This window comes from Eleutherodactylus coqui, chromosome 11 (genome assembly GCF_035609145.1).
Source record: "Eleutherodactylus coqui strain aEleCoq1 chromosome 11, aEleCoq1.hap1, whole genome shotgun sequence".
NCBI lineage: Eukaryota > Metazoa > Chordata > Amphibia > Anura > Eleutherodactylidae > Eleutherodactylus > Eleutherodactylus coqui.
In genome coordinates, this window is record NC_089847.1 from 117,348,356 (window position 1) to 117,602,086 (window position 253,731).

Here is a 253,731-nt window from a genome sequence, read left to right on the forward strand (position 1 = left end):
CAGCCTCTAGCAATGTCTCCCAGCGCGGCGTTCAGCTGTTGCATTCACAAGCTTTAAACGTGCACATTGCCAAATTAATCAGCCTGAAGATGCTGACGTACAGGCTTGTGGAAGCGGAGGCTTTCAAAAACATGATGGCGGTGGCATTCTCGCGCTACTCGGTCCCCAGTCGCCACTATTTTTTCCGGTGTGCCGTCCCCGCCCTACACCAGCATGTCTCCCGTAACATTACCCGTGCCCTCATCAACGCAGTTACTGGGAATGTCCACTTTATGACGGACACGTGGACAAGTACTGGCGGGTAGGGACACTATATCTCCCTGACGGCACATTAGGTGAACTTGGTGGAGGCTGGGACTGAGTCAGAGCCTGGGACCACTCACGTGCTACCCACACAAAGAATAGCAGGTCCTACCTCGGTTCTGGTATCTGCGGTGTATTATACCACCTCCTCCAATCTCACCCCCCTCCTCCTTCTCTGCCACCTCCACCTCTCAATTACGAAGTGTCAGCATGTCCCCAGCAGTCGGTAGCGCGTGGCAGCACAGCGGTGGGCAAGCGTCAGCAAGGCGTGCTGAAACTAATCAGCTTAGGTGACAAGAGGCACACGGCCCCCAAGCTGTTTCAGGGTCTGACAGAGCAGACCGAACTCTGGCTTTCGCCGCTGAGCCTCCAACCAGGCATGGTCTTGTGTGACAACGGCCGTAACCTGGTGGCGGCTCTGCAGCTTGGCAGCCTTACACACATGCCATGCCTGACCCACGTCTTCAATCTGGTGGTTCAGTGTTTCTGAAAAACTACCCCCACTTGTCTGACCTGCTCGGCAAGGTGCGCCGCGTGTGCGCACATTTCCGCAAGTCCACCACGAATGCTACCACCCTCAGGACACTGCAACGTCAGTTTCAGCTGCCAGAGCACCGACTGCTGTGCGACGTGCCTACGGGCTTGAATTTTACGCTGCACATGTTGGCCAGGCTGTATGAGCAGCGTAGAGCAATTGTGGAATACCAGCTGCAACATGGGCCGCGGAGTGGTAGTCAGCCTCCGCAGTTCTTTACAGAGGAGTGGGCATGGATGGCAGACATCTGCCAGGTCCTCGGAAATTTTGAAGAGTCTACCCAAATAGTAAGCGGTGATGCGGCCATCATTAGCGTTACCATCCCGCTGCTTTGCCTGCTGAGAACTTCGCTACTAAGCATAGAGGCCGATGCTTTGCAGTTAGAAGAGGAGAAGGGGGATGACAGTATGTCGCTTGATAGCCAGACCACCCTCATGTCTGTATCTCAGCGCGTTTTGCAGGAGGTGGGGGAGGGCAAGGAGGAGGAGGAGTAGGGGGAAGAGACTTCTGGCCACACTGAAGAGGGTACCCATGCTACTTGCCCCTCATCTGTTCAGCATGTATGGGCTGAAGAGGAGGACGAGCATCCTCCTAATTAGGACAGCGATGTGTTGCGTACTGGGACTCTGGCATACATGGCTAACTTCATGTTAGGCTGCCTTTTCCGTGACCCGTGCGTTAGAACCATTCAGGCCAACAGGGATTACTCAACCCATGGTATAAGGAGAACCTTTCCACTCTCATTTCCGAAGAGGAAAGGGGTACGAGAGTGATGAAATACCACAGGGCCTTGGTGGAAAAAGTGATGCTAAAGTTCCCATCTGACAGTGCTAGCGGTAGAAGACACAGTTCAGAGGGCCAAGTAGCAGGGGAGGCGCGGGGATCAGGCAGCATGTCCAGCGCAGGCAGGGGAACACTCTCCAAGGCCTTTGCCAGTTTTATGGCTCTCCAGCAAGACTGTGTCACCACTCCCCAGTCAAGACTGAGTCGGAGGGAGCACTGTAAAAAGATGGTGAGGGAGTACATAGCCGACCGTACCACCGTCCTCTGTGATGCCTCTGCTCCATACAACTATTGGATGTCAAAGCTGGACACGTGGCACGAACTTGCGCTGTACGCCCTGGAGGTGCTAGCCTGCCCTGCCGCTAGCGTGTTGTCAGAGAGGGTGTTTGGTCCAGATGGGGAAATCATCACGGATAAGCATACCCGCCTGTCAACTGACAGCGCCGACATGCTTACCCTCATAAAGATGAACAAAGCCTGGATTTCCCCAGACTTCTCTTTTCCACCGGTGGAAAGCAGAAAAATGCATCTTCTATCACCCCAAAAAAGGGGAGAATTAGCTTCGTCTATCCCTCTCAGATATTACTCCTTCTTTTCCTAAAACAGCATGTCATCACGCTGAACTGCCAATTTTTCTGCGGCCCAAAAGGCTCTGTTTAAAAGTTTTTCAAGTTTTAAAAGTTTAACTTAGACCAATTTTTTCGGAGGGCTGCCTCCAGGCTCTATTACAAATTAAGCAACAATGAGCTGTATCTTTAAAAAATGTTTATTGGTTTCACCTACCCTCGGGGTTAAGCAATTTTTTACAGGTACACTTGTACTTTTGGTACACCAATTTTTCAGGCCCTTGCCTATACTGTTCGCAAACTAATTTTTCCGGGCTTCACCTATACTCTTGGTAAACAAATTTTTTCAGGTGTTCACCTATACTCTTGGTACACCAATGTTTCAGGGGTTCGCCTATACACTTGCTACAGAAATGTTACTGGGGTCCGCCTATACACTTGCTACTGAAAGATTTGAGGGGTTCGCCTATACACTTGCTACAGAAATGTTACTGGGGTCCACCTATACACTTGCTACTGAAAGGTTTGACAGGCTCGCCTATACTCTTTCTACAGAAATGTTACAGGGGTCTGTCTATACACTTGCTACTGAAAGGTTTGAGGGGTTCGCCTATACACTTGCTACAGAAATGTTACAGGGATCCGCCTATACTGTTGCTACAGAAATGGTACAGGGGTCCGCCTATACACTTGCTACTGAACGGTTTGAGGGGTTCGCCTATACTCTTGCTACAGAAATGTTACAGGGATATGCCTATACACTTGCTACAAAAATGTTACAGGGATCCGCCTATACACTTGCTACTGAAAAGTTTGAGAGGTTCGCCTATACTCTTGCTCCAGAAATAATACAGGGGTCTGCCTATTCACTTGCTACTGAAATGTTTGAGGAGTTCGCCTATACTCTTGCTACAGAAATGTTACAAGGGTCTGCCTATACACTTGCTACTAAAAAGGTTTGAGGGGTTCGCTTATATTCTTGCTACAGAAATGTTACAGGTATCCGCCTATACACTTGCTACTGAAAGGTTTGAGGGGTTCGCCTATACTCTTCCTACAGAAATGTTTCAGGGGTCCGCTTATACACTTGCTACAGAAAGGTTTCAGGGGTCTGCCTATATACTTGCTACAGAAATGTTACAGGGCTCTGCCTATACACTTACTACTGAAAGGTTTGAGGGGTTCGCCTATACTCTTGCTACAGAAATGTTACAGGGGTCTGCCTATACACTTGCTACTGAAAGGTTTGAGGGGTTCGCCTATACTCTTGCTATAGAAATATTACAGGGGTCCGCCTATACACTTGGTATTGAAAGGTTTGAGGGGTTCACCAATACTCTTGCTACAGAAATGTTACTGGGGTACGCCTATACACTTGCTACTGAAAGGTTTGAGGGGTTTGCCTATGCTATTGCTACAGAAATGTTACAGGGGTCCGCCTATACTCTTGCTACTGAATGGTTTGAGGGGTTCGCCTATACACTTGCTACAGAAATGTTACTGGGGTACGCCTATACACTTGCTACAGAAATGTTACTGGGGTACGCCTATACACTTGCTATTGAAAGGTTTGAGGCTTCGCCTATACTCTTGCTACAGAAATATTACTGGTGTCCGCCTATACACTTGCTACTGAAAGGTTTGAGGGTTCTGCCTATACACTTGCTACTGAAAGGTTTAAGGGGTCCACCTATACTCTTGCTATAGAAATGTTACAGGGGTCCGCCTATACACTTCCTACTGAAAGGTTTGAGAGGTCTGCCTATACCAGTGATGGGCAACCTTTTTGGCTTGGTGTGTCAAAATTCACCGAAAAACCGAGCATAACTCGGGTGGTGTGTCACTTTGAGAAAAAAAAAACAAATTTGTGATATTTATAGTTTAAATAACAAAAATGTATACTTTAACATATAACTGTATTGAATAAACCAAAAACTAATTATGTTAACTTACCTGCTGAGTGACTTCTTTGTTCATCCGTCAGTCGGGTTCTTTTGTTGGTCTTGATAGTATTTAACAGTCCAATATTAAACTTTAACTTGTGTGGGATGAACTGAGATAAGTGAGGGGAGGGGGAATTCTTTACCCAACCTGCCTATTAGGGACTTTTTTTGTTGTTGAATTTCATTGGCTAAATCTTCAATTGAAGATATCCTCTTAATAATTGCATCTTTATTCTGCATATCATGACACAGAGCTGGTGCACATCGTAGGAGAGTGTCTTTAATAAATTCTCCCTCGCTGAGGGCTTTTCCATGCTGAGCTATGGAGTGAGCGATGGTCAGACTTGCAGACGTTACATTTGTAGAGCCTTTTACAAATGTAAGGATGGAATTAGACTGGCCCTTATAAAGGTGTAGCCGCCTGGAATGGATTCCTTCCTTTCATCCTCACTTTTTTCAAGAGCTGGGAATGATTAGTTTCACAATGTCTCTTTATATTCCATGTTCTGCTTACTACTGTTTCAGTACATAGAAAGCAAAATGATCCGCCATTTTTTCCTATAATGCCATACATCTCGGTCCACGTCTCCTGAAAAGGTCGGCTACTGCTACTACTACCACTCCCTTTACTTAACCTTGGTTTTTTATTTTTTGGGTTCTCCATCAGGGCCGCAATGACAGAAGATAGATAGAATTATACTGCTGGTAATGGCGCTGGTAATGGTGCTGGTGCTTGCCGTTATTCAAAATGGCTGCCGCACAGGCCCCCCACTCAGTTCTCTCAGTAACGGTGTGCTGGGTGGTTGCTGGTGCATGCTGGTAATGGTGCTGGTGCTTGCTGCTATTTAAAATGGCTGCCGCACAGGCCCCCCCCACTCACTTATCTGGCAGGGTGATGCTGGTGGTTGCTGGTGCTTGCCGCTATTTAAACTGGCTGCTGCACAGGCCCTCCCCTTACTTATATGGCAGGGTGAAGCTGGTCACGGTGGATGCTGCTGGTTGCTGGTGCCTGCTGGTAAGATGGCCACCAGAGATGCCTTCCCCTGCGCACTCTTCTCCTAGAAGGTCCGCCGGCCGGAAGTGAGGTCAGCGGCCTAACCGGAAGTCCCCGCATTACTAGACGCTCTGTGGTTTGGGCTTACAGACCTCCGGGCGCAAAGTGTCTACCCACCGCAATGTTTTATCCTCGGCTACTGCACCTGGCCATGCAGGAGCCGAGGATGAAACATCCCGGTTCTCTGCATGCGGCTGCGTGTCAGCGAACATGGCCACACGTGTTAGCACTGACACACATGTCATAGGTTCGCCATCACGGGCCTATACTCTTGCTACAGAAATGTTACAGGGGTCCGCCTATACACTTGCTACTGAAAGGTTTGAGGGGTCCGCCTATACACTTGCTACTGAAAGATTTGAGGGGTTCACCCATACTCTTGCTACAGAAATGTTACAGGAGTCTGCCTGTACACTTGCTATCGACATGAGGGTGGTGTGGCTATCAAGCGAGCGTGTGGCATGAGGGCAGCTGAATGCTTCGCAGGGAAACATTTGAGTACGCTGTGGACACTGGCTCATGTGGATGATTGGACAGCAATGCCAGCATGTAACTCAGGAGAAGAGGCAGCGGTGTCACCCGCAGGCAGTGATTGTCCTTGGTGGCAGGTAGTGTGGTGCTTAGCTAAGATGTGCCAGCGCGTGTGCCTTGCTAATGATGGTCTGTCCCACGTAAATTGTTAGGGCGATGACCGCCAGGCTCTTGCCCCCAATTTGGCATAATAGTGCGACCTGGGATTCTTAGATGCAGCCATGCTGCCCCTGCCGTTCCCTATCTGTTTCTGTGGTGTTTCCATGACTTTCTGATGTTTTCAGGTGTTTCACACAATCTCCCCCATGCGAAGCATCGGTCAGCTTGAAAAATGCTCGAGTCCCCCATTGACTTCAATGGGGTTCGTTACTCGAAACGAGCTCTCGAGCATTACGAAAAGTTTGACTCGCTTAACGAGCACCCGAGCATTTTGGTGCTCTGTCATCTCTATTTATATTCCATGACATTTCCCCCTTTTGTTTCTTATCTTGTCCCAGAACAACAGTAAATATTTGAAGTACTTCGGTCCATCCTAACGATGTCTGCCAGGCTTTTAATTACATTTCACAATTGTTCTGACCAATACAAGAATGATCAAAGTCGAGTGAACATAAGAGCCGGGCATAGATACCTTTCTGTGCTATCATAGTGGGTATCACCTTTTTATGTAGTGTAGACACAGTACTACACAACAACCTACTACTACAAAAGTAATTACTATAATAGTCAAAGTGGTAAGAAGAGACGTGATCCAAGCACTCCATTGTCCAAAAATGTCCTCCAACCATGATGTAAATGGATCATAAACACCAAAACCTTTTGCAAGTTTAATAGACTTAGTAATCCATGCAAAGCTTTAGTCACTGATCTGTCTGGAGCCGTGTTGTTGGGGATGTGGGTGCAGCATGAATCTCCGATTATCTTGCAGACTCCTCCTTTCTCTGCTAGGAGCATGTCCAGAGCAAGATGGTTCTGAAAGACCATAGTGGATGTTGGTCCTAGTTGTTCCACTAATCCTTGTATGTCGTCTCTGGTGTAGTTTACAAATCTCTGTTGATTATAATATATATAATTAATCCAATCCAAGGACAAAAGAATAATTTGATTCCACCTGTAATCTGGTTCTGGCTTTAAACTGATTTTGCGCTCCCCTGGGTACCACTATTTCATCAATATAAATACATGCATCAAAAGATCCCCCTGGTAGACTACATCGCAGTCCACGCAGAGATTATTTATGTCCTGGTGGAGGTGTGATTGTGTGTCCTGTCCATCCAGCTGGGAACAGCTGAAAGGTGAGGAGTACTTTTGTAGGTGTGTACTTGCCTTTCCAAAATTTGGGCATGGTTGCATGCATCCTACCATCACCACATATCCACCAGACATTCTGAGGAAAGTATAGGCCTAGACGAGGTGCTGAACTAAACAGAATCTCATAAGGACTGAGACCTGTTTGTTTGGTGGGCATGTGTCTTATTGGCAAGAGAGCCAAGGAAAGGCACTCAGGCCAAGGTTTGTTTAATTCAGTCATTGCTTTCCAAAAACTTTTTTATGGTCCTATTCAGCCTCTCTACTCTCCTACTTCTTTGAGGATGGTAGGGTGTGTGGAATGTCTGTTCTATGCTGAACATCCCTGCCATCTCAGTCATGACTGCTGTCGTAGAGTGAGTACCACGTCACTCGCAATGGTTTCTGGGACACCAAACCTACAGACTACTTCAGAAAGAAGCTTTTTGGCTGTATTTTTGGCATTAGCCACAGAAACGGGGTAAGTCTCCAGCCAGAGAAGAGAGTAATACATACAAGGACGTATTAAAAAACAGTCCATATTTGAGAAAGTTGTATGTAGTCATTCTGCAAGCTCTGAAAGGGGGTTGTCGGGGGTCCTTCCAAGGGGGACCAGATGCTAATGTTGCCTAGGTCCAAATTGGTATAAGCAATCAACGAGCGCTCGGAGAAGACATGCTGACCAGACAGTGTGATCAAAATGGCTTCTAGTTTATTGAAAGAAATACATTGGATTATAAAGACCATAGACCACTGCCCAGACAGGAGGGGCTTTATTTTGTGGTCAGCAAATAGTTGCAAGGATATATTCCTTCTTAATGAGCTATTGTGAAGAGAAAAAGAAAACTCAGAGAAGGTACATCTTGTTACTCTACCACAAATGTCCTTGGTACACTAAGTCCGGGGAGAGAAGGATAGATAAGCGAACCTTGGATGTCTGAGACAAACTATTTCCTGACCACCTGGTTCCCGCTTTCACTATCTAAGGCATACATTTATTTTTCTTACTATTTTGGTAGCTTAGAAACAAGATTAACCCCTTACAGGGGTACAAGGGCCTAAGAGTGTGTTAAGAAGGGGTTCTGACAGTCCTACCTGTGTTGGACAGTGTACAAGTCCTACATCCCTGAGTATAGGAGGCAGCAACTACCAAAAAAACGGGCACATACCAATACCTGGAAACAAGATCACACATTGCAGTTTTAGATGCATGCGTGAGGCCATGTGTTATGGAGGCTAGCACCGGAAACAAGGCTCTTGGAGGACAAGTGTCCATATGCCAGTGGAATCTGAAGTGGCTCCTTTTGCTTGCCAACCTGACACTTCATGGGAAGATACTTGTTTCTGAAAAGACAGAAGAAGATGTTATGAGACATTTATGTTACCATTAGACCAGTCAGGGACCCTGGGTGGCAGTGGCGCGGTTCGCCAGGGTGTTCTGGGATGGTGTTGCGCCCACATTCAGGCCGGCGAGCGGCGCCATGCTCCTGTGAGAATCTCAGTGAATTCTACTTTATTATCAACATTGCCAACTCTTATACAGAAAGAAGAGGGTGTATACAAAAGTTACTTGGTACAAAGATTAGTGTTACATTTGTTTACTGTTACAAAGGTGACAAAGCTTATTGATCATAAGGCTTATTGACATCTACCAAATAGTCTCAAATCTCTTAAGGCTCATCTTAGACATGGAAATCACTGCAGTCAGGGTATTGTTTTCGCATTATACACTATTTCTGCTATAGCTGTGGGTCTTCTATGTTAACACAGCTTAGCCTTATTTAACTTTTCTGTTGACCAACTATCTTAAATTCCTAGTTACCAGCATTACAAAGCATAGATTTTAGTTTTCTATTGAAGGGTCAATAGTCCAATACAAGATAAGAAACATACACTTATTGCATTCTGAAACTTAACAGTTTATATTCCATGACAGTGTCAAATACTGAATGTAACATCACCAATCACAAAAGACATAAAGAAATTCATTACCTGCTATTGTCAGCATGCTATTATCCTGTCCCCAAGTGTCAATGCATAACGCATCCCATTATGCCACCCCCCAAGTGTTTGCGTGCTACTATCGCACTCCCAAGTGTGGGCGTGCCATTATCCCATCCCCCAAGTGTCGGCGTGCCATTATCCCGTCCCCCAGGTGTCGGCAGTGGTGTTTTGAATGATGAAACTGGACGCTATTGAGGGGAACCGGGTTGTCTTTAGCGACAAATTCAGGTTTAGTTTGGTCACTGGTGATGGCTGTGTTCCTGTCTGAGGACCTCAGGGGAGCGCACCTCAATCCTGCCTTTGCTGTGGAGCGGCACACTGCCCCCTGCTGGTGCGATGGTCTGGGGGGCCATCGCATACGACAGTCGGTTTCCTCTAGTAGTGGTACGAGGGACAATGACCTCTCAGCGATATGTTTAGGACATCCTGCAGCCACATGTGTTCCTCTCATGGTGGCTTTCAAGAGGCAGCAGGGGTCACAGGAAGCCCCCACAACATTGTCACACTTCCACGGCTGCCCGGTCACCAGATTTATCACCAATAGAACATGTATGAGACCATCTAGGACGCCAGCTTCCACAGCATACGAGTTTCCACGATCTAAAGGCTCAGATACAGCACAACAGATCTATACATAAATAAATATATAGAATAAGACCAGCTTTACACAGATGTAAGCACACTTGTGCACCTTTTTGACTCTCTGAGGGCAGCCGCACATGGATGTAGGTGTGTGATAGACATGATGATTGGTTGGTGTAAAATGTCTATCGATTTGCACTAGACGTATTATGTGTGTTTTGTGACTTCAGCCTAATGTGGAACTCTGCTGCATAAGGAAAGAGTTAAATCACAGTGTTATGTTACTGCTTATGTGTTCATCTTGAGTGTTTTCCCAGTCCTCCCCATCCCCCACACAGGATCTTCTTCAACAAAGAGATATCTACTTTCACTTTCAGTTTTAAGCACATGTTTGTAAGACAAAGACTTGCTTATACATTGGACTTGAGAGAAGGTGGGCAGGAAGGAGGGGGGATTCTATATGATCCGACAAATGAGAATCATATATGTTACTGATGTAACCTGTTAAACGCCCATAAAGGGCAGGTGTTATCCTTCTCAATAAAAGGCCCTGTCTGGCTGTTTCTGGGCAGAGAGCCATTTTGGATATGAGGCTGATAGCTTGTGTCTAATTTGCTCCACGATGTGTGCACACGATACAATTCGGAAGCGACAAAATACCCCGAAGCCTGCTGGAGAAAACCGTAATCCAGATCAGTGTCGTCCTTGGGTGGGCGAGTGGATCTTTGAGGTCACAGCCTGGAACGTACAGAGATCGGCAGATGGCACGCAGAACTCAGGGGCCCGAAAATCTACAGAACACGGTAAGATTGCTTTATGTAAATCTACCGATGTGATCTGGGTTCTGACTGCTAAATCTGCCTGTATCTGATCCAGACTGGACCTTCACTGAAAGACAGGTCTGTCCACTCGAAAAATCACCATGTTACCTGTCTAGGGGTATTTTGTATGCTGTTGTGTCTGAGACGGTTAAACACTGTGTATACAAGACCAAGAGATAAATTCTGTGAGGGTTAATGTGTCAGGAGGGCGGACTCGGCTGTTTAAGTCTGAGGGAACACGCCAGACACTTACTCCTAGGTAAACTAGTGTGAGGTTAGGAAGATTTATGATACGTATATTTACCTTTATGATTGAGCGTGTTATGTTCTCATATGTGGAAAGGTATATACGCGGGAATATGGCCGTGGTGTGACGGCTGACTCCAGAAACTCTTGGTCATTGAAAATAATCGTCAGTCTCTGTGTATAGCTAAAATGTCCTGTCTAGGACGTGTACAGGAAGTGCTCTTCGGGATTGCTAGTAGACCTTAGGTTGATATAAAGGTGGATGAGATATATATATACCCTGAGCCGTTGTGGGTATTCTCCAGTAATCCCGTCTGTTTGGTATTATAGAAAGAATGTGCAGTGTTTATTATTGGGGGGAGGGCTGCTGATAAGAGTGAACTGAAAGCTTTTTCCAATTAACCCTTCCGTTCCTTTTGTCTTGTAGAATTAATGTGCATTGTAATCTGAGTGGGAAAGAGAGGTTATATTGGAAGGATTTGAAGAAAGCAGATTTTACAAGAGAAACACTACTGTGTCCAGAAACTTCGAATAGAATAGAATAAGCAGGTAGAATAGAATGAGGGATCAGTGCAGGATGTTTTGGAATATGCAAAACATGTAGAAATGTTATACAAAGAGAAGGATCAGGAAAAGTTGCAGAAAGAAATGTTAGGTCATGGACAGATAAGCAGAAATGAGTATGGTAAGATAGATTGTAGAAAGTTTTCAGAAGATGAGTAGGAAGCCCAGCAGAAAGAAAGGTGTTTTTAGATTGCTAGGAGGAGGTATAACGTAGTTAAGAGATTGAAGAGGGGAAAGCATATAGGGGGGTATGTGTATTGCTTATGAACAATGTAATGCCTTTGTGTTGACTACAGCCCCTCCCTGTAATGGCGGCCGTGCTTGCAATGTTTACAATCCAACATAGTGTGACTCTGCAGTAAATGTAGTGAGGCCTGCCCCCACCCTGAAGTTACTTCCCCCCATGTGCTCACTTTCAGGGTGTGTGATGTTACTTCCGGTCCCTCCCCATCCGGGACAGGGCCTGGCCCTGCCCCTTCCTCCTCCAGCGGCCATCTTGCCTCACCTGGAAGTGCTGCTACTCCTGGGCCCGCCCATTCCTCCAGCGGCCATTTTGCCTCACCTGGGAGATCTGTAGCCCCGCCCCTTTCTGCCTCTGGCGGCCATTTTGCTGCACTTGGGAGGCCTATATTCCCCAATGCCACTGTATCCAGTGCTAACATCATGATTGTCTGAAGTAAGGTTTTGTTTGACCAGACTTTGTTACGCTCCAAGATGTGGCCACTTTGGATGTGTGATAAGTTCAGGGAAACAAACCTTTGTGAAGATGCAGCTTGGGACATAGTAGATGACTAAGCTGGTTTATAGTGCATGGAAGATTGGAGTTGATGCATGGGGGACAGAGGCCAGGAATCCGTGACAGGGGACGCTCTCTCATGGTGTGTTCCCAGGGGCTCTGTTTTCCACTGCCCGCTTCTCCAATGGATGCTCAGACAGATGATGTTATGGAAGGTTCCTACAGATGGAATAATTTCCCTATAGTCACCCAGCAAACTTTTTCACGCAATTTGATGAAGTAATTTAACTTTTTATGTGAAGAAAGAGGGACTGAATTGCCCAGAGTAGGATGTTAATTCATCCGTATTCTTTAGTTTTTCTTTAAGTCTTTTGTATATTCTAGTGTCAGTTTACACTGAAGCTATAATTATATTCCGACAGGAGAGTAAAAGCTAAACGCTGGCCATACCCTGAAATACTATTACACTGGGTGATGTAAAATTTTACTTGTGTTGCGCCCCCTTGTGTTAAAAAATGCTAACTGCGACCTGAAAGGAAAAAAAATTTTTTGTAAGGAGATTTTCGCTCAGACTTCGCTGCATACAATGTCACCTTGACCTACAAAGTGTTTGTTTTTGTGCCTCTTGGTTTACTAGTTTGAACGCAATTACTCTTTTTTTCCATTGAGTATTCCGGTTCAAAAGGGGGGAGGCATAGGTGATCTGGGTCATAGATGATCTAGGTGTTGTAGATCAGCTATTGGGTTTGGAAAAAAATAAATAAATGGAATAGGATAACAAGATTCTGAGCCATGTGAAATAGAACATCAACACGATTATTTAGTACTAATTCGGTAAGAAACTGCAGGTATGCAAACAGTTATCAGAACCTCTGTTGATAATGCATATGTTGAGCTTTTTGCAGATGGTACCAGGGTGAGGATTGATGACTCCACATCGGATATGCAGTGGTCACACAACAAGATGTCCTAGAAGCAGAAGCTCTGCCTCCGCATGTCACAGTACAAGAAGCGGAATTGAAGGCCCTCACTGAGGCGTGTAGAGTGGCGAGAGGTAAGACGGCAATCCTTTACACTGACTCCTGGTATGCATTTGGCATAGCTCATGATTACGGCCCAATATGGAAGGCCAGACAGTTTTTACCTTAGCAGGACAACCAATTGAGAATGGTGCAGCGGTACAGAGTCGCATGGAGGCCCTACTTCTACCTGACAAAGTTGAGAGTTCGCACCGATTCCTACACTGGAGAGGCGAGAGACGACACCCTCGCTGACAGCATAGCAAAGGCAGCGGCCCTCAAGCCGTGGAAGAAAGAAGAAAAGATACTGACGGCATGAGTCAGTGGTAAAAACTTTGGACATTGACAAAAATTTGGACTTTGATATGCTAAAGACTTTTACAGTTACAAGCCAGCAAGGAAGGAAAGAATAAATGGACTAATATGGGAGCAGCAGAAACAGGACAGCGTGTGGTGAACAGTCAACAGCACTTGCCCACCACAGTTCCTGTATCCCATGATGGCCCAGCTGATGGACGGAAAGACCCACCTAGTAAAGCAGTAATGACGACGACGCTTGAAAGAGGATGGGCGACTTCTAGGTTCTCTGTAGCTGCTACATCATTTGTCCGGTTTAGCATGATCTATGCCATGGGTGAGACAGGGCAGAAGTAAATTTGCCACATCACACTTGCCTAGACCACTCTACCCATTTCAGGGATTGCAAATTGACTACGTTCAGTTCCCACTTGTTGGGAAGTATGAATACGTGCTTGTTGTTGTTGATGTCTTTGCAGGTTGGAGGCTGACCCTGTTACCAAGGCAAACAAGTAGGTAACCGCAAAGAAGCTCATGAACAAGGTAAACTGTGAATATGGGGTACCAGAAGTGATTCAGAGTCAGACAGAGGTATAAACTTCGCAGGTGAATGTAACATGTCATGTCTGCTCTGGGTGTATCCCAGGCCTTTTACATACTCTACCATCTTTAGAGTAATGGAAAGGTGGAGAGACTTAGTGGCACGCTAAAAAGTAAGATACTTAAAAATGACGCCACTTTGGAAAGACTGTCATCCAATAGCCTTATACACTGTTAGATATGAACCCAGGGGGGATTATACATTATCTCCCTATGAGATTGTTTGGGCTAGCCCCAAGGCTAGGTCGTTACTATCCTCAGTGGTTACAATTACAATCTGATGTGTTGACTGAGTATGTGATTTCCGTTGTTAAAGAACTAACCAAAGCCTATGCACAGGTGTTCTCTTCCAGACTCAGAGGCAGACACTGGGACACATATCTTGCAGCCTGGGGATTGGGTGTGCGTCAAGAAGTTCCCCAGGAAGCACCCTCTTGAGCCCCGATTTGATGGCCCCTACCAGGTGCTTCTGACTACTGCCACAGCTGTGAAACTAGCCGAAAGACTTACATGGATCCATGCTTCATACTGTAAGAAAGCTTCAGATCCGGGAGACCAGTCTTAGTTGTGCTGAGGACATTACTCTGGTTAGGGCTAGTGAGAGAGGAGGGTGGCAACTGGAGTCCTTAGTCGGAAGAATATGAGGGTATGGTTACCTTCTAGTATAACTCGTTCAATGCTCAAGTAGCCGCATATTCCTTCGACTATTGTACTGTGGTCCCGTGTCTAGGCGCAAGATCCCACCGCAGGCCAGATTTAGCTCAGTCCAGCTGGTTATATGACTGAGATACCCGGGGAATACAATATGTTTGCGCCACTGATAACGTCTGGGGAGAAGACTGCCGTTATCGGGGATTAGTGGGATGTAACACAGGAATAGACTGGTCCTATAAACCGCGAAGTGCCTTAAATAAGAAAGATAGGAGCGGGAAATCCCTAATTAGTCGTATAACCCTCCTTGAGAATAATAAGGACAGCAGGTATTGGAAGGCTGAACTTAGTATGTTGCTTGGTTTTAATGCGGTTTTTACATTAACCATAGGAGATCCAAGCCCGGGGGACGGAGGGACTTATAGTCTGGGGACATACCGGTACGGGAGGACAGATCCCTTAGGGAAGTTTAAAATAAGGGATATGGTAGATGCACCCGAATGGAAGCCTTCACTTAGTCCCGTGCCCATAATTAACCCCCTCCGCCGTAAGATAAAGACCTTGACGAACATGATGATCATAGCCGACCCTACCTTTTGAGGACACCTTGACAGTAGCGACTGGCTACTCTGATCAGAATCTCTGGTTGGAGTTAATGAGGTACAATGCTAACAGGAGCAACAAGTCTAACTGTTGCATGTGCGGTAGTGCCCGACCACACTCGGGGATGGTCCCCCTAAATCTCCCTGTAGATGCTGAAGAGTGGTTTATTAGTCTCTTCACGAACATTTCCGTTAATTACACTGCTTGTGAGAAGTGGAAGAAGGAATACTCTATAACTACTTAAGTGTTTTGCACCGGAGAGAGTATTACTGACTACCCTGGAAACTACACCTGCCAGGCAAATAGGCAGGGTGGAGGGAGATTTTTGGGGAACTCACCAACGGGTATTGCTCCTCCTACGGTACGATAGGAGGGGAATGGATCCAGAATCAGGTCCAGTCCTTAGGAGACGTTTACTGGCTTTTTGGAGACATGAGGTAGAGGACCCGCCTGGAGGGTAATTGGACAGGGGAGTGTGCCTTAGTAAAGCCCTTATGCTCCTCCACATCCTGTCAGACAGCATTGAGGATAATGAGGTTATCCCCGATAGTTAATTTATCTCGATCCAACTCAGTCTGTGTTTTGTGGTTATCCTGTCATGTTGGTCTATCCTTGTTTTCCGCATAGGTACGGTGGTTCCTTCCAGTCTTGTCACTAGGTAGTGTAGGGTCAGGGTGAGGCGACCTGGACGTGTTCACCATTAGGACTATCTCCAGGAGGGACATTGGTGTGGGTAAAGATTAGGGAGTCCCACACCGTGCGTACCTGTGCACACTACTAGTATTGTAACATTATACTAGAGCGAGAAGAGAGACTCCTGGTGGTAGTTTTGATCTACACATGTACATTGACGTCATAGGATAGCCAAGGGGGGGGTACCTGACGAGTTTTAAAAAAATAGAGACCAAGTTAAAACTAGATTCGAGTCCATTTTCCTGATCATTATGGTAAATAAACGTTGATTAGATTAATTATGTTTATTATAATTAGCAGCGGTTTATAAATTATACTAGAGACGCCTTATAGGGACTAGTCGACCAATAGGACCTACCTCGACTATGACTTTTAAAATAGAATGACCTTAGATATGACTTTAGCTAAAAAGGGGAGTGTCTGTAAGATGATAGGGAAGACTTGTTGTACCTACATCCCAGACGACACGTGACCCGCGGGTAAAGACGCAGTTGCCATTAAGAGGCTGACCGCACTAACTAAAAAGAGCTAACTTTTGGGACCAGCACTCGCCATAGATGAGCGGGTGGTAAAGGATCCTGGCACAGATGGGCGTCGCTGTTGTATGTGAACTGATGGTTATCTTTTCTGTTCTAGTCTGCTGTGTTATCCCCTGTGTCAGAGAGACCTGTGAAACTGATGCTGGAAAAGCCGTTCCCACCATGAGTTTGCTGGATGCATCCCCAGAAAGAGTGGACAAGTCCTACACCCCCTTGAAGACTCTAAAACGAACCTTCAACGCGCTCCAGTTATAGGCTCACGCGCAGAGAACTGTGAAAATTAGATAGAGAGTTAGAGGATAGACATTTTAAGGGGGGATTGTGATAGACATGATGATTGGTTGGTGTAAAATGTCTATCGATTTGCACTAGACGTATTATGTGTGTTTTGTGACTTCAGCCTAATGTGGAACTCTGCTGCATAAGGAAAGAGTTAAATCACAGAGTTATGTTACTGCTTATGTGTTCATCTTGAGTGTTTTCCCAGTCCTCCCCATCCCCCACACAGGATCTTCTTCAACAAAGAGATATCTACTTTCACTTTCAGTTTTAAGCACATGTTTGTAAGACAAAGACTTGCTTATACATTGGACTTGAGAGAAGGTGGGCAGGAAGGAGGGGGGATTCTATATGATCCGACAAATGAGAATCATATATGTTACTGATGTAACCTGTTAAACGCCCATAAAGGGCAGGTGTTATCCTTCTCAATAAAAGGCCCTGTCTGGCTGTTTCTGGGCAGAGAGCCATTTTGGATATGAGGCTGATAGCTTGTGTCTAATTTGCTCCACGATGTGTGCACACGATACAATTCGGAAGCGACAAAATACCCCGAAGCCTGCTGGAGAAAACCGTAATCCAGATCAGGTGCATGTATGCGCACTAACGTGGAAAGTATATGTGCAATGCAGTATGTATATATATGTACTATGCATATTATATGAGTATATATATATATATATATATATATATATATATATATATATATATACGCATAGATAAATGTATGTATACATACACTCATACAATACAGACATGTATTTCCTGCTTTTACCATGTAGAGTGACTACTGTGAGATTGCAAGGAAGATCTGGAAGCCCTTGGGAAATGTTGGGTGTTCACGGAGAGAGCCAGGATAAAACACTAGCACATTTCGGTGGACTGCAGGCAGAACTACTCCGCTCTATTCACTGCATTGAAGTGGCAAGTACTGTACTACGTTTTGTATGTGTTGTTTACAAAAGCCTGTGATGGGAAGGGCAGATTTAGGCAGCCTGTCCATGGGCATTGTGAAATCCCGCGGCGGACCTCCGCCGAGGGAGCCGCCGCCTAGGACCAGGAGTCGGCAGACGAATCTCCGCGGTGAGCCTATCTGACAGATAAGCTCACCGCAGAGAATCGCGGCAATACGCAGCATGCTGCGATTTGCCGTCCGCTAGTGGAGCATTGCTGTGATTCTCCGCTTGTGGACAGGGGGGCTGCGCTCTCCATAGCTACATTATGGAGAGCGTTCACTGTGTTCCCCGCGTCCGGATTATCACTGCGGGGAATGCAATGTAAATTTGCCTCTGGACAGGAGCCCTTATTGGAAAAAAAGATACAGATTGCATTGAGAAAACCCCTTTAAGTCTTGTCACACACCATCTGGATCGTGGCAAAGCTGGCAGAATCCGGCACTGTGGATTCGCCGGCTGCAGTATGTCCATTTTTTTTATTCCACTACGGCGGCGCTCTGCTCTATGGGAGCGCCAGCCGCAGTGGAAAATCGAGCGGCCAGGCCGCTTCAAAGCCCGCGGCTAAATCTCGTAGTTTTTCTCTGCGGCCAAACCGCAGGATTTCTGCCAGCGTGTGAGAACCCAGGCTTAGGGGGCCGTAACTCAGCACCTGTTTGTTCTACGAGCATCATCCTATAGACTGGGAAGAGTTGAGAAGGTTGGTTATAATCTCCCAAAAACGATGTAATTTGTATTTCATTTTATATCCTTGCTAGTTCTAGGCTTAGGCCTCTAGAGGGCAGTCTCACTTATCAACAGCATTTACCGGGCTTCTAGGTTATATACTTCATGCGCAATACACACGGAAATTCCATGTCAAATACAGTGGCCAAAAGAAAAAGATAAAAAATAGTGCCCACGCTCTTAAACATGCCAAAGGAATGTGACTTCGTGATCTAGTGGAGACCTTCAGTCCAAATAAAAGTGTTTATCAGCTACGCGTTTCGGCATAAAAAACATGGCTTTCTGAAGCTTCAAATACATGTAAGACATATACGTACATCAAACTCTGCTGCATTTGGTGCGGATTTCAATTAGAACCTGCAGATTTCACCCTTTTTAAAAAGGGTTGTCCAGTTGTAAACTACTTCTGGCCTTTCAGCAGGATAGACCATCAATAATGCAGCTAATTTCTGGAGGAGTAGGCAGTTCCGTTCCCATCGCATTGGTCAGGCTTGGTATTGCAGGCCAAGTTCCTATTTACTTCAACGTGAGGTGGGTTCGCAATACCAATCCTGGCCACTGCAGTGAGAATGGAGCTGTCAGCTGCAAAAATCACGAAGACACATACCCAGCAAATGGCTGATTGGTGGGGGTCCCTGGCAATGGACCCCCATTGATCTGCTACTGATGAGTAATTCTGAGGATAGGCCATCAGTAGTTTGAAACTTGACCACCCCTTTAATTGAAAGGATGAAATCTTACACATCTGCATTAAAATCCACACCAAATAGTGTGGATTTTTCTATTCTGGAAAGTCTGCAGCAAATATGCCGCATGTGAACATACCCTAAAGGGCTTCTGTCTGCCTTTTTGCCCATGCAGAACAGCTGCAAGATCTTTGTAGAGGCCAGGAAATGAAGATATTCATCTCTTAGGCCGAATTCACACAGCACTTTGTTTGCGCAATTGCAGTAACCGAGCACAGTCCCTTTGTGTGAAGACAGCAGAGAACAAATCGGTTGCCATACGTTGGCTCTGCTCTCCTTACCCAACACAGCCTGGCTTGGTTACACGCAGTGGTATAAGTTCTAACAGCAACTAGTACTGCTAATGCGGTAATTTAAATGTTCATGTGACGCCAGTACCTTTTTAGTGAAATGTTCTGGTGACAGCAAAATAAAAGAGTCCAGACCAGAACGAATAAAGTAAACTGAAGTTACACAGTTTACTCGATTCTCGCAACCAACTTTCATTAACAGTTCATACTTTGCAAATCTTGAGACACATGTACCTTAACAGTTCTCTTAACCAATTCAGAATCCCTTCTACTTGTTTCTCTTTACTATGCTGCCTCTCGCTCTCCTTCTTTCTCTGCGTTCCCCAAAGGAGTCGCCTCCCATGATCAAGTGGGGGAGGAATTGAGCTTACCCTGGACGGCCTTGTTGGAGCCTTAGCCCATTCCACATGTCTTTCTCTGCTGACTACACCTCTCTCTAACAACTCACTCCACCCTCCTTGTGCCGCGCCCACCTTAAACACATATAAACATGTAACACTGAGTAAGTTAGGGTGACAAAGGCATGGACACACCTAAGCTTAGTAAAACAAACACCAGAACTACACACATAAACACATATAAGCAGTTAGCCTGGGGAAGACAAACAAGCAACGTGAAAGCCCTATTCCCAGCTTACTACACAATATGCAGTGACTAAAACCCATCGATGTTAATGGATTTGTTCACATAAGCGTATTCTGCACACAGATTTCGTTTGCAAAAAAATATGGAGCATGATGTATTTTCCTGTACATACGTGCATGGTAAGAGCACATATTGAATTAATTACACTAATTGCCCATTTCAATGAATGGGAGCAAGGTGGAATATCTTTTTGTGCATCTGAAAAAGTACAGTAGAACACGGCGTAAATGCACTTACACCCATATGACACCGGTCTGAAGCACAAGTGCCCACTGTCTAATCAGAAGAGTGTTACTATATAAATAGTAAAAAGATTAATACTGGCCCTTTAATAAATAATGTAGGGGAAATTATAGAGGGTGATGAGGAGAAAGCAAATCCATTAAATAGGTTTTTCTCCAGTGTATTCACAGTCAAAAATGAAATATCAGATGAGATGCAGAGTAATAAAGTAAACTCACCAATAAATGTCACCTGATTTACACGGGATGATTATCGCTCTGATCGTTCAAAACCCTGCGCTCCTGCGGGGTTTTGAACGATGATTGTCCCATGTAAAAGCATGCAGAAACTGAATGCTTGGACGAATATCGTACAGTCGTTCAGTTTAAGGGTGACTACCCACTACAGTTTTTTTTCACTTTGAAATTCGCAGCCTTTTTTTTTCTAAGGGGTCTATGGGACTTGTAATGCTAAAATCGCGATTGCGCAAAATTGCGATTTCGTGGTAAATTGCGATTTTGCATGATCGCGATTTTAACATTACAAGTCCCATAGACCCCTGCAGAAAAAAAAACGCTGCAAATTTCGCAGTGAAAAAAAATTGTAGTGGGTAGTCACCCTTAAGCTGCCTAAAATCCTAAACGATGATCGTTCAGTGAAAACAGCAGCTGTTCAGTAATGAATAGTCGCTGCCTACAGTGAAAGGAGAGGGGCGGGGGAGAGCGAGGAGAGAAAGCTCCTCCAGCCCTCCCCCCCCCCCCGCCTCCCTGCTAGCCACGCTGTGAGCGATCAAACGATACTCGCTCATGGGCAGGAGCACAGGACTGAGTATACATAGAGAAAAGTGTCGGGCATCGTTTGCCCGACACTCGTCCAGTGTAAATGAGCCTTAACCCAGGAAGAAGTGCAGAGGCGCCTTAAAAAGATTTTTAAAAAGCAAATCACCAGGTCCCAATGGCATACACCCCTGGGTTCTAATGGAATTAAGTAACGTGATACACAGCCCCTTTTTAATATTTAGGTACTCTATAGTGACAGGGTCTGTTCCTTTGGATTGGCACATAGTCAATATGCTGCTGATATTCAAAAAGGGGTCAAAAAAGAACCTGGAAACTACAGGCCGGTAAGTCTTACTTCTATTGTGGGTAAAATATTTGAAGGGTTTTTAAGAGATGCTATCCTGGAGGACCTCAAGGAAAATAGCTGTATGACTTCATATCAGCATGGGTTTATAAGAGATCACTCCTATCAAACCAACCTGATCAGCTTCTATAATTAGGTAGGTTCTAGACTGGAGCAGAGAGAATCACTGGATCTTGTGTTGCAGCGTCTGAGGAGCAGGCCCACAGCCTAGGAGACAGCGGGGTAGAGTTGGGTTTTGTCACGGGGCTTTACCATCTCCCACCCTGAGGGTAGCACGGGACCCGTCCCAGGTGCCGCTGGGGGAACTTGCACAGGTGGTTTAGCTTTAACAGTCCTTTGTCACAGGTGATGCCACCATTCCTTCCTCTGCGGTGAATGCAGATGATGAAATAAATGGTCCACACACTCAGGGAACTTTTAACAGAGTAACATAGTATGTTAGGCTGAATGAAGGAAATGTTCATCTAGTTCAGCCTGTTTCAACCCTTAGTTGATCCAGAGGAAGGCAAAAACCCCAAGACGCAAAAGCCAAGTAGCCCATTTGGGGGGAAATTCCTTCCCAACTTCGTAATGGCAATCAGAATAATCCCTGGATCAACCTTTGATAGTTCCTAGCTAAATATAAGACCCGGAACTACAAACCCTCTGGTCAACTAATGCCTATATCCTGTAATATCCTTCCGCTCGAGAAAGACGTCTAGTCCCCTCAACTCCTCAATGGATTGTGCCATCACCACATCTTAAGGTAGAGAGTTTCACAGTCTAACTGCTCCTACAGTAAAGAACCCCCTTCTGTGTTGATGATGAAACCTGCTTTCTTCTAGATGTAGGAGATGCCCTCTTGTTACTGACGCAGTCCTGGGTATAAACAGATCATGGGAGAGATCCTTGTATTGTCCCCTAATACATTTATACATAGTTATTTGATCGCCCCTTAGCCTTTTTTTTCCAGACGTCTTTTTAAAGAGCAAAGCCGGGAATGGTCAGCAGAGCTCGTTTACTTGGAAAACTATTTACAGTCCAACCAAAGGCATCAATTCACGCCAGCAGGAAAATGGTGCAAAATCATAAAGTGGTGCAACAGAAAGGAAATCACAGGATAGCAGAAGAAGCTACAGTCCTAGTTATCCGTAGGGTTCTGTTCCCGGTACAAACTCCTTTACATTCGCCAGCTCTCTACCGGTTGGCACTCCACGCTGCATGGCGGTCCCACTCTTTCTCTCCCCTCCTCAGTGGTTCAGGGTACCACTGGCATCTCCTGGGTAAAGCAGGCCCAGGGAAAGCTGGGCATACCTTCCAGCCTCTTCCATTCCGGCCCACACAGAACTGTTGGTGTTACTTGAAGCTCCACACATGCTCCTTACTCTTGCAAGTCAAGACCAGAACAGAACTCTTGCAATACACCTTGCATACACATATATACAAAGCATGATCATGTGACACACAACAAGATACATTTTCCAGACAAGGACTTCAGGATTGTAGCCCACTGTAAGTTTACCTGGAGCAACCAGTGTCAGGCAGCTGCTGCCACTTCAGGCAGCCGCTGCCAAAGCAAATAGGACCATGGGGTGCATCAAAAGAGGTCTAGGAGCACATGCTGAGAACACTGTTTTTCCTATTTACAAGTCATTAGTCAGACCACACATGGAATATTGTGGACAGTTTTGGCACCGGTACTCAAGAAGGACATAGCAGACCTTGAGCGGGTACAAAGGCGGGCAACTAAAGTAATAAACGGAATGGGCGGAGTACAATAATCCATTAAAATTAGGATTATTTAGTTTAGAAAAAAGATGTCTGAGGGGCGACCTAATAGCTATGTATAATATATCAGGGGACAACACAGAGATCTCTCCCATCATTTACTTATACCCAGGACAGTAACAAGGGGGCGCTCTAATAACTATGTATAAATATATCAGGGGACAGTACAGAGATCTCCCCCATCATCTATTTATACTCAGGACTGTGACAAGGAGGCGCCCTCTATGTCTAGAGGAAAGGAGGTTTCTACACTGACATAGAAGGCGGTACATTACTGTAAAAGCGATGAGTCTATGGAACTCTCTGCCTAAGGAAGCGGTGATGGCAAATTCGATAAATGAGTTCAAGAGGGGCCTGAAGTTATAATCTTTATTAAAGGGGTTGTCCCGCGCCGAAACAGGTTTTTTTTTTTTTTCAATAGCCCCCCCGTTCGGCGCGAGACAAACCCGATGCAGGGGTTTAAAAAAAAAACCGGATAGTACTTACCCGAATCCCCGCGCTCTGGTGACTTCTTACTTACCTTGCGAAGATGGACGCCGGGATCTTCACCCACGGTGGACCGCAGGTCTTCTCCCATGGTGCACCGTGGGCTCTGTGCGTTCCATTGCCGATTCCAGCCTCCTGATTGGCTGGAATCGGTACACGTGACGGGACGGAGCTACGAGGAGCAGCTCTCCGGCACGAGCGGCCCCATTCAGAAGGGAGAAGACCGGACTGCGCAAGCGCGTCTAATCGGGAGATTAGACGCTGAAATTAGACGGAGCCATGGAGACGAGGACGCTAGCAATGGAGCAGGTAAGTGAATAACTTCTGTATGGCTCATAATTAATGCACAATGTACATTACAAAGTACATTAATATGGCCATACAGAAGTGTATACCCCCACTTGCTTTCGCGGGACAACCCCTTTAACTTTAAAAAGAGTAGTTGATCTGGGGATTATTTTGATTGGAGTCAGAAAGGAATGTGTTCCCCAAATTGGGTTTTGTTTTTGTTTTTTTTTGCCTTCCTCTGGATCAACATTGAGGGGTAATAGGCTGAACTGGATGGACCTGTGTCTTTTTTTGGCCTTACATACTATGTTACAGCTGCCAGTCATTGCTGCAGCACATCTGACTGGACGGGGCGCACTGGAAGAAGTTGTTCCACTCGCAGAGGTGTGGTGGACGTGCGCTGGTGTCTAAAGGTTTTTTGCTCTAATCCAGCTGCTGCCAGCTTTGGCAAATGTCTGTCCACTCCCAGCCGCTCCCTACCGCTGGGAATAACTTTGCATGGGCAAAACTGCCACCAGAATCCCTTTTAGCGTATGGCCACACAGCAAACTTCACACCATTTGGTGCAGAATTCACCCCTCACTTGAAGGCCGGTCTCACACGACCGGTTTGAATTGCGGATTCTGCAATCATTCGATCCACGGTAATACGCTGTTCAATCAAATGCGTTGGATTACAATGCTGCATGTTCTATTATAACACAGATATCTGTGACATAGAGCCCATTGTGCTCTGAGCTGCTGATACCCGCGTCATCACTAAGTGACAGAGCGGAAAATATAAACAATTTTTTTTTTTTAAAGGCACTGCGCATGACCGCCTGTGTGAGTACACGCAATACAAAACACAGGGTCCTAGCCAGGCTCACAGCTGGAATCAGCTACAGGAGGCCCATAACAGATTCCGCATATGGCCATGTGAGCCCGGCCAAAGAGGTGGATTCCACACTGAAGATCTGGTGCTATATTTTCCTTGCTGTGGATTTAGATATTTGTTTCCACAACCATTTTGTTTCTCATAGCTTGTGGGTGAAACATTTTATAATCTAATCCCCTTAATTGCTACTGTAAATGCCATGGATTTTCTATGGGGTGTATGCATGCAAAATCTGCTGTAAATATGCCCCGTGTGGATATACCCTTGAAGGACGGAGAGGCTCGGTTGAAAAAAAAATATATATATTTCATTATGCAGTCCATATAATGAAAGGTATCAAGGATATAGGATTAATGCTCTAGCCTAAAACTAGCTCAACCTGCCCATTCACTTGAATGGGCTGAGCTGCAGTGACAAGGCCACTGTCCTTCAGTATGTACTGCTGTCTATTTGTTCTACTGATCTCCGGAGGTAGGATCCTCCATGATGAAAGATTGATGGTTTATCCTAAAGCCAGATCCTCTGTTATAGCCTGGCCAACATCGTTAACATACAGGAACCTGCAGCTAAAAGTCTTGGCATGATGGGTGGGGAAAGGCACAATGGAGCCTGAAGGCTCAACCTGCACAAAGTCGGTTAAAAAAACGTGTCAATATTACTTCCAGCAACCGGACCACATCTTCAGACCTGCTTGGATTAGTTACTATGTAGAAAATCTAACACCTACGCTACAGCAACTGCAATTCTGCATGAGGACATTTTGGGTAGAAAGGCCCCTCCGAATGCCATTACCAAGCTGGGTCTCAAATGTCAAAATTGTCTGACAAGAAGTGGTGTTGTTTGCAGTAGTGATCATCTGATCAAAGTGATACTCAAGACATTTGGTACGTGTAGCCTAATGTATGTTGTGAGCAAGTGTGATTGTGCAACAGTCAAAATCATCGAGGGAAACCAGTAAGAACAAGAGGTCCATCGTAAAGTTTTATTTTTACATTTGTTTCGGTTTAATACAATATTTAAGCCGTCTCTGATTAGTTGAAAGGAGAGGGAAAAGGGGTGACTTCCTGCACTATTTTTTGGAAAATTACATGGAAGTGAAGACCCTTCGCCATTCAGCTGATCCAGGCATATTGGAACATGTCGTTGTTCTCCCACAGCGCACACTGAGTGGAGCGATAGTTCTTCTCTACTCGTAGTGTCGTAGATAGAAGTGCAGTCCTGTTAGGATATTCGGGCCACTCGGGTGGCATGGTCCCTGTGCATAAGAAAGAGGCTTAAGATACGGTGGAGACATCAGGTCAATGTTGTGGTACTTGATATCCATTTCTTACCTTCTTTGGCAAAGTGTAATAAATATTTCCTCATCAGTCTCTGGAAGGTGCGGTCATCTTCTGATGTTTCCCCTAAAGCGAAGTCCAGTGTTCCAAAAAATGCCACTGCATCCAGTGTGTGGAAGGCGAACCAGCTGTTGTAGGGGAAGAGGTAGCTGATTTCAGTTGGACGGGAAGGAGTGTAGGTGACCTGGTAGCGGTAGACTGGGCTGGTCAGGGTCTCTGAAGTGAAGCGCAAATTAACACATGGATGATTTTTGTTATTTTCAATATTGAAAGTGGTTTATTACTAGGCAATGCCATTACACTGATCAGTAGGGGTCTGACCTCTTGTACATGTGCCAAAACGTGTTTTTCCTTCCTGTCCACAGCACAGCAGATAAACTAACAGTATAACCTTTATTCTAAGAATCTGTGGGGGCCCTGCAGTCATAATAAAATGCAATGCAAGGATTTTCCTGGACTTTCTTCACCCCTTCCTCGGATTTAAAGGGTCTTCCGGGCAAAAGCTATTGACTTATCCTCAGGATAGGTCATCAATAATGATTATTCAATGGGGACTTGCCGCTTGAGATCCCTGATGATCAGCTGATTACCCAGCCCACTGTCAGTGCAGCAGAGCCATACATTGGGGACAGGAGGGGAAGTGGCTTAATGGGCTTCACTCCCATTGAAATCGGTGGAAGCTGAAACTGGCTATTACAGTTCTGGCACTTCTGTCTCCGACATTACGGTCGGACGCGGAAGTGTAATGGCAACTTAGGCTCCCATTGATTCCAATGAGAGTGAAGCTTGCTATGACACTTCTGCTCCTGTATCTGATGACTACGTCCAGCCTTCCTCTACTGAATGTAGGCCAAATGATCAGGGATTCCCGAGTGGGTCATTGGTGGGCAAGTCAACAATAGTTATTGCCTGAAAATCCCTTTAATACAAGCTATAGATTATTATAAAACAGAAAAAAAGCATAATTTATCTGACCTGTTTCAGGTTCAGCAAACAGTAAAGTTACAGGCTTCCCCTATGACCGCGGAGGAGAGTGTTTGGCTGCATCGGTTACGTAGGTTGTCTGTGACGGCAACATTGCTCAGACTGGAGATCCAACAATGATGTGCAGTGGTCTCATCGGTAGTTGGTGCTATCACTGCTGCTACTTTGTGTGTGGGATTTCGGCAAACTCTGTACCTGTTTTTTTCCTGTTGTCCTTTTTCGGGGGGTCGGGCTTTATGTTAATTATTACAAGATAAACAAATGTGTTCATGGTAAATTGGTAACTCCATGATGTGTTTGCAGTGGGGAAACTTATGTGGCACATTTGTTTTCTGAGCTGTGCTTACAAGGCCTAATCCCTAAGGTTATGTCGTCAATATACCTGCCGCTAGTCGGGCCACAACATTGTTAGGACATGAAGCCCTGAGGTCTGACACCATAGTCATGTAAGCCTTCTCCACACATCGTTCAGGCTGAGAGCAGAACTCAGAGGTGGGATACAGAGCCAGGGCTTGGGCTGAAAGATTTCCTCCAAATGTGTTCAGAAGCGCTAGAAAAGAGGAAACAGAGGACTATAAGAAGCTTTTACCACATACTGTAAGATCCATGTGACTTTATACTGTAAATGTCACTTACAATTCACAAACCAATGGTAATCTTCGGCCGACCACTTAGAGATATTGGCGTAACGTGGGCTGCAAAGACAAAACAAGACTAGTATAAAGAGTTTGGTAAGTCCACGGGTGAACCTAGCCTCTCTGATGCCTAAGGCAAATTATAGGATCCTTCCATCCAGGTGCGCATCTGCCTTGTGGCAAGTTGGACCATTCACCTGAGGCAGTGCCCCCTTGCCTTGTTTGGTTTGATGGCCAGAGTGTCAGTGTGAACTGTTTGTAAGCAACCAGCCAGGCTGAGCTGCATCAACAGAGCACTAAGCATATCATGTGGTTTGCAATGGCAGCCTGGGACATTTGAAGGCTTCCAGGCTTGCCATGTATTCCTGCCTAATGGGCTTCTGGTAAAAGTACAATACAATACAGTACAGAAATATTGAAGTATATCATACATGAGGACTTAATTTTTTTTAAATTAAACACAGTTTTTATAAGTGTTAGGTTGTGCTCTTGGAACCTATAGTTCTATGAATTTTCAAGAGCACACCTTCACAGGTGAGGGATAATTGATCTGGCTGGGTGTGGAGTTTTTCCAGCCAGCCAATCCCCTCTGGTCTGCTGCACATAAATACCAGCTGCTCTGATTAGAGGATGCTGCTCATTTTACTCTGTTTGTTCTGTTCCCACTCGGAGCTCGGTGTTATGCATGTTAGTCTGATATGTTTCTCTCACCTTCCCTGAGGACAGTTTGGACACCCGATGTCCCTGCCTGCATCCCGTGTCTCCTCTCCCCTTCCCTTTTGACAGGTGCGGCCTCCAGACGTCTGATGTCACATATGATCAGATGGGTGATTGCTGACACTGCTCACTTTATTTCAGCACGGTAGCTGACTTTCTTTCCCCTTGATGTAAGAATACTTGGACTAGCTATAGTTTGCTATCGGTATGCATGTGAGTTCTGTGTGGGGTTCCTGTTCTGTGTGGTATGCATTACCTTGTGCGTAGGTGTGAACAGCGATGTGTTATGTACGTCTGTGCAGGTGGCCAGAGATGTGCTGCATGCACAGTCCTGTGACCTGGCAATCAGGGATTGCCAGGTCACAGATGAAAACAGTGGGGCTGTCCCTATCAGGATGATCACTCTGCTGTTAGGCAGGGGTGCCCCACTTTCCCTGATTAGTAAGGGACAGATGTCCTTCCATCCTTTGCCTGGAGTGGTGCAATTGGTCCTTGCAACAACTAAGAGTGAGATTGCGGTTTTACTAGGACACTGTTACAGCACTCTGACCCCCGAGCGCCAGGTGGGGTGCCCTGAACTTACCACACCCCACTGTCCCTGCCTACTTGCCTCGACCTGGCTAACCCCAGGCGGACAACTGGACGGCGGTCCCTACCCTGGCTAGGGACCTGGCGACTGCACTAGACGTACCTAACTAACGGGGGACAGAGTACCGACAAGAAAAGGCAGATGGAGTGACCAAACAGAAAATACTGAGCACAAGGCAAAGCTGGAAAAGGAATCTGACGAGCAAACTAGGGAACTGACTGAGACGAACTGCAGACAGGACTGACTAGGAGCTGACAGAACCAATAACTGGCAGTGAGCTCAGGTCACTGCCAGCCTTATGACTACAAGACTCCTCCCAGGGGCGGAGAGTGGGAGGAGCCAACTCCCCACTACTGCACAAGAGAGGTGGAGGAGTGCAGCCGGCACCCTACGGGCGGACACGCCCACGTCGCCGCACACCGGCCGCCCCACGTCGCCGGGGGAGCCCTGATGTCAGAGCTCCAGAACGCCGGAGCCGAAGCCGGAGCTGCGCGCGCTAACCGCGGGGCCCCACGCCGCCCTGCACGGTAACAGGCGCTTTCCCTTGCATCCGTGTGGGTGTGGTGCTTTGTGCGCTCAGCGAATGTAACAATAAGCATTAAAAATATAAAAAACCTTTTGAAGTATAAGCATTACCAAAAAAAAATCAAGGTAACCCCTAAAAACAACAAAACAAGGGGGTGTTGTACTATCTGTACTGCACAGTAAATGTCATACAAAATGCACAAATCCAGAATAGCATTTTTGAGCACCCCTTTACCCACAAAAAGGAGCAGAAATAAAAAGTGATCAGAAAGTATTATGTACCCAAAAATGGTACCGATATAAAACTACAGCTCGCTCTGTAAAAAAACCAGCCATCACACAGCCCCATCCTTGGAAAAGTGAAAGTTATAGGTCAAAGAATATGGTAACAAAAAGCATTTTTTTTTAATTAAAGTTTTTTCTTTACATTTTTAGAAGTAGTAAAACTATATAAAATTGTTGTCACTGTAACTGTACTGACCAGAGGCGTAACTTGAAGCTTCCGGGCCCCAATGCAGAAACTGTATCAGGGAGCCCAACTGTAATGCTTTATTCATACTACTAGGCTTACTATATGGAGAAGAGACACCTTATGGGGCCCCCTAAGGCTCCTGGGCTTGGGTGCAACTGCATCCCCTATAGTTACGCTCCTGGTACTGACCCACAGACTAGAGTGAACATGTGCATTTTAGTCCACAGATTTTTGTGTTTCGTTTTTACGGCGTGCACAATTGCATTTTTTTCTATTTCAGTGCGCTTAATCATTTTTAAAAGTCATACAATATATTCTATAGTACCACTGAAAAATACAAGTTGTCCTGCAAACAAACAAGCCCTCATAGCCCTAGATTGCTGAAAAATAAAGAAGCTATGGTTTTTGAAAGGCAGGATTGAAAAAAATGAAAAAGAAAAACTAAGAAATTTCAGGTGGCAGGGCGTAACTATAGAAGATGCAGGGGATGCGGTTGCACCCGGGCCCAGGAGCCTTAGGGGGCCCATAAGGCCTCTCTTCTCCATATAGGAAGCCCAGTACTATGAGTAAAGCATTATAGTTGGGGGGGCCTGTTACGGGTTTTGCATTGGGGCCCAGGAGCTTCAAGTTACGCCTTTGTCGGGTGGTGATGGGGTGAAGGAAGCACATGCTTGATTTTGTTTTTTCACAGGTAGCAGTAGAGTAGCTGCTGATAAGGTTTTTCCGCCGGTAACTCTTAGCTGTAATGGGCTCTTTATATGGGACGCCTATTGCTCAAAATTCATTTTGGTGTAAATGCAAAAAAAGTCATTTGCTATTCATTCACTTGTAGATCTTGCTGACTATCAGGCAGCATAATAATCATTGCTTCATCGTGAGCTTCTCCTTCAATGTAAACTCATCCCACTCAGCACTTCACGTAGAAGGTGAAGCGCTGAGCAAGAAACCAGTGAAGTCTGTCAGCATAAACGCTCTCCATGAGCGCCAACGGCCTTAGCTGTGACATCAGCGCTAATGCATGCGTTTAGACCACGGGTCCCCAACTCCAGTCCTCAGGGACCACCAACAGGTCATGTTTTCAGGATATCCTATAGTAAGATCACCTGTGGCGATATCTGAGGCACCGACAATAATTACATCACCTGTGTAATACTGAGGAAATCCTGAAAACATGACCTGTTGGCGGTCCCTGAGGACTGGAGTTGGGGACCCCTGGTTTAGACAACTGTCATCCTGTGTAAAAAGAGCATTACGCCGCCTCCTCCATGAAGCTGCAAGGCGCCGCCTGAGGCCAGAGGCTTACATTGCCTTATAATAGAAACGTTCCTTTGTAGGTCTAAACGATGTAAGATCTTAAAAGGGCTTTTGCTGTCGCATTACCACGGATACTTTATCTTTTAGATGTTTGCCATTCCTATGCCTACTTTCCATGATTTCCGTTATATTTAAATTTGTATGGGCGAACAAAGGCTCTAGAATTAAGCACACCGTAATGCACTATCACCGACGACTGGGAGGTCTTTCGTGCCCAATCTAATTAAATACTACAAACCAGCATGAATAGCCCAATGGGCAATCTGCCTGGGGGACGCAAACTGTCCACTTTGGGTGGACATGGGGAAAAAGACATATAAATCCACACTCTATTCTATTCTTAACCTGGTCCACGGAACCCCTTCCCCCAGGACTGCTACAGATGAGCCCCCTTCATATTATTCTTTACTATACAGCAATTTATAGCCACCTTCAAGCCACCTACATGGGAATATCTTCGGATCAACCACGTATTCCACTTTGCCCGTTCCTTATCTGTGCCCCTCATACCTCCCCTGCCCACCCTATTCGAGAAGCTTTGTTCCAACTAATAAAATCTGTTGAACCTAAAAGGGCTTTTGCTCCATATTTAAATCATAGCCTTACTGTAATTCAGAGCTACATTCCCAGTTGCTCTTTTACATGAAAACTGTCAAGAAGTTTGACAACAGCCAGATCCTCAACAACTTAGTTGACCTTCTATAATGCTGAAGGGCTGTTAATTCTTCCTATATCAGATGACACTTCTCAGTATGCAGATCAATACAAGAAGCTCAGCACTTAAAGAGACAGCAGGGAACGCTGGCAGACATCAGAGCCAAAGCGTGCAGAATTGTGAATACAGCTCCGAAGCAACATATAGTATAAGTTGTAGGGAAAATATAAGAGCTTTCGCTATAAGACCTGTGTATGATTTTGTTTTTAATGTTGGCCAACTTTCATCCGGAATGTCAGAGCTTTATTATACGACCGGTATTAGTAATTATATAATAGCTTTCTTACGCAAAATCTGCTTCTTGAAGGGTGGTACCAATCACATACGGCACATCGCTGTAACCCGGTATTTTCTGTTTCCATACATCCAGTGGAGGAGCAGGCACCACGTATCCATCCACCACAGTCATTGGACCGTCAAATTTTCCTTTTAGCGGTAGATCAAATGAGTCGTCTGAAGCCCAGCTTGGGTATTCAATCCACGGGATAGACTAAGAATGAAAGGGACCAATGATCCAAAGTGTGAGGTTAATGAAGAATGCTAATGAGCCCTGTGTGGGATGTACTTACTACAAGACATATACAAACAGGGGACATTGGGGCCGAGTATCTGTTCCACTTGGGCCAGCTTCAGATGACCGTATGCAATTTGCCCTTGAACAACTCAGGTGTAACTTTCAGCGGACAGCATGCTGACACCTGTCCATATGCTGTCCGATTTGCACAGACCCTACACATTGCATGTCCTATTCTTGTCCATAAAAATGGAATATAATAGGGCAAGCAATGGTTTGTTTTTCTTCTTTACATGGACCATCAGGGAAGGGAGTGAAGGGAATTTAAATAACCTCAAAGGCTATTTTGTGCTGCCCATTAAATGCACAGTTCACTGCCCCAATAAACGCTTGTATGAATGGGCCCTAAGAGTTTACTCACAAAGCAATGGCCATGTGGTATCCGAGAAATCGTACACAAAAAATATCAGCATAGGGACACAGTCCTTGAGCTGCCCGATGGGCCACAACCTCACACATTGCATGGCCTACTCTTGTCCTTGAAGATGGATGATGATAGGGGACACAGGTATATTTTTGGTCCATGCATTAATAGCCTCATTAGCTATTATGGGTCCATGTGTCCACCATGGAATATGTGTACAGCACATGGACATTATTTATGGCCACATGAATAAGCCTTAAAGGGGTTGTCTCATGAAATCAAGTGGGGTTATACACTTCTGTATGGCCATATTAATGCACTTTGTAATGTACATCGTGCATTAATTATGAGCCATACAGAAGTTATTCACTTACCTGTTCCGTTGCTAGCGTCCCCGTCGCCATGGATCCGTCTAAAATCGCCGTCTTCTGGCGATTTTAGACGCACTTGCGCTGTGCGGTCTTATGTGCGGTGAATGGGGCCGCTCGTGCCGGAGAGCTGGTCCTCGTAGCTCCGCCCCGTCACGTGTGCCGATTCCAGCCAATCAGGAGGCTGGAATCGGCAATGGACCGCACAGAGCCCACGGTGCACCATGGGAGAAGACCCGCGGTGCATCGTGGGTGAAGATCCCGGTGGCCATCTTAGTAAGGTAAGGAAGAAGTCGCCGCAGCGCGGGGATTCGGGTAAGTACTAAACGTTTTTTTTTTTTAACACATGCATTGGGTTTGTCTCGTGCCGAACGGGGGGCCTATTGAAAAAAAAAAAACTCGTTTCGGCGTAAGACAACCCCTTTAAGCTGCTTGATACAACGGAAGCCTAAATATACCACTTTGGCACTTCTAATAAGCTGCACCTAACCGGGGGCGGCACAAACGTCCCTGATACCACAATGATGGTACAATGGTTCTGATATCACTTTGGACATAAATACCTCTCATGAAGCATTATAGAGTTGCACTGTTATTATTGTGTAGAACTCTTTCCTATATTGATATCAGCTATTATGAAAATGTATTCAAAAATATATTGCGGTAATGCGGTATGTACGCTCCAGGTCAACAGGAAGAAGTACGTCTCCTAGGAACATAGTCTTACCTGGAGGATTTGGCTTATATTGAGATTCCACAAGCACTGAGCATCCCGGCAGCCCGTGTGGTTCAGGAATACGAGGTTGATCTGTTCTGCCTCCTTCATAGTGGCTTTACATACAGATGATCCACTCATGTCTATGGCACGGTGAAAAAGACCTTTGGCCAAAGGTGACACCATCAATGTCCACACTGAGGTGCCTCCTGCAAAAACAAAAATCAAGTGTGAACATAGTAACATAGTATGTTAGGCTAAATGAAGACAATGTCCATCTAGTTCAGCCTCTTCTCCTGTCATCTAGAATAGAAGAGGATTGGAAATATAATAAGCAGAAAACAATAAAAATTGAATGTGAGAACACCGGCTAGTCAACTGGCTGGGGTTCAGAAAGTCAGCATGTAGTGGCCCGGAGGGTCCTACAGGATAGTCACACAAGCATAAGTTCTGAACTAACTGGCTATGTGCTACATAGAAGGTATATGGCGGAGAGACCCTGTCTTCCCCCCTTCTTCTCAGGCTTAAACTAGAAAATCCCTGATTGGTAGAGGGAGGAGGGGAAGATACAGGTGCGGGAAAATGAGCAGGGATGTGAGGTGTGGTTAGCTAGAAAGAGTGCGAGAAGCAGGCGGTAGTGAAGGAGGAGTTGAGAGAGAGGTTGGAGGTTGTCGTTGGGAGGTGGATGAGAGAGGAGGTGTGCAGCCGTGGTGCTATAGTCAAAGGTGCTGGAGTGGAGAGTATGAGCACCAAAAGCTACAGAACCACGTGCAGTGTGGAAGAAAACAGAACTGGGACCAATCTACACAACAGTGAGTTGTATGAGTCACTGTAAATGCAAAACCAGGGAAAGTGCAAGCGGTCCTATCTTAGTTACTCCATCTTCTGCTAGGCTAAACCTTTGGAAACAAACCCTCAGATAACTAAGACTGGTATTTTTCGTTGAGTAACCTTAGAACAGAGAGAGAGCATTGAAGTAGAACTGCATGTGTTATTCAAGTGTTCGGAGCAACGATTACTTAAATGCAAGATAAGACTGCACCACTGTTAATTGTAACTGTTAATATGTGTCTTTAGAAAAAGCTGGTAAACTGTGTACCTTCGGTTTGCAACAAAGCTACGTGGACTCGTTTCAATTATTTCAAAGCCATCCGCTGGAGTTTTACCCCCCCAAAGGTGCTGACGTCACGTGACATAACCGTTAAAACAAACTGTTATTGCTATTGCACCTGTTCCGCTGCGCTTAACCGAGCTAGGCCCCTTTGCACACCATTGTCGGGAGAGATCAAAGAGCCACCCGTGACATCCATCGTGTTTCACAATGGTCTCCCCCGCAATGGCTAGCCTCCAGATCAGACGCCGCAAGCGGAGCAGAAGATAATATGCTCCACTGACATCCTGAGATAAAGGAATATCATAGGCCTGCATGCGCCCACTCATCTGAACCTTGTGTCTAAATGCTCCAAATATTGGAGACTATGATGTTTAGCATGGCCTCAGATCTCCAGGGCTGGATGAGGTCTTTTGGAAGAACTACTCTGAGCACCTGAGCATGGCAGATGGATACCCAGACGGGACTTTGTGGTGAAGTGTGGATTTAGTACTTGGGTGGCTTTGCTGAAGATTAGAAGGATGCAGTAACCACTATAGGCTGATGATATTGCATCCTAGGAGAGGTAGATTAGTGATTGGTCTCACCTGCGCTCTGCCCATAGATGGTCACTTTGTTTGGATTTCCACCAAAAGACTTGATGTTCTTCTGTACCCATTTTAGGGCAGCAATCTGATCCATGAATCCATAATTACCTGGAGGGCAGTAATAGGTGTAGAAAGGTCATCACAGAGCAAAGAAATAAAAGTAATTCCACCTAATATCGAACAAATGCTTCGAGCACGGGCATTAGTGGTGGTCGGGTTTAGAAAACTATATTTTAGAATATCTTATTAGGTAATTCTCAGTTAGACGGGGGCTCAAGGGGGCTCTCATTGTTATGGCATTCTTGCAAGAAACTGGCTGACTAGCTCATTTCAGTAACTAACCCTTCGCTTAAAGTCCTTTTAGACGAGTTGATTATCGTTTGAACGAGCAAGTGACGTCCCTGCTAGCTTGTTCGCACGGGCACTCTGTTTATAGATATATCATTGGCTCAATGAAAGAAGAAATTGTTTAGTTCAGGGGTGTCAAACTCATTTTCATCGAGGGCCGCATCAGGCTTAGGGCTCCCACCCACTAGCGTTTTTTTCTCCACTGCGCTGCGAGAGTAAGTGAAAACTCTCGCAGAGCAGTGCGAGAAAATTGCTGCGATATCGCTGCGACAGTCTTTTCAATGGGGCCAGCGGCAGCAGCGCTAGCCCCATTGAAAAGATATGGAGAATGCCGCGGACTTCTGCCACAGCTGTGACAGCTGTCACAGCTGTGGCAGGAGCTTCCTTCATCCCCACGGGGATGAAGGAACCCTCTGTCACAGCTGTCACAGCTGTGACAGCTGTCACAGCTGTGGCAGAAGTCAGCGACATGCTATCCCATTGCTTTCAATGGGATCGGCACTCCTGCCGATCCCATTGAAAGCAGTGGTTTCTGACAAGCCCTGCAGAATGATTATTGGAGAAGGGCTTGAAATATAAGCCCTTCCCCGATAATCATAAAAAAGTGGTTAAAAAAATAATAAAAAAGTTACTCTCCTGCTGTCAGCCGCGTCCTCCGGCTGGCTCCCCGGCACTGCTACTGAGCTCTTTCAGCAGACGGGGATTTAAAAATCCCTGTATCCTGAAAGGGCTGTGCGGATTGGCTGAGGGCTCAGCCAATAGCAGCTAGTGCTTAGCTTTTGGCTGAGCGCTCAGCCAATGGCAGATAGCTCTTAGCTATTCATTCATGAATAGCAATATCTTAGCTATTCATGAATGAATCGCATCGCAGTGGAGAAAAAAACGCTAGTGGGTGGGCCCCCCACCAGTAATAAGCCCCCCAGTAATAAGCCCCCTCAGTAACAATAATAAGCCCCCCCAGTAATGACCCCCCCCAGTAATAAGCCCTTTCAGTAACAATAATAACCCCGCCCCCCCAACCCATATACTTACCTCCTCCATGCTGTCAGCGCCGCTCCTCCTCTTCTTGCACTGGTTCCCAGATGCACACTGACATCAGTGTGTGTGCTCGGAACGCTTCCTCCCCGAGTCCTCTCCTGCGGAACTGAAGAGCAGGGGACTCAGGGGAGGAGGATCCTGGCTGCACACTGACGTCAGAGTGTGCGCCGGAATCAGCGCTGCCGGTGTGACTACCAGTGGGAAGCTGCGGCACCCCAGCCGGTAATTGCTGCAGTGGTGAGTGGCGTCGGCACCCCGCGGGCCGCATAACATGAGGCAGCGGGCCGGATTCGGCCCGCGGGCCTTGTGTTTGACACATGTGGTTTAGTTGTTCACATTCTCTGTATAAGCGAATGAGAGGGACTGAATGAATGATATTTAAACCGTACAATAAGTGAACGAGCCAACGTTGAATTTTATGCCTGCAGAAAATGAACAACTAATGAAAAGTGAATGATTCTCATTTAGCCGTTGGCTCGCGTTTAGACCGAACAATTATCAATCACTTTCGTTCCTTTCAACGATAATCGTTCTGTCTAAAACGCACCTTCAGTCATTGAGATCAGCCAGACCCAGAGTGATGACCTGATGTTGGAACCAGGCCGGAAGTAGAGGCGCCACCAGAGCTGGACACAAACTGGAACGGGTACGTTTTTCCTTTCCTGGATAACTCCTATAAAGTCTTCTGACCAGGGTGGTTTGAGGGAAAAAGTTGCTTGGAGCAAATAAATCTGAAGCAAGTACCTTCACCAAAATCGGTTTGTTTTCACACAAACTGGGAAGTAATGCTAGAAAGTGTATTATACATTTAGAAATGTGCTGAGTCACTATTAGCAATGACAGGACCAGCCGGGTACGCTGACGCTCCTGCAGCTGATTATATTAATTACATGTCTGTATGCTTGTTGTTCATTTACTAAGACTGTCCGCACCTAGGGGTGTAACGATATTGGGAATGCAACTTCCATGTTCTGCTAAACCTTATGCATCTTGAATTTCACCCAGTGATCCATTATTTAATGGAGCCAACTATAGTCGGTTACCTGGAAACATGCTTTTACATAGTAAAATTGACATTCTGAAAATGGACTATTCTCATAGAGGTTAGGTGGGTATTGTACTTACCGGATGTCTTGGTGGGGGATCCTTTTCTCAGCATCTGCAAAGCCATGAATCCGAATGCGTTTAGACGGTAGTTGAAGCTAACGTGGACCATCTGACTGTACCTTGTTAGTTCCTCTGTAGGACAATACCCAGGCACTGATCCACTACCGACGAGAAGATATCCACCATGAATCCAGACCATAACAGGTAAGTCTGCGTTGTGATTCAGTGAGGGTGTCCATACATTGATATAGAGGCAATCTTCTGATCCTATCACTTCCCCTGTTGCACCCGGAGGGATCACTTGGGCACACATGGATTTGCACTTGGTAGCGTCCAGTGTGTCACTCCAGCAGGTAGGTTCCTGTGGGGGTCTCCACCGTAATGATCCATTAGGGGGACGTGCATATGGAATCCCTTTAAAGGTGTAAGTCTTATCACAGTGCTGGCCACGTACTTTGCCACATGATGTAGTCACATCTACCGAGGTGCATGGGGAACTCCCAGATTGATACACCAAACTGGCTGCCACCAAGCACAGTATCACAATACCCCCGAACATTGCTGCCATAGTCTTGTGAGCTGGAGAGTTGCAAGAAGGGTCTGGTCTGGTATATCAAGGTCCTTGTCTAGAGATGTGTCCTCGTCCTCTTCATCATCAGAGTGGACCAAACGTTTATATTCACATTGGGATCCCACCTCTCCTTGCGTGTTCACACGTCTGCCAATCATGGAGACACAGGTTAAACAAAGAAGATAGAGACATCCAGTCTTGCCTTCAGGCTCAAAGGAACTTGCTAAGCAAGAACGATGGTAGCACCTTCTTTATCATCTGGTTATTAGCATTACATGGCATCCTTTAAGGAGCTTTGATAATGAATGTGATTAGAAATAATGACAGTCATCTTGTGGTATCACAAAAAAAAAAAAAATTGATAGACAGATTTGGAAATCTGTGTATAGAAGCAATCACTCAATGATCAGACAATTAAACACCCTTTCTAGCTGCCTTCCCTGTAGCACGTCAATACAATTACACTGCAATGTCAAGTAATCGCCACGTGTAATTAGTGCCTATTTTGTACCCAAGCGCAGTAGTGAATAATTGCGTGAACAATAAATTGCCAAATCATATATCATGGGGCAGGTTTACTATTGATTGGGACTTGAACCTGTGATCTTATGATCACTCATATAATACGCTGCAGTACTTCTGTACTGTAGTGTAATATTGCTATCTTTTTTGCATTAGAAACCTTGGCAGACGTAGAGGCCACAGTTAAGCCTCTGGTAGTAATGGCAGCCTAGCTGAACTCTGCGATAGATGGCTGATGATCTAACAGACTCATGTGAAGATGGCCTTGGGGACCATTCACATGGGATGTAATAGGCCGCACCAAAATCAACAGATTTAACTGCAGATTGCGATGCAGAATTGAAAATGACTTAAAGTCTGCTGTCATTTCTGCATCAAAATCCGCAGTTAGACCTGTGGATTTGGGTGTGGAATTCCACTGATGTGTATTTGGCTGTGTACTGCGGCGTAATTCTGTCCCATGTGAAAGGTCCCTTCTAAAATTTTAGGCCAGTTTCCCATGAGTATAAGTGAATCCACAATATGGACCACTGTCCTGGCCTGACTTTAGGTCAACTGACCCAAAATCCACAGAGTTTGCCACCACTTGCAGTCCCTGTTGCTATTAGGGCACACTATCAAAATGCTGCTAAACACGTCTAGGTTGGGAGGGTCTTTGGAGACTTGACTTTTTTCCATCCATCCACTTGTGTGCACCAGTCTCTGTTGTTGTAATGCCGTGGTTGTGACTCAGAGTGAACGGGTCTAAGCCTGATTGCAAGGGAGTTGGGTTGCGGCGGTCAATGTCTGGTTCTGTGCCAGGTTTTGGTTCAGTTTCAGCATCTGTGTTGTGCTCTGCTTGTGGTTACCACATATTATTCACGGCAGGTACAAGGAACTCTTTAGCTCACAGAGCATTGTCTAGACAGGATTAAATTTTAACCATTTCTCAGATGAGAGCAAGGCCTAGCCATATACTTGTTCCAATTCACTGACAGCAAACATATTTTGAATCCATATGTCTGTATACCGAGGTCAGACTCACTCGATTGGCTAGTGAGTTCCAAACCAACAGCAGGAGCAGGTTCTGTTTCTAGATCCTTGAGTCGGTTACTGGCAACGGCCTAAATAAAATAAATAAATCCTGTTATTTGTATAGCGCCAACTTATTCTGCAGCACTTTCAGGTAATTTATTTATTACCCCCCACCAAGCTGGGTACTCATTTTACCGACCTCGGAAGGATGGAAGGCTGAGTCAACCTTGAGCCGGCTACCTGAACCATGCGGGCAATGAACTCGTAACCTATTGTAGTAATACTGGTCTGACTGCTGATTACGGCAGGAGGGAAAGTAAAAACAACATTAAATAACTGAAAACAAGTACAAAATAAATGGAGCAATATATTTCCAAACTTACACAACCATCTACACAGATGTATCCAGTGAGGTGTGGTTGAAAGTTGAATTTACCCTCCAGCATCATCCTACCTTCCTTATTGTCCACAGATGCCAGAGAAGGTACATGAGACCTTTCACACGGGATGGAATTAGTCTGCGTGGACATTTTTGAGTCACAATCCCTACGGGCTTGAATTCCGCACCTGTTACAATCCAGGCATCTCTGCATGACAACCGCAAGGTTAAATTCCGCAGCGGAAAAGCTTCCTGCTGCTGAATTAAGGACACCTTGCAGAATTGTTGTTGCAGATTTCTAACATACAGAAGATGTAATTCCACAATTAATGTTTGTATTAAAAAAACGCTAGAAATTACACGAGACGTTCTGCAAAAAAATCCACACGAATTGACAAAATCCGCATCTGTGCTGCATCCTGCTGACAATCCTGTCCCGTGTCAAAGGGTCCCTAAGAATTCTCTTGTTTCCAGTTGGGACAGAACGACAACTAGAGATTCAGTTTCTTAATTGAACAATTAGTCAGTTAGCTCAAACCAGACTATAAGCACCCTGTGAAGCAAAAACCAGCAGGGCAGTGTGTGGTTTTTCGCTCTAGGCTTTTCTATTGTATGCATGACCATAGTGGACTGTGGAAACACAGGAGGATTCCCGGCGCGCCCACAAGGTGCCCCCCTTTTTTCCCCAATCTGCTTATGTATTCTGTTGACATCCCAAAGTTCTTCCCTGACGCAGCAATGGGAAGGGGCAGGGGATCTGTCAGAATATATTACAGTCTAGTACTCCTAGGAACACACTGTGGTCTACAAAGCTGGGCTATCCTTGTTTCTCCAGGACTAGAGCATCACTTCCAGCATAGAGCATCAGGTTTTGCCTTCCAGTTCTGCCATTGCAGAAGCTTCTCCATTCCCTGTTTTCTCAGAAGGAGTTGCCCGAAGATCTGAGATTCTGATTGTTCTGATGCAGTTGCCTCTGAAGATTTTTCCTTGTTTGAAAAATCTCAAGTCAGTTTCTTGCTGAAAGTAGTTAAATATTAGTAGTTGAATATTTAACTCAGCTAAGGCACCCTTCATATGGAGTTGTCTGTAGGATTTAGCCCTGATTTTCTCAGTGTGGATTTTGTTGCGTTTTCAATTGCGGAATGTGTTCTGCAGAACGTCTTGCGTTTTATTCCACATACTTTAATTGCAGAATTACATCTCCCGTATATTAGAAATCCACAACAACAATTTCACAAGGCATTCTTAATTCTGCAGCAGAAAGCTGTGGAATTTAATCTCTTGAAGTAAGGACATGCAGATTTTAACCGGTGCGGAATTTAAGCCCCATAGGGATAGCATTGCGGCGCGGAAATGTCCGCACAGACTAATTCTGTCCAGTGTGAAAGGTCCCAAAGAAATCTTGGCTTATAGGAGCTTAGTGCTAACGATGACAACAAATTCTCAAGATTTCACGCTACATTGGGCATCTTGGATACTGCTCCGCTCATCTTCCCACCTGAATACTTGGCTACTTACTGGTGTTGTAACTTAAAGGGGTTCTGACATCAAAAAAAAAAAATTGTACTCACCTTGCCTGGCCTGGCCCGATCGCCAGGCATGTCCCCTCCAGCCGGCATCTTCTTCTGTGCCTTTAAAGCAGAGCAGGAGCGGTCAAAAAGACCGCTTCCTGCTCTGGTCCGTCCGTCAGGCACTTCCGAGGTCAATGGACGGACCGCCACAGCAAGCACGTCACAAGCAGTGCTTGCTGTGGGCGGCCCGTCCGTCCGGCTGAACTCCGGAGTGCTGCGCATGCGCAGTGGAGACGCAGCCCGTCCTGACTCCTGTCAGAGGGCACCTCTCCACTGCGCATGCGCGCGATCCCGGAGCGGCGCGGCTGCTGGAGGAAGAAGACTGCCTGCCGGGAGATGACCCCCCGATGTCAACAACAACAGAAGACAAGGTAAGTGTTATCTTTTTATGCTTTAGCAGCCATTAACCCATGGGTTCCCTGGGTCCATTAGGCACACCAGGGAACAATGGCTGCTAAAGCATAAAAATATTATTCATGTCAGAACCCCTTTAAATTTATCACTTCTTATAAAAAATATTCTCATTCAAAACATAATCACTAGAGATGAGCGAGTATACTCGGTAAGGGCAATTTCTCGAGCGAGCATTGTCCTTAGCGAGTATCTGTGCGCTCGGAAGAAAAGATTCGGGGGCCGGCGCGGGTGAGCGTTGACTTGCGGGAGTGAGCAGGGGGGAGCGGGAGGGAGAGAGAGATCTCCCCTCCGTTCCCCTCCGCTCCCCCCTGCCGCTCCCCGCCCCCCGCTGGCACCCGAACCTTTTCTTCTGAGCAGGCAGGTACTCGCTAAGGACAATGCTCGCTCGAGTAATTGCCCTTAGCAAGTATGCTAGCTCATCTCTAATAATCACGCTAAAGCTGGACTTCTCTCTCTGCCAGATAAGATGTCCTTACCTTATCTTTCCTTCCCTTTCCCCATTATTCCGGCTATAATTTTATTACTATAGAGCTATGGTCGAGAACTTTACAAATAGACAAACCATTAAAAGATGGCGGCTACACCCAATGAGCCAATCAGAGGAATGCATGTTTATGTCAACTTTATATGCTCTCTTAAGTCATGTTGAGTCTCTTAAGTAGCTCTTATAGTGTTAAACTTTAGCGAATGTGGCTATGTAATAAAATATTTTTTGAACCATAAAAGGCAGTATCTCTTCTCAAAAAACAGGACAGATGTTCGCAGACCGCTCTCTGTTAGGGCTTATTCACACGAGCGATATTTTCGCACGAGTTTTGTGGAATGCGATGCACATTCGTTTTTAATGGGACCGTAAAAGACCTTGCACGGCCTGCAACTGTGATGCAATGTTTCCATTTAAGGCCTAATATGGGAATTGGATCAGGATAGTGCATGCGGCGACGTTTTTTTCACGCAGCCTGTGTATGTATGTATTGCCATGTAGAATAATATGGGTCTGTGTTTAGTCCATTTTTTTAAATGTACTACACACAAACAAAAAAAAATACGCTAGTGTGCTCAGGGTCTTAGATGTTTGGTTTATTTTGCTTGGATCTGACTAAATCAGAAAATAAGCCAGACCTAGGAGAGAGATTTAGGTTAATCTACAAAGTAGATCCTGGAGTGCTGTCTCCATGGGAAGAATCCCCTCTAAAGTCAATTAAGCAGCAGTTAAATTTTTTTTTAAAAATCATCCTTCCTTAAAGGACCCCATGGACAGAAGGGTGGCATGCCTATTAAAAAGAAGTTATATGGCTTCCTCTGCAGCCTGTTGTGCTGCCTCTGCATTCTTTCCTGTGCTAAGAACCCTACGGATCTAGCTGAGTGAAGTGTCAGACTTGCAGGATGAAGTTTCAAGGGAGGAAATATTGGAAATCCTCGAAAATATCAAACTGACCTCAGAATTTCTAATAGTTTTGAGTTTGTATATACAGTACTTAGGCTAAGTGCAAAGTCTAGGCTCTCCACCTCAACAAGAAGAGCTGTCTAGCTGAAAAAGTGAGCAGGAGACATTTCCTCTAAAAATCAATATTGCACATTTCCATTTCACCCTAGTATTCTGTTTGGCCCTCGGTTACAGTTAATTCTCAAGATGATTCAGCGTCTTCTTTGCCTCAGCCTTGCAGAAAAGGCTTAGACCTTTTTGTTTCCAAAGAAGTTCTCCAAGGGGTAGAAGAACCTATAGGTTTTCAGAGAACCAGAGAATGTTCTATCTGATGAGGAACCAGTACTCCGTTGCTTCATCCTTTAAGAATCAGCAGGCTGCCCCAACTCCAAGCAGGACTATATTGCCTGGACTACCTACCAGTACCAGCTTGCCTCTCCATCACTGGCGTAACTATAGGGGATGCAGAGGATGCACCCGAGCCCAGGAGCCATAAGGCCTCTGTTCTCCATATAGGGAGCCCAGTACTATGACTAAAGCTTTATAGTTAGGGTATTATAATTGGGGGCCTAGGAGCTTCAAGTTAGGCCTCTGCGTTAAGGGATTAAGAGAAGTTGGGGGCCCCAAGATAAACATTTGCACCCCGGGTCCATGAGCCTTTAGCTACGCCTCTGCATCTCCATTAATCGCTTTTTCGGGTGCAGCATTATTGCAGACTTATGAGTACTGTCCATTATCAAAAAGGGGCACTGCATAGAATTTACTACCTTTCCCTCCAGACTCCTTTCTCCGGAACACCCTTCAATGATTGCTAGAAGAATTTCTGTAAAAAGGTGGTCCTGTTCCACCAGAGAGGACTACCTGTGTAGTTAAGGGTTTTTGCCATACCCAAGCATGACAGAGGGTAGAAATTGGTGGTAGATCTGTTGCCATTGAACGAGATTATAAGGAAGACTAAGTTCAAAATGGAATAAAGTTTGTTGTCTCCATTCTCTGTTCCAACAATTGGATGGAAATTATAGACCTAAAGGACTCTCATTGACATATTCTGGTCCTTAGGGTGGCAATTCTCTGGAACAATGTAATCAGACTCTGGTTCATCTGCCTCCTATTTGGGATGTCCAGATCCCCAAGAATATTTACAGAAGTGGTGGTAAACCTGGCTGCAGCTCTCTGGCTATAGGAGGTGTACCGTATTCCCTATCTGGATGATGGGCTTCTGAGGGCTCCTTTGCAAACTGTTCTTGTTCCACATGTAGACCTTACTCTTCAAACTCTGGCCAGTCACAGTTTTATCATCAATCATGGAAAGTCCTGCCTGTTCCCATCTAGAAGATGCTGTTGTCTGGGGTTCATCATAGACTTAGCCAGTATGACACCATTGGTGTTTTCAAGAAAATTTGCACTTTGAAATCAGCTCATTGATTATGAGTCCCAGGATTCGAATCAGGTCAGCGATGGTGGTGTTGGGTCTACTAACTTACATTGTGAAGGCACCACTGTCGGCGAAAGCATATTAATGGACCGAAATATGCATATGCCTGTGTGAATGCCCCCTTACACTGTATAGTAATATTGACCCCCATAGTGACCCCCACAGTAGCCCCCGTAGTAATAGTGCTCCCATAATGGCCCCAGTAGGAAGAGTGCTCCCATAGTAGCCCCAGTAGTAATAGTGGCCCCCATAGTGGCCCTAGTAGTAATAGTGGTCACAGTAGTAAGTGTCCCTTACATTGGTGGCACAATAGTGGCTGTGTCCCCCCATAGTGGCTCCAGTAATTATAGTGTCCCCAGTAGTAATAAGTATTATTGGCCACTGGCAGAGCAGCATTCCTGCAGTCATTTTACTCACCCAGCCTGCAGCTCTGGTTCGGCAGCAGTGCAGAGTCTGTGACCACTGACCTCTTCCCTCGACATCTACGCTGTGTACAGGACAGCACACACAGATGCCGGGGGTGGTCAGATTGCATTGCGGCTGGACTGGATCTGCAGGCTGGGTGAATGTAATGCCTTTAGGGATGCAGCCCAGGTGGCGGGTCACATAACATGAGATAGCTGGATTCGGCCAGTAGGCCTTGTGTTTGAAATGTGTGATCTAGGCCAAGCAGAAGTTCCAATGGTTCTTCAGTTTTTACAGAATGCTTTCATGTAAGGGTTAGAATGCCATAGACTTAAGATACATTTTCGTCAATAGATGCTTTGTTGAAAGGGCTATATTCTACAACCATTCTTTCATCAATAGATTCTTCAGAACCATCAGAAATGTGAGACCTCTGTTTAAATCGCCTATTGTCTCTTGGTACCTTTCTGTGGTACTGAATCAGCTATGTGTTTCACCTTTCGAATCTTTGCAGGAAGCCTCCTTGAGACATCTGTCTTGGTTGACCATCTTACTAGTAGCAATTACCAGCTTAAAGTGTTAAGTGAGCTCCAAGCTTTATCTTCCAAAGAACCATTTCTCAAGGTCCAGCTGAACTGTCGTATTTTGAGAGTGGTCTCAAATTTCCTCCCAAAGATAGCATTAGATAGGAATATTAACCATATATATATATATATATATATATATATATATATATATATATATATATATATATATATAATTGACCATCACTACTATTGTAGTTTCTATTCTTATCATTACTGTTTTCTATCAAACCTATGTCCTCTCTCCTTTCTTCACCCATGTACAGTTCGCATGCACTCTACACTTACATCTCAATTCCCCTGAAGCCATAGTGAAACATAACTATCGCTGTCAAAAATCCCTTAATCACCTGCTCAACCTCGCTATACTGCTATTAGCAGCAGTGGACATTTTTCCCAATCCTGGCCCACCCTCTAGTGCCCTAAACTATTACCCCCCACCTGCTCCACTGAGTCACCATTTAGGCCAACCACTAGTCCGTGCATACCCTCCCCGGTTTCCCTTTAATGTGCGCTTTGGAATTGCCAGTCAGCATGCAACAAACTCCACACCATCTATGACTTTTTCACTGCTAAATCCCTAAACCTGCTAGCTCTAACAGAAACGTGGTAACAGCAGTCTGACACGGCCTCACCGGCTGCATTGTCTAACGGTTTCCATCCTCTACTAACTGACCTCATCCTGACATCTAAGCGCTGCGGAATATGTTGGCGCTATACAAATAAAGTTTTTTATTATTATTATTATTATTATTATCTCCATCTCAGTGTGTGGCGCCACCTTAACTCCCAGACAGCACGCCCACTGCCTTGGGGTCATATTCGACTTCGATCTCTCCTTCACTCCCTACATCCAATCTCTTGCCCGAACATGTCAGCTGCACCTCAAGAACATCGCAAGAATCCACTCTTTTCTCATCATGGACACTCTAAAATCGCTCACTGCTGCCCTCATCCACTCTTGGCTCGGTTATTACAACTCGCTGTTGATCGGCCTCCCCTGCTCCAGACTCTACCCCCTCCAATCCATCCTGAATGCGGCAGCCAGGCTCATCTTCCTGTCCAACCGCTACTCGGACGCCTCTGCCCTGTGCTGGTCACTGCGCTGGCTGTCTGTTTAATACAGAATACAATTTAAACTCACTACCCTCATCCATAAAGCCCTCCACAGCACCGCGCCGCCCTACATTGCTTCCCTCATCTCAATCCACCACCCAGCCCGCGCCCTCTTCTCTGCTAACGAAATTAGACTAAGTGCCATCTAATACAAACCCTTTCATTCCTGCTTCCAAGACTTCTCCAGAGCAGCACCTATCCTCTGGAACGTGCTACCAAAAAACTATTCTGGCAATCATTGACACACTAAAGTTCAGGCGTGCTCTAAAAACACACCTCTTCAGGAAGGCATACCATATCCCCTAAATCAAACCCCTCTGTACTCCGCCTGATAACATGCTCCCTGCAGTTCCTGCTAGCTGTAATCAACCGGCATCTGCAGTCATACCGATTCCGCCACTATACGGCCTGACCATTGTCTGTGTGTGTATAGCATCCCTCACTCTCCACCTCGCCATACCGTGCACATCTCCAGCCCCTTTACCTTCTGTATCACCCCACTATCTGTAGTATCTAAGCTCATTGGAGCAGGACCCTCACCCCTACTGTTTCCATTAATTGATTACTTCATGTAACCGTGGTCTTGTTTTATTTCCCCTGTATTGTAAGCGCTGCGGAATATGTTGGCGCTATATAAATAAAGATGATTATTATTGACCAGGAAATTTTTTCCCCCTGTTTTTTGTCAGCATCATCCTCAAAACTGTGCATGCAAGACATTAAAGAGATCAGTACAAGTATATTTACAAAGGTCTCAACCTTTCAGGGAGTCGGAGTCTTTATTCCTTCAGTTGCAGGGTTCCCTCAAAGGGGAGAAAGCTTCAAAAGACTTCTCTTAACCATTGGATCAGAGATAACTTATCGATGTGTTATGACCTATGAAACCTTCCAGTTTCAGGGAATCTATGAGCCCAATCCACTGGAGCTTCAGCAATCTTATGGGTGGAGAAGAATTATGTGTATCTCGATGAGATCTGTCGGGCACTCACGTGTTCCTCGTCTTGGCACTATAGGTTGGCTTCTCAGGTTGGCAGAAAAGAAAGAGAAGTACCTCTGTAGTTTGAAGGGGTATTCTGGAGACCTCATACTCGGAATTCAAAAAAGCTTTGTTTAAGGTGCAAAAAAGTTGTGCTAAGTGTGCGCGATTGCGCTTATGCTTGTGTGAAGTTGGCCTCCTCCACTGCTGAACAACTTGCAACTGTTTTTAGTAAATACTTTTTCCTCTTCTGCCCAGTCTCCCAGACATTCCCAGAGAGTTGGCAAGCACGGCCATAATACAGCCATGTGCATGAGCCCATAGAGCAAACGTGAAGAAAGTGTCCTGTGTACGCAAAAAACACAGGGTCAAATATATTACTGCATCTACAGATGCAGCAAACATTAACTTGACATTCAACATATAACTTATTTACAATGTATTACAATCGAGTTATCACGATGTACGAGTCATGTTAACGATTGCTTCATCTGTACATACACCAACTGGGGGATACTCAGCCTCTATAGATTACTGATTGGAAAGAATACTTGTCGCAATCTGCTGCACATTTTCACTCCACGAGTATTGGGTTTAGTCTTGTGTTATGTTGCCTGAGCTCAATGTCCGCCACCCTCCATAATACACTATTGTACGGGATTTCTAAACTACCCTCAGTAGTGCGCCATTACCATTTAACCAGCCAAGGATATTAAATCAAAAGCAAAGAAGGGTGGAAATGATATTATGAAAACACCAGAAAGTATTCATTCAAGGTGGTAATAGATGACCATTATTATTAAAGGGAACATGTTAAATCCCCATAGCTCTATAAACTAAGTTATAGTGCTGTGAGGGGTCACATGAAGCGGGTGATGTATTTTTTTTTTTACTGCCCTGCTCCTGCAGTATCCCTGCAGCGCCCCCACAGGAGAAATGAAGCATCACACAGCGACTATTAAAATCAAGAGGATTGCTGTGTAATGTATAGACATGCTGGGTCCTCCAAACCAGAAGGCATTCTTTTTAGCTCCTCATGAGTCTGGCTAGGTAAGATCCCTGAGCAGGGGACCCCATCACGTAACTCAGAGTTCCCTATTGGGGTATTTTTAAAAAGGGGAAGAGAGCAGTCCACCAGCTTAATGTGGTGATTCAGGTGAAAAGTTGTTCATATCATGAAACATATAAGTTTTTAATTTTAAAAAAGTAATGTTAGAAATTTAAAGCAATGCACTGCAAATCCTTGGCAATTCCATCATGTCTAGACCTGACCTAATAATATAATGCATTTCCATTAAATGGAGTCAACTAGGGATAATAGAAGGACTTCACTATGCAGTTCTCAATACTAAGCAGCAGCTGCAAAGCAAGCAAACTGTCACAGTGCTACCATTGTGGCTCACTTGTTACTGGAGCCACGGGCAGTCGCCACCATTCTCTCCAGCCTGTTCCACTCTATGCCACTATGCCTTCTTTCTACATGCCACTCATAGGACACACACATGCTCCCATCCCTTTTTCAAAGTCTTTTCTTAGCCATTGGAACATAGGTATCTTGTCAATGTGTTATGACATGCTTGGGCTCCCATCATGTCCACCACCAATCCCCAGCCACTTCTTCCTATATTACATATCGTCTTCCCATAGAAGATGCCTAAGCAATTAGGCCCCCTGTAGCCTTTTGTGTCAAAGCCCCTGTTCGTTTGCATTCTGGTTTTGACTACTGCCTCGACTACTCTGACTTCTGCGTTCCCTGACCTCAGCTTTTATGAGACTTCGCTATTGCCCACTGCCTGCCCCAACCTTCTGCCTGGACTTCTTTACCCAACCTCTGCCATGACCATTGCCAGATTGACCTCTACACTACAGTTCACACTATCAGCTACTGTACCTCAGAACTGTGCAGCATCAGCAGCCACTCTACCGGGACTACTTGGACAAGTAACAGTTTGGGAACCCTGCAGCAAAGACCATATCCCGCTTGGAAGAGTCAATGGTGAAAGCCCAGATAGTCCCAAGTCAAACCGGTGTGTGTAAAGGCAGATACACATTCGCCTGCCTGACATAGACATTTAGGATGGGGCAAAAAAGTTATAACGCACCTCTATAATTTCTTTGTAAGGCCTCATCTTGAGTATGGGGGTGCAATTTTAAGTTTCATACTATGTAAGAATAATATGGCAACTAAATAACTACCGTATGTGGGATGTAAAATTTCCCTTAAGGTCACCATACACATTAGGTAGAAGTAGGTTGAGCGATAGTTTCGCATTTACAACCATACACATTTTAGTCCATACTGACAATTAGTTATTCAGGCTGGCCGTACATCTTCAGTGATACCAGGGGAAGGATGAACAATCCTTCCAGGGACCTTCTTTCAAGGAAAGAACACAAGAATGAAAAATGTTCCATCTGACTATTGGCCAAAAATGTCAAATGTTAACATCTTCTCTCCGGACGGTCATCAGTTGGCTAAAACAATTGTTCACTGCTAATTCACACCCAATATATGATTGTTTTGGTTGGGATCCTCCAGTTCCATTATTTTAGTCTAAGGTGCATGCAATGGTGGATTATAATAGGGACTGCTATTACCCCTATTGATAATCCACCGGTCGGGGAGGATAATGTTTGCGAAATGCAAGGGGAAAAAAAAGTTATACTTGCCTGCTGTGCCACTTTTTTCACTCCCAGCTTCTGCACAAAGGGCACTGCTTTTGAGGGGGGGGGGGGGGGTAGGTGTGAAATGCTATGAGGGGCATTGCTACTGAGTTGGGGACTGTGGCCTATGAGAAGCATTATGCCTAAGTGGTGACCTGTGTGGGGCATTATTGAGCGGTGGCCTATATGGAGCATTATTACTGAGTGTGGGCCTATATAGGGTGTTATTAATGAGTAAGGGGCTATATGGGCCATTATTACTAAGTGTGGGCCTATATGGAGTGTTATTACTAAGTGAGAGGCTATATGGGGCATTATTACTAAGTGTGGGCCTATATGCGGTGTTATTACTGAGTGAGAGGCTATATGGGGCATTATTAATGATTGTGGGCCTATATGGGGTGTAATTACTAAGTGAGGGGGTATATGGGGCATTATTACTGAGTGGGAGCCTATGTGGAGCATTATTTCTGAGTAGGAGCCTATATGAAGTATTATTACTGAAAGGAGCCTCTGAGGGGGATAATTACTGAGTGAGGCATTATTACTGAATGGGAGCCTATATGGCGTTTTATTACTGAGTGAGGGGCTATATGGGGCATTATTACTGAGTAGGGGCCTATATGAAGTATTATTACTGAGTGGAGCCTCTGAGGGGGATAATTACTGAGTGGGGACCTATTTTGGGGCATTATTACTAAATGAGGGCATAAGGGGAGCATTATTATTGAATGTGCACATTTTTACTGAGTGTGGGACATAAAAATTGGCACTTACTATGTAGGGCCTACAAAAAGGGGGATATTATTACTGTGTAGGTCACCTCAGGTGGCATTACTACTATCTGAAGCACAATGGATGGAGAGAATATGTGTAAGCTTGTTAAACAAAGCTAAGTCGCTTGAAAATTGAAAAATTAAAGTTAAAGACTTTGTTTCAAATTCTGCAGAGCCAAATTGTGACGGGGAGAAGTCACCATGACGGTCTGCACCAGATGAAGAAAAGGGGAAAGTGAACAAGTCCAGTCAAAGGAGATGTCACCTGTGATCACTAGATACAATGGTACGGTAATCATCTATACGGTCTGTAAAGTGCCTGTGTAGAGCTAGTATATACAGCTCTATGTCCATTGTATTTGAGGTGGAGGGGGTTAGGAATGTGGTCTTTGTGCAGCATATTTTTTCAGTAATACTGTGGTGTATGGTGGCATTATGGGGTCACAGTCTGGGAGTATTATTTGGTCCTGATGTAATGACTTTATTGGTAATACTGATCCTTTATCCAGTGATAGTATGTTGGTATTAATCACTGTAATGGCAGTGATGACTGTTTGTGTGTTCTATCTTCAGTCCATTTACAGGGTTAAACCCGCGTACGTATTCCTGGCACAGAAGCCACGGATTTCTGTTGCGTTTCTCCAGGCAGATTCAGCACAGAAAATCCCGCAGCAGAATCTACCATGTGAACGTACCCTTAGGGCACATTCACACATGCAGATTTTAATGCGGATCCGCAACAGATTTTACTCTTTGAATTGAAGGGATGAATCCTGCTGCTGATCAACAGCAAAATCAGCACCAAATCTATTACACATGAACATGTGTTTAGGGGCCATTATACTGGGACTATTTTCACAGACACAGCGGGTTTGCTGCGGCCATGGGGGCCCAAGTTGTGTGAAGAGCCCCACGCCTTTGGTCCCTTTAATTCACCATTGGGTGTATGGGCAATTTTATTATAATAATAGACTTGAGGAACGGCTTGTTTACCTTGGAAAGCGAGACGCCTTAGAGCTGATCTTATTAGCGAGTCTTGGTAAATATATACCAAGTCAATAGAAAGAATTGGATGAATTATCCAAACAATACCTGTACAATGGATTAGAACACCTCATTCATGAGTCTGAGGAAAGACAGCTCCATTACAGGTGTAGGAAAGGATGTTTTTACAGTAAGACTGGATGTGAACTTTAGACAGCTATTGGCAAAACACTTGTTTGGCAGACAGCTATTCCTTCTGCCCTCCCCCTGCCCCCACCCCCATCATACACTCTTTTGTTCCCCTGTTCAAATTCGACATGCCTGACTCTTCCTTCTTCAGACTTTTGCCACCTGGGAAAGTTTGGATGCCCCTATACACATGAGACGGTCATCATGTTATCTTATATGCATGGAGCACTCAACCACGAAGTGTAGAAATGGCCAAAACAACAACGGGACTTAAAGGGGAAATCTTTTTTGGAAAAAAATCCATTTCAAAAGTGTTAAACATATTAATGAGAGAATTGTGCCCCCACACACACACACACACACACACACACACACACAGGACATATCCTCAATAGAGACTAATAGCCTATTTGTGAATCAACCCATAAGAAATAGATGCTAGTGTTAATTGATTGGCACTAAAGTCACCTCCAAATGGGGTTGTCTTCTGCTGGACCTTTGAGCCAAGTATTATGTCTGACTCTGAGCCCAGCCATGATCAATCACCTGGTATAGAAAAAAAAAAGTACCATACTTCTATATGTAGTGCTCAGAGGAAGGATTCTTGAACCCAAATGTACCTCAATACAAAAACCACAATACATTTCCAACTCTTCTTGCAAATATGTAATACTAGTAATTATTAGGAAATTATAGTACCAGTGTTTCTGGTGGCGCGATGCACCACACAGCTGTGCTACATGGTACATCCATTATGATCCCCACACATCACACACATACAGCTCTACTACATGCATCCTGATTCACACACTCACAGCTGTGGTACATCCATGCTGATTTCCAGACATCACAAGCTCAGCAGACTCCTGGATACAGTGATCAGCCCCTTGTCATGTGATCCCTGACTCCAACCAAACAGGTGATCACATGACGGTGAGGTCATCACAGGCCTTGATGGCTGCTGTCAGCTTATCCAGTATATAGCATTTTTTCTACAAAACTGCAGAATGGCTTCTCCTACAGCAGTGATATTACCGCAGGTCCTTCAGCCCAGCGGATCTCTGTGGTGGCGGGAGGTCAGTGTCTTCTGTCAGGACCGCTAAGTTTTGTCTGAGATAAGAACGGCTCCGTTTTATTCTCATTTTGTTATTTTTGTCCTCCCCTTCCAAGAGCCCTAACTTTGTTGTTCTTCTGTCAGTCGGGCTCTGTGCTTTATATATGTTGTAGGACCTGCAATGACATCACCAGAGGCAGAACGATGACACCACCAGGGGCGGAGCATGAGAAGCACCCACACACAAACATACATACTCACGGTCTAGTGGTCATTAGTAGTTTGATCTTTTATAGAAGAATTATTAAATTTACCATCACATGCAGTCCACCCATATAGATGGCCCAATTAAATTCATTATATATATACAAATACAATGCTTCAGTCAATCTTAGACCTTTTTTTTTAAAATAATTTTATTTTTATTGAAGAGAGATTTCTATTTTCCAAACAGAAAAAATCAAACATAACATAGCACATTCTCAAGCTGGTTATACATTTCAAATTACAAACGTATTGCATTACAAGTGTATAGACCCATGCAGCCTGGAAAACGAAAGACCTAGCATGCATTTCCACATGTTCTGATTGGTGCTCGGATGCTCTTCTATACTTGTGCCTAGCAGACCCAGTGTCATGCCACCTCCACCGCAAATATGGCTACCAGACCCGTGCCCCTTCACTGTTAGGGGCTCGATGAGATGTAGTCTAACCATGTTGCCCAAGAGGCAGACCAAGTGGCATATCGATGGGCGTAAATTTCTTCCAAGTGGAATGTTTGAGTAATCAAGTTAATGACCTCTAAGATTGAGGAGGCTCCTACTGATTTCCAATGTCTGGCAATCACCAGCCTTGCTGTTAGAAGGATGTGGGAAATGAGAACTGAGTGAAACAGGGAAAGCTTGCCCATATTTAGAAAGCAAAGGATCAGCACTGGGTCTGGGGGCGCAAATTGTCGAGTTACAGTAAAGATAAAATGAAAAACTAGTTTCCAGAAGGCACGCACGACCGGGCATGCCTATCACATATGAAGATATGTGACATTCAGTCCACATCCTCTCCAGCTCATCTCTGGGATCTCTCTATTCATTCTGGCCAATGTGGTCGGCATCAGGTACCAGCACAGAAAGAGCTTCTGTAAGGATTTCCAGTGTGCTCTACCGTGGGAAATTTTCTTAGTCCAGGAGAGAGCACGAGTGCACTCCTCCAAACTGAATTGATGCTTCAAGTCCATTTTCCCCATTGTCATATGTGGAGACTTTATTTTTTTAAATCTATGGAAAAAGAGTCCTCATAGAATATGGATATGAAGCGCCTGAGCGAGACACGCCAAAGTGGGGGAGACCACGGGGATTGAAAAATGGATGTCACGGGTGGCTCTTCAATCTCTCCCAACGATGGAGGCAAAAGTGTGCTACTCAGTCACAGCACAGTGGCACAAATAATAGATGTTTTTCTTATAGTGAATGGTGGCTTGTCACGTGACACCAGCACTTTATCTGGGACTGTAAGGGTCAATGATGGAAATAATTTGACACAAGTCCTGGTAGATTTTGAATAGTAAACTAGAAGTGCACAGTTTTACTAATGCTTGAACAAAGTATAACAATGTCAGTCTTGCAGAATTTTAACAGGGCAAACATGCAGCAAAAACAACATGTTGCAATACAGTTGAATCTGAATGAACACGGTTTTCTTTTCTTCTATACATCTAGAGGTGACATAGTAGAAGTTCCTATAGGCCTATTTATCTGTTGGGCTTACTGGAAGTTGGTAAAGCAGTTATTTGATTAGAGATTCAGATGGACCTCTTGACTATCCCTGGCTTTGACTTCACCGGGTGTTGTGTAACGCACTGTTTTTAGTGGAATAGGTCCCAGTTTCTCTCCTCCTCACTGCTGGCAGGCTAGGGAGCTGATGAATCCTAGTTTCCCTGCTGCAGATCATGTTTTGTAGCTGCTCGATCTGCTGACCTCCTCCTACATGTCCTCCTCCAATGACACTCTAAGCAGACTCTCTTCTAACTCCTCCTTCACTTCCTGTCTTCTTCCCACACTTTCTCTCTTCTCTTCCCCCTCGACATACTAGCTCACTATACAGTTTCCTGCAATGAGCTCTAACCACACCACTTGACCAATCCGTGAGGGCATGATCTACTGCCAATAAGAAGCCAGCTGTTGCCATGCTCTACGCTTAGGAAGAAGGGGAAAACAAGGTTTCTCAGATGTACGGAACTTTCTATGTCTCCCGGAAACACATAACAAAGTGTGACAGGACCATGGATGTGTGGCTATTCTGGAGGACCCTCTGGGCCACTACAGATGTACCTTTGGAGGAGCTAGTAGAGAGAGAGTAGAAGGTGAAAGCCAACTTAGGGAATCCTAGCCTTCTGTACATCTAGAGACTGTAGGGCATATCTTAAGTTCAAGTGGGCAAACCCCAATTTACTGGGTAGTTGGAGTTTTGGCTAAATGTGTGGAAGTCCATCACCAAATTATCTTTATAAAGATCTCCAATTCTCTTAATGTCTAGAGATTCCTATACCCCAAAATCGAAGTCCGCAAGAATGGAGGAGAAGAATCACAGGGGAAGGGCTGAGACCTGGAACCAGCACGAGCGTTGTTGAAACTAATTGCTTTCAAGTAGATACCTAAACACGTATGCTTGGAAGGGAATGTGGCGGCAGGGATAGGGGCCTATTTCTGGAGAGGGAGATCAGAGGGATACCTAGTGACGCAGCTTCTATGGAAACCCATTTTTTGTGCAATGTCGCAGCCCACCACTGCTTAATTTGATCTAGTATCGCAGCAGCAAAATATCGTTAGAGTCTGGAGCCCGATGCCCCCTAACTCGTATGGTTTAGCCAGGGTGGAGAATTTGATTCTGGCATGTCCCTCTTCCCAAATTAATTTACTAATTATTGCTTGGAGTTTGGTTAGTAGTAAGGATGAGCGAGTATACTCGCTAAGGCACTACTCGTTCGAGTAATGTGCCTTGGACGAGTATCTCCCTGCTCATCCATAAAGATTCAGGGACCGCCGCGGCTGACAGGTGTGACGCGGCGGGGAGCAGGGGAGAGCGGGCGGGAGAGAGAGATCTCGCCTCCGTTCCTCCCCGCTCTCCCCCGCAGCTCCCCGCCCCGCTGCGGCCCCCGAATCTTTAAGGACGAGCAGGGAGATACTCACTAAGGCACATTAATCGAACGAGTAGTGCCTTAGCGAGTATACTCGCTCATCCTTAGTTAGTAAGCATGATGGGACAGGGATCACTACTGTTCTAAAGCTATAGAGGATTCACAGCAGGATCATCATCTTAGCTGCTGCAACTCTGCCGTCCCACGATATGAAGGGTTTGCGGAGGTTATTTAGTATTTGCACGATATAGTTAAGTAATGGTAGGTAGTTTTTTGCGAAGTTATGTGAGCTAGAGCATGTTATGGTAATGCCTAAATAGAAGATGGAGTGATCGTTCCATGTGTATGGGAATGAGTCTAATATATGTTGCTTAGTCGCTGAATCTATTCCAATGCTTAGCAGCTTAGATTTTGTGTTCACTTTATAATATGAAACCTTTCCAAATTAGGCTAGTGTAGATTTGGCCTGGGCGAAGGAAGTTATGGCATTTGTGATTGCCAGAGTAACATCATCCGCATGGAGACCTATCTTGTATTCTTGGGAGGCTATTTTTAATCTCTTGAATGTTCCTATTCCCTCTGCCAAAGGTTCCATGAGGAGTGCGAATATAAGAGGCGAGAGGGGACAGCCCTGCCTAGTGCCATTGGAGATGTTGAATGGGCGGGATATGCATCCTGAGGAGAAGACTCTTGTGGATGGTGAAGAATATAGAGAGAGAATAGCTGATTTGATAGGCCCTGAGAAGCCAAATCTCTACAGGGTGGTCTCACGGATAGCTCCAATGTATCCGATCAAAAGCTTTCTCTGCGTCCAGGGCCGGGAGGAGAGCAGGTTCCTGCCTTGTCCAGCCAGCTTAACTAAGTCTAGAAATCTCTTGAGTTCCATCAGGAGCCGGCCTTAGTGATCTTAGACCTTTTTTAATGTTACATCTGAAATCGTATCAAAATTACAAATATTATAGTGTAATCTATATGATAAAACAACAGCACATATAGAATAAAAGAAGGAAAGGAATAAAGAGGAAAATAGAAAACAAGAATCCAATATAAAAGGCAAAAAATAAAATATGAAAAAGAACTAATGGAAAAAAAAAATAGTAACAGGGTAAATTCAGGATTTTTAAAGGGGTGTTCCAAAGAGGGGTAACATATATGCTTAGCGTGCCGCAGAATTTTAACATTAAAGGGGTTTTCTAGGGAGAATAGTTGATCGATCGGGGGCACCATTGATGGGGCTGATTGTGCACCCACTGCCAGTGCTACAAATCCACGGGGGTCGGAGCGGAAGACACTGCTCCAACCCATGTAATGGTCGGCACTTGCAATTGCAAGCACAGCTCTCATTGACATCAATGAAGCCATACTTGCAGTTACAAGTGCTGACCACTAAACAAGTTTCAGAGCAGTGGCTTGCATTCCAAACCCTGTGCATTTGTGGCAGTGTCAGAGGGCACACAATCAGCTAATTGGTTGGGGTCCTGAGTCCTGGCCGATTAACTATTGATGACCTATCCTGAGGATAGGTCATCAATAGTATTTTTCCTGAAAAAACCCTTTAAAGGGGTTGTCTCGCGGCGAAAGCGAAAAAAAAAATTTTTCACTTACCCCCGCATTCTGCCCTGTTCAAAAACAAAGCATAGGTTAGTTTTTAAAAAGCACATTCACTTACCTGCATCAGCGTTCTGCAGCTTCTTCTATAGATCTTCTTTTAAAGATGGCGCCGCTGGTCTTCTCCCACGGTGGACCGCGGGTCTTCTCCCATGGTGCACCGTGGATTTTCTTCTCCTTCCTTGCATTCCATTGCCGATTCCAGCCTCCTGATTGGCTGGAATCGGCACACGTGACGGGGCGGAGCTACGATGACGACGCGGTGAGTAGCTCTCCGGCACGAGCGGCCCCATTCACCAGGCAGAAGACCGCACAGCGCAAGCGCGTCTAAAAAAGCCATAAGCCAGCGAAATTAGAAGGAGCCATGGAGACGTGGACGCCAGCAACGGAGCAGGTAAGTGGAATAACTTCTGTATGGCTCATATTTAATGCACGATGTACGGTATATTACAAAGTGCATTAATATGGCCATACGGAAGTGTATAACCCCACTTGCTTTCGCGAGACAACCCCTTTAAGGCCGCTCTCACACACAGCATCGGTAAAACCCATTTCTCAAATGCAACGTTTTACTGCGATTCTAAACGCATGCTACATCATTTTTTAATGCACTCCATCATTGTGATGGGTGATGAGGTGCGTTAAAAAGGGTTTAGAATGCACAAAAATAAAGCAGATAATACTCGAAAATCATGGCGTTAGAATCACAGTGTTTAATCGCTACTCTGCGAGGCCACATTAAAATCCATGGGAGTGTTGTACTACGATTGGAGTGGCGGTCAAAATGCTGTGCAAATCGTGGTACAAAGTGGGCTGTGTGAAAACAGCCTAAGTCATGCCTCTAACTCTGTCCAATCCAAAAGTGCCCCTTTACGGCACCTCTACCTGCTGTAACACAAATACAGCGCCAGGACTAAGCTCATAACACCTGGTTTTGTAAGACATTTAGATATAATGGCACAGCCCTAGCATGCCTCTAAATAATGCAGTCACTACAAAATCGTCAGATATTAACTATGCACAGTTGTAGTCATTACAGTGCAGTTACCTCCAATGATCACAGGTGATGTCTCATCTGATACCAGTTGTCTATTTTTCCTTTTCTTCTCTCCCTGGGTCCAGACCACTATGAAGACTTCTTCCAGACATGACTCGACTCTCCACTCTGTCTCTATCCTGACACTACTCCCTCTTTTCAGTGCCCTCCCATAGTATTGCTGCCCCTTCCATTGCCCCACAGTAATAATGTGCCTCCTCTGTGGCCCCACTTACTACTAGTGCTCCTGGCCACCCGTCACACACTGCTCCTGGCCACCCGTCACACACTGCTCCTGGCCACCCGTGAGCTCTGTGTGGAGCATAGACTGACTGCTCCCCTATCCTGCTTTCTCTGTAAAGTACAGTGTGAGCAGAGGGGAGAAGTCATATTATGCTGTGTACAGAGTGCCCGGCATCCAGCAGCTGTGTGTGACCAAAGAAGATTGGATTGCTGCTGCCAGCTGGAACCTCACCACCTTAAGGTGACCAATCTGGCAATCGGAATAATCCCCGGATCCCCGACCCTTCTGTGGTAATCAGTCATATAACATATAATATTATAACGCTCAAGAGGGGCATCCAGGCCCCTCTTGTACTATTATAAAATTTGCCATCACCACGTCCTCAGGCAGAGGATTCCATAGTCTCACTGCTCTTACAGTAAAGAACCCCCTTCTATGTTGGTGTAGAAACCCTCTTTCCTCTAAACGTAGAGGGCGCCCCCTTGTTACAGTCCTGGGTATAAATAGATGATCGGAGAGATCTCGGCATTGTCCCCTGATAACTTAGTTATAAAGGTCGCCCCCCAGCTATCCTTTTTTTTAAACTTAACCCCAACTTTGATAACCTCTCTGGGTATTGTAGTCCACCCATTCCGTTTATTACTTTAGTTGCCCGTCTTGTACCCGCTCAAGCTCTGATATGTCCTTCATGAGTACCGGTGCCCAAAAACTGTCCACAATATCCCATGTGTGGTCTGACCAGTGACTTGTGAAGAGGAAGAACAATTTTCTCGTCATGTACCTCTAGACCTCTTTTGACTCCTGACGCAGTTGTACTTGGAGTGGCAGTTTTTATGGGAATGAATCCATATTGCAATCGTCTTTTACATCAGACATAAGGCTTTATTTCTTTTTTTGTAATATTACAACCCTTTAAAAGTATGAAGAGTCTCTGTGTAAACATTCCTATCCTTATTACACACTGTATGTCATCAAAGTTATACACTTAGTACTCTTCTAGGCAGAGGCGTAATGTGAAGCTCCTGGGCCCCAATGCAAAACCTGTAACAGGGCCCCTAACTATAATGCTTTATTCATAGTACTGGGCTCCCTATATGGAGAAGAGAGGCCTTATGGGCCCCCTAAGGCTCCTGGGCTCGGGTGCAACCGCATCCCCTGCACCCCCTATAGTTACGCCAGTGCTTCTAGGATACAACATTGATGCCCTAGCACAATACTACATCTCAGCCCATTGAAGTGAATGCGCCTGGCTGAGCTATAGTATTAACTATATTTGTATGGGCATTGTTTTTGCCATCTCCGGCAAGCACAACTGATCCACAGGGATGGGAAACTTCATAATCCAACATTGATGGCTAAAACCTGGCCATCAGTTATATCCTTAAATAACTCCTTTAAAGGGTTGCTGCACTTGTGTTGAGACAACTTATGTTAATATGATAGCCAATTTGACGACTAGTAAAAGTGTAAATAATTTAATTTACCTAAAAAATGTTTGTGCAAAAAATCCCTCTAAGGTACTGACCACTAGGGGGCGCACGTGAGTTAAGTCTGTCTCTAGTAACGGCGATAAGACTGATAACAGGAAGTGGAGGAAGATGATGAATCCTGCTGCCCATAGAGGTCTATGGGGAAGGGGAAGAAGAAAGACTCACACAGATGCAGCAGTAGCTGAGAATTAGATATAAAGGGCAAGAAGAGGAGAAAACTAGCAAAAAAAATGCATGATATAAGTCATATAATGCAAAAAATAGTATTATAGCAGCTTATTATGAAAAATCATCAGAAAGTATGGCTACTAAGGGCCTCACTTCATCCTAATTTGCTGTACACCGTTATCAAGTGAAGTCTGTGTCTAGTAGAGATAACAAGATGTATAACAGGATGTGGAGGAAGGTGATGACTCTTGCTGCCCATAGAGGTCTATGCAGAAGGATAGGGGGAAGAGAGACCCACACAGATGCTGCAGCAGCTAAGAATTAGATATAGAGTCCAGCAGAGGGGAAAACTAGTAAAAAATGCAGAATATAAGTCATAAATGGCCATAAATAGTGTAATTTCTCATGTATACACACAGCAGCTTATTCTAAAAATGTTATCTGACAATGTAAGTACTATTTAATGTAAAGGAACCTGAAGCAAAAGTCCTTGTCATGGCAGGCTGTGGAAAGGCACAATGGAGTCTGGAGACTGTAAACTTGGGCAAAGTTGGTATAAAACTGTTCTAACAAAAAGTTGAAATATTGCCCACCGCAATCACATCCCAACTTCATCTTTAAGCCTGCTGTGATTGGTTACTATGGATAAAGCATGCTTTGTTCAATTTGTGTGTACAGTATGGAGTGAATGGTCATAAAAATGCAATTATCTTCATGAAACAAAATCTCAAAAAAGTGGCCTTCTTCCCCATAATAATTAGTATTCATTCCCTAAACGGCACAGGAAAAATAAAGTGTTCACTCTGGTTCTTATGGTTGACAAATAAAGCCATTGGGTTTTCCCCAATGAGATAGCGAATCCAAGATATAAACTAAATAATTGCATATAAAACAATAGACCTCATCAAAGAAGTCTCATTCTATAATTTGTCCCTGTTGCCCATGGCCAAAGGAACACGGCTTACAAGGGGCAACAAAGATACTTTCCCTGAAAACTTTTCCTAGACTGGCAGATCTCTGAATGATCCGACCTTAGATAATTTGCGTTATATCAACTGCAATTCTGTATGAATATGCTGTATTTGGGTGGAAAGGACCTCCTGATGTCATAATAACTAAACTGGGCCTCATCTATTAAAACACTCTGACCATGAATAGATGATTGAATATGCCAATAGCAACCATTACGTCAAAGGTTGGATTCTGGTGGTTACTCTGGGCATCACGGCCTCTTCTTCTCTTAGACATTTCTGATACATGCGGTCTAATGTATCTTGTGAGCAAATATTTCCGTACAGGAGTTTAAATCTCCAATGGAAACTTTGGTGATTATTACATGTGGTCTTCTATAAAGTTTTAATTTTGATGTTTGTTTCTGTGTCATATATTATTCAAGTTGTCCCTGGTTAGTTGAGGGGGAAATAGTTCTTTAAGGTTCTCCACCTAGTATTTTTGGAACCTTAGCCGTTCAGTTGATCCAGGCATATTGGAACATGTCGTTGTTCTCCCACAGCGCACACTGAGCGGAGCGATAGTTCTTCTCTACTCGCAGTGTCGTAGATAGAAGTGCAGTCCCGTCAGGATATTCGGGCCACTCGGGTGGCATGGTCCCTGTGCATAGGAAAAAGAGACTCAAGATATGGTAGAGACTTCAGGTCAACGTCATGGTCTTTGAGCTCCATCTCTTACCTTCTTTGGTGAAGTGTATGAAGTATTTCCTTATCAGTCTCTGGAAGGTGCGGTCATCTTCTGATGTCTCCCCTAAGGCTTGTTCCAGAGTCCTAAAAAATCCCAGTGTATCCAGTGTGTGGAAGGCGAACCAGCTATTGTAGGGTAAGAGGTTGTTGGTTTTAGCTGGACGAGAGGGAGTGTAGATGACCTGGTAGCGGTAGACTGGGCTGGTCAGGGTCTCTGGAATTGCAATGCACATCAATAACATGTGGATAATTTATCATTATTGCTATCAACATGAAAGAGGTATATTACTAGGATGCTCCATATCACGATGATCAGTGGAGGTCTGACCTCTGGCATCTCATTCAACCTCAAACACTTTTACATATCATGCTTCAAGTCAAAAGGGCTGTGTTAAGGCCCATTTACACGCAAAGATAATCGTTCAAAAGATAGGTTTAGAGTTATTGCTTTGCATAAACTGCTAATAGATGCTAATGTCCTTTAGCAGCTTATCACCTTCATTTGCATGTAGATGAGCCTCTAGAATCTGTATGCAGAGAGCAGCAGGTGGCTTGTTCTTTGCATTCAGCTCCTTTGTTCTGACACAGGCTGCTGCGGGCTTTTTCCTGAATACAATGTAATCAGTGTTCCCGTGGAGTATACAGCACCATGGACAGCAAACACAGCACGCGATCTGTGTTATCTTTTCTCCGGCTGAACGATGGATTTTATGCTCACCTAAAAATCATCATTTAGCCGAAGACTGAAAGATGGCAGCATTTACACAAAACGATTATCGCTCAAAGGATGGCTTTTGAGCGAATTTTGAGTGATAATCATTGTATGTAAATTGGCCTTTAGCGTTCCCTGGACTGGAGATAAACCAGCACCCTGTCCTCTATTCTAAGTGGGAGAACTTGCAGTTATAGTGATATGCATTAACTTACTATGCAGGGGTAACCCTTTAACCTATTCATGTCCATGTTAATAGGATAAATTAGTTAAAGGGGTTTTCCAATGACTTAAAATTGCTTCACAGCCACTCTGTCCTTCCTGGTTGACTGCTGCAGCCAATCATTGGCTATAGAAGGTCACTGCTTTATAAAGTGATTGGCTGCAGCAGTCACATGCTCTTCTCAGCAGCAACGGGAAAGGACAGAGTGCTTGTGGAGCAGGTTTAAGTGGTGGGAAAACTCCTTTGATTAGTAGTTCATTTATAAATAAAGATCAGGAACAATCTATTCATGGTGAATTGGTAATTCCATGATGTGTTTGCAGTGGAGAAAAGTATGCAACACATTCTTATTCAAAGCTGGCTTTACAAGGCCAAATCAAAAAGGTTATATCGTCAATATACCTGCCGCTAGTTGGGCCCGGATATTACTGGGACATGAAGCCCTGAGGTCTGACACCATAGTCATGTAAGCCTTCTCCACACATCGTTCAGGCTGGGAGCAGAACTCAGAGGTGGGATACAGAGACAGGGCTTGGGCTGAAAGATTGCCTCCAAATGTCTTCAGAAGTGCTAGAAAAGAGGATGGACAGAGGAAATTAAAATACCTTTACCGGCATACTGGAAGAAGTATGATACCATATCACACATGCTCAATGTCGCTTACAATTCACGACCCACTGGTAATCTTCCTCAGACCATTGTGAGATATTAGCAGAAGACGGGCTGTAAAATAAAACACAACTGTAATATAAGTGGTTGAGTAGATGATTCTAAAGGGTGAAATATGTTAAAGGGGTATTCGCATCCTTTCATGGCATATCCTGTGGATATGCCATGAAAGTCTGATATGGGAATACCTCTCCAGCCAGTTAGCCCAAGTCCATTTTGAAGTTACAGCCTGTATTGTAGTCTAGAGCTGAATTCACGATTCTGCTGGTTGTATATAGAAAGAGTCACCAAGTTTGTCAACCGTCAGATTCCTAACAGCTTAGCTGAGCTTTAATAATGCAGGGAGAAGTTACTTCTTCTTTCATCAGATAAAACTTTACAAAATAAAAGAACAACACATCTTGAGACTGCAAATAATGCTGGGAAACATCAGCTCCGAAGCCGGCAGAATGGTGAAATGATGAAATTCTGTGTGCAGCATATAGTATGGGTTGTGGAGGAAATGTGAGAGATTTCGCTATAAGACCTGTGTATGGTTTTATTTTTTTTAATGGTACCCAACTTTCATCTGGAGTGTCAGAGCTTTATTATACAAGTATTATGTATTAGAGATTATATAATAGGTTGCTTACGCAAATTCTGTTTCTTGAAGGGTGGTACCAATCACATACGGCACATCGCTGTACCCCGGTATTTTCTGTTTCCATACATCCAGTGGAGTAGCAGGCACCACGTATCCATCCACCACAGCCAATGGGCCGACAAATTTTCCTTTTTGCGGTAGGTCACATAAGTCGTCTGCAGCCCAGTTTGGGTATTCAATCCACGGGGCAGACTAAGAACGAAAGGGACAAATGATCCACAGTATGAGGTTACAGTAATGAGTCTTGTGTGGATTGGATGTATATGCTACAATAAATATATAAAAGGGGACTATTTCATCAGTGGCACTTTCTGGTGCTGAGTAGAAGTTCTGCTTTACATGATGAATTCTTTGTTTCATGGACTCAATAAAGGGTCATCGGTCCATAAAACTTACCCTGACTCAAACAAACTGGGTTGATTCAAAAGAAGGCAAAATATGCATCCATGGCAATTACTGGCAATATCACCTGGGCTATAAAACACCAAAATCATTACCGACCCCACAATATTGGTATGATAAGTGCCCTGGATCTAATTTACAATGCTGATTATTAATTACGACTCTCAGTATCCACAGTCACAAGGAAAATGTTCAATCCTGCTTCAGTTCTGATATTGCTTTTGACATAACTACATCTTATGGAGCATTCCAGAGTTTGACTGCTATTACGATAAAGAACCCTTTCTTATATGGATGATGAAAACCCCATATGGATGGCTTCTACAAGTTCAATGTGGTATATATTGTACACTCCAGGCCAACCGGAAGAGATACGTCTCCCAGAAACATAGTCTTACCTGGAGGATTTGACTTGTATTGAGATTCCACAAGCACTGAGCATCCCGGCAGCCCGTGTAGTTCAGGAATACGAGGTTGTCCTTCTCTGCTTGCTCCATAGTGGCTTTATAAACAGATGATCCACTTATGTCTATGGCACGGTGAAAAAGATCTTTGGCCAAAGGTGACACCATCAATGTCCACACTGAGGTGCCTCCTGCAAAAACAAAGATCACGTGAGGGGAAACCCTCTCCTCCTGTCATCTAGAATAGAAGAGGACTGGAAATATAATAATGTAGGCAAAAAACAATAACATTTGAATGTGAGAACATCGGCTAATCAACTGGTTGAGGCTCTGAAAGTCAGGGGAGCAAAAGATAATGTGCTTCCACTGCATTTGCCATTTATCCGAACCTTGCCTCTAAATGCTCCAAGTATTGGAGACCATGATGTTCGGCATGGAGGTGATGCACTTAGATCTCCCGAGCTGGGTGGGATCTTTTGGAAGAACTACTCTGAGCACCTGAGCATGGCAGATGGATATCCAGACGGGACTTTGTGGTGAAGTGGGTTTAGTACTTGGGTAGCATTGCTGCTGATTGGAAGGATGCAGTAACCACTATAAGCTGATGATATTGCATCCTAGGAGAGGTAGATTAGCTATTGGTCTCACCTGAGCTCTGCCCATAGATGGTCACTTTGTTCGGATTTCCACCAAAAGACTTGATGTTCTTCTGTACCCATTTTAGTGCAGCAATCTGATCCATGAATCCATAATTACCTGGAGGGCAGTAATAGGTGCAGAAAGGTCATCATGGAGCAAAGAAATAAAAATATATCCACCTAATATCGAACAAATGCCTCGAGCATGGACATTAGTGGTGGTCTGGTTTAGAAAAACTATTTTCAAATACCCAATTTGATCATTCTGAGTTAATAGATGTGGAACCTGTTCAGGATCCTTGTCTCTTAGATCAAGTAGAAAGAAACTATGGAGAGTTTTTATTGTCCTGGAGGACTCAGCACATCCATACATCATACAGACAGCCCATCGATTTCAATGTAAATAGTGCAATGTTTTCTTTTCACTGCGGAGGCGCTGCAGGGGAGTAAAACATTTTGTGCCAGATTCCCTCACAAATTACATCTAATTGTTGGGGGTTCCAACAACTGGACACCTTGTGAGCACCTTACTGTCAGACAACCCTTCTAATACAAACCGATTGTCCAAAGTAGAAAACTACTTGAAAGTAGAGCTCATAGTTTTCAAACATTGGCTGTATATTAACGAATTTAAAATACAGTGATACCTTGGGTTAAGAGTGCCTCAACTTACAAGCTTTTTGACTTGAGAGCAGGTTCTCTCCCAAATTTTTGCTTTGACTTAAGAGCAAAAACTTGGGTTAAGAGCCTTGCCCTCAATGGGGCCGCCGCTGCTGTCGGTGGCCCCATTGAAAGCAATGGCCTGCTGACAACCCCTTCAGTGATTTTCGTGTAGCTTTTAATTTAAGCCCTTTCCTGAAAATCTTCCCTAATTGTAGTAAAAAAAATATATTCACCTGTCCGCTGCTGCCGGGCTCAGGCGTGTCTAGCCGCCACTTGTTCTCCATGCATTTTTAATCCCCGCCTGCTGAAAAGTTTCAGAGCAGTGCTGGGAGAACAAAAGAGTAATCTACCTCTTAACTAATGATGACAATAATGACAATAGTTTATCGTCAGGCATCCACCACTTGGAACCCTGCCAGTCAGCTTTTATCCGGATGTCTGTCAGTGGAAGAAGCCAACAGCTAGTAATGCAGGCGCAGCTCCCATTAAATTCGATGTGTCTGCTTCCTGCTCCGCACACACTGACTCTTGCCTGGAGCACAGCTGATTGGCAGGGATGCCAAGTTTTGTGACGCCCATCAATCAACTACTGATGACCTATCCCAAGGGTAGGTCAGCAATAGCCAAGAGGTGGACAACCCCTTTAAGGTCTACTAGGCGGGTTTAAGAAAAAAACGGAAGTGAATACTCCTGCCAATTGCTTGTTTTCACACAAGTAATGCTGGAAAGTATATTCTATATTTACAAATGTACACCTTGACCAATGACAGAACAGGAAAAACCCCGCCTCTGCCAGTCTTTACCAAGTTCATGTGCCATAAATGGGTTTCGGTATGCATCAGAAAAGTCTGATTCAAGGGTCTCACTGCAGCCTATAGGAAATACAGAGCCAGCCAGGTATGCCAAGTGCTCATTGTAACCGATAATGACAATTACACATTTGTTAGTTTTTAGTTTAATAAGACCTAGGGTCTAAATATATTGGGGGTCAGACTACCGTGTTTGATTAAATATTATGCATCTACCACCTTGAATTTTGCAGTATTATAGAGAAGAACACATTTCTTAAAGGGCTTCTACCAGAATTAGTTTTTATGACCTATCTGTAGGATAGGTCATAAAAGTGTGATCAGTGGGGGTCTCACTGCTTAGAACCCTGCCAATCCCAAGAACGAAGTCCTGTTTCGCCCTCCTCCTTGCTGCAGGCTCACTGCCCCCCCCCCCCCACAGTGAGGGGGATATTGAATGGAGTGATGGCTGCCTATGTGTGATGCTGCTCCATTCATTTTCAGTGGGACTGCCAGAGACAGCACTCAGCTATTTCCATCAGCCCAATTGAAATGAATAGAGTGATGGCCGTGCATGCATGGCCATTGCTTCACTCAATAGGACGTCACTACAGGTGGGCGACACTACAGTAATGGGAAGGCATGGACACAGGCTTCCCCATTTTCAGGATCGGTGGTGGTTTCAGTGGTTACCCCACACCCCCTCCCCAGTCAGATGTTAAAGGGGTTGAGCCAAAATAGAAAGTTAACCCTTTCCAATCCACTGTCTGACCTCTGAAGACATCATGATTTAAGGCTTCACAGCTCCAATGTTGGAAGACATCCATCAGGGTTCTCTTACTGTATATTGCCAGCCTCTCTGCTGTCGGAGCCTATCCAACGTGTCACCTCATGCAGTACTGGCTTTAGCCAGCAGATAGGACCGTTGTATAACGGCAGAAAAAGAGTAAGCCCCCTAGGAAAACCGGGATACAAATTGGATTGGAAAGGGTTAACTTTCTGATTAGTGAAAGCCCAACTGCTGGGCCCTGAGAGTGAAGCTTGTGAATCCCAAGAGTGAAGCTTGCGAAAGTCCCTGCATGATTGGAGTGGCTGTCATGCTTGCAAGCTATTGCTCCATTCATTTCAATGGAAGTGCCGAAAATAGCTGAGTTCAAGCACTTGGCAATCTCCGGAGCTAATACTGAAATGAATGGAGTGTCTGAGTGTATTTGGAGACCTTTGGGGCCGCTGTTCTTTAGATGGGTGGGCATCTCAGCAGTCAGACTCCCACTGATCAGAAAGTTATCCTCTATCCTGTGGAGAGGGGATCACTTCCTATCTTGGCACAACCCTTTGAGGAATATTCTGGACAAAACATATGCATTGTGTTATGTCTAATGCAGGGCTTGAGTGGGTGAAGCCTGACATAGGGATGCAAAGAAGATTAAAGACCACCCAGCACCATGCTCCGACTCCTCCAGATCCTTTACCAGGCATAACACAGTATCAGTTTCATCAAAAGCGGAAAGTGACAGCGAAAACAGATTGTCAGACAGGTGTGCCTTAGTTACCGGAAGTATTGGTGGGGGATCCTTCTCTCAATTGCGGCAAAGCCATGAATCCGAATGCGTTTAGACGGTAGTTGAAGCTAACATGGACCATCTGACTGTAGCCAGCCAGTTCCTCAGTAGGACAATATCCAGTTTCAGCTCCACTGAAGATGAGAAGATATCCGCCATGAATCCAGACCATAACAGGTAAGTCGGCGTTGTGATCCAGTGAGGGTGTCCATACATTGACATAGAGGCAATCTTCTGATCCCATCACTTGACCTGTTGCACTCAGAGGCCTCACTTGGGCACACATGGATTTGAACTTGGTAGCATCCAGTGTTTCCTTCCAGCAGGTAGGTTCCTGTGGGGGTCTCCACCGTAATGATCCAATGGGAGGACTTGCATATGGAATCCCTTTAAACGTGTAAATCTTGTCACAGTGCTGGCCGCGTACTTTGCCACATGATGTAGTCACATCTACCGAGGTGCATGGTGAATATCCAGATAGATACGCTAAACTGGCTGCCACCAAGCACAGTATCACAATACCCCCAAACATGGCTGCTATAGTCTTGTGAGCTGGAGTGTTGCAAGAAGGCTCTGGTATATCAAGGTCCTTGTCCAGATATGTGTCCTCCTCTTCCTCTTCTTCATCCGAGTTGACCAGATGTTTATATTCAGATTGGGATCCTGCCTCCCCTTGCGTGTTCACATGTCTGCCAATAAAAGAGAGACAGGTTAACAGAAGAGATAAAATGTACTCATTACTACTTATTTCAATGCTTAGCATATGCTAAGAGAAGTTCTAGCACTAATTTGGAGTACCAAGTGGTGTACCAGTCATTTCAATGGAACGGAGCTGTAATACAGATGCAAAACATGGACAGGTGCGGTGCGGTTTCTGGGAGAAAGCGGCCATGTTTTTTAAATCCTGGACAACCCCCTTAATTCTTAACCTTTTCTCAACCTCAGATTCAAGGTTATGTGCAAAAAATGAAATACAAGGGACAGCCTGTTGCGGAAATAGTCTTCTTTGCGAACAATCTCAATTCCCTCAGGAATTTAATAGGACATGGCTTGATTATTTGTAGCTTCGGAGCTCTGATCAGTACGAGAGCAGAATTTATAATACCGGTACACTCCTAAACCATTCATAAATGGGTACATATGGGACATAAGGGGTGGTGCACAGCACCGGACCAATCATCCGTGGTGAACCATCCTTCATGGTCACCATCTTTATTTTATTTATCATTGCCTTAAATGACTGTACATAGAAAACATTATAGTAAATCAGCAATTTGTTAGGACCAGGAGACCAAGGCGTCGTCCGGTCTCCTGATCCTGTTTCTTACAGCAGTCACAGGGTTACTGTGTCCAGCTCCTCCACCCAGCTGGTAACTATTTGTAATCAAGCTCCTATGTAAACCCTGCAGTCTGCATCCACCATGCCTGCTGTTGATGTCACTTCCTGTGGTTGCTTGATAGCTCCTGTCTCAGTCTGTGTCTGAATGCAGTTTGTGGTACACCTAACCAGTGTACTGTCTCTTAGTGCTTTCCCAGATTCCTGTGTGCCTACTTTTGGGTTCTGTCTGTCTCTACTTTATATATGTTATCACTGCTCAGGTCTGCTTCCGGTTCCACTTTCTGTTTACTCCTGCCTATCCACGTGCTCGATGCAGTGACCATGGATCCCCTCACCACCAGGTAAGGAGGGATCTCTAGAAGCCAGGGTCAGGAAAGGCGGCCTGGACCTCTCTACCATCTGAAGTACCTCCAGGACAGGGACACCTCATCAGTCTAGATCAGGGTAAGACCCATTTCTATACCTGCGCCGAGTTCTTGCTCTTGTCCTGTCATCACCTAGGTGTCAGCTGCCTCCCTTACCGGGTGGTTGTTTCATTTGGCAGGGAGACACAGTGGATCCACTAAATCCATAACACATTGACTCAACATATTTGTACTTGGGTTAATTTATAATACTGTAGTAATGTAATAGCTACAGTTGCATTGAAAGAGCAAAACACCTACTATAAGGTAGTGGTTCACATTCGCAATTTTTGGTCATAAAGGGTTGTCCACAACTTTGGTCATTTTTTGTATTGATGACTTGTTCTCAAGATAGGTCATTAATTGATAATCAGTGGCGGTCTGCCACTTAGGAACCCTGACAATCAGCTAATTTCCTGGCACCAATGTCCATGAACAATGCATAATGCAGGAAGCAAATCGTGCTGTCCGTAGTGTGGTGACCCAGGTTGGTATTACAGAGACATTGAATTCAATGGAAAGCAAACTGGGTCACTGCAATGCTGATAGCACTTCTACTTCCAATGCTCATCACACTGATAGTGATGCCAGAGATCAGATGATTGGCTTGGAACCCAAGTGGCAGACTCCCACTATTTTGGTTGAAGCATAATGGAGGGTACTATTACTGTAGGTCACAAAGAAGGCATTCTTTCATGTGGTGGGCACTATGGAAAATTATTACTGTGTAGGGGAATTAGTACTTCGTTGGCATTGGGGGATAACGGCAGGATGGGAGAAATGAACAGAGACAAATCATGGCTGAAGGAAGTCTTGATGGTGATCTGGCCCCAGATAGAGAAGAAAAGGAAAATTGGGTGAATACAGTCAGAAACCATGTCACCAATTAAATACAATATCACCTAAGTCAATGGGGGTAACTGCACTATAATTGATATCACTATGTAGAACTGGTATCTATTATTTGGTGGCTGCATGTTTAAGGGCCGTACTATTTTACAGAGAGCCAATGTACTCTATAACCAACAGTCTTAGATACTAAGCTTGTCTTCTACAATTGACCACAAAAATCTTGCACCGGATCAACTGTAATCAATCGCCAGTCATGCAGCTGCTGCAGAAAGTGGCGGAAACAAAGAACACTGACCGGAAGAAAGGAAGTGGACGTCCCAAGAAGTCCTCAGCATCACGAGATTGGTATCTGGCGTGTTTGGCCCTAAAAAACAAAAGATCTTCAACTTCCAAACTAAGAACAATGTGGGATCAGATGGCTGAAGTTAACGAGAATACCGGTGTTCCGTATTTTCGTTAGGAGCTTGGTTCCTGCGCCAAATTTGGTTCTCGTGATGTATTTAGTGCAAGTTATGAGGTTGGTTTTGGTTCGTAGACATCAGAACTTCAGTGGTCTGGTTGGACGTCATCCAAGAAAGAAACCTCTCATTACAGAAAATTAAAGCTACCGACCTCAAATGGGCAAAGACCATGCCACTTGGACTGAAGGACAGTGGAAACAGATAACATTCGCGGACAAGAGTAAGTTTAGCTTGCAAGGATCAAATGGCAATTGAACTCTTTGGCAGAGAAGAAGTTCATCCAGATTGTATCCTCTCTTCTGCTAAGTATCCAGTATCTCAGGTACTATAGAGGTCCATATCCTATTAAGGAGCTGGACATCTGGACTTGGTGAAAGGTTCCGTAAAAACTGAGGCATTTAAACAATTCTGGAGAGGATGTTACTTCCCACCATTAGGGACCACTTTGGGGATACCAGAAACTGCATTTTGCGCCGTGTGATAGAACCAAATTGGCTAAGGGAAAACCAGATCCCAACCCTATAGAAGATTATTGAAATAAGTAGGGCACCAAAGTGATGCAGAAGAAACCATCAACATTAATGGAACTTTAGGTGGCATTAATCCGTGTGCGTCCTCAGAGAGTAGATCCAAAACCTAGTTCTCTCAATGACTAGTCATGCAATGCTGTTATAAAGGCTAGAAGAGGGCCTGCTAAATACTAGGAACCAGCTACTGTATCACTGTTAACCCTTTACATAACTTGTAACAAAAACTGTTGCAAAATGACTTTCATGTAAAAATTATTGCAGAATATGCAACTTTGTAAGCATTTTGCCGAAGGCTGAGAGCGTCTGGATACAGAGCCAGTTGTACATCCGTTGTACATTGTTAGCAGGATGTTAAAAACCTAATGAACATTGATTTGTGTGCATATTTATTATGTCGCTCTCATATCCCTTCGGCTTCATTAATTTTCAACTTATATATGAAAAAGTACCAAAACATGTGGTGATACAATTTTTTCTATGGTGCATTGTAGACTTGCCGTCTCCAATGTATATTATATCATTTTTGTTAGGTGGGGGGGTGTAGGAGGGGGCAATATATATGCCTTTGGATTTGTGTCCTTGATCTTTTAATCCCTTTTGAGTAAATGCACAGGACCATTGGTGGGTTAGCATTCCTTACTGGGGGAGAGGGTTGGATGTATTTAAGGACACACTATGGGACACTTTTGAGTCAGGGGGCACATTGCTGGGCATCAGGTGATCAATGAGGAGCAAGATTTCTTATTCCAAAGGCACAGCATGGGGGATATTTTATTTAGGAGCATCTTTTTATTAGGGCCATAGTGTGAGGCATAATTTTATCTAAGGACAAAGTTTGGGGACACTTACTATTCAGGGGCACTGCATAGGGCATACTTCTATTTAGGGTGCACTATATATGACACTGCTATTTTCATGGGCATAGAAAAGTGAGGAACATCAGACATCCGAGTGCCAAGCTCTGCGGTGATTGAGTTGTGACTGGGAGAAGTCATCATAAGGATCTGGAATGGATGGAGAAGAAAAGCGAAGGATTCCAATTAGAGAAGTTGTGACTTTTGAGTCACTGAATGTAAATGTTTATTATCCCTATGTGTGCATCTGATCAGTATTCTAGTCACCTGTATGGCCAGAGTGATGATGTGTTGTATCATCTCTCAGCATACCTTTGCCATTGTTAACATTTAACTGGGAGTTGTACAAATTTATATGCCTGTGGATTACCTGACTTTGAATTGATCTATGCACAGAGCTTGGTTAAAGTATTGTATTTATGGGCGGTGTTCTGTATTTGTATTATGAGCTTGGTTTCTGCAATAAACTTGGTTCCCAGCCGTATTTACTGTAAACTATGAGATTGTATCTGGTGCTGTTTTTATGTTATGGCAGGCAGCAGTAAACATGTTAAGGATGGGCCACCAGTCATGAGCCCAGGGGCATAGCAAAAAGGCTTGCAGTTGTACCAGGGTCCATAAGCTTTGGGGGCCCAAGGGCCCCCCTGACCATTAACATTGTTATGGCAGGTTTTTGTTCCTCTTTTACAACTTATGACTTGAAGTGAATGTAATAATGCTTTCTTCCTGTTACTGCAGAAGATCCCTGAGCTGCAATCTTTTGGAAATCCCTCAGTGTGTAAGGCCCCCTCCCACCACTCTGGGTCCTGCTGTATGTGCTATACCTGCTACAGGGCTCAGTGGAATGTTTACATTGAAAAACCCCTAATGGGAACCTGTTATGTGCCCACAGCACCAAAAACTAAGTTATGGTATTGCTAGGGACCATGACAGGGAGCCGGATGATGTATTTTCTATACTCACCAGCTCCTTTGATGTAGCGGTCTTCTCCTCTGAATTTGACGTACTGCACGAAGATCTATTCTCCTATACAAGTCTATGGAAGAGCATGGGCACAGAACTTGAATGGGGATACCGCTGGATCGTGCATCCCCCTGCTCAGTGCAGGATCACTAAATCATCCCAGACAGATGTCTGTCCAGCCTCTGTTTGAACACTTCCATTGATCGGTCATGGAGAATAGATCTATCATAATCATGGAACAACTTTCATCTGACTATTAGTCAAAAATGATAAATGTGACCGACTTCTTTCCAGAAGATGACGTATCATCATTAGCTAAAACAATCTATCGTTGATGGATTCCAACTGACAAACAATCAATTTAGTTGAAATCTGACAGTTTTATCATTTTAGTCTAAGGCATAATAATACTGTAATAGACTTGAAGAATAGCTTGTTTACCTTGGAAAGCGTGACGCCTTAGAGCCGATCTTATTAGTATGTGCAAATATATACCAAGTCAATACAAAGAACTGGGTGAATTATCCCAACAACACCTGTACACGGGATTAGAACACCTCATTCATGAGTCTGAGGAAAGGCAGCTCCATTACAGGTATAGGAGAGGCTTTTTTACAGTCTGTCCTTTTGACTTCTATGGGACCTTAAAGGGATTCTGTCATTCGAAAACAAAAATTCTATACTCACCTATTCCTTCCCCGTCAGTCTTCTTACCGCATCTTCTCCTGTCTCCTGCTGTCCCCCGGGTAACTTCACTTCCAGCCAGACAATTCTTCGTCTTTCATGGTGAAGCATTGGTTCTCTTCAGGCTCCTTCCTGCAGGGCAATGTACCCAGTCACTAGTGATGTAGCGTTCATAGCCTAGCAGGGAGTGCCGAGCTATTGCAGAGACTGCTCATGCACACTGTCTCTGTGCTATAGTATATGAAATCTTGCAGCGAGACAGTGCACATGGACAGTCTCAGCAATAGATCTGCATTCCTTCCTAGGCAGTGGACGTTACGTCGTTAGTGACCGAGTACACTGGCCTGCTGGAAGGAGAGTGCAGAGAATGGACGCATCCTAACAAGAAGAGGAGGATCCGGCCGGCTGGAGATGAGGTGACCCAGGAGCCAAGAGAAGATCAGCAAGGAGAAGATGTGGTAAGAGGTCTGCCTGCGGAGGAAAAAAAAGCAAAAAAACAAAGAGGCAGAAGCCAATTTACCCCTTTTTGGGGGGAAGAATTCCTTCCCGACTCCATAACGGCAGTCAGAGTAAACCTTAAATAGCTGTCGGTTGAAAACTCGTTTGGCTGACAGCTACTCCCCTCCATCCCCCAAACACTTTGTTAGTGACTTAGCTCTCTTTACAACAAAATGATTGTGCATATTGACATCCAACATGCCCAACCCTTCTATCTGCTGACATCTGTCATTGGGGGAGAGTTGGGACAACCACACACTCATTAGACAGTTGTCAGGGTTTTGCTAACAGTCAACTAATGTGTTTGGTTTAAGGTGTGATTTCCAGGATCAACTTTTTAGGGAGATTAAAAAATACCAGCAATTCTGTGCTTGGTTTTTTTGTTTTTTTTTATGGCTGCCATGCTAGAAATATGCAGCCAAAACAAATGTTGTTACCTATTTTCTTTGGCAGGAAGGGGTAGAGTGGGGTAGCAGAATTCTACATTTTGCTAAGGGGCCCCATAAGTTCTATGCACGCCCCTAACATATATTATTTCAGCATTTGGTGCATTTTTGGACTTAAAGGGCTATTCCCATCTTGGCTTTTCATAGCAGAGATAGGAAAATACTGCTATAGTTACCGACCACCCAACCGGACCCTACGGAAAAAATTAAGCACTTCAGTCCGGCGCGGTTTTTGTAGCTTTCATTGAATTGAATGGGACTACAGAAACATTGTAGCACAGCGCAATTTTCTGTTTCCGTATCCCCTCATTCAATGAGAGCTACTGAAACAGCGCTGGGCTGCTTCCGTAGTTAAAACATAGATAAAAAGCCATTCTGAAAATACCCCTTTAAGCAATTCTATATTCAGATGATTTTCTTGTGTTAATAATTTGCTAAAAACTACTGAAAGGTATAGACATGAATTAAAAAAAGGCATTTTTACATCATAAACCTTAAATCCACCTCTCTGGCCGTCCAGGTATGAAACACACGTGACCAGATGAACTTCAATCCCGGATAAAGAGTATGTATTCTCTATGAATCTGGTAATAGACTATTCCGCCTCACGCTGGAGATCTGGCTGTAGATTCATTAGTATAGGTGTCAGTGGAGTATAGGGAATCCATAAAGCTGCATACGGATATTGAAGTTGATCCACAGAGAAGGTGCAGGCAGATCACGTACGTGCAGTGAAGTAGGTGCAGGAGTAGATCACAGCGTACACAAGCTGCTGCCCTTTCACTACACTGGCTGTGAACAGGTTAATTCCAGCAAACTGACTTGTTGACTGCTGATCCTGCTCCTTCATGGCCTCCCCTCTTATCCCACAGCCGCCCCTTTCAGGATAGACTACTTACTTGTTCCCCGCCATGATGTGCACTATGAATGCACAGTTTAGTTTTGCTCCTCCCTTTATATTACTCTTGGCGTTGGGGCGAGACCCAACCTTTGTTCTCTACTTACTTGGTCTTGTATTTCCTTACATAATCTGACCAGCTAAAACAATACAAGCTGTTCCGACCCGTAACAGCTACTTGCTGTAAAAAAAAATAAAAGCTGCCATCCCAAAAGGTTGCTGGGTAATCTACATGTTGCATGTCACTAATATTCCCATTTGTGGTTATATGACTTTATGATGCACCTGCAGGAGTACAACTGGGCAGGTGTGACAGGTGAAGGGGAATCTCCTGGCCAAACGGGATTCGTCTTATGAGGGACCCGAACAGCGCAGAACGGACCACACTGACTATAATGGGGTCCGTTCGGTTTCCGCTCAGCAGCCCTGCTTTTACAGGAAGAAGAAGCATGCATCATTATTTCTTCTGGTATTTTGTGCCAAATCGGCGATGCAACGGAGATGTGAAAGCGGCCTTACAGACTATTCTTTCACCTTGACCCAAAGCGGATTATCAGCCTGCAACACCCCAGAGGTGCAGAGCTGGGAGGGATAAGTGTTGGCTTGTCACGGTGGCACTTACCAGGCTCTGGGATGACACGCAGCCAAGGCCAGAGCAGGGATTGCAGGCCACCTTCGACAGTCCTAGGATAGGAAGTGCTAATAAACGAATTGATGGGGATAGTACTTATCACTCGTGACGCCACCATTCCCCCACACTGGTATGCTACGCGGCAGAGAAAAGAACACAGAGACTTATGTATAGTACCTCAGGACCCCAGGATCGATTGAGGCAGGTACAATTCACTTTCAATGCCAGCAGGCTAGAGCTCAGAGGTCAGGGAGGATACACAGGATGAATACGGTCCTACAGTCCATGTTATCTGTACGGCACCGCTCCTGGACTGGGAGCACTCCAGAGGAGGAAGGGGGGTAGGGGTCACTGCGCAGACTCTCTGGCAGACAATTATTGACAGTAAGGCCTCATGTCCACTTGCAAATTGTAATTTAAAATCCGCAGCGTTTTTTCCGCACGCGGATCAGCGCCCCATAGGGATGCATTAGACACCCACAGGTAGTTAAATACCTGCGGATGTCATTTTTCCCTGCAGACGCGGATCCGCGTGCAGGAAAAAATCCGGACCATGCTCCATTTAGGTGCAGGTCTCCCGCGCGGACGGCTCCTGCAGGCTTCTATTGAAGCCTATGGAAGCCGTCCGGATCCGCGGGAGACCTAAAATCAGAATATACTCACCTGCTGCGAGCCGTGCGTGTCTTCCCTTCTTTCTGGCCGGATCTTCTTGCTTCGGCCCGGCGAATGTGCCCGGCGCATGCGCGCGGCACGCAGCCAGCGTGCCGCGCACATCCACTGGCCCGAAGAAAGAAGATCCGGCCGCGAGGAAGAGAAGACCTGCACGGACCGCTGCGGGTAAGTTTATTCTGATTTAATGCCTCATGTCCGCGGGGCAGGAGGGACCCGCTACGGATTCTCCCTGGAGAATCCGTAGCGGGCCTGATTTTCCCCGTGGACATGAGGCCTTAGACTTAAACAAATATCACCCCGCACGGCAGGTGCGTGGGTGTGTCAGTAGTGTACCTCTGTTCGGTGATCTGGACTTTGGATGGCCGCACAGGAAAAGCCTGTAGTATGAACTGGTACGCATACCTGTATGTTGGGTTCCTCTATACAGAACTAGTTTGGATTGCTCTCTCTCTCTCTGATAGTGGGACTCACTCCATTTACATCCACACTTCACTCGCTACGGGATGTTGCTCCTCTTCCTCCATCTTCACCTACATGGAAGATGAAGGTACTTCTATGCGGCTCTGTGTTAGCACTCTCGGCTCCTGAAGATGGACTCCTTTCCCACTCTCAAACACTCCTATTTATACCTTCACTCACACCCCATGACATGACAGACTGATACATACACATGCAGGCAATGATTTTATTACTGTTAACCTCTCAAGCGCCGCAGCTGTGCAACACACACACTGGATATGACAGGACAAGCTTTGCACAGTGCATCTACATAGGACAAACATGTATGACATTTATGGAGGGGACCAGGATGGTGTTTAGGCCCACTACAAATCACTCAGTGGGCGCTAAGATATATGCAAACACTAAATATTTAATTTTAAATTGCATCACTGCTATATTGTTGGCTTCAAATATCAGGCGCATGTTTTGATCAATTTGCACCGGAGTAGATTTTGTAGAGACGGTAAAAACATAAACCGGCTCACCTAGCAGTGAGGATGCACAGATGTGCTGGGAATACAAGTTAGTGGGGAAAACAACAGAAGGGTCCAACATCCATAAAAATGAAGGCTGTATTAGGAATATGGATGAAACATAAATTTAAACGGAAGTCAGAGTCATAGACCTACATTTTTCACGCTGCTTAGGCCTAAGGCTGGGTTCACACGGGACAGATTTGCTGCGGAAATTCCATGCGGAATTTCTGTGTGGCAAATCCGCCCGCGGCTCCTAATCCCGGGATTGGCCAGCTATATGGACGAGATTCGGCAAAAATGTCGTCCACATGGGGCAGCCAATCCGTCGCAGCAAAGCTGGGTGGAACCGTCGTTGCGGTGCGGAATTAACATCCGCAGCATGTCGATTCTTTTTCTTTTTCCGTTGCGGCCTCACTCCTCTCCATGGGGAGAGAAAGCCGCAACAGAATGCCGGCGGCCGCACCGCACCTACTATAGAAGCAGAAATTTAAAAAAAGGCAACAGCACGCATAATACACTTACCTGGTATTAGCCTTAGGACCCATCTGAGCTTGGTCACCTGGACATTGGTAGATGGGCCAATGTAATTTAATCAAATTATATACCAAGAACCTTGCATTATTTAATGTGGTTAGAGTATTGATTATAGGTATGTACACCTCTGATAGTAAATGTATTATGAGTGCTGTTGCCGTTTTTTTGGTTTCTGCCTCTACCACATACATGGTTGGATAGGCAATCTGCAATTGCAGCCCTGGGGGCTCACAAAAGGAATGGTAAACGAACGTCTCCCCCAAACATCGAGTGGGGAATTTAAATGTCGCTGTCTAAATTGACCGTGGCTTTTAAGGGTTTACAGCTCTGATCAGCAGCGGTGCTGTTTGGAGCTGTTTCAGATGGGTGTTGGCTGTAAGAATCAGCCAGCACTGGCATTGTATAGAGCGGGATCGACTCCCAATCCCCCTCCAAACTTCAAACCTTCATGATGTAAATATATGTCCTGAATAGAGATGAGCGAGCACCAAAATGCTCGGGTGCTCGTTACTCGGGACGAAATTTTCGCGATGCTCAAGGGTTTGTTTCGAGTAACGAACCCCATTGAAGTCAATGGACAACCCGAGCATTTTTGTATATCGCCGATGCTCACTAAGGTTTTCATTTGTGAAAATCTGGGCAATTCAAGAAAGTGATGGGAACGACACAGCAACGGATAGGGCAGGCGAGGGGCTACATGTTGGGCTGCATCTCAAGTTCCCAGGTCCCACTATTAAGCCACAATAGCGGCAAGAGTGCCCCCCCCCCTCCCAACAACTTTTACTTCTGAAAAGCCCTCATTAGCAATGCATACCTTAGCTAAGCACCACACTACCTCCAACAAAGCACAATCACTGCCTGCATGACACTCCGCTGCCACTTCTCCTGGGTTACATGCTGCCCAACCCCCCCCCCAACCCCCGCACGATGCAGTGTCCACAGCGCACACCAAAGTGTCCCTGCGCAGCCTTCAGCTGCACTCATGCCACACCACCCTCATGTCTATTTATAAGTGCGTCTGCCATGAGGAGGAACCGCAGGCACACACTGCAGAGGGTTGGCACGGCTAGGCAGCGACCCTCTTTAAAAGGGGCGGGGCGATAGCCCACAATGCTGTACAGAAGCAATGAGAAATATAATCCTGTGCCACTGCCATCAGGAGCTGCACACGTGGGCATAGCAATGGGGAACCTATGTGCCACACACTATTCATTCTGTCAAGGTGTCTGCATGCCCCAGTCAGACCGCGGTTTTTTATAAATAGTTACAGGCAGGTACAACTCCGCAATGGGAATTCCGTGTGCACCCACAGCATGGGTGGCTCCCTGGAACCAACCGGCTGTACATAAATGTATCCCATTGCAGTGCCCATCACAGCTGAGGTAACGTCCGATTAAATGCAGGTGGGCTTCGGCCCACACTGCATGCCCCAGTCAGACTGGGGTTCTTTAGAAGTGGACACATGCAGTTACAACTCCGTGTGGACCGACAGCATGGGTGGGTGCCAGGAAGCCACCGGCGGTACATAAATATATCCCATTGCATTGCCCATCACAGCTGAGGTAATGTTATGTTTAATGCAGGTGGGCTTCGGCCCACACTGCATGCCCCAGTCAGACTGGGGTTCTTTAGAAGTGGACACATGCAGTTACAACTCCCTGTGGACCCACGGCATGGGTGGCTCCCTGGAACCCACCGGCGGTACATAAATACATTGCATTGCAGTGCCCAACACAGCTGATGTAACGTCAGCTTTAATGCAGGTGGGCAAAAAATTAATTGGATTACACTGTAGGCGAGGGCCCCAAAAAATTGGTGTACCAACAGTACTAATGTACGTCAGAAAAATTGCCTATGCCCAACCAAGAGGGTAGGTGAAACCCATTAATCGCTTTGGTTAAGGTGGCTTAATTGGTAACTAGGCCTGGAGGCAGCCCAGTTAAAATAAAAATTGGTTCAGGTGCAAGTTTCAACGCTTTAATGAGCATTGAAACGTATAAAAATTGTTTACAAAAATTATATGACTGAGCCTTGTGGGCCTAAGAAAAATTGCCCGTTCGGCGTGATTACGTCAGGTTTCAGGAGGAGGAGCAGGAGGAGGAGGATGAATAGAATACACAGATTGATGAAGCTAAAAGGTCCACGTTTTTGATGGTGATAGAGAACAATGCTTCCATCCGCGGGTGCAGCCTACGTATTGCTTAGGTATCGCTGCTGTCCGCTGGTGGAGAAGAGAAGTCTGGGGAAATCCAGGCTTTGTTCATCTTGATGAGTGTAAGCCTGTCGGTACTGTCGGTTGACAGGCGGGTACGCTTATCTGTGATGATTCCCCCAGCCGCACTAAACACCCTCTCTGACAAGACGCTAGCCGCAGGACAAGCAAGCGCCTCCAGGGCATACAGCGCGAGTTCAGGCCACGTGTCCAGCTTCGACACCCAGTAGTTGTAGGGGGCAGAGGCGTCACGGAGGACGGTCGTGCGATCGGCTACGTACTCCCTCACCATCCTTTTACAGTGCTCCCGCCGACTCAGCCTTGACTGGGGAGCGGTGACACAGTCTTGCTGGGGAGCCAGAAAGCTGTCAAAGGCCTTAGAGAGTGTTCCCCTGCCTGCGCTGTACATGCTGCCTGATCTCTGCGCCTCCCCTGCTACCTGGCCCTCGGAACTGCGCCTTCGGCCACTAGCGCTGTCGGATGGGAATTTTACCATCAGTTTGTCCGCCAGGGTCCTGTGGTATAGCATCACTCTCGAACCCCTTTCCTCTTCGGGTATGAGAGTGGAAAGGTTCTCCTTATACCGTGGGTCGAGCAGTGTGTAAACCCAGTAATCCGTAGTGGCCAGAATGCGTGTAACGCGAGGGTCACGAGAAAGGCATCCTAACATGAAGTCAGCCATGTGTGCCAGGGTACCTGTATGCAACACATGGCTGTCCTCACTAGGAAGATCACTTTCAGGATCCTCCTCCTCCTCCTCTGGCCATACACGCTGAAAGGATGACAGGCAAGCAGCATGGGTACCCTCAGCAGTGGGCCAAGCTGTCTCTTCCCCCTCCTCCTCCTCAACGCGCTGAGATATAGACAGGAGGGTGCTCTGACTATCCAGCGACATACTGTCTTCCCCCGCCTCAGTTTCCGAGCGCAAAGCGTCTGCCTTTATGCTTTGCAGGGAACTTCTCAAGAGGCATAGCAGAGGAATGGTGACGCTAATGATTGCAGCATCGCCGCTCACCATCTGGGTAGACTCCTCAAAGTTTCCAAGGACCTGGCAGATGTCTGCCAACCAGGCCCACTCTTCTGTAAAGAATTGAGGAGGCTGACTCCCACTGCGCCGCCCATGTTGGAGTTGGTATTCCACTATAGCTCTACGCTGCTCATAGAGCCTGGCCAACATGTGGAGCGTAGAGTTCCACCATGTGGGCACGTCGCACAGCAGTCGGTGCACTGGCAGATGAAACCGATGTTGCAGGGTGCGCACGGTGGCAGCGTCCGTGTGGGACTTGCGGAAATGTGCACAGAGCCGGCGCACCTTTCCGAGCAGGTCTGACAAGCGTGGGTAGCTTTTCAGAAAGCGCTAAACCACCAAATTAAAGATGTGGGCCAGGCATGGCACGTGCGTGAGGCTGCCGAGCTGCCGAGCCGCCACCAGGTTACGGCCGTTGTCACACACGACCATGCCCGGTTGGAGGCTCAGCGGCGCAAGCCAGCGGTCGGTCTGCTCTGTCAGACCCTGCAGCAGTTCGTGGGCCGTGTGGCTCTTCTCTCCTAAGCTGAGTAGTTTCAGCACGGCCTGCTGACGCTTGCCCACCGCTGTGCTGCCACGACGCGCGACACCGACTGCTGGCGACGTGCTGCTGCTGACACATCTTGATTGCGAGACAGAGGTTGCGTAGGAGGAGGAGCGTGGTTGAGTGGAGGAAGCATACACCGCCGCAGATACCACCACCGAGCTGGGGCCCGCAATTCTGGGGGTGGGTAGGACGTGAGCGGTCCCAGGCTCTGACTCTGTCCCAGCCTCCACTAAATTCACCCAATGTGCCGTCAGGGAGATAGAGAGGCCCTGCCCGCCTGTGCTTGTCCATGTGTCCGTTGTTAAGTGGACCTTGCCAGTAACTGCGTTGGTGAGGGCGCGTACAATGTTGCGGGAGACGTGGTCGTGCAGGGCTGGGACGGCACATCGGGAAAAGTAGTGGCGACTGGGAACTGAGTAGCGCGGGGCCGCCGCCGCCATCATACCTTTGAAAGCCTCCGTTTCCACAACCCTATACGGCAGCATCTCCAGGCTGATCAATTTGGCTATGTGCACGTTTAACGCTTGAGCTAATAAACGAATTCATGGGGATAGTACTTATCACTCGTGACGCCACCATTCCCCCACACCGGCATGCTACGCGGCAGAGAAAAGAACACAGAGACTTGTGTATAGTACCTCAGGACCCCAGGATCGATTGAGGCAGGTACAATTCACTTTCAATGCCAGCAGGCTAGAGCTCAGAGGACAGGGAGGATACACAGGATGAATACGGTCCTACAGTCCATGTTATCTGTACGGCACCGCTCCTGGACTGGGAGCACTCCAGAGGAGGAAGGGGGTAGAGGTCACTGCGCAGACTCTCTGGCAGACAATTATTGACAGTAAGGCCTCATGTCCACTTGCAAATTGTAATTTAAAATCCGCAGCGTTTTTCCCGCACGCGGATCAGCGCCCCATAGGGATGCATTGGACACCCACAGGTAGTTAAATACCTGCGGATGTCATTTTTCCCTGCAGACGCGGATCAGCGTGCAGGAAAAAATCCGGACCATGCTCCATTTAGGTGCGAGTCTCCTGCGCGGACGGCTCCCGCAGGCTTCTATTGAAGCCTATGGAAGCCGTCCGGATCCGCGGGAGACCTAAAATCAGAATATACTCACCTGCTGCGAGCCGTGCGTGTCTTCCCTTCTTTCTGGCCGGATCTTCTTGCTTCGGCCCGGCGAATGTGCCCGGCACATCCACTGGCCCGAAGAAAGAAGATCCGGCCGTGAGGAAGAGAAGACCTGCACAGACCGCTGCGGGTAAGTTTATTCTGATTTAATGCCTCATGTCCGCGGGGCAAGAGGGACCCGCTACGGATTCTCCATGAAGAATCTGTAGCGGGCCTGATTTTCCCCGTGGACATGAGGCCTTAGACTTTAGGGTGCCTGCACACGAACGGAATTTCCAGCGCGTTATTTTAGGCACATTATCTGCCCCAGACCGCAGCCAATATACTCCTATGAGGATCCGCTGTTGTCCCCAGACGGACGGATTTGTATCGCGTTTTTTCACGCGCGTGAAAAAATCTGCGACCTGTCCTAATTTGGGTCGGATTCTGCGCGTGAAGCCTCCAATACAAGTGAATGGCCGCCTGCACACGAGCGGGTCGGATCCGGCAGCGAGAATTCTCGCCGCGTGATCCGACCCGAGCGCCTGCAGGGACGAGCGCGTACTCACCTGCGCCTGGCGGCCCCGGCTCTTTCATGTGCCGGCTGCCGCGCAGCCGGCGCATGCGCAGACCGGAGCTGGCGGCCGGGTGAGTGCGTGCCCTGCAGAAAATTAGGACATGCCGCGGTTTGTTTGCCGCGCGAGATTTCGCGCGGCCAAACCGCGGCCGTCTGCATAGGAGTGCGTATTGTAATGCACTCCTATGCAAACTTTCAGCGGCGGAAATCCCGCGGGAAATCCCGCGGCGGGATTTCCGCTCGTGTGCAGGCGGCCAATGGGTGCGTTTTTTCACGCAGTACATCCGCAGTGCAGCTGCGGATGGAGTCACTGGTTGCTATGACTACAGGAAGTAGGCATGGTAGGAGACGTCCCAACACACAGCAGAGCTTCACAGGCAAATTTGTAGAGGGAGATAGGTAGTATTTCTTGCCAATGCAGGATGTAAGAATGCAAAATCTGTAGTAATAAATTCCTCTTGTGAATTTTTTTGCGGTGACTGAAATAAAGTCACGCTGGAGAAGCGCCTGAAAAAAGTTACATGGATCAACCATGCCCACAAAGACATCTGCTCACCGGGTGAAAGCATGTTGCCAGAATAATTTAACGGTGCTCGCACAAGCAAGAGGGACAAAACGGAGTCTGGGTGTTGGTTTTTAAGCTGTTTTCCAAGGAATGGGCAGTTCTCTAGGGGTTGTGTTTACAATAAGGGGTGTCTGCTGGTTTTTCTGCGCGTTTTTTTCCGCAACACATCCGCGTATATCCGCAAGCACATTTAGGTACCATACGCGCGTGAAAATCCGCTAGCAGAATCCGGAACGCTCGTGTGCAGGCGGCCTTAAACAAATATCACCCCGCACGGCAGGTGCGTGGGTGTGTCAGTAGTGTACCTCTGTTCGGTGATCTGGACTTTGGACGGCCGCACAGGAAAAGCCTGTAGTATGAACTGGTACGCGTACCTTTATGTTAGGTTCCTCTATACAGAACTAGTTTGGATTGCTCTCTCTCTCTGATAGCGGGACTCACTCCATTTACATCCACACTTCACTCGCTACGGGATATCGCTCCTCTTCCTCCATCTTCACCTACATGGAAGATGAAGGTACTTCCATGCGGTTCTGTGTTAGCACTCTCGGCTCCTGAAGATGGACTCCTTTCCCGCTCTCAAGCACTCCTATTTATACCTTCCCTCACACCCCATGACATGACAGACTGATACATATACATGCAGGCAATGATTTTATTAATGTTAACCTCTCAAGCGCCGCAGCTGTGCAACGCACACACTGGATATGACAGGACAAGCTTTGCACAGTGCATCTACATAGGACAAAACATGTATGACATTTATGGATGGGACCAGGATGGGCCACTACAAATCACTCAGTGGGCGCTAAGATATATGCAAACACTAAATATTTAATTTTAAATTGCATCACTGCTATATTGTTGGCTTCAAATATCAGGCGCATGTTTTGATCAATTTGCACCTGAGTAGATTTTGTAGAGACGGTAAAAACATAAACCGGCTCACCTAGCAGTGAGGATGCACAGATGTGCTGGGAATACAAGTTAGTGGGGAAAACAACAGAAGAGTCCAACATCCATAAAAATGAAGGCTGTATTAGGAATATGGATGAGACATAAATTTAAACGGAGGTCAGAGTCATAGACCTACATTTTTCACGCTGCTTAGGCCTAAGGCTGGGTTCACACGGGACAGATTTGCTGCGGAAATTCCATGCGGAATTTCTGTGTGGCAAATCTGCCCGCGGCTCCTAATCCCGGGATTAGCCAGCTATGTGGACGAGATTCGGCAAAAATGTCGTCCACATGGGGCAGCCAATCCATTCCGGCAAAGCTGGGTGGAACCGGCGTTGCGGCGCGGAATTAACATCCGCAGCATGTCGATTCTTTTTCCGTTGCGGCCTCACTCCTCTCCATGGGGAGAGAAAGCCGCAACAGAATGCCGGCGGCCGCACCGCACCTACTATAGAAGCAGAAATTAAAAAAAAGGCAACAGCACGCATAATACACTTACCTGGTATTAGCCTTAGGACCCATCTGAGCTTGGTCACCTGGACATTGGTAGATGGGCCAATGTAATTTAATCAAATTATATACCAAGAACCTTGCATTATTTAATGTGGTTAGAGTATAGATTATAGGTATGTACACCTCTGATAGTAAATGTATTATGAGTGCTGTTGCCGTTTTTTTGGTTTCTGCCTCTACCACATACATGGTTGGATAGGCAATCTGCAATTGCAGCCCTGGGGGCTCACAAAAGGAATGGTAAACGAACGTCTCCCCCAAACATCGAGTGGGGAATTTAAATGTCGCTGTCTAAATTGACCGTGGCTTTTAAGGGTTTACAGCTCTGATCAGCAGCGGTGCTGTTTGGAGCTGTTTCAGATGGGTGTTGGCTGTAAGAATCAGCCAGCACTGGCATTGTATAGAGCGGGATCGACTCCCAATCCCCCTCCAAACTTCAAACCTTCATGACATAACTATATGTCCGGAAGTTTTAATGGGTTAAAACACTTAAGCAGCAATACCTCCCAACATGATGCTCTTTCAGCCCACCAATTAAAGACCTTTTCCAAAATCTATAAACCTTCTGGACAGGACAGCAAATGGTTTAAAATAACAAAAGTATACTCGCCACTCTGATCTACCGCCACCCCAGCACCGCCATTCCTGTCCTCCTCTCCTACCAGTCTAGCACCGCCATTCCTGTCGTCCCCTCTTACTAGTCCAGTACCGCCATTGCTGTCCTCTCCTCCCACCAGTCCAGCACTGTCGTTTCTGAACTATTCTCTCGCCTGTTCAGCACCGCCATTTTTGCCTTGTCCTTCCACCAGTCCAGCACCGCCATTCCTGTCCTCTCCACTCTGCTCTGTTTACTTTGGCTGCAGTGGTGACATATATACATGGAATGTCACCTCTCCACAGCCAAGTAAGCAGAGGTGAATGGTAAGGAGGGGAGCAGTGATGCTGGTCTGGTGGGAGTTCGGAGCAGTAAGTACAGCTTAGTAAGTTTTCTTTTTAACCATTTTTGCCCTCTCAAATATTTTTCAGGAACTTAAAAAAAAAAACCCTTAAAAGGTCGGCTAATAGAACACCATGGTGGGAGGTATTGCTTCTTATGTGTTTCATTAAACTCCTGTACTACTTGACCAGTATGTGAAAAGTAAAGACTAAAGAATATTAAAAAGTTAAACAAAACCCTTTTCCCTATTTTTCTCATAAAAATTCTAAGCAACAGAAAATGACTATAATTGCTACTGCGGTATCTTTAAGGGTTTGGATTAGTAAAAGCATTGCATTATTTAGACCTTCACGGTGAATACCATTAAAATAAATGAAAAAGGAAAACCATAAATAAAGCCAGAGTTGTGGGGTTTGGGGCACCTGGTCTCCCAAAAACAATGGAACAAGAAGTGATCAAAGAGTCATATGTATCCTGTAATGGTGCCAATAATAACCACAACCTGCACTGCAAAAACAAGCCTCACAGCGCCCAATCCATGCAAAAATCTAAAAGATAAAGGCCTCAGAGTATGGCGACAGGAAGCATTTATTAAAAAGAAGGTTTTTATTTTTTAAAAGTAATAAACCATAAAAAAATTCTATAAATTTGAGTTTTCTGTAATTGTACTGAATTTCAGAATAAAGTGAACATGTCCTTTTTACTGCACCTAAAACAACCCCCCCCCCCTCCAAATGTTATTTTTTTTTCCATTTCACCCGCTTTAAAAGTTGTAAAAGGACTGCAGCTATTAAGAAAATCTGGCGGAGTCCCAAGATGAACTTTTGCACCCGCGCCCACGAGCCTTTAGCTACATCCCGAATGGTGATGATTTGGTATCACATAACTTTTTTCTATGTTGTTGTTTGCCGTTTAGTCGTTCACGACCCTCGGTGACCCTAAAGGCGAGCTGCCTCCATGTTTTTCGGTTTTGCACTGCTTCTGTCAGTTGTGTGATATCCATGCCAGTATCAGCTTTGATAGTATAAAGGCTGCTGTAGTCGCATTCTGTCTGAGGACCACCAGAGCATCAGCGCCGGACCTCCGAGGCACAGAATGGTACGCAGCGCTTTTTTTTATGTGTCACCATATTTACAGGGGTTTTTAATTAATTGCATTTATGGCCAGATAAACCCTTTAACTTGGGCAAAAGTAGAGGAAAGTAAAAATAGACATTTTTCTGTGATTGAAACCACGGATTCTTCGCTGTGATACCTCATACATGCGAGCAACAATCCATGTTGGAAAAGTTTGCAGCGGAATTCAATAAAAGCAGAAATCCACGCGGTTGCCACGGCTTTCTGACGTAGATGTTGTAGATCCTCACGGGGATCAACTCCTTCCGATGGATCTCTTCTTCATGTGGATTTTTCCCAATTTGGATTTTGGCACGGAATCTGCATCGAAATCCAAACAAGAAACTTCTGTGTGAATGGGGCCTAAGGTTGCAATGCCAGCTGGGAATTCACTGTGCAACAGTAGTGTCCCAGAATGTCATCCTGGTCCCATGCATAAATGTCATACGTTTGTCCTATATAGATGCACTGTGCAAAGCTGTCCTGTCATATCCAGTGTATGTGTTACACAGGTGCGGCGCTTGAGAGGTTAACTTCAATAAAATCATAGTCTGCATGTGAATGTATCAGTTTGTCATGTCATGGGGTACAAGTGAAGATGTATATAGGAGTGCTAGAGTGTGGGAAAGGGTCTTCCATCTTGTTTGCTGTAAAGAATGCCACCTAACACAGAGCCACATAGAAGCACCTTTAGCTTCCTTGTGGTGAAGACGGAGACGGAGGAGAGATATCCCGTAGCTACTGCATCTTGGATGTGAGTGAGTGAGCCCAAAGCCTTAAAGGGGTTGTCCCGCGCCGAAACGGTTTTTGTTTTTTTTTCAAACCCCCCCCCCCCCCCCCCGTTCGGCGCGAGACAACCCCGATGCAGGGGTTAAAAAAGAACACCGCACAGCGCTTACCTGAATCCCCGCGCTCCGGTGACTTCTTACTTACCTGCTGAAGATGGCCGCCGAGATCTTCTACCTCGGTGGACCGCAGGGCTTCTGTGCGGTCCATTGCCGATTCCAGCCTCCTGATTGGCTGGAATCGGCACGTGACGGGGCGGAGCTACACGGAGTCGGCATCCTGCACGAGCGGCCCCATTGAGAAAAGAAGAAAACCCAGACTGCGCAAGCGCGTCTAATTTGGCCATTAGACGCCGAAAATTAGACGGCTCCATGGAAACGAGGACGCCAGCAACGGAGCAGGTAAGTGAAAAACTTCTTATAACTTCTGTATGGCTCATAATTAATGCACAATGTACATTACAAAGTGCATTAATATGGCCATACAGAAGTGTATAGACCCACTTGCTGCCGCGGGACAACCCCTTTAAGAGAGAGCCTTTATAAGTAACTACTTCTGTTGTCAAGACCCAGTGCAGAGGTACTAATTCAGACACACAAGTTTTTGCCTGCGCTGCCATCCAAAGTTAGGATCACCGCGCAGAAGTACGCTTCAAGTCACACCCAGTCCTAAAGTAATTTAATTGCTAGTGGAGTGTCTGTGGAGTGACCCCTACCCCTTTCCTCCTCTGGAGTGCTCCCAGTCCAGGAGACGTGTCGTACAGATAACATAGACTGTAAGACCGGGTTCATTCTGTGTATCCTCCCTACCTCTGAGCTTCCTTTCTTATCTGCACTGTGAAGAATTGTATCTGAATTGCTGTGTCATAATTGCTTTGCAAAAGTTTATTTAAAGTAAAGTTTCTACTGGGCCCTAACCGTTCCTGGGGACCCGAAGTACTATACACCAGTGTCTGTGTTTATTCTCCACCATGCAATATATTGGTGTGTTAGAATGGTGGCATCACCCGTGACAATAACTACTACTACCCTCATCCTCCTGTTTATTGGCATTCCCTATCATTGAAGTCTCAACGATGGCCTGCAATCCTGCTCTGGCCTTAGCTGCATGTCATCCCTCTGGGAAAGGAGTCTGGTAAGTGCCGCCATGACAAGCAAACACTTAACCCTCCCAGCTCCCCACGTTAACCAAGTGTCCCCATGGGATGTTGCACCTCTGTGTCAGGTTATTGTAAAATTTAAAGGGGTTTTTCGGGACTTTTACTATTAATGACCTATCCTGAATAGTTGATCTGCGGGGGGCCACTGCTTGGGATTCCCAGGCCCGCTGTCAATATGGACAGTGCTATAAGCAGATAGCGCTGTCAACATTGCAGCTGCCCGGTTTGGTATTGCAGGCACACTTCCATTTGAATTCAGTGGAAGCCGTAGCTGCAGTAACAAGTCAGACAGCTGCAATGGTGACAGCGCTATCTGCTTCCAGATTGGGATCGTAAATGCAAGCTGGCCCCTTTGTGAACGGGGGCCTACTAGCACCTGCCATAGGCGTTCCACCACTGGGCCAAGGGCCGGCACTTGGAGAGGGGAGGGCTGTTACCCAATTACAGACTGCAGACTCCCTGGGTGCGTGCTACTCCGATTGAGAGACTGCAGTTGTGATTGGTCACAACTAGAGATGAGCGAGCGTACTCGCTAAGGCAAACTACTCGAGCGAGTAGTGCCTTACTCGAGTACCTGCCCGCTCGTCTCTAAAGATTTGGGTGCCGGTGGGGGAGAGCGGTGAATTGCGGGACTGAGCAGGGGTGACCGGGGGTAGAGAGTGAGAGAGAGATCTCCCCCCCCCCCCCCCCCCCCCCCCCCCCGTTCCTCCCCGCTCTCCTCCGCCAGCACCCGAATCTTTAGAGCCGAGCGGGCAGGTACTCGCATAAGGCACTACTCGCTTGAGTAGTTTGCCTTAGCGATTATGCTCGCTCATCTCTAGTCACAACTGCAGTCTATCAGTGCACTGCTGGCCACATAATTGGTCCGGACCGTGTTGCACTGACAGTGTCGGGAATCTGAGAGGAGGAGTACATGTGATGCAATGAGGTATCTACCGCATGTAATTTCGTAATTTCGTATGTATAGCAGGTATAAGTTATACCAGCTGTACATGCATAACTATATACATCCTGTATATACTGATATGGACCATGTTGGTATAAAATTTGTATCTTCTGTATAAAATTATATATGTGTATAGCTAGTATAAGTTATACAGCCCCATATGTAGTGATATTGACCATGCTCAGATATATAATTATATACAGAAGATGCCCAGGTTACACCAACATGCTCCATATCACTATATACAGGGAGATGTATAACATACAGCAGCTGTACATATATAATATACAGTAGATACCCAGGTTAGGGCTCATGCCTAGGACCTTGTTTTCACCACGTATAACACGTGTATTGCATGGCCGCGTGATACACGGTGAATGGAGTGAATGAATGTCAATGGACATTCATTGTTCCATGCACACCGACGTGTAGGCACTGCGCATCGGTATACAAGAGAAATAAATCGCAGCATGCTCTATTTCTGTATAGGCTGTGTATGATATGCTGCTTATTCTCAATAGATTGTGTATGGGCAGAGTTTCCATACGCATCCCCACTTTGAACAGAGCGGGAAATTTTTTTTTTACAGCGTGTGATTTGCGGGCATGAGCAGCGCCATATGCGATCTCTGCCGGCAACGCTTATGGCTGGAAATGTGTAAAACGCTGCGGGGAGACTCACAGCATGTTACACGTACGGCCGCGGGGATGAGCCCTTAGGGTGATTTCTCACCTGCATTGGGGATTCCGCTTTTCTGCTCCATTCAGGGAGCAGGTGAGAGGAATCCCTGCGGCCGAACGGCTCTGTCTTGACTATAATGGGGTCCAACTGTTTTTCGCCCAGCGGCCAGAGGTTTGTCTGCGTCCAGCACTTGAAAAAGAAGACAGCTGGCGCTGGGCGCCTGAACCTTTAGATATGCCCCTGATAGCGTACACCAGGAGCGTAACTAAAGGCTCAGGGGCCCTGATGTAAAAGGTGAGCTGGGCCCCCCTTCCCCTCTATCTGTGTCTGTACCCGTACCCATACCTAAACCATGCTGCACAGGGACATAACTTGAAGCTTCTGGGCCCCAATGTAAAGCCTGTAACAGGGCCCCCAACTATAATGCTTTATTCATAGTACTGGGCTCCCTATATGGAGAAGAGAGGCCTTATGGGCCCCCTAAGGCTCCTGGGCCCGGGTGCAACCGCATCCTCTGCATCCTCTATAGTTACGCCCCTGGCGTACACACTAAACATGAGCAAAACCAACATCTGACCCCAACCTCCGTATCTCACAATTACAATACGATAGTATTATGGTATAGTAGATATGCAGTAATAAAATTTTACATTTTTCAGATATTCACTGTTGCATAACCCTAGCGCCCGCAGAGTGCTACTACATGTTAGTGTTCGCTGTAAATACATAAAACTGACCGGTGTGGACAAACCTGCTGAACTGCATTAGATCTAAAATAATGATATACACCCCTTATCACAAACAAGCCCTCCCCTAGAAGTTGTCGGAATATAATGGAACTCTGTGTGATTGTTACATTGTTATACGTAAGATTACAATATCAGAGCACAAGGAGAATTTATTACGGAAAACTGACTCCTTGTAGTGAGGCTCTAGTACCCTGTTGTACCACCTCTAGCTTGGATACAAGATGTAATACGGGTGGGCATGGAGGCTCTAGTACTCTGTTGTACCACCTCTAGCTTGGATACAAGATGTGATATGGGCAGGCATGGAGGCTCTAGTACCCTGTTGTACCGCCTCTAGCTTGGATACAAGATGTAATACGGGTGGGCATGGAGGCTCTAGTACTCTGTTGTACCACCTCTAGCTTGGATACAAGATGTGATATGGGCAGGCATGGAGGCTCTAGTACCCTGTTGTACCACCTCTAGCTTGGATACAAGATGTGATACAGGTGGAGATGGAGGCTCTAGTACCCTGTTATACTGCCTCTAGCTTGGATACAAGATGTGATACGGGCAGGCATGGAGGCTCTAGTACCCTGATGTACTGCCTCTAGCTTGGATACAAGATGTGATACGGGGGGGCGTGGAGGCTCTAGTACCCTGTTGTACCCCCTCTAGCTTGGATACAAGATGTGATACAGGCGGGTATGAAGGTTCTAGTACCCTTTTGGGCCACCTCTAGCTTGGATACAAGATATGATACAGGCAGGAATGGAGGCTCTAGTACCTTGTTGTACCACCTCTAGCTTGGATACAAGATGTGATACAGGCAGGAATGGAGGCTCTAGTACCTTGTTGTACCACCTCTAGCTTGGATACAAGATGTGCTAAACTTGTCTCTGGATGGCAGACAATGAAACAGTTGGAGCTGCTTGCGCTTGTTGGACAATCCTCTCTACTGGTGGTCTGTACGGGGCATCCTGAGCCCGGTCACCTTGTGTGCCCTCACACATCCACTGGTCCCAACACCTCCTAACAGTCTGGTCAGACGCTCCTCTCTACTGGTGGCCTATAGGGGGCGTCCTGAGCTCGATCACCTTGTGTGCCCCCCACACATCCACTGGTCCGAACACCTCCTAACAGTCTGGACAGAACGGCCGGTGGGGGACAATTCATGTATACGACCATCCAGCTTCTCACGTCCCAATAACGCCCGCCTCTCAGACTCTGGTAACGGGGTGAAATCTCTTCTCTGCGTCATAGAGACGTCTAGTGGTCAACAAGCTCTACACAAGCGGAAGAAGAGGTCACTACACAGAAGGAGCCTCCGAGAGCCTCTTATAGGCCAAGGGGGGGGGGGGGGGAACCATTTTTAGGGCCTCCGGTGATAAGACCGTTCATCTAATCACCACAACTCTCATCATTTACAGATCTGCCTGGGATGGAACCGCAGGACGAGTTTTGCAGCAAAATGACAACTTCTACGGATTTTTATTTTTTCTGCAAAGCATATACAACTACACAGTAAATGTAAATAAAATACACTTAAAATTGATGGTCTCCCATTCTGGTATCAGCTGTTTCCTACTAAAAGTGGCCGTAGACCTTGGATAGCAGTCAGCTGGCAGCTATTCCTGCTCATAGATATATTCAGCTGAGTATGTGTGTGTTTTATCATTAGGGAGAAGGTAATAAGACGCCCCCGGACACCTCAGGCAGCAGCTCGCGTCCCTTGAAAATGAAAGAATTAGGCACGTCGAAAACCAACATGCCCGATCTTTCTTTCTCCGGACATCTTCCTTCAGAGGAGAGTCGGGACACCCCCACATACAATGGATGGTTGGCTGGTCCCATTGAAATAGGCAGGTCTGGCAACATTCAAATGCTATGTGCGGTCAACTTAAAGGGGTTTTCCGGACACAAAATAGAAATTTTGAAAATGCTGGAATCCATAAGGTACAGCTAAGTAGCGGCACCCTGCACCTTTTATCTGCTGCTCTGGGCCCTCTTCTTCCACCCGTGCAGCCGCCAATCTGCCGCTGTGTTTACATGCGTCTCTTCCATATTAAACTCAACAGGCTGTTACTTACAACTCCCAGCATGTACAGAGCCTGTAAACCGGTCAGCACTGTAGCTCCACCCCCGGCTTACAGGTCCTACAACTTACTGAAGATGATAGACAGGACCATCCGGCACTCTGAGCTACACATGAGCAATACAGCGCTGTCCTTCCCCTTCTGTCCTCCCATCATGCATAAGTCATCAATAGATGATTGGCGGGGGTCAGCCATGCAGGATCTCCGCCGATCAGTTGATTCTCTGGAAGCAGACAGCGTTGACAACATTGCAGCGGCCTGGTTTGGCCTTATTGGTCTCTATGGGTGCGTGTGAATACACAATGCAAATATGGCACTGGGTTGAGTAAATACTGAGTGTGAAACACATGTTGCTACGATACATGCAACGAAGTGTTAAAAAAGCAGGAAGAGATTTGATACACAGGGATATGCAGCAAATCACACTCAGCATTTTACGCATACGCCCGTGGACATCAGGACCCGCAGTGTTTTACAGCTTCTGTAAGCATCGGACCTACCAGCAGGGACTACGTATGGCTGTGAGTGCGCTGCGCATGCGCAGTGTGACCATTTTTTTAAAATTCCCTGGTCTGTTTCAGAGCGGGGATGTGCATGAAAACGCTGCCCATACGCAATTTATTGTGTATAGACAGCGTTTCATACACTGCCTTTTCAAATGTATAGAGCTCACGCTGCGTGGTACGCAGAGAAATAGAGCATGCTGCGATCTATTTCTCATGCGTATCGATACGCAGTGTCTACACGCACATCTGTATGGATCAATGAAAGTCCATTGACTCAATTCACCGTGTATCACGCAGCCGTGCAACGCACGTATTACACGCAGTGAAAACACGGGCAGGAAAATGAGCCCGTAGTCAAGCTGAAATAATAGAGGCAGAAGGAAACCACTCAGGATCCACGTAAAGAAGGGGAAAAAGGCACGGATAGTGGTAAGTGTCTAATAAGAGATATGCTCTAACCTGGCTCAGTTATGCAAGATATGCACACAACCACACTTAGCGTTTTATCCCCGTACAATGTCGGTCTTGTGGGAGTCCAAACTGGCAACCGCTGCTGGTTACAGGGGCTACAAGCTTACCCGGGGATTATATATGGTCAAGCTAGATGGAAGACTCCAGTCCAGGGTCGTAACGCCTACTCTGTTTCCCTGAAAATAAGACATACCCTGAAAATAAGACATATCATGATTTTCCAGAATTTTTGAGGATGCAAAATGATTTTTCAGGCTTTTTGAGGATGCTTGAAATATAAGCCCTAGTCCAAAATTAAGCCCTGCTAACAGTTAATTAAAAAAGTCAATTTAAATAGTGTCCAGGCAGTTATACATGTAAAAAAGCTAAACCTTTTTGAACAAAAATTAATATAAGACACTGTCTTATTTTCGGGGAAACATGGTAGTTGTATTTTTTTTTAAAGTCCTTCATAGTGGAATCCATCTTGGACTTTACTGGACATCTACAAGCAGCGATGATATATTTACTGCGTCCATCCATCCACATAATCTGAAATAATGGTCCGTTTTCGGTAACATCGTGCTCATTGTGAAATCCTGGATTCGGTAACACATCTTTACCGGGTAATGTGAGATTGGAGTTTAAATAACAGGATTATCTTTATGGTGCTTAGACACAAGTAATGCAGCTGGCAGCAAACAGTAATCACTGAAGTCATTTACTACAATGTTCAATGTAATAACTCTTCTAATAATACATTATCTTACTCGTATACAATATAAAGGACCAGAACCTATGCTGATTTAATAGCCTGTGTACGTCTCATCAATCTTGTAATATACTTTCATGAAAAATCTTTTTGTTTTACCACTGTAAATCACATGTGAAGTGCAGCCCCTCTGCAATCCACTGCTTGTTAATAGGCATTCAGCTTCTCTAGTAACTGGGATGTCTTTTTAGCTGTCAGGCTGTTTTCACAGACTCCTCCTGCACTCACACCGCTCTCAGATCTGCAGTAACTGTGTACACAATCTCTTCCTCTCCTGATCAGATATTTACCTAACCTGCTATGTGCGCTCATCTGTATGTTATAATTCTTAGGGGATTGATTTTTATTAGTGGCTTTATTAGCTCGTGTTTTTATGCCCACAGCACATGCAGTGTATATGCTGTAACCATAAAAAAACATAGAAGTGCTAGTAAAGCAGCTACTAATGATCTTATTAGTGGCCTCATTAAAAGGCCTTGTCGAGACAGAGGCTCTGCACGTGACGAGACAGGCCATACACAACAGGGGAAGAGACGCCCCCTGTGCTGATAAAGGTCTGATTGTATATGCACTGTTTGTGTAACGTTTTGAGACAGTGTATACCATCAGTACTTTATCAGCACAGGGTTCGTCTTATACCTGTTGCAGCCGTTCTGAGGCCTGCACCAGGCTTGCAGGCCAGACCAGGTTTTGGGTGTGCCCTTGCTTCTCCTGGAGCTGAGGGGCGTGATAGTTGCAGGAGTAACGTCAGTCAGTATCTGGTGCTGAGTAGCTTGGCTCCTACTTAAACAGTGCCAGCATAATCTCCTGTGCTGGTCAATCCTTCAGTTACCTGTGGACAGCGACGGAGGAACACACCTTGGCTGAAGCTCCTAGCTAAGTTCTTTTATGCTTTGTTCGGTTTTGTCTTTCTGTTGTGCCAGGGCTCCCCATAGGGACTTGTCAGTGGCCCAGGCACGCGTGCGGGCTCGCACTTGTCAGAGCGGTCGGTCCGCCGAGTAGGCAGGGCCCCCCTCGTGGGTTAGGGGACGATAGGGAGAGTATTCCCCTTTAGTTTTTGTTTCCTTTTGCACAGTTGTGCCTTTTGTTTGTGTTATTGAAGTTGCACGTCCTGAGGCCGCAACAATACCTTTTTGTGCCTTGCCTCACACAGGCTTTTTCTCATAAGCCAGCACAGGGGGCATCTCTTCCCCTGTTGTGTATGGCCTGTCTCTTCTCGTGCAGAGCCTCTGTCATGATAAGGCCTTCAAGCGGAGCATAATGAGGCCACTCCATCACAGAGAACCCTTCTCTATTGATCTCTTACCTACACTAGGACACTCTAGTGGCTCAGACGTGTCACTATAGGGGCACCACTTCCATAACATAATATACCTACCCATTGAGAGTAATATGCAAGCAGCCTGTATGGTAGGATACAAAGTCCCTATACTGTGGAGTTGTGTGCACTCCATGTACCGCCACATGGTGCCTCGGTACAGCACGTTATTGTACAGTAGTTCTTCCTATTAGCAATGCACACAGATTCCGACAGAAACAAACAATCTGATTCACGTAAAGGTAGAGCTTCTATAGGTGCCTTATTATAGAGATCTATAGAGCCTGTGGCCCTTTATTACAGTTGTGTGTATTGGCGCTTTATGTGTAATACATAGAATTAATATTAAAAAATCAATTTAAACCTAAAATAATTCTATCAGACATTTCTCTTTACAAGCACATATTATACAAAGCTCTTCAATTAGTCTTCCCATTTGTGACATGCAGATGTGCTTAGTGACCAGTAGGTGGCAGATTCTGCTTGCTTTTCAGTCTTGGTTATTAAATATTGAGGCATTGTAAGCGTGTGCTGTAAGAGGCGTACATACTACTTTAACAGCTCTACTAATATCCGGATACCCTGCACTAAATCTACTATTAGGGCGGCTTCACACGACCGGGTTCGCGCGTGCAATATGCAGAGAGTAGGTGCATTCTCGTGCGCAGACAAAATGCAGTACGCTCTATTTTGTTGCACATTTGCGCACCAAAGGCCACATAGAAGTCTATGGCATGTTTGCAAATACGCAAAGGGGAAGCATGAAAGACTGCGCAAAATACGGGGGAAAGAACACATCTGGACCTCATTAGGCTAAATAGCCTTTTAATCCAGGGAAGGGATGTGTTGTGTGCGTGTGAACTGGCCCTACGTGCGGAAAAGTACAGTACTACCGTGTTTCCCCGAAAATAAGACAGTGTCTTATATTAATTTTTGCTCAAAAAGGTTTAACTTTTTTACATGTATAGCTGCCTGGACACTATTTAAATTGACTTTTTAAATTAACTGTTAGCAGGACTTAATTTTGGAGTGGGGCTTATATTTCAAGCATCCTCAAAAAGCCTGAAAAATCATGCTATGTCTTATTTTCAGGGAAACAGGGTATGCACTGATATGCACGTAAATCGATCCTGTGTTTTTGCGCATACAGTCATGGGAAAGGTGGTTTAACCTGAGCAGTATCAGAGGGGTCCATGAACTACAACCCTTACCAACCTAGAGAAATACAACTATCCACAATATAGCTTGGAAATATGAAAATATTGGCACTGACAGAATGACTTACTGATGATAAAGCTACATTTATTAGTAGATACAGACATAGAACGCTTCTTGCAACTATCATCAGTAGAATGTGGAGAAGAGGGGCTGGTGAGCCTCAAGGGTCCTCTTCCACCTTATCCAATAGGCCCAATGTGTTGGTAGAACCCAGAGTAGGAAAAATGGAAAATTGCCGTACTCCACTCGTGGAAGACTGCAAACTTGAGATTTGGGTTAATTTTTGATTTCATAAGCATCTTGCATCAAGCTATAGGACCCACATAAGCCCTCTGCTATGTGTACACCAGACATGGAAACTCTGAGTGACAACTGCAGTTTATAAGAGCACACTCTGTTGCGTACAACTTCTGTTAATGTGGGGACTCACGGTTTCCTATATATTGCATTTTTTGCTCAATAATGAACTGAATGAATTACATTCAGAGCTGCACTCACTATTCTGCTGGTGGAGTCACTGTGTACATACATTACTTATCCTGTACTGATCGTGAGTTACATCCTGTATTATACTCCAGAGCTGCACTCACTATTCTGCTGGTGGAGTCACTGTGTACATACATTACTTATCCTGTACTGATCCTGAATTACATCCTGTATTATACTCCAGAGCTGCACTCACTATTCTGCTGGTGGAGTCACTGTGTACATACATTACTTATCCTGTACTGATCCTGAGTTACATCCTGTATTATACTCCAGAGCTGCACTCACTATTCTGCTGGTGGAGACACTGTGTACATACATTACTTATCCTGTACTGATCCTCAGTTATATCTTGTATGATACTCCAGAGCTGCACTCACTATTCTGCTGGTGGAGTCACTGTGTACATACATTACTGATCCTGTACTGATCCTGAGTTATATCCTGGGACCGTTCCGTCTTAGAGCTGCTCCCTGTCGCAATTATGCCCTTAGGGTGCCAGGTACAGCCTGAGAAGGGTTCCCTGCTGCGCCCTCTTTCTGATCAGAAGCTGGTTGAGGGTGTCCTAATTCCTGGTGGTGGTGAGTTAGGCCTGGATGCAGGAACAACGCCTGCCATCTTGGATTCTAGAGAAGCATCAGCACTCGCTGCTCGGCCGTTATCCTACTGGGGTTCTTCCACCTTCTGGAGACCACATTCTGCAGTCTCCAGTAGGTGAAGTGTGTCCCCTCTTTGACTCCTACCTGTATCTGGAAAGGAAAGATGCTGTCTGTTGGGGGAGATTGCAGGGCCAAAGGCCATTCTTTGGAGTGGCAATGGAGCTAGCCGGCCAACGTAGGATGCATCAGCCTCTCCCTGCTGGAATTACGGACCTCACACCGCCCCAGACTATATCAGTAAGTGTCCCTCTGGCCTCACATACTTGTATTTATAAGGCCACGTACCCATCTTTAGGGATGTGTGGACTGCAATTTACTGGGACTGTAGCTTGGTTCGCAGGAGGAGGATTGTTGCTGTATCTCACCATAAGGACTCAAAGACCCCCTAGACTCAAAGGGACTCACAGTGTTTCTTAGGCCTGCTTCTTCAAATCCCTCAGATCTCTCTCTGCCTGGCCAACTTTTCTGGCTAGTGCCAATTTGCCATCTATAACTTAGCATGCGCTGGCCTGAATGGCAGGAAGAAAGGCGATAGACACAAGGCCAAGAAGTATGATCTAATGATACCTCTAACACCGCACCGTCCACTGAGATGTCAACGTAATTGCAAACTAGCAGGGATATGGCATAGGTAATGATCCGGACACCATACTGTGTATACAAGCTCATGCGCCACAGATGTTAGTGCAGTTCTCCAGGGCCATTAGAAGCCAACGTGACAGGTTTACGGGACATTGCCCTGCCTTTTGGAAGGGTGACGTCACCTGTGAGTTGCCGAACCGTCAAAACTGCGGTCGAACATTGCAGGAAGTATATTACGCTTATATAGTTATGGGCATGGGAAGCCCAAAGTAATATAAAAGTACAGTAATACCTCTTTAAGTATCTGGGAGTGTTGACTTCCCGGGATACTACTCTAACCATTGAACCCCTTATTACAGTTACTGAGAGGCAACTACATTGCTGGCAGCGTCTACCTATGTCACTAATGGGTCACATCAACCTATTCAAAATAATATATTATATCTCCCCAAGGTTCTATATTTATTCTACAAGTTGCCTGTAACAATACCTAAATATCTTATTAGGAGGTTAGACGGCTTCCTGTGATCCTTCTATTGGCAGGATAGCATGCCCAGACTCAACCTCATGGACCATAAGCATCAGGAAGGGTTGGTGGCACCTAGTCTATACATTGACTTCCTGGCCTCTCAACTAGTTTTTACACACTGGCGGATAGGTATTGACCTGAGCAATGTGGTCACTACCTTGTGGGTATGGGGGGTGTTCATGGGGTTCTACAAAAGGTTTAACGAAATTATATCAATATGACCCTCCCCATTCAGAACTGCTCAGCCTCCGAACAGTTGCTAGGGTCTGGAAGTTGACCCAGGGACTGTTGAGGGACTCTGAAGCCCCCATTTACTTTCCTAGAACTGTACTATGGGTGAACCAGCATCTCTCTCCACAGATTGTGGTCGGCACCTGGACTTGTCCACTCAATCACTAGGACGAGTCCCGATGTCACAGTCAGCGCTTAATATATGATGGAACCTGCCTTAAGAGAGGAGCTCATAGAAGAATGCACCACTTCTTTAGTAACTTGAAGGAGGCATCTCATGAAATAGGCTGATCTCCAAGTCTTCACTGCTGTTGTGCTACATGATTTCAGATGGCTGCATAAAGTGTGTGAACATAATTAGCTTGTTAACCACCATATAATGAGCAGCACAGAGCGTTAGACAATGCGACAGATGTCGTTCTGTTTGCCATACGCTATGGCAGGTTATGATATACCCTCTTTGTCAAAAAAAATAAATAAATTGTGCCCCTCTAAAAGTTGTCATTTTGCTGCAAAACTCAGCATGCAGTTACATCTCAGGCACATACGTACACGGTGAATTGAGTCAATGGACATCGATTGATCCATGCAGATGTGCGTGTAGACACTGTGTATCGATACGCATGAGAAATAGATCGCAGCATGCTCTATTTCTCTGTACCGCGCAGCGTGAGCCTCATACATAGGTATAGGCAGCGTATGAAACGCTGTCCATACATAATGCACTCCATACAGGCAGCGTTTTCATATGCATCTCCGCTCTGAAACAGACACACGCACGCTCAGCCAAACATATCTATCAGCAAGAATCGCCATCCGCCGACTATCCAAGGTCTATGGCCAGCTTTAGTAAGAAACAGCTAATAAAAAATGGGAGACCTTCAATTTAGGCCTCCCTCATACAGGTCTTGAGCAGCATTTCCAGATTTAGTTTGGGCGCTGACGACGGCCGTGTTTGTGTCTGAAGACCTCAGAGGGCGCACCTCAATCCTGCCTTTGCTGTGGATGCCCCCTACTGGTGTGATGGTCTGGGGGCCATCACATACAACAGTCGGTCACCCCTAGTAGTGGTATGAGGGACAATGACCGCTCAGCGATATGTTTAGGACATCCTGAAGCCACATGTGTTCCTCTCATGGCGGCTTCCAGGAGGCAGCAGGATAATGCTCAGCCGCACACACAAGGGGGTCACAGGAGCCCCCCCAACATTGTCACACTGCCGTGGCTGCCCGGTCACCAGATTTATCGCCAATAGAACATGTATGGGAGCATCTGGGACGCAAACTTCCACAGCCTACAAGTGCACGATCCAGAGGCTCAGTTATAGCAAATGTGGAATGATGAATCATATAGAATCTGCATGCCTCCATGCCTGCCCGTATTGCATCTTGTATCCAAGCTAGAGGCAGTACAACAGGGTACCAGAGCCTCCATGCCCGCCTGTATCACATCATGTATCCAAGCTAGAGGCGGTACAACAGGGTACTAGAGCCTCCATGCTGCCCGTATCGCATCTTGTATCCAAGCTAGAGGCAGTACAACAGGGTACTAGAGCCTCTATGCCCACATCACATATTGTTTCCAAGCTAGAGGTGGTACAACAGGGTACTAGAGCCTCCATGTTCCCCCATATCACATCTTGTATCCAAACTAGAGACAGTACAACAGGGTACTGGAGCCTCCATGCCTGCCTGTATCACATCTTGTATCCAAGCTAGAGGTGATACAACAGGGTACTAGAGCCTCCATGCCCCCTGTATCACATCTTGTATCCAAGCTAGAGGCAGTACAACAGGGTACTAGAGCCTCCATGCCCACCCGTATCACATCTTATATCCAAGCTAGAGGTGGTACAACAGGGTACTAGAGCCTCCATGCCTACCTGTATCACATCTTCTATCCAAGCTAGAGGCGGTAGAACAGGGTACTAGAGCCTCCATGACCGCCCGTATCGCATCTTATATCCAAGCTACAGGTGGTACAACAGGGTACTAGAGCCTCCATGACCATCTGTATCACATCTTGTATCCAAGCTAGAGGTGGTACAACAGGGTACTAGAGCCTCCATGCCCGCCCGTAATCACATCTTATATCCAAGCTACAGGTGGTACAACAGGGTACTAGAGCCTCCATGCCCGCCTGTATCACATCTTGTATCCAAGCTAGAGGCGGTACAACAGGGTACTAGAGCCTCCATGCCCACCCGTATCACATCTTATATCCAAGCTAGAGGTGGTACAACAGGGTACTAGAGCCTCCATGCCCGCCCGTATCACATCTTATATCCAAGCTAAAGGCGGTACAACAGGGTACTAGAGCCTCCATGCCTGCCTGTATCACATCTTGTATCCAAGCTAAAGGCGGTACAACAGGGTACTAGAGCCTCCCTACAAGGGGTCAGTTTTCTGCAATAAATGATCCTTGTGCTCTGATATTGTAATCACGCAAGTTTCATTCCTCCGATAACTTCTAGGGGAGGGATTGGTTTTGAGTGTATTTTTATGGGTAAGGGTATTGGACATTCTCATACAAGTCACATGGGGGCTGCAAATACTTTTATGTGTCGTAAGGCACAAAAACACAGAGACGTAATAAATAACAATGGAGTGATTTTTTTGACAATATGTTCCTTTATTAATGATTTATTGTCATTTTTGTATAAAAAATTAAAAATAAAAAACAAAACAATTATAAAATTAACAAGTAAAATAATAACTTAAAGTAAAGTAATAACGTAATCTACATCTATTTAGACTCTGCTCAGCACATGCAGTATGAGCTGTGGGCAGTGAGGAGGTAAAGCCCCATATGTACAACATCCTCTCAAATGTAAGTGGACACCTGAGCAAGAATCAAAAGTATCAGATATTTCCATATGTTAATACTGAGTGGGGCTCACATGAGTGTGTCGGTACATCGTATTCTGTGCGCGGGTCTTGCGCTCGTAATACACTGTACACAACTTGCACGAAATACGCAAGCAATGCTGCGTATTATGCGAGCATGCACGCCAGGATAGTACATGACTGTGTACTGACTGTGGGCCGCACCTCTATATCTCCCAGCCTGCACGCTGCAATATATGCTTGTGTGAGCCCGGCCTTAGTGGGGCTCCTAATGACATTGAATGTTCTCCGTGGCATACTTTCTAGTAACATCCAATACACTTTAGCTGGTATTTCCCTCCATCCATCCTAAAAACATCTGTCAAGTTCTCTCAAAGAAGATGCATCGACCCATCTACAATGGTGCAAGGAACATCGTAATTGGACAGTTGAGCAATGGAAGTATCACACTACTCCATCTTCACATCAGATAGAGGTACCTGGGTGTGGAGGATCCTGAGGAACACCTTTTACCTGAGTGTGTTGTGCCAACAGTTAAGTACAGTGGAGGTTCTGTTGTGGTATGGGGGAGTTTTACGTGGCACGATGGTCTCGGACCATTGATGGTAGTGACAAGAACCATGAACACAGAGGTATACCCTGACATTCTAGACAACAATGTGCTACCAACAACGTGGCAATACTCTGGGAATGGTCGGCCATACTTCCAACAAGACAACGTGCCTTGTCACACATCCAACACTGTTTTACGTTGGTTTGAGGATATGGATGTTCCAAGATTGGACCGGCTGCAGAGAGTCCCGACCTGAACCCTACTGAGCATCTTTGAGACAAACTGGAATGTCGGGTTAGGGAATAGAAGCAGCATCCATCCTCTTTGAGAGAACTCACCAGATGTTTGCAGGATGAATAGAGGGAAATATCAGCTGAAGTGTATCAGACGTTAGTAGAAAAGTATGCTATGGAGAGTATCTGATGTCTTAAGGGCCAAAGGAGCCCCACTAAGTATTAACATATAGAAATAAGAACTACTTTTTATTCTTGCTCAGGGATCCAAGGTGCTTTTCTCCAGAAGAAATTTATAGTACACAGGATATGCCATAAATGTCTGATACTGTAGGTGGAGTTTCCATCTCTAGAACCCAACATCTTAAGAAAGTGGGAATCTCCTAATCCTGATCCACCAGGTGAGGTGGCTGCAGGGCCAACAATCTTCACTTAATATTGGGGCTGGAAACTGCGAATCAGAAGACCCTGGCTTTTCTAATAAGTGGAGCTTCCAGAGGTGGGACCCACATCTATCAGACATCGATGGAATATCTTATGGATGTATTTCATGGTAAAATCCCTTTAACAGATTTTGTCAACAACAAACCTCAAAAAGAGAAGGTGCAACTCAATAAATAGACAATAATACACGGAGAAGGAACATATAACATAAGACTATCCACTAATCCTACCACTATATATTACCACCAGCGCAGTGCGAGGGGTCTCTGCTAGATTCATACTGGAAGTTTGACCGTATAGGGATGAATTTAGGTGTTACATCTATTTCTGCGCAGAGGAAGGTCCTCCAGATGTGATGCTCTAGATTTCAGAGGCGTCCTCTATCTCTTCGGTGGAACCATCGCTCTCCAGGTCGGAGCGTCGAAAGGTCTTCTTAGGAGAAGCCACACGACTAATATCTCGGGATGGAGGAAGAAGGCTGGAGGTTGTAGGGTGTGTAATGGAGCAGGCAGATAACTGAGCAACACTGAAGCAAGAAAAGAAAGGATTAGAAAAATGGGTCAGTCTTTTGGGGAATAGCGCCATTTTTGTGCACAGACTATTTGGTTCTGCAGCTCAGCCTTATTCAAGTAAACCGTAATGAAAGAAGAAAATGATCCAACTCAATAAGACGAACTAATTAAAAGGAACTGGTCACTAAAAACTTCACTAATAACCTGCTGCCATAGCACTATCCAGCATGTTCAATGCATTCCACACATGGCGCCCTGAATGGAGCAGGAAAACGGAACCCTCCGCCGCAGATGTGAAGGCAGCATTACTTATAGGGTGCCAAAAAAAAGTAAGAATTTGGGGTGGCTCTTATTCTGTGTTCTTAGACATATATGTCTGTATAACATTGACAATGCTGGATAATGCTATGGTGGTGGCTTAACCCCTTTAGTGGCACACCCGGAAAATCTTTGGGGCTTGCTGCACTGACCATGCAGTTAAAGCCCGGAAGATTTCCGTGGACAGCTCTAGTGCTGAAATGTGCAGAGCACTGAGCTGTCATCTGAAATCTTCCGGGATTGTTACTTGCATTGTTGACTCATTTAAAAAACCTGCCCTGTGAGGCATGACCTGGTAATAATAAACCTGCCACTGAAGGGGTTAATAGTGAATTTTCTAGTGAAAGGTTCCTTTTAAAATTCCATGTTTCATTGAAAATGTATTAAAAGTCGATAGGATATCCCAAGTTTCAGACGTACTACATGTCCTTAGTCATTGCTACAAACATTTAGTGTCCCGTCACTCATTTAAAGCACACAAGGTTTAATCAACAGCCAAACTTATTTCACATGACAATTACATATAAGAGCTTGCAGTTCCTTAAAGGTATAGTACCGCATTAACAATAGACATCGGTGATGGTTGAATCAAGCACAAATGTAAATTAATAAGGAGAAATATAAATAATCTGTAAGACAAGAAGTGTCAAATAAAAATTGCATCACATTATAAGATGATCTTTGTGTTGCAGTAATGCAGTGAATGAACGGAGACATCCGCATTGTGTGGAGAGCGGGTTTATCTGCTTAATTATAAGTACACTATCCTACCAAACGGAATCGGACACCTTAGCAAAAATCAAAAGTAGTATTTATTTCCATATGTTAATACTTAGTAGGGCTCCTTTGGCCTTAATGACATCAGAACTCTCTGTGGAATACTTTCTACTAATGTCTGATACACTTTAGCTGGCATTTCCCTCCATTCATCCTGCAAACGTCTGGCGAGTTCTCTCACAGAAGATGCATTGGGCCGTCAACAGTGCTAGGAGAATCATTACTGGATATTTGAGCAATGGAAAAACAGTCCATGGAGTGATGAATCATGCTGCTCTATCTTAACATCAAATGGACGTACCTGGGTTTGGAGGACGCCTGGGGAAGGCCTTTTGCCTGAGTGTGTTGTGCCAACAGTTAAGTATGGCGGAGGTTTTGTTATGTTCTGGGAATGTTTTACGTGGCATGGTCTCGGTCCGTTGGTTGTAGTGACAAGAACCATGAACATGGAGGTGACCCTGACATTCTAGACAATAATGTGCTGCTGACAATGTGACAATACTCTGGGAATAGTCAGCAGTGAAAAAGACAACACACCTTGTCACAGGTTTGAGGACAAGGATGTTCCACGATTGGACTGGCCTAAACAGAGTCCGGACCTGAACCCAACTGAATATCTTTGGGAGGAACTGGAACATCAGATCAAGAAACATGAACAGCATCCTTCTTCCTTGAGAGAACGTGCCAGACATTTGCAGCATGAATGGAGGGAAATACCAGCTGAATTTTATCAGACATTAGTAGAAGGTATGCCACAGAGAGTATCTGATGTCATTAGGGCCAAAGGAGCCCCACTTAGCATTAACATATGTAATTAAATACTACTTTTGATTCTTGCTCAGGTGTTTGATTACTTCTAGTAGGATAGTGTAAATTGTAATACCTGACTTAAAGGGGTTGTCCCGAGGCAGCAAGTGGGTCTATACACTTCTGTATGGCCATAATAATGCACTTTGTAATATACATTGTGCATTAATTATGAGCCATACAGAAGTTATAAAAAGTTTTATACTTACCTGCTCCGTTGCTAGCGTCCTCGTCTCCATGGTGCCGACTAATTTTCGGCCTCCGATGGCCAAATTAGCCGCGCTTGCGCAGTCCGGGTCTTCTGTAGTCTTCTATGGAGCCGCTCGTGCCAGAGAGCGGCTCCGTGTAGCTCCGCCCCGTCACGTGCCGATTCCAGCCAATCAGGAGGCTGGAATCGGCAGTGGACCGCACAGAAGAGCTGCGGTCCACGAAGACAGAGGATCCCGGCGGCCATCTTCAGCGGTAAGTATTGAAGTCACCGGAGCGCGGGGATTAAGGTAAGCGCTCCGGTAAGCTTCCTTTACTTCCCTGCATCGGGGTTGTCTCGCGCCGAACGGGGGGGGGGTTGAAAAAAAAAAAAACCCGTTTCGGCGCGGGACATCTCCTTTAAGGTACATTTACACACAACGATTATCGCTTAAAAGATGGCTTTTGAGCTATAATCGTTGTGTGTAAATATGCGCCCATCATGCACTTATCGCGCACTTTTCATCCATCGCCAAGCTCAGCACAGCTTAAAATCCGTGGTCCCTGATAAGAGGGACTGCATGCTGACTTCTCCACAGACAGCGCTGATAACACTCACTCTTTCAGCAGGTGTCCTGCTGGAGAACAATAGCGATGTATTTAGAGAACAGACCACCCGATGTTCTCTAAACACATGCAAATGAAGCTACTTAGCTTCTAATGGGCTGATTAACCCATTAGTAGCTAATGCAAAATGACCGCTCAAAACTGTCAGTTTCTGACGAATTTTGAGCGATGATCTGTGTGTGTAAATGGACCTTTAGCCCATGAACAAGAGGGGTGCTGTTGCTGGGGGGGGGGGGGGGGGGGAATCCCGGACAACCTTTTTAATCATACAACATGAACATACTATAGATCTCGTCCACTTACATTCTGTCAAGCTCCTTATCCAGAACTTCATCAACTAACAAGTCCACCTTATCGGGCAGAGCTCCTGTAGAGACAGACAACAGCAAAAATACTATTAGGGGGCATGAGCATACAAAATATCCCGCATTAAAGGGGTTTCCAACTCCATGTATTTTTTTTCTTATTTTTACAAATAGCCTAAAGCTCGTTCACATTCTCGCTTCTGGTTTCCATTTTCCGGCTATGTTATGGGAGCAGGAAAATCGGCACCAAGTAGCTGAATAGAACCATCATTAAACACAAAGAAACAGCACCAAATGGACCCATTGACCATAGTGGGGTCCGCTCAGTATCTAGTATGTTAGGTTTGTGCTGCTGGGACCTGTCGTTCTATACAAGTGTATATGCCTGCTCACCACTGGCTCACACAGCAGTAAAACTCGCAGTGTGTGTGTGTGAGCCCGCTGTAAACTGTCAATAGCACCCGCTGATTGTTTCCATTTTAACCCTTTCCAATCCACTGTCTATTGTCTTCCTGCATTCTGATTGAAGCTTGTACAGCTCCAATGTCAGAAGACGTCCAACAAGGTATTCTTACCGTTTATGGCCAGCCACTCGACTGTCGGAGCCTCTCTGGTGCACACACTGGCTTTAGCCAGCAGATGGCATCACTGTATAACAGCAAAAAGAGAAAGCCTTTTAGGAAACCCTAAATATAAAATTGGATTGGGAAGGGTTAAAATTAATGATTTGTCATTTCTCCTCTCCAGGCAAACATAGGCGTATATGCATGCATATTTGCTGAGTGTGTTATCCCCATAGCCTACACTGGCGCGTATTCCGCACGAAATCCACACTAAAATATGACATATTACTTTTTTTGTGCGCGTATTACGCATGTGAAAAAAGACGCAGGTGTGAGTCGACCGATAGAAATCAATGGGACTCTAGCACCGTGTGGTACGTGGGTGAAAAATACAAGCATAATTGGTGGGCAACATACACCCGTGTGAGTGAGCCCTAAGAAACTAATAAAAAATAAGTCCAACCTGCTAAAATGTAATAAACACGGGTCAAACATGCTGGATTTTAGGTCCAACGTTCAGCAAGGCTTTAATTGCTTCGAGGCATTTGGTCTTTAGGATCTGGTACAGTAAAAATTTTATATGCAGCCAGTCTATGATATCATCGGCACGCATGAGTGTTCACTTGATATCTCACTCGAGTTCTTGGTAGGGATTTAGTCTTGGCAAACAGGTGCTAGAAGTGTAAAAGTAAGAAAGAGTAGATAAAACATGAGACAACTCCATGGAAAATCCCCCAAATAGCTCCATATGGCGGCGATGACTCCAAGCTAAAAATATCCCCAAGTCCGTTCTTTGAAGTAGCCGGTCGGCTAACATTACAGATCACAGCTCTGCGGTTTTGTGCCGGAATCAACCAATAAGCCATGCACATGGAGTCTATATGGTCTTCCGGTGCGAATACTGGTGGTCCCCTCCAATTCCAGTGAAATACCGGCCATATTATTTTTTATAAGCCTCTCTTTAGCATTTACTGTCTACCTATGGGTATTCACTCTGTATCTATGGCTACTCTTAACCCTTTGCAATCCAATTTTGGATTCAGGGTTCCTAGGGAGCTTTCTCTTTCTGCCATTATACAAGGGCGCCATCTGCTGGCTAGAGCCAGTACTGCGGTATAGGACATGCTGGAGAGGCCTCCGACAACAGAGAGGCCAGTAATAAACAGTAAGAATATCCTGTTGGACGTCTTCCAACATCGGAGCTGTACAGCCTTCAATCAGAATGTCTTTAGACGTCAGACAGTGGATTGGAAAGGGTTAACCCTGTAAGGACCAAGCATACTAAATTTATGGCACTGTGTCCTGGGCTTTAATCCCGGCAGATAGTAAAAATACAGTGCAGGATAAAAGCTCCCGCAATGTAGCAGGTCAGATCCATAGCTGTTAACCCTTTGCAATCCACTGTCTGACGTCTAAAGACATTATGATTTAAGGCTGTACAGCTCCAAATGTTGGAAGACGTCCGTCGGGGTTCTCTTACTGTATATTGCCAGTCTCTCTGCTGTCGGAGCCTATCCAACGTGTCACCTCATGCAGTACTGGCTTTAGCAGGCAGATGGCGCCATTGTATAACGGCAGAAAAAAAGAGTAAGCCCCCTAGGAAAACTAAAATACAAATTGGATTGGAAAGGGTTAATCACAGCCAAGGACCTGGAGGAGAAGGTAGAAGTGATTTATTAACTGCTTTCTCCTTTACGGACTACCATCAGCTGATCAACAGGGATCCCGAACAGTGTAACCCCGGCAATCAACTAATGATAACCTATAACGAGGATAGGCCATCAATAGTTTACGGTTGGAAACCGCCTGAACAACTTCTTATCTATTGGCGAGATTATAAACCAGATCTTCGTGCCAGCTTCAATCTGTACAAAAGTCGTCACTGTCCATTGCCTCCACGTAAGTGACCGAGGGCATGAGAACTGTTTAATTCCACCGTTTCCTATCAGTCCATGGACTCTCCTATTCAAGCCTGATCAAGTCCAGGAAGTCCCCCTCTGCACACAGGTGACAATCGAGTGAAAGAGATCCACGCAGACTAGTTGTGGCGTCGGGCGCTGAGCGTGAGCGGCGCGGTTCCATCTGCTGCAGACTGTCAGGGAGATCTGTGTGCTTCACATCTGACAGCAAAGGGATTAAACAAGGAAGATTGGCAGAGATAACATAAAAAGTCCTTCACGTTCAGTTTAATGGCTTTACCGCACATTAGTACAGATCAAAGCCGCGCTGTTATCTGCTTACATCGGATGTTCCTGCTAAATGCAAACTTCTGCTACATAAAAAGATGCCATAAAAATACATAAATGTTACTTCTCAATAGCAAACATCTCAAACCAAAGGGGCGAACATGCACTAAAAACTAAACCCAACATAGCGGCTTTCATTCAACGCAAGGGTTTTACTATGGATGAACTTTCCTGAGGATAGGTGATCAATAGATGATCGGCGGGGGTCCACTGCTTGTGATCCCTGTCAATCAGCTGATTCCCAGGACCAGTGTCAGTACGGACAGGGCTGGAAGCAAACTGCAGTGGCCAGTATTGCAGTAACCAATTTGGTATTGCAGGCACAGCAGGAGCTGTGCCTGCAGTACCGAATTAAGCCCATGCAATTAGAACAGCGCTATCTGCTTCCAGTGCTGTCCACATTGGCAATGGGCCCAACATAAGCTGATCAGTGGGAATCCTGAGCAGCAGACCCCTGCCAATCAACAATTGATCACTCATCCTGAGAATAGATCATCAATAGTGAAAGTCCTCGAGAACCCATTTAAAGGGGGTTATGCCAAAATACATAGCCCTTTTCAGAATGTGGGTCTTGGTCGTGGCGTACAGCGGATTTCGCCAGGGAAAGCCATGACTAGTGAGACACTTCCCCTATTGCGGTTGTTGTACGGGAAATGTAGTATTAAAGGACAGCCGCTCATGCAAATGGACACCCAGTAGTTACAAGGACGGCACTTGCAGAGCAGCTCTGTGTTCCGGCCATAGAAGGCATGTTAACAGGGGATGTCATCTTGGCAAAAACCCTTTAAGGGGTATGTAGACTTTTGCAATAAATTTTTATCAAACAAATTTGCAATCCTTCCTTATTAAACGTAACCTGCCGTTTTGTGTCTACAGCACCTATGAAGATATGTGTCTCCATGGTTACAGATTGAAACACGGCTGCACGACTATACATGAGATTTGTTTGTATGCAGTCTGTGACCATAGTGTAGACAGTGGGCCTTACTGGATCCCCAATGTAGCTAGTGGGCCTTACTGGATCCCCAGTGCCAGTGTGCCATACTGGATCCCAATTGCCAGTGTGCCATACTGGATCCCAATTGCCAGTGCGCCATACTGGATCCCAAGTGTCAATGTGCCATACTGGATCCATAGTGTACACAGTGTGGTATACTGTACCCATTGAGCCAAAGTGCCATACTAGATCTACAGCCCAGACAGTCTGCCATACTGCATTCACAGTGTAGCTAGTGAGCCTTACTAGATTCCAAGTGCCAGTGTGCCATACTGGATGCATAGTGTATGTTGTTGTTAGCCATTCACGACCCTTGATGACCCTAAAGGCGAGCTCCCTTCATGTTTTTCGGTTTTGCGCTGCTTCTTTCAGTTCTGTGATATCCATGCCAGTATCTGCTTTGATGGTATCACAGTAGTGTATACAGTGGGATATACTGTACCCCTTGTTCCATACTGGATCCACAGTGGAGATCCAGTAAGGCTTACTGGCTAAAGTGCCAGTGAGTCACACCAAATCCATAGTGCATACAGCGTGGTATACTGTATTTCTTGTGCCATACTGGATTTACAGTGTGGCCAAGGGTCTTACTGGATCCCAAGTGCCAATGTGCAATACTGGATCTATAGTATATACAGTGTGGTATATTGTATCCCTTGTGCGATACTAGATCTAAAGTGTACCCAGGGGCCTTACGGGATCCCAAGTGCCAACGTGCCATACTGGATCCATAGTGTATACAGCGTGGTATACTATATTCCTTGTGCCATACTTGCATCCACAGTGTAGCCAGTGAGCCTTGCTGGTTCCTAAGTGCCAACTTGCCATACTGGATGCATAGTGTATAACAGTATCCCTGGTATATTGTATCCCTATTGCCAATTTGCATTACTGGATCCATAGTGTATCAGAGTACCTTTGTTCATTTAATCCAAATGTCTGCATTTCACGGTTCCTCATACTATAACTACTACCTTGTGATTGAACTATATCAGATACCAGTATCCCAGTACCAGCGGGTTATTGTTCTGGAGTCTCATGTTTCATTCTGCCACAGTACTGGGGAAAAAAGTGTAAATCCAGCAAGAAAATGCATTTCTCAATAAAAGGTCCTACAAAGCAAGACTCATCCCACCTCGTGGTATATAAGGACACTCACCGATGCTCTGGTTGATTCCAGCATTCTTTGACAGGGCCATGAGGAATCCATAGAAAGTCAGCCTGGGGGCGCTGGTGAGAATCTCTCCAATTAATGGCAGAGGAGGGCTAGTACTAGAAGAAAGGAAGGAAATCATTCTCTTGTAGTAAAATAGATTACAGCCATAATGCTCTCCAGTAAGAAACACGCGGAGATGATGAGGGCAGGAACATATGCTTTCACTTTATAGCACTCTGTACATTCAGTTGTAAATATCAATGCATAAGTCATTGGCAAGAAAGTCTCTGCAAGCCAGTGATTATTATGGAAAACAGGTCTTCTTTTGTCAAGGCTACCAATGGAACATATATCCATATGGAAGGAAGTTAGAGGGTCAAACTCCCCACTCTCTCAACAAAGGGATGTTGGAGCAATAAGGTTCTTAGTGATCCAATGAAGTTGTTCTGTATCTACTTGACTCTTGATTTGACCCTTGCCTGTGTACAAAGCTTTCCCAACTTCTGCTTATCCCAACCTCAGCCTGATTCTTGACTTCAAATTGACTGACTGTCGCGTGCCTTGATGTTCTGTCTCTTTACGGTACTGCAAAAACCCCACCTGCCCTGTTTTTCAGCCCGTTTACCATTTCCCATAAACAACACCTTTCCAGACCTCAGTCTACTACATAGAGTATACCCTTGCATATCCCTTTGGTGACCTCTGACCCATTTGGGTCAGTTGCCATTGTACTAAAACGGTTTCTGAAGAAACGACTTGTAGATTTCCGGCAGTGAAGGCCAAATCCCTCTAAAAGGGGTTAAAGAGTGGAGAACAGGGAGATCTTAGAGCAATCCTCATGAGTAGCCAAAAGCCAAGTGGCATAGTAGGTCCATGGCAAATTTAAGTTAATGAAACACCTGGTGGATTCTTGGCCCATTTACATTTTTTCTTTGTTACAACCCCATGAAGGACCTGGTGTAGGTTTCATCAGTCTGCGACAGATGACCAGATTTTGCTCATAGCCATAATCAGCACCCAGGACTGTGTTCCCCTTGAATAGATACTGGTGCCATCCCTGTAATGACTGACACTCGAATGTATCCGGACGTAAAACAGACCCAAATTAAAAGGATCTGGACTGTGACCATAACATTACATAATGTTGTAGAGCTGCTAAATACGCTTTCAGACAAACACGTGAAGCAAAATGGACTGGAAACCAGACGCAACTGATGTGGAGCTTTTCACATAATTTCACACTAGGAATCCACCTCAACATTAAATACTAAGATGTCAGTCAGTGGAGTGTAATTGGGAAAATCGGAGGACTCTTAATGAGAATCTGTCACGGAAGAACAACTTCACTGTATATGGAATTCTGTTCTGCTAAGACTTGGAAGCACCATCACCATTCCAGCAGAGGAAGACGGCTAAGATTGCCTATCCCTCTGGAGGACCCGTCATGAAGAGGCCTTACAGGAACAGCTTACGGATTTCAATACAAACTGTAATGGCTTATTTCCACCTGTGGTGGCGCTGCTGGAGAACTGATGAACACAAGTGATCAACTGATCATCAGAGCTAAGGTTCACACTCTAGTAGTGTTCTTGCTAAGCCTTTCCATCCCAGAGTTCTGTCTGGATCGCCGAAAACTGAATCCAGATGGAACCACAGGCCATGAGCAGGTTTCTATTCCTTTCTGGCATTTGTGCCGAACAGAATAGCGTAGTCGATTGTGCCAGAAAAAAACAAAAACCTGCTCAAATGAAGACCAAAGCTTGCACTCCAATGCAACGTCCTGCTTGCCCTTTTTGGTGCATTTTTTAAGAGTTTTCGAACCACAGCGAAAAATAAAGCATCATTTTTGGTAAACCACGTGCCTTTTTAATGTAGTTTTTTTAATGAGGTTTAGAAAAATGTAGCAAAAATGTCAATTCTGAAAGCAGCCCAACAATTAAAAGATTTTCCAAAGTAGATAACCTTTTAAAGGGATGTACACATTTTGTAAACTGGTGGTATATTGCTCAAGTCTGCCATCACTGTATGATGAGTAGGGGTCCGATCTCACCAATGCTCAGAATGAAGGGGCTACAGAACTAGAGTATAGCTGTGTCCTCTTCATGGTTTTTCCCTGTACAGCAGTGCCATGGCCAAATTCTGTACAGAAAACTGCAGCACTGTCCCATTAAAGTGAGCTGGGCCAGCTTAAGTTCCCTGCACAGCCTTGTGGCCAGGAGCGCAGCTGTACGGGCAAAAATAGTGAAGGGAGCGCAGTGCTGTTGGTGAGGATCAGGACTGGTAGGACCCCCATGTTCAGGGGTGTAGCTAAAGGCTCAAGGGCCCAGGTGCAAAAGTTTATCTTGGGGCCCCTCAATGTCTCTTAAGCCCTTAACACAAAGGCGTAACTTGAAGCTTCTGGGCCCCAATGCAAAACCTGTAACAGCGTCCCCAACTATAATGCTTTATTCATAGTACTGGGCTCCCTATATGGAGAAGAGAGGCATTATGAGCTCCCTAAGGCTCCTGGGCCCGGGTGCAACCGCATCCCCTGCATCTGCTATAGTTATGCCAGTGCCCACGTTCATACATTGATGATCTATCCTAGTGGTACAACATCATTTCAGTCGAGGGAAGAACCCTTTACTGCGCCCCTCTAAATTGCTCCAATTAACTTTAGTGAACCACAATATTTGGGTCCACGATGCAAAGCGCCATATTAAAATTTAGTATGAAGACTGTCCCATTTGACTAATATTGCATTGTGGGGGGAAAACACAGCAAGTAACAACCACTTCATCACCATTTCAAAATTTAAAAAAAAAATGTTTTTAGCTCTTTGATGTGTCACTAAGGCTCCATTCACACCTCCCGGGGGTCCCATCAGGGTGTTTGCTTAAAAGTCCCAAAATGGAACCTCTCTCTGACATTCTATAAAACTGCCAAAACCAAGGCCAATAAGGTCAACGTTTCGTCAGGTTTCCATTAATTTTCGGCTTTCAGCAGTTGTCTATAATGGCCAAGATAGGCTTCACCCAGGAATTCCGTTTTTGAGATTTTTACCCTTTCCAATCCACCGTTTGACCTCTGAAGACATTATGATTTAAGGCTGTACAGCTCCGATGTTGGAAGACGTCCGTCGGGGTTCTCTTACTGTATATTGCCAGCCTCTCTGCTGTCGGAGCCTATCCAACGTGTCACCTCATGCAGTACTGGCTTTAGCCAGCAGATAGCGCCGTTGTATAATGGCAGAAAAAGAGTAAGCCCCCTAGGAAAACCAGGATACAAATTGGATTGTAAAGGGTTAAATGGACACCCTGATGGGACCCCTTGATAGGTCCAAAAAAATGAGATGTGAATGTGGCCTTAAGGGAAGCGGTTTAGAATGTGAAATGTGGAATATGAATTCTATATTTATGCAAAAGCGTAAAACAAGCTACAAATAAATGATCAAGGTAAACCTAAATGTCCAATAAAAATAGCTTACAGTGTGACATATGTGGAGCAGATGGAGCTGCTGGTTTCAATCTGCCACATATAGATCAGCGCAAAGAACAAGTACAGACAAGACAGAGGCACATACAAAGCGGCTTTCCATAAAGACTGCCACAACACAAACAGTGCAGTAATACAATACATAAAAGGAAAAGCAAGTGAAGCAGAAAGAGCAGAGCGGCACGCAGTGATAATACAAGACGGAGTATATAGAATGTCAAGAACAGACGCAGAAATGATCTCCAATCACACAAGTAACAATCCATCTGTGCTGCCATGGCAACAAGATGTCAAAACAAATCCGGAATATTCAGTGTAGCCAAGCAAGCGGATTCATGAGAGCAGAAATGTAGCAAGTTAAAAACCTGACACATACAAAGGCTGCATAATAGCTGTCATGTCAGCAGGAGGAGACAGGCCGGCACAACAGAGGCAGCGGCGGCACCTATGAATCATGGGTCATGCACAATAGGAAATAAGTATGGAGTGCCAGGCATTATACTGGGAACCTTGGCATCATAAAGAGTTATTTCATTCCGCTACTGTGGTTATGAGCCTGAGCTCATCCAGCAGATTGTGTTCAGTATTTATTTACCCAGCTTACCTCCCACTTACTGAACAACAAAAAGAGGGATAATTCTCGATGCCCGCGTAATGTGCTGTAGCAAATTCTTATATTAGGCCACACCACTTTTGCTAAGCCACATCCTTTGCGTCACCTCACAGTAATGATGCGCTTTAGTCACCACCTCACAGTAGTAATAGTGCCCTCCTCACAGTAGTAATAGTGCCCCTCACAAAGTAATAGTATCCCTTTTGCCCCTCTCACAGTAATAGTATCCCTTAGTGCCCCTCTCACAGTAATAGTATCCCTTAGTGCCCCTCTCACAGTAATAGTATCCCTTAGTGCCCCTCACACAGTAATAGTATCCCTTAGTGCCCCTCACACAGTAATAGTATCCCTTAGTGCCCCTCACACAGTAATAGTATCCCTTAGTGCCCCTCACACAGTAATAGTATACCTTAGTGCCCCTCACATAGTAATAGTATTCCTTAGAGCTCCTCACACAGTAATAGTATACCTTAGTGCCCCTCACATAGTAATAGCATTTCTTAGTGCTCCTCTCACAGTTGTAATAGTGCCCTTTTCACAGTAGTATTAGTGCCCCTCTCACAGTAGTAATAGTATCCCTTAGTGCCGCTCTAACAGCAGTAATAGTGCCTTCCTCACAGGAGTAATAGTGCCACTTACATAGTAATAGTATCCCTTAGTGCTCTTCTCACAGTTGTAATAGTCCCCTCTTCACAGTAGTAATAGTGCCCCTCTCACAGTAGTTATAGTGCCCCTCACATAGTAATAGTATCCCTTAGTGCCCCTCTCACAGCAGTAATAGTACCCCTCACATAGTAATAGTATCCCTTAGTGCTCCTCTCACAGTAGTAATAGTGCTCCTCTCACAGCAGTAATAGTGCCCCTCACATAGTAATAGTATCCCTTAGTGCTCCTCTCACAGTAGTAATAGTGCCATCCTAAAGTAGTAATAGTCCTCCTTTTTCAGTAATAATAGTGGCATTCTCAAAGTAGTAATAGCGCCCCTTTCACAGTAATAGAGCCCCTTAGCACCCTTCACACATTAGTAATAATGCCGCTTCCAAAGTAGTAATAACACCCATTTGATCATATTAATAGTGCCCCTCTCAGCAGTAATAGTGCCCCTCACATAGTAATAGTATCCCTTAGTGCTCCTCTCACAGTAGTAATAGTGCTCCTCTCACAGCAGTAATAGTGCCCCTCACATAGTAATAGTATTCCTTAGTGCTCCTCTCACAGTTGTAATAGTGCCCTTTTCACAGTAGTAATAGTGCTCCTCTCACAGCAGTAATAGTGCCCCTCACATAGTAATAGTATCCCTTAGTGCTCCTCTCACAGTAGTAATAGTGCCATCTTAAAGTAGTAATAGTGCTCCTTTCACAGTAATAATAGTGGCATTCTCACAGTAGTAATAGGGCCCTTTTCACAGTAATAAAGCCCCTTAGCACCCTTCACACATAGTAATAATGCTGCTTCCAAAGTAGTAATAGCATCCCTTTCACTATAGTAATAGTGCCCCTCTCACAACAGCAATAGTGCCCCTCTCACAGAATTACCAATGCCCCTTTGTGTCCCTCTCACAGTAGTAGTGGTGCCTCTTAGTGTCTCTCTCATAGTAATAGTATCCCTGATGCCCTCATCCCGTAATAACAATACCCCCACTTGTCCCCTGGTAATAGTGGCCCAAAATGTCCTTTCTTGTATAGTAAAATAAAGAATCTTATATCAGCCTCTCTTACTCTGGAGCACATGGCTACTGTTCCCTGCTTACTTCAAAGTGCTAATGACCACTTGTCTGTGTATCAGGATCCCTTGATCGCCGGAGTCAATAATTAGCCGAAGTAATTATGTGAACCTGCTACCCGGAAGTGCACAGGGAATCCATGGTAGTGGCACAGACGAATCTCGCGGGGGAGTGAGAGGCAAGTATAAGATTTTGTTTTTCTTTACTCTATCCCCAATGCCGGACACATCTCCTGCCTCCGGGGATAGTGGGACAACTCACAAAATCAAGGGACTGTCCTGTCACATCCGGGACAGTTGGGAGACTCAAATACAATACGAGTCTATACAAAGACATAACTAAAGCCCGATCTGACCATAGAATGGCTGTGGAGTGCAAGTGGTTTACTACCAGGAGCTACAGATCCATCCTGGTCATGTGATACACACAGAATTGCGGTACAGTTATCAGAGTTGTGTACCGTATGTGCGTCACATGACCAGGGAAGCTAGTCAACCATGACGAGATCCTGTAAACTGTGAGGAATACATACAGACTATTCTAGAAAATTGGATAACCTTGATTTATAGAAACCAGATTACTGTTTTCAAGGGGTTGTCCGTACCTTTTACTATTGCTGACCCATCATATGGGTAGGTCATCAAGAAGTGTTTGCCGGGGGCTCACTGCTCAGGATCCCTTCAAATCAGCTGATCGATGGGCACTCTGTCAGTGCAGACAGGGCTGGAAGCAGATAGCGCTGTCGGTACTGCATGGCCTGGGTTGGTACTACACGGAATTCAATGGGAGCTGTGGCTGTAGCACCAAACTGAGCCATCGCAATATTGACAGCGCTACCATAAAACCTTCACATTTTTTATCAGTGACTATTTAACCTGTTTAGGACCAGCCACTGTAAATTCATGGCGGCTGGTCCTGGGTTTAGAGCACCGCCGATAGTAAAATTACGGCGGTGCTTTAAGTCTCCTGTCTCTGCAATCAGTCAGAGACAGGAACGGGTTATCAGCTGTTCGTGACAGCTGATAACCCGGAGCAGAAGGCAGGAGGGGTTTTTAACCCTTCCTGCCTTCTGCTTCCCCGATATACAGTGCTCAATGAGCACTGTGTGGGGAAAGTGAAAGTAACATGTACTTTCACTACGGGAGCCTCATGGGACTCCGATGGTGCTGCGTATGCTGTGTAGAGGTAGACGTCACACTAAGAGGTGAGGTTGGAATGGCTAACAACGGGGTCCAGCATTTTACTGCATGCAAGACCAGCTTAGCTTCGTCAAATTTGGCTGAATCCGCAGAGGATCCTGCTTGAGCCTTTGGCGCAAATGTGAACACAGCACAAGAACGAGGACTCTTCTCATTGTTCCGTTCTGTCATAATTGTATATAATTGACTTTCAAGCACGTACGGCTCAGATGCTCCTCCTTACAGTTATCACCACACTTCATGCCTCCTACAAACATTACATAATAAAAGGGTCTACTTATCCTCTCTCAATAAGAGTAACCCCCTCCCAAGGCTCCGTTCTAAACACAGATCCGATAAGTGACCAGAAGTGGCTTGAGATTTACGGAAAGTGCTCAGACGTCTTAAGAACTAAACAGCATTAGGAATCTCTGCTCTAGAAATAGACCCCTTCTTCATTCTCACTCCACCCCTCCCAGGTACAAGGTTTACAAAGAGCACCTAAGGGAGGCCACAGCTATGTGACCTAGGTATTTACTCAACTAAGCGGAACACACCCAAAGGAAGAATGTACCATGCTCATAGCAGAACGTACTGCGCAACAGAGTCAAGCACCATGTAGAGTGTGGGCTCCGAAACAAAAGATGTAACCACCTGAAGAGTGGACTAGCGGGATCTTACACCACATCAATGTACTTATAGCAACTGTACGGCCAACAGCCACTTCACGTATGATATCAGGGCCGGATAGCTATATTCAACCTTTATATCCTTTTCATAATAGGATCTCAGTAGCCAGTAGTCTTGGCTTCCACTGTCACTGTGACCTAAGGGAGTTGCCCCAAGAAATAGGGGATACTATTTGATTGGTGGGGATCTGACTTTTAGGACCTCGACAAATGGAGCGCTGATCACCCCGCACACCACCCATCCATTCATTCATTTTCATGGGACTGTTGGAGATAACTGAGCTATTCAGCTATCCTCAGCAGTTCCGTTAGAATGAATTGAGAGGTGGTGCGCCCAAGTTATCACTGCTTCATGTATTCAGGGACTGTTGTGGAGGTCCAAGCAGTCAGACTCCGACTGATTACATAGAGATCCCCTATCCTGTGGATTGGGAATAACATGCAGTAGTTTCATAGGACAACCACTTTAAGATTACCACTTTACCACGGCGCCAACAGGGATTAGCAGCCATCAGATACTTCTCGCACTGTACTGTTGCCTGAAATACTCTAATTTCAAAGTGTACCGGAGTCCCGAAGAGCGCAGAGTGGTTTTTTCCATTACCTTTGGTTGTCTAAAATCAGGTATCGGCATTGTTTTTATTTACCTTTACCGGGGCAATTATTGCCCGAATTATCACTGGAAACCACAAATTCGAGTGATAGTCGTTCCGTGTACACGCGGCTGCTGACGGGGCACTGAGCGACAAATCACTCACTTGTCGGAGTTGCTTGGTTTTTAGTAGAACTAAAAGCCAAGCCACCATCGGTCCATATAAACAGGCAGTCATTCCACTATGAACGACTGCCTGTTTGCTGTGAATGGAGGCGAGCGAGCCGTAACGATCTCCGGCCCACTATGCCTCCATTCGCAGAATGAATATTGCTCCTGTGAAAAGAATAGGAGCAATAGTCAGTGGGGCTAATGCGCCAGACAGTCATCCCGTGTGAAGGTACCTTAAATGAATGGAGTAGATGGATGCAGCTTGGGGTATCACCGGGGGTCGGCCTGTGTGCTCCATATTGAAGCCAGGATTTAGCAACCCTTGTTGTATAACCTGGAAAACACCTTTAAAATTTAACTGCATCTGTAATGATACAGGGACATTTCCAGAACTGGAGCTCGGAGTTACTGTAGACTACTTGAGACCCAGTCATACTGATTCTGCTGTTTGGCTGAGACAGCATGCCCAAACTCTGGATCAGGGAACTTAAGTGATGAGCTGATTGTTAGGAAGGCTTTACAATCTATGGGTGTATTCAGACATACGGAGAGCTAGCCATGCATGCATGCAGCTGCTCTATTCATTTCAATGGGGCTAATGGAAATAGCCAAATGCTATGCTTGGCTATTTTCGTCAACCCCATTGAAATCAGTGTAGCAACTTCATGCTCCAGTTGGAGCTGCGATGCAGAAACGACCGGAAGAGAAGCAAATGTGATGTCCATTCTCATCATTGGTTGGTGTCCAGCAGTCAGCCCCCTACCGATCAGCTATTCATCCCCCAACTTATGGATAGGTTTAACGTCTGTTTAACGTCATACCACTTTAAGGGTACATTCGATGTTTAGGTAACCACAGTGCAACCACAACCCTGCCCACCCATGGTGGTCAACAGCCGCACAATCCCGCCAGTAATGCCAGGAAGATGGTGCAGTCATAGATGGTCAGAGTTGTGGCTACATAACGTCGGACTGCATCCTGAAAAGCATGTTTGGTTTAGAAAACCCATTGTCATATACCCTATTAGAACTCGGGTTCTCACTTAGGTCCCTCTTTCAATTAACTGGAGGAGAGAATCGCTACAAACACCTCACGTTCTGGAAGGCCTGGCATGTCTATGGATCATACAACCAACCCATTGATTTGTAATGCTTCATTTCCCCTTTGGAGGCGCTGCTGGAGAATCCAACACTTATTACCAGGCTCCCCGGCATATCACAAGGTGTTGCAGCACCTGGACGCCCTACAATCCGCCGATTTTAGGGGACGCTGTTGTCGTAAGGGCTATATTGTGGTGATCACTACATATAAATAGAGGACCTCATCAACCATGAATGACTGGCCAATGTCAGACGGCAAACAATGTTTTAATTGATTCTTTAGCATCTGATGAAGAGGAAAGACATTATGTCTAAATACTTTGGCCAAATTGTTTGCAATTACTCTAATATTGGAAGTGCAAATTGGGTGTCTGCAAAATCATAGCATGTAACAAGGATGAATTCAAGCATCGATGGTCAGCAAAGCCATGAACAGATTTCATGAATGTACCACTTTCTATGCTACAAGTATTAGGGCTGAGGTTAAGAGGAATGCGGACCCTTGAAAAGATGCATCTATGACTGCAGGCTGTATGAAGCCCACCATTGTTCTATTTCTGTACGACCAGCACCTGCATCCTCTAATATCACCCAGGACTATTCCATCACGCCGGGACCGTCTCTGAACACTAGTTTTAACAAATCCAGCGTGAAGCATTTATAATTTGTTCAATGCATGAGAAACAGGTTACATAGAAGCAATGTACACATAAAGCAAAATTTAGCCTGAAGGTACAATAAACCACACTGTAACTGCTGCAAACAGGAACGACTAGTGAGGATATATTAGGCAACTGGATATGATGCAATTCTAAAAATACATAGACTTCGGTACCTCCTTAACTATGAAGGGACACAAACTTCCCATACCTTTACATAACTAACCAGCAGGGAAGGAATGAGTATATATTTAAAATTTTGCACCCCTCCAATTGTTGCACCATTGTATTAAATGATAGAACCCCTTTTATCAGCCTTTGATTAAAGGGATTGTCTGAGTTGTAAGAACTTTGGACAACCCCTTCCCCGTGCACTAACATAAACCGTGATATATTCCCCTCTCCTGCTACGTCCAACGACTGCGCTCAAGTTTGTGTTGACAGCTGCAGTCCCGCCCAGCTTACGGGACGTCATAGGGGCTGCAGCCAATAGCAGAGCTCAGTGATTAGAACAAGTATATATTTTAATTCTATTGGGGGGGCACTATTACTACTTGGGGCCACTACTGAGGGACACTATTACTACTGGAGTCAATAATGATATCACTATTACTACCATATCCACTTTGGGGGTCACTATTACTACTGGGGCCAATAATGGAAGCACTGTTAGTACTGGGATGACTAATGGGGTCACTATTTCAACTGGGGCTACTAATGGGTTCAATATTACTACTGGGGCTACTTTTACTACTGGGGCCACTATGGTGGTCACTATTACTACAGGGGCGGCAACTAACAGGGTCACTATTACTATTGGTGCCACTATGGGGGGGTTACTATTACTATTGAGGCCACTAAGGGGGACACTTACTATTGGGGCCACTGTTATTTTTGGGACGACAATTTGTAGTTGGGGCGAATAGAAAAATGGCGTTAGAAACATACATTGTAATACGCCTCACCCCCCAAACCTTGCCCCCTTTTGCCTTGGCCGGTATTTTTCCTTTTCATAGGTGGCAACCCTAGCCCTACGCCATAGGAAGAGGCACAGGAAAGGCTGCAGACTATGCTTTGTGCAGCAGCATGCAATGTGCAAACTCCAATCCCATTGCAGGGTGGGGCAGAGATGACTGGTTGGAAACCTGGAGATTCACGGACTACAGCAGAATGCACAGAGCTAAGAATATTTGAGGAAAGAAGGTGTCTACACTGACCCAGAAGGGAGTTCTTTACTGTAAGAGCAGTAAGACTGTGAAACTCTCTGCCTGAGGACGTGGTGATGGTGAACTCACTAAAAGAATACAAGAGGGCCTGGATGTCTTTCTTGAGCGATACAATATTATATGTTCTAATAACTTCAGACGAGTCGGTGATCCGGCAATTATTAAGATTGCCAGATTGGAATCGGGAAGGAATTTCTTTCCCGTAAATGGGGAAAATTGGCTTCTACCTCATTGGGGTTTTTTTTTGCCTTCCTCTGGATCAACATTGGGCGGTAATAGGCTGAACAGGATGGGCATATGTCTGTTTTACATATTATGTTACTATATAAATGATCATCTGCACTTTTTTTTGCAGTCATACACACCTGTGCCGGTCCCGTTCACATATGTTCTCCAAGCACTGATAGAACTGTGGGGCCTCCACTCCATCGAGGGATGCGGCGTCACCATAAGGCTGCAGCTGACTCGGGGTTGCGGATCGGGATGTTGGCACAATAACCGTGTTTATGCTCTTCCCAGTCAGTAGGTCCTGATATATAGCAGCAGCGCTGTCCAGAAACTCTACATATGTAAAACATACCAGAATTGACTGTTTACATCGCACACAACCCCAAGCTGTGCAACATGTGTCATAACTGTAGACGTGCTGCCCAAAGTAAAGCAGCGTACACCATCCCCAATAAATCTAGGAGACAAGACGTCCTATACGGGGCTGGCGACATTAGGCAGACACGACTATACAGTCAGCAGATCTTGTCAGCTTGTGCACCGTAATGATAGGCCCCGTGTGACTTGTCTGATACTCACCAGAGTAATAAAACTGGATCTGGAAGGCATACAGGAAATCGGAGAATGACATGAGGCAGTCCATTGCATCGTCCATCAGTACGATCCTGGCAAGAGAGAAACCGAGGGACTGAAAGCAGACACCGAGGAAATAGATGGGATTTCAAACGTTACCAGGTGACGAAGACGAAGCATGAAGGACAAGTTACCAAGATCCAGCAGGACAAAACATTACTAACCAGACCAGACTGTATTTAAATAGAGTTCAGAATTATGGGGTCATATCTACTCGTTTTTTTAGAAATGGGGGCACTTTTGCCCATAGGATTCAAGTAAATGTAATAGCAGATGTAATCCTATGGACAGAAGTACAGGACTGGCGCATTTAAAGTATACCCAACTCTTCAGATGACTTTTCAGAATAAACTGCTGTGTGTATACATGAGGAATAGCAATATATCTGTCCATTGTATGACTTGTATCCCGCATTTAATCACCAGTTTTCCCCTCTGCAGGCTGCATTTCTAATTCTCAGTCTTCCCTAAGCTGCTGGGTGTTGACTACTGCTATGATATCTTCCATACACTGCACACAAAGTAGAGCAGGATCTCTTCTTTTCCATTTCTGAGCTGGTGGGTGTAGGCAGCTGCTAGGTCGTCCCCATACACTGTACATATAGGAGAGCAGGATTTCTTTTTTATCTCTCTGAGCTGGTGAATGTAGACAGCTGCTATGATGTCTCCATACACTGCACACATAGGAGAGCAGGATCTCTTGTTCTCTACACTGCACAAATACAGTAGGACAGTGGGGTCTCTTCTTGCTCTCTGTGCTGGTGGGTATGGACTAGCTGCTATGACATTTCCAGGCACACATAGAAGAGCAAGTTCTCCTCTCGGTCTTGGAGCTGGTGGATGTAGACTGCTGCTATGATGTCTTCACACACTGTACACAGAGAAGAGGAGATTCTGCTGTCCTATATGTATGGTGTGTGGAGACATCATAGCAGCTAGTCTACGTCCACCAACTCAGAGATAGAGAAGAAGAGATCCTGCTGTCCTATATGTATGGTGTGTGGAGACATCATAGCAGCTAGTCTACGTCCACCAACTCAGAGATAGAGAAGAAGAGATCCTGCTGTCCTATCTCTGAGCTGGTGGATGTAGACTAGCTACTATGATGTCTCCACACACCATACATATAGGACAGCATGATCTCTTCTCTGTCTCCGAGTTAGTGGACATAGACTAGCTACTATGATGTCTCGCATACACTGCACACATACAGAGATGAAGCAGTAGCATGGAGAATTATACATTAGTACTGAGTAGCAAAGACATGAATCCATCACTGGGATGCAACAAAACCCTCACAAGAAGCTGTAGCCATGTCTGTACAACTTTCTCTCCCTCCGCCTACCCTCTCTGCATAGAATTCTAAATGCAGCATGACACAGCAGCAAGCAAAGATGCCCCCAACTTCCTGTTATCCATCTCCTTGGCGCTGTTACCCTACTACACGACAACAGGCAGTGGACATCAAGTTGGTAGTGAAACTCTAGTAGTCAGCACTTTAGAGGGATTTTTTCTGCATAAAAATCTCATTTTAGGTAAATTAAACAATTACACTTTTGCAAGTCTATTGAAAATTAGTGACCATTTATGGAATAAAATGGTTAAGGAAGATCTATTCATTGTCCTTTGGAATAGGCTATGGCCAAATGGTGTATGCGGATCTATATCAGCCCATCCAGTGAACATAGAAGCAGCAGTTTAAGTGACGGATATCTTTTTAAATGCTCCTAATGGCTTGAAAAGGCAAAAACGGTATAAAAAAAATATAGTGACGCATAGAGAGCATGAAATATGTGCTGCCTCTGGTGCGTGCATGCTACTGATCGTACTAGACAGATAGAACAGAGTGACGAATGAAGGGCTATAATGCCTTTATTGTTTATCAGCTGCTAACAATAGGGTGATTGACAGAGACAGCTGAAAACACAAATAAATTAACTTCGGAAGTTATGTAAGGTTATTACACTGTATGATACATTGTGCGTACACTTAGAGAAAGACCCTTTTCACGGCTCCTTAAGATTACAGTAAAGTGAATTATCAAGGACGGCTTTGCAGAAGAACAAAGAGGGCGGCCACTCTGTACACCCACTTTCAGGAGGGCTCCATAAGCGAATGCCTTAATTTGATTACCGATAGGATAAAATTCCTTTAGTTTGGAAATCTGACGTTCGTAGATCTCAGCTGACCAATCATCCTGCATGCTAGGAAAATTACTTTCTGGTACAGGCAGGGCCTAATAGGCTACAGGAAGTAGGGGCATCTGTACTTGCTGCTGTCTCATGCTGTCCATAGAGGTCTATGGAGAGGAGGGAGCTGCTGGAAGGAGACATAGGTAGAGAGACTCATATATATGTGGCTGTAGTCTCTAGCAAGTGCTTTATCTTAACCAGTCATGGATTCACATCTCCACTGCTCAGTACTACTGTACAGAGATGGCAGACTTGGCAGTCTTCATTAGGCCCCTAGCTGCCATGGAGACACATCAGCACCCCACATTTGCATTGCAGTGGTGCTGATGGGATGATAGAGGGAGACCCCTCCTTCCTTCTCTATGGTATCTGAGGAGTTAAGTGGCATGCATCTGAGTCAGCAGCTGACACCAAGCGTGGATGGTGTAGACAACTACTGTGCCCGTATCATCCCCACGCCATGCACCTATGGTGGCTGGCACTATCCATAAATAAATGTAGAGCAGATGGTGCTAAAAAGGATAAATCCAGAACCAGCATTGACATCATATGGGTGCATAGCACGGGTAAGGATATAAATAGGATTCTAGAAAGAGAAGATCCAGTTCTGGTGGACATGGTACAACTATATATTCTATGATGGCCCTTTAACTTGAATGAGTGCTGTGTAGTAGGGTACTGTTGTATTATGTCGCCACTGGAAGTTAAGGGTGGAGACATAATACAGCTGGGTTGACATGCAGGGTGACGCCTCCAGCCTGTGATGGGCTTTCCCCGCTGCCCTCTCGGCTCTGAAGTGCCGATGGCCTTTCCATGCTGCCCTTTCGCCGGCAATACTGTCCTCCCCCTTGCGCAACCTAGTTGGCGCCAACACTGTCCTCCCCTCTGGTGTTGCGCCGCTGTGGAACAGCCCGTGCTGCGCTCTCCATAGCTTCAGCGGACACTGATGACTTCTCTGCTCCCCTGCCTGCATTCCCTTCAGCAGCTATCACAGGCGGCGCTAGCCGAGAGCACGATGGTGAGCGGAGTAGCCATCAGTGGCCGTATCCCACCCCCCATCCCTGCGGTCCCTTCACCAGCTGTCAGGGGCACTGATGCCGACAGGCAGCGAGCATCTGCATCTCGGCGATACAGCACGGGGAGTACGGTGTGGTTGGCGACAATGGGATCATCTCGTTGCTACAGCAGTGGGGAAGAACAGTGTTGCAGGTGGCGGGGTGGCCAAGTGCAACGAATAGTCTGCATGGCACATCACAGCCGACAGGGCGGCAGGGGACAGCCAATAAGAAAAGGGGGGCATCAACACAGCTGCATTCTATCTCCACCTCTAACTTCCGGTGGCGACATAATACATCAGTACAGTGTAATAGTGCATACTGAATGTGATATGTTGCAGGTTGCCTTCATTGATTTGCACAGGTATTATTTTTGGAAGGGATGGCAAGGTGGATGTTGCTTCCTAAACACTAATCTAAGTAAAACATTCTTTTTTGTCTAATAATGTCTATTTCGTGCAGACCATGGAGATCGGTCAACAAAAATCTAGCTGCTAGAGTTCTACTTTGATGGGCTTGTCTAGTTTTTTCTTCCATAGCTGCGAGTGGTCACGTGCACAATAAACGCCATATAACCGCCACTGGGGCTCCAGCGCTGGACGAGGAGTTGCTGAAATAGGCTAGTATGTTTTATTTCTTTATTTTACACCATTTTAAGCCTGTCGTCATTTTTAGTAAGTTCCAGAACATCCCTTTAACTAAAGCAGAGAGCGGCTACAAACAGCTCAAGGATTTGATCCCTTCGTGCATTGGATGGGCATTCCTTTCTATTCAATGAGAACTGTGTAACACTTAAAAGGCCAAGAGCATAACCCCTGTTCATACGAACATCCTAGAGCAGGGTCCCTTGTTTGGGACTCCATTCTGTAAGACCTTGCGGTATCACAGGACAGTCATTCATATAAATGGCCGTACAGTAATTCTACATTTCCGTGGCTTCCACCCACTGACTTATTCGGCTGCCTCGCATTCTTGCACAACGCTTATAATTCCACATAGGGTGGCGTTGCATTGATCAGTCTGTCTTCTCCGACCGATTATAGCTGATCATTGGAGGTTCTAGCATCGGGACCCCCTGCGGTCGTATAACAAAAAGGGACTGTTCAAAGAAGAACCCCTTTATGCAACCTATAGGCATATCCACGGCTCTAAAGGTAAAGGGATTGCCGGGGGTGATATAATTCATTGTAAGAAGAAATTTTCCGAAACTGAAAAGCCCCGGAGATGGGAGACCATTAGGAATACGGCTTTTTTTTGTTCCTTCTATCACGCTCACAGACACAACTGCCAAAGCATTACATTCCCTCACACATCATGTCTCCTGGCGTCTCTTTCATGTGTTTTTCCAAAGCTCTTTGCAGATCTGTTTGAAGTTTTGTACCAAGTGTAAAAAATCTGTTATCCCCCCCCATCGTCCCCCCTCTGTAAAATATAAAATCAAGAGAAGTCACGGTATGCGAGAATTAACTACCCTGGCGCTGTGTAGAGCATTAAGCCTCGGCTCCACCATCTAACTGTTGTGTGTGGGTGTACCTGGGATGTGTAGAATCTCCAGCCGGCCGATGACCCCATGTCAATGTTCCATTATACGCACCGCCAATGTGTAACAATATTGTCTTTCGCGGCTCGTGCTGCCCGCACATTTAGTGACCATCGTGATGATAAAGTGTTCTTAGAGACAGGAATCTTGTGTGTGCTGCAGATACGTGGTCTAGCATTCACAATGTAGAGCCTTGAAGACAACCAGTCATGTTCTCGTGTCATCAGATGTATGCAGCGGCAACTACGTTGCGATGTCATTCTTATGTTTATACTCCCCCCTCATCCTCCATACGGGCTCTTCTTAAAAGTTGGCTCCTGGCATTGTCAATGTGTCAAGAGAGTGGTCAATGGGTGATGTCAGACCCCTGCCGGTCCCGAGCATCAAGGGCTGAGTGATGAATGTCCAATCGCTGGGGGCCCCACTGGTCATAATAGACATAGACAATGAATATAGCCCCGTAGTTCTGTTCAATTTCGAAGGAGCTGCTGAACAGTTGTACTCGGCTGTCTCCACCAGTCCCATAGACTTTAAAAGGAGCTACGTCTCTACCATAAAGTATCTCCAGAAAGAAAACGGAGTCGGTAGTTCTCTAAAAAGGATATGCTTTTCTTTATTAAATCAACTATGTAATGGGATATGTAATGGCATAGTGTATTTAATAAAGAAAAGCATATCCTTTTTAGAGAACTACTGGCTCCGTTTTCTTTTTGGCGATACTTTATGATAATACTATGTTGCCGCTTGGATCTGGGCGGTGAAGTCGGTCTCTCACGTGGCTGAAGTTAAAGGATTGTGCAGGAGCAGACATTCATGTGGGAGGTAGTCACCGCAGCAAGTATGTGAACTCTTTCTTTATGTCTCCACCAGTCCCATAGGCTTTAAAAGGAGTGAGATCTACACCAGTCCCACAGACTTTAAAAGGAGCGATGTCTCCACCAGTCCCACAGACTTTAAAAGGAGCGATGTCTCCACCAGTCCCATAGACTTTACAAGGAGCTATGTCTCCACCAGTCCCATAGACTTTACAAGGAGCTATGTCTCCACCAGTTCCATATACTTTACAAGGAGCTAAGTCTCCACCAGTCCCATTGGCTTTAAAAAGAGTGAGATCTACACCAGTCCTATAGACTTTACAAGGAGCGATGTCTCCACCAGTCCTATAGACTTTACAAGGAGCGATGTCTCCATCAGTCCCATAGACTTTACAAGAAGCGATGTCTTCACCAGTCTCATAGACTTTACAAGGAGCGATGGATAGTTGATAAGTGTAAATTGTGAGAAACCCCTATAGCTCGCTCTGTTGCCCCTTCATTGTGGGGGTCCTCGCAGTCTGATGTCTGCTGATCAGTATATTCTATTGATTTTAATGGCTGGTGAGCACTTGTACAGGGATCTCCTCTTCATAGGTTCTACAATGTTAAGGTACGGGGAATCAATCCAAGGATTATGGAAGGACATGGGTCCAATCAAACATCACATCCTCCTATCCCAGGTGTTAGTAGTTAGCAGTGTTAACCAGCACCAGCAAGGGGTCTCATTTTAATCTTTGCTAGTTACCCCCTCACTTCTGTGTCCTGTGTCACTGCTATGGGACCCCCGGCACAGTTCTGTGCCATTGTTACATATGGTTTGCCATTTTTACCATGTCAATGCTGATGGCTTGCCATAAAATGTTTCTAACTTCCACCACTATCAGTACATCCACTGAATGTCCATTTTATTAGAGACCCTGAACCTCGCATGATTGGCTCTTCCTTGACATTAGAATGGGAAAATTCAGCGATCTGAGTGACTTCCAACAAGGCCTGGTCATTAATGCTAAACTAGCCGGGGACAGGATTTCACTGCCATTCTTGCGGGGTTTTCTTGTTCAGCAATGTTGAAAGAATACCGAGAATGGCTAGATCAAGAAAAACCATCCAGCAAAGGGGAACCCTGCGGATGGAAACAACTCGGCCATCAAAAGGGGTCAGAGGAGGAGGTCAAGAATCGTTCTGTTGAACAGTCTCTACACAGTCAAGACATTGCAGATGGATACAACGCGGGTGCTCCAACTAACATATCCAAATGCACAACTCCTCATTCCTTAGTACAAATGGGCTATAACAGCAGGCAACCAGTTCCAGCGCCATTGTGTCTATGAGAAACAGAAAGTGAGCAAAAGAGCGCAAGCATTGCATTATCGATCCGTGGAAAAACGTGCCCTAGTCAGATGGATCCAGATTTCTTTTGCACCGTGCTGATTAGGATGAGGGGTAGAATTTGGCACAAGCAGCATGAATAGATGAACCCTTTTTGTCAGATGATTAATAAATGTCAGCATCTCCATCTAATTTGTGGCAACTACAAGAAGCTTCCTGTCCACAGGGGCCAATACATCTGCAGAACGATCTCAACCCTTAGTGGGATCTCTGCGACAAAAACTGCAGTTCTAAAGGCCAAAGGAGGTGCAATGTGCTACTGCCTGTGTTTCCCCAAACATAGGACATATGCCGATAATAAGACCTACCGGGTTTTCGGAGAGGCTTGAAATATAAGCCCTCCCTAGAAAATAAGACCTAGCTAACCCGCTTAAAAAAAAAAAAAAAAATCAATACTCACCTGCTTCACGGTGTCCTGATGCCTCACAATGGTCTCTGGCAGCGATGCAGCAAACTGCAGTGTCCTCCCCGTCTGACATCTCAGCTTCTTGCTGGTGACGGGGCTTTGAATAACCCGCCTCCAGCAAAGCAAACGCTGTGATTGGCTTATCAAGCGCCAGCCAATCACAGCCGATGCTCGATGAGCCAATCACAGCCAGCGATGTCATTCACTGAGTGGCTGCGATTGGCTCATCGAGCGCCAGATGTGACTGGCTGGTGCTCGATGAGCCAATCACAGTGCTCGCTTTGCTGGAGGCGGGGTATTTAATGTGCCGTCACCAGCAAGAAGCTAAGATGTCAGATGGGGAGGACACTGCAGTTTGCCGAAGTGCCGCCGGAGACCAGCGCGAGGCATCGGGACGCCGCGGACCAGGTGAGTATAAACCCCCCTTAAAATAAGACACTGTGCCTTTTTTGGGGCAAAAATTAATATAAGACAGTGTCTTATTTTTGGGGAAACACGGTATATGGGGGTCTCTAACAAACTGGCCATCCTGTGTATAGGGAAAGGGGGATCACCGTCTTTGCACTCACCTTGCTGCTTTCTCGGTCAGATCCATAGGGAAGTCTGGGCAAAGCATCTGGAGGAGGCATTGATATTCCTTCATAGTCAAGAGATCTGCAAGACAGAGAGGAAATATAATACTCGTATGCGTTATGTTCACCTATGGCAGGATAACCTAAACCAAAAGGAAAAAGATTGGCGCTAACGTAATGAAGGTTCCAAAATTTTTGCGATTCTGGCGCTCATGGGCATAGATATTTCTCATGGCATGAGCCTTCTTCCACAAGGAACATGACCTGCAGTGACCTACAGTTGTGCATTGCTATGCAGCTACATCCTATCCAAATGCGTTTCTTAGGCTTTGCAGATTTCAAGTGTCAGTTTTTACTGCAGCTCAGGCATTGTATTCATGAACTAGTAGGACTTCTTGGAATAGCCCATTAAGCAGGCCATAAAGATGCAATGATTTAAGCGGTCATGTCTCAAAAGTTCTCACGCAGGACTAGGCAGATCATCAGTCGTGATGTGCAGTCTATCTTCAATATATCTGTGCGTCTACGTCCTTTACTGGATTTGGATACATTTTTGTGCCCACCACTAGCATTCCACATTATAATATACACAGATGCATCATAAAAACTCATTAAATTGATTGACGCTTCCATTTAGAGGGGGTCTTCCTGCTGCAGGCCACATGCCGGAGTTGCATAGAGTTCAGTGACTACACAGAGTAGGACACGGGTGGTCAGGATGTCTGATATGAAGGTAAGCGAGGTGGGGGTGTCAGGACCTCGCTCGTGTTTACTCAGTGTATAAATATCTGCAGCATGGTATAATTTGCACAGTGGTTTCCCTCCCTAAAAAATCTTCTCCCTCCGCCACAAAGCTCTTGGGAGCGGCTCATGGAACTCTTGGCATCGGTTAAAGGAATTACAACCGACAACATTTCAACATGGGGCAGGGAATAACCACCAGGGCTGCACTGCCCTCCCAAATGCACTAAAATACAATGCATACCATACATTATATTGCCTTGGCTCCGGCATGTGCACAACAGCCAGCGCAGTGGGGAATGAAGAAAAACACTAAATGACTGGGACAAGGAAAACCAGAAGACCCACTAGAAGCCGCGGTTAATCTGCGGATGACAGTACGGAAGAGCCAAGTCCCTAAAATATGGACTTCATGTTTATTTCATGGATGATGAGTTATACAATAGGGTTTAAAATCAACCAAAAGGCCAAATCTTGAGATAAATGCATAAAAAATAGTCAACTGAGGTCGCAGGACCAGATCTGAACTGACTGGTACCTCACATCTGTACTTCAAGTGCCCTCTGTAAAACCAATCCTCTCCTAGAAGTTGTCTGAATCAAATGAAACTTTCTCTGTGATTGTAAGGCTGATTGATACAAGTAAGTGATTACAATAATAGGGCAAAAGGAGAGGTTATTCCGGAGAACTGACCCCTTGTAGGGAGGCTCTAGTACCCTGTTGTACCACCTCTAGCTTGGATGCAAGATGTGATACGGGCAGGCTTGGCGCCTCTAGTACCCTATTGTACCACCTGTAGCTTAGATACAAGATGTGATATGGGTGGGCATGGAGGTTCTAGCACCCTGTTGTACTGCATCTAGCTTGGATACAAGATGTGATATGGGTGGGCATGGAGGCTCTAGTACCCTGTTGTACTGCATCTAGCTTGGATACAAGATGTGATACAGGCGGGCATCCAAACCTACAGGTTCTATATTGTATCCTGTGGTTTATCGCTCCACATTTGCTGTAACTGCCTCTACATCATGCAAACTTGTAGGCTGGTCCCATACATGTTCTATTGGCGAAAAATCTAGTGGCTGGGCGGTCACAGAAGTGTGACAATGTTGTGGGGGCTCCTGTGACCCCCTTGTGTGTGCGGCCGAGCATTATCCTGCTGGAAAATGTCTCTTGGAAGCCGCCAAGTACAGTGTGCCGCTTTCACAGCAAAGGCGGTATTGAGGCGCTCACCCCGAGGTCTCCAAACACGAACACGGCCCAAACTAAACCTGGATTCATCGCTGTAGACAATCCAGTTCCACTCCGTGGTATTCAGTTTCATCATTCACGACACAACGACAAATGGAGGCAACGGTAGGTGGATGTCAAAGGTCATACAAGTAATGGGCGCCGTGAGACCAAATGTCCTTCAGACAAGCACCTGGAAATGCTTCTGACAGATACAGGGGTGTAACGATGGCGACACCTGTCTCTGGGTGGCAAACAATGAAACGGTTGGAGCTGCTGGTGCTTGTCGGACAAACAGACAATCTTCTCTACTGGTGGTCTGTCGGGGGTCCTGAGCCCGGTCACCTTGTGTGCCCTCACACATCCACTGGTCCCTGAGCCCGGTCACATTGTGTGCCCTCACAGATCCACTGGTCCCTGAGCCCGGTCACATTGTGTGCCCTCACACATCCACTGGTCACAACATCCTCTAACAGTCTGGTCAGACGCTCCTCTCTACTGGTGGTCTGTAGGGGGCGTCCTGAGCCTGGTCACCTTGTGTGCCCTCACACATCCACTGGTCACAACATCCTCTAACAGTCTGGTCAGACGCTCCTCTCTACTGGTGGTCTGTAGGGGGCGTCCTGAGCCCGGTCACCTTGTGTGCTCTCACACATCCACTGGTCCCAACACCTCCTAACAGTCTGGTCAGACGCCCCTCTCTAATGGTGGTCTGTAGGGGGCGTCCTGAGCCCGGTCACCTTGTGTGCCCTCACACATCCACTGGTCCCAACACCTCCTAACAGTCTGGACAGAACGGCCGGTGGAGGACAATTCATGGATACGACCATCCAGCTTCTCCCATCCCAATAATTACAATACATCTCTTGTTCAGAGATCCTGACTTACATCCCATATTATACTCCAGAGCTGCCTTTTCCTCGTTTGTACGTAATTCGGTGTCCTAAGATACGCTTTTTATAATGTCTTTAGCCAGGATTTGTCCATTTCCTCCTATAGACACATCTCATGCAGAAGCCTCTCCAAGAAAGATGTGCGTACAGAAATAACGCATACCCTCCAGCGGTGATCAGTGGGATCAGCATGTGGAGACCATATTGTATTTTGGGGGGGAGTTAAAGTAATAGATGTAATCTGAGCAGAGCAATTACAGTATAGGAAATAGAGATACCCCAACAGGCCAGCAGGGGGAGTGTGAGCAGCAAATACCAGCACCTCCGCAGAATAAATGAGGGTCAGCGGCTGCGGTGGTAAATGATGGCACAGCGCAGCAGTCGGAACAATCCAGATGAAAGAAAACAGCTCAGTAATGACAGGCAAATGTACCCAGGCAAGACAGAAACCGGAGAAAGTATCCGATGGCGTGCGAGCTATCAAACAAAGGGGCTTAATGAAAACAGGATAATCATACAGAGGCTTCTATAAACCAGACATTTTTTGTGCCCATCAGTGTAGTTATGAGCTCTACCCTTATACAGTTTTGCGCCACGTTCTTCATTAGACCCGTGGTCTTCCTTGGTAAGGGCGGTGTGGGGTCGCGAACCTGCGATGAGGAAGATGAAGGAAGAGGGGTGTTCATAGGAGGATAGAAGTATTAGCCCTGGGAAATGTATAGCATAGGTCATAAAAAGTCTAATCTCAGCAGTGAGACCCCCACCGATCCAAACAGGGGTCTCGTTTCCCTCATCCTTAACTGTGGGCTCGCTGCATCCCCCCCCCCCCCAACCCCAGAGTGGGGAGGAGATTGAATGGAGCAGCGATCGAAGAAGGTCTCGGGAATTGGAGGATGCATGGCAGAATGACACAAATGGAGGGCACCAAGTAATACTTTTCCCCCCTTCTGCCCACTTCAAATTATGTCCTAGGTTGCCTTAAAGGGGTGTTCCAAAAACAAACTGACATGGACTTTCTTTTGCTACTAATTGGCTGAGAGGGATCATAGATAAAAGAAAAAAAGACCCTTCATTTAACCCTTTCCAATCCACTGTCTGACGTCTAAAGACATTCTGATTGAAGGCTGTACAGCTCCGATGTCGGAAGACGTCCGGCAGGGTATTCTTAGTGTATATTACTAGCCACTCTGTTGTCGGGGCCTCTCCAGCATGTCCCATACTGCAGTACTGGCTCTAGCCAGCAGATGGCGCTATTGTATAATGGCAAAAAGAGAAAGCCCCCTAGGAAACACTGAATCCTAATTTGGATTGCAAAGGGTTAAGCCACCAATCCGAAATTTCCCAGGGTTGTTTTATTAGCGTGATCAGATGGAGTAGTCGAGGTTTATTCGGAAATCACTTCGTTGGAGTGCATCAATTCTCGGCATTCGCATGAATTTCCCCTAAATACTCCATTTCCTCCCGCACTCCAAAAAAGGTACCCCTTATAAAAATGGCCATAGTAATGGCCAGTTGAGTGTGACCTGCGCCCTTAGGCCCGGGTCATAGGCCATTTACCAACCACTGTAGCTATAATAGCTTTGGCTTGAGTAATTACATTGTATCCAAGAAGCAATTATCACTCACAATATAAGCAGGTGCTGCTATGGGCCACTTCTGGCAAAGACCCTCGGGGTAACTGCTGTAATGATCAGTTCGCCTCCGGACCCCCGTATGTAATTAGGTGTTTGCACCTGAGATGCATTGTGAGACCCAGTAGGGGCAAACACCAATATCACGCTACATAAATCATAGATGACTGTGTACTATATACTTTCCTATATATCCCAAAGGGTTACAAAAAATAAGGTCCGATTATTTCCAGAAACAGTGCCGCTCCTGTCCATGGGCTGTACCTGGGATTACAGGTCAGGCCCACTGACTTAGGGCTCATTCCCACAGGCATATGCAGTTTTCGGCTGTGAAAAAAACACACAGTTTTCAATGCGTGTGTATGTGGTGCAGATGTGGTGCGTATGAGCAGTTTTTATGTCTGTGTTGCGCCAGTGTTCATGCGCGTGCAAAAAGAATTACAAAAAAAAAATGCCCCCCTCCCCGCACAACCACTCCTTTCATCTCTATGGGACTGCTGAAGACAATGTGAGCAAAATCCCCAACTCTGCAATCCTAGTGGTCCATAGAAATGAATGGAGCAGCAGTGCACATACCTGGCCACCCCTGCATTCATATAGGGGGCAGGAACCCTATTCTGCAGATCAGTGAGGTTCCGAGCAATCTGAACCCCAATGATCAAACACTTCTCTCCTAGCCTGTAAATAAGGGATACGTCGCTATCTTAAGATAATTGCATTAAAATTCACTCAAAGTAACCCTCGGGTGTGCCTCCGACCCGCTGATTTGGGATCCTACTTCCATGATGGCAACTGCAATCTTCTAGCTATCTAGTTGACCGCAACAGATCACAGGTATATATCATCGGTGATCCACTCGGTGGGATCAAGTATTGTGTTGGGCCATCTTGAATGGATGAAAAAAATGGGACCTGGGACTGGTGGATCAGAGGGTAATCAGCGCAGAAGGCCAACAGTTGGCAATATAACTGCCTCCTCCAGTCCTAGGGCAAGATTTTGTCCTAAGGAACCGATGGGTCGCTTTGAATGGGCCTAATTTAAATACCATAAACAGCCATGTGACAAGAGTGGTGCAGTTGCTCCACAGCAGACCTTGTTATCTGTGGCTTTTGGTATCCATCCCGTAAGGAATCGGAAAGGAATTTTTTTCCTCCAAATGAGCCCATTGGCTCGTTGGTTTTTTTCCTGCCTTCCTTTGGACCAACCGGGGGGGTTGAAAGAGGCTGAACTGGATGGACATTGTCTTCATTCAGCCTGACATACTATGTTACTGAAATGACACAGTGGCTCTCCTTAACCATGGACAGGATAAGATATTATATTTCCTAGCCCTGCTGGTGTTGGCTATGGTTCCGGTAGACCTCCCTTCAGCGGATATGATCTTTGACCTGTAGGAAAGGTGTATCGTGTCCCAAGAACTGGCAAGATGAAGACTACCCAGCCAGAACGCACAGGGTTACATCCTCCCAAACAACCTCTTCTTTCATGTTTGCAAATTGTTGGTCAGCGTAGTTCCCATGTGGGTTTGGAGATATTTATAATGTTTGCGGATCAGAGAAGGACTCGGTTACTCTATGACTAGGGTCTGTCTCATGAAAATAAACTCGACACTCACTCGTTTGCTAATTTGCTGTTCCAGCATGCAGGAATAGAAGGAAAATAAACAAGTTGGAGGCCAAAGGGGACAGTCATCTTTACAGAACGTGAAGCCCAAACCTTTAATTCCCAAGCAGAGAAGCCGGCACACAGACTGCCCATGGAGCTCTGATCTTCCCAGAAGGAAGCATGAAATGACAGAGCTAAACTGGAGCCAGCTGTTCTAACCACCACAGGCCTGCTGTGCCCATCTGTTCCCGATGTCCCCCATACCTCCCAGCTACTGAGCCCTCCCCGGCTATAGAGCGGCACCATGCATTATGTGCCATGTGATAAGTAGGAACAGAGACCTGCGGAGGGCAGAATGCTGCGGAGCACAATGGGATATGTAAACAGCTGGAACGCTGAAGTTTACCCGTTCCCACTAAATGGATGATGGTGTCACTCCGAAAATTCTGTTTATATCAAATGTTTAACAAACAAATACAAATCATATAAACTCTGTAGTATATAACCAAGGATGAAATATACTGTGTGAGGAGGAATCCTGGGAACATAATGACCGACAGACTATGCCGGTCCCACCTGGTGCCACCAAACCCTGTGGACCACCATGGTAGGCTCCGATTAGATCACTCGAGCAGGTCCATTCTGACAATGCAATTGGTTTTCTAGTAAGACGAGCAACAAGTGTATGTTAAGAATACAGGAAGGCAAACAAGATGGTAAAGACTTAAAAGGGAACTAAAAAATATAAATAAAACATACCTCTTCTGACCAATCCTCAACATAGGTGATCAATATCAGATAGGTGGGGGTCCGTCACTCAGGATCCCCACTGTTTGAAGAAGCTATGAACGTCATGGCCTCTTCTTAGGCCATGTAACGAATCAACATGATGCTGGTCTAAGTGCAGCTCAGTCCCATTCAAGCGGATGCAATTGCACTGCAATACCGGACACCACCACTATGAAACGCTTGGCGCTATGCCAGAGTACTCCAGCCTTTTCACACAGCTGACCAGTGGGAGTCTCAGATGGCAGCCCCTCACCGATTTAATATTGATGACCTATCCTTCAGAATTACGCTTTTTTTGGTCACCCAGTATACAACAAGAATAAAAATAATTAAAAAACAGTCAAAAAGTCGTATGTACTCCAAAATGGTACCGATAGAAACTACAGAACGTGCCGCAATAAACGAGCCCTCATACAAAAAAAAAAGACTATATAAGTTTGGTATAGCACTGACCCATAGAATAAAACGATCATGTCATTTTTGCTGCAGCGTGTACACAGTAGAGACAAGACCCCCCACAAAGATGGTGGAATTGCATTTTTTTTTCTTTTTCACTACAGTTAGAATTTTTGTAACGTTTTATAGTACATTATTTGGTACATTGAATAGTAGCATTGAAAAATACAACTCGGGCCGAAAAAAAGCCCTCCGACATCTATGTTGATATGTCTTTCGCTACATTGCCCCAATGTAACACTAGATTTGCGCAGATGCAGGGAAATTAAGCAGCCGTCCGCATATTCCGCTGGCAAAGACAGCTAGGATCTGTGAGGAAACCGCGTCTACCGTTGGATGGATGTACGATTTATGGATACAGTGCAAGCACTGAGAAGATGGAAATAGAAGACGTTGTCTCTACAGCATAGACTATGGATTCGGGGCTCGTGACAAACAGATGCAGGATCTTAGGTGGATAATATATTTATGGAATGACATTTGTAATGTAACTCGATGACATGCTGACGGCAGGGACGCCTATGAGGGATCGAAAGGAAAATACATGAACACATTTCATTCTGTAGAAGGATAATACTTTGTAGGATTGCAAACATGTTTCCTTAAAGGGGTATTCCAGGCATTTACTATTGAGGACCTATCCTGAGGATAGGTTATCAACAGTTGATCGGTGAGGGTTCCGCGCCAATCAGTTGATCCTCCTTGTTTGCATTGGTGGTGAGGGCCAGAAGTATAATAGACGGTTCACCCATCAATGGGAGTGAAGCTGATTGTCATACTTCCGTCTCTAACCATCAATGATCAGGTCTGTCCCTGCTGCACTGACAGTAAGCCAGAGGATCAGCTATTCCGTGGGGATCCTGAGCGGCGAACCCTTGATGATCAACTATTAATGACCTATCCTCAGGAATACCCCTTTAATACCCCATTCATCTCAACGGGAGAGCACAAAATTCTTGAGTACAAGCACTAAGCTATCTCCGGCACTCCCAGAGAAATGAAGAGACCACGGTGTGCAAGCACCATTAATGGAGGGTCCTTTGGGATGCCTGTTCTCCTGATCGGTGGAGATCCTAGCAGTCTGACCCCAACCAATCATAAAGTTATCCCCTATTTTGTGGATACTTTATATCTTGGCACATTCCCTTTAGTATCATAAATATTAAGTAATGGTGTTTTTATCAACATGACCAACACAGACCAGATACAGTAGGTCCAAATTAATCAAGAGAGGTGTTTCTTACACTTGTATTAACGTACGGTGTGGTGGAGTAAGACACCAGTGTCTCGCATTATAGCAACTGGTAAGAGTCCTAGAAGTTTGACACCAACAATATGACATTTATCCCCTGCTGTTTTTGGCTAGGATGCCCCTTTAACTGTAAGTTTAAGAGGGGATTTGAGGCTTCAACCTCTATAGAGATAGGGGTTTGCTGAAACTCCAACATTGATGACCTATGCTTAGGATCAATGCTGGGGCTTCTGCACTGCATACCATGCATGGCACCATACACATCATAGCGGTGGTGCCTGGTAAAGCAGCTCAATGCCAATCACTTGAATAAGAGTGAGTTGCTTTGAGGCCACATGATAAATTAACGTGACGTTTGACTTTGAGAAGAAGCCACGGTGTTCACTTGAACGCCACAGTCTCTTCTAGCAGCTGATCAACGGCAATCCCAAGTGGCAAACTCTCACCGATGAGATGATGATGACCTATTTTGAGGATAGGTCATCAATATTGGAGTCCCAGAAAACCCTACAGATTGTTGGACCTACAAGTGCCATGATATTCAGAGGTGGTCACTGCCTTTAAACCTCAGGAACGTCTTCTTCCTAATGCTTTTTTTCATGCTAGACAGCATCTCAGCCCTCATATTTGTGGTCCCATGCCATTGCCAGAGAATCGTAAAGCTATATTTTCAAAATTTTGGGTTTATAGATGCTTTTAATTGACGTTAACTCTAGAGATTTTCTGTAATGACGTTGCTCACTTGAAAGGAGACAAACTGATAATGTCATTTATACAAACCATCAAACATTCCCATTTCCCATATCTGAAGATGTAATGATAGGTTTGGATTATTTGGGGTCAGTAGGTCCACGCAGCTTAATTTCTACTGTTTTCTTTGAGCTAGCTTAAAAACATGTACCACAAACCCTACAACTAAGTCAACCTCTGGCTAGCTGAAATGCCCTATAATTAAGACTAACCAAGATATGCAGCCTTTTATATCCACGAGGAGCAGACTCTCACGGTAACAGAAGAAGCGGAAATCTGGGAGAAACTTTCTGCTCTTGTTGAATTCGTTTTATGGAATTTACTAGGGGCAGAACACCTTTTATGTGACCATTCATTAGAAGCCACATCCTGGAGTCTCACGTGAATGGGAAGGCAACATCTTGCAGGCCATTAGACCCGCAGAAGACTTGAATGGACTCATTTTAAACGGGTGTTCCCATCTCACGCTTCCACAGCTGAGGTGGGAATACCCGCGTCTGTGATCCGACCACCCTGCCGGGGATTAAGGAAATAGTAGTTGTGCAGTCTTATACGGTTTCTATAACTCCAACTAAAGTGAATGGGAGTTATGGAAAGAGTGTAGCTCAGTGTTCTACATTCACCCATAGCAGATTTTGGTGTGGATCCGCACCAAAATCCTCACCGTTTGGTATAGATTTTGACGCAATCTTTGCCAAAGAACTATAGCAGATTTCACCCTTTGAAATACCCAAAGACAGCCGCCTCAGGTGTTTCCGTAATCCCCGGCTGGTGGTCAGATCACAGACGCGGGTATTGCCTTCTCAACTATGAAAGGCCGAAACGGGAACATCCATTTAAGCATTGAGTTTTGTAAAGATATAAAGGCATGAATTCAACAGATCGAAGGTACCAGAGTACGGTGAGAGTTGTAGTTTCACAACAGCTGGAGAGCCATAGGTAGACTACCATTACTTTAACCCCTTAGAGAGGTTTTGCAGGTTTATACTATTGATGACCTGTTCACGGGTCATCAACAGCAGATCGAGGAGGACACTAGGCATCACTCCAATCAGTTGCTCTGCTGAGCCGCTCTGATAGTACCAGTCTTATGCTAGTTCTAAGCTTGGAATACTGTGTAAACCTGAGGAAACATGTGAAAGTGGTCTCATAAATGGCTCCCCGGAAGGAAATGAGTAGCTTTTAGAAGTGTGGGGCATAGGGTGCGTGAAATTGCTCGCCTGGAGATTTCTCTTGGTGGCGTGCAGTGCAACCTCAAGAGATACATGCAATGCAAGAATGCAAGTGATCGACTGCGACCTGGACAACCTTGAATGGCTGCAAAACAGGAGGACACATTTATCAGAGAGTGTTCTAAATGGAACAAATTCAAAACAGCTTTTCAGATGTAAGCCAGGAAAAAAAAAAAGGGTGTCAATTGCGACATAAAACTTTACTTTGTACCCAGTAGCCAGGGACGTACTGATGCCCCAAAACCATTGCTTAGGCCTGTTAATAAAAAGGAAGAGGTTATTGTTGGCTAAAGAGCACAGGAGTTGGTCCACTAGTCAGTGAAAGAAGGTTCTTTTCACAAGTACATTGAAGTTTGAGGCGTTTGGGTCCAAGAGGCAAAAGTTTGTTCATCATGTGACAAATGAGCGTCTGCATTCTGCTTGCATTCAGGCTACAGTCAACCATGGAGGAGGTTCCATTATTGCCTGAAGGTTGGTGTGACTTACTAAAAATTGAAGGAATCATGGACTCCAAGTGCTACCACAACATCCTGGTGCTCTATGCCATCCCTTCTGGCACCCATCTTTTTGGTCATGGCTTCACATTACAGCGAGATAATGACCTACAATGTACCCCCTGTCTTTGCAAAAAGTACTATCTGTTCAGTCGAAAGAATGACAACAAGTGCTGAAGAACATAGCTTCGCCACCCCAGAGTCCTTAGTGCAACCCAACTGAACTCCTTTGGGATCATCAAAGTACCAACGACCACTTGTCCGTGAGTGACTGAGTTACATGCTCCGCCCCTGATCACATTATGGTGACATCACAGGTCCTTCACCTCAGCAAGCAGCTGAATCACTTAGGCTCTGAGCTCCACCCTCGATCACATGATGGTGACGTCATCACAGGTCCTTCAATATTTTGAGCAACTCCAACTGTCATCACAGGTCCTTCAGTGAGATACATGTGATGATGTCAATCACTATATTATATTATAAGTGGTGCATTGCGCCACCAGAAACACTGGTACCATAAATACTAATAACTAGTCTGAACAGACGTGACAGTTGGCATCCGCCTGCAACAGCCATAATCAGAGTTATTGGAGGCCAATTAGCAATGCAATTAAATTCTCTTCTCCAGCAAGAAACTTCCTGATCTTGCAGATCTGTGCGCTTCGGATACTACGTTGCGCTGCTAAAAATGTTTTTCCTTGACCAACAATACAAGATTGATAGTTGGACTCACCAGTTTACCGCCGAGCCAAGATGTTGCATTTACAGAGAAGTGAATAGGATTTAAAACAATCAAGACCACATATGTAGGGTAAATGTACACACTGCGGATGATTGGCAGTGACTGCATGCGGATCACCGTGAACTGTTGGGTGGCACCTGGACTGGTTAATGTTGTAATAATTTTTTCATTTATTACGTGACTAGTGCCCAGTATATATAAGTCCGCTAGTATTACCTTATTTCTTTTTTTCTATCTGAATATTCTTGGAATCGTTCACAATGAGATCATATGACTCACCTGAAGAGATCACTTGGGTATTACTTGTCACTCTGTTCTCTCCAGGAGTCATTTTTTCAGTCACCAGAATTCCCATATGATGACTGTACCACACAGGTTCTTCACATGGGGAATACAGAAACTAATTTGAAGGAGATGATAGTTCACCCTCTACAACTGTATACTTATGGTCTTTAGCTTGCTTAAGAGAATAGAGAGGGTAATGATACTTCTACTGTCCTCCCAGCAGGCAGAGATAGTACTGGCTCTAGCTGGTCGTGTGAGGCATGCATTATGGGATTTCTAGCACAGCATAGAGGGAGAGAAAGCAATGGGAAATTAACAGTGATCTACATGCAGATACAGTAGATCATCTATAGCACGTACGGGCACCCTTTAGGAAGTATATTAATGCAAGGATAGGATTTCTTACCAGACAATCTTCAATTACCCTAGTAGGGAAATTTGATTTAACAGATGTGGTCTCCTATCCAGGCAACTCATTGGTTAAAGGCCCGTTTAGACACACAGATGATCGCTCAAAAGATGGCTTTTGAGCGAACATTTTGCATAATCTGCTAATTGGTACTAATTAGAGATGAGTGAGCACCAAAATGCTCGGGTGCTCGTTACTCGAGTCGAACTTCCCGCGATGCTCGAGGGTTCGTTTCGAGTTACGAACCCCATTGAAGTCAATGGGCGACCCGAGCATTTTTGTATGGGACCTATGCTCCGCTAAGGTTTTCATTTGTGAAAATCTGGGAAATTCAAGAAAGTGATGGGAACGACACAGAAACGGATAGGGCAGGCGAGGGGCTACATGTTGGGCTGCATCTCAAGTTCCCAGGTCCCACTATTAAGCCACAATAGCGGCAAGAGTGCCCCCCCCCCCCCCAACAATTTTTACTTCTGAAAAACCCTCATTAGCAAGGCACACCTTAGCTAAGCACCACACTACCTCCAACAAAGCACAATCACTGCCTGCGGGACACAACGCTGCCACTTCTCCTGAGTAACATGCTGCCCAACCGCCCATTTCAGTAATAGTAGCAGTCAAGACAGGCCCCAGTAACAATTCCAAAGCAGCAGTATAGGGGGAGCGCAGTATTAGTTCCATTTCAGTAGTAGTTGCAGTCTAGACAGGCCCCAGTAACATATCACTAGCAGCAGTATAGGGGGAGCACAGTATTAGTTCCATTTCAGTAGTAGTAGCAGTCTAGACAGGCCCCAGTAACATATCACTAGCAGCAGTATAGGGGGAGCACAGTATTCGTTCCATTTCAGTAGTAGTTGCAGTCGAGACAGGCCCCAGTAACATATCACTAGCAGCAGTATAGGGGGAGCACAGTATTAGTTCCATTTCAGTAGTAGTAGCAGTCTAGACAGGCCCCAGTAACATATCACTAGCAGCAGTATAGGGGGAGCACAGTATTTGTTCCATTTCAGTAGTAGTTGCAGTCTGGACAGGCCCCAGTAACATATCACTAGCAGCAGTATAGGGGGAGCACAGTATTAGTTCCATTTCAGTAGTAGTTGCAGTCTAGACAGGCCCCAGTAACATATCACTAGCAGCAGTATGGGGGAGCACAGTATTAGTTCCATTTCAGTAGTAGTTGCAGTCTGGACAGGCCCCAGTAACATATCACTAGCAGCAGTATAGGGGGAGCACAGTATTAGTTCCATTTCAGTAGTAGTTGCAGTCTAGACAGGCCCCAGTAACATATCACTAGCAGCAGTATAGGGGGAGCACAGTCTTAGTTCCATTTCAGTAATAGTAGCAGTCAAGACAGGCCCCAGTAACAATTTCGAAGCAGCAGTATAGGGGAAGCACAGTATTAGTTCCATTTCAGTGGTAGTAGCAGTCAAGACAGGCCATAGTAACATATCACCAGCAGCAGTATAAGGGGAGCACAGTCTCTTTCACATTTCAGTAGTTGCAGTATAGACAAGGCCCCAGTTACATTTATGTAGCAAAAGTGTAGGCCAACCCCACACACCTTGCTGTACCATGAGTACAGGCAAAGCCCATAAAAATTACTAGGATTACACTGTAGGCGAGGGTCCAAAAAAATTGGTGTACCAACAGTACTAATGTACCTCAGAAAAATTGCCCATGCCCAACCAAGAGGGCAGGTGAAACCCATTAATCGCTTTGGTTACTGTGGCTTAATTTGTAACTAGGCGATCATATAACGGACACAGCAGAGCCAGGAAACAATTATGCGCAAGCCTGTAGACCTAGGTGCGTATGACTGAGCTACTGGAATTCACAGGACAGAACCAGTCAAGTGGCCAAAGGCCAGTGGTAGGCCTTAAGTATTTTGCTTCAATTTTTTAAAATGGTGAGGTGAAAAACCAGACAGACACCGTATGCAGCGTATATATGTATACTCTTTCCCTCTGGCGGGATGATGGCGATCATGTAACGGACACAGCAGAGCCAGGAAACAATTATGCGCAAGCCTGCTGCAACGCTTAGCTGGGTAATAATGAGCGACTACTACCCCCAGCAGACACGCAGTAAACTGTAGACAGTCACAGGCTTAGCTGGGTAATAATGAGCGACTACTACCCCCAGCAGACATGTAGTAAACTGAAGACGGTCACAGGCAGCCCAAATATAGTATTTTTTTCCAATTTTTGGGAGAAAGCCCACTGCCTATATAGCCTGTATATGGATTTCCCTGTTGGAGGAGGACTGTGGTTATTGAAAGCACAGTGCAGCCAGAAAAAATTATGCGCAAGGCTGGGTATTAATGAGCGACTACTACCCCCAGCAGACACGCATTAACTGTAGACGGTCACAGGCTTAGCTGGGTAATAATGAGCGACTACTACCCCCAGCACACACGCAGTAAACTGAAGACGGTCACAGGCAGCCCAAATATAGTATTTTTTTTCCAATTTTTGGGAAAAAGCCCACTGCCTATATAGCCTGTATATGGATTTCCCTGTTGGAGGATGACTGTGGTTATTGAAAGCACAGTGCAGCCAGAAAAAATTATGCGCAAGGCTGCAGTAACACCTAGCTGGGTAATAGTGAGCGACTACTACCCCCAGCAGACATGCAGTAAACTGAACACTGTCACAGGCAGCCCAAAGATTTTTTTTTTCCAATTTTTTTGAAAAAGCCCACTGCCTATATAGACAGTATATCTCTTTCCCTGTACCACTGTCCCTGCCTCAGCAGTACTGCCCCTATACTCAGTAAAATGACTGCAGACTGAGGACGCTATGGTCTGCACGCCCAATATACAAAAAAAAAAAGTGCAAAACTGCTAAAAGCAGCCTCAACAGTACTGCACACGGTCAGATGTGGCCCTAAGAAGGACCGTTGGGGCTCTTGAAGACGAAGATAACAGCCTAACACTCTCCCTATAGCAGCTACAGCAGCAACAGCACTTTCCCTAATGTCTCTCAGCGTGCATCTGTGGCGAGCCGCGGCCGGCCCCAGTTTATATACGGGTGTCACCTGATCTCCCCAGCCACTCACTGCAGGGGGGTGGGATGGGGCTGGAACTTCACAGGAGGAAGTTGTAATGCCTTCCCTGTGTTTCTATTGGCCAGAAAACGGCGCCAACTTTTCTGGGAAGAAAATGGAAGTGACTTGAACACCACGTGGTGCTCGTCTCGAGTAACGAACATCTCGAGTACCTTAACCCCTTAATGACACGGCCTATTTTGGCGTTGAGGACCAAGCGATTTTTTGGTATTTTTCCATCTCCATTTTTCAAAAGCCATAACTTTTTTATTTTTCCGTGGACGCGGCCGTATAAGGGCTTGTTTTTTGCGTGGCGATCTGTAGTTTTTATCGGTGCCACTTTTGGGTATATAGATAATATCGTAAAATTTTTTATTTTTTTTTTTAATGATAACAGGGAGAGAAAACGCATCAATTCTGCCATAGATTTTTTTTTTTTTTTACAGCGTTAATCATGCAGCATAAATGACACACTACATTTTTTCTGCGGGTCGGTATGGTAACAACGATACCAAAATTGTTATTTTTTTTTAGGTTTTTACACTTTTTTGCAATAAAACCCCCTTTTTTTTGGAAATCTTTTTTTTTTCTCTATAGCTGCATTCAAAGTCATGTAACTTTTATTTTTCTATGTACGGAGCTCTTTAAGGGCTTATTTTTTGCGAGACGAGCTGTAGTTTTTATTGGTACCATTTTGGGAAATGTACGGCTTTTTTGATCACTTTTATTGCATTTTTTGTGAGGCATAGCATTTTGCCTCTGTTTTTTAGCGTTTTTTTTAACGCTTTTTGTCGTACAAAATAAAAAGCGTGTTCAACTTTTTGTACACGTCGTTACGGACGCGTCAATATCCAATATGTGGGGTTTTAGTTTTTTTTCCCTTTTTTTATGCTAATATTAGAAAAAGAATAAAAAAGGGTTTTTTTTACATTTTTCTTTTTTTTTACACTTTTCTTTTCTTTTTTTTATACTATTTGAGTCCCTCTGAGGGACTTGCATCACTGTGCCTATGATCGCTGTCATAAGGCATGGCAGAGCTACTGCTCTGCCATGCCTTATCGCTTGTACAGCGATTATAGGCACAGGCAATACAGGACGCCAGTGTCTGGCGTCCTGTTGCCATGGTGACAGGCCGGGCTCTCGCGATAACATCGCGAGTTCCGGCCGGAGACACACAGGGATCGCGATCCCTCTGTGAACTCTTTCCCTGCCGCGATCTACTTAGATCGCAGCAGGGAAGGGGTTAACAGCGGCGGGCGCATCTCCGATGTCCCCCCGCTGTTGGAGCAGGACGCCGGCTGTGACTGACAGCCGGCTCCCGCTGCGGGATAGCGCGGGATCTTATGTGATCCCGTGCTATCTCCAGGACGTACCGGTACGTCCTTTTGCGGGAAGTACCAGGCTCCCGGGACGTAACGGTACGTCCTGGAGCGGGAAGGGGTTAATATTCGAAGGAGCATCAAGCTCGGACGAGTACGCTCGCTCATCTCTAGTACGAATGCCTATTAGTACCAATTAGCAGCGTGTGAGCCGCCGGGAGCTGAATTTATTCAGAGGACCGTCAGCTCTTCTCTAAATAAATTCATTTTGTTCTGCCGGTGGGGCTGACAGCGGAGACAATGCAATTACCTGGTCTCAGCGAACAGAGCACAGCGTGCGGTCTTATCAGCTGTTCTGCTGAACAAAGGTTTTCAAGCCGAACTGAGAACAGTTCGGCCGAAAACTGAAAGATGGGCACATTTAGACACAACGATTATCACTCAAAAGATGGATTTTGAGCTATAATTTTGAGGCCCTAGAGAAGAACTGAACACCTGCATTCGGGTTCCCCAACAGGTTTCAGCTGATTGCTGGTGATCTCAGCAGCAAGATACTGTGTGATCACCCCATTGTCAAAAAGGAAAGCAGGCAATCTCTTTAAAAGGGGGCTTTCTGCTTTGGACAATCCCTACATGTTAGAAGAGTCTCTTGATAATAATCTGACCACAATGTGCCCTCCCACCAGCGGGATCCCCCGCAGTGATCAGCTGTCATCTGTGGGAACTCCTGGCACTAAGGCGAAAATTTACGAAGACTAATATTCCAACACTGGACTTAATATAATTTCTACTGGCACAGGATGCAACTAATGCATTCATACAGTATATTAGTCGCATCTTGGCTCTTCCATGTGCCGAAACAGAAATCTAGGGCAGCTAGGACCTGGAAGAGTTCCGGTATAACTTTGTAGAAATTTAATTAGTAAATTATACAGTAATATGCTGGTCTGGCACGGCCATGTCCCCTCTGAAAGCCCTGCCCACTTTTTACAAAAACTTTTCAAATGGGTGATTGGTTCTTCCATCATGACAACTCACCTGCCCACCCAGCAGAGTGTTGAGCAATTTTTAACAATACACAGCATGACACCCTTGCCTCACCCTCCGTATTCTCTTGATCTCACTCCGTGTGACTTTTTTTTACGAGTGCTGAGAAAAGTGGAAACGGAAACAAAATTTCACAGCTGTTGCTCGTATGAATCCGGCGCAACAAAATAGGCAAAAAATTGACCAACTTTAAAAAAAAAAAAAAAAAGAATTAATGGAGCTTAACGCAACCTTCCCCAACAACGTCAGTCAACATACCATCTCAGAAGGGTTCCGCAGACATTAACCCAACAACAGAAGCCTATAGTAGTAACGCCCCACCCATCAGAAGAAGATTCGTGTTCCTCTTGGGTGCCCCTCGTATACCTTTATACAATCTGAGATTTAAACACAAAGTAATTGATCCCTAGTTTCTTCTCATACTGTAAACTTTCCCGCTCTTCTACCCTCCCGACGGGTGGTGTTCTGCATACCTTCCATCTAGGCTACGTTCTCAGGTACAAGTCCCAGCTCGGCAGGCTCAGCATGCTAATTAGAGGGGAATTTTTTGCAATATAAACTGCAAAATTAGAGCGCTAGTTTTATTTGTTCAACTGACGAAGGGAGGAGACGTTACACATACCGAGAAGGACGACAACGGGAAAAAAAAGAGAATAAGAGATGGCAAGTTGGGACGGTATCGCTGGATAATACTCCGCTGTGACAGTTATAATGTTATTTCACGGTTAAGGACTTTCCAAGTCTTCATATCCCATGATAGGTCACGTGTATACAGAACCCTTCATCAGAGATTTATTATGTTTAACAAAGGAACGTCATCTAAGGAGCAATCATGGAAATGCTACACAACTGCAGGTCACCATTATAGAACCATGGACTCTTCTCTCCCTCAGTCCGTTATTCCCATCTTAGGCTGGTTTCACATGGGTGACAAAAATCGTGCGATTTTCTCGCGATGTGACAGTGCTGCAAATCGCATGTATGTGAAGCCCATGCTTTCTTATGGGCTCCTTCACAGCGATGTTTTGTAGCCCGACATTGCGAGACAGAAAAAAAAAATAGGGGGGTTGCTAAATACTACCATGATTTGCGCTGTTTTGTAGCCCATGTTTCCCTATGGAGCCTTCCTTTTGTTGCATCGCATTGCACAATCACCTAACAGCCGCTGTTCACTCCACTGCGTCTTCGCTGTAGGTCCCTGGAATGTGCTTGTAGTTTTCCCTCAGCGCCTCCAGGTCAGGGGTTCAAATTATCCGCCTCCACGAAGTGCTGGTTTGATTGGTTTTTGAGCACCGCGGCTCAGCCAATCAGAGCCAGCGCTCAATGAACTATTTACAGCCATTCAATGAATGGCTGTGATGAACCAATCACAGCCATCCACTGAATTCTATGATTGGCTGTGATTGGTTCTTGAGCACCTCAGCCAATCAAGCCAGCTCTTTCTGGAGGTGGGGACTTTGAACCCCTGGACCTGTGGGAAAGAGGCTGACCTCTCATCTCGTTGTCTGCGCACCCCATAAACCATGGAGAGAAAAACTTTACCATACATGCCCAACACTTACTGAATGAGATTGGGTAGACTTCATTTCATTAAGGTAACCATACCAAGCAACTGGCCCAATATCACAACTTTGGTCCACTGAGAATAATGCTTACTAATGATTCAGTAATACAGGTGTCATATACTGTACTTTTCCAATCATGAGTGATGAAAGTCCCTTACCAGGCCGAATATGGCACTTGGTTTGGTCAAGTAATCTCATATTATTCAGTAGGATCATATTTATGTGCTTGTGTTCCAAAGAGTTAAGTCATGTGGCTGCTATGTGGACCCTGAACAGCACAGAATGGTGGCACAGTGTCTCAAAAGTTAAAACTTTTCCCTTGCACCAAGGGTTTGAATCTGTTAAAGGGCAACATTTACATGATACTTGTATGTTTTTGTGTTTGTGTGGGTTTCCTCTAGATACATGAATGGTCTCATAATCTTCTATTGACCATAAATCTGGGGACCAGGCAGCCACGGACATTGTCTATGTTGTGGGGGCTTCCTGTGAACCCCCTTGTGTGTGCGGATGAGCATCATCCTGCTGCCTCTTGGAAGCTGCCATGAGAGGAACACATGTGGATGCAGGATGTCCTGAACATATCGCTGAGCTGTCCTTGTCCCTAGTACCACCACTAGGGGTGACCGACTGTTGTATGCGATGGCCCCTCAGACCATCACACCAGCAGGGGGCAGTGTGCCACTCCACAGCAAAGGCAGGATTGAGGCGCTCGCCCCAAGGTCTCCAGACATGAACACGGCCATCGTCAGCGCGCAAACTAAACCTGGATTCATCACGGAAGACAACCCGATTTGATTCCGCAGCGTCCAGTTTCATCATTCACAAAACCACTGGAAACGGAAGAGGTGAGTGTCAGTGGCCGTACATGTAATGGGGGCCGGGAGATCAAATGTCCTACAGCCAAGCACCTGAAATGGTACCAACAGACACAGGAGCCTGATATGATGGTGCCCCCTGTCTCTGGATGGCAGACAACAAAACAGTTGGAGCTGCTTGCGTTTGTCAGATGTTCAGACCATCCTCTGTACTAGTTGTCTTTCGAGGATGTTTGAGCCCGGTCACCTTGTTTGTGTGCCCTCATGCATCCACTGGTTCCAACAACAGTCTGGTCAGAACGTCAATACGACCCTCCAGCTTCTCTCATCCCAATAATGCCCCCCTCTCAGACTCTAGTAACGAGGTGAAATTTCTTCTCTGCGTCGTAGAGGCGTCTAGTGGCCAACAAGCTCTACACAAGCAGAAGAAGAGGTCACTACACACAAGGAGCCTCCGTGAGCCTTTTAAAGGCCAAGGGGGGAATTACTTCTATGGCCTCCGGTGACAAGACCGTTCATCTAATCACCACAACTCTCATCATTTACAGATCTGCCTGAGATGGAACCGCAGGACAAATTGTACAGCAAAACGACGACTTCTTCTAGGGGTGTGATTTTTTTTTTTTTACAAAGAATATACTTTGAAGTTGGACTCATTAGGGTGCTAATCATCATCAATAGGGTGGCACCGCATTGGCCTTTCCCCACCAGGATTGCCTAGAGTGACAGTCCCCATCCTTCAAGTGTATACGGAGAGAGCGGTCATTCTACATGATAGCGGGGAGAGGTCAGTGTGGCGCCACCCACATGACTAGGAGCGCTCTTCTGAGCAATTTTTAAAATATGTTTGTTCTGAAACTTTACAACTAGGGATGAGCGAGCATACTCGCTAAGGGCAAATGCTCGATCGCGCATTGCCCTTAGCGAGTACCTGCCCGCTCAGAAGAAAAGGTTCGGATGTCGACGGCGGGCGGGGAGAGCGGGGAGGAATGGAGGGGAGATCTCTCTCTCCCTCTCTCCCCCCCGCTCACTGCCGCAACTCACCTCTCACCCGCGCCGGCAGCCGAACCTTTTCTCCCGAGCGGGCAGGTACTCGCTAAGGACAATGCTCGCTCATCTCTATTTACAACGTTTCAGAACAAAACATACCCAGGCTAGATGAACATACCTGTCCTGAGGATTTTAGCTCCACAGATCAATTTCCACACTAATTTTGTGTGGATTTTTTCCGCAGCATGTAGATGACATTTTGAAAATGACGCAGATTTTTTGTGAATAGAGTCCTAGTGGAAACATGGCATGAACAAGTATGAACATAGTCTAACCCACCTAAAAGGAGCGCCAATCTTGTTGATCGGTGCTTGTCTTGACGGCAGCTGTCGGCCCATGTGAAAGGTCCCTTAACTGGTTTCTGGTAAAACTTTTCTAGTATGTGGATATTTTTGAGATATGGGGTCACGGACTGATGTAAATAGGGGCACTCTTTGTTAAGAGCTGCAGCATATATTAGTCCTAAATAAGCAAAAGGGAAATAAATAGATTAAAGTGACCCCTTTGGTCAGGGCAAAAATCTGTCCAGTACTAGACCGAGTAGATTATCTGCAGTGGTTGTTTTCTGCCGTCCCTCCGATCCACCGGATCCTGTTTTTGGTTGACCAAGATAGCTGATGCAATCTTCAGTCTACCTAACCGTCTCAGTCCCTTGGTAGTTTTAGACTACTAATGCACTATACCTGCTCTATGATTGGCCAGAGCTGCTCATGTGATTAGTGCTGGCCAATCAGAGAGCAGTGAAAGTTGTGCCTTAGGTACTTGAAAAATCGGTGCCACAATCTTGGATGGGTGAAAACAGATTTGAAACTTGTGGATAGGGGGGGCGGCAGAGAAAACAACCGTAAGGCAATATACTCCCCTCCTGCCCTGGGACAAAGCTTTGTGCCAAAAACCGAAGTGTCGCTTTAATTCCACTTTCTAGCCAGCATTGAGAACCTTAGCAAGATTGATCTCTTCAGACGTAATACAATATTGGCAAGGAAGAGTATAAAGAAGAGTCACAGAAAGAGTGTAGGGGGGGCAAAAACAAATTGCAAACTGGAAGGGGGGGGGGGGGGGGGGCGGAAAAGCAGAATCAGGCAGGTGCAGTAGTAGCCGGCTCCATGTTTATTTTTGCCACCGGCTCTCCTCTATGTACACATTCATAAACCCTAGATGACATCCATAAGCAGCAGGAAACCTGATTAATTATTCATTAGAGTATTTTCTACCCACTTGTTTCGGTAGGTGCGCACAGACCATAGTGGCCTGCCTCAGCTGAAGAAAACAAGTAATTTCCATTCCTCCTTTCGAACTGTCTTAGATGTCCATATTGTCTCATTATAGGATGAAAAATTCATAATATCCTTCTTAAGCTGACAAAGCCGCAGATTACCAGCCCCCCCACTGCGGGATTTTAAATGCAGATGGTACCCACATCAAAGCATATCTTCCGCTTGCAATGCAAAAAAAATAATAACCCCCCACTGTCTGCTCGCTCTTACCTCCATTCTTAGCGATTGTCCTGAAACACCTCCAGAAAAGTCGTAGAAAAGATGCTCTGTTGTGTGGGGTGCAGCGAACAAAGGCAAACTCTCTGAACAGGACGTGAGTTCCCTGAGCAACACTGGAGAAACTATGGAGGGAGAGGAGAATATTAATATAATAATATTCATTCATTCATTCATTCATTCTAAATACCATCAGAATCTCATTGTCGCCCCCTGCTGAGAAATTAAATTTGTCTGCTTTTCTATGAGAAGTGGGGGAAGGGAAGCGACAACAATGCTGTACATAGTTTTAGCTAAGAAAAATGGTTGTCAGTATTCACGTTCATTCAGTTATTGGCCTGATGTACTAAGACAGACTGCTGCCCCCTACAGACAAAAATGGGAGGCTCAAAATACCATTACTTTGGTCTTGCCATATTTTTGAATTGCATGCAATAACAGTAATTAGAGTTGAGCGAACATACTCTGCCAAGCTTGATGCTCGTTCAAGTATTAGCGTACTCGATGGTGCTCGTTACTCGAACGAGCATCAAGCCGTGTTCGACAACCCCCCAGTTTTTGGTTCCTCCCCACGTGCCAGTTTTGGCCCCTCCCCACCGCAGCGCGCGTCAATGGCAAATTTTTTGTCTCGCAGGCAGGGGAGAGAGGGGGAGATGGGGAGAGGGAGAAGGAAAGGGGGAGGGACTGGGGGAGGGAGTGGGAGAGGGAGAGAGAGACAAACTTGAAAAAAAAACCTCGGGACCTGGCGTCCCACATACAAAAATGCTCGAGTCTCCCATTGTAGTCTACGGGATTCATTACTTGAGTAGCGCTCTCGAATTTTACGAAAAGCTCGACTCGAATAACGCGGACCCGAGCATTTGGGTGCTCGCTCATCTCTAACAGTAATCTTTGATTGAACTGGGAACCGGCGAACCAGTGAATGGGTAGGAGAATGGCAAGAAAAGAGAGGACCACATAAATTTAACCCCCCCCCCCACACACACACACACACACACACACACACACACACACACACACACACACACACAGCTCCCTTCTGGTCCCAGTAAAAATCTTGTCCTGGAAATCGTGGATCTTGACTTTTTATTTAGAAAACCAAGTCTTAAATACCATATTAAGAAATTCTAAATAAGTTACAAGCTCCCCCATTCAGGACTCTTCTTGATTATCCAGAACAATGTCTGGAGGACCCAGATGTAATGCTTTAATTCACCTATGGAGGTGCTGCAGATTAACCGAACCCTTGCTGCATACTCCCCAAAGATTATAGTGGATCGCTGAGGGTCCCACCAGCAGGAAACCTTATTCTAAGGTGTTCTTTCTAACTGAAAGGATTGTCAAATGCAAACAACCCCTCCATTGTTTAATTAAAACCAGTTTCCTTTATGTTCATAAGATTCAACATTGTTGGCCGCACATTCCCTGTTCACATGGGAAGATGTGCTGTCGACAATGATGATTTTTTGTCCTGCACTTACTGACAAACAAGTGTTGGGTGACCAGTGGCACCATCATACATCTGCTAACAAGACAAATGAACATTTCTAGGAACGCTCTTGCCTGATCGTCGGGCCGTGTGAAAAACGGACCCCCGTTATCAGGACAAAATTCTGTCCTGGGGCCAGAGGGGATAAATTGCCTGCAGTTGTTCTTCCCTCTTGTCCTTCTAATCCAGGTCAAGTTTTCAGCTGTCCAATATGGCCGACACAATCTTCAGACTACTTAATCCCCACAGTGCATTGGTAGTGTTAAACTACAGCCGAAAACCGGAAGGGGTAACAGGACAACTGCAAGTATTATACCCCCTTCCCCCTCTTGTCTAGGGCAGAATTTTGTCCCGAAACCGGAGGGTCACTTTAAGACATGAGATCTTACATCCTGAATTGAGGAATTGTGTAATATACTGTATAATGAGGACTAATGTATTTTGTACAGGGGTGTAGCAATAGAGGGTGCAGAGATATGCATTGAGGATCTGGTCCATGAGAAGGCATTGCTACAGATTTGGCATTGGGACCCATAAACGTCAAGTTACGCCTCAGCTTTTGTACATTTCGAATTGGGCTGTTTATATGAAAGCCAATGTGTTGTAAGAGGGGCTTGGTAGGGGGTCGTGATATTAGGACAGGGTAAAGTGTTTCATGTTTTTAAAAAGTTGCCAGTTGATAAAATATACTGTGTTTGAAATGTTCACATGAAATGTTATTGTAACTCTAGATGTTGGACGCATGGGTGCATAAATACAAAATCGGAAGGGTTCAAGAGAGTGTGATACAGAGCAAAATGGCACTGTGGGATGAATGATAGTCCGATGGGATGGTGGCATGATTCAGCAAGGAAGAGGGGAATGCTGTAGTAAAGATGTGGTAGAGTTGAAGCTAGAAGTTCTTGTGAACTACTGGAGAAAGAGCGTTTCGTGAGAGCATCGATGGTCCAGGTGGAGGAACCAGAAGCTGCAATGTCAACACCAAGTTTGAGAGGATCTTCTTGCATTTACGGCTAAGCTAACAGCAACTGGAAGACCCCCTTTCGGAGAGAAAGTTGCCGCTGTTCACGGATAAAACTCCTGTTTCTTGTTCAAAGCAAGTCTGGGTGAAACGTCATCTTTCCAACCAGCAATGTAAGCGCACTGTAAGCCATACGGCAAGGTCTGCAATAGGGCCTTCACCCAGAGATACCTGGTTCCGGTGACGCCGCATTGACATTTTTTGAAGAGCCAAGCAGTTTCCTTTGCAGTTTGTTGATAGTCAAATCTGTCTGAGGTCTCCCCTGACCAGAAGATCTTAGTGTTACAAATGGTTCACAGAATATCAGAAATAAACGCCCCCCACAGGTCAAAATCTACGGTCACAGCCACAAAACATTTCTAGAGATTCATGGGCAAAAAAACGCATGCAAAAGCATGGAATTTTCACTGAAGATGCGTGCATGAAAGATCTTTAAAGTGCAAATAGATTGAAAAAAGCCTGCACATGCGCTCACATCAATGTCCACCGAAGCAATGGGAAACCACAGTATTTGGAGAAGTACTTAGATGCTCTGTTCCTTTTTATCCTGACCTGAGTATCTAACACGTCCCCCTTTTCTTATCCCCTCCCTATTCTTAATTAGGGACAGATAGGGAGAGTCAGGCGAAATTCCAGTGTCGGGGTCGCCTTTTCAGGGCGGTTACTCTGCTTGGCCATCTAGATATTATAGTTTTGAATATTATAGTGTTACATATGGCCCTCAGAGTTGTTTGACAGTCATTTACATACCCCCCTCCTTTATATAAATATTCTGGGGAGTTGGGTGTGAGAGATGTCAACAGAATAATCATTTCAGATGACAGTTAAGAAATACTATAACAGCTTTAAGCTATTAGTGGCTCCCAGACTTCCGTCATATCCTTGGAAGACCCATCTTGTTGATATGCAATTCATGCAAGTCGACTCCATTACCATGACCATGCTTGGATAGAAGCAATATCGCTAAGCAGCAAACCATATTAGTGAAGAACAAAATTTGGATTCAGGATGTGTTTACAGAAATCACGAAGCATCTGGAAGCATCCGCAGACTAAAGAGGCTGTTATGACGTTCAAGAAAAACATATAGAAGTGAACTGTGCCCAGAAAGTGAAGGAAAATTACACATACGTATAATTTGAGTCTCGGAGTAGATAGTTGCCTAGGCTTAGGAGGAAACATCCAGAAATAAGTATGATTCATCAGCCAATTTTCAAAAACATGGGAGAAATAGGTCTGCGAAAGCGATACACGTCACCTAAACAATATAAATGAGTGCAATTCTCGTTTACTTAACCCAGCATACATACATTTGGGGTAAGATTACTGGAAAACGGGGTTGTCCCGCGAAAGCAAGTGGGGTTATACACTTCTGTATGGCCATATTAATGCACTTTGTAATGTACATTGTGCATTAATTATGAGCCATACAGAAGTTATCAGAAGTTATTCACTTACCTGTTCCGTTGCTGGCGTCCCCGTCTCCATGGTGCCGTCTAATTTTCAGCGTCTAATTGCCAGATTAGACGCGCTTGCGCAGTCCGGGTCTTCTTCTTTTCTCAATGGGGCCGCTCGTGCCTGAGAGCGGCTCCTGGTAGCTCCGCCCCGTCACGTGCCGATTCCAGCCAATCAGGAGGCTGGAATCGGCAATGGACCGCACAGAAGCCCTGCGGTCCACTGAGGGAGAAGATCCCGGCGGCCATCTTCAACCGGTAAGTAAGAAGTCACCGGAGCGCGGGGATTCAGGTAAGCGCTGTGCGGATTTTTTTTTAGGTCCCTGCATCGGGTTTGTCTCGCGCTGAACGGGGGGGCTGTTGAAAAAAAAAAAAAACTGTTTCGGCGCGGGGCAACCCCTTTAAGCTCTGCTGCCCTCCTCGGAGATCCACGATTTCCAAGAAGTAACAAAGGAGAGTGTTTTATACTTTTCTACCCTTCACAATTCAATTCTGAAGCAGCGGTGACGACCTACTTATCACCCTGACAGTCGAGATTTTAGATGTCCATTTTTGACTTTGTGAAGAGGCTGGGTCAGCGTCAGCATCCAGCAAACCCAGGCAGATGCCAGTGCCCACTGAGCCTGGGGTGCCCACTCAAGCCGAAAGATCCAGTCCTGAAATCAACTGTATCCACATCTTTAAAACGCGAGCACAACGGACAGCGGTACTGCAGGAAGCGGAGCTCTTTCTGTTCTATTGCCCAGAGCCTTCTCTGTGACACAAGTGGCGCGATTATCTCCTTGAGTTGCTTGTGTCATTCCACACGATCCTGGCAAGAAGAGGCCAAGAAGAGGCAAAGCATGGAAGACACCGTGGGAGTAATATAGGAATGGAGGGGAGTTTATTATTTTAATGACAGGGTACAGTGGAGCCTTATTAATTACTCAAGGGGTGCATTGAGCCTATAAATGACTTGGGGGCACAGTAAATGACTCAGGAGGCAGTGGGGCATAAAATGACCTAGAGGACACAGTGGGTCTTTATTAAGGGAGTTGTCTGGTTACAACATTCCTTTCATAAAGCTACCTGTAGTAAAATAATAAACTGATCAGTACCTACCCCTCCGCTGATACGGGGTCCCAGGGCTGAAGCGTTGTGATCCCGCAATTTGTTGTGACAGCTGACGTCATCAGAAATCAGGTAACTACTGCAGTCACCGCTCATTCTGGAGTTCAGTAATGTGACACTGCCGTAGTCACCTGACAGCTTGACAAAGACTCCGCATAAGAGTCGAAACGTTGCCTCTTATGCCAGTTAGGAAATAAAGACTTTGCACCATATTTGCTGCCCTCTCTCCATCTACCCATTTCCTGACTTCCGGTGGCGTCAGCTGTCACAACAAAAGCCGGGACCACAGCGAGGATGCAGCGCTGGATCCCAGTGGTGGCGACAAAGTAAATACAGGCAGTCCTATTATTCGGTAACTGGACAACCCCTTTAATTCCCATGGAGGCAGAGCAGGCATCTAAAATACTAAGGAAGCATAATGAGCCTTTAAATGGAGGAAGTACGGGGTCTAGAAATTATTAGGGGGGGGGCACAGCGGGGCCTATAAATTGCTAAGGCGGCCCACTGGCGGCTCATCGCCCAAGGGCCCATGTACACCTTGGCGCAGGGCTTGCAGATGGGGTACCGTCGTTTATGAGGAGGGCACCAAATATGTTGATCATACATTCGCCATGTATAGTAAAATTTTTACTTCTGACTTGAAGGTTGCTTTAAGAGAAACAATGGATGACTTTTCAGGCAATTGTACAATAAGTTGTCTCTCGGGGCAATCAGGAACCAATGACAGGTTAAACATTTTCTTGAAAACTGGTGCCAGACAGTATGCAAACAAACAAAAAAGTTTGGGCAGGTTATTATCTACCCCTGCAGCCTTTTTTACGCTCAAAGTTTTCAAAGATTTATAATACACATCATTATCAGATACCCAAAAGGGCGTCTCCACTGCCGTAGCCTCGAACGTTGAACTGTCATCTTGAACCTGATCCTCAAATCTTAAATTAAAATCACTTAATTGCTCCATTAATTCTCCAGTTGGTGACATCAAAGATTTAATATTCCTTTTCCAACTTGTTAATTGCCTCAACGTTTTCCCTAATCCCACAGCATTGCACCTCAGACCCAACCGATGAACAGACGTGATGGCGCGGTCCCTGAAAAAAAAAACTGGCAACCTTATTTCCTAGTTCGGAAAAAACACCTTTAAGAAATCTGTTGTTTCCAGTGACAGACCTCACTAATACTGTATATGGCCAGCTTTACCCTTGGTCTGTGTAGTTTTGCAAGGGCTGTAAGAGGGAAAAGAGGTGAATGGGAGCAACTCCATCCAATCACCGCTGTTTTTAAAGTTTGATGCGAATGGAGAAAGCGATTCCCAGATAAATAAATTTCATAGTTGAATGAAACTTTCTCTGTGGTTGTAATGTTTATGTAAGGGATTCCAATATCCGAGCAAAAGGATCATTTATTGTGGAAAACTGACCCCTTGTAGGGAGGCTCTAGTACCCTGTTGTACCGCCTCTAGCTTGGATACAAGATGTGATACGGGTGGGCATGGAGGCTCTAGTACCCTGTTGTACTGCCTCTAGTTTGGATACAGGATGTGATACAGGTGGGCATAGGGGCTCTAGTACCCTGTTGTACCACCTCTAGCTTGGATGCAAGTTGTGATACAGGCAGGCATGAAGGCTCTAGTACCCTGTTGGGCCACCTCTAGCTTGGCTACAAGATGAGATACGGGTGGGCATGGAGGCTCTAGTACCCTGTTGGGCCACCTCTAACATGGATACAAGATGTGATATGGACAGGCATGGAGGCTCTAGTACCCCGTTGTACTACCTTTAGCTTGGATACAAGATGTGATACAGGCAGGCATGGAGGCTCTAGTACCCTGTTGTACCGCCTCTAGCTTGGATACAGGATGTGATATGGGTGGGCATGGAGGCTCTAGTACCCTGTTGTACCGCCTCTAGCTTGGATACAAGATGTGATACAGGCAGGCATGGAGGCTCTATTACCCTGTTGGGCCACTTCTAGCTTGGCTACAAGATGAGATACGGCTGGGCATGGAGGCTCTAGTACTCTGTTGGGCTGCCTCTAGTTTGGTTTCAAGATGTGATAATGGAGCCATACTGGTTCTGTATGGTATCCTGCTGCATTATCACTCCACATTCGCTGTAACTCAGCCTCCAGATCGTTCAAACTCATAGGCTGTCAGAGTTGGCATCCCAGATGGTTGCATACATGTTCTATTGGCGAATAACTTGGCGATGGGGCAGCCAGGGAAGTTCAGCAATGTTGTGCAGGCATTCCTGTGACATCCTTGCTGTGTGCGGCCGAGCATTATCCTGCTAGAAAATTGCCTCTTGGATGTCCTGCCATGAGAGGAACACGTGTGGCTGCAGGATGTCCCTCATACCACTACTAGGGGTGACCTACTGTCATAGGTGATGGCCCCTCAGACCATCACACCAGAGAGGGGAGTGTGCTGCTCCACAGCAAAAGCAGGATTGAGGCGCTCACCTCGAGGTCTCCAGACATGAACATGGCCATTATATCAACAAATAAAAGGTTATCAGCAGCACTTAATCAACACTACTCTATGGGAAGTGGATCACTGATGAATGCTCCAGGGAAGGATCCTGACTCTGGAACCCAAGGCCATCGTCAGTGGCCAAACTAAACCTGGATTCATCATCGTTCACAGCACCACTGCAAACAGGGTGTCAAAAGCTGTACACGTAATGGGGGCCGCGAGACTAAATGTCCTTCAGCCAAGCACCTGGAAATAGTTCTGACAGACAGAGGGGTGTAACAATGCTGCCACTTATCTCTAAATGGCCGACAACGAAACAGTTGGAGCTGCTCATGCTTGTCAGACAATGAGACAATCTTCTCTGTAGGTGGTTTTTAGGGGGCGTCTTGAGCCCGGGCACTTGTATGCATGTCTTCACGCATCCACTGATCCCAACACCTCCTAACAGTCTGGTCAGAACGGCCGGTGGGAGACAATTCATTGATAAGACCATCCAGCTTCTCACATCCCAATAATGCGCCCCCTCTGTTAAGTGGGTGAATTCTCTTGAACTGCATTGTAGAGGCGTCTAGTGGTCAACAAGCTCTACACAAGCGGAAGAAGAGGTCACTACTAGAGATGAGTGAGCATACTCGCTAAGGGCAATTACTCAATCAAGCATTGCCCTTAGCGAGTACCTGCCCGCTCGGAAGAAAAGATTCGGCTGTCGGCAGCGGGCGGGGAGAGCGGGGTGGAACGGAGGGGAGATCTCTCTCTCCCTCTCTCCCCCCCCCCCCCTCCGCTACCCCCTGCTCACTGCCGCAACTCGCCTCACCCGCGCCGGCAGCCGAACCTTTCCTTCCGAGCGGGGAGATATTCCCTAAAGGACAATGCTCGATCGAGTAATTGTCCTTAGCGAGTATGCTCGCTCATCTCTAGTCACTACACACAAGGAACCTCCGAGAGCCTCTTATAGGCCAAGGGGGGAACCGCTTTTAGGGCCTCCGGTGACAAGACCGTTCATCTAATCACCACAACTATCATCATTTGTATATCTGCCTGAGATGGAACTGCATGCTGGGTTTTGCAGGAAAACAAATCCTCCTTCTAGGGCTGGAGTATTATTTTTACAAAGAGTGTAGAATCTCGATGGAACACGATATATACTAGATGTTCAATTCGATGTGGACCTTGATGACTGCCCTTCTGTCAGTTCATGACAGGTGTCAAGCTAGGCAAGAAAAGCAATTGTAAGAAATGCCTAGTGAATGCTAGGGCTATCAGATCATTCAGAAACTGATGTACGATGTTTTCATTCCTCAGACAGGGCACTATGCCATGCTTTTTTAAGTAGAGGCATTCCTGGATTCAGTCTCTAAACCACAAATACTGTTTAAAGAGGACCTATTACGTCCTCAGATGAGCGGGATGGGCGGCATACCTTTACAGCCCTGCCGATTCCTCTCGTGTCTTCAGTTTTCTTTTAGCCCCCCCGGCCCATCCCTGTTCACCTACAATGGATCTGGTTACGTTTGAAGCTGAATGCAAGTCCACTGTCAAGTGGGCGATTTCCATTGACCAGTGTCAATGAAATGTCAATGGGCTGTGAAGATCAAATAAAGACACCGCTTGTTTTTGGACCACATTATACCTGTCTGCTGCCTGCCTGATTCTTGCCTAGTCTTATTGTCATGCAAGAATTCCACATGTCTTGACCTCGGCTCTATAGCTTGACCACGTCCTTATCTGCTCCTCCAATATTGCACCACGGTTGTGCTGACCAGTCTGTGTCAGCAGCTACAGCACTAAGACTATTCTTAGGGATCTTTGCAGCAAAGACCAGATCCCAACTGGTGGGGTTAAAGGGTGATAACCAGGATTCTACAGATGCTGCTCTCAGGAGTAGCCCCAAGTCAAATCGGTCAATCGCTTGGTGGTTGTACACCCACTTGTCTGACAGATTGGTTATTAAAGCCGTGGTTTATCAGTGCACCGCAAAGAACACTGCTCAAAACTCAGATATAGAATATCAAATCCCGATCTCTGCTAGGTTCTGGTATAGAATTTCTTCCATTTTATAGAACTGCCAAACACAGAAAACCACTGGTTAACAAAACGCCAGTCCTACGTGATTCCTAGACACCTGCACTGCTGAGTACACAGGATATATGGAACATTGTGATTGCAGTGTATGTACAGCGTGGCCTATGAGGCTACCCGTGCTCCAGGCAGAGAGACATATTTCAATGAGCTCCATTGTCTCTGGTTGTTTTAAAATTAGGTTTGGGCACTATGCCAAGGCAGGAGAAACGTTTAAGCAATCACAGAAACCTGTAGACAAGTAACATAAAAGGTCATAAGATGCCAGGTACCACCCCTACTCAAACCCCTTCTTCAGTTCTGTGCCAAATTGACAAGTCTTGACTGACTCTCCTAAAAGAAAATCAGCGTCCTAGTCAAAGATTTCCCTCAAGGAGTAACAAAGAAGATAAAAAAAACACCATAAATTAATCACAAAACTGAATCAAAACAAGAAAACCCAACAAATCAGCAATAATGAGACACATGGCAATGAAATGTATACAGGCATAAATTGCCAGGTGCAAACGAGCTCAACGCCAGAGCTGATGAGAGAAATGGAGAACAATTTCAGGGCTATCAACAGTTCCTCAAGTCTTTAAACTCAATAAAAAGGCAATATGTTTCATCGGTCGCTCCAAGGAATTAACAAAAACATAAATTCAGAATTTTTGTCTCAAAGCGAAGCCAAATTCAAACTTCACAAAACAATGTATCCTAATGGGTGAATAGGGCAAAATTTGAAGTAGATGAAAACTTTTGCTTATCTTTACCTCCAAGCACAATTTTGGCTTAATTTGCATTTTATGAAACATCCATCCTCAAATCACATAAAACAGCATTGGGATTTGTGACCAGGTGCGTTGTCTTGTTGGAAGTATGGCCAACCATTCCCAGAGTATTACCACATTGTCAGCAGCACATTATTGTCTAGGATGTCAAGGTTCACCTCCATGTTCATGGTTCTTGTCACTACAACCAATGAACTGAGACCATCATGCCACATACACCATCCCCAGACCACAATGAATGAAGCGTCCGCCGTACTCAACTGTTGGCACAACACATTCAGGCAAAAGGCGTTCCTCAGACATCCTCCACACCCATGTATATCCATCTCATGTGAAGATGGAGTAGCGTCCCTCCACAGAACGTTCCTCCATTGCTCAAGTGTTTAAAGGATGACGCTTTTTGCACCACTATAGATGGGACATTCCACTTCGTGATGAGCATCTGTATATCCAATAGTGTGCAGCTCCCATCACCAATTATGACTGACACCTCCAAGGGTCGGCATCTGATGTAGCCTGGTGTAGGACATGTGACATGCTAATAAGACACAATCCATCCTACTAATAGGGGTGTTCAAATGCTTTTGGTAGGATAGTGTATACATAGTTAAGTTGAACCTTGACTAAGGTTTCTACCAGGCACTAGACCAATGGCCCCCGTTGCGGTTTATACTTGGAGCCTGATACCAGTACACATTTTTTCATTGGCAAGCGCCGATATCCTTTCATAATGACCCAGTATGTGCAGTCATATTACTTTTCATTTGGACTGTATTCTCCTTTTTTGCCAGGCTAAGCAGCATTAGGAATGTCAACAATGTTTCCTCGGCATACAGATATAGCATGGCATACAATATTTCAGGTTGCTGGACCCGAAAGCTAAGTAATTCCTTGCTGAATATGTAGAAAGGACCTAAAAAAGCCTGTGCCGCATGAAGGGCAAAGTACTGCTTGTGTAGCGCATAAAACATACAAGCACCCAAGTACATGTAGACACGTGTACTGAAATGGTGGCAAGCAATGCAGTTGCTAGACAACCTGAAAATAGTCCGCAAAATAAACTACAAGGAGGTCCCAGCACTAAGGACCACTAGGGAACATAAGTGATGACAGTACATCAATAATATGCACTTCCAGCACTTTTAAAATCTAGACTGTATCCTCAAGAGACCCCTCGTAAGGCTGACCCCACTGCAAATGTAATGCCTAACAAGCTTGGTGCACAAGGCTAGCGGAGATTAGACATTAGGAGGTTACTCATTATACACCAGTCACCTGCTCCTTATAAAGGTCACCAGCTTCTTTGATGGTTGCCTTTCCACACTGTTGGTTGGGTTGGCGTTCCTTGAAATATAGTTGAAAAAGTGACACCATCTACAAACATTGTAGCTTTCGACATTTCATTATTTGTTAGAAGGTTCCTCTGTAGATAATCGCAAGCTGCTGGGAGATAAAGATAATTTGGCCCTTTTCTGGTGCCAATCACCCATGACAGGAGTTCTTCATGATCTAGGACTGCCACTAAAATTAAGCTGCCAAAGCGTTAAATTGGCACAGAACCAGGAACCCAGTGAGGAGAGTATGAACTTTATTTTAACAAGACCAATCGGGGCAAACAGGCAACGCGTTTCGTGGTTGTACTAACAGCTTCGTCAGCAAGATTACTCCTCATTTGGATTGGATACTCATCCTTTGTCTGGCTGTACAGTCTTAGGAACGTCAGCATTGCCAGGACTCTATAAAGTGTAGGTGTTGGGGGAAGGGGGGGAGGGGTCGAGCCTCCTGCACTCCAGTTGGCAGTTCTCTCCACTGAGCCATCCAGCCCTTGGATAGCTCCTCTGCTAACACCTAGTAATGATCTTGTGGTTCCGGGTCTGTTCCCCTGTCCTGACCATGCTTCTGTTCCAGATTAGGCTCACTATAAAAACCTGGCCCTGCTACTCACACAACACATAATTATTGCTTTTCAGAGCCTTAGTCAAGCTCCACCATCATCCTGCTCCTCTGCAAGTGACTTGAGAACTTCCATTATCGACCTCTGGCTTCCCTCCTGACAACGCTATCCACCTCTTCCTTTGTACTGCAACTTGAAACCTTCCGTTATCAACCTCTGGCTTACCTCCGACTACTCTCTGGACCTGAACAGCTACTACACTAGTGGCTCCAACCTGGTGCCAGAAATGCTACAGTAGGATTGGCACCAGCATGACATTTGGTTGAGCCAAGGCAGTAAAAAAACAGAGACGCGGACATTCAGCAGCTAGATGTGCATACACTACCTATCTATGAGACCAAAAGAGTCTTGGGCAGAGGTCAGAGAAGGAAGATACAATGAGCCACTGTCCTGTATCAGACTTATAGACCTGAGTTGCAAATCAGTGTGAAGTCGTACCCTCAAAACTACACCCACATATTACTCGTGTTAGGTTGGGTGCACACTCACCATATGTGCGAGCTGTAGCTGAGAGGTTTGGGCACAACTTGCATCTGACAGCACACAGACAACAGTCCCTGTGCTGTCCTATTTACACAGGCACAGCATATTGACATGCATGTGATCTGGACAAAAAAATTGGACATACAGTGCATTTTTTCACGTGGACCATCGGACCACTTTGTGAAAAAAGTCAATGTGCATAACCCCAATGGGCTATAATGGGGCCATGTGCAGCTTGTGACAGCAAATGACCCCAAAATATGCTAGTGTGCCGTGATCTAGGAGTGTATTTTCTGTAAAGGTGCCAGTTTTGTGGTTCTGTGACTTTTTTTGTGTGCAAAATTGCTGCAAGTAGTCAGAACTGGCTTGTGTAAATACAGACTAAACTTGGCTGGTATTTTCTTGGTGAAAACAGTGGGATCCCCATCATGTCTACACATTTACTAATATTACAGCACCTGGGTAGACAACATCTATGTGCGTGTTCTTGATTAAACCCGGAACAAGAATTCTCTTCTGGGGCTCCATAGCAGACACCTGGTTTGCCTCTATGGTACATACACCCTTGCCTGGCAGTGACTGCACAGTTCCCTAACAGTGCCCCCACAGGGGAAATAAAGCATTACAACCTTATTGAAATCACGGGGCTGTCCATGTAATTTAAGGACATACTGGATCCTCCAGAACGAAAGATACTCTTTAAAGCCACTCTTGTTCTGGGTAATAGATAAGGGTCTTGAACAGGGATCTTCTTCTATTAACTTCCCTGAAAAGGTATTGGAAAATAGGATTTCTAAATCAGAACATCCCTTTAATGGCTGTTTAAAGGGTAAGATGCAACAACGTTTTAGTAAAAAAGAATACCCCTTCGATCAAGGCGACACACTGGCGTGTGCCGTAACTCAACCTTCTAGTGTTGTGTGCAAGGCATCGGGCACGGTCCCCTCCTTCAGGTCACAGTCTATAAAGTAAGAAGAACTTACTATTTGAAACAGACTGAAAAGTATGGAAAGAGAATAGACGTCAAGTTGGGATTGGGGGAGATGGCGGAGGTTATTAGTGGTTGCATTGAGGCTGGGACTCAGTCAGTAACTGGTTTGGCAGGCACATTCTGTTCTGGAGGACCCACGCTCGCCAACCCAGTTCCAGATAGTGCAGAATGACAGCTGCTGGAAAAGACTCAACAGAGGAAGCAATTCTAGGCTGAACAAACATCAACCTACATACCTGTTAGTTAGTAATAAAGGACAGTACCCTGGCGCTGAACCGTAGTGGGCGAACTTGGGAGAGCAGTACAATCCACGTTACTCATCATTCAGTTACACGAGCTCAGCCGTAGAGAGAAATGTTCATCCTGCCTTCACAAGTATTTGTAGACCTGTCATCAGTGATACGCTGTCCTACATGCCACTGCTATAATATGCACTGAACTCCTATTCAAATGGTTAAAAAGGTTGTCCAAGTTGATTTTTTTTATCCAAGACATATTTCCCATGTAACAACATAACAAACAAGCATATAATCCCTTCTCCCAGTTAACTATTTCCCATGCCACTGCTCGGTCCTCCGCTGTTTGTTAGCAGGCTGTAGTCAGCTCATGTACAAAACATCACTGGCTGCTGCAGCCAATGACAGAGCTTAGCAATCTAACCCTGAGCTTGGTCATTGGCTGCAGCAGCCCGTGACATACAGGCTGCTGCAGTCTGTAAACATCACAGCATGGTGGAGACCAAAATTGGCAGTGCTGCACATAGCGTTGAGCCTAGAGAAGCGAGCATATGCCCGTTTGTTACACTATCTTTATACCTGCATTCAGGTGTTCCGTTTTCCTGCACTGTTATGGGAGCAAGAAAAGGGAATCCCCCGGCCGAATGGATGTATCTTATGATGGAACGAACTGCGCCAAATGGATCACATTCACTTTAATGGTGTCCATTTAGTCTTCGTTAAACTGTCCGCATTTTACTGGACAAGTAAGTCCTTCATGCGGGACTTTTTGTTCCTGCATGTTGTGCTGAATCTGCGATTGAACTTCTTATATGGAGCGAGCGTTTTTATCTACGAAAGCCTGACCCCCTCGCTTCTCCTTAGGAATAGTCCTTTGTGTTCCTAATATTATGACGACCCCCTTTAATAATGAGCTCTACATCTACTCAGCTAGAATTTCTTGGATCATGATTTGTGTAACTACTAAAACAGCTTGCATATCTGTCAGATGCCACAGGGCTGAAGGGACAGCTGGGATTTAATACTTGGCATTCTGCTCATTAAAATCCTTTTAAGGAGTTCTATATACTGTATCTGACATAGCGTATATCACTGAAACAACATGTCCTTCAATTTTCTATTTATTAAGGGACATTCATAAAAGATTTTACGCCAGTTTTCCGATTTTTTTAAAAATTGTAAAGTGGGAATTTGCACAAAAATGTGCGACTTTTTGCTATCTGAGCCACTGTCCAATGATTTTTTTTTTAATAGGGGCATGGCTTTCAGGAGGCAGCATGGCCACCCCAGACTGAAACATTTAGGTATAATTTACGGCAGAAGCTGCTGTAAATTATACCAGAAGTGAACGCTGGACCGGATTTGGCGTACATTTCTGAGTAGGCGCACAGGAGGTACCTAAATGCTCCTAATATATGAAGAGCCTCTTCAAATATTAGGCGCATCTCACGCTGGCAGAAATATTATTAAGACTGGCGTTTCAATTGCAATTTTTAACAAAGTTCCGCCACTAGGTTTTGAAATTGAGGCCCCCAAGCATGGATTTTGGGGACCACCACTGAGATCAGAGGTTGTATTAATTCACATAAAGAGAACTTTCAATATGAGCTCCGTCCCTACTTGTACGCTATTCAAAAGAGGCAAAAAGGGTCACCCTCCCCCCCAAGAGACGAAGAGCTTTCTTTCAAAGTAGTCAGAACGGTACATTTCTGATCCTTGAGAGTGAATGTAAACTGTGCCTGCAATACCAGGCCTGGCCACTGCAGAGAGAACGGAGCTGTCTGCTTCCTGCAAAAAGCAGCTCAGTGCATGAGCACACTGAACTGCTGTTTGTAGGGGGTCCCAGACGGTGAACCTTTGCTGATCTACTAATAGCAGCATATCCTCCGGATAGGCCATCAATAGTTTACAAGAGTGCAAAATCCCCTCGAGTTTCTTGGACCGATATCATACTTGTCCGTGTGAATACACCCTTAATTAGGGTACGTGATAAGGAGTTTCATGGAGAACTCCTCCCTGTGTGAAAGGTCCCCTGACGATGAGCTGCTGCTATCAGTGGAGGAAGTCCTCAAATGAAGCTGTGAAATCAACGGGCCATCCCTATAATGCGCCAAATAATCCTCATCCCCTAGAGAGGACAACACTTTTTGCAAAGGCTCACTGCGTTGGGGAATAAAGAGACATGTATGAAATGGCTTCCTTCCTTTTAGAGGAAAGCTAATTTGCATATATTTTTCCCATGGAGCATTTCCTGAAAATAAATCTCTATTCACCAGCTGCGCCTCTTCAATTGTAAGCAGTAACCCCCTGAGGTGATAGAGGGAGGGAGGAAAGGTCTACGAGCAGCCCACCCATTTAAAAGTCACTAACATTTTGTTATAAGGCTTAATGTTGCCTTTCTTTAAAAGGGTATTGCCCGTGACAAACTCAGATAGGTCAGGAGTAAAAGTATCCCAGACAATTACCAAATTATGTCAACTACCCATTGGATGTACATGCTATTGAGTTCTATAGAGGAGACGTAAATGTTACTAGCAGGTGCGTCGCCTCTCATTAGCGCCCCCCCCCCCCCCTCCACTTCCTTTTTTGATAATGCGATCCAGTGCTTTTCCCCATTCACCTGCCCTCCTGTGACCTGCATGCAACCTCACTCCCTCAGCTGCAGTATCTGCAGAAACACATCCTCTTGGCTTTGTGTTCAGAGCTTGGAGAGCTTATCGGAGAGGGCACTGTAGGGGAGGGCGGCAGTTTTAGCAGGTGCCTTTCTATAAATCAGAATCCATGTATAATTCTATCCCCGAGGCTGTTTAAACAGTATTTGTTACAGCCGAGGCTATAAAATAATTACATTGTTTTCTTTTAAGCCAGCCGCCACATTCCTGAGAAACTTGTATCTTTTCTTCAAAAGGTGTAGAAGTTCAGTGTATTAATAGTTTGTTCGACTTCACCGGTCTGTCCCCACATCAATCAAAAGACCCCCAACTATCACTGGGGACGAAGGAATAGAAATCGTTAGAGGAACAGATGAAGGCTTCAGCTCTCTTCACTAGTTCTACTCTTATCGATCTCCCTTTCTTTCTACTATTGCTCCAGGTTTTTGAAATCCGTATTCTGCAAGGACCATGCTAACAAAATGCACTTTTCCAATTAGACAAACACCTGCTTCTTAGGATTCTTTTATATGGGATTGTCATCTTAGAGATAATTTAATTGCTCCTGTGCTTTTACACAGGAGCAATGATCGCTCAGTGATTGGAGGTGGAGCAGGAAGAAAATCACTCTGGTCACCTGGCTCCATTTACAGTAAACGGGTAACAGGTCATCTATGATTGACTACATGTTTACATGGGCTGGGGATCTTTCTTTTCAGGGTGGTCACTCCACTATATAATCTACAGGTTAGTATTAGGTTCCTGCACAGGGTCGTCCTTTTCAGGGCAGTTACTCCACTACATCATCTACGGGTTAGTAGTAAGTTCGTGCAGGGGGGTGTCCTTTTCAGGGTGGTCACTCCACTATATCCTCTACAGGTTAGAATTAGATTCCTGTGCTGAGTCGTCCGTTTTAGTGTGGTCACTCCACTACATCATCTACGGGTTAGTATTAAAGGGGTTGTCCCGCGAAAGCAAGTGGGGTTATACACTTCTGTATGGCCATATTAATGCACTTTGTAATGTACATTGTGCATTAATTATGAGCCATACAGAAGTTATCAGAAGTTATTCACTTACCTGTTCCGTTGCTAGCGTCCTCGTCTCCATGGTGCCGTCTAATTTTCAGCGTCTAATCGCCGGATTAGACGCGCTTGCGCAGTCCGGTCTTCTTCTCTTCTGAATGGGGCCGCTCGTGCCGGAGAGCGGCTCCGTGTAGCTCCGCCCCGTCACGTGCCGATTCCAGCCAATCAGGAGGCTGGAATCGGCAATGGACCGCACAGAAGCCCTGCGGTCCACCGAGGGAGAAGATCCCGGCGGCCATCTTCACCAGGTAAGTAAGAAGTCACCGGAGCGCGGGGATTCAGGTAAGCACTGTCCGGTTTTCTTTTTTAACCAGTGCATCGGGTTTGTCTCGCGCCGAACGGGGGGGCTGTTGAAAAAAAAAAAACCCGTTTCGGCGCGGGACAACCCCTTTAAGTTCATGCAGGGGGGTGTCCTTTTCAGGGTAGTCATTCCACTATATCATCTACAGGGTAGTATTAAGCTCCTGTGCGGGGTTGTCCTTTTCAAGTTGGTCACTCCGCTATATCCTCTACAGGTTAAAAATTAGATTCCTGTGCCGATCCGTCAAATTTAGTGTGGTCACTCCACTATACCATCTACGGGTTTGTGCTTGCGAGGATTAGGGTGCAAATAACTTTTATTAACTTTAAGAAAAACCTATGTTTTATTATATAATACAGCACACTCTTGTGTGATTTTTTTTATGGGCCAATCGTCATTTGATTTTTATACTTGCTGAAACTAAACAATGAATGATAAGCAAACAAATTATTGTTCATCGTTCAGTCGCTGGCAGCATTTACACTGAACGATTATGGTTCAGATTCCCACTATCCAATGAGGAGGTGAACTATAATGTTCTGTGTCAAAGGGCTCTAAATCAGTCTCTTGTGTATTGAAACATATTGGCAGATACTTAGAATTTTCCTGTATGGTAGAGCCTCAACTCTAAGGGTCCTATTACACAGGATGATTGTTAGGTGTTAAAGCGCCCAACAGTCTTCTCAGTAAGGCCTCCTTCCCACGAACGGATTTCCGCCGCGTAATTCGCGGCAGAAATCCGCTGCGTTGCCCGCAGCTATTAGGTTCTATTGAATCTAATAGCTCAGGGCACACGGTGCGGAATTCCACCGCGGAATTCCGCACCGTGAAATCTCCCGTCCTCACCCGCGGCATGCTCTATTTGCCGCGGGTGTACGCGCGGACGGCTTCCATTGCAGTCAATGGAAGCCGTCTGTTCACGCCATCTTCCGCTGTAGCACAGCGGAAGATAGCGTGAAAACGCTTCCCCGCCCACCGCCGCCGCGTCATGTGACGCGGTGGGTGTGTCACATGACGCGGCGGAGGTGGGCGGGGAAGTGTCATGCGGGAGCAAGGACGCCGAATCCGAGGGAAGTTTGGGGTCTCCTGGGGGGGCGCCGTGACGGGCTCCGCCACGGAATTTCGCGGCGGAGCCCGTCGCGGCCGTGTGCAGCCAGCCTATGGAGGCAGAGAGGGCCAGAGATCGCTCTGACCAGCCACCTCCATTCACAGTAAACAGGTAGTCATTTATAGATGCATCACTGCCTATTTACATAGGCCGATCGTCGTTCAGTTTTTATGCCTGCCTAAACTGAACTACAAACAATAAGCAAACAAATTCGTTTGTCGTTCAGTTGCTGGCAGCATTTACAATAAACAATCATTATTCAGACTCCTGCGATCCAGCTAGGATCTGAACAATAATCGTTCTGCGTAAAAGGGCCCTTAGGATTAAAAAATGGCAACAAAAACAATCTTGGGACAACTTTGGTCTCTGTCATCTCAAGGGCTGTTTACACGCGACAGTTCTTTAATGCTGAAAAATCGTTATATTGAGCAAATGTTTCCCGTGGAAACATCTGCAGTGATTACACAATCAGCAAGAATTTGCTTGTTTGTCATTGATCAAATATTTTAAGATGACCTAAAAATGATCATTTGTTGGTGTTCTATACCCCTTGTGTCAACAGGCATCCGCTAATCCTTAGCAGAAAAGGCAGGAGGAAGGAAGATTGATCTCAAAAGCGAACAAGATGATGAAAAAACATTATGGTTACCTAGAATGTTAAAACTTGTTATCAAATCGGAACGTGTTTTAACAAATGTATCTTTACATATCAAAGGACTCTTAGGATCTGATTCATAGGTTAGATCAGTGGTGGCGAACCTATGGCACGCGTGCCAGAGGCGGCACTCAGAGCCTTCCCAGCAGGCACTCGCCGCCATCGGCCGCTCACCACATTAGTAAATACTGGCAGGGGTGCCGCAGCTCCCCTGCTGGTATTCACTCAGCAGCGCTGCTAGAAGCGCTCATCCCGGTGCACACTGTGATGTCAGTGTGCATCTGGGATCCTCCTCCCCCCTCCTCTGATGTCTCCTACTTGGTTCCGCAAGAGCAGGGGAGGGGAGGAGGTGTCCGGCAGCACGTCACACTGTGCTCCTGGGATCAGTGGCAGAAACAGCGCCAAGCAGAGGAGCTGGGTGGGGGTGGGGGTTGGGGATTTGGGTCTCAGAGGGGGGGTGCGCTATTGCTACAGGGGCCACTTTGGGATGTCGCTATTACTACTGGGGGCCACTGTGGGATGTCACTATTACTACTGGCTACTGTGGGATGTCACTATTACTACTGTCTACTGTGGGATGTCACTATTACTACTGGGGACGCTGTGAAGTGTCACTATTACTACTGGGGACCACTGTGGGCTGTCACTATTACCACTGAGACCACTGTGTGGTGTCACTATTAGTACTGGGCTGATGTGGGATGTCACTATTACTACTGTGGCCACTGTGGGATGTCACTATTACCACTGAGACCACTGTGTGGTGTCACTATTACTACTGGGGGGCCACTGTGAGATGTCACTATTACGACTGGGGCCACGGTGCGGTGTCACTATTACCGCTGGGGCCGCTGTGCGGGGTCACTATAACCACCAAAGCCACTCTGGGGGGGTCACTATTAGCGCTGGGGCTGCTCTCGGGGGGGGGGGGGTCACCCTTACTGCTGGGGCCACTCTGGGGGGGGGTAAATATCACTGCTGGGATATGTTTACGCGAAGTGGAAATGCTGTAGAATGTCCTCAGCGGAAATTTCCGTGGCAAATTCCACAGCAATTCCGCATCCAAAAGAAGTCAGAATCTGCACCCTGCCTATTTTGAAACAGCCTTGTCCTTTTAAGAACGACGGGGGTAAAAATCATACGTCGTGATAAGCCCCGCCCCCTGGCATGTTGGCACTTTACAATAAATAAGTGGGTTTTGAGTTGCAGTTTGGGCACTCTGTCTCTAAAAGGTTCGCCATCACTGGGTTAGATGATAAATATAGGAGGTGACCCTACCAATCACTAGAACAGGGGGGTCCCAATTCCGCCGTTCTTCACCGGAGGAATTGGGACCCCCAATGGCAGTTGACCCCCTAAATGGCAGTTGAACATAAATACCAATCAAGTTCTGTGGGAGTAAGAGAAACAGCACTGTGCGTAAGGAACAACAGGAGACTTGGGACCCCTTTTGTAGTGACTAGTGGGGGTACCAACGATGGGGCCACCAATGGTCATACATTTTCCATCTATCCTGTAGATAGGAGGTAACTTTAAATGTTGGCACAACCCCTTTAACTGTAGACTACCTGACGCACACTATATACATATATGGTGGGGATCCCCACCAATCAGCTGTTCGCTGGGCCTGCTGTCAGTGTGGAGAGTGCTGGTAGCAGATACTGCTGTCTACATTGCAGTGACCAGGGTTTGTACTGCAGACACAGTCCCACAGAATTCAATGGGAATTGTTCCTGCAGTATCAACCTGGACCACTGCAATACGAACAGCACTAACTGCTTCCAGCGCTGTTTGCAAGAGCAGGCCTGCCGAACAACTGAACATCGGGGAACCCAAGCAATGGACCCCCTCCGATCTTGAAGATAGGTCATCGGTCGTGAAACTAGTGGACAACCTTATATGGTTTTCTCGTGCAACGTTGCGGAGAGTAAAAAATCATCCATCAAAAGGGGTTCTGTGGTCATAAACAACTTGTCGACAAATATTGGGGTCCAGAGCCATGGAAAAATGTCCACTTGAATGAGATCTTTGCCTGCAATACCATTCTGGCCCACCGCAGCATGTACAGATCTGTGTGTTTCTGGCAACACACTTCTTCAGTATGGCCCATCAATCAGTTGATCGGTGGGGTTCCCACTGATCAACACTTGACAACCTATCATATAGATCATCAGTAGCTGAGAGCTGGAAATCCCCCCTAATTACCCAGGAACGTTGTATCTTTGACATATCCATTCCCTGGGATAAATGGACATCAATGAGACAATGTGCAGGGTCTCATGTCTTGGGGCGGTCATTGGTTCCAAGCAAATTAACAGGCAAGAAAAACACATCAAATCTACGTTCCGAGCATTTATGACTCTGTGTTCTTGAGGGTGCGAGGGGTCATCTGTTTAATAGTTACAGGATATTGCCTGTAAAAGGGTCTTATTAACCTTTTAATCACCAAGTGCCCATGACACAAATCAAGCATAAATACAAAATCTGCGCTCCGTCATCTTCAAGATTGGGTCTGCTTTTATAATGGCTGGGCTGAATAAGCATGTTATCTAAATAGAGCAGGAGGAACATCGGCAGTTGGCAGATACCTTTGGTGCCACTCAGGATCGGACAGGTGAAGATCCAACCTCCGAAACTACCTGATGGCAAACAGGGGAAGGCGTCTTCTAGGTTCGTCAGATATTAGACTGTTGGTGAATCTTACTAGAATCCACTATCTACATCCAGTTAAGAAAAATGAAATTGTCAAATCTGAACTTTGGGATTTTGTGAATATGGCTCTGCCATGTCAATGCTTGCGCGGTCTCTGTTCTGCAGATTGGTAAGATTGTGAGAGTTCTTGCCCACTTCAAACACCAGCTGGCATAGGGGTATACATTTTAGTATATCCAGGGCAAACTTAGACCAACTTGGTACTAGGACAGGTTCCTTTAGATTAAGGCTGCCTGTCCATGGGCGGGTTTGCATTGCGTTCCTCGCGGCGATAATCCGGCAACGGGGAACGCAATGCACGCTTTCCATAGTCATTGCGATTCTCCGCTCGCGGACAGCAATTCACAGCAACCAGGTCTGTGAACGTACATCAATTCAGAGACCATAAAACTCTCACACTCTTATCTCTGGACTAATTAGGGATTTAAGGCCCATTTAGACACAACGATAATCGCTCAAAAGATGTCGCTCAAGCGACTTTTGAGCGATCACCTTGCGCTGCCAGCGGAGGATGCAGAAGACAAGTGGGGTGTCCCCGCTTGTCTTCTGTATCCAGCTTTTCCCTGCACCAAGCGCCCAGCTGTTATACAACCGAGCGCTCGGAGCGGAGAATGCAGAAGACAAGCGGAGTGTCCCTGCTTGTCTTCTGCATACAGCTGTTCCCTGCTCTGAGCGCCTGGCTCTTATACAGCCGAGCGCCCGGAGCGGAGGATGCAGAAGAAAAGCGGGGTGTCTCTGCTTGTCTTCTGCATACAGCTGTTCCCCGCTCCTAGCACCCGGCTGTTATACAGTCGAGCGCTCGGAGCGGAGGATGCAGAAGACAAGCGGAGTGTCCCTGCTTGTCTTCTGCATACAGCTGTTCCCCGCTCTGAGCGCCTGGCTCTTATACAGCCGAGCGCCCGGAGCGGAGGATGCAGAAGACAAGCGGGGTGTCTCCGCTTGTCTTCTGCATACAGCTGTTCCCCGCTCCGAGCGCCCGGGTGTTATACAGTCGAGCGCTCGGAGCGGAGGATGCAGAAAACAAGCAGGGTCTGCATCCAGCTGTTCCCGGCTGAGAGCGCCTGGCTGTTATACAGCCGAGCGCTCGGGGCGGAGGATGCAGAACACAAGCGAGGTGTCCCCGCTTGTCTTCTGCATCAAGATGTTTTCTGCACAGAGCGCCCGGCTGTTATACAGCTGAGGGCTCCGTCCTGGGTATGGAGCACAGAGCTGGACCGCTCTGTTTTTCACACTCAGCCCGTTATCAGGGAGCCGGATACAGCTGAAACAATAGTATCAGCTGTATCCCGCTGTGAATCCCTGATAAGGCTCATCATCGTCTTTCAGCAAGCTGTGCTGAAAGACGATGAGTGACAGGAGAACGAAAACTGCACGATTTAAGTGCAGTTACACACAACGATTATTGTTTAAAAGACGGTTTTTGAGCGAATTTTTAGCGATAATCGTTGTGTCTAAATGGGCCTATATTCTCCAATATCATTCTGTTATTCTGTTTTGTGGTATGGCGATTAATCACGTTAGGTCTCTGCTCTTTTGTGTTTGTGCGTGTTTCTTCAAATATTTTTTTTTTTTTATATCAACCTGATGAAGAGACCTAAGTAGTCTCTAAAGTTTGCTGTAACATCCTTTTGTTAGCCATTAAAAGGTATAATTCTCTACAAAGTTATTATTTTGTTTCTCTTACTGAGAGCAATAACATTCAGATTATAATTTTTCTACGGAAAATAACGCATTATGTGGATCCTACTAAAGTCTGGCAAGTCTCCTACAGTCGAGCTTCAATGCCGAGGACCTGCCCAAAGTTCTGAAAAGACCAGTCATTTCAATTCCTTCCCAAGTTCAAGAACTGAATAGAACAAAAGGCGCTTTTTCTCTTGGTGTAACGTGTAAACTACAGATCATTAAATGCTTCCAATGCCCTCAAGGTGAATGCACGTAAGCGGGAACATCAAACAAGTGACCTGGAATCCAGTCGTCACAGGCATGGGCTCAGAAGAAGAGGAGGGGGGGGGGAGCAAGCCCTACGGGGGATACGGAAGCTTGGTTCATGATGCTGAGCACAGAGATGAGAGAAGGGATACAGAAGCTTATAATAAGTTAGCAAAGGCTGGTGCCCAAGTATCAACTGGAACATGAAGAACATATTGAAGTATGCAGAGGGCTTGGACGGGAAATAAAGGCAAATAGACAAATGCATACCGGTTTGGTGTGGAAACAAATATGTGCAGGACATGGCAGGAGAGTTCAGATATGTACCTGTATGTTATTTGTACAACTGGGAACTGTGGAAACTGCCAGGAGCAATCTGATAAGGATTCAGGAGCAATTCTACAAAAAGTGTAGAAAGAATCATTAAAAGCCGTCTTTTGAGCGATAATCGTTGCGTGTACCTGCACTGACATCGTGCAGTTTTCGTTATGCACTCGCTCATCGTTGCCTTTCAGCGTGCTGAAAGGCAACGATGAGCCTTATCAGGGATTCACAGCGGGATACAGCTGATACTATTGTTTCAGCTGGATCCCGCTGCCTGATTACAGGCTGGGTATGAAGAACAGAGTGGTCCAGCTGCGTTCTCCATACTCCGCTCGAAGCACTCGGCAGGCACTCAATGCAGAAAACAGTTAGATGCAGAAGACAAGCGGGGACATCCCGCTTGTCTTCTGCATCCTCTGCTGGGAGTGCTCGGCTGTATAACAGCCGGGCGCTCCCAGCGGGGAACAGCTGGATGCAGAAGACAAGCGGGGACACCCCGCTTGTCTTCTGCATCCTCCACTTTGAGCACTCGGCTGTATAATAGCCGGGCACATGGAGTGGGGAACAGCTGGATGCAGAAGACAAGCGGGGACACCTCGCTTGTCTTCTGCATCCTCTGCTCGCAGCGCAAGGTGATCGCTCATCTTCAGAAATCACCTTGCGCTGTAAATGACACAACGGTGATCGCTCAAAAGACATCTTTTGAGCGATCACCGTTGTGTGTAAATGGGCCCGGATAAGTGACAACATAGCCACTCTTATAGGCCCTATAGACTTGTCAGCGAGTTCTCCTAGATTCCTGAGTGGGATATACCTGCTGCCCCCATATAACTAGATAGATATGTAGGGCACCAATTGTAAAGGTTGAACAGAATTTTTAACACCTTGATAGACAACTGAAGGACTTCTGTATACTGATGATCCACAGGAAATGCCTTAAATACCCAATACGTGTGGTTTTAGAGGTGGGATTGACATCTAATAGCAGAATGGGCCTCGGTGACTCTAGTGCACCATTTTACGGCTGCTGCATGCTCTGTTGAGGCCTCTCCACTGAAGTCTATGGGAGTTGAATAAAGAGCCATGCATACATTGCCTTTGTTTTGCTGGCTAGAGGTCAGAATATCTAGATCCACAAATTATTGATAAGTTTGGATTTAAGGCTTCAGTTTATTTTAATATCTGGCCCTAGATCAGTGATGGGCAACCTTTTGAGCTCGGTGTGCCAAAATTCACCAAAAAACCAAGCATAACTCGGGTGGTGTGTCACTTCGAGAAAAAAATCCATAAATTTGCGATATTTATAGTTGAAATAACAAAAAAGTATAATTGTAATAACTGTATTTAGTAAGCCTAAAACACCCACAGCACAGGCCCTCGCCTCTCACTGCCTCCGCCCTCACTTATCTTAGTAATGATGAGCCCCCAGAAGTGAGAGTAGCCCCCCCACAGGAGCCCCCAGCAGTGACAGCGGCCCCCTACAGCGCACCCCACAGTGACTGCGGCCCCAAAGCAGCGACAGCGCCCCGCACAGCAGCCCCCCCCCAGCAGCGACAGCGTCCCCCGCAGCAGCGACAGCGTCCCCCTCAGCAGCAGCGACAGAGAACCCCCCCAGCTGTGACAGTGGCCCCCACAGCAGTGACAGTGCCCCCCCGATACCCACGTACTCACGTCCTGGAAGCTCTGCTGCTCCGCTGGCCTCTGCGCCGCTAGCAGAGATGATCTCCGCCACATACTGACGTTAGTGTGCTGCTGGACTCCTCCTCCCCGGACGCTCTCGCGGAATCAAGTGGTAAGACACGTCGGGGGAGGGGGGAGGAGGATCCCGGCTGCACACTGACATCACAGTGTGCGCCGGGATCAGTGCTGCTACCAGTAGGGCTGGTTAGTGAATACTAGCAGGGGAGCCGCGGCCCCTGCTAGTAATCACCAACAGGGTGAGTGTCCGAGAGCGGCCACGTGTCAGCGACTATGGCTACGCGTGTCAGTGCTGACACGCGTGTCATAGGTTCGCCATCACGGCCCTAGATGGTCAACTATTATCCTCTTCACAGGATTTGCGAAAAATGCTTGATACGGGTGCCAACTCTAGGACCTTCACCTACTGGCACAACTAGGGCCTGGGGACTTCACATTTTTGCAGGCATCTGCTACATTTTTGGCTTTGCTGTATTTTTTCAAATACATTTCTCTGGTCCAGGCATCTCCATGTGTGGTTGGTCAGCATGATGGTGATGCATAGTAGACGCACATTAAATAGTGATATAAAGGGAGGTTTCATGATTTCCTCATGTGTACAAGTGTTCACTTTCTGCTAATAGCAATGTCTTATTAATTAATATTATTTAAGAGGACAGACATTTACAGCATTAGAAGAAGAAATACTCACTACTCCGAGAAGAACTTGGCAATGCTGTTGGGTTCAACCTCATCTTTATGTTCGAGAAGCTGAGTGAGAGCATCTTCCATATAAGTTAGGACATGTCTCTGAGCTAGAGAAAATGGAAAGTAGACAACAAGATATTTACTTAGAGACCATGATTTATATACCACCAACATATTTCACAGCATTGTGGACCATTTAATACTAAGATGACACTATATGGGAATTTAATGCTTTCTAGGTTACATAGTTACATAGTATGTAAGGCTGAATGAAGACAATGTCCATCTAGTTCAGCTTGATTAAACCTCCTTGTTGATCCAGAGAAAGCCAATTAGCCCTTTCGGGAAAAAAATTCCTTCCCAACTCCCTAATGGCAGTCAGACTGTTCCCTGGATCAACCTCTAATAGTTCCTACCTGTCTGTAAGACCCTGATCAACAACCCTACTGGTCACCTAAAATTTATATCCTGGAATATCCTTCCGCTCTAGGAAGACATCCAGTCCCCTCCTAAACTCCTTTATGGATTTTGCCATCACCACGTCCTCAGGCAGACAGTTCTAGTCTCACTGCTCTTACAGTAAAGAACCCTTTTCTGTGTTGGTGATGAAATCTGCTTTCTTCTAGATGTAGAGGATGCCCTCTTGTTACCGTCGCAGTCCTGGGTATAAACAGATCATGGGAGAGATCCTTGTATTGTCCCCTCATGTAATTATACAGAGTTATTTGATCACCCCTTAGTCGTCTTTTTTCCAGGGTGAATAACCCCAGTTTTGATATCCTCTCTGGGTATTCCAGTCCTCCCATTCTGTTTATTAATTTAGTTGCCCTTCTTTGGACCCCCTCAAGCACTGTAACATCTTTCCTGAGCACCGGTGACCAGAACTGTAGGCAGATTTCCATGTGAGGCCTGACAAGTGCCTTATATAGTGGGAGGATAATGTTCTCGTCCCTCGCCCCTATACCTCTTTTAATGCACCCCAAGACTTTATTTGCCTTTGCAGCAGCTGACTGGCATTGATTGCTCCAGTTTAGTCTACAATCCACTAGTACCCACAGGTCTTTTTCCATCTTACTTTCCCCTAGCAGTACCCCATTTAGTGTATATTGGTGACATCCGTTTCTCCTGCCCATGTGCATAACCTTACATTTATCAACATTGTACTTCATTTGCCATTTTTCTCCCCAAGCCCCCAGCTTATCTAGGTCCGTTTGTAGCCGTACATTGCATTAATTATCTTGTATATTTTTGTGTCATCTGCAAATATTGACATTATACTCTGCAGTCCCTCTATCAGGTCATAGATAAATATATTGAACAGAATGGGGCCTAATACTGAACCCTGTGGCCCCCCACTAGCGACGGTGGCCCAATCAGAGTATGAACCGCTTATTACCACCCTCTGCTTTGTATGTCTGAGCCAATTCTTTACCCAGATACACACGTTTTCACCCAATCCGAGCTGTCTCATTTTATATATCAGCCTACTATGTGGCACAGTGTCAAATGCTTTAGAGAAGTCCAGATATACCAGATCAATAGACTCTCCCACGTCCAGCCTAGAGCTGACTTCATCGTACCCTTAGAACCCGTGCTGGTGAGGAGTTATTCCCTTGTTCTCCTTGAGGTATTCTACGATGGCGTCTCTTAGAAACCCCTCGAATATTTTTCCAGTTACTGAAGTGAGACTTACCGGCCTGTAGTTACCAGGCTCTCTTTTGGACCCCTTTTTGTATATTGAAACCACATTGGCAATGCGCCAATCCAGTGGTACAACCCCGGTCTTGATAGTATCCATAAATATTAGATATAGTGGCCTAGCTATCCCATCACTTAGTTCCCTTAGAACCCTTGCGTGTATTCCATCTGGGCCTGGCGATTTATGGATTTTAATCCTCTTTAACCGGTTCCGCACTTCCTCCTGTGTTAGGTATATAATATTTTGCCAGGGGTTCATTTTAACCCCCTGCATCTCGTGTGACATTTCCTTCTCTTTCGTGAATACACTTGAAAAGAAACTATTTAATAGGTTTGCCTTCCCCCCCATTATCTTCCTACACAGGAACGATCATCGCTAGTGAATGAGAGCAGAGCTGGATTGGGATCATTCCGGCCCACCAGTCTGCGTTCACAGTAAACAGGCCGTCGATCATAAATGAACAGCCGCCTATTTACACTGGCTGATTGTTGCTCATCGATCATTCATGCATTTATTTAGACTGAACGCTAATTCTTCATATTCTCACTGATTGCGGGAATCTGAACGATTTCTCAGACTGTGTAAAAGGACTCTTAATTATCAGTTTTATTCTTCTGTGACAGAAGCTGCAACACATTAATATATTTCCAGATGCAATTTTCTGAAAGCAGAAAATTAAAAAAAAAATTTTTAATTAAAAAAAAAAAAAAAAATCTACTTAATCAAAGCTAAATATTGTGTTTCTCGGACAATAAAGCTCAGGTTCGGCAAGGTGTTATTTTTGTTATCCCAGATCAGTCTCTAGTCATAGCCCCCCTGGCAATTCATACCACGTGTGACACAAGGTACCGTCAAGTATCAGTTTCTCAGCTAAGTGACCTACATATTTGCATGACCTCCAAGTCTTCCTCTTCTGTAATAAATTACAGAGCCGAGCCAATTCCCTCATAGCCAACTGTGCCATTAAATCAAATGCAGTCACTTGGAGGAAAAGTAATATTTACGCTTTCCTTTCGGAGCTCGTTGCCCTTTAAAAGCTTTAATTATACGGTTTTAACCCTGTAACATTTCATAAGTTGTTAATTTAAAGCCCATCAGCTAAGTGCTGTAAGTCAAGGCAATCGCAATCTTGTGTGCTTAATGTATTTCCTAGGACTTGTCGGAAGAAAGTTTTAATTTTTTAACCAAAAATAGGGTTAACGTGTCAGTAAGGCCAAAGGCACATGAGCAGGACGTTTTCGGTCCGTGTGCCGAGTCTACGACTGACTAGGTCCGGACAGTACATGGACACATAATGGTCAACGTGCCAAAATTGGCATCCATTTTTTGCGCTATTCTGAGCCAATTTGCAGACAATACTTGCCCGTTCACCCGTCCTTGTGCCGTCTAATCTATCTGTGATAACAGACAAGAGTAGGGCATGCAATAAATTTTCGACTATAATGGGGCCATGTGCTGTCCATGAAATACACGGACAGCAGACGGACGAAATATACAGCCGTGTGAATTGGTCCTTAGAAAGGGATGGTTTATTACTAGGATGTGCCGTCACTTTATGATTGGCTGAGCGTTAACTGTAGGCGGAGCCTAACACCACACTGTTTGTTTCTGCCAGGCTTACCATGCAGTCCTACAAGACTGAACAATGTGGCGTTGGGCTCATACCCTCCCCATCCTCCTTCCATCTAGAAATGCATTCTCTTGTCCTTGGACAGGTTTCGACAGGCTGCACAGATGGCGGCCATTTTTGTAGAATTCTTGGAAACCCCTTTAAGGACATGTTCATATGTAGAATAATCGCTGTGCGTCATCTCTGCACATCAATGCTCCTGGCCAATGTTCACTGTGAAGATGGACCTTGGTCTCTCGATTCTCGGAGGTTCCAGAAGTCACACGTCCAACAATCCTAGCGGTATGACAAAGCCTAGCAATATGACACAAGAGAGTCCCTGCAAAGTTCCGAGCTGAACTCAGAGAGAACTAGATAGCCGTCCCTGAACTGGAGTGCAAGAGGGCAGAGTTTTTGTGCCAAGTCAAGGGCGATCAATGGATGTTACATCATATTCTATTTTCTTTCGCTCTACAAATGACAAGTGGGAAGTGTGATTTCTCCATGATTCACAAGGGTAGTATTGCCCCTCACGTCTAGTGTTTACACCACATTTGCCACTCAGACAGTGGTGATAAGCGGCCAAGTCCTATTTTTAATAGGCAACTCATTTACTGTAAAAAGCATCTTTAGATATAGAAGACTAGATTCAAAGGGCATCAAGCAATGTTTGATATTCCCTGTGATGGTAGTGAAGAGGTTGTTCAATTACCGGACAACCCCACTTCGATAGGGCTGATGCCTCCGCATGCCGCCGGGATCCAGTTCTGCAGCCTCGCTGTGGTCCCAGTGGTTGTTGTGATTGCTGACATCACAGGAACTCAAAAAAAGAGGAGCGTGGCAGCATAGGTGGTGCAAAAGTAACTAGAGGTACACTTCATTCTTCCAGAATGACAAAGTGTACCTCTAGTTATTTTTGTACCACCCATGTTTTTCTGGAATTGTCGTGGGTCCGCGATTTGGGCTCCTTGGTGGCCGTGCATTGTTGCTGCCTTGCTGAAAACGGCTATCAGGTTTGTGCTGCTGGCAGACCTGTGATTCAAAAGTGCAGATAAAGGGGCAGCATAGATAGAGAGTTTTCAAATAAAAAAAGTATTTATTGTTCCATGTCCAATAAAAAAAAGCTACGTTTTGGCCTTTTATGGCCTTTTTCAAGCTTGAAAAAGGCAATGAAAACCCAAAATGTTGCTTTTTTTTATTGAAACCTCTCCATCTATGCTGCCACTTTTTTTGCACTTTTAGATACTTTAGGGGCCCTTGGTTCAGGTCCTTTTAGGGTCTTTGTATTTTTTCCACCTCGCCTTACCAGGACTTTTGCCCGTTTTTGTGATTGTGACCGTGAGGCGCAGGAACTCAGGTGACTGCGGCAGCCAATGAGAGGCTGCCGTGTCACATTCCTGAACTCCTTACATCATGGTGCTCAAAATGTGAGCACGGATGTCAGGAGAACAAGCAGCGACGTTGCAGCTTCTCATTGGCTGCAGCAGTCACCTGCGTTCCTGTGACGTCAGTGATCACAACCATCACCGGGAACCACAGCTGAGCTGCAGCACTGGATCTCAGGGCCAATAGAGGGCTAAGTATGTTTCAGTTTATTATTTTAATTCCTTCCGCCCTATTGAAGCGGAGTTGTCCAGTACCCAGACTACCCCTTTAAAGGTTTGCTGCCAGGTTTGCCCATTATTGTTGACCTTTTGTTATCAGAGAAAATGATTATTGGTGACCCTTCTAGCTAAAAGGAATTATCCAAAGCAGACAACCCCTCTAAAGAAGTTTCTATCTTTTTAGATCCACTTGACCAGATTTTGCTGACCAGCTAGTATCCAATGCTTTGTCCGGTGGGTTGGATTGACTAAAATACCCCCAAAAAAACTTTTGACAAACATTCTCCATGGTGTTGAATACTCTTCTATAAAAAAGTCTAAAGTATTACGGAAGCGATATCTTTATTGGCCAACCAGAAAAATTACATTTGCAAGCTTTCGAGACTTCTTTGGGCCTCTTCATCAAGCTAGTATTCATACCAACTTGATTAGGACGACTTAAGGCCCTTTTACACGCAAAGATGATCGCTCAAAAGATGGCTTTTGAGCAATCATTTTAGATAAACCACTAATTGCTACTAATGCCAATTAGTAGTTTATTAATGTATGCGAGCCACCGGGAGCTATATATTCAGAGAACAGCGGGTGGTCTGTTCTCTAAATACATTCCCTTTGTTCTGCCGTGGGGCTGACAGCTGAGACCATGTTATCAGCACTCCCCGCGGAGAACACAGCGTGAAGTCTCTGCTATCAGCTCTTTTGCCGAACGATGGATTTTATGCTGAACACAAAATTATAGTTCGGCAGAAAAGTGAAAGATGGGCACATTTACACGCAACGATATTGCTCAAAAAGATGGCTTTTGAGCGAGTGTAAAAGGCCCTTAAGTATCCTTGATAGCTTAAAAATATTTTTTTTTCTGGTTAGCCAATAAAGGTATCATCTCCAAAATACTTTGGAGTTTGCTTTTAATAGAAGAGTATTTAACCTTATGGAGAAGGTTTGCCAAAAATGTTTTTTTTTCCAATTCTTACAGTGAATCTAACCCACTGGACAAAGTATTGGATACCAGCTGGTCAGCAAAATCTGGTCAAGTATATCTAAAAAGAAGTTATAAATTTGTTTAAAGGGGGTTGTCTGCTTTGGACAATTTCTTTTATCTAGAAGGGTCATCAATGATGTCCTGCCCCTGCGATATCACATGGTCAAGAATAATCCATAGGCGAACCAGGCAGCAAACCTTTAAAGGGGTTGTGTGGTTACTGGACAACGCCACTTCAAAAGAAGGAGTTAAAATAATAAACTGAAATATACTTACCCCTCCGTGGCCATATAATAAGATAAAAGTATTTAACATCATATAGATTTTTCTGGCTAACACGGTACCCCGCTATATTTGTGTTACGATTATGTGGGCAAACTAAACACAGGGTCCACACGAGTGTGACTAAAGAGGACAGGGTACGCACACAGGTTTCAGGAAACTGACCCAGTGCTACCGGGAGGTTGACCTAGCCCTACCTAAGCGGGGACATTGCCCCAATAAGGGCAGCCCAGCGGTCTTCGGATCTGGGCCCTAGCTGATCCTAGGAGCCACGCACCAGAATAGGACGCATTCACATGCCACATGACAGAGACTGAACAACAGGACACACAGAGCCGGAATACACAGCATACAGCAGCCACAATGCAAACACTAATAGTAGATGATAAGCTGAATATAAATGCGAGGTGTTAGTTCTTACATTGGCCAATAAACTTACGCTGCAAGGCTCCTCGTATCTTGCAGTCCCTACACTAGCAAGGCACATCTACTAGAGGGCCCTAGGGGCCAACCTAGTGCAGACATAGCATACAAGCTCAGCAGACCAAACTAACACAAAATAAACGTACAAATGGACATGAACCGCAAGGCACAGATCACACAGCAAGCTGCAACAGAACACATAGCAGGTAACAGGACACGTCACAGATACATCCAAACAGTACAAGACCAGCCTCAGACTGACCAGGAGCTGGATTTATATGTGAGCCCAGACCCAGGAGATTGGCTAGCAGGAAGAACCACACCCAGCCAGCTCAATCAATTAACCCTGAGAGTGCTGTGCTGCTGGAAGCACAGGAGTACAACATGTCTCAGCAGCACACGTAACAATTTGCTCTACATTGTGCCAAACTTCCCGCTAAAGTTGGCTCATGCTACTGGATTGACTTGCTTAACTCACCCGTCAATCTCATACTATACTGTGATGGAATGGTGAACAGACTGCACTCCATCAATGAGATTTTGGTTGTTAAGGAGATCAGGTCGGTAAAATAATCTCATAAGGAGCCTTAACGTTTGCCAAGAAGTGATTGGACAACACGTAAAAAGAGCAGTCACTTAAGATGTGCTTTAGGAGACAGAGATTGTGTCTGATATGATAATCATCCTTTTTAATGCTCGACATAACACCTAACACCGTTTCTTATGCATCCTATGTTGCAAGGAGCGGATGGGTAATTATGCCATTAAGGTAGTTTGCAATTATCCTCTTGAAGTGACTGAACTCTTGTAACCCAGCAATCTGTATTAGCGCACAGCAGGAAACATGGAAGTGTGCACATTTAACACTTATTAAGAAAAATTAGCCTCAACATAGGCAGAAATTCAAGTGGTCTAATGTGGAATTTGAGCACGGAGCTTCAGGATAATCTGGAACCTCACAAGACCAGATGAACATGATAAAGCAGAAAGAACCAATTATAGTGAAAACTCTTAAAGCCGACCAACAAAAAGTGATCCTCTAGAGAGGTGGTCTACTGAAAGAAGAGGTCGGTATACACAGATTATGATGGACCCGAATATCTGAAACATTGATAGTAGGCACAACTCCCACTGATTTAAATGAAAGCTGCGCCTGCAGTTACAAGCACCAGCCACTACACAAGGGTCGGAGCAGTGCTTCCACTCCGACCCCGGTGTATTCTAACAGGTCCTGCCTGGAAAATCCATTCAACATCGGTTGAGCGATTCCCAGCCTGTAAGCTGTGGCACCCTTGTTGGGAATCACGGGTCCAGGTAAAAAGAAGTGTTTCATTGTAGGTTATGTTCACAAGGGGTAGATATACTGAGTATTTTTTGCAGCAGATTTGCATGTAGGAAGTAGTAACAAAGTGGATGGGGTGTACAGAAATCCCATCCAAACGCTGCGTACAAAAAAAAAAAAATCAGCAGCATAAACGGCAAAGTTAATGAACAAAAGGGACATCCAAATCCAATCAATATTTGGTGTGACTACCCTTTGCCTTCAAAACAGCATCAATTCTTCTAGATGCTCATGGATTTTGTAGGATTATAGTCAGGTGTATGATTAACCAAGTATACTAAACAGGTGATAAGGATCATCATTTTCGTATGTAGTTTGAAAAACAGTCATTAACTGAAGCAGAAACAGCTGTGTAGGAGGCTTAAAACTGAGCGAGGAACAGCCAGTCTGCTACAAATGTGAGGTTGTGGAAGACAGTTTCATATTATGGTATATATTGCACTCACCTTCTGCATCTCTCCCCCTACACTCCTGAAGAGCTTTGCCCGCTGAGCCTCCGGTTTATGCATCCTGGCCTCCAGTGATGATGTGTCATATTGGCTAGTAACCACTACAGCCAACCATAGGCTGCAGTGGTCATGAGGGTCAAGACGCCATCAACAGAGGCAAAAACCAGTGGGGAGAAGGGACCTTTTTTGGAGACCAGATCTATAGCAGTAAATCTGCTGCTGAGGAACTCCCTATAGATTAGCTGCCAGATTTTCCACATGATTAAAATCTGATTGCAGCATATTATATGGTAGCATCTTAGGTTTTGACAGTTCTGCTTGAAGGATCGTTTCGAGATAGTTATCAATGGCCTATTACTTGGACACACCACCAACATTGAAGTAGTAGAAGTCCAACCACTGTCATCCCTGCCAACTTTAGACTATAGTTGCACTAGGAAAGCAACTTACTACTTCATCTCATGTGGTCTCCGCTTGGCTTTTCCAGGTGACCTCAGCCAAGTATAGTCAATGATTATCCATACAACCTTCAGAAAAAGCCAAATGGAGTCGTCAAGAGATCAACTGTCATTACTGCTACTTTGGGTGGCTTTACATCTGCGGCAGGAATTCTACTTTCCTGTTGCATTCGGGGAGCAGAAAAGGGAAATCCCCGTGGCCAAATGACTCTATCTCTGGACGGAACCCAACAGCGCCGGACGAACCCCACTGACTATAATGGGATCTGCCCACTTTCCGCCCAGTTGCCCATGCAGCACTTTTTCTCTACTGATATTTGCAGCCTGATCTGTGGCAGAACGTTTGGCCGGGGGTTCTGATGCAGATGTGAAACCGGCCTTTGTTTTAGCGATTGGATGGGGCAAAAGCTGTCAAATACCCACCAATCGGACATAGGTGGTCTATGCTAGTAATATATCATCAATGTCTATCCTGGGATACCCCCTTTAACCCCTTCCCGCTCCAGGGCCTAAGTTTACGTCCTGGCAGCGGGGTACTTACCGCAACAAGGCGTAAACTTACGCCCTGGGGATAGAGCGAGATCACTTATGATCTCGCGCTATCCCGCAGCGGGAGCCAGCTGTCAGTCATAGCCAGCCTCTTGCTGCAACAGCGAGGGTGCATCGGAGATATGCCCCCCGCTGTTAACACCTTCCCTGCCACGATCTATGTAGACGCCAGACTTGCCACAGGCTGTGATCGCTGTATAAGCGATAAGGCATGGCAGGGCAAAATAAAATGAATAAAAAAAAGAAAAAAAAAAGGTAAAAAAAGAAAATTAAAACCCCACATATTTGGTATTGTCGCGTCCATAACGACGCATACAATAAGCTGCACGTGCTTTTGACTGTGCAGGGGAAAAAAACACTAAAAAACTGAGGCAAAATGCTAATTTTTAGCATTTTGCCTCCCTAAAAACGCGATAAAAGTGATCAAAAAAGCCGTATGTACCCCAAAATGGTACCAATAAAAACTACAGCTCGTCTCGCAAAAATTAAGCCCTCATAGAGCTCCGTCCATGGAAAAATAAAAAAGTTACAGGACTTTGAATGCAGTGATTTAGAAAAGAAAAAAAGAATTCCAAAAAAAGGGTTTTTATTGCAGAAAAGTGGGGGGAAAAAAAAAAAAATTAAGAATTTTGGTATCGCTGTAACTGTACCGACCCGCAGAAAAAATGGATTATGACATTTATGCTGCATGATTAACGCTGTAAAAAAAAAAAAATCTATGGCAGAATTGATGCATTTTCTCTCCCTACGATCATAAAAAAAATAATAAAACTTTTACAATATAGTCTTATGCACCCAAAAATGGCGCTAATAAAAACTGAAGTTCGCCACACAAAAAAAAAGCCCTTATACGGCCGCGACGACGGAAAACTAAAAAAGTTATGGCTTTTGAAAAATGGAGAAGAAAATCCGCCAAAAATCGTTGCGTCCTTAAACCCAAAATAGGCCGTGTCATTAAGGGGTTAAGGCTGATATTTACACTGGCCAATCTCATTACGGCCCAGATTCTGTCTCTCTAAAGGACCGTAAGCAAAGCAACATTGGCCCTACTGGCCCAGACGGGAGGAAACCACCTCGCCGGCTGTGACGACTCTAAGGATGGAAATGTCCTCGGGAACAATCTTACAAATAAAATGCCATGAATAACCCATGAGCAGGCAAACAATTTGTGTCGAAATACAACTTTTTATCATTGCATCCAATTCGATTAGAGAAGGGAATGTCTGGAAAACGGAATTACTATAAAAACAGCGTACATAATGTTTCAATAAAGATTCTGTCCACATCCTTTACTGGAACGTAAAATCCACGACTACCGCCGCATACTTGGGAACTGAAGGCCATTCAATAATCATGATGTAAGGCTTGTTTTCTTTTTTTTCTGGGAAACTCGAAGCGTAGAAGCCTTGGGGTGACATCTGACTTCTCGTTTAACTTCTTGGCTTGAGGTTTAAAAAGAGAACAATACATCTTAAAGAGCTCTTGACAGGAAGAAATAACTGTAACAGGCTATAACCCCAGACGAAATATCACGTTTCGTAACATGATGTACAGTAAAAACGGTGGAATGAAAACAACCATCGTCAAATGTTGGGCACATTATTAAAACAAATCTCCATTTAGTCCTTTGATATTTTGCATTGTTAGTAACACACGACCCCCGAATACCCCACCACCCCCTCCCCCTTCTGTAAGCCCAATAAATCTTTGTCTCTATGGTGGCTTAAAGCCATCCTTCAGTTTCGGCTAGCAGTTGTTCTTCCCTGACGTTCCTCCGATTCACCCATCCTGGTTCCCACTTTCGGCCACCCAATATGGCCGAAGCAATCTTCAAACGATCTAATCCCTACAGTGCATTGTTAGACTACCATTGCATTTCTATCTGCTCTCTGATTGGCCCAAGCTGCTCTCGTGATCAGCAATAGTCGGACGGCCTCTATTGACTTCAATGGAGACCGTCTGTGCGAAATCCGTGACAAAATAGAGCATGCTATGATTTTTCTTCCACTCGCGAAATACACAGCTTGTATCCACGAGTGTGAGCGATAAAGTGATTTGACATGCTTTTCCATGTCTGCGTTTTGCCCCATGGATTCCGCAATTGGAATCCGCCCGTGTGAGCTGGGCCTAAGGGTCCTTTTACAAGGGTCTATTCTCAACCCAATGTAACAAGCACTGATCAGCAAAGCATGCCGATTGACGCTTGTTTATATTCCTTTTTTACGGGTCGAGAATTGCTGATATGGGGACGAATGATCGTTGTCCCAATAGAGCCGGTTGTACATCTCCCATCCATACATGGACATGTACAGCCAACCAGCAAATATTTTTATGCTTGCTAGAAAACAATAATCAGCAAAGGAATGAGCATTTGCTTGTTCACTGGCTTTTCCTTGTCTGTCTTACATGGCCCGACGACCAGGCAGACATTCGTGCCCAATAATCGGATCTTTGAACGATAAATCAGCTAAGGAACCTGTCACCATTTATGAGCTCCATAAACGAAGTCCTAGTGCTCATAGGCCAGATCCCAAGAAGTCCGGGGATGAATTTTTTATACTCCCCAGATTCTCCGGTCCTGGGCTGTCACCCGTGGAAGTCGGCACATGGACAGTGCTGTGGACTCTCTTCTACAAGCTGTGCGCATGGACAGCATGAAGAGATGAGTCCACTGCACGGTCCATGCAACAACTTTCATGTGTGACAGCACAGGAATGGGAAGTCGGGCGAGTATAGAAAGTACATCCCTGGACTCCTTGGGACTGGGCTTATGAGCACCCTAACTTTGTTCATGGTGCTCATTGGTGATGACAGGTTCCCCTTAATAAAGGCTGTAGAGGTACTGACAATTCATCCAAACTTACAAGTGGTCGGAAGTTTAGTCAGTTCACATCTGGAGATAAACAATGGAAATCCACCTCAATGGTTGCAGAATTCTTCATACCACCTTGAAGGAGCTAAGGTATTGACAGTCACTTTCACCACAGTCAAAGTAAATTTCCCTAATATTCATCATAAGGCTTTATATAATTAGAAGGATTTTCCCATGGGAAACGTATTACCACGGAAGTAAAGTAACTTTTTGCCTACTGGAACGTTGTTCTGCACATGGCCAAATCTTTGTGCCTCCAGTCACTCTTGGCAGATGACGGCATGTTCGACAGAACCCAGAAAAACCGTGAGTTAGCATAACGCCTCTATATTGCTGATGGGCTTTGTGGTATGAGCCAATTTGTGATTCGAATAACTCCAGGGCATAACCCAACGCTCCCTCGGCATGGAGAAGATTTAAGTCACTGGGTTTGATCCAGGCCCGGGCTTCAGCTGTGACCTTCCTGTGAAATGTAATCCTCGCCTTGCACATAGCTCCATGCTTCATGCACATGGGCAGGGGAAGCAATGCCTTTGAGCCATGATTTACCTCCTCACATTTCCCTTCTGTATTTTCTCTAAGTCGTCTTACTTTAGGAAAGGTTCCCACCTCTTGACAGCCAAAGACCTGAAATATTATTTGAGGAAGTAAAGATTAACGGAGCCTGTTCAGTGTTACTAGCCGAGCCGCGTTCAGATCCTATTCCAAAATCCATTACAAAACCGGCACTCGGCTCAGATATCAGGAGAGGTTTTTGCTTTAAAGTAACTATTTTTATTGCTTACTGAATTTAATTTAAAGGGGTTTTCCAACATTTAAAAAATTGCCACAGGTTAGGTAATGGTATCAAAAAACAAAGAAAAAACAACAAAAAAAAACTAAAATATTATTCAGCCAGCAGTCCTGCACCGCCAACTCGGCCCCCACCGTTCCATTCCCCACCGATACAGGAAGCGATGATGTCACATTCATCGCTTAAGACCACTGCAGACTTCAGTGCTCATGTGTGCATGAAAGGCACTGCTGAGACCACCGATTGGCTGCAGCATCATGTGAGCAATTCATGTACCATAATCACTGGCTGTATCAGCGAGGATCGGAGAATGAAGAGACCAGATTGGCATCAGTTGACCAGAGGCAGCACGAGAGGCTGAGTAATGGCATTTAAAAAAAAAAATGTATACCATTACCTATCCCAGGGCACTTTTTTTTCGGAATATTGGAAAACTCAGTTAACGCTGAGCATTTATACTACCTGTTTAGTGACACTGCACTTACTGGATCTAATGAATATAATAAAGTACCGATCCGCTGTAAGACTGCCAACAGACCAATTTATGTTATTAAGTGGAACAAAGGGCATTTCTACTTCCCAGTCGAAACACATGGGAGAACAAACATTCTGGGGAAAGGACATGGCCAAGTTTGAAGGTGGTCGAGTCTGATGGTCTTCAATTGTCACTTGAGTGGACCTTTACTCAAAGGGTTCAAACGGAGCCCTGTTGATCTCTCCAAGAGAAGATCTCCTGTGTAGGGTTGAGTCCTGGTCAAGTGCTAATTATCATGAGCAGGCATGGTGGAAGTTTGAGAGAAATTCTAGGGGCAAAGAACTCTCTTCAAGGTTTGTTCACATAATACAAGCAATACAGTAGCGTATAGCAAATCAAAGGAGATCTAGACAAGGCCTGAACGCAAGCGCCCTCTGTGCTGTACTTACTGATGGATGCTAAAAAGGGGTTTTCCCGGTGTGACCTTTTTTTTTTTTTAAATGGATCCAAATCTGTTAAAACAATAAAAACAGTGGTACTTACCCATTCTTCCTCCCGGACATCCAGTGCTGCAGCCTCGTGGTCCTCCTGGTCTTTTAGGAATAGCCATTACCTGACCAATCATAGATTATAGTGGTCATGTGCTGTACTCCTGGGATCACCGCTCAGATCTTGAGAGTCATGATGCCAGGGGAATGGCACATGACCTCTGTGGCTTCTGATTGGCTACAGTGGTCAGGTGGTAATAGTTCCTAAACAAAGACCGGGAGGATCACGGGGCAGCAGCACTGTATTGCCCAGGAAGACGATAGATAAGTACCGCTGCTTTTATTGTTTTAACAGATTTTGGATCCATTAACCCTTTCAAATCCAATTTATATCCTTATTTTCCTAGGGGGCTTCCTCTTTTTCTGCTGTTATGCAACGGCGCTATCTGCTGGCTAAAGCCAGTACTGCATGAGGTGACACGTTGGATAGGCTCTGACAGCAGAGAGGCTGGCAATATACAATAAGAGAACCCCGACAGACATCTTCCAACATCGGAGCTGTACAGCCTTAAATCATAATGTCTTCAGACGTCAGACAGTGGATTGGAAAGGGTTAAAAAAAATAATAATAATAATTGCATCACACTGGGACAAGCCTTAAATTGTGGGTAGATTTGTATATAAAAGGATAGTATATGTATTTCCTATAGACGCCACACCACAGTGTATATGGGACAAGTGTTTGAGGGCTAAAAACTAGATTAGATGCAAGGGCTTGGCGTTAAAGGCTTTATTTCTACCCAATGTTACATTGACGACATACCGCCTGTATTCTGCATGGACAGCTCCCAGGTTCTTTTCTCTAAAAAGTCTTGGATGTTCATATTTAGCATGCTTGGACAGTTTATGACTCCTCAGCTATTGTAAAGTAGCAACAGGATGTGGCAGGCTTGGTTGGCACAGTGTAGTTGGCCTTTGGGTAACCTGGAAAGCAAATGTTGCATTTCCAGAATGACAATTTTTAAAGGAATATTTCCGTTTTCCCAGAATGGGTATTTTGGGAGGATAGTTAAAGGGATTTTCTGGGACACTGATGGGTCATAAAATACAGTAACAGAAAGACATGCTTTAGCACTCATACACATGTAATGTCCAAATAAAATTTTAGGGGTTTGCTACCGTGTTAGCCAGTAGAGCAAAATGTGATTGTTCTCAGATTAGAGAAACCAAGTAATCTTGTAGATATGATAGCTTTTAATGGCTAACAAAAATACATGATGTTATAGCGAGCTTTCGGACCTCTCAGGGTTCTTCCTTATGCCTGAGGAAGGACCCTGAGAGGTCCAAAAGCTTGTTATAACATCCTGCATTTTTGTTAGGGCCCCTTTACACACAGCGATTATCGTTCAAAAGTCGCTCAAAAGACATCTTTTGAACGATAATCGTTGTGTGCATTTACACGGCAAGATGATTGCTCAATATTAGCTCAAACAGCATTTTGAGTGACAGTTTTGAGCGTTCACTTTGCGTAAATGAAGTGTGTACATGAAGGCTCACGCTGTATGCAGAAGACAAGCAGGACCGCTGTCTTCTGCATACAGCTGTTGTCTTCTCGGAGTACTCAGCTAGTATACAGCTAAGTGCTCAAGTGGAGTATGTAGAACACAGCTGGAGCGCTGTCTTATGCATACTCCGCTGTGTTCTCGGTGCGCTCAGCTGGTATACAGCTGAGTGTTCCAAGCGGGGTATGCAGAGCACAGCCAGAGCGCTGTCTTCTGCATACTCCTGCTGTGCTCAGAGCGCTCAGCTGATATACAGCTGAGCGCTCTGAGCCGAGTATACAGAAGACTGCTGGACCGCTTGTCTTCTGCATACTTCTGCTGTGTTTTCCGAGTGGGATACCAGCTGAAACAATAATATCAGCGGTATCCCGCTGAAAACTCAGCATGCAGTCCTGATAAGACCCATCCTTGTCTTTCAGCTAGCTGAAAGAGAACGATGAGCAAATCGTTAACGAAAACTGCACGTTGTCCGTGCGTTTAGACCCAACGATTCTTGCTCAAAAGACGGCTTTGGACGAGTTTTGAGCGAGAATCGTTGGGTCTAAATGGGCCTTTAGCCATTAAAATATATCATATCTACAAGATTACTTGATTTCTGAGAACAGTCACAATAAAATATCACAATTGTTGCTTATACTAACCACATCAAAATACACGATTCTTAATGCATATTTTGATCAAAACATGTGGACCCATCATCTACTAGGTCCAACTAATCCTTATTGGATGGGTTCCTAACTCTACAAGTAGATTCAAAGAAAGTCGGATACCCGACTACATACTTTTATTAAGATCCTCAGACAGAGGGGTGAGCTAAGAAACTTGCATTTTTATCCAGTTAGTATAAACCCTACTCTATGGTCTCTTAAATTAGCATCGCTCTTCTCGAGTAACTTCTTACTGGTCCAAGCAGGCTCGGGGGAAGCAGCGGGGGGGGGGGGGCAGAGATCTCTCTCACTCTCCCATCTGCTACCTGACACCCCCCCCATCCCCCGAGCCTGCTCGGACCAGTAAGCAGTTACTCGAGAAGAGCGATGCTGGCTTGAGTAACTGCTTTATCCGAGCGTGCTCGCTCATCTCTAGTGGAGATCAACCTATTCTAAAGGAGATTGCCATTAGTCACTGCTCCTAATCTTATTTCCACATCGGAGACACACATAAGGGACAGTTTTATAGGAGCCCAAGTAGAGTCCCTTTTACATGTGTCAATGTTCGTGATTGAGCACTTGTTCCCTCGATCATTGCCCCGTGCAAATGTTCATTTGTTGGTTGATCGCATCTTTTGTGCGGCCCCAAAAATAATTATTCTTGGTAGCATATCTCCAATGTGAACTGAAGAGGCCAACAGAATGACTGTGTGTGGTCACGGTCCCTATCCGAGATGCCAACCGTGTTCTGAGAACATTTGCTATTCTCCGGCAGGCAGTGAAAGTTGATCATATACGTGGGAGTCTGCATGGACAGTAAGAAGTGCCTTTTTCTTCTCTCTTCTCCGAGTCATAATAATGTCCCGTGTAATTAACCAGAATGTAGACTTAAAAATAGGCCAGCTAGAAGATTCCTTCAACGTGGCATCAATGGGAGCCGTCCTATCCCAGATTATAAAGCATTCCAGATGATTAGACCGACACGGAGAAGTAATAAAATGTACTTTCATTAAAAGTCCCATTGTATCTAACCCAAGGATCCCCTTTGTCAAAGATCTGCAAGGCTCCGAATCCCAAGGAGGTATAGTAAGAGCCACACTTGGTCTGGGCACCATTTACTACTCCGTACAACTTGTAAGGAGTGGTAAAGCGGCTGTGGGCATTAGGAGTTATGCCCTGCCTTCCCATAATTTCAGGCAGGCTCAATGTAGCACACAAAGCACTCCAGGATCCCTCAGAGCCAGGCTGCTTCTGCAAAAGCAATAAAAAAAATGTGAGGTATTAGTTAATCTTTTAGCCAAAATACGCACGCTTGCAATCTGCGTCAGATTCCGTAATGTCTTGCAAGTCCCTACACTAAGATTACAAACAACCTACTGAAAAGGAGATTAAATCTGTGCAAAATCACTGAGAACGGCCATACTTACCGATTCAAAGATACATGGACAGGTACAAAAAACACCAGTTCACAGCATCATACAGAAAGGCCAAATGCTATATGGAGGGGGTACCACAGGTGTGAAATACTGATGAGCAGCCACTCCCACACCTACCATACATGATGGCGACTGCTTAATGTTATACCTACACTTAGCTAAGGCTTGTATGGGGTGCATGCCATACAGATATGTGTAGTGCACTATGCAGGCCTACAGCCTATTAGTGGCATAATTTCAGGCACCAAGCGTGTGATTGGGTATCCAAGCTCGATATAGCTAGGTCAGTAGTATCTAGCTACATTCTCTGTGCAACCCCCTCTTCAGTAGTGACAATATAAAAGGGGTTTTCCCACCAAAAACATTTATCCTCTATCAATAGGATGGGTAATAAAGTGATTGATTGCTTGGGTCCAACTGCTGGGACCCCCCGGGATCATAAGATTGGCGCCTCCCGAGTCTGCATACTCAATGGAGCGGCGTTGAGCATGCTTGACTACCGCTATAATTACGTCTATGGGATGAGGGAGGTCAGCTGCTCCTATCAATAGGCTCAGGGTGCACCATTCTCATGACCCCTGGGAATTCCAGCAGACAGGCTCTCCATGATCATACATTTATCACCTATGCCAGGGATAAGTGCTAAATGATTTTGGTGGGGTATCCCCTTTAAGCGCTGTGCTCGGTTCACAGTTGTACACTCCAATGGCCACCAGCTCTTTGAGTGCTTGGATCCCCCCGCCTAGACATTTACAGGTCGATTCAAAAAGAATGGTGCGGAAGTAAAGCGAATTTCTTCATACATGAAGTGATATGCAATAGCTTACATGAAAAAGATAGAACGACTTTAAGGCACCTTACAGATATTCAATGTGGGTGCCATTGGAGAGACTTACCAGCGGCCCCCGTAGCTAATCGTGCCCTCTTTAGTGGCCCCAGTAGTAACAGTGCCCTCAGTAGTAATAGTGCTCCCTTAGGGCCCCCAATAGTAAGTGCCCACTTAGTGGACCCAATCATAGTAATGACCCCCTTAGTGGCCCCAATAATCATAGTGCCCCCTCTTCGTGCCCTTGTCATACTTGTACTTCCAGCAAGGCAGCATCCACAATACGAAGTCCTTTAATTCACTCCCTAGCCATGCAAAGCACTTCATGGGAGTGGGCCACGCAAAGCGCTTCATGGGAGTGGGCCACGCAAAGCGCTTCACGGAGGTGGGCCACGCAAAGCGCTTCACGGAGGTGGGCCACGCAAAGCGCTTCACGGAGGTGGGCCACGCAAAGCGCTTCACGGGAGTGGGCCACGCAAAGCGCTTCACGGGAGTGGGCCACGCAAAGCGCTTCACGGGAGTGGGCCACGCAAAGCGCTTCACGGGAGTGGGCCACGCAAAGCGCTTCACGGGAGTGGGCCACGCAAAGCGCTTCACGGGAGTGGGCCACGCAAAGCGCTTCATGGGGTGGGCCACGTAAAGTACTTCATGAGCCATTATTATGGCCGGTAAAAAATAAAAACCAGCACCGGTCTTTCGATTTAATTACCGTCTGGGCCGGTGATTTACCAGTCGGGTGGCTACCCTAGTGGCACTAGAATGCCTAAAACAATGCATCTCCGCTGCAGTGATATTAATAGCGGATATGCTGCAACGAGTCAGGGCAGAACCAGCCTACCAACCTGACATCTGCCGTGTCACCAAAGGCGCCCCCATCCAACATCGTTAAGGTGCAATAAAAACTTGAAGCGTTCTTCTATCTTTTCATGTCCATATAAATCAGTTTACTTTTGCACCATTCTATGTGAACGATCCTGTACGGCGTATCTAATAAAGTCCAAAGCAATTCTGTAGCCGCCGGCGGAGGGCCCCTTTATTAAGATTAGCACATACCGTCCACGACGGGTGCGTTCATGTATGTGCATAAATATGTACCCCCGTCATTTCATAGAAGAGTAGATGCAACACATCCCATTCCTGCTGATCCCCCGGCTGGCTCGGAGGGGTGCTGGTCCATGGGAGGCCAGAGCTGTGGTTGCTGACCTGTGATGTGAGGAATGCACGGCTGTCACACACATGCTGCCGGCGCGCTCGCTGACACAGGACTATTTTAGATCACACACGACCTGGAAATAAACAGTCTAAAAGAGGACTACAAACAGTGCTGAGTCGGGCAGGACATGCCCTGGGGCACTGCTGAGCCCATCCATGCTAGATATCTGGGCATTAACAAGCTATCAACCCTATCCCGCTGGCTGCACATCCCTAGCTCTTCACAGCAGATCAAGTTCTATTGAATTACTGGATGAGATGGGATATACAGACATGTTTTTCACTGTATGATAAGTAAAATACAGCATGGGTCGCTCGTTCGCACCTTCGTGATGAGAAGACCCCAATAAAAAGGATCCGTCAGCTCTCCGGACAGGTCTGGTTTTAAAGGGGTTGTATCAGAAACCACTTTTACCACCTAGACCTAGGATAGGGGATAAGAAAGGGTCTGATCTGCGGAGGTTCACAGCTGGAACCTCAACGGATCCTAAGAATGGGGTTCCTGTGTCCCCCCCTAAAAAAAAAAGACTTGTTTTTTGTATAGCGCCAGCTTATTCCACAGTGCTTTCAGGTAACTTATTTACTCACCCCACCAAGCTGGGTTCTCATTTTACCGACCTCGGAAGGAAGGAAGGAAGGCTGAGTCAACCTCGAGCCGGCTGACCTGGACCATGCGGGGAATGAACTCGCAACCTTCAGGTCGTGAGCGAGAGCTTAGGACTGCATTCTGCTGCCTTAACACTCTGCTCCACACTAAGCCCCACTGAAGCGAATGGAGCGGCACCATGCATGTGCAGCCAACGTGCCATTCAATCTGACATCGCTGCGGATAAGTGAAGCAACTACGAAGTAATGAGAAGAGGGAGACTCAAAACCCCCTGGGGGTAGGTGATAAAAGTTGAATCTAGTACAGCCCCATAAGAAAGCGATTATCAGAGCATTTTTTTTCTTTTTATGAGTGGTTTGCGGTCCCTCTGTTATACCTCCTGGAAGCGTATAAATAGACAATGGGACGTTTACCCTGTAAATACATACTCTGACACTGGCCAATCACTGCTGACAGCGCCAACGAGGATTGATCCGTTTTGTAAAGGCAGCAGGATCGGCTGCATAGCCAATGGATAATTTTCTTTTATGGATAGCGACTCCTGTTTGCATATCCGGGCGCCTCTTAGAACTGGTTCCGGGAACCGTGAATTTGTCAAGTCGGCCGTCCCAACCGTTCACTGAATCATGTGTTACCCATGGACAGTTAGTGGTGGGGCCCACTTGTCAGATTCACAGTGCCGGATGTAAGAAGAGTGAACGGGGAAGAGTATGAAAAAAAGTTAAAAAAAGTTAAATGGCAACAGAGTCAGCGGGGCCGACTCTCCAGAGCTCTGCGGCCAGCCCCGCTGCTTCTGCAACATGGAAAGTCCTCTTTGATCTACATATGAACAAGTCCTATTGGCAAGAGAAAGGTTATGCCCAGTTGTCAATTTAGGCTAGTCTCACAGCCTGATACCACACTCGCCCGTGTGAAGATTGGCAAGTGCTTTCCATGGGAAACCTTGCAACGTTGTGCGATGTGTTTTTCAACCCCATTGAAAACAATGGGTAAGGAATGCCCAAAGTTAGGACATGCCATGATTTTCCGAATCGCAATGCGGGAAGGGGAGTGGGTGGGGTAGGATGACTAAAGGAATCAAAAGAATGGGGTTTATATTCGTGCTCGCATCGCACAAATCTTACGCAATTTTCTCGACTGTGTGAAAGCAGCCTTATTCGTACATTTCCAAGAGGAACAATAGAGGAACTGCACAAAGCAGAAGAGGTTCCAGAATTATTTCACAGGGATTACAAATATTTACTACAACAGACATGTCAGCAGTGACGACAGGTCCCCTTGATTAGACTGGATGCCGGCATACCGGTACACAGGAAACAAGTGGGATCTTAAAAAGCTATTTGAATGGCATGCAGGGACACGGTAGTAAAGACTATGCACACCTTTACACTCTTCATATTCAAAAACACATTGATTAAAAAAATATATATTTTTTGTAATTGGTTTTCACTAAAAATTTCTGATTATTTGATTTCTATACTTGTATTCTTTTTGAAGCTCCTCCCCTAGCCTGTTCCCCTGGGGTTTCGGTGCATTGACTGCCTTTCCACTGAGTTATTACGGAGGGCTGTAAGACAGTGCTGTGGGATTGTGGAAGGGATCAGGAGTATGGAGAGCGGAGTAAAGAAAACTACCATTACATAGGGTTATATGACAGTGCCAGGGGATGATGGCTCTTATCAACAGTGAAGGGGAACAGACCAGTAGCTACTCGAGACAGGATGATAAATGGGAGAGATAGCTGTGTAGTATTCAGTGGGTGTGGTTATGCTACACAGCTTCTGAAAGAGGAGAGAGGAGGAGCTGAGCTTGTGTGCCTTCATGAGAGAGACCAGCAGATCAGTGTTGGGAATGCCCCCCAGCCAGGAACTTGAATGTAGGAGATCCTGCAAACCAAGTATGAGGCTTTCTAAATGCATGGGAAGGAAATCTCAGTGCAAAAACACAGATATCTGCATCATTTTTTTTCAGCGGGGATTTGGTAAGATACAGTATGTGGGCATTGATTATTCATGCACAAAAGGTTTCCATAGCCGTTAAGAACATACTTTCCAATTAAAGTACTTGGATATCTTATGTCTTTTTAAGTTATCCCATTCTACAACTCCAGATAGAGTGTAACTGCAATCCTAAACTTATAGCATAGGTATAAGACAGAGGAACTGAACAATTTTGGGGTGTGCGTATGATTCGGGCTCACTCACATGAGAGTATTTAACGTCGTGCATAAAATATACATATTATGGGCATAAAAAAATATGTGCATAATATACAGGCTAAATATTTGCGCTACGGTATGAGCGAGGCAGATTTACGCACGTTTTATCGCATTTTACGGCACTATTTGTGCTCACAGGGCAGGTTCACACGAGAGCGGGACACCCTCCTGCACTGATTTAAAAGGCTATTTAGCCTAGTGAGGTTCAGATGTTTTTTTGTTTTTTTTTTCACAGAATTGGGCACTTTTGCAAGCAAATTGCATACACATTTGTGCACCTTCAATAGACTTCTATGGGGACCTTTGGTGGCAAAGGCGCACAAAAATAAAGCATGCTGCATTTTTTTTCCCCACGTTCGCAAAAAAGGAAAATGAGAACTAACCGATTGAAATTAATTGATTCTATCCTCTAGGTATTGTACACGCAAATTTTGTGCGTGCAACTACGTCCGTCTGAAGGGGCCCTTTGGCTTTAATAGCAAGTCTAGATGTCAAGTGGCCATTAGCGCTGATCCACATGCCCGTACAACGGATTATCCGCAGTGTGTGCGGGGATCCTTAGAGCATATTCGCACATAGCAGATTCGCAATAAATCAGTGGTGGAGAATCGTAGTTGCGGAAGAGAAGGAAGTCCGCAAGTCTTCCTAGTCTATTAATGATGCCCCATTTGATAAAGCCCAGTGAGCTGCCCTGCACCTCATAAGTGAGCCACACTGGTCTCCCCAAATGATTGACATGCACCATATCGCCAATAATCCGCATTATTCAATATGTCCTCCTATCCATTACAACGTATGAAAGGCAGAGAAGGAGAACCCAAAAAATACAATTCTGTACTGGGGCAAATAGTCGGTAGGAGCTTTATGTCACACTCGTATGAGTGCCCCGTCTCATAGAAATCTACTATTGCAGCCGGTGAACCAAATGACTGGAACATAATTTGCGTAGTAGGACGTTCGCCCTTGTGTAGCCTCTGTGTGATGTTTTTGTTCTCACCCGGTGTCCCAATGATCATCAAATAAAATGTTAGACATGGATTTGAAGTTCAGTCCCAGTTTTCTTTCCAACTTCTTCCAAATGCCCAAGTGAAATCGCCCTTTAATGTCAATGATTTGATTTATTACATAAGGCGATGTGTAGTGACAGCAGCTCTGCTCCTCACATGAACATGAGAAGTGCCTTCAGCATTGCTGTGACAATGATCCTCTGTCTCCATATAGCTTTCAATTCTATGGCTTGTTATCTGAACCAGAAGCCGCAGACAGAGCGGAGACAGCGATCGGGCTAGCAAAGAGATGAGGCACACGGTCTTAGAAGCCATCGTTGGGGTCTCGCGGCATGGACTTGCCTCCGACACAAACACCCACCTGTTCAGTGTTTGAAATAGGAACCGTTTCTAGATAAAAGCTGGTGGTTGACAGAACTACCTGAATGCTTCTCCTTCAGTCGGAGGGCACGTCCTCCTGTTCTACTGATCTCAGCCGATAACCTGCATTATTAGCGCTACTTAAAAGGACCTTATCAAGGTCTATTATAATGGCCACACTGGATGATCATCCCATGCACTAAACGGTGGGAGAACAGATCAAACCAAGATGAGATAGGTCTATCTGGTTGCAAGAACCCAACAGCCAGTTGACTAGGGTTATCTGGGACTAATGATGTCCTATCCTCACGGGTCCGAGGCTTGGGAGGTATCTCCACTGATCAGTTGATTCCCAAGTCCGCTGTCAGCGTGGACATCAATAGAAGCAATAATGCTGTCCTTATTGTAGCAGCCTGGTTTGGTGCTGCCTGTAGTACCAAACCAGGCCACTGCAATGTTGACAGTGCTATTTGCTTCCAGCACTGTCCGTACTGATAGAGGGCCCAGGGATCAGCGGGGATTCCAAGTAGCGGACCCCTACTATTAAGGACTTATCCTTAAGATAGGTCATCAATCGTAAAAGATGCAGAGAATCCCTTTAACGGAAGTCTATCACCTCCAACTAACATATCAAAGTAATCCTAGCATAAGATGTGCCAACAACAGAAGAATCCAAGTATACCTTTTCTTTTTATCTTCCTCAGTGCCTTCACCCCCCAGAAAAAAATCTGATTTTCTGTATTTCTAGCACAGCAAGCTATTTACTACAGAGACGTCTAATGAGTGGTTCCATTGCCCAACTTGACCAGGCTCTCTCCTCCTCTATAGTCGCAACCACAGATGAGCTGGGCATTGGACCTGCTGATTGGACATTGCGATAGCAACTAGCATAGCATGTCAGAAACGCAAAAGATCATATCTTTCGAGACTGAAAGCACGAGGAAGACAAAAAAGGTTGGCACAGCATACATTAGGATTACTTTCATATGCTAAATGGAGGGGAGAGATATCTTTAAGATTAGCCATAGATATGGTGGCATTTCGAACAATGAAGTAGTCCTTTTCATAAACACAGATGACCAGTGCCAACTTCTTCCTTGAAAAGTATATCTTTCCGAAAGAGCTCAAATTTACACATTCTATTCTCAAATCCATAGTATTAGACTCGAAAGTCCATTTGATGAATCTGGAACCACATTCCGATGTGAAAAAATTGGAAGAAGAAAAAAAAAAAAGAGAGAAAGTGGTTATCTTAGTGTAGTGGGCTCAGACTGAGTATATAAAGATACACAAATGGGTGCGCTCATATGGAAGAGTTGTGCTAAAGACCACCATAAGTATATTGCGCTTCTTGGTCTATCGACTAGTCACTGGGGTCAAAGAACTTCAAGTCACGTCGGCTGCATCAGGAGTCCATCCAAGCCGTTTTAAGGAAAAAGTGGACTATAACTACTGACGCCATACATGGGTCCCCAAGCATAGAAGAAACCTCATAGGAGATGATGGAAGTGTAGAGTACTTCATTGATTATGCTGTACATTGCTTAACCCAGTCCTCGTTATGTACAGCATAATCCGCAAAGTAGCCTGCACTTCCATTGTCACCAATGACATTTCTTCCATGCTTGGGGACCATAAGCAGTGTCGGTAGTACTTGGAGTAGCGTTCTACCCATTGGTCTAAGGTACTCATTGGTCTACAATCTACCATAAGTGTAGATAGGACCTCTTCTTTCTAGGCTGCCCCTTTACTTTCTGTTATTTACTATACCTGATGACTGTTTCACACCAGCTAAAAACTTTTAGGATCCAAAGAAGTTGTTGAAAGTAAGGTGATCAGGTAAGGACTCCTTCACGTTTATGGATTCTGTCCCCTTGTCCCATCATAGAGCAGGAGAATGGAATCCCTGTCTGAAACGGATTAATCTTATGACAGAACTGAATGGACCTTGGTGACTTTAATGGGGTCCATTTGGCTTCCGTTATGTCATATGGAATTTGCCTAGGGCTCCATACTGCACCATTTCATCCAGGATTTTAATGGAAATTTGTGATGGGGGCTCCAAACACAACTTTTGACACAGATGTGAGCGAGCCCTAAAGGTGGTCAGGAAGAAAGTAACTTTAACTAGAAGCTTTGACTCGAATGGTCCAGCGAGAATGTGGCCTGCCGACAAATGAAGAATAATGTTCAATCCAAAAATGTACTGTAACCCGAGGCAACACATGGGTTGGCCCTTGGTTTCTAAGTGGTAAACAAAAATGTCTGCCAAAATCAATGCACCATTATAAATATTCTGCTAACCGCGGTCGAGGCCGGACGCTACACGGATTGGAGGGATTAGAACTGTTTTACTTTGTCATATAAATACTGGGATACTTGTTTACAGGCAACATAACAAAGACATAAGAGACATTCACATCGGACAACCAGAACACATTCAGCTGGATTTCACCTTTAAAGGGAATGTGTGATCAGAAAAGTACCTGTTGTGTAAATCAAATTTTTCATGTTATAGATTAGGAATTTTTTAGTGATTTTTAATGTTGTGATCTGTATTTAAAAAAATAAATGAATAACCTAAAATCCTGCAGTTTTCACATTGACCAGTAAAGGCCCATTTAGACACAACGATTGTCGCTCAAAATTCACTCAAACAGCAGCGATAATCGTTGCGTCTAAATGCACGGCCATCGTGCACTATCTGTTCATCGGTGATTTCTAGCAAACTAGAAATCACCGATGACTGTTATCAGCACCGCATGCTGGTATCCCGCTGGCAGTTCTCAAAGGGACACCAACTGAAAGCTCCGAGAACAATGCAGCTGTTTGCATATACAAAACAACTGCTTTGTTCTCAGAGCTATCGCGGTGGTATCCCGCTCCGTCTGCATTAACTCTTAAGTAGCTAATTAGCTACTATAGACTATGCAAAGATGATCGCTCAAAACTGTCACTCAAACTGTGATCTGAGCGATTTTTGAGCGATTATCTTTCAGTGTAAATGGGCCCTAAGTCTAATAATAATTTGACACTTCCTGTTCCTGTTCTGTAAAGACCTTTTCAGTAATTATCTCATTATCATCACAGGCAGGATAACAATGATAACACCTATAAGAGCCCTTTTACATGGGCCGATTTGTCGGGCACAGATAGATGCCCGACAGGTCGTCCCAGTGATAATCGTTCACGTGCCTTTACACCGGAACAAACATGGCTAGTGAATGGAGGCAGAGTGGGTCGAGGCTCATTCTGGCCCACCCGCCTCCATTCACAGTAAGCAGGCAGTCGTTCATAAGTGAGCAACTGCCTATTTAAACCGGTTAACTGCAGCTCAGGCAAGATGGCCGCCCCCATAGTCATGTACAGGCAATAGAAATAAAAAAAAAGAATCTACTATCGGAAAACAAAAACACATTAAAAATGAAAGATGTTTCACCATTTGGTTTTAATTAGCCTTATTAAAAAAAACAAAAACATTCCCTTTAGGCAGTGCGAAATACACCGATTCAAGGACACACTCCAAGCACAAGTCATCACAGGTTTGCAGTTTGTTTTTAAATGAAACTTTTCCTGTTACTCCAAACACATTTAACCATATGGTTTCAGAATACTTTATTTCTGCCTACCTCATGACCCAGACTTGGCTGAACGCAACGTATCCCACATCCAAGGTGGTCAAAGTCAATTGGAGCCCCCAAAAAAGTGGCTTGTGGCGACCATCGCTGCAGAAGAAGTTCCACCATCATAGCCAATATGGACTTTGAGATCCATTCAACAGAACATAACTTACAAAAATATGTCAAAGCTTATTCTAAACTACCCTTTGGCAACGTATAGAAAACAGAATATTTTGAGCACTTAGTCATCAGCAGGGACCCAAATTTTAAGGACAAAACCTTGAAACCGAGGATTAGAGTCAAGTGGTGTTTGGGGTGTAATAGGCTCATTTGAGAGATAAAGAAAGACACGTCCATTAAAGATATTTTACCATTAAAGACATTTATCCCTTATCCACATTATCCCTCATCGGCAGCATTCTCGAGGTCGCTGGGGGTCATGTTGGTCAGACTCCCAGCGATCTTGAGAATAGTGCACTCCAAATGCCCCATGTGAATGAAGCAGAGATATGCATGCTCTACCGCTGCTCCATTCAACTGGATGGAACAGCACAAAATAGCCAAGCGCATCCATCTCTGTATGTCCCATAGAAGTGAATGGAGCAGTGGTTGATCATGCACACCAGCGCTCCGTTGATTTGGAGCATTCAGGGTGTGTTGTTTTTGGGTTTGCTGTGGGTCCCAGCGGTCAGAACCCGAGTGATCAGACACTTATGCCCAATCCTGTGACTAGGGGTAAAGGTCTTTACCGGTAAAACCCCTTAAATAGATTTATGTCTTTGTTTAAATTCACAAAATATGCAACTTTAGATAGGGGATAGAGGTTTGTGATTCATGAAGAGTTCCAAGGATAGAAAGCTATCTTAAAAGTGGTTTCCATGGAAATTATGATCTATGACCTATTCTCAAGATAGGTCATCAATAGTTTAATCTGCTGGGTCCGCCGCTCAGCACCCTAGCCTATCAGATGATCAGGTGCCCATTGCAACCTTCGCAGACACACCGGGGTCGGAGTGGAAGCCACTGCTCCGACCCTTGTGTAGTGGCTGACGCTTGTAACTGCAGGCACAGCTTTCATTGAAGTCAATGAGAGATGCGCCTGAAATTACAAGCACGGCCACTCCACAGGGTAATTCTTTACAGGAAACAGGATGAATCGCACCTGTGGCAGCACGTAGATTTCACGAGAGGTTTCCAAGCGCACATAGGCAGTCAAGTGACTTGACAAAGACCTCAGACAGCGGTCGAAACGTTGTCGGTTTTATATGGAAGAAAATAAAGTAACATGCTTTAAATAAGGAAAGCACTTGGAGAAATTCTGTTGCTGCACCCCATATGCTGCTCCTACTTTGAAAATAATTTGTGCAATTGTCTTCTGGATGGTGGGTCCACATCCTGCTGTGAGCGGGCATCACCTAGCCTGGTTGGTGAGTTCCCCCCAGCAATAGCTGGGTTACTTTGAGTGCTGCTGTCGTATCAGCTTTTTGGAATAGCATACAATGGTTGGGACTGTTCATCACTTGAGGTGGACTGGCAGCACAGGAGGACTACACAGACCAGGCTGTCCTCATCTTAACAACGAGGACATCTTGGCATACTTCTATAACACCACATCTTCTTATAGCCGCCAACCGTGGTTGTTTTGTACATTTTTTGTAAGGTAACAAAGTTGACTTTTCAGTTTTTAAAGTGTATTCGGGTGCTGGGGCATTTTTTCCAGGTCTTCACCCATCCACTGAATGGGTGAAAACAGATAGAGCAGTGGAGTCCAACTGCTGGGACCCCCACAGATCCAGAGAATGGGGGACCCCTGTCTTCCCTATTTGACAATCTCTTCTCCCATTTCTGTAGTGTAGTGGTGAATGGGCTGCTGATCACCCATGCATGGCAGCGGCTCCATTTGTTTCATTGAGAAGGACAGAGATGGCCAAGCACTCAACTGTTTCCATCAGTCCCATTGAAATGAATGGAGCGGCACAGCTCCATTGATTTTAGTAGGGCTGACAAACGGCTATCTGCGCTATTGAGATAAATGGAACCGCTGCTGCACATTGGCAAACAGCGGCCCATTCGCTACTAGACCACAGAAACAAGAGAAGCGATTGTGAACTGTGAAATTAGGGGGACACGGGACCACCATTTTCAATATCAGTGGGGGTCCCAGCAGTCAGCCCGCCAATGATCTATCAGTTTTAGCCCATCTATTGGATGGGGTAAAACTCCAAAAAATGCCCCATTGCCAGACCACCACATTACAAGTCCTACATTTGTCTTTATCCTTTAAATCTGAAAGGCCAAAATGATTTGATGTGCTAATTCATCTTAAAAGAAAACCCACTGCCACCAACGAACCAATGAGCACCAGCTGCAGAGTTGAGTCTGCTGGCGCCAACTTCCACTGGTAACAGGGCCAGAGTACCAAGTGAATGTAAAAACTACCTCCCCAGACCGTTCAGAACCTGGCCCATGAGCACCACAACTTAGTTTATGGTGATCGATTCCCTTTTAGTTAATCCCCTCTCGTTATTTTAACGTTGGATCAAGCAGCTCCACACACTCCCTTCTGCAATGCTGGAAAGAGCTCTTTTGCCCCTGGATAGGCATAACTGTTGGCACCCACTATACCTGATGACCATCTCCCATCATCTTGTTCAACATTTACAGATGGTCTTACTGGAATAAGGAGTATCCGTTGTAAATAATCCCACCAGGACAGAAAGGTGTTTAGGTAAGAAGAAGAACAAGTGTCTCTCATCTTGAGTAGAAGAATAAAAAAAAGTTGTAAAAGTACCCAAAAAATTCCCAAAAACCATAGAATCTTCTTTGCTTTAATCACAAGTGCCACACAAGGATTACGCAATAAAACAACTGCTAGCATAGAAGAAAAAAGGAGAGAGAAAGTGCGAGAGAAACATCTTTGGACACCGTGTTCCCAAAGAACTGCAGTGTGATACAAGCGGTCATGAAAAGAGCCTGGGCGGTGCCGCTGGAGATTGGTAAAGACTAATTACTGCCCTTTACTTCCACCACAAAAAAGTGTCAGGAGAACCCTTCAAGGAGTCCGTGTCAAGCATGTTTGATTAGGCAAAAAAGGAGCATGGCCAGAAGACTATTTTCTTCGGGGGCGGTTAGGCGAGCCCCCCTTTTGCTGGTACAGCTACTCTGTAGGAGTTCATTTTATTTCAGCCTCGGAAGAATAAGGGTCTTTTTTTCCTGCCAAGTACCGAGACGCTCTGTCGCCTCACAATCCTAACTCAGGGACCCTTTTGAGTTCTCCGTTGAAAAGCTTTAATGGCACTGGCACTGTATATTCCTGGACTTTACAAGTGTACAAGTCTTGCTTGCAAGTGCTTTGATTCTAATGGTGCGTGCTCACATGTGCAGAGCTGGCAGGAAATGGGCATGGCCCTCATGAAGGGCACAATTAAAAGCTGACAAAGCAACGCGAAAATAAATAGTTCGCGATTCTAAAGGGACGAGATGAGTCGTGATGAAAAGGATGGTTCAATTCAGTATGGAAAGTGCATAAACCAGTCCATGTCCATTTAGTTTCTAGGGCAACTGGGCTTTAAATGGGCTTCTATGTCTTTATATAAAATGTATGCACTCATGTAGTGGTTCTCGGCGTGACATGTAGGCACAGATATATAGAACAGTAGTTATACAAGACTTGTTACTCTAGAAATCTCATAGCTTGACACTTTTTCCAAGACAGAATTGTAAAATGGTCTAGAATGTCTTTAAGAGGACCTATCATGTCCTCGTGGAGCCGTGGGCCTACTGACGTCTTTCTTTCATTCATACTCCCCTCCATTCTTCCATACGGGTTTTTTTTAGATTTGTCTCCTAATGCTGTGCATGTGTCAATTGGGTGGTCCCTATCACTCACTGTCAATCAAATCTGATGTCACACATTGACAGTGAGAGGTAGGGATCGCCCACTTGCCAAATTCAAAGCATCAGGAGTTGCATTGAAGAAGTGCTCATACAGGGGAACAGGGATAAGTAGTAAGTAGAGATTGAGCGAGTATACTCGCTAAGGGCAATTGCATGAATGAATACCTAAGGGCAGTGTGTCATTGGCTGAGCGCTCAGCCAATAGCTAAGCAGTAGCTGCTATTGGCTGAGCCCTCAGCCAATCTGCACAGCTCTTTCAGGAGGCGGGGATTTTTAAATCCCCGACTGCTGAAAGAGCTTAATAGCAGTGCAGGGGAGCCGCCAGGAGGATGCGTCTGACAGCAGGAGAGGTCAGTTAATTTTTTTTTTTATACACACTTTTTGCAGATTATCGGGGAAGGGCTTATATTTCAAGCCCTTCCCCGATAATCATTCCGCGGGGCTTTCCAAAGCAGTGCTTTCAATGGGATCAGCAGCAGTGCCGATCCCATTGAAAGCAATGGGATAGAATGCCACGGACTTCTGCCACAGCTGTCACAGCTGTGGCAGAAGTTCGCGGCATTCTCCCTATGTTTTCAATGGGGCTAGGGCTGCTGCCCTAGCGATATGCCGGTTCTATACCGGCGTCTTTCTTGCGCTGCGAGGCGAGAGTTTTCTCGTGCTCTCGCAGCGCAAGAGAGAAAATATCGCTAGTGAGTGTCCACCCTAAGACAGAGAAAAACAACTAGCTTTTTATTTAGGGTTGCCTTTTTTGTACTAGGCCAATTTGTAATTAAATAATTAGGCACGGCAGCTCTTGGGACCAATAAGGGGTCCCCATGGATATTTCTGTCTGTGAGCCCAACAGGCCATAAATTGTCCAGGTTTTGATTGTGTAAATCCTATGTACGGTGGGTAAGGTACTGCTATCTCAAGACTTGCTGGCATTCAAACTGGTAAGTATAGCAATAGGAAAAAGGAAGTAAGGCAAAAACTATGAGATGTGGCACAATCTGACTCCATCGAAATCAAGCAGGCGCCACCAGAAACTCCCTCAGAAAGCATTTGGTTATACCTCTAATCCTCTGAAGAAGAGACTACAGACCTCGAAACGCATTATCGCTGAACTAAATAAAGAGGATTAAAATGCTTTAATCTATGGATTCTTGATTTCAAACAAGTAAGGTTGTAACATTCCATGGTTTTTGCCCTACTTCCTTGTATGAATTTTCTAACATAGGGGGAATAGCTATAGTGGGTGCAGTGGAAGAGGTTGCAGTTGGGCCCTTGCGCTTGAAAGACCCTCAAAAGCATATGAAGTCAGTAGTAATATAAATGGCACATGTCAGGATCAGCAGACATGGATCTGCTGAACCACAGTCTGGGTTGGCTTTGGGTCAAATCCTGAGGCAACACCTCAGGTACCCTGGTGTCCACCCTTTAACACCACCAGTTATTGTGGGGTCCCGAGGCCGTTACCATTGATGCTACTTAAGGCCTAGGCAAAGTACTTGAGTGTGTTAACAGGAGAGTAGTCAAGACAGTCCAGGTCGGGCAGGTGGCACGCTTCAGTACAAGGTCCACAGCTAGAAATTGGATCACAGAGAACAGGTTCAGAACGAAATTCAGGCCAGAGGTCAGGGCAGCCAGCGGATAATGGCATAGTCAATTTAACAAGTTGGGGTCAGGAGTGGAGACACGAACGTGGTCAGGGATAGCCAATGTCAGGAAACCAGTCAGCTCAAACTTGTAAGCACACCGTGAGCAGAGCAAACAGACCAAAAGGACCTCAATACTCAGGCATCCTCTATAGAGGAAGAATGCTTGATATACCCGGTTAACACTTGTGACTGGCAGGAGAGGTATTTGGGAAATGAGCCCTTTAAGAAAGTGGCTGGGAGTGCCCAGCGAACAGATACTGGGAGGTAGGTAATCAATACAAAATGGTAGGTAGGCAGATTTTGCAGGTAGGTTAGACATTTGTTCCCACATAGCCCTAGGATATTAAGCATACAACCCTATAAGATCTTGCTAATACTCAAGTGCAAAAAAAGATCTTCTTGTTGAAACTCAAGTAAAAAAGTCCTCTTGATATCCCTGTCGATGATGCAAGGTCTAGACTCCGGAAACAGACTGATAAAGTCAAAGACTTTTACTGTACTTACGGCTCTTCAAACACAAATAATCGGTTTGTTTTATGTCCTTATCCCTTTGGGACCCCCTTGAGTAACAAGATTAGTACAGTCCATGTCTCAGATCTTCTCGAATGTCCAAGACCAAAACTCTTTTATGTGCCGGATCTTTTTTTTTCTTATTCTGCTACATCGGATGTAAGCAAGATGGCGGGTGTGGGGGCAACAACAAACCCTGGAGGGTATCCGAGGCCATCGATATCGCTTAGTTTGGTCAATGTGGGTCTATGATATACACAAAGTCAGTCATATAGAGGATGGGCCCCCGCCCTCACGTACCTGCCCTGCTTTACCTCTAAACCCAAAGCCCCAGGTGTAGCTTTTAAGATCAGAGCGAACCCAGCTCTGAAGCTAATGTACATCTGATAGGATCGCCCGGGGCGGCTGGAGCCTTCTGAATGTGATTGCCGAAACAGAGTATTGTTGCTTTATCACAATTACCTGTAATCTCCCTGCCAGATAATGGTGTTAACAAGAGGCTCGCTCCCTACAATAGGACAGCTGGGGACAGACGCCCGGTGCTTGGGGGAAAAGAAGGACGCTTTGAAGAAAAATAAAAGCTTAAAAGAGACTACAAGAAAGAAAATATAAAAAAAAAAAAATCTTGGCAAACAGGATATTTTTTCTGTAGTGTTCTTGCAAAGTAAACTTTTGCTGGGGGATTTAGCAGCGCTGATGACAGGGATTGGGCTAAACCGCGTGTTATGATAATAAAAGTTCTTTAATGATGACAAATGGGGTTCAGCTTAAAAGAGGCCGAAATGATAGTGGGCAAGCTCTGGGAAAACTTCAGAGAAGAGGGCCTGCCTGCGACATGTTCAGCCGGAGAACAAAGACGATGAATGGCGCTGATAAGGGTGTTTACAGTTAGTGGAGTGAAAGAAATCTCTTGAGAAGGAGACAGCGGGTAATATCCGTGGAGGAGCACAAGGACGGCAGGACGGTTTGAGGTCTACCGGCTGGAAAATAAAAGATCGGTATTGAAGGTTCTGCTATTCTTACGGAGGGAACTTCAACACGGGCAGCTGAGGAGCCACACGTGGGACATTGTCCTCAATGTGGTAATGAGCAGAACACAACGAGGACCACACCGCCAGCAATCGCTGTGCTCAAGTGACCAGTGAATACTCACGGCTCGGTTCACACCAGGCTCCGGCTTAGATTGGCTTCAAAGGACTTCACAACTATCGTCTAAATAGTCGCTAAAACATAAAACAAGTATTGTTTGTGCGCTTTACGCAGAGCGATTGTTGTCCAATTTTGCAATCGCTATACAAATTCTTGGTAGCATCTACATGGGCCGAGATATCGTTCATTGACTAGTTAGGGGGCGTGATATTACAGGGTAAAGACAAACCGCTGCGGAATATGTTGGCGCTATACAAATAAAGTTTATTATTAAATGACCAGCGGGGTTGGTGATCCGGGTCTTGGAATGAGGTAGGAACTTTCAAAACATTGATCCAGGGATTATTCTGACTGCGATTATAAAGTCGGGAAGCAATTTTTTTCCCCCAATGGCTAAATTGGCTTCTGCCTCATTGGGGTTTTTTTTGCCTTCCTCTGGATCAACAAGGGGGAATGGAAACGGGCTGAACTAGATGGACATTGTCTACCTTCAGCCTAACATAAAAGGTTAAAATGTGAGGTCCTTTGGCGGGCGTGTATTTCAATTCTAACTAGAGATGAGCGAACCTACTCGGCCACGCCCCTTTTTCGCCCGAGTGCCGCGATTTTCGAGTACTTCCGTACTCGGGTGGAAAGATTCAGGGGCCGCCGTGGGTGAGTGGGGGGTTGCAGCGGGGAGTGGGGGGAGAGGGAAAGAGAGAGGGCTCCCCCTTGTTCCCCGCTGCTACCGCCCGCTCCGCCACGCCTCCCCCCGCCCCCTGGTGCCCCCCGAATCTTTTCACCCGAGTACGGAAGTACTCGAAAATCGCGGTGCTCGATCGAGTAATTACTCGAAACGAGTATATTCACTCATCTCTAATTCTAGCCCTTTTCCAACATACACTCATTGATTGCAGTGTGTATGTCTTGGAATGAACAGTCGTTGCTGCAGCCTCACATTCTTCTTGCCTGCAAGGACTTTGCGTTTCCTAAGCCTTGGTTGAGTTGAGCGTACTTTGGGTTTTTGGGAAGCAATGAGCTTGAGTGCTCACTCACACGAGCGTACGGTAATAGTGTATTATGCGCGCGGGTTTGGTTCGCATAATATGCTGTACCAATATCCCATAGGTGGCCATGTTGCCACTCACACGAATTGCGTAAATTAGGCACGCGAGACAAATCGCAGCATGCTTTATCGTGGCGCTTATTACATGCGCATACACGCCAAAATAGTACATGATGATGGGCATCATGCAGCCAGTATACACGGTCATTGTGTACTGGCTGTGTGCTGAGAGATATGTTCGTGCGAGCCCAGCGAATATTTTTAGGTTGACTGCAACAAAGTGAGTAGTGAACAAATTCTCGCTTGTCACCCGGTTGGTGGCCATATTTACACAGAACAACTGTCACTTCTGCGTCAGCGTATCAGTATTCCTGGCCAAACGTGTCCAACTTATGATGGAACTGAACGCCACCAGTTGACTATAATGGGATCCGTTTGGTTTTCGCTCAGCTGCCCAGCATTTTACCAGAAGAAAAAGCTCTGAATGCAGCGCTATTTCTTACAGTATTTTATGCCGGATCTACAATGGAAGTTCCAGCGCAGATGTGAGCCCAGATGTAACTTTTAGGTTACTTTTTACTCCAGCATGATAAAAAAAGGCACACTGGATCCATCTAGCTACAGAAATTGCCTGATGGAACCCACTGACTGTAATTGGTTCCATCTAGAGATGAGCGAGTATACTCGCTAAGGCACATTACTCGAGCGAGTAGTGCCTTAGCCGAGTATCTCCCCGCTTGTCTCTAAAGATTCGGGGGCCGGCGCCGGTGACAGGTGAGTTGTGGCGGGGAGCGGGGGGGAGAGAGGGAGAGAGAGATCTCCCCTCCGTTCCTCCCCGCTCTCCCCCGCAGCCCCCCGAATCTTTACAGACGAGCGGGAAGATACTCGGCTAAGGCACCACTCACTCAAGTAATGTGCCTTAGCGAGTATACTCGCTCATCTCTAGTTCCATCCAGTTTCCATCATCGTCCAAGGTTATGTCAGCATTTAAGTCAGAAACTATGATGCAAGGAGCTAAATGGATAGCATGCAAACATATTTTTCTGCACACCAACTAGCCATATTATTAAGAGGCTGGTCAGACAGGGCAGATTTGCTAAGGAAATTCTGTCTAGATTTTCTGCAGCAGATATACAGGGAATAGTCCAGATTTGATAATGCGGATTGGTTAAGAGAAAAAAAAAAAAAGTACTCACACTTTCTCCTTTTTCTCCTCGCTCTCGCACAGTCTTACCTGCTCCCTCGCTGGTATCTCCTGACCTCCAGCAACGTTGTCTCAACCAATGTGACCGCTGCAGTGTGTGATTAGCAGCAGTCATGTGTCTACATGAAACCAATGCCAAAACAAAATTGGATAGGGCATCAGCATGCCAAATATGCAAGTTTTATTCCAAGCCAGACTTATACCGCTATGTTTCGGCCCTGTAATAAGAGTCTTCTTCAAGCCTGAGAAGGTTCCATCACAACAGGGGTGTCAAACTCATTTTCATTGAGGGCTACATTAGCATCATGGTTGCCTTCAAAGGGCTGATTGTAATTGTAAACTTGTATAGTAATAGTGACCCCCATAGTGGCCTCAGTAATAATAGGGTCCTCTATATTGGTGGCCCCAGTAGTAATAGTGACCCCCATAGTAATATTAACCCCCCATAGGGGCCCCAGTAGTAATAGTGACCCCCATAGTAATAGTAACCCCTCATAGTGGCCCCAGCAGTAATAGTGACCCCCATAGTGGCCCCAGTAATAATAGTGACCCCAGTAATAATAGTGACCTCTATATTGGTGGCCCCAATAGTAATAGTGGCCCCCATAGTGGCACCAGTAGTAATAGTGATCCCCATAGTGGCCGTAGTAATAATGATCCTAATAGTGCCCCAAGTAGTAATACTGACTCCAGTTTAGGATATTGACCCCCATAGTGGTCCCAATAGTAATAGGGGCCTCTATATTGGTGGGTCCAATAGTAATAGAGCCCCCCATTGTGTCCTCAGTAATTATAGTGCCTCCATAGTGGTCACAGTAGTAATAGTGATCCCAGTAACAGTGATTACCATAGTAATTAGGTCCCCAAAGTGGCCTAAGTAATAATATTGACCTCTACATTGGCCCCAGTAGTAATAAGCGACCCCCATAATAGTCACAGTAGTAATAGCGACCCCCATTTAAATGGCCTCTAGCTGGGCAGTATTCTGACAAGCATTCGATTCACCCAGCCTACAGCTCCGGTCTGGCAGCAGTACAGGATGGCGCATGCATACGCCAAGGGGAAGAGGTCAGCGATCAATCACAGACTACACTGTGGACTGCAGTTGGAGGCTGGGTGAGTGGAATGCCTGTTCGATTGCTGCACAGCTGGCGGGCCACATAAAATAAGGTGGAAGGCCGGACTCGGCCCGTGGGCATTAAGTCTGACATTTGTGCTTTACAAGGCTGAAGCATTGCTGTGCATGTCTGACTTGAAATGAAACATGCCCATTTAGTATGCTGACGTCCTATCCGATTTTGTTCTGGCATTGCACTCTTCATGGATGCGTAGAGGACTGACCATCCAGGACGGGGTGCACTGCATTGTTCCAAGTGTGGGGCGGAGGTGCCGCTCTTACTTTGTAATTGCTGTGTCTACACGAAATGTCATTGCTGTAGGCCAGAAGATCCCAGAAAGGGAGCGGTGTCCCCACTGGCGGATTTTGCAGCAGGTCTGCAGGCAATCCGCAGGAAAACCTACAATTGGGATGTGTAGCGGATTTTGACTTCCACATTGAACTCAGCGAGACAATTTGCAACAACTCTAAAACCAATCCATAGCAGAAATTCTCATGTAGTGGATTTAGTGTGGATTTTCCACAGTGGAAAATCCACACCAAAATCCATGGCAATTTCCACACCAAAAACAGGGTCAAAATCTACACCGCTTTGTGAATCCATAGCAGAATTCCCTCCTTTAATAGGAAGGGTGAAAATTTGCTGCGGATCGGCACCAAAATCCTCAACATGTGAACTCGCCCATGCTGTGGATTTAAGAAATCTGCAACGCAGGTCAATTTCCATCTGCATTTGGGGCGTATTGTTTTTTTGCACTGAGTAGATGAGATTTGTTAAGCTATATCCACTATACTGCTACTGTAATAAGCTGCACATTCAGATGTGTTGGAAGAAGGAAAAATGGGAAAGCGTAAGGATTTGAGTAAGTTAGCCAGGGACGATCTTTGGGGATTGTCAAAGATAGAGACAATCGGGAACCCAGAGGTCTCGGCTTTGCTCCTTGAGGTTAGTATGATGAATTATATGATCTTCTATGATTGAAAGCAGATGCATCAAATCCGTTCAGGCTTCACTGTGTAATAATAAGGCTTACAAGATGGGGGGAAAAAACACTTTTATGACTTGGGGGTCTGCTGAAAAGAAGCTTGCAACGTCATCTCTCCAGAGCTCATGGTTTTGATTCTCTTCACCAGTAGGAACATGGAGTAATCATTTCTATATGGGGAGGGTAGAACATATAGTAATGTTGTCAGTATCAACCACAGTGACCCACCCCGTGTTGTCTGAATCACCAGGGTAACTTTGGGAATGCTGATGGCTACTGAGGGTTGATTGTTTGGCATCAAGCAGGATGTGGTTTCGACAGTGGTTGGGTCATTCCTGACTGTTAGCCTATCTGGTGACACACTGAAGATTTAAAAGGAACCTATTATAAGTCTATATCTACTAAATAGCCCCTCAATGTGCAAGAAAAACTCAAGGGGTCAACTCTATTCCATAATCCTTATATCCAGTCAGCGTCATCAACAAGGATCACGAGACACACTCGAGTGGGATATTCTTTCCTTGAGTGTGTCATGAAATCTCTCTTGGCACTGCTGACGTAAAGTTACCATATGTATCAGGCAAATGTCAGCTGAACCCGCTGATTGCAGCAGGATCTGCTGATCATCTAACACAAATGTGTCAAACAAAAAGGCCCACAGATCGAATCGATCCTGCCACCTAATGCTATGTGGCCCACTGGCTGTGTAGCATTCCACTCACCCAGCCTGCAGGTCCGGACGCAGCAGTGTAGGGTCTGTGATCGCTGATCTCTCACCCCTGGCATCTGCATGCACCATACTGTATGTACCACAGGTGCCAAAGTGGGAGGTCACAGACTGCACTGCCGTGGGACTGCAGAGTGAAATGTCTGTAGGGATGCTAACTGGCCAGAGGCCAATAGGGAGGTCACTATAACTACAGGAACTAATATAGGGGACACTATTTCTACTGGAGCCACAATGGAGGGCACTGTCACTACTGGGGCCACTATGGGAGGCGGGGGCACTATTACTACTGGAGCCACAATGGAGGGCACTATCACTACTGGGGCCACTATGGGAGGCGGGGGCACTATTACTACTGGAGCCACAATGGAGGGCACTATTACTACTGGGGCCACTATTACTACTGGGGCCACTATTACTACTGGAGCCACTATGGGGGGGGGCACTATTACTACTGGGGCCACTATGGGGGTGCACTATTACTGCTGGGGGCACTATGGGGGGGGGCATTATTACTACTGGGGCCACTATGAGGAATACTATTACTACTACAGCCACTATGGGGTCACTATTTAGGCTCGTTGACACATTTTAGTCACGCTCACGTTCTTCAGCCACTTCGGTGTGTTTTTGTGTGTGCAAATACATGGCGTATTTGCGCACACAAAAAAGAATGCAGGGGCTGAGTCAACAGTGCATGTGGGTAGTTCAACCAACAGCTATCTTAAATCTCCAGTTATCTCTATGGGACTGCCGAAAGGACGCCAGTACATCTCTCTTTTTTCTTTGTCTTTGCAGTCCACACGCTCAGCAGTTTCATTTATATTGTGAGACATAGGACCCCTAATCTCACGACTGGCAGAGGCTGCAGTGCTCGGACCACCACCAATCAGAAACGTATCCCATGGATGAGGAATAAGTTTAACTCTTGGAAAAACTCCTTTAAGTGTATGCAAACCTTTAGAGGTAAGCTACCACATATCCCAACACCACCAAATTGATATACCTTCAAGTAAATGGTCTGAACTGAAGTACCGGACCCCGATGCATGGATGGATGTACCTATGTGACCAAAACAACACTACGGTATCCAATGAATCGATGGGGTTCAGTGCCAATCATACATTGATAACCCCTCCCTATTCAATAATCAGAGAATATACAGTAATGACCCCTTGGTCACAACACAATGCACATCCAACTCTACAGCGGCTATTATTTACAGGAACCTAAAAAGCCCACATAGCTTTTCGATCAAGTCCACATAGCTTTTCGATAAAGCCTACATAGCTTTTCGATAAAGTCCACATAGCTTTTCGATAAAGCCTACATAGCTTTTCCCATTGCACAAATGTCGAAACACTCAGTGGGTAGAAAGAACACGAAGCTCTACACCCCCACGTCTACAGCAAGCCTCAATTGTTGGAACAGACCCAACGACCCTGATTAATGATGACTTTATCAATGGTTTCGGCTCGGCCTCTAACCCTTGTTTTCATCCCCCAGAAGGACAGTGGAGTCTCACCCACTGAATACTTGTATCTGCCAAAAGATAGATGTGGGAAGATAGTAAGTATGCAACGACAGTCCAAGCCACATGCACAGAACTCATTTAGAAAAGGAGAAACCGCTTTACCTTGGCCGCTTCACAAGAACGATAACAATCTGGAAGGCGTTAGTCATGTCTTCAGAATTTTACTATAGTGCGTCTAAAATAATAAATCCCGCAGTAAGCAACCGCCACATAGAGCAACAACAGCAACAGCGCTCCGTGCTTACATGGCGCCCCGACATCTAAGAGGACGAGCAAATGTCAAACCAGCGCTCTGACAAAGGAAAGAAAGCGAACTCTGGAAAGTGTGCAAACATTTACTTTATTAACTGCTGTCGTGACTTAGAATTGTCCTTGGGAATACTCCGAGTGATGAGCGCTGCGGAGAAGAAGAGCTGGAATTAGCTTCTGCACTGCGAATAGAAAGGGCGGAAAAGCCGTCACTGGAAACTATATGCTACTTAATGAGGAGGATCTGCCCGAAATTGTGGCACAAACCTAATTTTTTTTATTCCGGTAACTAAATTTATTCTCCGAAATGTAAACTTCATAGTTTTTCCTTTCACACAGGAGCAATAATCGCTCACCGAGTGGAAGCGGAGGGGGCTGGAGATCGCTGGAGATTAGAGATGAGCGAGCCTGCTCGGTAAGGCAGTTACTCGAACGAGTAACTTCTCAAGTAACTGCTTAAGTGTTCCGAGCAGGCTCGGGTGGGCTGCGGGGGGAAAGAGAAAGAGAGAGAGAGATCTCTCTCACTCTTTCTCCACTCTTTGTCCCGCGCCGTTTTTTGCGAGCGCATTTCACGCGTTGTGTGTGAGAGGAACCGTTAAAAGTACTGTGAAGTAAGTTACCGCATATTACACACTTAAAACCCTGAGGCCCAATGTCCAGAGGCACACACAGATTCCACTACTGAACCCCGCAGCGGAATCCAGCCATGCCGGCATTGTTTTACCTATTCAGCTCCAGCGTGGATCTCCTCCATGCTGGCTGGATCTTCTTTCTTCAGCACGGCGGATGCGTCCAGACGCCCCAGCAACGGGTCGGTCACACGCACAGTGCAATTTATTATTTATTTTTTTTAATCTCCTGCTTTCCCGCGGAACGTCCAGTGACAATGTAAGCCGTCCCGCGGGATCCGTAGAAAAACGGAGCATGCTGCGATTTCTTCCCGTGCGCTGTGGGGGGGGGGGGGGCGGGGAACACATCCGCATGCTTTAAATTGTCTTGCGGATGCTAATGCATCCCTATGGGCGGCTAGAGGATTAAAATCCGCCCGTGGACATTGGGCCTTAGGCCGGGCCCACACAAGTATGTGCTAAAACGCAGTGTATAAGGTAACGTTTTACCGCTGGGTGAGCCGGCCTATCGCCGCATATGGCAGCTGTCAAGCGCAGTCTTATTTCTTTTTTTTTCAATTTCCTGCTTTGTGGCTTAGCGACGCTGCGTATAAATGCCACATATACCCAATGCAATTGCATATATACAACATTTATTATGCACTCAGAGAACAATAGGGCTCTTTCGTGCGTAATACGTGCCGTTTGAGCGTATTTTGAGCAATCATCTTGCTCTGTAAATGGGCCCTTATTCTGTTACTAGAGACGGATTTCACATGACAACAGGCAGTGGACAACAAATCAGAAAGAAGGGAGACCCCTACTGGCCAACAGTGTTGAGTGATTTTTCAGCACAAAAACATCATTCTAGATAAAGTAATTTGAACTTTCGCTATCATAGTAACAGAAGTTGCCTCAAGGTGCGGTGACCCTTTAAGTGGTAGCGGCCACGGCATTTTGTTTTATCCTTATCTCTAATAAATGAGCGGGAACGATTTTCACCAAACCCCCTTCCCCTTCGAAATATATTAAACACAAAAAACAGTGCATCTTCAGTACTAGTAAAAGGTCAGTTTAAAGGCGCAGTAAGCACAATTGTTGGCTATGTGCCCTCCAACAATGACAGCATGTATATGGTATTTCTGGCCTCGCAGTGATTATATATATATATATTCCTTCCAGGCCTGATGGCTTCAGAGCTACTAACAATGTGTCAATCTGACAGATATACAAGTCGCTGCCTACATATAATCCGCTTCATACATTCTCAATTTACCAAAAATTACTATACAGTAAATGCTCTTATAGACATAATTGGTCAGAAATTAGCATAAATTATAGTGCAATGCTACGTCTCTGCATAGATCTGCTTTCCTGATGGACGCCTCGTTGGTGTGTTCATACAATGGAGCCGATTTCTACAGGAAGCAGACAACTCCATTCCCACCGCAGTGGCCAGTCTTGGTATTGCAGGCCACGTTCCTATTCACTTCAATGAGAGCTGGGCTGCAATACCAACTATAGCCACTGCAGTGGGAACAGGGCTGTCTGCTTGTACGCTTAGCTGATTTCTGCAGGAAGCAGACAGGCCCAGCGAATAGCTGATTGGTGGAGGACCCAGCCAACAGAACCCCGTTCATCTACTGCTGATGGCCTATCCTGCTGATAGGCCATCTATCGTTTACAACTGCTTTAAAATGCACAGCAAAAGTAGTGTGGTACCAGCCGGTTGAACAAGCTTAAGTAGCCTCGAAAACTCGCAAATATATAATTTCGCCAATAAAGATATCACCAAAGATAGTCCCATGCTGTTCATCACGGGTGACCGTTCAGCCAATCATAGGTCTTTCAGCAACTTTAAGCAGGTCTCTGGGCACCAACTACCCTGCATATGGGGGTGAAGTGCTACTCTACCCTTCCATGGCCGTCTCACAACACCATAATAATGGCAACGAAGATGCCCTTCTCCACCTCGGCAGCCTAGGGCTTCCTCGCCATCTGCTGCTCACCCAGGCGCAGTAGAGAAACACCGGAGAACGGGCACCAGGCAAAGGAGAATGGGACCAAGTCAAAGGGGCAGGAGCAGACACAGAAGACACCAATCAGCTGTTCGCTGGGCCTGTCTGCTTCCTGGAGAAATCAGCTAAGCAGACAGCTCTGTTCCCACTGCAGTGGCCATAGTTGGTATTGCAGACCAGCTCTCATTGAAGTGAATAGGAACTTGGCCTACAATACCAAGACTAGCCACTGCGGTGGGAATGTTCACACGAGGCTACACTGAAAATCTGTGGCATTTACAGTAGCAGTAAAGTGGATGAGACTTGCAAAATGTCATCCACACGCTATGGAAATAATTGCGCAATACCAGCGCAGAAATAGACATATGGTGTGGTTTTAAAGCCACAGCATGTCAATTTTCAGCATCGCGTACGCTTCGGAATCCACTTCTTCTCCATGATGGGGTGAATTCCACACCCACGTATACAGTAAAAACCGCAACAAAATTGCACCAAATGATGGGCGTTATGATGTAGACTTTCATCTGCGGATCTGCTGTAGAATGTTCCCCCCCCCCCCCCTCCCCCGTGTGAACATGGCCTAAAAGAGGCAGATTGTAGAGATCTCTGTCCGTAGGACAATCACTACTGAACGGGCCTACAAAATAAAAGTCCTCCGAAAAGGTCCCTAATGACAGTTTTGTTAGAATTAGGTTCATGGGCCTCGTATGAACTTCTCTCCTCAATGACTCACTTAGGTGGAGCTAAAAACCCGAGACAGATATGCAAAACAATGTATTTCTTTAGGGTGGGATGATCATTTTCTGAGGATTCCTCTTCTGCACCATTCCTCCCATATCAGCACTCTTTAAAGGGATCTTCCAGGATAGGTCATAAGCGGGGGATCCCCGCCGCCACTTGGGATCCCCGCCGGTCAGCTCCTTACACATTGCAGCACTCGGTACTGGTAGCTGTGCTTGCATTAGCATCCTGGAGTGTGTACGGACTTGTGAGCTTTTGGCTCTGTCCACACGGACAGCAGCTCAGCGAACAGCTGATCGACGGCGATCCCAAGACGTTGACCACCACGATCAACCACTGATGACCTATCCTGAGGGACGGAAAAACATCTCCTGGTCAGATGAAGCAAGATTTCTGTTGCCCGATGCTGATGGGAGGCCAGAATTTGGCACAAGCAGCATGAATCGATGAACCCTTTCAGTTGACCAGAACATGTCAGCACCTCCATCGAATTTTCGGTAATTGTAATACGCTTCCTGTCCGCAAGGGCCGATATTCCTGCAGAACGATTTAATCACCTAATGGAATCGAACACCATGATGAACGGCTGAGGTTCTGAAGACCAAAGGAGTCCAACGTGCTACTAGATGGGGGTCTCTAAGGAAGTGGTCATTCCCTATATAGTCATATATACAGTACAGTATATAGAAGTGAAGAGTGGTGTGTCCTTTCTGGCGGCAGACCAGTGGCCATCACCAGTGGGACGTCATGTTCTGGATGGCCACCAGTGAGGGACCACTCAGTAATTTTCCACAGCGTGGGAACATCCTGATACAACTTGTTTTCGGAGATCTCTGAATCCACCCAAACGGATTTCACACCAACTCCCTTAATAATATTATTAGCTGCTATTACGATAATCACATCAGGACTGGAGGCGATGCTCGTCTTGTGGTTGGTTGGATGGATTACGATTATTCATGGGGAAGTAATGACCTAACTTGTTATGTCTTGCCCTAAGCTACAAATATTACAGAAAAACACAAGTTTCCAAACCAGCAGGTTCACGAGTCCCAGATAGTCAGAGATCAGCAACAAAGTATCTATTTAGTATGCAGAAATCAGAAGCTACAGCATGGAAGAGGCACTATTTGTACTTATACCGTGTTTCCCCAAAAATAAGACCCTGTCTACTCTGTTTCTCTGAAAATAAGACATACCCTGAAAATAAGACATAGCATGATTTTCCAGAATTTTTGAGGATGCTAAATAATTTTTCAGGCTTTTTGAGGATGCTTGAAATATAACCCCTACTTCTAAATTAAGCCCTGCTAACAGTTAATTAAAAAAGTCAATTTAAATAGTTTCCAGGCAGCTATACATGTAAAAAACGTAAACCTTTTTGAACAAAAATTAATATAAGACACTGTCTTATTTTCAGGGAAACACGCTAATATTAATGTTTGCCCCAAAAGAGGCACTAGGTCTTATTATACTTACCTAGCAGGCTCGGTCCACATCCCTCCTGTTGCTCTCCGGAGCTCCGACGAGCTGAGCCGTGGCATCGATTAGTCAGTTCATAAATCCCGCCTCCACAATGCGATGGCTGTGATTGGTTCTTCGACCACTGCTCAGCCAATCAATGCAGCAATCGATGAACCAATGCGATGGTTGTGATTGGTACATTAAGCGCTGCATTGATGGTTCTCGAACGCTGCTCAGCCAAATCAGTGCCATCGCTTCCTGGAGTTGGGATTTATGAATCCCGTAACCAAGAGGTGATCTTCTGTGGGTGAACGAGGGCTGCAGGAGGCACAGCAGAGCTCTAGACAGCAGCAGGAGGACGGAGCCTGCTAGGCAAGTATTACTTTTAAAAAAAAATTATACAGCTAGGGCTTATTTTTGGTGTAGGGCTTATATTTTTAAAGCCTTCCTAAAAAACAAATCAGTGTAGGTCTTATTTTATAAGTCTTATTTTCGGGGAGACGGGGGGGGGGTATCACTTACAGGGAGAGCTGGCAACGTGGTGCTATCTGTGCCTATGTGATTTACATGAAGAGACAAGAATGCAGTACTATCCGTACTATACCATTTACAACAGGAATGCAGTACTATCTGCGTCTATGTCATTTACACAGAGGAACAATAACGCAATACTATAAAGTATGTGCTACATAATTTATAACATAGAGGTAGTAGTATCTGTGCCTATGTCATTTACAAGGATCGGCAGGGGGACAGTACTATCTGGCCCATGTGCCTGTCATTTACCAGAGGGAAGCAGTACTATCTGTCCCCAAGTCATTTACCAGAGGGAAGCAGTACTATCTGTCCCCAAGTCATTTGCCACAGGGAAGCAGTACCATCTGTCCCCAAGTCATTTGCCACAGGGAAGCAGTACCATCTGTCCCCAAGTCATTTGCCACAGGGAAGCAGTACCATCTGTCCCCAAGTCATTTACCAGAGGGAAGCAGTACCATCTGTCCCCAAGTCATTTACCAGAGGGAAGCAGTACCATCTGTCCCCAAGTCATTTACCAGAGGGAAGCAATACCATCTGTCCCCAAGTCATTTACCAGAGGGAAGCAATACCATCTGTCCCCAAGTCATTTACCAGAGGGAAGCAGTACCATCTGTCCCCAAGTCATTTACCTTAGGGAAGCAGTACCATCTGTCCCCAAGTCATTTACCAGAGGGAAGCAGTACCACCTGTCCCCAAGTCATTTACCACAGGGATGCAGTACCATCTGTCCCCAAGTCATTTACCAGAGGGAAGCAGTACCATCTGTCCCCAAGTCATTTACCTTAGGGAAGCAGTACCATCTGTCCCCAAGTCATTTACCAGAGGGAAGCAGTACCATCTGTCCCCAAGTCATTTACCACAGGGATGCAGTACCATCTGTCCCCAAGTCATTTACCACAGGGATGCAGTACCATCTGTCCCCAAGTCATTTACCACAGGGATGCAGTACCATCTGTCCCCAAGTCATTTACCACAGGGATGCAGTACCATCTGTCCCCAAGTCATTTACCAGAGGGAAGCAGTACCATCTGTCCCCAAGTCATTTACCAGAGGGAAGCAGTACCATCTGTCCCCAAGTCATTTACCACAGGGATGCAGTACCATCTGTCCCCAAGTCATTTACCACAGGGATGCAGTACCATCTGTCCCCAAGTCATTTACCACAGGGATGCAGTACCATCTGTCCCCAAGTCATTTACCAGAGGGAAGCAGTACCATCTGTCCCCAAGTCATTTACCAGAGGGAAGCAGTACCATCTGTCCCCAAGTCATTTACCAGAGGGAAGCAGTACCATCTGTCCCCAAGTCATTTACCACAGGGATGCAGTACCATCTGTCCCCAAGTCATTTACCAGAGGGAAGCAGTACCATCTGTCCCCAAGTCATTTACCAGAGGGAAGCAGTACCATCTGTCCCCAAGTCATTTACCACAGGGATGCAGTACCATCTGTCCCCAAGTCATTTACCACAGGGAAGCAGTACCATCTGTCCCCAAGTCATTTACCAGAGGGATGCAGTACCATCTGTCCCCAAGTCATTTACCACAGGGATGCAGTACCATCTGTCCCCAAGTCATTTACCACAGGGATGCAGTACCATCTGTCCCCAAGTCATTTACCAGAGGGAAGCAGTACCATCTGTCCCCAAGTCATTTACCAGAGGGAAGCAGTACTATCTGTCCCCAAGTCATTTACCAGAGGGAAGCAGTACCATCTGCCCCCAAGTCATTTACCACAGGGAAGCAGTACCATCTGTCCCCAAGTCATTTACCACAGGGATGCAGTACCATCTGTCCCCAAGTCATTTACCACAGGGATGCAGTACCATCTGTCCCCAAGTCATTTACCACAGGGATGCAGTACTATCTGTGCCTATAACATTTACAAGGACACACAATGAAGCAGTACTATCTGTGCCTAAACCATATACAGGAAGAAATAATGAGGCAGTACTGTCTGTGCCCATTTCAGGGAGATATGAAGAGGTACTGATAGTCATGCCTATATCATTTACAGGGAGATACGAGGAGGCAGTAGGGATAGCTGTGGCTGCATCATTTATACTGCGAGACAGGGAGGCAGTACTTATATCATGTATATGGTTAGACAGGGAGGCAGCACTGCGGGGGTCTACAGGATGAGACAGTCACGAGTATTCCCATCTCAGACCTCTAGGGCATATTCACAGGGTATGCCCTAAACACCCGATACATACAGGTCCTATGGGCAGCGTTCCACCCAATCTCAAAAACAGACTCTACTCTGATCCCATCCTGCCTCACCTCTGCTGCCCAAGGTGGCCGGGACTACAGAGACAGACAACCTGCTGTGTGCTACTTCCACAACTCCCATAGAAGTGAACGGGAGTAGCGGTAACATGGCATTTCACTCTTGCCATTTCAAACTAATGAAAAGGGGTTTCCAAGGTAATACTATTGATGATGTGTCCTCAGGATAGGTCATCAATGGTTGATCAGCTAGGGTCGGGATCCCAGATGGTCAGCTGATCAGGCGCCCGCTATAGCGCCACAACACACTGGGGTTCAGAACGGAAGCGGTTAGCGCCGATCCCTGTGTAGTGACCGGTAAATGCAGGCACAGCTCCCATTGATTTTAATGGGTGTTGTGCCTGCAATTACAAGTACCGGCCACTACACAGGGGTCGGCACTAACGGCCCCCTGTGTGTTGTGGTGCTACAGTGGGCGGCTGATCACATGACCATCCGGGATCCCGACCCTAGCTGATCAGTCACCTATACAGAGGTCATATCAATAGTATTTCCGCGGAAAACCCCTTTAAAGGGGATAATTTGATGATTGGTTGGGTCCGACCGCTGAACGGAGGTCTGGAGCCTCTGGCCGCCAGTCGCACAAACACGCCTCTTCTTCATTTGTTTCAATGTGAGGCTGTACTTACACAACTGATATCCCTGCGCGAGTTTTGCGCGTTGCAAATCGCCAGACCCCATTGTTTTCCATAGGTCTGTTCATACGGGCGATTACTCACTCGCAGCATCGAACAATCGCAGCGCGTCCTATTTACGTACGAGAATAGCAGATGCAAATGTGCGCTGTGCCACAAATGGCGCAGAATTCAGATACAGTGTTCGTGTTTTATGCGTTGCGCTCGAGAATATTGGGCGTGTCTCCCTACCGGCCGCGTACATACGGGATGAGTCTTGCTGATTTCATGCTCTTGGCCCAATGAAAGGAATGGCGTGGATTTGGGCGTCTGCGACCGCCGCGTCCTTCAAGGAGCGCACCACTAATTATAAGGAGGTCATCAGCATATCGATATCTGATCAGTATTTACAATGCATATTATATATCACACACTTCTTACATATCACACACTTATTATACAGATTTATAACTGCAGCAGTTTCTTCCCTGACCCGGAACTATTTCCAGGTTGCACATTGATGGATTGCAGCATGCATTACTGCCCCTCACCCAGGTACTCCGGGCCGGACTGTGACCGCCGCTCCGGGCTCATCCTGCTGCCGCCGCTGCCGTCACACAAGGCTTTCTTCTCCTTACGTCACCGGTCACAGACGCAGGTTCCGGGCCGGCTAATAGGCTGCGTCTCCGGTCACCATAGTAACAGGGTCGCGTCTAGGATGGAGTTGTTCCTGGTAGGTGTGATGTCACCGGAGGGGCGGGGCCTCCCAGATAACAGCCTCATAAGAAGCTGAGGAGACATGTGTGCACTGCTGCAGGGGCCTGTATGGTAGAAGGGGGCTAAAGGCAGGGGGAGTAGTCTGTGGAGGCAGCAAGCTACGGGGAGCAGTCTGTAAGAGAGGGGGATGGGAGTCCTTTGTGGAGACAGTAAGCTATGGGGAGCAGTCTGTAAGGGGATGGGAGTGCTATATGGAGACTGAACTATGGGGTGCAGTCTGTGAGAGGGGGATGGGAGTGCTATATGGAGACTGAACTATGGGGTGCAGTCTGTGAGAGGGGGGTCACAGTGAGCGCTATGCGGAGCAGTTTGTGAGGAAGGGGGTCATGGTGAGCGCTCTGTGGAGATAGAGAGCTATAGGAAGCAGTCTGTAAAAGGGGGACAGGAGTGCTTTGTGTAGACAGTGAGCTATGGGGAGCAGCCTGTGAGAGAGGGGGTCACAATGAGCTTTATGGGGAGCCAGGAGCGTAACTATAGGGGATGCAGGGGATGCAGTTGTTCCCGGGCCCAGGAGCCTTAGGGGCCCATGAGGCTTCTCTTCTCCATATAGTAAGCCTAGTAGTATGAATAAAGCATTACAGTTGGGGGCCCTGTTACCGGTTTTGCATTGGGGCCCAGAAGCTTCACTTTTCCGCCTCTATTGGGAGCCATCACCTGGTCATGGTGAGCACTCTGGAGAGAGGGCTATGGAGGGCAGTTTTGGAGAGAAGGGGGCACGGGAGCACTCTCTGAAGAGAGAGAGAACTATAGGGAGCAGTCTGTGAGATTGATGAGTCAGGGGAGCAGTCGGTGGAGAGAGAGCTATAGGGAGCAGTCTGTGAGAGAGGGGGTCACAGGAGCGCTCTGTAAAGAGAGAGCTTATAGGGAGCAGTCTGTGAGAGAGGGGGTCATGGGAGCGCTCTGTGGAGAGAGAGCTATAGGGAGTAGTCTATGAGAGAGGGGGTCTTGGAAGTGCTCTAGAGAGAGCGCTATAGGGAGCAGTCTGTGAGAGAGGGGGTCACGGTAGTGCTCTGGAGAGAGCTATAGGGAGCAAGTCTGAGAAAGGGGGTCACGGGAGTGCTCTGGAGAGAGCTATAGGGAGCGGTCTGTTAGAGAGGGGCTCACGGGAGTACTCTGAAGAAAGCGCTATAGGGAGCAGTCTGTGAGACAGGGGGTCACGGGAGTGCTCTGGAGAGAGCTATAGGGAGCAATCTATGAGAGGGGGTCACGGGAGCGCTCTGTGGAAAGAGAGCTATTGGGAGCAGTCTGTGGGAGAGGGGGCCACAGGAGCGCTCTGGAGAGAGAGCTATAGGAAGCAATCTATGAGAGAGGGGGTCACAGGAGTGCTCTGGAGAGAGAGCTATAGGGAGCAGTCTGTGAGAGAGGGGGTCACGGGAGCGCTCTATGGAGAGAGAGCTATAGTGAGCAGTCTGTGAGAGAAGGGGTCACAGGAGCGCTCTGTGGAGAGAGAGCTATTGGGAGCACTCTGTGGGAGAGGGGGTCACGGGGGTGCTCTGTGGTGAGAGAGCTATAGGGAGCAGTCTGTGAAAGAACTATAGGGAGCAGTCTGTGAGTGAACTATAGGGAGCAGTCTGTGAGAGAGTGTCAGGGGAGTGCTCGAGAGAGAGAGAGCGCTATAGGGAGCAGTCTGTGAGAGGAGGTCATAGAAAGTGCTCTGGAGAGAGAGCTATAGGGAGCAGTCGGTGAGAGACTGGGTCACGGGAGCGCTCTGTGGAGAGAGAGAGCTATAGGGAGCAGTCAGAGAGGGGGTCACAGGAGTGCTCTGGAGAGAGAGAGAGAGCTATAGGGAGCAGTCTGTGAGGGAGGGGGTCACGGGAGCGCTCTCTGGAGAGAAAGAACTATGAGGAGCAGTCTGTGAGATTGGGGGGGCCATGGGAGTGCTATGGTGAGAGAGCTATAGGGAGCAGTCTGCGAGAGAGGGGGTCATGGGAGCGCTCTGTGGAGAAGAGAGCTATAGGGAGCAGTCTGTGAGAGAGGGGGTCCTGGAAGTGCTCTGGAGAGAGAGCTATAGGGAGCAGTCTGTGAGAGAGGGGATCACGGGAGCGCTATGGAGAGAGAGAGCTATGGGGAGCAGTCTGTGAGAGAGGGGATCACGGGAGCGCTATGGAGAGAGAGCTATGGGGAGCAGTCTGTGAGAGAGGGGGGTCACGGGAGCGCTCTGGAGAGAGAGCTATAGGGAGCAGTCTGTGAGAGAGGAGGTCACAGGAGCGCTCTGTGGAGAGAGCGCTATAGGGAGCAGTCTGAGAGTGGGGGTCACGGGAGCACTCTGTGGAGAGAGAGCTATAGGGAGCAGTGTGAGAGGGGGTTAAGGGAGCGCTCTGTGCAGAGAGAAAGCTATAGGGATTAGTCAGGGGGTCATGGGAGCGCTCTGTGAAGAGAGAGCTATAGGGAGCAGTCTGTGAGGGAGGGGGTCACAGGAGCGCTCTGAAGAGAGAACTATAGGGAGCAGTCTGAGAGAGGGGGTCATGGGAGCGCTCTGTGGTGAGATAGAGCTATAGGGAGCAGTCTGTGAGAGAGGGGGTCACGGGAGTGCTTTGTGGAGAGAGAGAGCTATAGGGAGCAGTCTGCGAGAGAGGGGGTCATGGGAGCACTCTGTGGAGAGAGAGCTATAGGGAGTAGTCTATGAGAGAGGGGGTCCTGGAAGTGCTCTAGAGAGAGCGCTATAGGGAGCAGTCTGTGAGAGAGGGGGTCACGGGAGTGCTCTGGAGAGAGAGCTATAGGGAGCAAGTCTGAGAAAGGGGGTCACGGGAGTGCTCTGGAGAGAGCTATAGGGAGCGGTCTGTTAGAGAGGGGCTCACGGGAGTACTCTGAAGAAAGCGCTATAGGGAGCAGTCTGTGAGAGAGGGGGTCACGGGAGTGCTCTGGAGAGAGCTATAGGGAGCAATCTATGAGAGGGGGTCACGGGAGCGCTCTGTGGAAAGAGAGCTATTGGGAGCAGTCTGTGGGAGAGGGGGCCACAGGAGCGCTCTGGAGAGAGAGCTATAGGAAGCAATCTATGAGAGGGGGTCCTGGAAGTGCTCTAGAGAGAGCGCTATAGGGAGCAGTCTGTGAGAGAGGGGGTCACGGGAGTGCTCTGGAGAGAGCTATAGGGAGCGGTCTGTTAGAGAGGGGCTCACGGGAGTACTCTGAAGAAAGCGCTATAGGGAGCAGTCTGTGAGAGAGGGGGTCACGGGAGTGCTCTGGAGAGAGCTATAGGGAGCAATCTATGAGAGAGGGGGTCACGGGAGCGCTCTGTGGAAAGAGAGCTATAGGGAGCAGTCTGTGGGAGAGGGGGCCACAGGAGCGCTCTGGAGAGAGAGCTATAGGAAGCAATCTATGAGAGAGGGGGTCACAGGAGTGCTCTGGAGAGAGAGCTATAGGGAGCAGTCTGTGAGAGAGGGGGTCACGGGAGCGCTCTGTGGAGAGTGAGCTATTGGGAGCACTCTGGGAGAGGGGGTCACGGGAGTGCTCTGTGGTGAGAGAGCTATAGGGAGCAGTCTGTGAGAGGAGTTCATAGAAAGTGCTCTGGAGAGAGAGCTATAGGGAGCAGTCGGTGAGAGACTGGGTCACGGGAGCGCTCTGTGGAGAGAGAGAGCTATAGGGAGCAGTCTGAGAGAGGAGGTCACAGGAGTGCTCTGGAGAGAGAGCTATAGGGAGCAGTCTGAGAGGGTTAAGGGAGCGCTCTGTGGAGAGAGTGCTATAGGGAGCAGTCTGTGAGAGAGGGGGTCACAGGAGTGCTCTGGAGAGAGAGAGTGCTATAGGGAGCAGTCTGTGAGAGAGGGGGTCACAGGAGTGCTCTGGAGAGAGAGAGTGCTATAGGGAGCAGTCTGTGAGAGAGGGGGTCACAGGAGTGCTCTGGAGAGAGAGAGCTATAGGGAGCAGTCTGTGAGGGAGGGGGTCACGGGAGCGCTCTCTGGAGATAAAGAACTATGAGGAGCAGTCTGTGAGATTGGGGGGGTCATGGGAGTGCTCTGGTGAGAGAGCTATAGGGAGCAGTCTGCGAGAGAGGGGGTCATGGGAGTGCTCTGTGGAGAAGAGAGCTTTAGGGAGCAGTCTGTGAGAGAGCGGGTCCTGGAAGTGCTCTGGAGAGAGAGCTATAGGGAGCAGTCTGTGAGAGAGGGGAGCACAGGAGCGCTCTGGAGAGAGAGAGCTATGGGGAGCAGTCTGTGAGAGGGGGTCACGGGAGCGCTCTGGAGAGAGAGCTATAGGGAGCAGTCTGTGAGAGTGGGGGTCACGGGAGCACTCTGTGGAGAGAGAGCTATAGGGAGCAGTCTGAGAGGGGGTTAAGGGAGCGCTCTGTGCATAGAGAAAGCTATAGGGATTAGTCAGGGGGTCACGGGAGCGCTCTGTGAAGAGAGAGCTATAGGGAGCAGTCTGTGAAGGAGGGGGTCACAGGAGCGCTCTGAAGAGAGAACTATAGGGAGCAGTCTGTGAGAGAGGGGGTCATGGGAGCGCTCTGTGGTGAGATAGAGCTATAGGGAGCAGTCTGTGAGAGAGGGGGTCACGGGAGTGCTTTGTGGAGAGTGAGAGCTATAGGGAGCAGTCTGTGAGAGGGGGTCACGGGAGCGCTCTGTGGAGAGAGAAAGCTATGGGGAGCAGTCTGTGCGGCGTGGGTCACAGAGAGCACTTTGGGAAAGAGCGAGCTATGGGAAGAAGTTTTAGAGAGAAGGATGCACAGGAGTGCTCTGTGGAGTGAGAGAGCTATGGGAAGATGTTTTGGAGAGGAGTCACAGGAGCGCTGTGTGGAGAGAGAGCTATGGGAAACAGTCTGTAAGAGGGAGTCACGATGAGCACTGTGGAGACAGCAAGCTATAGGGGGGAACAGCCTGTGAGAGATGGGGTCCTGGTGAGCACTCTGGGAAAAGAGTGAGTTATGGGGAGTAGTTTATGAGAGAAGGGGTCATGGGCAGCACTCTGTGGAGAGAGAGCTAAAGGGAGCAGTCTGTGGAGAGAGAGAAAGCTATGGGGAGCAGTCTGTGACAGAGGGGGTCTCAGGAGTACTCTGGGGAGAGAGAGCTATGGGGAGCTGTCTGTGAGAGAGGGGGTCTCAGGAGTACTCTGGGGGGAGAGAGCTATGGGGAGCAGTCTGTGAGAGAGGGGGTCTCAGGAGTACTCTGGGGAGAGAGAGCTATGGGGAGCTGTCTGTGAGAGGGGCCAGAGCTAACTCTCATTGCTGCTGTTAACTGTTCAGATGCTGCTGTCAAAGTTGACAGTGCATTTCAGCAGCCAGCCAGCCAGAGGGGGGCACCACATTCAGCCCACCCACAATTAGAAGGGGGGCACGGGAGAGCTCTCTGAAGAGAGAGCTATGGGGAGCAGTCTGTCAGAGAGGGGGTCTCAGGAGTACTCTGGGGAGAGAGAGCTATGGGGAGCAGTCTGTGAGAAGGGCCAGACTAGCTCTGATTGCTACTGTTTACTGTTCAGATGCTGCTGTCAGCCAGAGGGGGGCACCACATTCAGCCCGCCCACAATTAGATTCACATGGCAAACCAAAGCCTAGTGAATTCTCCGGGGACTGCCATGTATGTCAGCCTACTAAACTCTGCCTGTGGCAGGGCTTTAAATAGGCCATTGCTAAAAATGTAATATATTGCCAAATTGAATCATTGCAGTATTCTTTAGAAGCAATCAAACTATTACAAACTGAAGACCCCCATGGGAACGTTAAAAACGTTAACTTACTTTTATATGTTTCTTTTAAAGATATTAAAACCCCTTTTCCAATTTCCCATATAAAACATAAATAAAGTAAACAGAATTGGTATTACCGCGTCCAGAACAGTCCGAGTTATTAAAATATATCATTATTTATACTGCCTGGTGAATGTCGTAGGAATGAAACGGAATGCTATAAACCCCGAGTCCTAAAAAATATTGACAAAAAAGTCATTAAAAAGTTTTATTTAACCCAAAATGGTCAAAGGAAAAATACCTCAAAATATCAAAGCAAAAATAAAAGTTAGGCTGCATTCAGATGACTGTATATCGGCTGGGTTTTCCTAGCCGATATACGGCGTCTCTCTCTGCAGGGGGAGGAGGCTGGAAGAGCCGGGAGCAGTGCTCTGAGTTCCCGCCCCCTTTCTGACTCCTTTCCACCCCTCTGCACTATTTTCAATGAGGAGAGGTGGGATGGGGCGAAGCTAATTCCCGAGAGGGGGCGGGAGCTCAGAGCACTGCTCCCGGCTCTTCCAGCCTCCTCCCCCTGCAGAGAGAGGCACCCTATATCGGCCAGCGTGAATACCCGACCGATATACGGTCGTCTGAATGCACCCTCATGGGGGAAGGGGGTCAGAAGATGGGAATACCTGTTCAAGGTCACAGTGACCAGGACCTAATTATCACAAAATGCATTAAAAGGGGGCTTGTCCGGGACTTTTTGGTTTATTTTTCTACTTTCCTCCGGACAGGTCATCAATAGATGATAGGCGGGAATCCCAGCTGATCGGCTAATTCCCAGCATCACTGTCAATGTGGTCAGGACAGGAAGCAGATCGCACTGACCATAGCACAGTGGCCTGCTTTGGCACTGCTCCCATTGAATTCAATGCAGTACCAACCCAGGCCACTATGCTGTGGTCAACGCGCTCTGCTTCCTGCCCTGACCACATTGACAGCGCTGCCAGGATAACACTGATCAGCGGACCCCAGCTGATCTATTGATGACCTGTCTCGAGTATAAGTTGCCAATAGTAAAAAAAAAAAATCCCCCCAAAAACCCTTTTAACAATAGCCTAAGAAAAGGCAGGAAATGTGTCCCACGCTACTATAAAATTGCACGCTGGCTTGGACTTGAGTCAGGCTTTCCTCTTCTATTACCACTGACAAGCGCTTAATATTCTATATGAAGTGAAAATACATGTGCTGCTATATACGCCAGCAATATGGGATTGATTTCACCCTTGGAAAGCTTTTCTGTAACGTTGTGCAGCCTTCGGGCGCAGGGCTCCTACAGCGAGGAGCGTCCAAAAGTGAAAAGATATGGGAGCGCTGGTTGGATTGGGAACAAATCAAAGATTAAGAATGAACCCCAGTCAGAAAAAGGCTTCATGATGGGGATTTATGGAGGAGGAGCGGAATGTATCCACCGGCTGGTTTGACACTTTGGTCTGGCAGTCTTGGTGTCACCTAGGTGGCGGCACAATTTATGGAGGCTACCTGCTGTCAGCTTGTTTACCTGCCCCCTATGGGCTGGATTTAATTGCATTCAGCACTTTATCTCAATGTAGCTTCTGTACCTGACAGAAGGTTTAAGACATAGCCGGCATGGAATAGGAATGGAGATCTAAAATACAGGGATGAGTGATTGCAGGAGGCTCCAGTAATCTGGGACCGCGGGCGACTTCTGATGCAGACTTTCACTTGTTGCAGGCAGGTTTAGTGCAGTCAATGGGAAAAATCCACATGTGCTTTTCATTCATTGCACTTGCAATACGCAGAAAATAGAACCCATTCATTTCAATGGATTTGTTCACACGCTCGTATTGGCTTCGGAAAAAAAATACGCAGCGTGCTTTTTTTTCCTGCGCATTTTCGCAATAACTCTCAAAACTAATTAGCAATGGATGAATTAATTGTTTTTTTTTTTTGTTTTTTTTTTGCGGGTGCAACTGCGCACGCATTACGCATGCAAAAAGTACAGTAAAATACGCTGGTGCACGTAGAAACGCAACGCCCATTCCGCAAAAACACATCGCAAATACGCATACGCTCATGTGAATCCGGCCTTCATGTCTGACCTGCTCTCCCAAGACCCCTCTCATTCAGTAGATGCTCTGCTATGATTAAATTAGTTAAAAATGGTTAAAAGCGCCTCGTTCCCAGCGGCGATGTCAGAGTAAGGATTTAATCCATCACTCCTCTCTCCAGCTGTGTTACCTTCTGCCCCTTCACAAGAAAATCCTATCAGCCTCTGGCCGGCTTCTCCTGCTCATTGCAGCCTGGTGAATGTCTGGGGTTTCCTCCCGGCCTCGGCCCCTGGCACGCAAATAATATTTTCTTTAAGAATTGAGGATAAAACCTGCTGTTTTTGGACTCTCTTCCTGTGGTTCTAATAATGAGATGTTTTTTGTCTCGCTGGCGCCAGACGTAGTAGCTGAAAGAGAATGATAGGATACCCCCAGGACTACCGTCCCACTGTGTGTATCATTACGCCCGTATCGTAATGTGGAGCCTGATTATGATATATACTGGGGCTGCTTGTCTTCAATCACTGGAAGATAATCACCACATGCGATAACAAACGTATAGTACATAGCAAACACATTATACACAGAGACTTTCAGGTCCTTCAAGGACTTGTCAAACTTATCTTCTTTCTTTACATTTCTGCTGCCCATGGCCAAAAATAATTTTAAAAAATACTATTCTCACCTCTCCTGGCTTTCCGGGTGTCCAGAACTGCAACTCTGTTCACCCCATCGGCGCTCTGTCTACGGGCTGCAGTCAACCTGTTGATGGGGCGTCATAGGCAGCGGCAGTCAATGAAATACCATCAAAAGCTGATTTCATATTGATTTCAATGGGTTCATTCACATTTCTGTATTTTTCACTCGTTTTGGTCGCTCAAAAAAAAAAAAGAATATGCTCTATTTTTTTTGCGTATTTGCACACTAAAGGTCCCCATAGAAGTCAATGGGGCGGAAGGTGTGCGCAAATGTGATACGTGAGACACTCCGCCAGAAAAAGAACTCATCTGAAACTAATTAGCCTTCTCAATTGGTGCGTATTGTTTCCCATATGCAAATGAGCATGATTCGCAGGGGCAAAAAGTACAGTAAAATACGCCAACGCGCACGCGAAAAAGCATAATTCATTCCGCAAAAAAACAGCGCTCAGGCACGCGCAAATACGCTTGTGTGATGCTGGCCTAAGGCTATATTCAAATAATTGTATGCAAGTTACTCTTGAGAAACTTGGGTGCAAAAACAAATCATGGTCCGATGGTGTGAGATTTTCACGGACCCTTTTCATACATACACCCTACTCTGGTCGTGAATATGGACAATATAGTCCCAGTGAATAGTACATACAGCAGGTTGAAGAGGACATGCAGTCTATGTCAATTGGCTACAACGCCCATACGAATGGGCCTTTGGGCTAATACAAGATTTTATTCACCTTCAATGGAGCAGAACTGCAGTACCAGACATAACCTACGGACAGGTGCGGCACTGTTTCTAGAGGAAAGCGGACTTGTTTTTGTAATTTTCGTCAACCTTTTCATTAGTATAATTGTGAAATGTGAAGTTCCTTACTTCTGTTTTCGTCTAGCTGGTTAAGGAGATTGCATTGCAGTCACGTGTAAATCACAGTGATGTGTGACTCCATGCATTCCTATGGACTGCGACCATCGTACAACAGTTGCTACCGCAGCTGTTGCGCAACAAGCGGTCATTATGTGGGCACAGATTAAAAAGTTTCCAAGTATCTGATCCAGGTTTCATATTCAGCATTAAACTACTATGTTTTATTTCGATTCCAGTAATTCCATCTTGGTACCGGGGTGATCGGTAGATGGGTGCTTCTATCTTGGTCCTGGAATTGTGTTGATATACACACATACATGGAGGAGAGCGCACACAAGGATCTGCGTATATTTGTATGCATGCCGGGTGATCATCTGAGTCTCACAACGGGTCTCTGTACTTGACTTACTGCTGAGGAAGGTCCATTGGGACTGAAGCATTCGGAACCATGTGGCAGTACTAATACTGTGCACTGTATGGTCACAGTTATTGCCTGGAGTCATTTCGACACTCATTGGCAAAAACATATAATGTACCAAGAAGGAATTATTGGAATCGAATAAAACTTTTTATGTACAGTTCAGATGAGGCTCTAGTACCCTCTTGGGCCGTTTGTAGCCTGGATACATGATGCGATAAGGACGGCCATGGGGGTATTTAGGCTCTGTATGTTATTCTGCCGCATATTTGCAACTGGGACCCTGGATCCTGCACACTCATAGGCTGTCGAAGTTGGCATCACAGCGGGTAACAAAAATGCTTCATCAGCAATAAATCTGGCAACCAGGTAGGCCCAGGAAGTGTGGCAACCTGGCGGAGGCATTTCTGGGATACCCTTGTTATGCGGCCGAGCATTATCCGGCTGAAAAGTGCCTCTTGGAAGCCGTCGTGAGATGAACACATGTGGCTGCAGGATGTGCTGAACATATGGATGAACTGTTAGTGTTCCTTGGCAACAACTGTTGTATGCAATGACTCCCTAGACCATCACACCAGCAGTCTAGACTAGAGAGTCATTGTGTGTCACTCCACAGGAACGTTACGATTGAGGTGCTTACCATGAGGACTCCATATTGGAACACAACTGTCGGCAGCTCTGAAACAGAACCAGGAATCGTTGCTAAAGATGATATGGTCCCAGTCTATTGCGACCCAGGTTTCTCATTCATGACACCATTGCAAATGAAGGCTACAGTGTTGGGGTGTTAAGGGCAGGGCACATAACGGGCACCATGACACCAAATTTCCTTCTGTTAACTGTCTGTCTGGAAATGGTCCAGGCAGAGACAGGGTTCTGTAATGATGGTGGACAATGTCTGGATGGTGGACAATGAAACTATTGGATCTACTTGTGCTTGTTGGCAGATCAAATGATCCTCTCTACTGGTGGACTCTGAGTCATCTGGAGCCTGTTCATTGTGTGTGCGTGCTCCTACCTAAACCACTGCTCCCAATACCTCCTAGCAGCTTGTCCATAGCGGCCTAGATGGCGGGCAATTCATCTTAATGACCACCCTCTCATTCCAGTGATGCGCCCCCGTCTCTAAGTCTGTTAACTGTGCAGAACGTCTTCAAGTGCATCATAGAGGCATGACTACTGGTCAACGATCTCTCAACAAGAGGAACACTATACCAAAGTAGCCTCTATAGGGCAAAAGGGGAAGTGCTTTTACAGCCTCTGATGGCAAAACCAAGTGTATAATTAGACCACAACTATGATCATGTTACGTGTGCTGCTGAGACATGTTGTACTACTGTGCTTCCAGCAGCACAGCCCTCACTGGGTTTATTGATTGAGCTGGCTGGGTGTGGTACTTCCTGCTAGCCAATCTCCTGGGTCTGTGCTCACATATAAACCCAGCTCCTGGTCAGTCTCTGTATGGCCCCTAGGGTGAGCAGTCATGAATCCTTGTCTGTTGAAGTTTGCTGTGTTATCGGTGTCTTGCTGGTTCATGTCCATTTGTTCGTTTTTATTCTGTCAGTTTTGTGTCAGCTTGCTGTGTGACCTGCTATCAGTGTCCTGTCCTGTTGCAGCGTGCTGTGTGAACTGTGTCCGGTTCTGCCTGACTCCTGGTTAGTGTAGGGACTAGCAGTATAACCAGGAGCCGTGAAGTGGCCTGCTAGCTTCCATGTCTTGTACAAAATGTCAACTAATACCTGGTATTTACATTCAGCTTATCATCTGTTACTAGTGGCTGTATTGTGGCTGCTGTATGCTGTGTATTCTGGCTCTGTGTGTCCTGTTGTTCAGTCCCTGTCATGTGGCATGTGAATGCATCCTGTTCTGGTGCATGGCTCCTAGGATCAGCTAGGGCCCAGATCCGAAGACCACTGGGTTGCCCTTATTGGGGCAATGTCCCCGCTTAGGTAGGGCCATGCCTTTCCTCCTGGTAGCACAAGGTCAGTTGCTTGAAACCTGTGTGCGAAGCTAGTCCTCCTTTGGTCACGATCGTGTGGGCCCCTTGCTTAGTTTGCCCACACAATCGTAACAGATCACTTACATATCTGTATCCCATGTTTTGCAGTAGTCCAACATTTCTATCTGGGTACATTATCTAGTGAATATAAATAAAAACCACTGGAGTTGAAATTGCAAACCTTTCAGTGTGCCGTGGAAGCTATTCTTGCAGCTAGATGACTACATGACCAAAGACATCTATCCAAATCTTTAAAAATGGCTGACCCAGTTAAAGGAAAATTAGAAATTTCTTTATGTGGCAGAAGGACACCTGAGTCCCATAAGCACTAATGCCCAAGTACAACCGCCACTTCAGAACCCTCTATAGCTTTGTCCTTAAGCAATATTAAAAATATGCAGACTGTGTAGCTATAAGCCATGTTCATCTCTATACACAGGGGCAGGACAACCACTTTGATGCTCAAGGCAGGTTTTCAAAATGCCCCCACTTCTTTGCTATGTCCTGACATTAAACAGGAATAGTGTCAGATGGATCACTCAACTGCCACCTATCAGCGTGGGTTCACTTTCATAACCTGCACATTGGGTTTTCAGTGTAACCTCCCCATATGTCATACAGTTATGTCCCTGCTGACTAAATTTCATACATTGTGTAAGTGGCGCCCAAGATGCCTCTCTCCTCTGCCCCTGCCTTTATATTTGGTTATATATACTGTCTGTATGTTTATGTCTGGCTGACCTATTAGATGCCTTGGAGGTATAGTACAGTCATCTTGATACTCATGGAATGAAGTTTGGAGACCTACAGTTATGTCATGGAGATGCTGAACACAAAGTGATAAATGGTGATCTTATATATAATACACTTCAGCCTCAAGCAACGTTCGGATGTCTGAAGAGTTGATGAAGCCATTTCACAACCTTTTCAAACAGTGTCAGACTCAGATTCCTGCAGGCAGCCTTGTGTACCTGATTATATATACAGGGTGATTCAAACATCAGGGCCACAAAAAGAGATACGAGTAGGAAATCTTGTAGAAGACTTAGATGGGTGGGGGAAAACTTTTTGGCACAATGGTAGTGCTTGTCGGCCATCTTGGTAGTGGCCAACTTGGGTTCAACACAAGAAGCTTAAGTGGAAAATGGGTCTTGGGATACATTATCAAAGTGTAGACGTTCATTAGACTTTGAGAGGTGCAGTCACTTTTCTCAATATCTGCAATCGTTTCCCAGTTATGGATGATGTCATATTGAGTGTTAATAAAGTTATGTTGAATTATATGGTATGGAAAACACCAATTAAATGTCGTTCCAGGTACCAGAAGATGTCGTTAACAAACCAGGACAGAATTTGAAATCATCCTGATGGTCAGTAACAGAAGTTCATGCAAGGTGGTTGAGGCTTTCAATCAAGAGCACCCAAGAAGACCGCCAGTGCGTGTACGAACTATCAGGAAACTGAATCAGAAGTAACTATATCGCCAATAGATACATGTATTCGTCTGGATGATGAGTTGCTATTCTCTTTTTCTTATAATGCAAATGTGCCTCTATCTGGAGATGGGGAACCAGCCTCTCCACTATGCTTAGCCCCTTCCAATCCAGTGTTGGACCTCATTGGACACTTAGATTTCCCTGCATAGTCCTGATGTTGGACGGTGTCCGACATGTTTCTTACAGTATGCAGGACAGAGCTCCGATGTCAGAGGCTCTTCTGCATATGTGTGTTACAGTATACAGGATAACGCTCCGATGTCATAGGCTGTTCTGCATATGTATGCTACAGTATACAGGACAGCGCTCCGATGCCGGAGGCTCTTCTGCATATGTACGCTACAGTATACAGGACAGTGTTGTTTCTAGTGTTGTATTCTACAATAAAACAAATTGGAAAAGAAAAACAATACTGCCGATTCCATGATGGATCCCATGACCAGTGAAGCATTGATGGAATACCTTGAGAATAAGCAATCTATGTTCTAGTCTCATAAATCCTCCTATAGCTCTTCTGTTCCATTGACTATAATGGGTTCTGTCCGGTCTCATCCAGAGGTTCAATCATTTTACCAGAACAAACGTAGTGCAGCACGATATGCTATTTTTCCTGAATGCAACAAGCAGATGGAAATCTGAACAGAGCTTAAGACTACAATTGTAGCATTGGCTTCTAATAGTGGCTTCTTCTGTTACGTTCGTGTGAGCAACTAAGCACCGGGCCCACGCGAACGTTACCCGAAGACACGGATTAGGGGAAATTGACCCAAGGAAGATGACTAGGCCCTGCCTACAAGCAGAGCGATCGCCTCAGTAAAGGCGGCCTCACACTGGAACCTCGGCCCTGTTTTCCCTGAAAGGGTGATACTTGCAACCAGGCGGAACTCACGCATTAAATGCACAAACACACTTACCACGCAACCTCGTGCACTACAGCAGATGGTAAAGCTGAATATAAAAGTGAGGGATTATTTCGTACATTGGCCAATGAACTTAAGCTGCAAGGCCCAGCCAAGGCTCCTCGTGTCTTGCAGTCCCTACTCTACCAAGACACTAAACAGGCAGCACAGGACACTACACACATAGCAAGCTGCAAGCTGACCAAACACTACACACACAGGAAGCTGACCAGACACTACTAACGAAGCAGACAAGACTGAGGAAATACAGCTTCCTCATTGCAGAGGGGCTGGGGTATATATCAACACTCAAATCCAGGGGATTGGCTGACCTGAACAACCACACCCAGCCAGCTCAATTAACCCTCACCTGTGCCAGGTGTGCTCCTGGAACCATGTAGAATAACAAACTCCAGCAGCACAACCTAACACATTCCTTACAAAGACCTGCCAGAACAATCGTGTGTGCCAAATTTCTATACACTAGAACTGGGTATGCTCTCTAGTATAGAACTGAATGGATGGAAGATGGAATATAAAAGGAGTTTCTGCTGCGCCACAGGGGATTTCGGTTTGTACGAAGTGGTAGGCAGAGGGCAGCATCAAAGAGAAGAAGCAGCAGGATCACATAGCCTGTGCTGTGTAGGAAATTTGGAGAGGATAATGAGTGCTTTGAGGACAAAAGTGGCCAAACTATTACCCGAACCCAGTGAGACAGCTAAACTGCACCCATGAACAAAGGACGACACGGTGGAGCTGCATTCCTGACCTAAGGAAGCCTGGGTCAGTGGAAGCTGAGATGCATGTGCAACACAACTGTGAGTGAGGCCAGCCTCAACTCCAATAATTGGCGTACACACTGTATGGACATAGCAACTAATAGGTCTGTAGCGTAGAAGAGTGTTACGCCAAAGGAATTGGACTGTTCAAGAAAGAGCATCGCTCACATATACAAACTGAGATAGTGATACAGCAGTGTGAGTCAATATAATAGAAACCTGGTGATTGGACAATAGAGTGTTAACCCTTTTCAAGACAAACTGTAGGTTTGAAAGCTTGCGAAGGCTCACATGGCTGCAATTAATGGCTACCTATCAAGCTCTGTCTGTGGCAGGGCTTAATAGACAACAATAAAAATCACTACATACTGCAATACTGAAGTATTGTAGTATGTATTACAAGCAATCAAATGATTGTAAGTCTAAGTCCCTTATGCTGACTAAATAAAAATGTAAAAAAAAATGCTTAAAAACTATTTTTAAACAGTAAAAAAATGAAAAATATAAAAAGTTCATAAAGAACCCCTTTTCCTAAACAATATAAAAACCCACATTCTTGGTATCACTGTGTTCATAAAAGTCTGAATTATTAAAATACGGCACAATATTTATGCCGTAGGGCGAACGCTGTAAAAAAAAAAGTGCAGAATGCCAAAATTGTAAGGGGGTTTTGTTACCCTGGCTCCCCCCCCAAAAATTAAATAAAAGTGATCAAGAAGATGTATGCAGCTCAAAAAGCTATCCAGCAAAAAAAACATGCCATCACAAAGCCTATTCAACAAAAATAAAAAGTTATGGGTATTGGAATATGGAAACAGGAAGATATATATATATAAAAAAAAAAAAGATTTTTTTCAAAATAGTGAAAGATGCCATAAAAATTTGGTATCACCGAAGGTAGTTACAAAAAAACAAGAATGGGGAAAAAAGTTAAATCTCTGGTCTTGAAGGGGTTAAAGGCTGGTTTACAGATTAGAAGTAATAGTAAAGTTTTAAAGGGTATGCATATTGTGTTGCTTCATTGCTTTGCAGCCCTTTTTCAGTTTTTCATTTTCATTTTTCCATCCTCGTTTAAAAAAAAAAAAAATCATAACTTTATTATTTTTCCGACGACAGAGCTACGCGAGGCTTGTTTTTACCGTATACTGTATTGGAAAACCTAAGGAATTTCTAAGTGGGGTGAAATGGAAAAAATGCATGGTTTTGTCATGGAGAGGTGTATTCTTACAGTCTTCCTGTTGCGGTGAAAGTGACATATTATCTTCATTCCGTGGGGCAGAACGATTATAGCCACACGAAATCTATAAAGTTTTTTATGTTCAAAAAGTTTTTATTAAGACAGACGTTTCTCAATGATCAGTTGTGTAGGCACAATTAACATCAAAGAACAATTACATTACCCATTCTCTATCGGGAAGTGCTTAGACATGTTTTAAGAGATATGACTGTCTCCAATTTTCAGTAATTATACAGCTTTTTGATATTGTCATATATAAAATACCTTAAAAATACTTTCTGTCG

At 45.7% G+C, this 253,731-nt stretch overlaps 2 protein-coding genes and 1 pseudogene across 5 annotated transcripts; all 3 read right to left on the reverse strand.

Annotated features, from left to right (window-relative positions):
* Positions 1-25,746: 25,746 nt before the first annotated feature.
* Positions 25,747-46,116, reverse strand: LOC136582371 (para-nitrobenzyl esterase-like; annotated as a pseudogene).
* A 16,358-nt stretch (positions 46,117-62,474) lies between these two features.
* Positions 62,475-78,409, reverse strand: LOC136582374 (para-nitrobenzyl esterase-like). Of its 3 annotated transcripts, none has more exons than XM_066583368.1 (10): positions 78,369-78,409; positions 73,329-73,397; positions 70,430-71,127; positions 67,436-67,543; positions 66,782-66,978; positions 65,971-66,173; positions 65,334-65,392; positions 65,072-65,239; positions 63,727-63,948; positions 62,475-63,648 (listed from the first exon to the last, which is right to left on the reverse strand). In XM_066583368.1, the coding sequence occupies exons 1-10, from the start codon at positions 78,380-78,382 to the stop codon at positions 63,506-63,508; spliced, it is 1,881 nt and encodes a 626-aa protein (XP_066439465.1). In that variant the 5' UTR covers positions 78,383-78,409; the 3' UTR covers positions 62,475-63,505. The 3 variants fall into 3 exon arrangements, with proteins under 3 accessions (XP_066439465.1, XP_066439466.1, XP_066439467.1); XM_066583369.1 differs by lacking the exon at positions 78,369-78,409 and adding an exon at positions 77,954-77,962; XM_066583370.1 differs by lacking the exon at positions 73,329-73,397.
* A 29,248-nt stretch (positions 78,410-107,657) lies between these two features.
* CSTPP1 (centriolar satellite-associated tubulin polyglutamylase complex regulator 1) lies at positions 107,658-237,298 on the reverse strand. 2 transcript variants are annotated; one of them, XM_066583372.1, is made up of 9 exons: positions 237,170-237,298; positions 186,778-186,880; positions 159,559-159,689; positions 136,713-136,797; positions 128,694-128,779; positions 128,252-128,447; positions 116,465-116,577; positions 111,498-111,561; positions 107,658-108,493 (listed from the first exon to the last, which is right to left on the reverse strand). In XM_066583372.1, exons 1-9 carry the CDS (start codon positions 237,210-237,212, stop codon positions 108,328-108,330), a joined length of 987 nt encoding a protein of 328 aa, XP_066439469.1. In that variant the 5' UTR covers positions 237,213-237,298; the 3' UTR covers positions 107,658-108,327. The 2 variants fall into 2 exon arrangements, with proteins under 2 accessions (XP_066439469.1, XP_066439470.1); XM_066583373.1 differs by lacking the exon at positions 107,658-108,493 and having other exon boundaries at positions 111,494-111,561.
* Between the last annotated feature and the right edge of the window lie 16,433 nt (positions 237,299-253,731).

Bases quoted from the DNA above. Each gene is read 5' to 3' on its own strand.
- LOC136582374 (XM_066583368.1), bottom strand. The intron at 66,979-67,435 runs GTGAGACCAATA...TTGTTTTTGCAG, and splicing joins CATCTATGGGCAGAGCTCAG to GAGGCACCTCAGTGTGGACA. The intron at 66,174-66,781 runs GTAAGACTATGT...TTTCGTTCTTAG, and splicing joins ATACAAGTCAAATCCTCCAG to TCTGCCCCGTGGATTGAATA.
- CSTPP1 (XM_066583372.1), bottom strand. From the start codon at position 237,212: ATGAGCCCGGAGCGGCGGTCACAGTCCGGCCCGGAGTACCTGG. The intron at 136,798-159,558 runs GTAAGAGCGAGC...TCTGTCTTGCAG, and splicing joins GACAATCGCTAAGAATGGAG to ATCTCTTGACTATGAAGGAA. The intron at 116,578-128,251 runs GTGTGTATGACT...CCTTTCTTCTAG, and splicing joins TGTGAACGGGACCGGCACAG to TACTAGCCCTCCTCTGCCAT.